This window comes from Blastocystis hominis (genome assembly GCF_000151665.1).
Source record: "Blastocystis hominis, Singapore isolate B (sub-type 7) whole genome shotgun sequence assembly, scaffold_13".
NCBI classification, from domain to species: domain Eukaryota; class Bigyra; order Opalinata; family Blastocystidae; genus Blastocystis; species Blastocystis hominis.
In genome coordinates, this window is record NW_013171820.1 from 169,688 (window position 1) to 433,151 (window position 263,464).

A 263,464-nucleotide genomic window follows, 5' to 3' on the forward strand; every position below is an offset into this window, starting at 1 on the left:
CTGTGTGGAAGGTTTGTATTGCACAAGAAATAAGTGTATTGACCGCAGTAAGCCTGGGTTGGTTGTGTCTGAAGGTTTCTAGATTGGAAGCAAGTGTTCATTGTGGCTGTGTGCATCGTTGGTCTCATTGTTGTGATTGTGGTTGTTGTGATTTTTGGTGGAATGATTTACCAAAAAGTATTTATAGAGAATTTATTGTTTTACTGTAGATAGCCAAAGCTTCTCGTCGTAAATGGTTTGTTTGTTTCAAAAAACAAGGGAAACAGAAACAACAGTGTTGTTGTTTAAAGGTTTATGCGACATGAGACGATTGGCATTGGCCACCTGGGTTTGTTGTCTTTGTTGTTCACAGATCTATACACATTACTGAAAGAAAAGTATAAAAAAACATGCATGATTTGTGTAGTAGCTTGATGGATGTGTTCTAATCTATAACATTTTGAGCCATTTCGGTATTTCTAGAAAGAATCTATCAGGCGAATCAAACCTGAAGATGCGATTTGATGTGTTCGGACTGTAAGTTACTGCGGAATTTGATGAGGTGAGGAAGGAGAACACGAGGCGAAGTTTCTGCACATGAGTCAACTTGCCTTGTCTCACTTTTCAGTGCCAAATCAAAAATGGTAGACCGAATACAACTTTTGATGAGGTCTTCCTTCTGTTTTGACAACGTTGCCATGTCAACAGGAGGGTTATGATATCCAATTCCCGAGAGAATTGTCCACACATTTTGTGATATCAGTTGGTTGTTCATTTCATACACATTTTGACGGATTTTTCAAAACAGTCAAGTCAAGTCAAGAATCTTCCAAGGAATATTCTCAGATTAGGGGCCAAAGGGCAGAAATAGGTACCTCTCTCTCCATAAAGGCCCGAACATCGAGAGCATTTAGGGTCGGCGCTGTTTCCATTATTCTTTTGAAGGTAGGTAGTGTGCTTGATTTGGTTCACCGGATTCGTATCTATGGTCCCTCTTTTCGTGGGGTGATCAGTCCTCAAGGTCCGAAGATTGATCCGTCTTTCTCTTTATCCGTTGGAGAGACCGTTGTTTCTTCACTTAAAGACCAAAGATATAACGTGCTCGTAGGTTTCTCTCAGTTATCGCGCCTCCTTCTGGTTCTCTGTGATCTGCAAGGTTTTTCGGGGTCTGTAAGGGTTTCTGATCGATGGAGTGTTTTTGGTGGTCAGGTTCGTTCAGTTCCTTCCCTGCAGACCTCTAAATGTGCAAAATCCTTGTAGTTGCTGGACCGAAGATATTGTAGTTTCACAAACACAGAATACATTGTACTGTTTGTTAGCATACGAAGCTTCTGACATAAACGTGGCTCTAACGATCCTTTTATTAAACCTTCTTCCAATCAGCGCCACTGCAGCGGACGCAGCTTGCTGAATATTTGGATACTCCACAATCACGTTCCCCACTCCCGGACTTTCGCCTCGCGGAATCGCCACCGACAGTACTTGTCCAAAGCGCGAGCATTCCGTCTCAATATCGGCCTTAATATCGAGATAGTCCTCCGGATTCTCCAAATCCTCCTTCGTCACCATGTTCTTCAACACAAGAATGCGCGATGGCGGCGACTTCTGAATCTGCCCTCCCGTGTTGATTCCAGCCTGCTTCAGCAGCTTCGCAGCGGTCTCCCTGGCCTTGTCGCTCTCTTCGAGGAACGGAACCTTCAAGTTGGGGAGATCCATGGTGGCCTGCTCAATGATCGCCGGATCGAGCTTCACCATCTCTTCTCCCTGCATAATCGGCATGGGCTTCTGCTGCTTGACCGCCACAGGCCGTACGACGATGGATTGGTCGCACACCTTAATTCCATTAATGTTCTTGCACACGAGCGGAACGACCTCCGGCGACGCGTACACCACATACCCGAACCCGCGCGACTCGTTCGTCTGCGGGTCCCGCGAGATCGTAATCGACTTCACCTCGCCGAACGACGCAAAGATCGGCTTGATCTGCTCCTCGTCCACTCCCGCGGGGATTTCTCCCACGAACACCTTGCAATTGGCCTCGTTGTCGCCCTGCGCCATCGCGTCCGCGATCGCTCGCGCGCCTAGCTTGGGCGTGAACCCGATCTTGTCCAGCTGGAGCCGCGGAGGCCGGCCGGAAGGCATGGGGACGTCGGCCGGGTTGAAGGTCGGCGGACGCACCACGCCGATGCTGATGCCCTCGTAGGGCAGGCCGTCGAGAGCAAGGCAGGCTGTGGCCAGCTCGGGCGTGGCGAACTCCACGATGGCGTAGCCTTGGTCTTTGTAGGCGATCAGCGAGGTGATGGGGGGCTGGGGGACCGGCTGGTCCACACACTTGAGGATCACGTCCACGAGGAAGTCTTTGAGCTTCTGGGGGGGAGAGGGAGAGGGAGAGAGATACCATGTCTTGATATTCGGTGGGGAGATTTGTGATGAAGAGACGCAGAATTGATTTGGATTCGGCCGTTTTGGCGTTCAGAGTGTTGGCTAAAACGCCGATTGTGCCGGTTGCGGTCAGCAGAGCTTCCGGAATGCCCTCGGGCTTTTGATCGAATAATCCTTTCTTCTTGTTTGTGCTGAAAGATTACGCAGAGATTCAAAAGACGCACCCACTACGGTCGCCGTGCGAACGACTCGGAGACCTCGAATGGCGTCGACTATGACGGTCGGAAGATCGTCTGCTGTCATAGCTATGCGATCGGTGACGATGGCTACGACTCGAGCGGTGGCTGTCTCTTGAACGCGATCTGCTGTTACGTCCCATTATCTAGATGTCACTCTCACTTGGATAAAAACTCACAATTGAGTTTCACGAATTCAAATCAGAAAACACCCAATATTGACGATTTCTGATTAGTTCGCAGAATTCTGCCGAATTTCTGGATTCCTAAAAATCAGAGGGATATATTGAACTTGAAATGGGTTCAAGGAATATTGATCTCAAGAAATATTCAATTTTACAATTGCTGGTCACTTTCGTCCTATTGGCTGTTGCTGCTGTACTACAATTTTGTCCAACAAGGAAAACGGAGTTTTTGGAGGGGGATCTGTCGATTTCGCACACGTGTGGCAATTCCGTGAGGTAATTTTTGTGGAAGGTTGTTGAGGTGAAGTATTGTGATGATTATCCTCTATTATGCTATCAGCGCTCTCCTTCTCATGGTCCTACTTTGCTTGTTTATTGATCGACCCCAGTTGTTGAGGGTACGAAGTGTTTGAAGTGTATTATTTGTTTTAGGTGTTGGTTCATTTCATCTTAACTTGTTCGCGCGTTTTAGGCGTTGATCTAGTGCTCGTGAACATTCTAAAAGTGTTCACTGGGAGACCGCGTCCATGCTTTTTCGATCTCTGTGGTTACCCATCGACCGATCATATCTATGGTCAGTTCGGTCAAATTGGGGATGTTTACAAGTGTTCTCACTCTGTATGCTTGTTCATTGATTCCCATTATAGTACTATGCGGTTAATGACGCGTTCCGCTCGTTTCCGTCCGGTCACTCGATGCTTTCCGCTTCTGTTTTTGCCTTGTATTATGTGTTCCTAAACGTCATTACGGCCGAAAACAAGCGGTGGAACCCACGAATTCTCTCTGTTGGCCGATGCAGGACTGATTGACCGTAGATGGTGACGATGATTTTGAAAGTTGTTTTCTTCCTTTTGTCCAGCTTGCTGAGTGCCACGCGCATTGTAAGGTTTGAAAACGATGGGTTGAAGTGTAGTTTGACTATCGACACTTTGCATCGGATGTGGTTTGTGGGTTTTTGCTTGGAATCGTCGCTACCTTCTTTGCAGAGAGGAGTTTGTACTGGAGCGATGATTTGTCGTATGAGGAAGCGGATTTATCCGAGAAGGAAGGCTTAATTGGCAATACAGAAGTGTAGTGTGGGCAGGAGTGGAGTTCTTTATGGATTGTACCATCATTTATTTTATCACTTTAATTCTTACCAATAAAATCGTTTGTTTGTTGGAACCAGGGCAAATTTGTTTTGTGGGTTGTTTCTTTGTGTTTGTAGTTACAATATATATATAATATATAATATATATATGATAAATCATTATGTCTTTGGATAATTCTATGGAGTTTGGTCCGCCAAGTATATGCGAAATGGATATATACCAAACATATACAATGAACACATATCATAATCAACTTTCCATTATTACCAAAAAAAGCATACATAAATATATAAGCTCGCACCTACCAAACAGAATTCATTTAAAGGCGGGAAGGGGACCAGCCAGAGTTCAACTTAACAAAGAGGTTAAGCACCAAACTGAGGCCGTTCCATACCCTTACAAAAATTGGATCGTAATCTACGATGCCTCCATTATCAGTGGAAGCGTTAGTTTCCTTACTCATTAGTTTGAGGCCGATTTTGCTTTGGGGTCTTCAGGCTCTTCCAGAATTAAGTGAATTTTTGATTATGGGTTTGGGGAGGACTCGTTTTTTTTTCAATTGTTTGTCAACAAACCATTCTACGCTCATTAAACGTAATGATTCACAAAAGAACAAAAGGGCAAAAGGGCAAAAGGGCAATCAATCGAGTCAAATAGTAAAAGTGATGATCCAATGAAAAACGAAAGCTTGCATTTTAAAATAACTTAATTCGTCTTTCGAGACTTGAGAATACGAGCAAGCTTTTCCATAGTAGACTGCTGCTTCTTTAGGTCGCGGGAGAACTCAACATAAAAGGTTAGGTATAAAGAGCTGAGGAACTGAAGGTTTTGCTTCATCTCCGAAATCTCTCTCCTTAGCTTATCCACATCGCACAAATTCTAGGAAACAAACCAAAAGGCTCACTTACTTCGCCATGAATAAGACTCAACTCGACAGAAGCCTTCGCGACATAGGAATCAAAGATACTTTTCATTTTCTGTTCCAGATCCAATAAATACTGTCTCTCTTCTTCGATTTGACGAACCTTGCAGTAGTACTCCTCTGTAGCGGCTTGATATCCGCAGTTGTAATAATAATCAGATAACACGGAAGGAGAGGCAGAAGAAATAGGCGAACCTTTCGGCGGCAAATATCGAACCTTGTCATTTTTCTTATTCTTATGCATGGCGATTCACACATACCACATGGAGCGACTGCACACCCATTCTTGAAGGTTCCTTGGAAGAACAACCATCTTGCGAAACTATAGGAACTGTATCCCCTGTGCTGTTTGTGCAGGCTGTTTCCGATGCTGATATAGATGTATTTGGTGGAACAGTGTCATTTACCTCATGCTCAGCAGATACACACTCCACCTACAAAGAGATATGAGTACAAGCCGGAAAACATCTCCAATCTGGAGGGATGTGAAGAATGGGTAACAGACAAAGAAAACAGTTACCATTGGATTCACTGGGAATCATTACGAGATGGATCGATAAAGTGAAGAAAGGTTGTTGTTTTATACCAAGTGGTTGTCAATTTGTCAGTTCCGTTGATTCATAAGATATGGCCGTTCCACAAGTGTGCGATCATTCTTCCGGTTGCAAGGCCAATAAAACGTGGTGGCTTTGCTAAAATCGGAAAAACTTACGATCCCCAAACGATCTATAGTAGGATTCACACGAGCCACTAGGCAAGGTTTCGAGCCCTCAGTCGCAATACCCAAGATCGAAGCTTCTAGAAGGTGAAGTGATAACGCAATGGCTGATTCAATGAGTGGAATAAAGCAGCTCGCCAATGGATTTTATTCTGCCGATTGCACAAATCGAACCCTCACTTATCATCATATTTTTATATTAATCTTAAGATCAATGAGTGGTGCTCTTTCTTTCCTTCATCCTGGTGTCCTTACTGGAGACGAAACCATGGAACTGTTCAGATATGCTCAGAAGAACGGATTTGCTATTCCTGCCGTGAACTGCACAAACACTGATACCATCAACGCTTGCCTGGAGGCTGCTGCTGCTATCAACAGCCCCATCATCATCCAGTTCTCGAATGGAGGTGCTGCCTTCATTTGCGGAAAGAGTGTGAAGAGCGACAAGCCTCAGGGTCAGGCCGTGCTCGGATCCATTGCCGGAGCCAAGTATGTCCACTCTGTGGCTGCTGCTTACGGAGTGCCCGTTGTGCTGCACACTGACCACTGCGCCAAGAAGCTGCTTCCTTGGCTGGATGGCTGCCTTGATGCCGATGAGGAGTACTTCAAGGAGACCGGCAAGGCTCTGTACTCTTCTCACATGATCGATCTGTCCATCGAGACCCTCGACGACAACCTTGCTCTGACCTCCAAGTATCTGGAGCGTTGCAACAAGGTGGGCGTGCTTCTGGAGATGGAGATCGGTGTGACCGGAGGAGAGGAGGACGGAGTCGACAACAGCGGTGTTGAGAACTCTCGCCTGTACTCTCAGCCCGAGGAGATCCTGAAGGTGTACACCACCCTCGGAAAGATCACTCCTCGCTTCACCGTGGCTGCTGCCTTCGGAAACGTCCACGGAGTGTACGCTCCTGGTAACGTGAAGCTGCACCCTGAGATCCTTCACAACGCTCAGAAGTACGTGAAGGAGCAGCTGAAGCTGGAGGACAACAAGCCCGTGATGTTCGTGTTCCACGGAGGCAGCGGTTCTCTCCCTGAGGAGATCGACTGCGCTGTGGCCGCCGGAGTCGTGAAGATGAACGTGGATACCGATACCCAGTGGGCCTTCTGGAACGGAATCCGCAACTACTACCTCAAGAACGAGGACTACCTCCAGAAGCAGGTCGGTACCTCGACTGATCCCACTCATCCCAACAAGAAGTTCTACGATCCTCGTGTGTGGATGAGAGAGGGAGAGAAGAGCATGGTGGAGCGTATTAAGGAATCGTACAAGTGCCTCCATGGTGAGAACCGTAACTAAACGGAGTCACAAATTGTAGTTATTTATTATTTTGTTCTTTATGTTTGTTCGTAAACATTTATTTGAGAATGTAGGAGATTGAGTTATTCTTGCCTATGGGGTACAGATCAAGCTGGTAGCCTTCGACATTGACGGTACTCTCACCGACACCATGGCGCATTTGTACGAGACCGATGATTTCCTTCAGCAGTATGCCATAGAGAAGTATCCTCAGGTAAAAGCCGAGGAGCTCGATCAGTATCTGTAGCCTCTCGAATCTTGACTGCTAGAGTCACTCAGAAGAATATGGAATTCATCCGGAATCACCCAGAAGTCAAGATAACGGTGGGCGAAATACGGAGAGTGTTTTACCAGGACATTGGAAAGAAATATAAGTAAGAACGATCGAGCACTCTGAAACCAAGCTGTCCGGAATCATTCGCTGATGATCTGTATGATACCTGGCAAAAGAAGCGGAATGAGGTAGCAACCATGGAATTCTGTGAATGTAGTACAAAGTTTATCCATGTGTCGAGCCTCTTTTCAGGCAAGTGAAGCAGCATGGCTGTCTGCTAGTGGTCATCACGGACGGCACTGCTGATTTTACCAATATTCCGTACCTGAACCAGTACGTAGATCTGTTTGTCAGTCCCCAGACATGCAACGTGACCAAAGTCAACGGAGAGGCGTATTCTGCGGTAATGAAGGCCTATCCGTCAATTCCTGCCTCCTCCTGTGTGATGATCGGAGATAATCCGATTAGTGATATTCTGAGAGCGCGAGAGAAGGGATGGAAAACCATCTACATTGCGCCTTCTTCCGATGAGTCCGCTGCGGACTGGACGGTTCCCTCTGTGAGCGAACTATTATCGAATTCATTTGTTTGAGAAAACACACAAAAACGCTAAATGTACTCCGCAATCAACGCATCCACATCTGCAAAGTCCGTATCAACTATACACTTCTCAATCACTTTCACTACGATAAAGGACTCAACGTCATGCTGCCTATAAGGAGGGATATGCAATGTAGGATTCTCTAGAGCAGCGGCTACACGCTCCTTGTCATTGATTTGCCGGTTGAGCGATTCTTCCGTGTTGTGTGTTCCGGGCGATATGTATACTCTGGATTTCAGGCGACGGGGAAGACAGCGGTCCAGTTTCACTCGAATACACAACCCAATCACAGCAGCCTGACTAGACCGTTATTTGCATGCTCCAGGTGTACGTGCAGTTTGGAATAGTGGGGGTGAAATATACAATTACTCTGTTTTCCTCGTTGTCGACAGAGATGTTAGCCAACTACAGAAAAAACGAAATGAACGGAGAACTTGAATCACGTTGAGTTGTTCCAAATTCATAGGATACTCGGGGTCCTTGATCGTACGAAGATAGTCTAGGCCATAAGTTTCGAAGTAGAAGCATTTACTAAACACTTCGAGTGCATCAATCTCCTCCTTTTCTGCGTGCGAGGGGTCATGTAGCTTCGACCTTCTAGTAATCTACCTTTTGACCTTCAACTCCCATCATAATACACTCGCTATTTTGTAAATGATCGGACTTGTGTTTTGAAATATAGAGAGGTCGTCCATTCTTTATTTGAGTGTTTTTGAAAGAACCGATTTTACTTTTTCCAGTTGATTTGGTCGGATGGGACAAGAAATATCTCTTTCTGAGAATTTCAATCGCACAAGAGAAGGTTATCACACTCCTCCTTGGTATGATTCTTTTGGATGCTATTTTTATATTTGTAGGTTCGTGTTCAGTCATGATATCGTTCCGCAAGACGTTCGAGTTGCTATTTCTTTTATTTCGAATCAGAAGCTGAATGTTCCGACTAGTTACGCAATAAAAAAGTGCATTCTGTCGTTCTGTCATCAATCCTAGCCCGGAAGAGAAGGATCCATTCTCTGCGCTTTATTTGTATATTTACCACCGAATAGGTATTGTTTGTCCAGAGCTGATTCGCGTTGGTATACTGGCTTTGTGGTTATGGGTAGGTTAATCTCGAAGTGGACGAGGATGCATCGATTTCATTTTTATCTTATAAAGCAAGTGGAGTCAAAATTGGAAACGTAACTAAGGTTGAGAATTTTAAGCATGCAGTCTCTTTTTACTCTTATTTTTGACACAATTCTGCAGTCTCTTTCCCAAATCAATTCCAGTGTGGTAATCCTTAACATCGAAATATTCATATAGGAGCTTCACTGTCAAGCTTGCCACATCGTTCGACACATGAGTGACAATTGCATATCAGCGTCTGTCTTTCTGGAGATCGTGAACACTGTCATCTCCGCTGTGGTCCTCTTCGCAGAGTACGAAATGGGTTGCGTTTGGAAATTAGTATCAACATGGAAGACCCAGGAATCATCGCGATTCGTCGGGTTTTTTCGTTTTTATACGAGATTTACTTCGAATTGAATTGCTCTGCGTGCAACTCGGATAACGTGACGCTGACACAAGTGATGCTGAAGAATGGTTTGGAGAGAAGCGGAGAATCGAACATAGATGAGAACTTGATTGAGTGGATTCCGGGGTTGTTGGGTTCGGGCGTTTGTTGTGTCGATCAATTGACGCTCTGGCTGATTGATATTGTGAATATATCCCTTGTTTGGTTGTTTGTTTCTTTGGTGAGTGGGTTGGTTGTTGATTGTTCACTTTGTTCACTTTGTTCACTCTATTGGTTGCCTTCATTCAACGTGCTGAGTCACATGAAATGCAAAAATCGGCTGCAGTTGAACATTAGCGACGTGGTCTCGTTCGCGATGAACTACGCTGTGATCGGATTGGAGCGAGAAGAGGGACTTTTCAAATCGAATCCATATCCTTTTTTTATACTCAACACCACGAACCCATTAAACTCATTAAAACATTTCATAAACACGGTATCCTTCACTTCCAGATCGTATCCTCATCGAGAAAAACACTTACAACAACACCAAGAATTGCGACTCAAAATCCGAGCGATTCAGCAGCAAATCCCAACCACCGATCCAACCATCGTCGCAATGCGAGTCCATTCCCAACGCCTCCCTTCAGAAATAGCTTCAAAACGTGCTCTCCGAATGGCTCACCGTCCACGTCTTCCACTCCGATAAGTTCATGGCGAAGTGCTGCTTCCCGTCGAGTGGTTTGAAACAAGGCAGAATCTGCAAAGCGTGCGCCTCCTCGATGATCGAAGAACCCATCGACGTGTTGTATTTGAAGAAGTATTCGAACTGGAATGAAGAGAAAACGGTTTGGCGTGTTTAAGGCAACAAACATTGCATCAACTAGAGTCATCGATGGTGTTGTCCTCGTCGACTTGAATGGCTTCCGCGATTTCTTTCAGCAACTCGCTGTTTTCGGCTCGGATCCGCGAGTTCTCGATCTGAAGCTGCGATATCACGTTCTAGACATGAGGGAATCCAAATTGCGAATCGAACATTGCGCTCTAGGATGATCTCGTTTAAGTGGTATATCTGCTCCTGTAACTGTTCCTTGTTTCGGATCTCGTTCTAGGGAATACGAGGAAATCACACAAAGCTTACCTCGAGTGAAGCATAGTCTTCCGAGAGGATTTGAAGTATATCGTTCAACTGATCGCGCTCAATCTAGGTCATAGCTTGATCAAGCAAATACCAGATAATTCTGACGCTCGTCCTTTAAAATAGCCACCTCGTTTTCTTTCAGCTACGATCAATTACGAAAACAAGAAGCGTACTTCGAGATCTCTTTGCATTTTCTGTAGTTGCATCTGTGTTGTAGTGTTTTCTGCGTTTATCACGGCGATATCGTCCAAGTTCGTTGAACTCTACACTCAGAACTCGCAAACCAGATTTACAAACACAGAAGAAGATTTACTAATCGCTAAGAGTTTTCTACGTAACAGATCCACAAGCAATCTCATACTGATGTTCTGCCTCCACCATCGGCCTCACTACACTCATCCCCTCTTGCAGAGTGGCCAAGAGTCCATAGATCCGATCGATCTGCTGCTCCATAAGAAAAAACTTTCCAATCCTTGGGATTCCACAACAAACACGTCAAATCTCATCCTCATAATCCTCTTCCTCCTCGACGACCGGCGCGTCCTCTCCATCCCACGGCTGCACCTCCACGAAGGCGGGCAGTTCGGGCAGCGGCTTGGTGCGCACGGATCCAATCTGCAATCCCTTCACAAACACGTTCAGATTATGCTCCGTGAACGCTCCGGTCTGCACAGCATACCGTCCCTTATTCCCACTAATCTACTCCTCACTGCTCTCTCTCTCTCCTACAGCCACAACAGCTGGATAGCCGAATCCGAGGTTCAGTTTCTGCTCCAGATCGTACTGCGAGCCGCCCACCACCCAGCCGTATTCGAACAATCCGGCCACCTGCGCGTCCGCCACCGCCTTCACCGTCGCGATCAGCGCCTCGCGCTGCGTCTTGGTCGAGTCGCGGATGTCGGGCACGAAGAGAAGCATGCAGGTCGCTTCCATGCACGCCTTATTGAACTGCTCCTGCGTCGTGATCTCCTTCACTTCCACCGGCTTCGGCGCTTTCGCCGCTTTGGGGGGCTCCGTTTGCTCCTGACGGGGCTCGTCCTTCGCCTGCTGGCGAGGCTTCGGCATCTCGGCCTTCCCGGAGAGACGGGCGGACACGAGACTCTTCGCAGCCTGCAATTACGAGGCAATCAAGAAAACGTACGGAAAAGGCAGCTTTGCAGAAGGACTTGGCGTCACGCTGGTTCTGGTAGTCAGTAGGAGCGTTGTTCAAGGGATTGAAAATCTTGATGGTAGGAAAACCCTGAATCTGGTAACGAGAAGCCAGACTCTGCTCCACAGTACAGTCCACAGCACCTGAGAGTAAAAATGAGAATACGAATACATACCAAAGTGAACAATGCCAGTCATTGCACCGGCAGCCTTAATCCACTCGTCCTTCATCGCCTTGCAGTGTCCGCACCAACTAGAAATCATCACAGCACGCAAGAACGCACGGAGCGAAAAACTCCACCATCCACACATCTCCACTATTCAAAACAAGTTCTTTAAAATTCTTCTCCGTGAGAATTGTTACAGGCCCATCTTCAGTATAAAAAGCAAAGGTAGTACTAAATGGAATCGCCTCTCGCTACCCAAACCTAAGAAGAATCAAGCAGGCAATAAAAACGGCTCTCATCATACAATTCTTTGATATTATTCAATTGAATACCGAAACTTCTAGAATTGATGGGAGTTTCACTCATCTTTTAACATGATTTTCCTGTGCAATGCAAATGGCATTTCGATCCAAATCGATAGAATCGGATCAGCAGAAACGTTGGAGTACAACAAACACACTTATGTCCATTCTCGCGTTGGTGGGCCAACAAAGTGCGTAGGAATTCGTGAACCTTTGCCTCGAGGCACCAAATAAGCGTCCCATGCTCGTCTACATATCAGATAAGCAGTTTGCATCGACCGAACTGAAATGAGCTTGTTTATATCTCTTTGTGCGCCAAAATAGTAAGAATCGTCGTCTTCTTCCTCTTCCTTCTCCTCAAATACCCTACATGTCATCACTCCCAAACCCCCTACATTTCCTTCTTCCTTTTGATTACAGCCTTCTCGTTGTACGTTGCTGTTTCTTTGCGTGCTCTTAACAAGAGAGGCGGATCCTCAGAAGGTTGAGACCCGGGCTTATAGCCTTGGCTTTTCAGCTTCGAAAGACGTAAGCAATAAAGAGAATCGATAGAACACACCAGTTGCTGAATCTCGTTCCTTTTTCGTAGTAACTCCTGGATTCTTGATTCTTTCTCATATATTTTGTTTCGTAACTCCTCTTCCTCCTTTTCTTGTTCAATCAGTTGCTCGCGCTCAGCTTTCCACTTGTCAATTTGTCTGAAATGATAGGATTCATTTCATAACACCTACTTATTTCGTTGATTTAGCATAGTTCGATAGAATGCGCCCTTTACTCGAAAAAGTCTTCTTCTCTTCAATTTCCATCGTCTCTTTCGCTCCACTTGCAGGAGTTTATTCACAATTGCAGTCTTCTTTGAAGGAGTGTTCACAAATTGGGTGAGTTGTTCGATGGACGATTTCAACTCTTCACACTGGACTATATCTACAATCTCTTCGCCGGATTCCAGCTTTTTCAGCGATGCTTCACAAATCTCTTTCAAACGCCTTGCTGCCACAATGGACTGTGAGAGTGTCTTCCTTATCACAGTAGACGACGGAACTCCCGCTGTACTCTCCATGATAAAAAAGAGTATTTCAATGGTTGCAAAGCAATACGATGTTTGGATTTTGCAAGGTATGATGAGTGTCACTACCATTTTCCATTCCTTTTGGCCTGTTAGAATAGGGAACCGTCCCCTTTTCAAATGTAAACAAAGTGGAAGAACGTTGTGAAATTCGTTCTATCTCTCTGATTCCATACTAGAATAGCGTAGCCATCTTGTTTTGGGCGGCTGCGACGTAAAAACAAAAGGATAAATAGTGCTCGATCGAATTCGCAGGTGGTCGTTTTTCCTACCGGCCTGACAGGGTAATTTATACTACAGGGTAGATATATATTATTTTTCATCATAATCTATATTACCCCTGGTCGTATACGCCTTGTATTGAAGGCGTTTGCTGTAGCAAGATATCTCACTGCAAATCAACGTTTAAGCGTAATGTTTGCTTCGAGTCTATTACGTTCAGAAAATCGGAGCCAATGTTTCCTCGATTATTAGAGGTCACAAATCAGTTAAAGAAGTAGCAAAAAGTGTGATCCCGTTTTCTAGGTACTCTCTAGGTTCTGCTAGTTTGTGTATGTTAATATTTAGTGGATCGAATGTCGTCTGTAAAGCCGAAGGAAATAAACTATTTTTACTACTTGTCCATGGCACTTCTTGGTTATGGTTCCTATGAGTATCATCGTCACTGCAACCTTGTTCCAATTACGAATCGAAAACACTTTGTTGTAAGTCTTGAAAAAACTTCGTGTAACACTCAGTATCTATCTCGTGAATTTGAATTATCCTATCAACAAGAAATGATTGCTTATATCCGTTCCTTTTATACTACCGAAGAAGATGACGAGACAGTTTGTACCATTTTAGATGAGAGTGATAGCCGCGTCTTGCATGTAAAAAACCTTGTTAAAAGTATTGCAGAAGCTTGTATCTATTTTTCTCCCGAGTGTGAATCCTACATGAATCATCTCGAAGTCCTCGTGGTGGACGACGACGACGATTTGAACGCCTACGTGACGATGGGCTCTGTCTTAGTGGTCAGCAGTGGTCTTCTTCACTACTACGAAGATCTCCAATCGCGAGGCAAGATCGCGAATAGCGACGAAGTACTTTGCTTTCTCTTTATTTTTCTCTAACGCACAGTGCATTTCCTGTATATTAGCCCATGAACTCGCGCACATGCTCTCACGGTAGGTTTCCCCGTTTCCCCTTTAGCACGCAGCCACCCCGTGGAATCGATGCTCCGCTGGACGTCGCTGGCGTACCACGTGTACATCACGATGGTGCCGGATTTGGTGGTGATGCCGTGCATCAAGAGCGTCTTCGACCGCTGGGTGAGTCGCGAGCAGGAGCACGAGGCGGACTTCCAGGCGCTCTACTTGCTGAAACGCGCAGGCGTGGAGCCGAGGAAGCTGCTGGAGACACTGGCGTTGCTGCCGGAAGGGACGCAGTACCGAGATGTTCTCTCTAAAACGAGGGAACTCGTGGATAATCATCCGAGCGTGCCGAAGCGGATCGAGTATTTGAAGAGCCAGATGGAAGGGTTTGAAGAGGATTTTAAGGAACGATATCAGGTGAAGGAGAGGCCTGTAGAACAGCGGTCGTCCTTCACGAAGGTTTTGCTGTCTTTTGCTGGACTGTGCTAGAGAGTAGTAAATGTATAGTAGCTTGAATCGCAATGAAGCGTGTTTGTTGGATTGAAAATGAGATTCTCTTTTATTTAAAAGGGGGGAGAAGGAGGAAAAAGACCATATCTTGTTTGTTTCTCTGTTTGGCTTCACCATGGAGACTTTTGAACCTCTTTGTTCCTCGTTCCAGTGGATAATAGATAGGATATCTGAGTTTCTAGGAAAACGATCCGGGAAGTCGATTACGGCGATTCGTTTATCAAAATCAAAGCAGGGTCTCTCTATGGTCTTCCCATTGTTATTGAAAGCCCTAAAACTGTAATTTATTGGTGTTTTCGTCCAGTCTACTATGATATTGATTTCCAAATCACCAGGGAGTCAAAAAACAATCAACTAGATGATATCCTCCCACTAGCTCACTATCCGGGAAATACTGCATCGGAAGGTAAACAAATTGCGGAAGAGCCGGGTGTATACTATCTTGTGTGGGATAACCGCATGTCTTGGCTCCGAGAGAAGACTGTTGTCTACTCGGTGAAATTAGTGCTTCCTGATAATGGAATGAAGGATAAAATTGAATGTGCTTCGTACTAGCTTTTAAATTTAATCATAATTCTAGAGCTATCACTCACAAGCAAAGTCAGCTTGTTTCTAGCTGTGATAACTGGACGCGTGTTGTAGAAGACGCAGAGAATGAACTCTTCGCAATCAAAGCATTCTACGCTCAGCGAAACGCAAAGAAGGAATCGCTTGCAGTGAGTAAAGGAAAGATGGCTCTGATCTTCAGCACGAAATCCTCGAAATCGAGAAGGACCAAGCGGCTTGTGAGGAGGAAATCGCGTTGCTGAAGCAAAAGATCAAAGCAGAGCGCGAGTACATTCAGGGTGGACTCAAGGAAGTGGATTGAAGGGTAGAGATTAAAGCGATGTCTGGCTTTTTGGTGGAGGATCAGCGCATATTTTCCATGTTGGATAGTGTGGATATAATGAAATTGTGGGGTTTGACGTGTTTAGTAAGGAGTAGAGCGAATGTGAATCGCTATCTGAATCGATTGATTCATCAGGATTCAGTTTGGCAGAGATTGTTCCGCGAAGATAACTCGCGAAATTTGACGATTGTGTTGCAGAATGAATGGCTACGTGAGGAGTGGAAGAAAGTCTATCCCGATATGCCCATTCCCAATTCAAGTGTTTGTTAGAATACTGAACGAACGAGTGAATGAATCGATGAATAAGTGAATGGATCATCCAGTTAATGAATCGATGAATAAGTGAATGGATCATCCAGTGAATGAATCGATGAATGGACTCCATCAATCATTCAGTCAAGGAATAGAGAATAAAGAGTAGAGAGTAGCAGAAAGAGAACTAAATACAATTGATTGTGAAGCAGTACGATCATTCAATTAATCAAAAAACCAAGAGCAAACCAACCATTTCTGAATCATTGAATGAATCAACGTTCCAAACAACAAACACCCAGCAATAAAACAGACTACAAAACCACCGTCTCTTCCTTTCCATTCATTCTACACCGCTCCTTCAACATATCATTAAACTTCGGATTCACGCAGCTCCGCACCAGCACATCATAGCTCCAATTCACCTTCGTCAGCGACTGCGCCATAAACTCGCTCCCATTAAACTCGAAATTCTCCCCCACTTCCTTCTCCGCCGATCGCTTCGGGTTATAGAAAAAGCAGAACTTCAGCTTCCAGCCGATCCGCACTACGCCTCACCCCCAATCGAAAGGCCTACCATGCGGAGTTCGAAGCGTCGGCGAGTAAACCGACGGAATACTGAACGAATACGGATACTTCAGCACGTTCTGGCAGTTCACCGTGATCGAGTTGATGAGCTCCGACTTCACCAATCGGTCCTTCAGCAGCGCAGAATACTCCTCGTAATACAGCGAGATCGACATCTGACTCTCACTTTCTTTCACGCATTCATTTACCTGCTCGCATCGAAGATCCGTCTCCTGAAAATCCGCTTGCAGCTGCAGCGAATCGCCCAGAACCGCGGGAGTCGTGTTGATCATCACATTACACACCACCCGTCCGTTTTGTGTAATTCCAAAAATCCCGTATTCGGGGGACGGCGTCCATTGGTCGATCGTGGATTCCACCGCGGGATCCGCGTTCAAATAGTCCTGGAACGACGTGTAATAGCGACGACGCGACCAGAGATCGTCGCGAATCGATTGGTTCACGTTGATGTGGTACAAGTTGGTGAACTCTGAGGGTCAGAAAGGGGGAAATGGGGAACCCAGAGGAAGAGAGCCGGCGGGTTCCGCGGGATTTTCGCTTTCAGTGATGGTGATGGAGTCGTGAGTGCGATATTCCTGGGAGTGAGGAGTGGGGAAGGATGGAGAACGTCGGTAATGTCGAGCGAATAGGATCCTGTTTCGATGGGCTGCGTGGAGAAGAAGAGAGGATAGATGTCCGTGCCATTGTAGTCGGGGAGGGCAGAAACCTGGACAGGAACAGAAATGAAGCGAGGAGAGGATTTTCCATCCGAAAACGAGAGAGAAAGAAGATGACTACACGATGAATCCCTTGAGAGATATAAAAAAATACAAATATCGAACGCAGCTGGTACGGAGAGACGGGAAAATATCCTTTGGAAGTGTGAGCTGAATAAAATCTGAACAACAGCAAAAAACGAGAGATTTACATGTTTTGGGGGATTTCAGCATAATGTCGCTCTCAATAATCAGCAGACTTGTTTGATAAAGACACTCTGTAGTGTCATTCACAAACTTCATAATATTTCCATAGGCTATAGTATTTCGGGAGTTGCTTCCGGATTTTAAATCGGAAGGGAGTGAAGCGAGATTTGGAGTCACGCCAACATGTCCATGAAGCTGCAAACTAAGATATTTGAATTGATCATTACTTGGGCGGTCATATATGATATATATTCTCCCTCTTCCGAGTCTTTCGTGGGCTCAATGCTAACCATCGCACTGATAGTCGCTCCAGGGAAATACGACTTTCGTGAAAGACGCACCGTTATAGAAAGCCAATTATCCTCCAAACTCATCAACAAAAAATAAACTTTGAAGGTCTATCGCTTCAACAAATCGACTCATTGTGATGTATATTGATATAGGAATAAAAAGAGCGTAAGCAAGGAAGCATGAGGGAGATGAAAGGTACAGAATATCGTTTTGGGTCTTATTCGATTCTAAATAGGCTTCCTATCATTATTAGATAGTATTATGAAATACCCATAACTTTTGCCAATTCACAAAACTCTTTAGCGAGAGGTAATACACCATGGCTGACGATTTTATTATGACGATTCCCGATGAAGGAGAGGTATGAGATGGACAGATTGTCTATTATCGCCTAGGAGGAGAACATGGTCTTTAAAGAAGAGTCTTCCTCGGAAAGCGAGAACGAAGTAGACAACACTGAAAATGGTTGAGTTTAAGGTGCAAGAAACAAAGGGAAAGGACTTCACCAAGGGTTTTGTGTTTGATGCGGATAATTCGGGGGATGAAAGTGAACAAGAGGACGTCCACGTCGGTATGGCATCGTTAATTTGGCGTAATCTCCAGAACGTAAACTTGGTAACGACAAGAACTCGAAAATTCGCAAACTCGACGAACGTATTCGCAAGAAGCGAGAAGAGTATTTAAATCGTCGTAAAGTTGTGACGTTTCCCTTTTCTAACAAACAGCAAGAAGGAAGCAAGGACAAGGATGAATCTGGCGATGAAGATGAAGATGCAGAGGAAGAAATCAATGGAAAGACCGGAGAGGAAGAGGACAAGGGGGATGATGTGATCCGCAGCGTTCAGAGCGTGAAAGGAAAACCTTCCAAGCTTCCATCCAATGAAGAGTTTTGGGCCGAGGAGTCTCAACCATCATCATCATCATCTTCATCTTCATCATCGGCAACCCTTGCTCGTTCGTTCAACCAGCTGCGTCTCTCGCGCCCTCTCCTCCGAGCCGTCAACGAAATGGGCTTCACGACACCGACTCCGATCCAAGTACAACATCATCCCCGCATGCACGCTAGGCTCGCTGCATCCCTCTCGCTCTCGCTGGCAAAGACATCTGCGCAGCAGCCAAGACCGGTAGTGGCAAGACCGCCGCATATCTGCTCCCGATCCTCGAGCGATTGCTGTAAACGCGCGACCTTGTTATAATCTAGTTATAAAAACAACGCGCAGAACTTGATTCGCGTGCTCATCGTCGCTCCCACGCGCGAACTGGCCCAGCAAGTGCACACCATCGCCACGAAGCTCACCAAGGTACCACCCGTCCGGGCGTTTCATGTAGTACACATCGATCACATGCTGCTTGGTGGTGGGCGGGTTGCCGCTGCAGGCGCAGGCCGTGGACCTGCAGAGGCGTCCGGACATCGTGGTGTGCACGCCGGGGCGCATGATCGACCACGTGCATAACTCGATGAGCGTGGACCTGGACGACGTGGAAGTGGTGATTTTAGACGAAGCCGACCGCCTGCTGGAGCTGGGATTCACCGAGGAGCTGCACGAGCTGCTTCGGCTGTGCCCGGTGAAGCGGCAGACGCTGCTGTTCTCCGCGACGATGACGGACGACGTGTCGGATTTGATCAGTCTGTCGCTGCAGAAGCCGGTGCGCGTGTTCGTGGATCCGGTGAATCAAGTCGTCGATCGCTTGGTGCAGGTGGGAGGACCGGCTGGAGAGTCATGGGTAGGAGTTCATCCGCGTGAAGGACGAGTCGCTCCGCACGGCGATGCTGCTCTCGATCATCACGCGTCACTTCAAGACCGAGACGATCATCTTCGCCGAGCGGAAGGCCGAGGCGCATCTTCTCCACATCATTCTCGGCCTCCTGGGCCTCAAATCCGCGGAGCTCCACGGAAACCTCAACCAGACGCAGCGTCTCCGCGCACTGGATCGCTTCTCGAAGAAGGAAGTGGACTTTTTGATCGCGACGGACGTCGCAGCGCGCGGGTTGGACATCAAAGTCGCGGCTTGGATGTGGACTCAGGGGTAGGGCGTGCAGACGGTCATCAATCTGCACATGCCGAAGGAGGAGGCGACGTATATTCACCGCGTGGGTCGTACGGCGCGTGCTGGACACGCGGGACGCGCGGTGACGTTCGTGGAGGAGGATCGGCGCTTGCTGATGAAGAAGCTGGTGAAGCAAGCCGTGGAGGCCAAGCAGCAGATTAAAACGCGGTCTGTGAATAAGGAGGTGGGAGAGAGAGGGCAGAGAGTGATGGGTAGTCGGTGGCGAAGTTTGCCGCGCAGTTGGAGGATTTGAAGAAGGAAATCGACGAGATTTTGGAGGAAGAGAAAGTGGAGAAGGAGATTGAGAGAGCGACGATGGAGGCGACGCGGGCGGATAATCTCATTAAGCACGGAAACGAAATTAAGGCGAGAAAGAAGCGAACCTGGTTCCAATCGGAGAAGGAAAAGAAAACGACGCGAATGAAGGATCTTGCTTCAAAGAAGGCTAAGAATAATATGTGATTTAGTTTCGATGGTTTGGTTGAAAACAGCCCAAAAACCCAGATTCGGAAGGAAATGACACAGAAAAACGCATAAGAGTACAAAGCAAATAGAAAAGAAAGCACAGTAGAGATGTACTGATAGGATACATGCGGCTAGACTATGAGGAATGACTACACACAGAAACCTACAGCATCTGTTGCCGCCAAGGAATAACCGTAGAAAAGCACTCCGGAACTAGAATAGCCACAAGTAAATAGACTACACGTCAAAGACAAGGTCAAATTTTGACACAAAATAAAACTTGATCCTCGATACACAAGGTAGCTTAAGGTGACCTTTCTATTCATCAATTTTGCGCCTAAAATGAGAGAACAAGGAATAGTGAAGCGGTGCTAGAATAGCGAAAAAACCGCGAGTTCTGCAAGGAATTGTCAAATACGACTAGCAAATAAGGTATCAGAGTCGGGCTTGCCGTTTTGTTATGGACAGTTCTGAGGAAATTGATTCTTCAGAAGAAAAAGTGTCTTCAGTCAAAATAAGGATTAGTTCGTCCTTAAGGAAACCAAAGCAGTTTTCAGTACATTCGTTCGAACAAAATGGTGATCAAATGGAGTCTAACCGTTCTTCTGCTGATGTCGTTCAGAAGAAGGGTAAAAAGGAAAAGAAAATGATGGTTGTCTATCTGCCTGTGGACATTCCTTCAGGGAGAAGTCGGAGCAGGAGAACTCAAGAGGGAGAGCATTTTCAAGAGGACAGCGATGCCAGCAGCCGATTACCACAAAAAGAGGATCAGGAATTGTGTTCAACGTTTGAAGATTCTGAAAGCGCTCCGCATGGAGAATTGAGTACCTCCAAGTATATGTCTAGTCATTCTCGTATGCGGTCGAACCCAAACCTGACTGTTTATATGTCGAAAAAGGAAAATCGTCCTGATCCTGAAGGAGTTTTTCCCAGACGCAAGCACTCCTTTTCGAGTAAATCACAAGCAACGCCGACTGGGGACTGCATTCACAAGACCTGGTCTTCGCTGACCGAGCCCGCTCCCCCTATCAAAATTCTGTCAATGGATTCCCCCACAAATCCCAAGCGAACGAGCATGAATTCTCTTGATATTTGTCTGGCCACTCCGCTCCAATACTCCCGCCATCGCTCCCAGCCAAAGCCTCCCGCCACCGCCCCCAAGCGGATCTCCTCTCCTATTTATCGCAAATCCAAGCACCACTTCTTTCCTTATACCTCGCAGTCTTCCGCAGAAGAAAACCGCGAGACCTCGGTGACGCCCACCGAGCCCGCGACGCCTCCCAACCCGTATCAAAGCGTCCTCAGCTTCTCTTTCAACGTGAGCGACACCGATCTGGACCTTTCTGGCAACACCAAAGTGATCCGGATGGACGTAACACCCACGCGGCGAGTCAAAAGCGTTCACTCGATTTCGCCCAAAGCGGACGAGGGAATGCTGATCGATGTGAGCGATACGGCGCATAAGGGATCGACGATCAACGTGAAGGACGATTTTGAAAGCTTGGATCTGTCGAATCTAACGCCCTGCACCACGACGACGCTTCCCACTCCAGCTATCGAGAATGACCGCGAGGCGCAGGACACGCTGATCAGGCTGATCGACAACAGCAATATTCAGCACGAATGGGACGGAGAAGAGCTGGTGGGCAGCAACGACGACGAAGAGAACATGATTTTCTACAACTCCGATCCTTGCAGGAGCGAAAAGGAGGAACTCACGGATGATGCGCTCGAAAATGGGGAAACCGTGGAAACCCCGAAAACAGTCCCGACGGGGAGGAGGAGTAGTAGTCGTAGCAGGAGTCGTAGTAGTAGTCCGGACGATCTTCTCATAGCCCAAAACGCAAGCGATGCAAACGATGCGAGCGATGCAAACGATGCGAGCGATGCGAGCGATGCAAACGGGGAAATGGGGGATTCGGAGTGGGGGATTTCTTCCTCGAAGTGCAGCCGAGCGGCCACGCGCGAGCCGTCGCCGGCGCCTCTCGAGAAGCCGGGCACGCCGGTGCCGTCTGTGTCGTTTCTCCACTCGGTGGACCCGCTGTCGTTCTCGCTGAGCGATTACTTCCTGCAGTCTCCCGAGGACCAGGCGAACGCTGCGAGGTACCGAAAGCAGCGCGAGCTGGAGGAGCAGCAGAGAATCGCGCGAAGGAAGGAGTGGGAGCGGATTCGGCTGGAGCCGGTCATGGAAGAGATGGAAAGTTCGGCCCTTGAAAAAGGAGAAACTGGAGAAACCGGAGATGCGGGGAGGGATGGAAGAGAGGAAGAAGAGGAAGAAGTGCTGCGGAAGTTCGAAGAGGATTTTTCAAAGCGAATGAAGAAGAAAGAGGAAGAAGAGGACCAGAAGCGAGCGGAGCTGAGGAAGACCGCTGCGATGGTTGGGATTGGAAGGGAGAATGACGTGTAGTGGTGCGAGCAGTGGAAGAGCGAGACACGACAGCAGCGAGAGCGCGAGCGTCGCTGTGAGGAAGGCGTGGAACAAACCAAGGCGTTCGATGACAGCTGCCGACTGTTAGAGTTTCGATTCAAGTTTGGAGATTGCGCAGATTTGCTGCTACCTTTTGTGTATACGTTTGATCATCTATTTGGTCCATGCTTGTTTTCGATTGGCTGGGTGTTGACTTGTAGAAAGGCATCTGACGATCTTTTTCACCCACAGACAGTGTTTCTTAACTACATGAAGAGCAGAAAGTCAAAGGGGTTACTCTATTCTCGAGCTATGGCCATTGGCACACCGCAAGCAGACATGGACAAGTGGATTTGTGACGAAGTGGTGTCATCTCCATTTTTGTTAGCTTTATTTAGGTCTTTTTCTTTCTATTATCAATGTTCTTTAAACTATACTATGGAAAAAGTAATGTGTAAACTTCCTCGTTCTAGGTAACAGTACTGTACTATTTTTGAAATTGTTTGTTTAATGTATTTGTTGCATGTTTGTTGTTTACGATTTGCTCACATCCAACGTATCATCTAGATCCAACAAAAAGAAATGATGACTATCTATATAATACGAACAATTTATAATACCATATTGTCATTATAAGTTTAATATTGATATCACACAGTTTCATTTTGGAGGAATTGAAAATAATCTCCTAACAGCAATACCAATCATACTAGTTTAATATCAAAGTGATTAGGTACTCGAACCTATTGAAAAGGGTAGGTGCGACGAAACTCTTCTGGTGAGTAGGAATGCCAAATTGTTGTTGTTCACGAATGCCATAAAATAAGTTGATTACATATGTCAGTGAAAAAACTAGTATCGGAATACTCACGATTCTTTCCTGATACCTCACAATTGAAACAGAAAAGAAAAGATCAGAAAAGAAAACTCCGAAGCGGGGAATCGAACCCCGGTCGTCCGCGTGACAGGCGGAAATACTAAACCACTATACTACTTCGGATCTGTTAGATACTATTATTGTTAACAATTATATTACATGATCCATGATTAAAATATCTTGCTGTCCTATTATTTTCCTTTGCTCTAATGGGATATCGAATGACCGATTTGTAATAAATACAAATATGGATATAGTGGACATGATTCTATATTGAAATGAATTCTGTGTGTGTCTGTAGACGAAATGGTTTTTGGGAAAGTTAATTGCGTAATATAGACTAGTTATATCTAGCTATACACCATATAAATTTGGAGTATTCTCATGAGGTGATGTTAGCGAAGATAGGATATATCATAAAATAAGTACCTTTTTATTACTATGGGTTGTTGCTGCTCCACACCAAATCAAGAGCATAGTCCTGAGGTTTGCTCGCACTCGCATTCATTTTGTAGTTTTTACAGGCTCCTGTTGTATATAACTTTTATTTTAATGCAGATAATGCAAAATGCCTGGAAGCTGCTGAATCGATCTTTGAAAGGACAAGAACGGACTGTAGTCATACTCCGGTTATTGTTAGTTCTCCATCTTCTGTTTGTTTAGAATTCTAATAATGATTCAAGGTAACCTAGTTCACAGGAATATATCCAACCAGTTACTGCGATTATGCAATAATGTATAAAATAGTATTCACCTTACAAATGAAGCACAGTACACAAACCCATACTACTTTACTACACAGCTAGAGTTACTCTTTTTTCTAAATAGTATTAGTCACATTTCAACAGTTAAAAATGAGATTAATAGTCCGCAAGAACCTGAAATGTTACAAAATGTGGGAAAATTACATAAGCCATTTTTTCTGAAGAGCGATAGTATTTCGCTTATATCCTCATATTCTCTAAGGTCGTATCGGAAAGTATTGAATTAAAAATAACCAAATGAACTTTTCGAGGAAGGATGGGATCTTTACTGAAAGTTATCATCAATTACATAGAGATGATAAATCGGATGATACTGCGAATAATGGAGCATATAAAGAGCAAAAAACTGAGGAAAATGATTACGTTTGCGATCCAACGGAATATACTCCTTCAAAAAGGAGCAATAGTATATACAACCATTATTTAGAAGAAAAGCAAGAAGAGGAAGGGGAAATAGTAAATGGTTCTGGTTCTGGTTCTGGTTCTGGTTCTGGTTCTGGTTCTGGTTCTGGTTCTGGTTCTGGTTCTGGTTCTGGTTCTGATTCTGATTCTGAGAAAATTAACATTGTTGAGGTAGATAATCAAGAAAATGGAGAAGGGGTGAATATTATAAGGCCAAACATAATAGAAGTCAGACATTATACCGAACCTAATATAACACCAGTTGAAAATAATACGGAACCCAATATTATAGAAGTCAGGCATTATATAGAACCTAATATAACACCAGTTGAAAATAATACGGAACCCAATATTATAGAAGTTTTGTATTATACAGAACCTAATATAACACCAGTTGAAAATAATACGGAACCCAATATTATTGAAGTGAGATTGTTTGAGAATCCTTTTATGGAAGTGGATAATACTTTATTAGTATTTAATTCTGGGACCTTTAATGCATTAATGTGCAGATACCCAAGTAATTGTAACAGTTATGAATTTGATCAGTTGCAAGAGTTGAAACTCGGAGATGATTGTTTTGAATCAGTACAAACATTCCAAATCGATGGATTGAATCAATTGAAAACTATCAAAATCGGAAAGAATTCATTTACTCAGGCAAAGAACAGTACTGGACGTAATAGATCGAAATCATTCCACATATTGAATTGCAAATCATTGGAATCCATTCAAATCGGTGAATATAGTTTCAGTGATTTTGGTGACTTTGAATTGGAGAATTGTCCACAATTACAATCCATTCAAATTGGTACAATTGGAAGTGATTCATTCAATTTCTATTATAGTTCATGTGAGATTCGAGGTATTGGTATGATATTGAATATTTGAATGATGCATAGATCTTCCAAATCTACAATCCATTACATTAGGTGATCATGCATTTGGAAATGGTGCTGAATACTGTCTGTATAATCTCAATTCATTAGAGGCAGTCGAAATCGGCGATGAATGTTTTGAATCAGTACAAACATTCCAAATCGATGGATTGAATCAATTGAAAACTATCAAAATCGGAAAGAATTCATTTACTCAGGCAAAGAACGGTACCGGAAGTAATAGATCGAAATCATTCCAAGTATTGAATTGTGAATCATTGGAATCCATTCAAATCGGTGAATATAGTTTCAGTGATTTTGGTGACTTTGAATTGGAGAATCTACCACAATTACAATCCATTCAAATTGGTACAATTGGAAGTAGGTCATGCAATTTCTATTATAGTTCATGTGAGATTCGAGGTATTGGTATGATATTGAATATTTGAATGATGCATAGATCTTCCAAATCTACAATCCATTACATTAGGTGATCATACATTCTATTATTCCTTCTCAACAATAATAGAAAGTATTGAATGAATTTGAATGAAATGATTGATATAGATCTTCCATCATTACAATCCATTCAACTTGGTGATTGGGCACTTGAAGGAAGAATGAATGATGATTCTTGTTCATTGACACTTCGAAGTAATAATGAATTGATTGGTTATGATTTGCTTTGTAGATCTTCCAAATCTAACATCAATAACTTCTGTAGATCGTAGTTTCCGTAATCCTCGTGTAGTGACATTGGAAAGTATTTCTGAATATTGAATATTGATAGTATTTAGATATTCCAAAACTACGATATGTCGATCTACCTGATTCATTCGAGGTAGTTCGATCGAAATCAATTTCGAGTATAGTTTGATTGATTTGATTTGATTCATAGATGTTTCTTCGATTCTCGCTGATCTTGTCTAAAACAGGAGAAGGTAAATTTTCAAGATTAGCATTTATTTCGCTTGTTTGTTGTACTACCACCTGCACAATAGACATGTACCGCTCATTTTGTTTAAGGAGGTGGATAACGAGTTTCCAGTTCTCCAGTTTATATGATCTTTCATTTCTCATTCCCCTATTTCTCAAGCTTCTTCTCTCCAAAAGAAAAGACAACATTGACAGAAATAACATCTACACAAATATCTCAAGATGTTTATTAATGTGTGAAAAGAGATATAATCGTGACAAAAAGTATATCCCTCACAAAAATAGATATCACAAACATTTTATCCATAAGTATCTCGTTTTTTACTTTCTTCTTGCGTATGGATAGATAATCTTACAGCCCTTCTCAACACCAATTATCTAATCATCCACCTAAAAATAGATCCCTTCACTTTACAAAAATATTCTCTGTATATCCGGATCCTCATTATTACTTTGGTGCTGATAACTGGATTCCATGCTTACTTCAGGCAACTTGAAACGGGGACTAAGTCCAGACACAAAGAGTTTAGTATTGTTGGTACAGTCGTTCAATTTCATAGCAGGCTGGACTTCGTCTTTATTCTCTGGGGGTATGCGCTCGGGTATTTCAGAGGGTTTAACCTCGGATATTTCAGAGGGTTTAACCTCGGGTATTTCTGGGGGCATGTGCTCGGGTATTTCAGAGGGTTTAACCTCGGATATTTCTGGACTAGTTAAGCAGTGTTTATTCTCCAGAAACTCGATCTTATTGGGGAATTTGGAACGAAATTCATCAAGTTCTACCTCCTCCGTTTTAGCATCTGGATGTGCCTTGGCAAAATGCGTCTCTCTCTCTTTGTATTTCCCTTCGATCCATTTGATTTCTGATATTGTTTTAATCCCCGTTTCAAATCTCCTTTCGTCATAACCGGAGTAAAAGATTACTTCACCTTCTTCAGTTTTAAAGTCTTCCTTTAAATACCGACACACAAGTAGCCACTCCCTGCCACCTTCATCCTTGACAATCGCCCATTTGTAGCAGTCCCTTTCAATCTTTTGCTCCGATCTACCTTTTTTATATTGTATGACCTCCTTCTTATTCTCGATTCGACATAAGGTCATTTTTCCGTTTTCGGTTTTGCAGCAAGTAACCATATCATTATTGTTCAGAAAACAACCTTCGTAAATAACACCCCCAATTTGTAGTTTGCCATATCCATAAAACTGAACATCTTCATAACACACGAGTTTACCTTCATACTGTATTTGATTCTTCTTTGCAATAATCTCGGTATTAAAACGAGGAGCATTATCCTTACCCTTAGGATTCTTTCTTATTATAGTCCAATCATTACTTTCCTGACAAATAGCACCAGCGATCATGCCCTTAGAAATATTGCAGCTTTGGGCAAGAATATTCCCACCCCTTTTAACTGTTATATAATTTTTAACCTCATAGCGAAGCTTATCGATTTCTAGATCAAATTGAAGCCCAGCAATACCATTTTGGAATAGAATACCATTCACAAAAAAACCCTTTTGGCCCTTATATTCTCCATATCCATGAGGGACAAAAGGAAGCAGAGAGTTGCCTACCGTAATTTCTTCCAATAATGCCTTTTTCTCAGGACTCTCTATTGAAATTACTCTCGTGTCGTAGTTAAACTCAAGCATTCGAGAATAATTCATTACCCGAGAAAAAACATCCTCTTCTACAGGTTCCTTCTTAAGGATTTCCAAAATCTGCTTTTTCCAGTACAGCTCTAGTGAGTTCCGAGTAAACATTCTACCTTTATAAACCTCCAGTCCATTAACTTTAAGGACCCCTCTCAAAGAACAGCCGTCTAAAGATTCTTTAATCCCCTCCACAGTAAACTCAGGATCCTTCTTCCATGTAAGTTTATAATGGTACTGGTTCTGTTCCATCTGCACTATTTCCTCGTAAAAATCTTTCTTCCGTATAGAGTAATCATGCAGATCTTTCAAAGCGTATTTAGAGCTCGAAGAAAAAAATTCCGCATCAACATCTTTGATTCGAAATATTATATCTCCACTTGCCATAGTGTTAAATTGCCGTGCTTTGCGTTAAAACTTTCGAACCTTAACGTGAAAAATGAAAAACAGTTTATTGTATTGGGAATCAAGGATTACTGTGAAACGCTTTGAGTGGAACATGGCGCACAGTTTGTGTTTTTTGTAGCCTCCTTATTTTTAACTTCAAAGATATCAAAGTACTAGTGACTTGTACTACTCAGCTGACTAATAACTCTGAATGTCATCGGTTGTACATAGTATGATTGTTTTTGTTTAGTGTGTTGTTTTGAAATATCATACAAAGAAGTGAATCAAAACTCGAAGTTGTCTCTCTCTCTCTCTCTCTCTCTCTATATATATATATATATATATATATATATATTTGTTATTACCATCTAGTATGGAGATTTCCATACGTATACTATACAACTCATAATTATCATACTCACCACCATTATATATATTTCATTATTATTATTATTATTACAAACATGAATACTCAGAATCGCTTATTTCTTCCATATCTTCGTCGGACTCGCTGAAATCATCCAGCCAATGAATATGGAACGCGTTTGTCTTCAAAAAGCTATCGACTTCACTTTGAGCCATCAAGTTTTCGCTTGATGAAAGCACCTCAACGAAGCGTCGAACCGACTCCTCGCGCTGGTTCTTCGTCTTGAAAAGCTTCATCCGATTGCTGGTCAGATGCAGGTTACGAATATCTTCCTTGTTGCATTTCGACTTGAGCTGCTTAAAAAGTTCACTACACATCAAAAACAACGACAAAGCCTACTCTAACGCTCCATAGCGAATATAGACATTCCACCGAGCGGGATTCTCTCCTTGCGACACGACTTCCAGCTTGTACTTCGTGATCTTCTTCTTCACTCCCGTCTCATTGACTTCTTCTCGCTTTTTGTCCACCAACCGCGCGCTCTTCACCTTCAGGACTCGCAGATCCGGGGCCTTCCGACCACCCTTCGTCTCCGTGTCGCGTTCTTCACTGCTGGATGCCTCGGAGTGGATTTCGGGAAGCATGCGACGCACACTCTCTGCGATTGCGTCCTTGGTCATGAAATCCACGTTGGTGCAGTAGTGCTCAATCTCGGACGCGAGCTTCTCGGACTCGAAGAGAAGCTCCACCTGCTTCAGCTTCAATTCTCCATCTACCTTGGAAGTCACCGTATTCACCATGGCACTCAGATTCTTCATCACCTCGTTCTTCTGCTTCGAGTTCTTCGGAATCAACTCCAGCTCCTGCCCATGGCGGTGGATCTCCAAGTTGCTGAAAGGAGAAACGCCCAGGATCTTCGCACTCGGAGACATCAGCACCAGTTCGTGCGTTGTGAGAAGAACAATGTTCGACCCATTGTCGACTGCACAATGGATCACATAGCGCTCGTTGGGTTGCAGCTCGATTCCCGTGCCGCGATTTGCCTTCACGAGCAGAGCGTTTCCGCTGCTTAAGTGCTGGTTATACGGCTCCAGCACGTCATCCAGCGGGATGTACCGCGGAGCACGCAGCGGCTCCACGACCTTCTCTTTGTGCGCGATGTCCTTCACCGTATTCACCACGTTCGTCACGCTGTCGATCGCTCCCGTTGCAGTCTTGGCCGCAGCGCCGATCAGACCCTTGCCTAAGCCAGCCGCAGCGCCCAGCACTCCCTTCTCCTTAAATCCGGCACCCGTTTCGGTGAAGATTCCGGTCGCGCCCGACCATATGCCGTGAACGAGGTTCGATTTTCCGGCGGCACGGTCGGCCTGGTACTCCTCGCTGAAGGCCAACGCCGCCAAACCGTCGCTCGCAGCTCCCGTAATCTTGGTGACCGAGTTCAGAATACCGTAGGACGTCATCGACAGCAATTTCGTCGTGCCCTTACCTAAACCTCCCACGAAATCGCGCGGTCCCTTCATCAGACCTTGAATGGGCTCCGTAAAGAAGGCAGTGATTCCGTCACTCACGTCACCAACCAATTCCACAGGATTTCCGATCATGTTCAAGGAACCAATGATCTTGTAGGACTGCTTCACCACTTCCGCACCATAGAAACCCACCACCTTCATGATAAAGGCGTAGATGTCCGCATAGTAGTTGCTCAGATAGAACGAACGCAGGTTAATCGGAGTGTTCTCCATGTTGCCCAGCAAGTTCACGATCGTGTTCAAGAACGCGATCAACGGCATCAAGCGGGGGTCCTGAGGCAGCAAGGCGGAGGACAGAGGAGCGGAGGGGTCATTGCGATACGAGAACTTCATATTAATTGGCTGAAGAATGAAGTATTCCGCAAGAATGTAGGACTTGCCGACCTTACCAGAGACCACGTTGGCCGGAATGAAGGCGTGGCACTCGTCCAAAATCTTACGACCATCCACCTCCTGCGAATCTTCCATCGATAACGCCAAGTCCGAAACGACACTCAGCAATGCAGTCAAAATCGCACTGTCTACTGCACAAACCATGGGCTGCAAATAGAGTCCCAAATATTCGATAATGGTAACAGATGGATAGTACGGCATCGATACAGAAAGCTGGAATAACGGGTTGATCTCTGGACCCTGGTCCGGATTCTCCGGATCATATTCAGGATTTGGCTCGCCAGCTTCCGTCGATCCCAAAAGAACGTTGTACTTTGTATTCGGAAGATTGCTGTCGATCTGGAACTTGAGTACCGTCATTCCCAGCGAAATTTTGTTGCTCTCGCACATAATGAGCTCCATTTTCAACGACTCCATACACATGTATAAGATCTCGCGAGGGAAACTATCGACCAACGAGATGCCAACTCCGCCAAAATTGATATCCACATGGACTGTCTCCGGATCAACCACATCACTCTCCTCATCCTCAGAAGCCAGATCATCCACTTCTTCGTCTTCGTCTTCGTCTTCACTAAAGTCGCTTTCGTTTGGCATCGGTGAGATTTTCGACTCGATTCGCTCGACTGCCTGACTCATATCCACACCTTCCTCCTGTGCCTTCGCGCATTCCTTCAGCAACGAAATGATCGAGACTTCTTCTTCCTCCTTCTTAAGCTTCAAGAACTTCGACTTCTTCTTCTGCTTCAGCTTGTACAGCACCACGTTAAACGGATCCGCAAAATCGAATACGACTTCGCGCTGAGCCGCATTCATACCTGCACGCATGCGTAGCAAGTGGTTATCATCGCCATTTTCTAACGTTAACAGCTCTTCCTGCTCTTCCTTCTTCGTATCAAACGGTTTCGTCCAGTCGGACCCGAGCGTATCACACTTCACACTCAACTTGATCTCTTTCGTTGGCTCAGGGCAGTGATAAGGCAGAATGCATCCGGCGGGCAGCATCGTGACCTGATTCGTCTCCTTCTCTCCCAGACGCAAGCTGAGATCATACTTGGTTCTGTTCGAGATGTACATACCCGGAGTAATGATGACAATGTTCGTCAATGCGTAGACAAGCGGAGCATTCTCCACAATTACTCCAAAAACACGCTCACAGCTATTGGAACTGCCCTTTTGCTTACTAGGCATGCAGAATCGGAGACTCGTTCCAATGAGAGCAAGCGAGACGCCATCATTACAATACTCAGAATCCGCCGTTTTGAACTCCATCACCTTCGAACGGCTCTCCGAACTCATAAACGAGAACATGTAGGGCTTGAGCAGCTCCTCCTTTCCGAACGAAACGTCGGTGGTGTCGAGCGTGGGGACCGCCACTCCGGGCAGCTGAAGAGGTTCGCTCGACTTGGCACCCTTTTCGTGAATGAAGATGTCTTCTCCCGTGCGGTTAATCACCCAGAAATCGCAGTACAGCTGCATCGTGAGAATGCCCGTGATGTTCTCGATCGCCTTGTAGGTCAAGCGCAACTTTTCTCCGTTGGGTCTCTCCAGCATTACGGACTGCTGCTTCTCCTGAGGGAACGCAACCATCGAATCCTCCAACGCAGAGAACTTCGTGAAACCCTCCGGACGCACAGCGATGCGAACTGCTGCTTCCTCTTCGCTCTCAGCGTTCAGCGGCACTCCATTGTACTTGATCGACTGGCCCTCGGACAGAAGGCCCGAATACTTCTCCTGCTCGTTGAAGTAAATCTTGTACTCCAACGGAACAGGGAGCAGGTTTGCGAGCGACATCACGGGAGATAGAATGATGTGATAGAGCGTCACAAACTGCTTGTTGTAGATATCGTAAATGTCCTTCGACTGGACACTCACATGGAAATACTTCGGGAGCGAGGGACTGCCGACGTTTATGCACGGCTGGATCGTATTCTCTATCAACTCGGGACTTAGGCGCATGCTGTAGTTACCAATCTGCACGGACGGGCTTTGCATCACGCTCAGAGGGCAGTATTCGATGTCACGGTGGGCCATTGTAATCTTGGTCGCAGCGCTAGGAGCCATCGTGTTGGTGAAGGTGATCTCCAAGTCCTGCTCCGTGAGGTTCTCCACGCAGTACTGCGAGGTGATGTCAATCACCTTCCGACCCTTGATCACCCGATTGTGAACCAAGATATCGAGAGTCTTGCCCTGCGGGTTCGTTAACTGCTCATACACGACGCGATCACGATCCACGAGGCAATCGATCTCGTTGTATCCCTCCAAACGGAGACTGATCAGACGGTCGGGAATCTTCCGATATTCCTTCTTGAGGAACAGCAGCGTCAAGGACGGATGGGCGGGCATCGTCGTCTTTACACCCTTGCTAGGCACTGTAAACCAGCTGGGAGCATACGAAGAGCGAATTCTCTCCAGCTCGGCGGAAGATACAGTTCGAACCGTCGCAAGGCTCGTTTCAATGGATTGGACCAGGGACTCTTGACGGGCTGAGTCGAACTGTTCGATAATGACAGAGGAATCCCGATATTGCAAGCAGCACGCGATAGGGAAGATATGACCACAAGTGGCATCGGTCTTCTCAATGCTGTCCGTTTGTACTACCAAATTTTGACGCATCGTGAATACATCGTTCTGGAGAAGAGGAACGTGCTTAAATAGGCGGATGTGCGGCTTCACCGAGTGAAGCTCTAACCAGCGGCAGTGTGTGCGATACGAATCCACAACGTCCACAACGCCTGCATACATCACATGGTCCGTCGCCTCCTCTTCAAGCTTCTTCTTCTCCATCTCCAGCATCATGTTGTTAATGTCTCCATCCTGCTTGATGCGATACTCCAGCGTATATCCCGTGCTATTCTTCACACCCACATAGAAGTTGTTCGTCATCTTTCGCTTGCCACTCTCGCACGTCAAGAAGTCGTTCAACATATCCAGCAAGGAGGAAATCAGGGTTGCCGTCAAGTTCATCTGCAGAATGCGAGGAGCATCGAGCTTCACATGCATTGCCGTATCCTCTTCCTCCTCCTTATCACCGCCCGTGACACTATCATATGTGTAGAAGTCGTGCTCTTCCTTATCCTTTACCTGGCGCACATGGATTCCCATGTCCCATTTCTCCATGAACGGTTCCCAAATCGCCTGGCTGGCCTTATAGTAATCTGAGTAGAAGGCGCTGTTCACATGAGCAAAGAGGTTGTTGCCCATGCAAGCTCCCACCTTGATCTGACTCACGTTAAACTGGAGCACAGGCAGGTCGAACTCCTTGGCATCGTTCACCAGAATGAAGGAAATCTTTTCAAACAGCACATCCGCTCGGATGTGCATCACGCTCGCGCTCGGAGGCACCGGCTCTGTCTTCGCAACCTCCTCCTTTTTGGCACGCGCCGGGGACTTGGCCTTGCTGTCCTCCACATCCGCCATGTCGCTGATTCTTCCCATAGACACAGGGGATTTCTCGAGCGAAGGAGGCGTGCTCACGATGGCGGTATTGCCGGACTCGTCTTCCTTCGCCTTCGGAAGAAGGTTCGTAATAAAGTTCAAAAACAGCTTGGCATCCAGAATTCCCAGACGGATTGTCAAATCAGAGCCCTTTACCGATGCGGTGATGTTCTTGAGGAAGTCTGTGAGAGCCACATCGATGTCCACTTCAAATGGATAAATGGCATCTTGCACGTCAGTCACCATCAGACGCAGCTCCGAGTTCGAACGCAGACCACGCAGCGAGTTCACGCTCAACGAGGTCTTCACGTCCATGAAAGGAGTGACATGCGCATCCAATTCGACGCCAAAGCAGAACAGGAACACCGGCACCGTCTCGTCCTTCCACTCCTCGCAGATATAGACAGCCATGCGCTGCATGTGAAGCGCCACAGTGATGTTGGGGATCAGAGATGCATCGCTCGCCTCTGGCTCCTCTGGCTCCTCCGCTGTGGGCTGTACGCTCTGTCCCTCAATGCACTCGCTATTGATTGCAGGCGCAGCGGACGCAGTGGACGCAGTCGATAGAGCCGGTCTCGATTGGGAGACCGACGAGGCCGCTTCGGTGAACGCCTCCGACACACGCGCGCCAACCGCAGTTGCCCAGTCGAGCATGTCAAAGATCCAAGGAGAGGGCAGCATAGCCACCTGACCCACAAACATCGATACGGCAATATCCATTACGACCTCGTCCTGCTTGTTATCGTTCCGAATCACAACGTCGCTCACTTCCCGCAATGGCTTGTTGGTCAAGTCCACGATCACAGAGAAGGCAGGCATGTTCTCTTCTCCGATCTGCAAGAGCGTTCGGAAGTTCGAGTAAAGGGGAGATTCAGGACGAGAATCGCGAATCGTGATCATCTTCAAAGACACGGCCGCAGAGATATTCATGTTGTGCATATAGGCCTGAACACTCAAATCGTTGATGGACACAGCAGCAATGCTTCCCTCCACAGTACCCACATTCGAGCGCATCTTCTTACTCGACTGAACGCCTTCATAGCCATGGTTGCCTCGGAACAATTCGATCGTAACTCCTTCAAAGAGAAGGTTCACATGGATTCGGTCTGCAATGTTTCCATTGTGCTCCACGGGAGGCTTCTCCTTCTCTTCGACTGGAGGTAACGCACTCAAATCAATCGTGGAATCCAGAGAAACGGTCGAATCCGAGCGAGGCAGGAACGAGTCATCATCGGGGGAATTGTTAATATGGTCCAATTCGGCTTGAAGCGCCTCTTCTTCCATATGACTCAGATGGGCCGATAAACGATTGCTCTTTCGACTCACAATTCCTCCACGATGTTCCGGAATGGGAATCACGTCAGCAGAGGAAGTATCCACAGATGTCGCTACGCCAGAAGATGAAGCGGGAACAGGAGAACGAGAAGAAGAAGGAGAAGAAGGAGGAGGAGGAAGCAACATGACGACCGGCTCTTCTTTGAGGTTTTCTGTGAGAAGATGAATCAATGCCAGAACCTGGTCTTCTGAGAAAGCCAGCACGATATGAGAAAGATCAACCGATGCCTCCGTCTTCACGGCTACGATCGCAGTCACAGCTAGATCGATTGAACCCATAATGGTTTGGACCTTTCCATCCAGCGAACTGTATAAGGAAACGCCAGTAATCTCAATCGACACCTTGTTCAGGGTATAAACTACCGAATCCTTACGGATTTCATTGCTGCGCTTCTTTCTTTCAGGGTCCGTATTCGAGATTTTGATGCATCCAAGACGCATGGCTAAGTAGTCGGGCGAATTCGAGGACTTCGGGATAATCAGCTTGGTATTGGCGATCATAACATCGACACGAGGCAGTTCAGTTGGTACCAAATCATCGTTGGGATTCGGAAGGATAAACTTCTTCAGATTTTGCGTCACGCCATGCAAATGCTCCAATATCTGCGTCTCTCCCGACTGCGCCGCATTCGTGTTGATGTACGACAAACCGATCGTCTTCGCGGTATCAAGGACGTTTCCGACAATCTGAGTGGTGATTTCTGGGTTAGGTTCCTTCGCTTCTGCTTCTGCTTCTGCTTCTGCTTCTGCTTCTGCTTCTACCTTAACTTCTGGCTCTGCCTTAACTTCTGGCCCAGACAAAAGCTTCAACCCATCCATGATCGGACCATTCATAACATAGTTCAACACCTCTGTGATAAAACGCATGCGTACTGTGAGGATCGGAGCACCAATTCGGCATCCCGCTTCCAAGCTAAATCCGGGATAACTCGGCCATCGATCATCATTATACAACTTTACTCCAGCATCAATAAAATCATTCTTGGCACTGTCTCCCATGGTCGCATCGTGACTGATCGAAACCACGGAAGAATACAATCCGCATCCACTTGTCAAATCCCTCACCGATGCATCATGAATATTAAAGAAGAGCGAAATCTTCGCAGCACAAATCTCCACTTTCGTCTGAATGTCATACACTCCAGCACGCATAATAGGACCCTTGCCTTCCGTATCCAGCATGATCTGAGCGGCGTCCATGGAGAGATTAACGACGATACTCTTGCGCTCCCAGTTTGAGGGAATTGGCTTTGGAGGCGCGGACACTAATGAGTCGGAGTATTCCTTCAACTGCTTCGTCTTCTCGTCTGCTTTAATCGCCGCCTTCTTCAGTAACTCCATTACTTTCGGAGAAGGAGTGATGAACCGCAGCAGACTGTAAATCAAGACTCGACTCAACACAATGTTCACCTGGCCTAGCGCCACTTTCACAAAAATATCCTGCTTACTATACTTGTACAAATGGGAACTGGCAGGAACCAGCACGACTTCTGTCACAAGCAAAGGCTTCCGAATAATGTCGTTTGGATGACCGTCATCCCCCACATCACAAACGCACATCATATATCTCGTATCCTTCTGCAGATCGCTTGACACAGTATCCTTAATATGCACATCCAGCACGCTCACACCCGCAGTTATCATGGCACTGCTGACTGTGGATTGCACCTTGACCTCATTCACGCAAAGGGCCATAATGTGCTCTGTGTCCTGATGCGGAACCATGTCATTATTGAGCCGAAGCTCAAAGGAATGAAGCATAACACTCGCATCAACCAGCATGTTACGGTAATGGCACTCAGAGTCGACTCGTTTGTTCAATTCATCAGTACTCTTCTTAAGACGGAAGAACACCAAAGCAATAGACGCTGCTAAGAACAGCAGGATTAAAAGCGATGGGAAGAACATCTGATAGAGTGCGATTGGAAAAGCACTTAAGAATAGGAGCAAAAACCCAACGCGCATATACGACGAAAGAAGATAGTTTGCCATAAAGCACGCGAATGGAATAATACCGAATACATAGTGATACTCGATATTCTCCACCTTGGGATTCTCATTCTTCAGCGCAGATGTTGGTTGAGGCGGACTGGAAGCAGAACCATTACCAGCGCTGCCATCCTCAATTTCCGGAGGACTTGCGCTCTTCGGCGCAGGATCCGAAGGCAGCGAATTCAGGAAATCATCCACAAAGCAAGCAATATTCTCATACTGCGACTTTTCAATTTCTAAATCAACCTTAAAAATATCCAACTGAACGCGGAGCATGGGCAAAGGCGTTCGATACATCTCCCACAGCATTTCGCACATTTCTCGCGCACGAATTCCAACAGGAACCGTGTATTCTGCCTCCTGACTGAGCAGGTTCCGCACCTTCTTCGGGAACTCCTTCCTTGACTGCGCCAACTCAGCAGGCAGATCCATCCCTTTCAACAGCGAGAGAACCTTCGAATCGATTGCGTCGCTCTCCGCTACATTCAGTCTTCCACACATTTCTTGTAAGCTATCTTCAACACTTCGGTGACGATCCTCCACGCGGCGAAGATCGCCGATTATTTTCACTTTACAATGCAAATCGTCCAGCAAGTGATCGTCCGGATCATATTGGATTACACTTTTCGATTTGCTCGCTTCTTCTGCACTCAGGAAAAAGGCTTTCATCGAATCGACTATACATTCCTTGTCTCTGTCAGCAAGTAGCTCTTGGTCGTTTAAGCACCAATACAGAGTGAGACCATCCATACTGAAATTCTTGCGAACACTCCACTTCGGAGCCTCTTTGGACACTTCCATAGTATCCAAAACAATAGACTCGAGACCTACTCCCAGAGAAAAAACAGGAATGGGAGACTTCGGATTACCTTCTAAGCGAATGTGTAATCGATTTAGGCGGAACTCGAAATTGTTTGCAAGAAGAGTTGCGAACTGAAAAGCGTCACTAAGATCAGTCAGACCACGTTTCTCCACTTCCTTCGGCGATTCCTCTTCACTATCATCGCCATCCTTAGAGAGATCTTCCTTGTCAGTAGTATCCTGAGGAAGATCTTCTTCGTCATCGACAGCCTCATTGAGACCTTCTTCATCCTTCGAAGTATCTTTCGAAGTATCTTTCGAAGTATCTTTCGAAGTATCTTTCGAAGTATCTTTCGAAGTACTCTTGGGTGCATCCTTAGGAGCATCCTGAGGAACATCCTTCAAAGTATCCTTCAAAGTGTCCTTCAAAGTGTCCTTCAAAGTGTCCTTCAAAGTGTCCTTCAAAGTGTCCTTCAAAGTATCCTCCAAAGTATCCTTCAAAGTGTCCTTCAAAGTATCCTTAGGTAATTCACCATCAGACACTTCCTGAGACACTCCTTCCTGATTCTCCGAAGTACTCGGATCCAATGGTTGCACCAATACATACATATCATCAACTTCTACAGAAATAGGATGGCGGTTCAGAGACAGCCACGGAAACTATAAATTAGAAATAGAAAGAAGCGGATACCTTAATAATAAGAGTCCCGAGATAGATATCCTTTACACAAAGGGGGAGATCCATGTCATTGAGAAACGACGTATTCACTCTCTGCACATGATAATGTATCTCCGCTACATACGATATTATGAAGTTCAATTGCTCCATTGAGTAACGAAAGTTTCAGATCTGACGGATTCAAGTCACATATATAAGTAGATAAGAACTTATTGGCCAGGGAAATAATCTGTCCTTCTAACATAGAGTATTACGAAATGAACAGATTTATGATTAATCACTTCTTTCTAACGCCCCCCCTAACCGCGGTTATTTTACTACCGAAACACTTTCTCATTGCGCAATACCAGTTTCGAACAAACAAACCGAAAACCTTATTTTCTCTTTTCTTCTTGAATCTGAGATAAAGCAACCTCTAAACAAGGAATGTGCTTCACTTTTAAGCTTAATGGAGAATTCCGCTCTTCGATCTAAAATAACATCCCAGGTCACAAAAATCACCTGACTTAGAACATCTTCAGGGTAGAGAGATAACGGAATCGCTTTCTGGGAATAGATGGGTAACAAGGTTCCAGAAGACTGCAGAGAAATCTCCTTATGGTACACAACATAAGTCGGACAGTATCCATAATCGTAAATATCGCGCTGCACCTCTTCCCAAGTATAAGGGACGATTTCCTCGTCATTGTAGAAAACCCACTGATTACCATTATTATTGAGGGAACTATTCAAAGCGTCGTCTGAGTGACGACAAAGTACCACATAATGGCCACTGTCCATAGAATAGCCCACATGGCACACGATCGCATAGATATAATAGTGCACCTACGACCTAAAGACAAAACAAAAGACATTTACGCCCGAGAGAGTTAGGATCGGGTTGATGTAGACATGAGAACAGTCCTTGAGCAGAGCGTGGGTCGTTTCATTGAAGAAGGTACGGCTGATTGCGATATTCAGATAGCTCGGGAACACGCTGAGCCTCGCCTCCTTCTTCAGGGTGACGTTGCACTGATTGCAGACCAGATCTGCGGCCGTTATGCCCAGCTGCAACGAGGAATGCAGCATGGACTGGAGACTCAGATCGCTCACAGACGGGGAGTACACCGCGTAGGACACTTGCAGACCGGAGAACACGATGCCCAGAGCCGGTTTCTTGCTGTAACTGCTCTTCAGCAGCTAGATTTCGGCCAATCCGCGCATTCCTACCTGGATGAAATCGCCTTCGAACACGTTCCCTTCCTTCAGATGCATCGAATAGCAGATCGTGTTGTTCGTGGACGCCTCCCCCGGAAGGATCAGCTGACACCCAGTCGAGTCGCAGAGCAAAAACCCGCTGCGCGGTTCACTCGAAGACCCGCACGTAATCTTGTAGAGACGAGCGGAGGCCGCCGAAGCGTCCTTCAAATCGAACATGAATGTGGCGTGGTCGTCGCAGAAGGTGAGCATGTTCACATCCCCCTTGGCCTGAATTCCTTGGAGCTGAAGGGACAATCCCTTCCAGCTCACGTGGGTGATCGTGCCGTTGTCCTCTTCATAAGGCAGCTGGTGCAGAATCCCCGTAATTTGGCTATAGAAATAGAGCTTTCCTCCCATCTGGAAGCCTTTCCCAGAGTGGGATTGCTCCCCCACCATCAGGCTGGCCCTCGTGATCACCTTGAAATCGTTGTAAGCGTCCTGGATCGAGCACGTGTCCACCAGTTTGCCATTCACATACAACGCCATCTGGAAGGTATTGGGCTCGATCGAAATCACAGAGAAGCCCTTTCTCGGCGGTTGCTGCGCGTCTTGCAGCGCAGGAATGTAAACGGTGGGGGAGAACACCAAATAATGGTCCGAGTGGGCTTTGGCCACCTTCGCGATGTCGCCCATGATGCAGGACAGCACTTGCGATGGGGATTTCAAGGTACGCGGCAAGAAGGGGGGCTGCGGGAGGGAGAGAGATTGAGGAATGCCCAGATCGACCGACGACAAATCGCAGAAGGAGGCGTCAACCACCTTTTGGAAGATTTCAAATTCCAAAAAATCGTCGTAGTATTGATAGAAGAAACTGCCCAGAAGCTGGTATTTTCCGGTGTTCGTCTCCGTGAGCTTCTTATTGTTCCTATCGACTCCGCGGATGAGCACGTCCACAACCAACTGGTAGGAATGGAACACTGCGTTCTCGTTCATCTCGAAGCAGTACATCGGCTGGTACTCGCATGCGAACAAATAGGAAGGCGTGAACTGATGGAACGAGGGTATCGGGACGAAGGAATAAGGAATATCTCCTGCAAGGAATAAAAAGAGAAACGCACCATACTCTTCTTGTTTGCCAGGTAAAGACAACTGAACGGCTTCTTCGATTTGTCGCGCTCCAAAGCGAGATATACGCTCTGTTCCCTGTAGTCGAATAGATAGGTGTAGGTAACATTCGGCCTTTCCTTGGGCGGTTTCTATTCTTAAGTGATGCATTGCACACATACATCGTAACTATACAGCTCGAACGAGATGCCAGTAATCGGGTAGATTGGAGAAGCCAAGGAAATGTAGCAGCCCTGCAACGAGCAATCCTTCTCTTCCATAGGCCAGGTGTTTTTGCACTGATCACAGTGGGCATCGATGGCTATCTTGCCTTGCCAAGCACTGAGAGGATTCGGAGGGCAAGCAGGCAACGTCTTCATGAGTCTCTGGTAACACGAATCAACTGCGTTCATTAAATAGTCATAGTACTCTCCCATATCCTATTCATTATCAAATTTAACAACAAAAGCTGGGTACATGTTGAGTGCCAATTTCAAAACGATCTTTGAGAGTCAGCATAACGTTGTTGAACTCAGTGTTGTACCAAGAGAACTGAAGACGCGTGAAGATTTCCATAATTGCCTTTAAAACGCGGAACTCGTCGGTATCACTGATCTTCTCCGATTCGGCACACAACTTGTACATCTGCGCGATGGATAATATCAGCGAGTCGGAGTGGAAGAGCAGCTGAAGCGTGCTGTTCTGGAAGCAGATATTGAAGAAGTTGTAGAGTCCGCGGCAAAGACTATGGCTCGAAGAAAGACGCGTGTTAAAAGAGAAGGAGCCGTTCGATTTGCGACTCTCCAAGATTAGTTTCATCGGACTTAACGTGCCGTTGTTATTCCTCCAGATATAATTATACGCAGAATCCTCATCACAGAAGTGGAAAACAAGTAGCTTATCCTCGTTGGGATCTTGCGAGATCACAAAGGATTCCCAGTTGGATTCCTTGTTTCGAATAGCAACACAGCCGGACGTCTTGTACGTCGGAGGATCTCGTTTCAAGGGGTCCTTATTCGCAAGCAGCGGGAAATCGCGGTAAGAGATATCGCAGGGGGCGACGATATACGCATCTCGTTTCACCATATAACACGCAGATTCCAAAGAAGGCAGTAAAACATTCTTGCTGTTTGTGAGAAGCGAGTAATCGGTATCCGCAAATGCAGAACTCGCCGTGAATGACGAAATCGTCACATCGGAACCGATTAATCCCGAAAGAAGAACGTCGCAAGCGAAGTAGCGCCGAATGTCAAAGGACTGAATACGGAAGCCGATCGATCCAAATTGGATTTTCATAACATCCTCGCCAATTTCGCACGTCAGCTTTCCGTTTGTGGCCATTTCGGGAGAAGCGCTCTTTAGCAAAAAGACGAAATACTTCTTGTAGTCAGTATCGTAATAGGACCGCGTGTAATAAAGCGTAACGCCCTGCTCCGATCTGTATAGAATCACGCACATAACGGGCTGATCCATCTGCAATTTGGTGTAATAGCAATTCGAAAACTTAGGATTTGCATCCGAAACAAAGCTCATGAAATCCCGCTGGATATGGCTCAAATACACGTACGATGGGATGGTCATGCTGCTAAACCAAAGCATCACGCAGCTCGCTGGTTCCGTAAGTGCCACGTCCATATTGATCTGGAACTTGGGGAGGGGCAAAGCGTACTTCCAATACAGGCATCCACACTTCGAGCTATTTCCAAGAGTGAGACTGTGCTTTTCGTAGTCGAACTGGACAAAGAAATTGAAATAGCAGCTTTCGTTCGAATAAATGAACTGATTGCGGGACGCCATGCAGTTTTTGTCGCACACTCGATCATCGGAATGCAGAAAGTATCTCCACGTATCCAGATAAGATCCTTTTCCTTCCCGTAAAACCAATTTGTATTGAGCGTTGGAGTAAGCGTATTTCCGAGCGCCCTCCTCTTTCCCAAAATGGCTGCCTATCGTGCTCAGAATCGCAGCGTCCGAGGGAACGTTCTTCCAGCTCTCAGGCGACGAGAAGCTGTAAAGGAAGATGCCCAGCACGCCGATGCAACATGCCACGCTCGGATCCGACGGCTGGTTGATAAGGCATACCGATTTCAAATGGTTCGGCACGTTCGAAATGGCTTTCTCCAGATAGATGTTGGCTTGCGATGAGTTGACCATCAGGCTGATCTTCTTGTCATCCATCAGACCGTAGCGGATCGTAACGACTTTCCTCACATCCACGGCAAAAGAGATCCGCACTTGTTCGCCTTGCGTCTCTATGGTTTCAGAGTTGGTTTTGATCCTCGTCACGTTTTTCCCGGACACCAGATACACGTTCGATGTGTCCGTTTTCCCAAATTCAAGCCAGAAAAGATCGCAGGCGAAGAACATTATGTTGCCAGTCGGTTGTTCTGGGAGCAGAATATGACAAATATAGCCGTAGAGATTTTCAGGGGTGTAATCGACCTGCAGCGAGCAGTGCGGATGGAGTTGTAAAGCAGCTTCGATCTGCGTGGCGGTGCAGGATTGAAGAAGGTCATGCGGGAACATGGAGACGACATCGTATTGTACAAAGACGTCGGGACAGGTCGCGACTTGGCGACTTGGCGTGGCCTGCTGTTCCTCCAATGCCACCGGAACAGGGCGGCAAAGGTAATAGGCAGCTGATTTCGCGGAGAAACAGGGCGTGACGGTTTTGTGCCTATTCAAATTCTCGATTTCCTACACATCACAAATACGCGTCGTGCGTGCTACTTCCTTCTTGGAGAGGCTGTACGAGCAAGAAATGCAGATGCTCCCGCGCGAATTGCGAGCGCCACAGTTTGGGCAGCGCCAGGAAACGATGGACTTCAGCCGGAACAGCGCGTACTGGCTGCCCGAGGGGAGACTGATGAGATCGCTGAACGTACAGTTGTCACATGCCGAAGACTGCGCGATACTCTCCGGATTGACGGGAATGCTGACGTTCTGCGGGTTGCTCGGATTGGTCGGGTCGAGTAGGCAGTCGAACAGCACCGAGCTGCTGACATTGACCGCAATACAGTCAATCTTGGGGGCTTCGACACCTTCTTCTGGAGGCGGAGGCGAAGGTGCAGGAGGCGGAGGCGTCATTTCCTCTTCGACGATTTGCGGAGATTCAACAGAGAGCGGAGTTGCAGTGAGGGGCGTTGTGAGGGGAGTTCGCTCCGATTCCATGGTCGTCTCATTCGTTTCGGAGTTCGATGAGCGATCCAATTCGTGCACGGATAGCCAGTAGCCGTTATTATACTCCGGAGCACTTGTACCGACTTCCGCGTAGTGACCATCGAGAAGGAGCGTATCCAGATCGGTCGTGTAGTAGTAGCCATTGGGATATTTCTTCAGCAGTCCGTTCCGGTTACCCAGCTTCAAATAATAATTGGCTAGGTGATCCAAGCACTTCTTTTCCACAAAAGGGACACCCGACACGCTGCTCAGCTGCTTGGTGAACACATCTAAAAACGGATAAAGCAGGTAAAGACTTTGAAAAAACACGTAGTATTGACCTTGATACTTGGACCTCTTCATATTCCTATTTGTGACGGCTGTACAGAATTGCTACAAAACTTGCTCTCCAATCAATTCCAAGGGCTCTTGAAAAGACTTCAGTACATTCACTTCCAATGGATACGACAATAATAAGAGGGAAACTATGTTTACGCAAGCCTGGCTCTTGAGACGCTTATCATTAAATGCCCTATATACTTAAGGTTGTCAATCACTCATACACAAAGTACAACAGTTTAACCGCATACTTCCGCAGTATTGCTTCAAAGAACGTCACATTACAGTGAAACAATATTTTTAACAAAACTTCATGAAGTTCAGGAAAAAACGATTCGAACGATAGAAGGTCTTCATAGCCAGACAACCACGAGATAAACTCTATTTGATGAAAATCCGGCTCACTTCAATACCTTCCGCATCTTTCTCCTTTGCGAGAGAGATCTTTTGACGTAAATCCTCCTTTCTCTGTTTATCATGCTTTTTATCATCATAATGATTCATCAATTCGGCAAACATTTCAGGAAGAGTCATAGTGTCGATATTATCGTATTCTTTTGATTCGCGTTTTCTACTAGATTTCATAATAGAGCCAATATTATATGAATGACGAATAATAATTTATAATTAGCCAGAAAAACGTTTCACTTGAGTATAGATCCGTTTTTTTACAATCTTTTTGATTCCAACAACTTGAATCATTATTTGCTTGCATAATACATACCTATATACATGTACAACTCTCTAATGCTTATATGGTTATTATTATTGATACAAGGTAATGATGATGTCCATCTCTTCTTAAAGGCGACTGTCGCAACATTTTGTTTTTCACATAATGGTCGTTACAAATCATTCAATAATACAGGGGATAAAAAGCATGAATAGGGAAAGAGTCGATGAAAGGGCAAGTCAGCATACAATGAAAAACATAGGGAAAGGAGTCGTTAGTCATAGAGAATATTAATAATAATTCAATAGGATTAATGAATGTAGGAATGAATAGAATATTAATTATTTTCATTTAATAATATACAAATTCAGAAAAAGAAAGCGTATTTGAATTCTACAATGCATATCACACAATAATGGTTATTTGTTATTGGAAACAGAGATACTATATTGAATCTTCAATTCTGCAAGTAAGAAACGAAGAATTGAAATTATGTCATTATTTCAAAGGAATTGATTTTGAATACATTTTGTTGACTATTATTTCAAATGATTTAATTCATTATTCAGTTTTATTAATTTCTGTTAAATAATTACTACTATCTTTCAATATTTCACCATTATTCCCTCTCCTTTTTCATTCAATCCCACTCACTCACTTCAATGAATCGCCCTGCTATTTTTGGTTAATGATGATCCTAATGATGGGTGCTGGCCATTGAAACAAACAATCCAGACAGTGGCATTCTTAAAAAACATTTGCTGGTATGTGAAGTGAGATAAATCATTTGGTGAAACGGTCATTACACTGCCACAAGAATAAGGAACATTGGGTGGCTGCATACGTTCTACACATGATTCCTCTATCCAAAAATAATATTACTGGGAAGACACAGTGCGCGACCCTTAAACTTCTCGGCATACCAAGAAAAAGGTTTGCAGTTGAGACGCTTCTTCAGCTCCAAGCGCTCCGAAATATCTCCAATATTGAGCTTTTCCACCCTTCTTTCGTTAAGGCTGCTGGCATTGTAGAAAAGCTGCAAGTACTCGTCGTCCATCCAGACATGCGCAATTCGAACATAGTTTCGGACAACATCATTTCCGTTCACCGGGTAGGGGAACTTGGTTCGGAACCCGTGGGCCACGAACGAATCTTTCGCCACTACGATTCTTCCTCCACACAGCCACGTTCGGAAGGAGATCTCCACGTTCTCGCCGCCCCATGTGCGAAGATCCGGGTCCATCGCGCCCTGGTTCCACCAGTACTTGCTGATCACGAACATGCCCATTGTGATCGGCGAGTAAGGATCCTTCCGTGAGCCTCCGCCCCAGATCTGCCTCAGATCCATGCGGATGGTAGCGGAACTGCCGATGCCCTTCCAGACGGGGAACGGAACGAAATGCTCCTTGTCCAAATTGAAGTTGATATAGTTCACCACCGTTTTGGGATCCTCCTCGATGAGACGCTTCGGGGTTTTCAGCCAGTTCGGCCCCACATACACGTGAGCATCGATGAAAGCAAGATATTCTCCGCGCGCGTTATTTCCCCCAATGTACCGAGCACCTATCAAACCCATCCGGCGATCTATATATCGAACTCGGTTGGAGAAGCCCCACCAGTGCGAATAATGCGAACAAGAGTCTCGTTTGGATTCCATTGAACTGGTACATCTGAAAGGTCGTCAATAATCAGAATCTAGTATGTACTGCCAGTAACTATTCTGTACTTCCTTAAGATATTTCGGATCCGTATTCTCCAGAACATTGTTCACTCTACAAATACAACATCTTTTCAAAAATACGTCTTTTCCAAAAGCTCCTCGTTAAATGAGACAATAATCACCGTGAATCTTCCGTCTCTTCTTCCCAGAGTCGAGTTTCCTTTTCCAGGGTAATGCCGCAAGCTAGGACCGTGCTTTTCAGAGTAGTAGGACATGTTACTTCCTGCCTGGATCAGACGATCGGGGTAATGCTCAATTTGTTGCACAGATAGAATGAGATGGCTTTTCAACGAGGCAAGAATCACCACGCATACTACAATCGAAATTACACTAATCAGGCTTTTCATTACACAAAATTGTAACAAACAATATCAAACATTTCAGTATTCAACCTCTATTCTTTGCTCGTTTTGAAGCCTTCACATCAACCTGTCAAACTACAACACCTACATCTTGTTGATTCTTTCCTTTTCGCCGATTGTTCGTTCAGCAAACTAATCGTTTACGCAACCATACCGCAAATAGTACACTAATAATCTGCAAATCCACCTTTGTGGTTTCCACATGACCCAACGATTGCTTTATTCTCCACTGTCTCTGTCTACAGCAGATTACTCGAATACGAAACCAATCTACTTCTCAATCTCATTCTGAAACATGATCATCTCTCCAGGTTTCTCAAAACGAAATTGGTAGCACTTCGTTAAGCTTGTGAGCTACGCAATTACCCTAATTTTAGCAAGAGAGATACTCTGACAATCAGCCCTTCGGTCTCAACACTAAAGTTGCGTACGTCAATTGGGAATCTTGGGGTTAAGTTTAGGACGCTAAATCAGTATACCCTTTCACGTACAGTCCCTAACTATTAGCAATATATATGTGGAGCAACATTCGAACTAGAGTACTTAAAGATATAGCCATCTGTTATCACGAGAAACCGAGATTTCCAAACTGGAAGACACTTCATGTTTAACCGGTAAGAGAGCTTTGAGACGCTCACCGTATAGCATTCCTTCATTCTAAGCATCTCTTGGCAAGAGATCGACTATTTCGCACTTAGAGATAAAGAGCCAACGTGTCGGTTTGTTTTACTCTCGACAATGAGCGCCTCGTTCACATCATACACTTTAGAATCCATCCCTATAGTTTTGTAAAACACCCTGTTTTTTGGAATCCTGATTTAAAAACACAAAACAATCCCTAACGAAGCATGGAAACCACACTCCTTATTTAGACAGACTGGGATCAGATGAACAGTGACAATTTTTCGCTATGGCAGACAGAGGAGAAGGGTAATGAGGAGCTCACCCTGAAAGAACTGCACACATTGTTGCATGGCCAGTACGAAAAGTTTGTCTATGATAAAATGTGCATTACAAAGAACGACAAAGTAACCTATCTGTATGGTACATGGGAACCTACGCGGGGATTTGTGGTTGATTATAAGGTCTATGAAAAGTCACACGAGAATATTGTTAAGATTTTCCTTCCTCCTCGTGGATATAATTTTAATAATAATAATAATAGTGGCGAGTGGGAAAAATACTATGAGGGCTATATTCTGCAAGGTGTATCAACACAGTCCTTAACACAACCAAGCGATCTGATTCAGCTCCGCAAACTCTATCACGCTTGCTGCCCTTCTACCTATCTGCAATTTCACACAAAGCGGAGTGGAAGTGCACACTACGGAAATATAACGAAGGTGTTCTACCTAACGGATGTATCTATATTCTTGTCGCTCCTTTCCCACGGATATACCCTTTTTTCTGCACTTGGTATCGATATTGTTAACAATTACGCAGATACCCCAATACCATAAGCTAAAAGAGCAATCATTCCGATGTAATTTTTTGAGCAACTACTTGTTTTCTGTCCGTAAACGACCACAAAAAAAGAGAAGTGCGATTTCACATACTCATTGCTAAAAGCAAATATTATTGCTTTGCTACATAGTTTATTAGTATCGTTGAGACGTAACACAGCCACATTTGATAAAACCCATTTCTACATCCAATTCGACTCTCCTCTTTTTCTGCTTTATTTTTATTTTCTATCCCATTGCGTCAAACTCGACTATTTTGCATCACAAAAGAAACTAGTAAATAACAGTTCGCCTATCTGTACTGTATTTTAGTAGATACGCATGTATCACACTCTAATCTTCTAAAGCAATATAAACTATATGTGTATATGTAAGTATATACATATATATTTCTTGATGAATACTCCACCCTGGGGTAAAATCACCATCTTATTAATTTAGCTAGCTTATTCAATTTACCCCCTTCTCTCCTCATTCCAAAATTCCCTGCTTTTTTGTCGTTCCTTTATTGAACAATTGCTCCATTCAAAAGAATAACCTTATTACTGTGGTTAATTGTTATAGAGTGAAATGAAGGTGGGTATTTGCACTTGTAAACGCTCTTTCTTCTTCCTTTAAGAAGCATTGACTAATCTCTTCGTAGCTGAACATTTGCTATCCCGCTCTCGGTTCTCAGAAGCCTATTGATATCGATGATGAGAACAAGCTGTACGAATTGTGTTTTGCTCGTTTATTGCTAGCCGTTGTCTGATGGACAAGAGAATTAGCCAGGAGGTTGAGGGAGACCTTCTCGGAGATGAGTTCAAGGGCTACGTCTTCCGGTAGGGGTTTTGCGTGTATTTGCTCATTTTTCAGCATCACTGGAGGAAACGATAAGCAGGGTTTCCCCATGAAGCAGGGAGTTCTCTGCAACTACCGTGTGCGTCTTCTGCTTGCCGACGGCATGTCCTGCTACCGTGCTCGTCGCGACGTTGGTTCGGAATCTTCATTTCACGTCTAGGGTGAGCGTAAGCGCAAGTCCGTGCGTGGCTGCATCGTGGGTTCGGATATCTGCGTCCTGAACCTGATGATCGTGAAGAAGGGCGAGCAGGAGATTCCGGGTCTGACCGACGAGGCCTCCGCGAAGCCCCGCCGCCTGGGTCCCAAGCGTGCGAGCCACATCCGCCAGCTGTTCGGTCTGAGCAAGAAGGACGACGTCCGCAAGTTCGTGGTGCGCCGCCAGTTCGAGCACAATGGCCACAAGCGCGACAAGGCGCCCAAGATCCAGCGTCTGGTGACCCACCTGCGTCTCTGCCACAAGCGTGCGAACGAGCGCGCCATGAAGCTGTCCCGCGAGAACTCGCGCCAGGAGGCCGCTGCCTACAAGCAGCGCATGGAGCAGCTGAAGAAGGAGAAGAAGGAGGCCCGCTCCACCCGCAAGTCGCACCACGAATAATAAGGCGATGGAAGGAAAACCACAGTAATGACTTGAGGTTGTCAATTGTTTGTTTGACTAAACGCTCCAGAAGTGCCAAGTTACCAAATGGCAGTAATCAAGAGTGACAAGGAGGTGTATGTTATTACATACGCCCACTTTGTTCTAATTGTGTGTTTTAGTTTACCTGGGATGCTAACGTCTAGTTGGTCATAGCAATCTATTTCCAGCTGTATTTTGTTCGTTCTATGTTATTTGATATTGTTTTCAGCGGTGTTGTACTGTACGTGGGATCACAATTATTTTACGCCTTCAAAGATGGAAAGAGCATCATTGTGGATTTTGGAGATATCTCCGGTTCGCGTTATTCCTGATGTTCATCCATAGGAACCAGTTTGTGTCGGGTGAAAGAACACACGTATTCTCTGAGTGAACTTCAGCGTTTTCGAAACAAAGTTCAGGGAAAGAAACCTTGGTATCACTTTTCTGTGTCAAGTCTTCCTTCCGAGAGACATTCGCCTCGAAGTTCTACTCCAGATGTTAGAGGAATCAACGAGGACTCTTTTTCCTCCTCTTCGAGTGTGTCTTTCGAGCAAGCAGGTCACATTGCCTATGAAAGAATGAAAAGGGAGTTGCCAGAGCACTACTTTGATAGGCTGTTAGACGTATTGCCGAAAGATCGTCAAATTGGGAAAGTCGTTCGAGTTTTTAATCACTACGGTCAGATTCGGACAGTCGAGCCCGTACTTCGCATTTATGATTTTTTCTTTCATTTTCGTGACTGTATCATGGACGAAGAGGAGGCGATTCACGAGAATGACCGCGTTATATTTTCTCTTGCCATTCGTGACAAGCGTTTGTATGCAGTGGATGTGAAACATATTGCAAAAAGAACAATCTCTTCGCCGGACTTTAGTCGTTTGATTATGCGACAGTCACAAGAGGCCGAAATTCCTCCTTTAGATCTTTAGAGTGCATTGTTTGGTTGCACAAACAAGTTTTATTCCTTCTATTGATCGACCATACTCTTAATATATACATATAGATATATATGTATATAGATTCTAACTAAAAAATATCTAAATGATGATACGAATGCCACAATATATTATTATATAATCTTATATTATATTATCGTTTGGATTTGGTAATTGGCAATTCTCGCTTGTTCCTTCGAGCACAGCGAATGATCAATATTAGCAAACAGACAACAAAAACGGCTGCCACAATATACAGGATAGTATACATTGGCGTTGGCTGACAATACGAATCGGGAAGAGACCATTGCGGTTTGCCATCTACCAGCTCGCATCGTCTCGTTATTACCCCATAATATCCCGATTTGGTGCAGTTGATTGACTGAGACTGGCCAACAGGCACAGACTCAAACTCGGCAGTCTTCTGACAATATGGAAGATGAATAGACAAACTAATCGATGTCACTGCTGAAGAATCTTCATTTCTTCCCGTAATAAAGAATTCTGTTGCAGTCAAAAGTTCTGAACTACTTCCCGTGATTTCGCCTGTCATTGAATTGAAAACAATTCCAGTAGGTAGAGACGGACTTATCTCAAAGGATGTGATACGATTACGATAATGAGGCTTTCCAGAGGAAATTGTTTCATTCTGATTTAGGGTATAGGTAGAGACAGGATACATAAAATCTTCTGGAGGAAGGGCACTGCATTCCTCATAGCTAACATTCCCCAGAATTCCATTAGTACATAAACGTTTTCCTTGCCCGGTGAAGTTAGGCAGACAAGGCTCGTACAAGTATTCCCCATCCTCAATAGTGACTAAACTCCCCGACGGACCGATTCGTCCAGAGCAAGGCGCTGCGGAGATTGTGATCTTAATGGTTGCTGTAGTCGAACCATAGCTATTTTCTGCTGTAACGGTGTAAAAGGTTTCCGCCTGAACCTCTTCGGCAACTCCAACAATCAAACCCTTGGCTGTTAAAGCCAACCCTGAAGGTAGCTGGGGAGAAATAGACCACGAACTGACGACATGATCCCATGTAGGAACTAGTGAAACTGATTCATGTCGCAAACAATTGATTTCGCTAGGGGCATACTGCAAAGACGAGGGAGCGATTAAATGACACTGATCAGTATTCAGAGGACCAAACACACCATTTGTGCACAGTCTTGTTGAAGTTCCCTCATAGTCCTCGGGACAAGCCGAAGTACTCGTAGATATCTCGCCTGAAGCCACTCCAGAAAACGAACCAAGTGCAGGACAAGGTAGAGCCACAACGGATATATTTAGAGTGGTCGTTAATTCATTGTCTCCATCATGAGCATGAATTGTGTACTCTTTCACCTCAGATTCAACCGTGGGCGTACCGCTGATCGTTCCATTTGCACTACTGAAGGACATCCCAGTAGGAAGCAACGGGTTTACAGAGAAATCGCTCAAAGCACCATTAGCCTTGGGGAAAATGCCGCTAACGGATGCATTTAGGACAAGTACCACAGCTGATATTCCATATGACAAAACAGAAACGTGATGAATAACACAATTTGTTGTGTTCTCGTTAACATATTGACCATCTCTACAGAGAGCAAAACGGTAGCCTGTGTAGCCCTCCTCACAGGCAGCATAAGCAACTGATCCTTCCATCGTTACTTGGTACACATCGTCAGTACAAACTGAAAACGCAATTGCGAACAATGCTAAATATATAAGAATACAAAATGAGATTTTCATGTAGATTATTTTGTTGTGTCTCTGCTTTTCTGCTCTTGTTAACAAGTTGTAATATATCTTATAAGTGAGTTTGTACTACAGACTCTGAATGCTTCTCTTCTCAGTTGCGTAATTACCCGCGGGAAATCCGAGCAAAGATCCCTCACTCTGAACCACATATTTTTCTTTTTATACGAATGCTCGGGACTTCTTCAGTCGCTAAATCCTGTGCCTCTGTGCTTGCTCGTGGTATGGCTTCTAGTGTTAAGCCCTTCAACCGACTTGTGTTGGTGCGCCACGGAGAGTCCCAGTGGAACAAGGAGAACCGCTTCACTGGATGGTATGATGTTCCTCTGTCGGATAAGGGTATTCTCTGAAGAGGGTCAATGATCACTAGGTATTGAGGAGGCTCGTGAGGGTGGAAGACTCATTAAGGCCGAGGGTCTGGAGTTCGATGCTGCTTACACTTCTTGCTTGAAGCGTGCCATCAAGACCCTTTTCCTGTCCCTGGAGGAGGCTGACCAGCTCTGGATTCCGGTGACGAAGTGCTGGAGACTGAACGAGCGTCACTATGGAGCCTTGACTGGACTTAATAAGCAGGAGACTGTTGATAAGCACGGTATTGACCAGGTATGTAGTAGTAGTGACTTGTATTGGATAATGTGAATGAAATATACACATTGTGAAAGAGAAGAAGAAGAATGCTGAGACGTTTTTCGTACCTCAGCAATCGAATTTCTTCTGTTGTGTCTTGTTTTGAAGTGGATTGCCAATGATTTTGTTTTGCATGTTAGTCTGAGGGCTTCAGCTCTTTGAAGACAATCACTCTATGAGGCATCTTGTGTTGCTTAAAATGGAAGAAGATTTCAATACTAATCTTTGTTTTATAGGTTATGATCTGGAGACGAAGCTATGATATTCCTCCCCCAGCCGTGACGACTGATTCTGAATACTACCCTGGAAATGATCGTCGCTATGCTGACATTCCGAAGAATGAGTTGCCCACTACCGAGTCCCTGAAGACGACCGCTGAGCGCTTCCTTCCCTATTGGAAGGAGGAGATCTTCCCTCGTGTGTTGAAGGGAGAGCGTCTGATCATTTCGGCTCATGGAAATTCTCTTCGTGCCCTGGTTATGTATCTGGACCAGATCAGCGAGAAGGACATTACCGGACTGAACATTCCTACTGCTTGCCCTCTCGTTTACGATTTTGATGAGAAGGGAAACATCATTCCTCACCCTGATGCCATTGCTCCTCTTCGTGGTCATTATCTTGGTGATCAGGCTGCCATTCGTGCCAAGATCAACAAGGTGGCCAACCAGACGAAGAAGAAGTAAGTAGGCAGCAAGCAAGCAAGCAAGCAAGCAAGCAGTCTATGATCTATGTATTGCCTGTTTCAGCTTCTTCTTTTTCTCGATTCTATTCTTATTTTTAAACTACAACAACACTAATTACTGTGTGTGTTATTCTTGCAAAGTGTGTTTGAGGAAAACATTCATAGGAATCGATCTTTTGCCTCTTTCTCAACTCTTCTTCCATCGCATCGCATGTTTTCTACGTGTCACCACACCTCTCTTCTTTTCTCTCTCCACCTACCGTCATTATGTAATTCTTCATCTGTAGCTCCAGCGCTTGCTCTTTCAGAGAGTTCAATTTCTCATAACTGCGCTGTTGGTCGTTCATCCGCTTGCGATTAATCGCTTGCGTTTTCGCTTGCACCTCCTTTAAATCATTGTCAAAACTAGACTTCACAACGGCTACGCAATCCTACCTCTCCGCAATTGCATCTAATCCGTCATTGTGCTTTCTCCATGCGTTGCTTCCAAACTTTTCTAACAGCTGAAGATTTTCCATTCTAGCGATCAAAGTTATACACAAATACAACTTCTCTTTCTGATATTCTAGCTGCATTTGAGCAATTTTAATACTCTTCTCCCAGGAAGCAGCATCAAGACCCGAAGCATCGGAGGGTTCTTCTAATGTATACTTGGTCACGTCAAATCCAGCGAGTGGCTTTTTCTCCCGAACACGTTCCCACTCCTTCTAGGACGTAATACAGTGAAAAGGGTTCCCTACCTGAAGACCTGGATGTGAATCAAATTTTATTTCAGGCATAGGCCAATCCGCAAGATAATTTCGGGGAACGAATGATTTCATCTCCTACACCAGATAAGGGCGATTCTCAACATCCAATACTTCTTGAATGAGAGCATCTACTCGATCTTGCATTCCTGGCTCCTCATACTGTGCAATTACGAAATTTTCATAGAAACTACTTCTTTATCGACATATGCAAGGGAATCGATAATAATTCCCTGAGAGAGTTGTTCTGCGAGTGATAAATGAGTCCCCTCCATAGAACAAAGCAAAGTGTGAGTATATCCTCACATTCTATATCCGTTTGATTTTACAAAAAGGTTCACATTTGTTTTTAGTATGTCTACAAAGAGTTTTCATCCTTTCTTAACTTCCCAAAGACTGGTGTCACAAGACGATTATTACCCAAAGCGTGTAATTTCCAAGGAGTATCAACGTATCAAGCGACCGACAAAGAGCAATGACGACGCGTATTCCGTGGACGTAAGCTTTTGTACCGGCTTTGATCTAGAATATTCTCATTTTCAACGATACCCATCTTCCTCTATCATTATCACGTCAGTATCCGTCACAGGACCACACCGAAATTCAATGTGGGGATAATTGCATCGTTTTAGGCATTTCTCCCGAACGTTATCATGACTATCAGAAGCAACTAGAGCAGAGCACTGATTTACCAACGCTATTTTGGACTTGCAACCATATTATGAATACTTTCTGGGATGTTCTTGTTGACAATACTTCATGGCATGAGCTGAGTCGGCAGCAAGTCTGCAAGGACTTGATTCGCGAAGAAATCATTGCAAACGGAGCCACTTTTCATCAGGGAGATAACTCGTTCGCACTCAAACAGTTTCTTCTTCACTATGTCAGTTCTTCCTATTATATACCAATCTAGATTGATATTTTCAGCAGGGGCAAACTGGCATCTCTTGCCATTTTACGCCATTTGCTGAGCTTTTTCTCAAGAACTGAGAGTAGTGTTACACTGTCTTCAATAAATAAGGATTAGGGAGATGTGTTTTCACTTGTTCGTGACCTTCTCCCTTCGACCATTCTTGTCACTTCCGTGATGGCTTCCCATAATCCCATTTGCGTTTCCATTTCACAGAATGCGCATGTTTCTATTAATACATACACTATACTGCGTATCACTCCTCAACAGTCTTCCTCCACTTTCCTTTCCTACTTAACGAAGCCATTGTTCTCCTTCTCCTCTTCGATTTCTGGATCCCTATCGTCCTATGACTGTGAGGAAGATTATGGCAATTCATTTATTATTTTGTAGTACCCAATTGAAACGAATGATCTAAAGGTGCTGTTTGCAATGCCAGATTTTTTACGCTACTGGAGATTTGCAAGGAATCGATATCCAGCGAAAACTATATCTGCGTGTAATGACGAACCGAAAATATCAGCACATCAAGAGAATCGAAAAATGCTTTGATATTCCGAATTGTTCCTATGATGAGCCTTATTCCTCCAACCATCCTGTTTACTATGATATTGATTGTATTCAGCAAGATCTGCATCTCACGGTTTGTAACGATTATGACGAGGATGGACGTGAAATTCTTGTAGTAAATGTTACCGATTCTTTCTTCATATATAACTTCTAGGAAGTCGATAATATGAGACAAATCCATCCAAATATCGCGCCTGGTCATATCTTTGTATCTATCGGGGGTATTGCCCTTCAAGGAAGTCCTCACGAGACTCTCATTCGATTGATCCGGTCTACGCCACGACCATGTACGATTCGCATGTGCTATTATTCTTAACTAACAACTATGTTTATTCTTATCATTATTTTTGAAGAACTCCTGGTTCGACTCAAAACCAAATTGTTTGTTGTTCACAAAAATATCAATACTCTGATACAAAACTAGCTAACTTGTCAAAATCTTCCAGATTGGCTACTCGTAGTCTTCTTTCTAATCCCTTAACGTGAAATGGTAATAATCTTCCATACCGAATAAAACGAAGCACATAGTTCCGATCCTTCTTGTTCTCCACATGAATTGGAAAGAAGGCAACGCAGGTACGAATAAAACTCCTTTTTGTCATTCAATGCATTTGCATTTCCAGACTTGCCTTCCTCTAATACTTAGACCAAAGACAATCTCCCACGTATCGTGCTGTTTATCGCATTCTGTGTGTTTTCTGACACTTCCGACTGTTGTCGATATGTATTTGACTAGGAATCACACCTCTCTCTCCAAACGAACCCAAGCTTCACTAATATAATCATTAGGTAATTTTACAGCATAATTTGATAGTAAATACTCGAAGTCTTTCGGATCCATTTCTTCCCAATAAAAAAGTATGGTGTGTTCCGAAGCGAGTATCAGTCTGTCTGTCTAGGGAATAAGGCTCTAACACCTCAGAACACGATATGTAACAAACACCAGTTTCAAGGGTACAAGATTACTTAAGCAGTCTTTGCTTTGTCCAACTCAGCACGCAACTGTGTACAAAAGTCGTCATTCACGTTTGCAGAATCCCAGTTATCTTCCCAATGAATAGACAAAGAAAGGTTGGAAGAGCTGGTCATCCAATCTAAAAATCAACTCCCAAAAAGAAAACAACCATCCTTCTCAAATTCTTCAAATTCGTCGTCTTCTTCGGCACGCTCCAGGTTAAACGTTTCCTTATTTTCCGGCTTTTGATTTGTACTCATTTTGGAATGGAATGAAATGAATGAATGAATGAAATTGAGAATGACTATGTTAATTCAGTGTTTTCGGATACTTTATTTGGTTGTGATGAGTTTATTATGGGTTTTTTTGTTTGACAGGTAATAGGTTCTTTTCACCGAAAACTAAGAAATGCCTATTTTGCATTAAAGTCGCACATATATGACCCAAATATGGAGTCTCAGGGATCAGTGTGTTTCATCAGAAAGTGTTTACACCTCCCTCCAATATATATTTTTTTACTTTGTATTAACCTAGCTATCATGGGTCTGTGTCCACCTCTCTCATACATAATAGAGGATTACAATGGAAATACAATACAAGTTCTGCGGTGAATCGTGGAAAGGGGAAACGAGAAATGGAGAAGTTTTAGATTCATTTCATAATTTACCTTGAAAACTATCAGATGCTGCGCATTGTAAACAGATTCAGTCTTCCTACTCTGAGATCTTTCTCCTCCCGCATTACTATTGACAACATCAACCAGCACATTCGCACTGCTGACTATGCTGTCCGTGGAGAGGTTGTGATTCGCGCTAACGAGATTGACGCCGAGATGAAGAAGGGCAAGAAGTTCCCCTTCGATTCTCTGCTTTACTGCAACGTCGGTAATCCTCAGGCTATTTGCCAGAAGCCCATCACCTTCCTGCGTGAGGTGCTGTGCATCACCTCCTGGCCCGAGGTTGCTGAGAAGCATCCTGAGATGTTCCACCCCGATGCCATCCAGAGAGCCAAGGAGCTGCTGGCTGCCAACCCTGGTGGTTCGGGTGCCTACTCGCAGACTGCTGGAGTGGGTAAGGTTCTGGAGGATGTGGCTGCTTACATTACGAAGCGTGACGGTTTCCCCGCTGATCCCAAGAACATTTTCCTGACGAACGGTGCTTCCCAGGGTATTCAGGACTGCCTGAAGCTGCTGATTGACAAGCCTACGGATTGCATTCTGATTCCCATTCCCCAGTACCCTCTGTACTCTGCTTCGATCCACGTGTTCGGAGGCCAGTACGAGCCCTACTATCTGAACGAGAAGAACGACTGGGCTCTGGACCCCGCTGACATTGAGAAGTCGATCAAGAGCGCCCGCGCGAAGGGTCTGACGGTGAAGGCGATCGCTGCGGTGAACCCGGGCAACCCGACCGGCAAGTGCTTCACTCGCGAGAACATCGAGGACATTTGCAAGATCTGCGCGCGCGAGAACATCGTGATCATGGCCGATGAGGTGTACCAGGAGAACATCTACCGCCCTGGCGACAAGTTCATCTCCTTCAAGAAGGTGATGTGCGAGCTGGGTCTGAACTGCCAGATGATGTCCTTCCACTCGACCTCGAAGGGATACTGGGGTGAGTGCGGACGCCGCGGTGGCTACGTGGAGCTGGTGAACTTCCCCGATGACGTGCGCGCCGAGCTGTACAAGCTGCTGTCGATCTGCTGCTGCTCGAACGTGGACGGCCAGTACACCATGGACGTGATGATCAACCCGCCCAAGCCCGGTGATGCCTCCTACGAGCTCTTCCAGAAGGAGAAGAACGGCATTCTGGAGTCGCTGAAGGTGCGCGCGAAGAAGCTGTCGACCGCTCTGAACAAGCTGGACGGCGTGTCCTGCCTGTCGGTGGACGGTGCTCTCTACACCTACTTCCGCCTCACCATGCCTCCCAAGGCCATCGAGGAGGCCAAGAAGCAGGGAAGAGCCGCCGATGCCATGTACTGCATGGATCTCCTCAACGAGGCCGGAGTCGTGTGCGTGCCTGGAAGTGGATTCGGACAGGAGGAGGGAACTTACCATGTCCGCTCCACCATTCTGCCCCCTGAAAACGAGATCGATCAGGTCGTGGAGAGAATGAACAACTTCCACAAGAAGTGGATGGCTAGATACCAATAAATAAGAAGAAAAGAAAGACGGCGATGATGAAAGTTGTTGTTGTAGATTAACGTGGATTGTTTGTTGATATACACATACACAAATATTAGTACACACAATCAATCAAACAATTCCAAAAGATCCAAACCCAAAGCAAAAAGTGTCTGGAAAAAACAGAGTATTCCTACAAAAATTACTTCTCAAGAAAATGCTGCATGGATCGTAGTCGCTCTTCTGTGCTCGACATTCCAAACCATTCCTCCTTCTCCCTCCCTGACGCAGTCAAAAAAGACCCCAACCAAAAACTAAACAAGGTCGGATGGTAAGGCATCGTTCCAAATCGATTTGTGATTTCCTTCAGAACCTGCTCTTTCCCCTGATACTTCGTCTGAAGTAATTCTCGTATCGAGGCCATCAACTTCCAGGAAGGACTGGATTCATCCTCGCCTTCACATCACCATCACTCACTGTCAAGTCCTACACGAATCTCCCTCTTTGTCGCTGAGCAGCTGGGCATCTCCCACAATCGACCCCATTTCTTCCACAACTCGATGTGTCTGCGTTACAACCACGCGCTGATCCCCTCGAACTCGGCACAGCACACTACTCCATAAGCCCAATTCCACACATCAACGAGCCATCTTCTCCCACACTAATCACCTCCTCGATGCGACACACCGTTCCCACTTCGCGTTCGCGTTCGCTGGATCCTTTCTGCAAGGGAGGCGTCACAATGAAAGGAGAGCGGAGATGCTTTCGCAGCATGTAAAGGTGGGAAGGCTGGTAGAGATAAAGCGTCGAAGTTGATAAGGGGAACACCAATGCAAGGCCTCGCAGCAATGGGAGCGAATTGTAATGCGAGATCGGAGGTACCTCGATCATTTGAGGCAAGAGAGGGGATCTAATTACCAAAAAAGATCAACACAAACGGAAAAATGGAATTCCAAAAAGCGAGGTTAAAAGAGCACAGATAAGGGGTCAGAAGCGAGAGCGTTGGTTTCAAAACAGAATCAAACGTTTGCTCATCGAAAATACTCTTTTTGAACTGAATACAAGCTCCAGAAGATCTATGTCAAAGCAAGCAACCCAAACAAACATCGATTCACCTTCACACAACAAAGTGTCCAGAGCGGTAGGATTATGGAACAAATCCGTATTTCGGCTTGTAAACAACCCCGTCGGCGACTTAAACTTGCCTACCTCGGGATACAGAGATGATTTGAAAGGCTTAAATAAAAGACTCGGGGAATCACTGGCGGATATATTCTTTAAAGATTTGGAAGTGAGGTTTTTGGTGACTGTAATATCCGTTGGATTACTTCCTTCAACAAGAATCCCAGACACGCACATTCGCACATCTGGATCATCCGATATCTTTGGAACCATGCACCCGATCTTTAACCACTCGTTATTCTTGTAAAGACGCTTGTACATTGATTCCTGTATTGTTTTGTGAGAAGAAAACATCATTGCAATTGTCGGAGCCTTTGAGAAGTTTGTACCTGCAAAGTTAGCAAGGAAGAACGCGGATTACAGAGATCATCCAAACACTCCTTTAAAGCAAAAGAGAAATCTTTTTCTCTGCTGGCTGCGATATATGTATAGATGTGGACGTATCTCGAAAGCGAGGTACTTGGGTGATGAAGAACAGATCTACAGGGTTACTACACAACCTTCGTTACGAACTTGACTCTACAGAGCATAATTAGCTATGACAGCCAAAGTGAAAACAATCTGTAAAAGTTTTAACAAAACAAACAAAAGCATTATTATTAGTAAAATAGGTATAATACTCATGCCGCTTACTGCTCTAAGTTCTTGAAGATTGCATATGCCTGGAAGTACCAAACAAACTTTAAGAGGGTGTAGACAATCACAACAATACCTATTTCTCAGTCTTTTAACCCATTCCTACCGTAAAGGAACCCAACGAAAACGTTTGCCAGCTGCAGAAGGCTGAAGAAGAAGAAGAGGAAGGAGGCAAGCGCTAACAAGAGACTGTTGTAGCTGAAAGTTTTGGGGATTTTCTATGTGTCGGAGAGCTTCACAATGTCTACGTCATTCTTGATGCACAGCATGTAGCACCAGAAATAGGGAATCACCATCAAGCAGTCATCAATATTGTACAGCCAACTGAAGGATTCAGAAGCAAAGGTGTACGCGATCTCCAGGTCGGGGTAAAAATTACCGATATTCCATGTGCCAATAAACTTTGCCATATTAAACAATCCAGTCTCAATAAGTGTAGTGATAACATTGATCAGAATAGCAATCGTACTGCAGCTCACCATCAGAGAACCAACATCCTTATCCTTGTGAATGGTTCGGAAACCATCGAATACCCAGATAATACAAAGCATACCAAAACAATTCAGAATGTTTAACACTGTATCCCATCCATGACTATCATCACGTCGGGTCCACATTGCTGTCAAAGCAGCGATATCGAAGTTCTAGGTGTCAGTGGTGCAGAATGAACTCACATGAATAGCTTCCCAATTGTCCGTTGCTTTGTTGTTCGAGGTAAAACGGACTATCATGATGCCAAGCTTTGTAACGAGGTTGATAATACCCCTATTTGTCAGAAACACACCATTCTAGTACGCAATTAAAGCTGCCATCTTTGGTCCTCTCAGAGACTTCGATCCTGATATGATGTACTCATCTAACTTACTAATTATACTTGCCATATTTGTTTTTTGAAGTGTTTTGATCGATCTACACTCTAGTTTAGTGACTGTTTCATAATAATCAAAATTTAACACAAATCACTGCACGGTCTCATTCCTTTGTGTTCACCTACGCTCAATTCTATTCGGAATATACCTAGGATTATATCGCCAACACAAAAATCGAAGTTAGATGTAACAAATAACTCGCATACAAGAAACTAGAACAGACCAGTTTGCTTTCTGAGTTGAATACGTTTCCAATTCGGGAGACTCTCATACTTGCTTCTTGTCATTTTGAATACAGATTGAAATTCTTCCTCAGACAAATGATACTCTTTTCTTCTGGCATCTACGTCAAAAGGAGGATTCGGCTGAATCAAAACACTGTATGGATAGATCTTGAGCGATTCCACAGGAAGCGCACCGACACGCTTCTGTTCCTTCGCATACTCATCCATCTTATGTTCTATATCCTCGTCTTGCTTCTCTTCCTGCTGTGCATCGATTTTCTTATAATCTCCATACTGAGCATATTCAAATATGCTGTTGCGTGCGTTTGCCGTGACTTTGGGCATAAACGATTGGCGTACAGGTCGGATAGCATAAGATTCGCTTAGTAATTCGGTAATGCTCCCACGACGATTAAACATCGGCTTCTGTGCAGCTTCTGCTACTTCTTCTTCTTCCTGGTTTGTCTCCTCATCCTCCATAATAATCTTCAGAGCCTGTTTAGCACGCTCAGCTTCGCGCGACTTTTCTTCTTCCATCTTCTTCTTTTTCTCCTTCTCTTCTTCTTCTTCTTCCATCTTCCTCTTTCTTTCTTCTTCTTCCATCTTCCTCTTTCTTTCTTCCTCTTCTTCCTCCTGTTGCTGCGCTTCACGAAGCTTGCGAATAGCCTCCTGACGCTTACGTTCCGTTTCAGCGGCCGGATCCTTCACTGGCTTCGAAGGAGAATAAGGCCGCAGCTTCTGCATGAACTGCTGGTGTTCTTCTTCTAGGTGACGTTTCTTTTCTTCTTCTGTTGGTCCCATGCTAAACACAGAAGTGGAGGCAGGCTGAATGGATTTGCGACGCGCTTCGCGCTCTAACTGGCGCTTTTTCCGACGTTCTTCGCTTTCTCTTTGTCGTTCCGCATCCTTCAAAGCTCGTTCGCGAGCGCGCTCCATATCGTGCTCATCCAACAATGAACTGCGACGGTTAAATACGCGGGACGGAGGCGTGTCTACACTATCTATCGGACTCGCAGAACTATCAATATTATCAAAGACTGACGGCTTGCTCAAATGAGCGTTCTTTCGGGGTTTCACTTCTTCGATGATAGGCTTAGGAATCTTCTTCTCTTCTTCTTTCTCAACGATGGGTTCAGGAATCTTTTCTTCTTCTTCTTTCTCAACGATGGGCTCAGGAATCTTTTCTTCTTCTTTCTCAACAATAGGTTCAGGAATCTTCTCTTCTTCAACGATGGGTTCAGGAATCTTTTCTTCTTCTTTCTCAACGATGGGCTCAGGAATCTTCTTCTCTTCTTCAACGATGGGCTCAGGAATCTTCTCTTCTTCAACGATGGGTTCAGGAATCTTTTCTTCTTCTTTCTCAACGATGGGCTCAGGAATCTTCTTCTCTTCTTCAACGATGGGTTCAGGAATCTTTTCTTCTTCTTTCTCATCGTCAATCGCCTCAGGCTTCACTTCTTCTTCTTCTTTCTCATCATCAATCGCCTCAGAAATCTCTTTGACCTCTTCTGCCGGCTCTTCAAAAGCTAGGGAACTCATATCGACATCTTCAGGTCTCAAATCTACGGGAATCGAATCGCCCTCATCAACAGATCCACTCGTGACTAATTCTGGTATCTCATTCGGTCGGTTCTCTTTCACCTCCATATCTTCATTCAGATCCTCAGGCAATGATTTTCTAGCAGACTCCATTTCACTTTCAGAGTCACTTTCTTCTTCTTCTTCTTCTTCTTCATCGTCCACACTTTCACAATCAAGTTTTCTCATTTCTTCTTCCTCTTCCTCTCTCATTCTATCAGCCTCTTCATTCTCCAATCGCCTTTTCTCTTCTTCCATTCTCCTTTGCTCCTCTGAAATTCTATTTTTCTCCTCAGATTCTGTGTAGTTCACATTATTCGACATCTTTTTCTTTGCATAGCATACTTCATGATACCAATTTTCTCCATCAAAAGCACGCTAGAGTTTACATTCCATCCAAAAAACATACACATCCACTAGTTATCTTACCACAAACAGGACACGAAACAGTATGCAGATAGGAAGTGCACTCAGAACAAAGTGGACGAGACTGTTTCTCTCCTTCATATATTATATCCTTCCGGTAATAATGCACATCGGAAAATGGCTTTTTACATATAAAGCATACAAAGTGGTTCTATACTAATAGTCAGCTGATAAAACCTACCTGGTGATAGAAATTTCCCATTGCTTCAATGAAAGTATCCTCCATTATCGGCTTATTGCAAACGAAACATATTTTCATATCTTTCGGATCACAACAATCACAGCAGAATGGCTTGTTCTAGAAATGGCCAAAAACAGTCAAAGCATACATCTTTCATCACACAACTATCCACAGCTAGCTGTTTCCCACACGAACTGCAAGCAAAGCACTCCGTATGAAAATAAGCATCCCTGATCAGAATCGCTTCCTGGTGAATATCTTTTCCACAAACACAACAACAATGCATTATAGATTCTTTCTTAATCGAAAACTGGTATGCAATAGATAGGAATAATAAAATATAACAATATTGATAAAAACTGACTCAATAGATGGTACCAAGGAATCGAACTGCATCCTCCACACTTTATCAAAAATCGAATAACCACTAGGCTAAAATGCAAGGATTTTCTGCCTAAATCTGATCACATTAATATATTATATTGAGAATTCGATATAACATGAAATGTTGCATAACAAACAAACAAACATACAAATCATGTAGATAATAATATTTCAAGATGATCAAATTTCCTACACAATTACCCAGTTATCACGAATAGGAATACTCCTTGATACTGTTGAGATTCACTCCAGCAAAAAAGGGATGCCTGCAAGCTTCTTCCGCCGTAATCCGTTTTTTTGGATCATACTGAAAGAGTTTCCGTAGCAAATCGGACAGCTCGGGAGAACAACTAAACAATAGTCTCCCCTTCACGAGAAAATAATACTTCGGAATCAACTGATCGATGTGTGGCGCGATAACTCTCCCAGAGTAAATCAGATTGGTTTTCACATCATCTCCAAAGACAGAAGAATACTCAGGATATTTGCGAAACAACACTAATTCCTCTGGCTTTGCTAGATAGAAAGGATACAGAAAGCAGTACGACTCCCAAACAGTTCCAAAATGCTTTCGAACACTGTCTTGCGGTCGTCTCCCTGAATAAAGATGTTTTGCTTTAACAAGTTCAGCAAAATACAGCCAGCACTCCAAATATCGATCTTTGAATCATAGTTGCAATACCCAAGGAGAATCTCAGGAGGTCGATAACACATTGTGATTTTGTTATCCGAGTATGGAATGGATCCGTCCTCTTTCATGAAAAAACGGGCCAATCCGAAGTCACAGATCTTCACAACTCCATCTTTTGTTACTAAAATGTTTCCATCTGAACAAGTGATCCCATCTCTTTGAAAAAACCTTTAATGTCACGATGAAACACATTCATATCATGTAGATAACGCAAACCGTCGAATATTTGGTACATGATACATTTAATTTCTTCCATGTTGAATCTCACATGCTTTCTCATTAACCTTAACAAGTCGTAATCACACTCAAAGTCAAGGAAAGTAACAACTGCATGATAGAGCAGCCTATTATGTATCTATAAATAATTGAATAAATAACATAAGAAATCGTTTCTAAAGATATGTACTCCATCACCATATACAAATCAGGATACTGAGACTGACTATCAACTACTGATGACCGGTTATTCATTTCTATACAGCCAGATATGAAGCAGTCCTTCAGTTGTACTATGTGATCGTTCTTTAACTTCTGCAAAATTTGTATTTCTCGAATGGCTGTAATTATCAACTATTGTGGAACAAAAGCAAGGCAACTACTCCATATTTCTCAGGACTCTCAATTTTGTGCTGCTTAATTGCGACTCTTTCGCCTGTGGCTTTGCTGGTCGCCAAAAATACATCTCTTTTACAAATACAAATGCATAGTAACTTACCCATATTTTCCTCTACCGACAATGTTTTCCCTGTCATCCCAGATATAGCGGTCTTTCCCATCACCTGTCTTCATGCATTCACTCGCATACTCCCTTATGATATCGGACATACCGTTAAAATAATATTTGAAAAATGTCTGTGAATCTGAATGATGTATCTCTGTATTCGTGGAGTGATGTATAGTATCTGTGTGAAGAGAGCGTTACGGTAATGGCTCTGGAGTACGAAGAAGCGTTGAGTGGCCTTTCTGAAAAGGAAAAGCTGTATATGTATTACCTTTATAAGGCGATCGCTGCAGGATGGCGGGTATTTCTGTTAGTTGACTGTGATCAGTAGATTACGGCTATTCAAGTATCTGAAGAGTCTCCCTATATTGTCTCCCTCTTTATTCGTATTTTCAGGGAGGAGAGTGCCGACCAACTGAAAAGCCGTCTTCTAGAAGATTCGCTAGTAGGATTTATAAGTGAACTTTGTTATTTCAGGCATCAGAAAAAGAAGTTGATGCTTTCCTGATTTACGTATGTAACATCTTGGGAAACATGGGTAACTATCGGTTGTTGTGAGTTATCGGCATTACGGATAGTGGCTTTGGAGATACAAAAATCATTCCACGCTGCTCCAAGGAAGAGTTCCAAAAGGTTCTGCATTGCACACTGGCCTATCAAAAGTCGCGCGAGGCCATCGACAATCTCTGGGAGCACTGCGGAGACAAGATTTTTTCTCACGAGCCCAACGAGCTCCGTCTTGGTCTTGGCGCTTCAGGCGTAAGCAGCTATTACAGCAGCAACATTTCTCTGAACGACATCAAGGCTGTTCAAGAGTATTTCCCAGTGGACTGTTCACATTGCAGATACTGCGACTCGCAGAACATGCAGTGCTACAACAACCGTTTGTTCAAGCATGCGGACGGTACGCTGGAGTTGCGCATGGCTTCCACGGAGAGCCTGCCGACGCAGTCGATCGATTCTCACGACGTGCTGATCAAGAAAACGACCGGAGACTACGCTCCGATTCTCTCGATGGTGGTGCATTATCTGAAGAAGGCGCAGGAATACGCGCTGAACGAGACGGAAGTGAAGTATCTGCAGGAGTACATCAACAGCTTCACCGACGGCGACCTGCAGCATCACATCGATGGATCGGCGCTCTGGACGCAGGACAAGAAGCCGGCCGTCGAGAACTACATCGGGTTCATTGAGAACTACCGCGATCCTTATGGCGTCCGAGGAGAGTGGGAAGGCTTCGTCGCGATCATGAACAAGAAATACACCAAAATCCTGTCCGATCTGGTGGATCAGGCGCCTCGCTTTTTGTCTCTTCTCCCGTGGGATTCCGCCTTTGAGAAGGTATCGACTGCGATGGAGATGAGAGCGTAGCCCGTCTTCCTCAAGCCTGACTTCACGAGCATCGATATTGTTGGGTTCTTCGGATCAGGGCTGCCCGCGGGAATCAACATCCCCAACTACGACGAGGTCCGCCAATCGGTGGGCTTCAAAAACGTTTCGTTAGGGAATGTGATTAACGGAAAACGTCCCGAGACCGAGAAGATCAACTTCATTGCCGAGGAAGACCAGGCGCTTCTCCGTCGCAGCTCGGAAGCGTTCGAGGTGCAAGTGGGTCTGCACGAATTGTTGGGCCACGGAAGCGGCGTGCTGTTCATGGAATCGAGGGACAGCGAGGGCAAGCTGAGCACGAACATCCCGCAGGGATTGGAGCATCCGCTGCTCGGCGGAGCGATCGAAAGCTGGTACAAGGAAGGCGAGACCTGGAGCAGCGTGTTCAATACGCTGGCGAACACGTACGAAGAGTGCCGTGCAGAATGTGTGGGGCTGTATCTCTGTATGGATGCATCTTGTGGATGATTCCCAGCTACATTCCCTGAGGTTCTGCACATCTTCGGCTACGATGGCGAGGCCTGCGACGAAATGATGTACTTGAACTGGCTGCATCAGCTCCACATGTCTCTCGTGTCGCTCCAGGCGTATAACACGGAGCATCACACATGGACGCAGTCTCACTGCTGCGCTCGCCACGTTTATCTGCAGGTGCTTCTGCGAAACACGCACGACTTTGTTCATATCACTCCTGCCTACGATGAATCGGGAGTTTTTTTTTCCTTTTCGGGGAGTGATTGGTAGAAAATGATCGACTTCACACTGACGATTGATCGCTCGAAAATCGTGTCAGAGGGTCGAAGAGCGATCGGCGAGTTCTTGAACGGATTGCAGGTGTACAAAGCGACGGCTGACTACAAGCGAGGCGAGGCTTTCTTCAATCAGTACACCGATGTGGACGACACGTTCCTGCTCTACCGCAGCATTGTCCTGCAGAAGAAGAAGCCGCGCGCCATCTTCATGCAGCCTGAACTTCGGCTTCAAGATGGAAAGGTGATTTGCCATCCTTCTGAGATCTCAATAAGCGGAGTGATTGAGTCAACGGTTCGTATTCTGGGAGATGAGATTTCTGAGAGCGACTTCCTTTCGTGTGTTTACAGAAATGAGTTGTGTGTTTGATCCAGGAAACAACGAAAAGGTGTTATAATAACAGTTGAATAATATTATTATCATTTTGAATAATAATAATAATGATTATATCATTATATCATTATTCGGGACCCAGCGTGCTATCCTCAATCGATCCCAGAATTTGCTAGATATAAAAACCAGGACACATACATACCAGAGAGCTTCCCTTATCTATTGCTCGAATAATGCGGCACTTAATCACAGTATCGGCTTGAATCTCTAGATTGCTGCTCCTGTGCTTCCATCGAGAATTACCCTCCGACACATATTCCCAATCAGAACTCGCTGCGTACAGTAAAGGAGTTCATTTCGGGAAAGAATATAGGATATGAGTGCAACGATAATATTTCCGACAGGACCAAACTTACAAGCGAGCGCTTTCTACTGCTAAGCAGAAAATGATATAGATACAGGAGTTACTTTTGTAACGATGCAATAAGTCACTTCGTTGTCAATCGGGGAATATACAAGTGCATTATACTTGATTTTAAATTCGGCAAAACCAGTATTAGGGTCAATCAGTCCAACTCCGGCATCTGAAGGAATGGAGAGCACAATCAAGACATAGCCAATACTGGGGAAATATTTCCCCTCGACTTCACGGTAAAGTTCGGTTTTAATCGTATCCTGAAGTCTTCTACTCAAATACTTTGGGTGAAGCGATAATATATATTCCATCTCTTTCTACACAGATAAGGAAACCAGTATCATTCGTTACTTTGAAGAACATTGTTGCTGAAGATTAGTTTGAAAAGAATAAACGTTGTGCAAGATCCCCAATTTCTGTTATCAAAGAAATAATACAAATATATATATATATATTTATAAAAAGGTGATTGTGCAAAAATCGATCACAAATGAGGCCTTTCGGACATTTGGGTGTATGAAGGTGATACTTGATCAACGAGAACGTACGAAATCACTCGGAATTGTTGGTTTGAATAGTGTTTTCGAAAATGGTGTTTCTTGCTTGTTCATTCAATCTGTGTAACAATACTGTTTGGCTGACCATAAAGTAGATAGAGAGCGTCGTGGCAATTTTGTAAACAAAGTGCGTTTCATCTTCGTTCCCCGCTATTTTCGCCGCGGTTATCCCTACTTTCTGCCCAAATTTGATCAGTTGCAAATCAAATGACCAGTAAAGTTTTGACATAAAACTTTTCAATTTCACAAATTAAATCGGATGGATTCTGAGACCAAGAACGAGCAAAAAGATAGTTGTCAATGCTGCGATGAGTGCAAGTGCGAGAACAAGGAAACTTGTCAATGTACTTCCCAAAAGAAGGAAGATACTGAGTGCAAGCCTGAAGAAAAGAACACCGATAAATGTTCTTCTGAAAAGAAGGAGGATAGTGAATTGAAGTGCGAGGACAAGGAGACTTCCCAAGACACTTCTGAAAAGAAAGAGGATGCTGAGGGCAAGTCTGAAGAAAAGGAGGCCGACAAAAGCTCTTCTGAAAAGAAGGAGGATAGTGAATGTAAGTGCGAGAACAAGGAAACTTGTCAATGCACTTCTGAAAAGAAGGAGACCTGTAAGTGCAATTGCGAAAAGGCAAAGGTTCATGGTTGCTGCTGCAAATGCAAATGCAAATGTAAGGAACACAATACATCAAAAACCGAGAAGAAGGAAACTGAACCTAAAAAGGATATGTGATCTGGGCGCTATTTAGAAAATAGAGAATACACAAATTATTCCTTTCTTTCTATGTTTGTTTGTTTGAAAGACATCTTTTCATGCCAAAGCGTATTTCAAGTTCAAATGATAATACACTTCCTCTGTTATGCAGAAAGATGCACAAAGTCTTATCGAAACGAGGAAAGGATTGCTGGTGGAAAGTAGGAACTGTTTGTATTTTCAAGAATAGTATTGGGTAGTCTTTAGAAAGAAACTAAAAAACAAGGTGTATTCCTCAGCTTTTAAGAATGAGCTCGTTTCAATAATCGGCGAGGAGAATTGTAGACTAAATGATTTGAAATTCATATTTAGTGGATTTGCACAACCAAATAGTCTTAGGAATCTTGAAGTCAGCAATTACAAATTCAAGAGGAGAACAACGGAATACCACAACAAAAATAGAAGATACAAAGCAAGTTTCTACTGTCACCGAGTACCAGTTTGATGATTCGGATTATACATCCAACCTCTACACATATATTATATCTTTTTGTACAAAGAATATTGAATTCCACCAAGAACGCGAGGATCTACATAATTTGTTCTACAGAATGACGAACTGGGCAAAGGCTCATCCCTTCGAATCGAAGCCATACCAAGTCCCAACGTACTGTCGTTCTTGTGGATCGTTTTTAAATACTCATTATGCGATGAATCCTAATTCATTGAGTTGTTCCGAATTGTTATCTCTTCCACCCCATTTAGTAATGCCATCTTTTAGAAACTCAATGCAATTGATTCCAAGCAACGAACTATCTAAAGTCTATGTGGAAGAATCGTTACAATGCTATTCTTCGATAGTTCCCAGAGAAGCACCACTGATCCCATCGAACCTAGTACATATCTTGCCTTTTCTACTGTATATCACATATCATTGTTATGCTTCCGATGATCTTTTGCAACATTCTTCGATTCCATGTATGCGTCTAGACAATTCGTAATGGTTGTAGGTTCCATCAATGCTCTCTCATTAGTCAATTTTGCGAATTTATCTTCTCATGTCGCGTTGATCTATAAAAGGAATCATACATGTTACAAGAAAGCAGTAACGGAGTGTATTGCCTTAGCAACGGATATTTTTGTAATGCGGATTATGTTGCTGATTTGGAAATTTCTTTATGTGAATGGGCAGGGAAACAGAGTGGTCGTTGATTCTGCGTTGTTGAAGAAGATCCTTTACCTGTTTCCGGTTTTTCTGGGTCCTATTCAACAGGAGTGTATGGAGCTATTCACTGCCTTCCCATCCCTCGACCCGAAGATGTCTTAAGCAAAGGAATTCAAGCGCTACCTTTTATGTTTGTTGTTTGTTGTATATCCCTCTCCTACTGATATATCCCTTCCCTCTTTCTCTCTCTAAAATGTCAACGCCATCTTCAAGCGTAGTCACTGAGTGTACTTACACCCTGTAGAGTGAAACACAGACATCGCAGACATCGCAGACATCTACCTCTGGGTTTTTCGATATTAACTGGAGAGATGTCTATTCCGTAATGCTACGACACGGAAAGAAGGAGCGGTGGGTAATGTTTGGATTTATGAGCTTCCTCATTGTATTTATTTGTGTAATGACAAGTATACTTCCACTAACTACTTATCCAGAGTTCTCATCTCCTGCAAATTGGACGGTTTTATCCTTCAGCCGTGGTACATTGTGCTTTCTCCTCTTTGGATCGTGTCCATCGTGTTTTTGGTCATTTTGACGATCTTCATCATAATATCATCGGAAGGAATGGTGAAGGAAGATGAGCAGCAACGCTATTACAGAAAACTAAGGACAGGCTACGCGATTTCCACGCTTCTTGTTGCTGTTCTAGTCGAAATACTGAGCATTCTATGGCTTGAAGGCATATTAAATACCTTCGTTATCATTGTGTTAACCCCCTATTACTGTTGGACACTGTTCTATATCTCCAAGCTTGTGATTCTGTACTCTAGTTGTCCCTTATGAGAGATAGAATTGTGGATGGCTTCTCAAATGCCCTCATTTTGCTCCAGCTCCTCGATTTTGTCCTATTCCTGGCATCTGTTACACTCAGTTCTCTTCGCTATGATATTCCTCAATACATTCCAAAATATCTTCCATCCATCTTTGCCATTTTATTTGTTCTTGTCAAAATTGCTAGAGAAGTAATCATAACCCCAAACCCTCGTGATTAGGTACACCAAATCGTTGTGTACTTTGTTAATCAGTTTCCTTCTCGAAGGACCAACAAAGAGGGAGAAAACGAAGTAGATTTTCACTGAAATACAGGACTACTGAGTAGGAACTGATAGCCGTGATCACGAGAGCTGTGTTTATGATATTCTTCCTCCTGTCCATTCTGATATGCATGATACTCAACTGGACAGTCGAAAAAACACAACACGCTCGAAACCTTCTTGTTTCGATTCCAATTATTCTTACAGTCATGAAAAGATACCCCCATTACATGTAGAGCATTGTAGGATTCATAATTCTTCTGTGCAGTACGATAGTTGCGGAAGGGAACTCTCAGAAGAGGATAAACATTGTGAAGGCCGCGACTCTCCTAATAAGTCAACCCTACGAGCAGAATTATTGGATAAGTAAAAAAGAAGGGAATAAAAACGACAACTGCAGGATTCGAACCTGCGCGGGCAAAGCCCAACAGATTTCTAGTCTGTCTCCTTAACCACTCGGACAAGTTGTCTTGTGGAAATCCTCCTGATATTGCTATTTGTTATCTCAAACAATTCATACCATCAACTGATCCAAGAGCTTTAAGGCTTCTTGAGGGATCACTCTCGAATGCTCCTTAATATCGGTCAAGATGGTAAGACAGGCTCTCTTACTTGCTTCATCACATTGGCTAAACGTGGTAAATCGTAAGATAGTAAGAAAAAGGTAAACTACATGAAGAGCTCTATTATCAACTGGCTGATAGTATCTCACCCAATTTCGTTGGTGTGGATGTACTCCAGAATGGCCTCTTTGTCCCTGTCAACACTATCCTGGCTTGTGCTTAGGAACAGGGATGATGCTTTGCGAATTATGCCTTTTTCTCGTTTGTCATCTTTCGTTAGGGACTGTAATATCGATAAAGAAACGGGTAGAAGGTCATCCTTGTCTGGAACTGTCTCATCTGCACTCACTACGACTCGCTGTGCTTCGTAGGGCACTTCAGATGAAGGAATTTCTTGGGAATGGTGCTGTGGTGAAGGATCCTTCTTTTCCTGATTGAGAATTGTTTGGGGTGGAAGGACTTCTTTATCATCGAACGAGTATTCAGTCAAATGAAGCTCTTCTTTGAGCTGGGGATAGGTAGAAATGGAGGGAATGGAAGAGAGACGTTGGGAGATCGCTTGGATATCAAACTGCGTATTGGCTAATGCGGAAGACACAAACACGAACAGTTTGCGGATGCTGGAAGCAGCGATAGATAGGTTATTGTACCTAATTCTCTAGAATTCAACACGGAGAAGTCTTGAATACACAAAAGTTGTCACAAATGACTCCGAATGTCGACTTGTTGGCGGAGTGCTGCGACTGGAATTGGTTATAGAGTTGGCTACATCGGCTGTAGCGCGTCAAAACAGTCTCCTTTTCCTCCTCTTCGTCATAGTAGGCAGAGACGCTGTCATTATACTCACCGATTTCGGCTGCATACTCATTTTTCATGGCAGATTCCATTCGAGTTTGCTGGTTGAGAATTTCACGCTAATGGTCATGCGTCTACAATTTGTGAAACATAGTGATTCATATATGTCTTCTGGATTTGCCGATTTTCTTTGAAATCCGGAAGAATATCTTCTTTCAAGTTGTGAATCATTTCTGCATGTTGAGATTCCAACGATGAGACAAAGTTGATGAGAGTAATTTGAATATTTGAAATCCCCTGGTTCTTCGTAAAGCAATCGTCCTTAAGGCGAAGCTTTTGAATGTCATGTAGAGCTTTCACATAAGCAGTTTCCGCCTTTATTAGTTTTTCAACCTGGGAATAAGCATAGAATGTCCAACAGTACGATATGTTGAATGTTCAGTAACATGGAAATATCGCATTCCCACTAGAGGAATAAAAGTGTCAACAGAGATTACTTCAGGCACGATGTGCGAGGAATAATAGCGCTGCATTGCAATTAATAGTAAAAAATAAATTGAAGAAAAGGGATATACATTGTACAGTTATCAAATAAGTAACATTTACAGAAACGCTTCTTATTCCACTTTATCATTGTTTCGGAAAACTTCTCAATTCATTTTAATCACTTGCTCAATAGATAGATGGTATGCTCAGTAGTTGTTGTGCCTCATTTACAGGATAGTGCGTATTCTTGCTTGCATAGATTACAGACGACAAGCTTACTTCAAGTAAATGCAAATGAAATGGAAGAGTTGGCAAAAACTCTTCTACAACTCTCATTAAGCGAGGAGAATCGGTATCGTGTCTCAATGAATTGAAATAGTAGAGAGCAATGTTTTTCGATGGGAATGACATCGGACCTGTGTGATTTTTTGTTACACTGCAATGAATACTTTGTAGCCATTTCCAAAAGTATCCCTTTTTCTTCATATTTAATTTAGCGTTAAAGGATAAGTCTCATACGGATACTCCTGTTGATGTGTCGGTATCAATGAATGTGCTATCCGTTGCCTCTAATTTGGCCCGAATATTAAGAAATATGTGTACAAATAACCACCGAAACCAAGACTCTGTGATTAGTCACGGTATTCATATAATCGTACAGAAAAGTGTATTATCTCATAAGTAGGTTTGTTCGCTCTGCCAAAACAAGCATCTTTGGGCAGCAGGAACCATGGAGTGGTCTGAAGCCTATGAACAGTTCCTTCAGATTTCTCTTCAGCTTCTGTTTAACGTGGTGTCCGGAAATCGAGAAGCAAAGGATCGTGTTTGGCAGAGTTTCTTTCCCGAATGTTTCAAGTAACTGATTCCATTCAAAACGTTCTATAGAATGGTTCACCAGTATTTTACGCACAACTTTAAACTCGTCTCTCTAGCTAAAGCAGTTCTTTATTACTGCGTGTGTTCCGCCAAGACAGAAGAAGCGAGTTTGGATCGCTTACAAAGCTTTCTCAACGACAAAGACGCAGTGAACTTTTTCTTTTCGAACAGTTTTTCTGAGCAGGATGGCAAGCCTTCCGATTGGATTCAATACTTCGTTTCGCTTCTTCTCTCTTTGGATTCGAAAACACCCACCCCTATCTCCCTCCTCTATTCCTCTCTCCAATCCAAATCCTTTTCGATAGTCTCTCCCACCCAGCTCGTTTTGATCCATTATATTCTGTACATTGCTGACGATTCTCCAGGTAGTTTCCCCTTATTATTTAAAAAATGATTCGGATAGACTTCCAAATTCGCGAGAAAATTTGTCTAGAAATGATCGATTGGGTTCTGCAGATGACGCACGCTTCGGGGACTTTAATGGAGGAGAATGGCCACTTGGTGTTTAACAAGGATCTTTTAGAGAACCGGGATGAGACTTCGAAGGAAGGGAGGAGCTACGAAATGTTTGTGGAAGCGTTCGGATTGCTTTTGACGATTTTGGCGGGGCAGATTGGCGGCCTTTCACCAGGTTTCTGTGACACCATTTTGAAGTCGGAGCTGTTTTGGGTGCTTCTCGCTGTGTTGGCGATTCCAGAAATCGGTTTCACTGCGGATTTTGGAATGACTTCTAGTGATTGATGACTCTGAAACACCGGTCGGAGACTTGGGAGAAAAGAAAGGAACTGCGATGATCAAGCAGAAGGAGGATATTTGGACTGCCGGGACGCGGGATGCCGTCCTGCAGATTCTGGGGAACATGGTAAACAACTCTGTGGCCGCTCAGAATAAAATGAGAGAAGTGGGCGGCATTGAGTTGGTATTGAATCACACGAAAATGCATCCCAAACATCCATTGCAGAGAGAATGGGCGTTGTTTACTGTATTTGTGTCTGTTTGTGGTGCTGTTATCGATAGATTCGAAATCTGTGCTATGGAAACGAAGAGAACCAGCGATACATCAACGAGTTTAAGGCGGAGGGAGTAGCCGCTGAACCAGCATTGGAGAAGCTGGGAGTAAAGGTGGAAATGGACCAAGGGAAAGTGAAAGTTTCAACAAGAACGACAAAGGAATAAAGTGTTTGTGAACAATCACAAAATTGAATGTGAGAGAAGATATCGTTGCTGTTCTCCTGACCAAATTGATCATCACAAGACTCATGGATCCTTGCTGTCTACTGATTATACAATGTTCCATCACAGAGTTACGTCTCGCATAACTAGATTTTCGTTTTTCATCGACTCCATATTCATATTTGACACTTCAAAGAGCTGGATCAAGAGAGGTTCGTTTGCTCGATCTTCTATCTGAAAGAGGTTGACCAAGATTGAACGATCGTAATACTTGATATCCTACAAAGCATCAAAGAGTTGGTTCAAAAATACCCCAAATTCAGTCTCGAGTAAGTGCAAAGTCCGGGTAAGCTGCAGTGACCTTAAAAAATCAACTACAAAACCCGTAACAATCTCGTTGTTTGGAATTTTCGAGTAAGAAGTAATCTGTTGTGAAACAGGATTTGATGTCGTTCCCATCACAGTCTTTTGCACTGCTCTTTTTGCGCTCTCCTAGTGCTATGAACGCACAAAAACAACGATACAAGCAGTTCATCATAGGTTTTGTTTTCTTTCATCAGCCCAATTAACACTTCCTTTGCTCTCTTACCACTGTCAGATCGTGGATTCATAGCTTTTTGAAAGACTACCCACGTACCAAGGTCATATGTTATAGGGAGTTTCATAGATCCATGTCCGCATGCCCTATTTGCAATGAACCTGCTATCGATCGAGATTTGCTTGCGTTAGGATGCGGGCATGTGGTTTGTAGGCCTTGCTTTGACAAGATGCATATACCTGGCTCCATACTCCACTGCCCGTTTTGCAAACAGCGTATATATGAATCTGAAGTAAGAAAACTCTATCTCTATTCACTTGACCATTTTGGTGAGCAAAATTGATTCTACTTATCAACAGAATTATCTGAAGGTGATAAAAAGACGATTCATGAGGCGGTACAATCGATACGATTCAATCGATCCTAGGAAGTTCAGAGTCGAGTTGAGTTTCAAGAAAAATACATAAAGCGTCTGGAGACGGATGAAATTGAGATGAGACAAAAAATGAAAGAGTTGGAATCACAGGTAAATGCGTTGCAAGAGGTATTCTAGTGATATTTACACAATTATGTAGAAGCAAAAGCGTTTCGAGTCTGAAAAAAGCCTTCTACTAACCAAAATGATCGTAATGACTGAAGTGAGCTTGTTACTCTCAGGCTTATAAGAACAAAGCGCGCACCTCTTCGCTAGACACGCAAATGGTACGTTTTCCTACGCTCATTGTACTCGTAGCTCAAAAAACAAGTCGAAGAGGTCCAGGACTATGAAGCGGCTCGTCGATGGATGGAGAACCACGCCAAAAGCGTCGCCGATCTTATTGGAGCCGCGAGCGAAGGCGATCAGCGCTGCAGTCGTCGATTAGCCGTGGTGTTAGTGACTGTGAGAGAGTAACAGACATGGTGATGCTTCATGATTGCTAGAAACTATCAGAAGGCCATCGCGGAGTTGGAGTCAACGCGGATTTTGAACAAAGTAGGATCCGTTCAAAGAGAGAAACGTAGAAACTCGGTCAAAAGAACGACGCACAGCAAGCCACGATCGTGCGTATTGTGTAGTTCTTTAATCTTTAGAAACGTCTTATGGAGGAATGCGACGCTCTGAAAAGCGAAATGAAGAGTATGGAGGCACAACGACATGTCGATCCCCTGCCACCGAAAACGACAGAGAAACGAAAAGAAGCATCGAGGGTGGAAATGGGGAGAGGAGCATTGTTTATCAATACGTTGGAATCACCGGTAACGTATTGTTTGAGTCTGTGATGGATAGAAGAAGGAAAAGGGGAAGAGAAATCGAATTTCAACCGTATTCAGAGAAAATAGTTTGTACTAGTTGCTGTAGTTTGTGTTGTTTGCTACAAACAATTTGATGTTGCGTTCAATAGCTGTTGCGACGAGACGAATCGGTTCGTTGCTCCCTAGAATACCGGTTCGGTATAGTAGTGACCTTGAGCAGTACACAATCTATGATGTTGCTTATTGTTCCCTACTTCATTGTAGAAAGCGGAAGGAACCTATTTTGAAGAGCTGGACGAAGAAGGATTTTTAATAAATGGTAATTATTACAAAGGCGGCGTTTTAGCTTTCAACAACTTGGCGCTTTTATGGGACGTCCAGTCTTTGGATGAAATCACTCCCGAATCCTTAAAGCCTGTCACAATGTACAATCCTCCAATAGGTGGGACTCTAAGTGTATGATTTGAATGTAGATATGCTGTTCATTGGAACAGGACAATATACAGCTCCAATTCAAAAGAATGTTATCGATTTCCTTCACCAGTTTGGAATTTCTGTTGAGTCGATGAGTACCGTATATATTATATGCATTGGTATTGTTAACCTTCAGAGTTCGGCCGCGGCCAATTTCAATTTCCTCCACGATGACAAAGAACGTGTTGCAGTTGCCCTCCTTCCCGAGCAGCCCTCCCCCAAAACCTTTGAGAAAGAATAAACTCTGTTTTTTAATCAAACACACGCACACACAAATCACATCTGTTCCTTTTTCAACTCATCGAGCGCATTATTCAAGAAATCCATTCGTTCCATCAATAACGCCAGCTCGGCCTCGATGTCCTCCACCGTCAGCTTCCCCGCCTTCGGGATGTACCCCGGCGCGGCCACCGCCACTCCGTTCGTCGCCCCTTCAGCGACCATCGGCGCAGGCGACATCGCGCGCGGCGACATCGCCATCGCCATCGGTTCCGGAGAGAGCGAGCGGAGCGGAGCCAGCGGAGCGAGCGTCGGGGCTGCAGCACGCGCGCCAGAGAACTGCGGAGCCGACGGAACGGGCTGCGCAGTCTGGACTTGCTGAACGGGCTGCGAAGCGGGCATGTCGCCGTCCTTCTTGGTGATGAACGTCACGCCCGGCTCCAGCGACTACGTGGAAACGTGGAAACAGAGGTACCATGAGAATGGGGTTGCTGTTCTGTCCCTGACGCCACTCCTCGGCGCTGAGTGCGGGGATGCCAGCGAAGGAAGGCGGGTAGATGTCGGCTTGGTAGCCTTCGAATTTGCGCGGCACGATGAAAGGCAGCGGTTCCACATCGCCGCTGCTCGTCAGCTTCATAATGCGCGCCACTTCGCAACGATTCACGTCGCAGGCCTTCTTAGGAAGCATGCAGAGGCCCTAGAGAAAAGGAGAAACGTGGAAGCTACGCGCGCGGAGACGGTGGAGGAGTACTGGGAGAGCGGGTAGAGCGAGGACTCCATCACCTCGTAGTAGCGAATATTGCCATCGCCCTTGCCTCCCAAATAAAGCATCGAAGTGTCCGGATCGAAGAACGGAAGCAAGGTGCCCGACGACTGATCCAAGGCGTCCTGGCTGACCGGCTTCGCCAGGTTGCGCAGATCCCACATCTTCCACTCTCGCTGCGAGGAGCGGTTGAATCCAGTGGTGAGCACGTGCGGACGATCGCCCAGCCACGTCATCTTGGAGCATTTCGTGCCGTTGTGCGGACTCCACTCCGCTACGGTGCCATTCTGGCGAGGATCGTAGACGGTGTCCATCTTATCCTTCGTTGAAAGACAGAACAAACTGCCGTTGTAGTTCCAGTGCAGGTCTTGCGGAAGGCCTTTGCACGCGAAGGTCACCAGCTCGCTGCCTTCCTGGCAATCCCACACCTTCGCGGTGCCGTCGCTACGGGAATCAACACATACGCGGAAAAACGTACGCTGATGCAGACACTGCGATCAACTCGGCAACTGGATTGAACTCCACAAAAGTGACTTTTCTTCGGTGTCCGGTGAGGGTTAAGATAGGTTCATAAATATTCTCTTCCGGACCACCCTCCGGGAACTCCCACAACTGTGAATGAGTGAAAACAGTGGAATCCTACCATAATGGTAAGATCTGCAGAACAACTAATGATTTGTTCGTCGTTAAAGGGATTAAAGTCGAAGTCACAGAGATCGCCTCTACCAAAAAACGCAACTAGCATATCTCACTTGTGTCCCGTTAACATGGGGAGCTGAGACGGCATTCGTCCCGGAGTGTTGTGTCTTCGGATACAGATTGGGCCACCGCCCCCTCCTGCAGGAAAAGCAAAGTACTTGGCATTTCCTTTAATATAGTTCTGGTCTCCCGTCGTTGTTGCTACTCTGAATCCCTGATAAATCTCTTCGGCTACAATGAATCAAAGATACAACGTGATACGCTGAAGACCCGGACAGTAAACATGTCGAAATCTCGATGCAGGCGTATAGTCCATTAATTTAATTGATTTGATAGGATAAAGATTGTTCCAGTCTATGTCAGATTGCCAATAATTTGGGATCGCACGCTCTTTAAAAATGGGTCGATTTACAGTACAAAAAGTATTTTTAATATAATGATTTGATTAGATTTGATTTAAAATGAATCGTATACAATCGAAAATACAATAATAGTAATAATAATAATCAGTAAAAGAAAAAAGAAGAAATGCAATAGCCGGGAATCGAACCCGGGCCTGATCCGTGGCAGGGACCTATCTTACCACTTGACTACTATTGCTCTGAAAATACTCTCCACCTATACTATTTAACAAACACTCCAAATCAATGAATCAATCTTTTCCAATACTTCCAGACATCCTCCCTCCAAACAAATAATGCTATCTTGACTAATTCTAGACTTGCCATTAGACCACTCATCATGATATCCCAAATAAGAAGGTTTCTTGATGTTGATCCGAATCAGAGTCACACGTTGCGACACATTGCTGATATCACACTCTCCGCTCTCTAAAAGCACGTTCGTCACATCTCCTAAAATCACTTCACTCTCCATCTTCACCACAGGCACCTACACATTACCCAGCAATCAAACCTCTACGCGATCGCCACAGCCGATTTCCACAATCACTAGCGAGTCTTCCTTGTGCGAACTCAAATACTTCTCCATCGTTTCCTCCCACGTATCGTACAGATCGAAGTCGCTGGTTCCTTCTCCCTCCAAACCAAGCCATTCCTCGTCATTGAACATGAGAACGCTGGGACGGCTTGTTTTCCCGCAGACTTGACACTTGGGAAGCGACTCCACTGACGACCTGTCGATCGGAAGTTGCGCTCTCCACACAGAGGAGGTGCATTCAACGCCTTTCGAGCATTGCAAGGTGCTAGCGTTTCCGTGGATCTCGAGAAGCTCTTCTCGAGGAATACCGGATTTGAAAAACAAGCCATCCACGTTTGATGTATAAACAAAGAAGCTAGTAGGAATTTGCCCCTTTCGATCCAGCTCCGACTGAAAGAAATCCACAAGGTCTTGCTTCTGTTTTCGCACCTTATCCTCTCTCCATTTCTTTATAATTTCGTATCTACAATAAAATTAGCAACGATAAACCATGAATTACCCTTTATGAGGTGTTGCATTTTCATACTCCTCTATACTTGTACCCCAGTAATTCCAAAATTCTAGAGGATCCTCACGCAACTAGATATCATCGTCATAACGCGAAACTACCAGGTCAGGGTCGCAATAGTCTGCATATTCGAGTTTCTTGCCCGAGATAATTTCTAAAAACTTATATAATTCGACTGATAGTTACGGTTCACTTCTTCATATGTTTTTAGTCCTGACTGTGCAGACATTCCAGCTCCAGCCATTATCAAAACAAAGGATGCATTTCGTATCGCGGTTGCAGCTCGTTGGTAATCTTCGAGTGCTGATTCAGCCATGTTTAACAATAACCAAAATCATCACATATCTGCTATCTCAACACAGATTGTTGAAAAGAGAAATCAGTGGTCCCATGGTGTAATGGTTAGCACTCAGGACTCTGAATCCTGCAATCCGAGTTCAAATCTCGGTGGGACCTTCTTTTTTCTTTATTTTCTCATCGATTTGCGTTTTTCATTATTCCTGCCAATTTCTGAATGAGTTAATTTTAAACGAAATCTATTTTATGTTTTCTACAAAATTGTCACAGAGAATACTCGTTTCTACGGTTTCAAAGAGATGGAAAACTGTTTTTGTTGGTTTATCGGGTGGAATCGATTCCTCCGTATCTGCCTATCTCCTTTTAAAGCAAGTAAGCAAGAGTTGCTTTTTTCTCTTTAGGGATATGATGTAAAAGGAGTTTTTATGAAGAATTGGAGTGCCGAAGAGGAAACAGGAAAACCACTATGCCCCTTGAAAGATGACTTCATTGACGCACGTAATGTTGCCGAATTCTTAGGAATTCCATTAATTACTGTTTGGCTTTTGCATACGAATGATGCCTAGTATGATTTTGAAAAAGAATATTGGACCAACGTGTTCGAAGTCTGCCTTGATGCATTCTCATCCGTTATTTTTTTTATGATTCAGTAATTGGATAGGGTTTAACACCAAATCCGGACGTTTTATGCAATCGTTACATCAAGTTTGATGCTTTTGCTCATCGTTGTTTTCACGAAGGTGCGGATTATATTGCAACAGGCCATTACTGTCGGACCAATCAAGGCAAGCCACTCTCTCCCTTCTCCGAAGGAATCGAGTTATTGCGAGGCATCGACAAAAGCAAAGATCAGAGCTATTTTCTATCCCAAATCAACCACTCGCTTCTCTCGCGTGTTCTTTTCCCTGTAGGTGGGATGACAAAGACCGCGGTTCGAAGGCTCGCAGAGGAAGTCGGGCTGCCAAATGCACGAAAAGAGGAAAGCATGGGAATTTGCTTCATCGGAGAACGAAACATGAAGAGTTGGATCGAATCGATGGCTTCATCGTAGGTTTTCTGAACGAGTATTTATCGGCGTCTCCGGGAAAAATCCGAACGATTGATGGGAGAGAGATCGGAAAGCACGACGGAATTCTGTTCTTTACGATCGGGCAGGGAGTGAAGATCCCGAACCAGCGAGAGAAGTATTACGTATGCCAGAAGAACGCGCAGACAAACGAGCTGATCGTGTGTCCAGGCAACCACCCAGCGCTGTTTCGCCACGATTTCTATGTAGCTCAGTCGTTGCAAATGCACGCTAGATCGACCGGAACGATGCGGTGTGGACGAGCGCTTCCACTCTTCCACTTCTCACTTCGTATTGCACAGCACACACCGATTCCTTCCCCATTCAATGCCAATTACGCTACCAAACAGTTCGCTAATTTGGTGATTTCGAGTCATTTATAGACGCCGTATCCATGTCGCATTGAAGATCTAAACGAGACTCGCATCCACATTCGGAGCTGCAAAGCCATGCGAGCCATCACGAGCGGGCAGGTCTGCGTTTTCTACGATCACGACGTTTGTTTAGGCGGGAGCGCCATCCTTTCTCGTTTTTGTGACCAACAAACACTTCATTGAACAATTGTCATCGGCTTAAACGCTTCATCCTTCACGCAATTCACCATAGTATTCGCCTCTTCGTTCTTATCCAGAGTCATCACCATCTCCTCCTTTCCTTCCACATCCACATCCACGCCCACATTCTCATCCGTAGCCAGCTGAATATGGCTCACATACTTCTCCGCGTTCTCCACGGGAGACCACAACACCTACACTTCACACGCCCACCTCGATCCATACAACGACCACCACGTTCAGAATGAAAAGCAAAATCTCCCACTGTCCGTAGGTCGCTCTACGCCTCGCTCCCGCCCGCCTCGCTTACATCCACTGCAACTTCCAGAACCGATCGAAGATTCGTTCCAGATCGGCGTTGAGCAGAAGCACGTTGAACGCGAGCGACAGCACGAAAAGAACGCCCATCGCGGAGAAGAGCGCATAGAACGAGGACAGCTTGGTCGTCTGCTGCTCTTTCTCCAATTTCCGCACAGTTTCCATCGCGAACGAAAAAATAGCGATCGAAATCACCGTCTCGATCCTGCATTCAACGCAATAGCAAGCGCCTACATCACCGGAATCGCCGTAGACGCCAGCGATAACGGGCTCTGCGTCTCCTGATTCAGTGTTACGGACGTTTTGAATAAAGTGTAAAGCAGAACGAGGAAGACAGCTGCAGAGGGCGAGACGCGGATCTCATTGTGCACCGATCCGCTTCTATCGATGTGATCCAAATCAAACGAGCGAGCTACCCGAGAGCGATGTAAAGGAGGAGAATGCGAACGGCTCCGCGCGACAGACTCATCGAAAGAGTGGATAAGAAAGAAACGACGGAGTTGGCCGTGCCGAGCCGATTGATTGTATGCAAGTGGAAGTTGAAAAAGAAGAGAGAGAGGAGGAACGAGATGAGTACAAGCGAGATGAGGTAATGAATGAAAAGAAGAGATTGCGAATATTTCCAGCATCGAAACATCCAATAGCAAAAAACAAACAGGTAGAGCCAAATCAAAATCTTGGTGAAGGGGTACACGCCGTACAGAGTCGCTGGAAGATGTCCATATGGGTTCATTGTCACGCTGTAGCCAGAAAGAGCCACGTTGGTCGTATCGAGCTTGCAAGAACCAATTAGGTAGTAATACAGACCTTCCTTCGGAATAACGAGACGAGTGGATAAATAGCGCTTTTGGCCACTAAAATTATAAAATTTCAAGAGCAAAGAAAACGAAAAAACGACACTTGAGTCAGAATACTCCCCCTTGTACTTCTTTGGAAGAATCAGAGTCTGCTCTTCCTCGCAAATTCCACGCTAGATTCCAAAAGAAACGCTGTCACGTACTTGAATCGCAATCTTGTCACAGCAGAAATACTTCGTGTTATTTCGGACGTAACCCATTGCTTCAAAAGCTTCTTTCGATAATACGGCGCCCTACTCGTAAAGGGGAATCACTTCACAGACCTGAATAACTCCCTGAGCGTCCCACGAAGGGTTTTCCTTCGAAATTCCGACAAGGAGTTCAATATAGGAAGAAGAACTACAAATCGCCTCTTACTACAAATCGCACCTTTTAGGGATAGACAATCGTTTATCAAACATGTAGAACCCCTGATAAATAACACCTGCACCATGAATTGGTATTCGGTCGAACTTCGTAATTGTAGCAGTCCCAAGCGAGAATAACGCTACAATAACCTACAGCTTACACGTAGCGACTTCTTCTACACATAAGACTAGCATCATAAATCTGTATTGCTGGTGCAAAGAATTGTGACGTCAAGTTTGAGTTTAAAAATGGGAGGGTTTGTTCGTGATCCAATTTATGGTAAGTGCTGAGAGCATGTACCACGTAGGAATGATAGAAATCCATCCTCTCTGCGAAAAGATCATTCGATTACCTGAGTTTCAGAGACTGCATGATTTGAAACAGCTAGGGTGTCTGCATTATACCTATCCAGGGGCTACACACGATCGGTAAGAAACCCTTTCTTTTCTCTGAATTGTAGTTTTCAGCATTGCATCGGCGTCTATCATCTAGCAGAAGTGTTTATCAATCATCTGCAGAAGGCGCAGCCAGAATTGGAGATTACGGAGCAAGAGAAGCTAGCAGTGTGTATTGGTGGTCTTGTCCACGATTTGGGACATGTAATGCTCTGCCATATGTATCCGCGCTATGTACAGTATTGCAAAAACGAGCTTCCGCTCTCGCACGAACTAATGAGTGTGTTGATTTTTCGAAGTGTAATTCAAAAATGGGGCCTATCCAAGGACTTTTTGGAGTATGGCATGGACGAGAACGTGAGTTGCTCAATACGCTTTTCATATTCAGTGCATCCAACTCATCTGTGATATTATTCTCGGATCCAAAGACAAGGGATGTCCCGCATTCCCCTGGATCGGCGCGCCTGGCCGCGAATTTCTGCTCCAAATCGTGGCCAATGCGAGGTTTCCATTGGGTTGGCGTGAAGTTTATTCGTAGAAGTGGGATTGATGTGGATCGTTTTGATTACATGGTGCGAGATTGCTATCATGTTTGCTTAATCGCTGAGTCTTAAGGGTAGTTAGGGCTTCACTGCTCCTACAATTACGACAACATTCTTCTGCGCTCGCGTTGCATCCGAAACGAGCAGGATCAGTGGGAGATTTGCTTCAATCACAAAGTCTTCTACGATGTCTGCGATATGTTCCAGTGCAGATTGAATCTTTGCAGGCGAGCCTATTTGGTAAGCGATGCTCTTCGGATGACTACCTTGCAGCATCCTTCTTGTCGAATCATCGAGCGAATGCTCATCGAGGCTTTTCAGATCGCCGAGGAGCAGGGCGTTGGGATTCAGACCGCCGTACTTTCTTTCCTTCTCGCCTTCTTAACTTCATAGAACGGAACTGTCAAACTGTCCGAATTGATACGATCGCCCGAAGAATACATACAAGCTTTCAAAGAGAACAGGCTGGATTCATTGCTCGAGCCCTATCTGAAAGCCACGGATTACTTCATTTTGGTACGGTTATTGCCTTTTTATGTTCACTTTGCAGCAGCTCAGAAACTCAGTGGAGCCCGGGTTGGAGGCTGCCCGTCACCTGATCCAGCGGATCGAAATGCACGACTATTATCCATTCGTTGGGAGAATTTTGGTTACGAACCAAGAGAACGGAGATGATTATGAGAACCTCACATATGATGACTTGATTAATGGGAAACTCAGCTTTCGGAATACCAGAAAGCTCATAGTGAAGATCAAGGAGCTTCTCAAACTGAAGGCAGAGGAGATGGGCATTCCATTTGATCCAGCTACTCTTTACATCGATGCTTGTAAGATGGATATGGGATCCAAGGTTCCTGCATATTTTCTTTGTAAAATCTAGGGAAAGAATCCACTCCCGCCAATTTCGTTTTTTTCTGATATCAATCCCGATAAACGAATCAAGATGGGTCTTGAAGAAGGGAGAGTGTTGGGAAGCTATGTGGACTATAAACTCTTCTTCTATTCTCGGGGTGACAAGTCAACAGTCGATGCGTTCCAAAAGCTGTTAGCTATTGGAGACACGCTGTGCAGTAGCTCTAACTATAATTAGTTTTTTCGTTTGTTGTGTTTTTGTTTCCAAGTTTGTATGATCAAATGACTACAAATAAAAGATTCTTGATAATCATAGTGTACAGTCATTTTGGGTCCGATTTCATTATTGGTAGATGCAACAGCGCGGAGACTATATTGATGAAAAGGTAGGGAGCATTCTAACCGATTTGGGATATACGAAAACTCGACATCACGACAAATATGTAATTACCTTGTTTTCGTTTTTAGTACTAGAAAAACATCCAGCCGTTCTGGAACGAAGAGATGCATCGCCGTTGCATGGCTGCTATCTTTGATTATGGTTTAAAAGGTGCGTAGTTATTCGTAACCTCTATTCTTTAGAAGCGTCTCCAAAAGTGATCTATCCTGCACTGAGGGAATTTGACTCCAGTTTACGTCCCGAAAACATCAAGTCACATTTACAAGTAGGGCGAAATTCGGAGATTACTATCAACACTAGAAATATCGAAGCAACTCGAAAGCAAATCAATTAGAGTATCGCCATTTCTTCGAGCGTTATTTACGAAAGGTGCTTGCTCTATGGATTGCTCATCCCTAGGAAAAGAAAGTTGCAATGCGTCAAAAGCTTTTACAGTCCTCCCAAGCCAAAGAGGGTGATATCGATTCTTCTAGTCATGTGCGTGATATTCGCGACCCATCCGCTCAAATTTCTACTGCTCCCTTAAATCCATTATCCGAGACAACACAAACTCTTTCTCCTGTAGCTCCCATTGCAACATCCACCTCGAGTGTTCTTCCAACCCCCTATTCAAACTCAGTCGATTCGAATTCGCATAGTGGCATATCTCCAATATCCTCGAGGCAAACTCTCAACGAGGACGAAGATGATCAAGGCATGTCGTTTCACTTCCAAGAAGATCCGTTTATGGCTCACCAAGTGGCTCTCCACGACGATATAATTAGCAAGCACAGTATTCGGCAGCAGCGCATGGGTTTGGATGGAATAAACAACGACAATCGGTATTTCCCGTTGCTGGATTATGTGGGAACCAAGGCGAATTCATTTATAAATAGGAGTCGTTTTTTGAGAACGCGTCGGTGATAGAAAGCGAGAAGCCGTTGGAGACGAATGAGGCGGAGATGGGCAATCCTCTGTTTTTTCTGCAAGAGCCTGAGAATTGAATTGTTTGTTTGTTTGTTTGTTTTATAAAAATAAACAGACAAGATAAGAGTGGCTATAAGAACGATGGTGAAGTAGCAAAGTGGGAAAAACACGAAAACAAGACTGATACTATCCAAGTTCGATAGAATAAAATCATTTGAATGGAAGGGTTGACTGGAATTGTTGTGGAAATACACCAGTTTCAAATGCAAAAGCGACGTTTCGAACTCGGTTGTGTTGAAACTCGAGATGGCAGAGGCAGGAGAGATTTCCTCTTGGAACTTCAAGTTCGAATGATCCCCCGTCGAACTTGAAGCGTTCCATCCTGAGATGCGATGATTTGAATTGACCGAAAGATCATTCGAGTTCGTATTCACATTTGATGATGAAGAAGATGAAGATGATTCATTCATTAGTGATGATGATGGTGATGATGAAGATGATGAAGATGATTCATTCATGAATGATGATGATATTGATGCCATTGATAATCCATTCTTTCCATTTCCTTCTCCATTCTTTCCATTTCCTTCTCTTCCCTTCACTCCAAACATCGCACTCGCAACCTCCACAGGACGGCTCAACACTTTTCCTCGTCCCCTCAACTCCCTTCCTGTCTTCTCATTTCGCATGCTCCAACTTTCGTTCGTTCGAAGGCTCACAAACAAACTCTGCGGAGGAATCGCAGGGTTTTCGTTCTCTGGAACCCGCGTCATGAACAAATCCACACGACTCACCGCGATTATCACGACTTTCTCACCAACTCCCACATTCTCCAACCGAATAGACGATTCAAAAATCAGCTGGTTTTCTGGAATTCCAGGATTATAGGATAGTTTGGGAGTTTGACGAAGAGGTGAAACGCCTTTCAGAGAAGGTGTTACAAGGAGCGGTTTCTCCGTTTCCACCAAATGAAGCAACGATTCATATTCAAAATCGGTTAAGTCTGAATAGACCGATTGATTCTGATTGGCTACAAAGCGATGAAACGCCTCACTATAACTGAAAATCATAACAAGCGTCTCGTCCACTTCATAACAACCCCCCACATTCCATCGAATTCTCTCCGATGAAACGCCCACAATCATGGAATACGGTCGAAGAACGTCCAGTACGACCGTTATTTGTCTCATTAACACGGGAATCCAAAAATCCCTCGTATTATTGGAAATCAAAAAAACATCCCGATTATCGCCTAATGACGATTTTGGGGGCTTTTTCTTATTCTCCGTCTCCACCAAAAACACCAAACATCGATTGCTTCCTTCGGTAATAACCACTGGAATACTGTTCCCGCACTTGTTTGGAACGGTTTTGACCTGATTGTACCGATTGAACCAGGAAGCGGCATAGCCCCATTCCTCCATTCCTCCTCTCACTGGATACACCACCTCGCTGGTCGATCCCACGTCATATCTCCCGCCTATTTCTGGAATTCCACAACGCAGAACGCACCTGAAAATCGATTCATTGTCTCCGCAATGTCTTTCATCGCGTAATAATCGGGCGCTCGTGCCTTGATTTTGTGGTTGTAATAGTCGCCCCATTCGTAAGAAATGCTCCGCCCTCCTCCATGAAACGTGATGGTTGCCACAAACAAATTATGGGAAAAGAGCTTCTGGATTGCGCGGCTTGTTTCGCTCCGCAGACACAAGTAGGGACCTTTCGCGTAATCGAAAGGAAAATCGCGGTTTACGTCGATGAGCTGCTCAAGTCGTCTGCGAGTCGATTGGAAAGGGAGAAACGTACCTTCCGGTGTAGTAACCATAGGCGTTGGACATGGGCATGATGATGATTTCGCGGGAATCGACAAGAAAAGCGAGGTGGGAGTGGAAGTTGGCTTTGGGGTAAGGGCGAAAGGGATTTGAAATGACGGTTTTTTCTAAATGAGATGGAGTTTGATTGGGTTACCGTAGGTTGGATCAAAAGAAGCTCTGCTTTGCAGCAGGTATATGGCCTAATGGTAAATAAAAACGTTTTAGGGAATACATATTCGATAACTGCATTGGGACCCAACTGTTCATCGCCATGTAACTCACCACTGATGTAGAGTTGGGGAAGCTTCAAAGGCGATGAATGGATCCGCTTATTATAAATTCGCAAATACCATTGTTCACAAGGGGAAGCTAGGTTCAACATTCGTTTACACTGCTACCACCACATTTGATATTCGAAGTGTAATTAAAATCCTTTTGTACACTTGAAACCTCCACTAACTCCGGATATACGGACTGAAGCGCTATCATCGCTCCGACTATCTAAATCTCATTTTAAAAATAGATTCATCACTCCTGAATAGGTTCGATAATCAAACGAATAACATGAAGAGAAGAGAGGCAAGAAAAGCCAAAGCGCATACCTCAACAACGAGCAGTTCATTCCAATAAAAGCTGCTCCGTTTTTGACCATGATCTGTAACAAACAGATTATATATATAGACGTATGTATTTCTTTAAGGTGTGATGATAGTCTCTAGTCACTGAGTAAGAACTCTTAAAGTAACAATCTTCACCCCACTAGGGTTTAAAAACAAACATGGAACCATTCAGGTTTCGATTGGCAATTTGTCAATTTATCGGAGACGACGAGCCTCACGTTCCCATTCCATCAGGGTCAGAATATCTCCCTCACGCACGGGTCCCTACCGAGTTAGAAAAGGCATAAACGACACACCTTCACGTTTCTAACAATAGAACGCTTGGAGGCATCCAGGAAGGTGACGCGCACCTACAAATTACAAGCAAAAATAAAAAGCGACCTGAGTGACGTTACCAGTGTTACCAGTTCTTCCCAGAACCTTATCAACAACAGCATGCATAACCTGATTCTCCTACACGAAGATTAGAATTGATTCGCTCTTTCAACTCCAAAATGGATTGCTGAGCAGCCCCAAGAAAAAACAATCGTTACATACCATTTTGAATAAGAATGAAACCTGAACTCTGAAAATGAGGTTGTGGAGGCTTTCAGAAATAGGGTCAATTCTAAATTGGGGACCCTGGTCCCCTAATTGACTAAAACAAACAATTCTTTGTATATTCATATATATATTTTATATATATATATATATATATTTCTTATTATTGATCAATTACTTTGAGTCCGCTCCACTTTGTCATACAGATTCTTGAGCATCGAATATCCCAGATCGTCCACATTTTCACTCATCACAACTAAACCTCACCTCTCCTATTCACGCCTACCCTTTTCTGACTCTTTCGCAACCTCTTCCGCGTGATGTCTCTGCTTCGATATCGTACGCCACGTTTTTCTCACCGACTTGAGCGCCATTTTCAATGACTCGATAGAAGAAGGATTCTCCTTAATCGCCGACATCGCAGCCTGCGTCTTACCTCCATTCCTTCGCCTACCTCTCCATACTGCGGGAACGCATATCGCATGACTGGCAGCGCTGCCGCAATGATATTAAGGTTCTTATCGAGCTGTCGGCCGACGCCTTCGAGGATGACGACCGACATGAACAGATTCACAAATCGGCAGTCGAGAGTAACGTGATGTGCGAGCGAAGAGCTCATCATCCGCGTTAGCGCCTATCTATCACCCCGTCGAGAGATCATACATTCGCAATCTCGAGATTGGCCAGGTTGAACACGCCGTCCTCCATGTTTTCATTCACCAAATCGCCGATGTCCCGCATAAACCCTTCCGGATCGATCACTGGCGGCGACGGCTGCGGCGCTCGCTCGACGAGGAGACGGCCCGCCTCGTAGCCGTTGCCCTGCGCGAGAGCGATGAAGATATCGACGAAGTTTCGCTTCTGGGATTCTTCGAGCTCGTTGACGAGGCCGGTATCGAGAAAAACGAGCTGGGAATGGGATTCGCGGAAGCGAAAGGAGCGGTGGCAGATGGATTTCTTGAGAGGGATGCGGCAAGGAACGCTCTCACGCACCAGAATGTTTCCGGGATGAAGATCGGCGTGGAGGAAATTGTCGACTAATAACATGTGGAGAAAGCCCATAAACCCGAGATAGGCAATCTCAGCATTCTTGGACGAGGAATGCTCCATTAGAACGGGCAGAGGAGTTCCTGCTTCGTACGACTCGACTAAAAGATGAGGGGTTGTGAGATTGAGGTAGGGATCGGGGAACACAAATTGGTCATCGTCTTTGAAGTTCTCTCGGAAATGAATCAGATTCACTGCTTCGATGCGGAAGTCCAGCTGCTGATACATCATTTTTGTGAAGATTGCGATGGATTCTTGCAGCTTCATGTACTGCATGCAGGGAATCGTGCCGAGACAACTGGACAGAAGCGATAGGAGTTGGAGATCGCTCTCGAAATACGCATCGATATGGGGTCGTTTGACTTTCAGAACGACCCAGTCGTTCGAATTCTTTAAGCGAGCTCGATAGACTTGGGCAATGCAGCCACTTCCCAACGGAGTCAAATCGATCTCATCAAAAACATCCTCCAGCTTTTGTCCCAGCTCTCTTTCGATGATTTTCTTCATTTTTGGGAATTCGATACACCTCGTTGTCGAATAGAGAGTACTTAGCTCACGACACATATCCAGCGGAAGAATATCGGGGCGCGTTGCTGCCCATTGCCCCAATTTCACAAAGGTAGCACCACACACTTGAAGAGAAATCATCAGAAAGTGATACCAAGGCAAGCGCAGCTTAGGGAAAAAGAGAAACCAAGACGTCATAGCAACTGGAGCAAAGATAGCAAGATGAAACACTGCTCGCAAGACGAGTTGGAAACAACTTCCAATCTTCTCAAAAGCAATTACGAAAAGTTCAATAATCGATTTAGGACGAGCTTTCTCTTTCATCTTTTCTATCTGGCTGTGAATCGACTCATGATAACTGTGCAGAGGACAGACTATCTTCTTTTCCTCGAAGATGGCACCCTCCTTGTTTAAAAATCGGGAATACACAGGAGAAGCAGGAGAAAGGACACTAAACGCCAAACTGGCGGTTGTTGGGAGGATAATTTTGTTCCCACTGCAGAACACAGAATGCATTCTACACTTCAGAAATCGAGAGACCCTAAGGGTTCTCGGTAATCTCATCGCAATGGAACTCATCCTTCTATTGTCTAATGAAGTTAACTGTTCACAGACAAGGAGAGTAATAAAATAAAATCGTTAAAAGGGTGGATGTACTCCTCCTAACGATTATTACTGTGACTATTACTCTGGAGGAAAAAAAACGTCGCTATTTTTGGAAAGGCAATAGTAGTATTTGTTTTGCTTCTGCATTGATAAGTTTTGCGAATCAGCTGAATTTTACTAGAATCAGATTGAAAGTTCGGTGAACATCGGAAGCTATGCATATACAATATCAATGTCAAGTATGTGACCGTTTGCGTCCTATTCATGATCTCTTCTATTGTTCTGGATGTAACCAGCTTGTTTGCAACTCACTCTCCTGTGTCAAAAGAGAAATTGAATACTACTATTGTCCTATATGTCTTGATACGTTTACATCGACTGAACTTTGGAGCACCTATTATCAGTAATAAATTGACTCCATTTTCATTGTAGTTGCTTACATTGTTATCTTTGTCCTTGCTGCGAGTCTCGTTTGTGTGGATTTCGCGACAACACAAATACGCCGGTAGCGTGGAGGTGCTTTCACTGTAATTGGGACTCGAAGTCTATCAATCTGTCCGGTGATTCTGTCTCGGATTTGCAAAGTATTCCTCGTTTTGGTGTCGTTTCATCCTAGCAAAAACTTTTCAACTGCTGCGATCGAATCATAAAAACGTCAAGGAGGAACTCAAATCCATCTCCAAGTGTATCTGCGATGAACTCAACATTCGTACCGCACCGCCTGCGCTCTACAGCCCCACGTCGATTCACAGATCGTTAGATAAGCATTTAAAAGAAGAAGAGCAGGAGAAAATCCGAAAGACACGTCAGCACCTCGCCGAAACCCCTGAATCCAACCCAGTCCTTCCTCACCCCTGTACACTACGATGCAAATATACAATCCGATGTCTCCATTGCTTAGAATCGAACATGTCCGGCATGTTGCTCAATCCACAAATTCAGCCCCTTCTAGGTGACTCTTCCCTGTTTTTGCTTTCACTTCTGTTCACTGATTTGCAGGTCGAAAGCGAACGAAATTTGGAATCGCGTTGCCAATCTTGCTGTTTTGGCGATTCCAGTGCTCTCCATTGTCTCGGTTGATGACGAATTTATCGTTCTTTCCGTTCGAAATGTTTTCTTCGTGGATGAAAAACTAAGAAATAGCCTGCAGCGGAGCAGTTTTCTACAAATATGGGGAACATGCATGTCGCGATCGTATTCCGATGCAACCCTTGTTACTGTAGACGTCTCCCTGGGAGTGCAGTTTTGAGATTCCGTGCTTTGATGAAATCACGGGTAGGACCGCGTGTTTGTTGTGATTCTAGTGGATCATAAACAGCTCGCGTCGATGAACGCCAACGAGCCGCTCGTGGAATCTACTACAATGAGCTCTGTGATTCTGAAACTTCCGAGAAGGGAAGGAGCAATGAAGCTGCACTGTATGTTTAGTACAAGCAACGGTATGCAGCGCGACCTGGACATAACTTGCAACCTTGATTTGATATGATTTGTTTGATGGAAACACAAGATAGGAAAAAACACTTTTCCCCAGTTTCTCCTAATTTTTATCAACTCTTATTTATAATGCAGATGATGCGAACTGCGGTGCTTCTACTCCTAGTTTCTTTAGTTATCGCCGATGGTCACAGTTATTCCCTTTCTTGATTGGTAGATTGCGGCTTTTTTGAGTGTACCTGCAACGGAGACAGAAGTATGATGCTCTTGGCCAAAATAACGTCTAGAGAATATGCAAACATTTGACTTCTACACAGACGACACACGTAAAGCCATCAAATACGAAAAGAATTCCAAATACTACGACAACACGAAGTGCGAAGGGGATCCTATATATGTTGTTGATAGCACTTACACTCTGGCGTATATCTCGGAGTGGAACAGTATGCTTTGTTATTCTCCTGAACACAAGACACGAGCACCTACAACCGCACCATCTCTACCAACATGCTTGTTTTGAATACACAAGCCGCCATTACGCAGTTGAAGTGCACGGGCGTGCAAGTTGGCGCTACGATCGACCTTCTTAATAAAGAAGAGTTTTCTCCTCTCTATCCTGCTCACCACTAGTCTGCAGAAGTGTGATGCTGATCAACTCTCCCACATCATCGAAAACTACAGCAATGATCTGTTCAATCTCACGATCATCAACGTCCAGCTGAACAATCCCGACAACGAAGCGCAAATCTGTGAGATGACCAATGTCAACAACTGCCATGCTATTTATCCTCGTATCGCCCGCTTTTCCCTTCCTCCTTCCTAGATCGTTTCATTCTCTACTTCATGTACACTTGCTGCGTGGTGATCGTGTGTGGGGTATCTGCGGTTTACATCATCCTCTACAACCGGAAGCCGACTCTTCCTATCACCAATCCCACGCCAAGCGCTCCTTCCAATGCCGCTCCCAGCGCTCCTTCCAACCCCGCTCCCAGCGCTCCTTCCAACCCCGCTGCCGACCAGCAGACCGAAGAGAAGCCGGAAGACAACAGCTCGGAGGAGAAGAAGGAGCCGATCGCCACGCCGCAGGGGGCTCCGAGTGCGAATTAGGGTTTAGTGGAGAGTGTTTGTTGGAAACAGAGATTAGGGGAGGAGTACACGGGGATGGATGGAGTCGAGGGGCAACCAGGAGGGAAGGTGCTCTGGGGGAGAGATGCGGAGGTCGTCGAAGATGCTTTTGAGATCATCGTCGAGTTTCTCTCCAAATCTGGATCGAGAGTCAGAAAATGGACATACCTCTTGAATTCACTAAAGATATAAGAAGAGTGGTATTTTTGAACGTAGCGAAGCAACATGACATACACTAGAGTGATTTTACTATTTTTGCTTCCAAAAAAGTACAGTGGATACTTATCACTATCGATTAAAAGCTATGCTCACAGAGAATCCGCTAGACCTACACCCACAACACGTTTCTTTTCCTCCTTGTTAGGAATACAATCTATATCATATTCGTCTGTGTCAATATGAATGTGCTCGATGCCCTTTTCTTCACAAAATGTTACGATCTCCTTAGGAGCATGCTCCGGAATCATAGATACGATACACTTTAATTTGAGACTATAGTGTGACGAAAGGACGAGTAAACGCACGATTCCAAAAAGGGCAAGTTAATCAACTCTGGATACGATCCCATGTATAGTCCGTCATTCACCATTACAAAATTGGAAGGTGGGATGAAAAGCGAACTCATGTTTACAAACAAATACAACACTCGATAACATAGCAGCCTGGCTCATTAAATATGTATTCAGTCGTTTCCATCTTCCGCAATATATATCTACAAGTCATGCGAATGATTCCACTCTCTTACGATCGAGAAGGATCTGAAGCACAATGCTCAAACTTCCACCCCTTGTTCTGGACTGCTATATTTCGAATAACCACTTTGGCTTGAGGGCATGCCCTCACTACCAAAGCTCCATCCACACTCACATTCTCCAACGTCACGTCAGTACCATCAATGTACACTAGAGACGTAGGACTCATGGTAATCTCCCCAGAGAACCGTTTCTTCATATCCGATACCGTTAGAACCGCTTGAGGCGAGAGTGCCAAGAGGGGTAATTGGGGCAGTCCATGGGCAGGTGTTACAGAATCGTCCCACTCCTTCGTGCCCACATCAATTCCGAACTTTCTCCCCACTTTTCGGAACCATTTGTAATAGTCTTCTTCCGCCGAAAACATACTTTCACCAAAACCTGTCTTGCTTTCTTGAATTGTAGCGTTTTCAAAACTGTTTTTGGCGGCAGAGAAGCAGATCCAGCGCGGTAAGCTGCAATAACCGACTGTTTCTTTCTGTGTCATGATTTTCGGAAGATCCTGCATCATGCATTCCAAACGAGCCGGGCTGGAAAAGAAGCGATGTGATGCGTCTGCAAATTTGGGATTGATAAACTCAGGAATGGATCCATGTGTTTGAAGCAGAATGCGATTGTAACTCTCGATTGATGCGCAAAGAATGTTGATGTTTCCGGGATATGAACTGTTTCCATTATCATTTGGCTCGTCTCCTTCACCCGTGAGTCGACGAAGGAGCGTTTCGAATTCATTGTATTCGATATTGCAAGTCAGTTTCCGAGAATCTGGATATTCCAGTCTGCAAATCGAGCCGATTTTCTCTCCTGGTTTGCGAACGATTCCGAGACTGGAGAAATCAAGAGAACTCTGTATGGAAACCCCGAGCAGAGGAGCGAATCCAAAGAGGGAAAGAATATTGGTGTCTTGCATGAATATGATATGCCGTTTCCCCATTTCCAGCCATCGTTGCGGAAGGTTGTTCTGCATCAAAACCAATACAAATCTATCTACCTGATACAAAAGTGTGTGAATGTCCCCATGGCCGTGTGGCTTCAATAGCAAATGACCATCGGGTTTTAGCGCGAGTGTGCCTTTCATATCTACAATGGAAGGCACTTCAACTTGACGCATGAGCGTGATGTTATCCTTGTCCAACCCAAAGAAATCGTGACTTTCAAGTTCACTCAATATTCTATTCCTATTATTCCCAGACGTTTCACCTACTGGTTATGTGTTCCTTGGCTTGTCATTATAGCAATGGGAACAGTACAGTCGTATTGCGTCTCAATCGAGTGGAAGAAGCAGCAATAAAGTTCCAAAAACGATTGTCCAGAGACGAGGCTGCTCGTCAAGCAGAGTTTTGCTTTTTTGCTGTGAAGGCGCTCACCAATGCCACCTCCAACAATGGCAAAGCAACAGGTTTGCAGGGCATCTCTCCCTATCTTTTCTAACTCTTCAAATTCTTCATTCTCGATGTTGAGATCTTTGCCCGTGGGAATCTATATTAAATGCGACAGATAAATTGTACGTCGATACTACTGATTTGCTTGTTACCAGATAGCGAATCATCCAATAGGTTTACTGCATTGTTGATGTAGGAGTATATTCCCCCCGGATAAATTTTGTTGAATTGGGTAAGATCATAATACAAGTTTCTTTGTTGCTTCTCATCCAAATACTGAAGCAGGGTTTCTTGGTGAATAGATGATAGAATAGAGAAAAGAGAATCGCTCATTGCAAAATAATGTCCTATCCTCCGATTGACAAGATCCAAAAATCTCGCCTATTTCGATACTATCAATTTGACTTGTCAAAACTATACATATATATTTTAGCTAAGATTACACTCGATACCATGCAAAGACAAGAATAGTTTTTTTTTCTGTAACAAATGGCAGAAGCAAGTGTGTTTGCTTTGGTTCAGTGGTTGATGAATATAAACGTTTTTGTGCTCGTTTCGTGGATATCGCTAATTGGTGTGTTATTCGAGTTTTTGCGAAAAGAATATGTAAGAATTGATTAGTGAGTCTGACGCATAGTTAATATGGAGTGGTTCTGGGTACTAGTGTGTTTTTGAGCAATGAGCTGTAGAGTGATGGATATGGAAAGTGACGATGATATTATTCCCTTTTTACGTGATAAGAATTTACGTATGATATCTATTACCCATTTGAGTGTAGAACCAGCTCCGTGTAGTAATTGTGGACAAATTGTGTATAAACACTCTCTTCCCAGGTATTTTACGAATTGCCAGACTTACGAATAGACCCAAAGTGCTGTGTACGAAAGCAGTCTTTTACATGTATATTTTACTCATTCTGGTCCTGCTGGTCGTAATTGTGGGTTTTCTTGCCGGTGCCATCATTTTCCCTGCCTATTCCTTGTACGTGTCTCCCTACCTTCCCACATCGACCAATCTCAACAACTTCGCAAGCAATCATTCGCGAAGCTTCACCGAACTGGGTCAGGATCTTTTTGTGTATAAAAACTTCTCCACCAGTGCTGTTCATCTCCCCAAGAACTATCTCTCCTTGCTCAACATCACGATCGAGCACGGTCTTTCTTCCTTTGCCGAATGCAGCGACATCCTCGAAGAAGGGAGAGATCTCCTCCACTTCATTGACGATATTCGAACCCTTTCCGACTCCAAAGAGTCCGTTCTGTCCTCCTTCCCGTCCATCGACACCATTCTTGCAGGCGTAAACGTGACTTTTTCGCCCTATTATGACTATCTCCCCACGCAAGTCCCGCTCGTGCAGAGCGTAATCACCTTCTTCAAAGCAGGGAACTATTCGTTCGCAGCCATCAAGCAGCTCACGGACGAACAGCACGTTTTTGCGCAGGATCCGATGGAGCTTCGGATCTCCGACTTCATGGAACTCGCGCTGAATCCGCTCTCTTTATTCAATGCGTCCTTCCTGCAGGACGTCAAGCTGCTCTCCAGCGGCATGATTCAAAACGTCACGGACGTCACGAGCGATTTCTATGAGAAGTCCTCGTCGATGTATCAGCGACTGCACACTCTCACAGCCGCATTTTTCAATGGAGGCGATCTGGGCGGGTTTGAAGAGATCCCAGCGGAGTATTTGGAGATGTTCAAGCTGTTGCAGAGCAAGTATTTGTTCTATGTGGAGCGAGGAACGCGATTCGTGCAGATCGTTCCGCAGTTTACCAACTGTATGGCGGAGCAGTCGATGGAGCGGCTCCAGGAATTGAAAGGGTTTGTGGTGAAGAATTATTTGGGATACTTCAAGCGACATTTCCTTTACACGTTGTTGGTTGTGCTGGTTGAATTACTGCTGATCGGATTGTTGGTGTGGATGATTGTGGTGGGAGTGAGGCTTGCGAAAGAGACGCTGGCCTATGCGAAGTCGCTGCTTGTTCAGACGTCAATGAACACAGTGAATGCCATCAATCAGCTGGGGAAGGCTATGAAGGAGAAGGAGAAGGAGAATTAGTGATGATTGTTTGTGGAACACATTCTTGCGTTATTATTAACCGTGAAAGGATTGAATAGGATAGGCATTGGAATTCGTTTTGCAGAATGTTCAATGCAAACAAACACAGTTAACTGAGTAACAAACTAATTACTTTGTGACAGTCTCAATGAGTTTTTTGTTATAAGCATGAAGTAAACTAGCACGTTTTTCAGCGCGATGCTTCTGAGCATAAATAAAAATCGCAATGAAAAGGATAATAACAATCACGGAACAAGTGACTACCATGATCACAACTACGCATCAACGAAAGCAAACAAAAATCATACAAGTGGACCAAATTCCATTGACTTCATAATTCCAAACGCATTCATATCTTTCAGGATAATAGCCCTCGTACACAGGGAAATGATCACCTATTACATCATCCTTATTCAAATCAATAAGTACTCGTAACAGTGATATTTCGATACTCGACTTTACCCACATTCGCTCGCTCTTCCGCAAAGATATCAACACCATCAATAACACAGCTCAATTTCCTATCGGTTAGCACTAATCAACGATTCTACGCAATGTTCACATATTTCTTTGCTATATTTCTGTGACAATTGTTGACCATATGCTGAACGACATAATCGCTCATATCGAATCCTTTGACCCAAACAGATGAGGTCGTGGAAACGCAGCTCCAATCTCCCTTCACTGCTGTTTTCTGGCATTTGAGATCATTGCTAAAGATAAATGGCCTGTAGCAACGTTACTGATGCAAAAACGAATATCGGATCGAGTCACACTGGTTGCCATTGAACATAGAATAGACAACATCTTCATAGTTCGGCTTTCCTAGCCAGTTGATATTGAACTGCATAGAATTTTGCTCTAATGGTAATAGTTATCATGCCATTCCTACTTGATCCGTAGCATACTCCACCCAAACTTACGCAAGTAGCACTTATACACTGAAAAACAGTTAATAGAAGCACAACAAAAACCAGTGGCATGGCAAAAAACCTCTCTTTGATAATACTCCAAGTCAACGTAGTGTGCAACGTGGCACGATTTGATTGGTGGATGGTTTTAGGGAAGATCATTCTGCAACACAATAATAATTTGGATAAAGATAGGCTAATCATAATAATACTGAACTAGAGAAGGTAGTAGAGAGGGGTAAAGTTGAATTTTGGAACGTTTCTTCATTCTACAAGTTATGTTGCACATTACCTGTGTATAAAAACAAGCCTATAGCAGCTAGTTGTTATTAATATTAATGCAATAGACTGAGGCGTGTTTGGATCAATGAGAACAATAATACTCATGATTGAATGAAATCAATGAATAGAATTAAATTGCACTATCGATATATGACTTGGAATTCGCATGATAGAATACAATGGCAGTTAATCAATCAAGATCAAAACACCATATTTGTTTTTGTACATTCTCGAAATAGGTATCACCAACTACTATTGTGTCGATCTGTTTTTTCGTATATCAACAAGAAATCGTAGTTTTTTGTTGCACGTGTGAATGGGTAACTTATTCATATTTTTCATTATGAGTTCTGATTTCGCCACGGCTGATTTATTTATTACCAGAAAGAAACATGATAGTTGCTATGAGGCAGCAGTTCTGTGTGACGAATACAACCAGATACTGTATGATATGTTGTGTTGCGTCAGTCGCAGATTCAAACTATTCAACGTTTATTCAAAGGAATACAATAATTCCAGATACCACAGTGTCGATGACCACCTCCAACTGTTGGTAGACTATGAAATCATGCCTGAGTTCATATCCAAAGATGCGGCAGTCCAAAACTTTATGAAAATCGTCACCCAGAGAAATGACGCCAGTAATCTGATAGCTGCCAATTATATGAAGTGATTGTGCAAACATGGATGTTGAGGTATAGTTATGAAATGTTTGTCGAGAGTATTGGACGGATCGCTATGATCGTATTCGAAAACCCTTCCTTAAAGAAACAAAATAGCACGATATCAGAAAAGATTAATGCGTTTATCACTATTTGGCACCTAGGAGACCAAAGTTTATTGGTGTTACACAAAGAAGAGAGGTCAATGGCTGAGTGTAATGCTGATGGATCATTGTGCTGTTGTTTGTTTACTACCATATTGGTTTATATAGATTCGGAGTGTTTTATTTTTATATGGTTCCACTCTTCCTCTCTTTCAAGCTTCCTTTTTGCTTATTCCTGTGCTAGACTGACTATTGTCGCATATTCACTCTGCTTTACAACAACAACAACGTAGTTCTATGGCGATATACACGATCCGCCAACATCCATCAACATCCTCCAAAATCGTATTCAACAAACAACTCAATAATGCAGAATCAGTTCAGGATGGCGATCCATCAAATCGATAAGCATATCTCCGAACAGACTATTCGCCCAAGCGAACCACGGTCTCGTGTATCCATTCACATTATCCTGCGAGAAGCTCTCATGCATGTACCCATTCGTGGCACTTGCCTTCAACACGCGCAAACACTCCATAATTTCATTAGCATCCTTCATTTCACGCCCATCCAACAACTTACATCCGAAGTGTATGCGCGCATGATAATCGACATCGGCCAGATGTACCCCGGTCCCACATGCGGTCCTCCAATTCCCTCTCCCGCAGCTCCCTTAAAGAAATACGGATTGAACGGACTCAGAATCAGCTCTCTCGTGCTGCGGTAGAGCGGATCGTTCTTGTCCAAATAGCCTGAAAATCACGCAAACAACGCGACAAAACCCAAATAAGGAAGCGACAGCAGCGAAGGAATGTTCGCATCGTCCATGAAATACGCGCTTCCGAACCCGTCCACCTCGTACGCCAGCACTTTTCCCTTGAATGGATGGTTCAGCACCGCTATGCGTTAAAAACTTGGTCCATTGCCACCGAAATTCTGCACTGCGTCGTCGATTTCCTGCGCCAATTTCATCGCTTCCGCCGCCAATACGGCGTCCCCCACGACGTCCCGCAAGATCTTCGCGCAGTGGCGAAGATTGACAAGGAACATGATGTTTCCGGGGATGAAGAACGGGAGCTTCGTGGCATCATCCGATGGACGGAATGCACTTCGAATCTATCCAACAAACAAAGAGAATAGACAAACAAGTCCCGTGTAACGGGACGGCCAGCCCTCTCCGTCCATGAGCGTTTCGGTCGGGCGATTGCACATGCGAGTGAACGAGTACTCGTAGGAAGTGTAGGGACCGCTCGCTATTTGGTTGTTTCTAGCTGTTTGGATCATCAGTTTCACGGCCTTCGCCCAACGAGCGTTGAACGGAGTCGCATCGCCAGTGGCATTGTAGTATTGGTGGGAGAGCGCCAGAACGGCTGCGAGGGAGTCGATCTCGAACTTTCGCTCGAAGATGTAGGAGTTCATGGCGTTCTGTCTCGTTCCCTGCACGTTAAGGCTAGATTACAAGAAGACGAGAGCAGCGGGGCGCTTTGTGCTGTCGTCTGTGTGGGAATCCGGATGGCCTGTCTTGTCAAAGTTGAAAGCGTTGGCGTAAGGGTCAATCAAGACGGATTTCACTTGACGATTCAAAACGCCACGAATCAGTGCGCGCAGCTTCGGATCCTGACGGGCAAATCTCAAATAAGGAACGATCTAGCAAGATGGAAAACACGACAAACCATTACCTGATTTGTGCTATCTCGGAGCCACATGGCAGTGATATCACCAGTAATAAGGAAGGTATCCTCATCTCCGCAGTCACTTTCCGTAAATGAATAGACAGTGGTATCCAAGGTATTGGGATAGCACGATTCAAAAAGGTCTGCGAGTTCCTTATCCTTGAAGTTTGGCTTTATTTCCGAGATGAACTTGTCCACCACACTCGAGACAAAGGTTCTCTCCTCCTTTGCAACTCTGCAGGATGCAATATGAATAAGGGCAATAAGTAATAGAAGAGCGTACATAGATACACAATTGTGGGTTTTTTGAGGAATTGTGTTGTACCGCGGGGATTCACACTATAAAATAGGAGGAGTCGAATGTCGCAGATCTCTCTCCGAGAGAGGACAATCGATCGTTTAAAGCAGTTACGGAGCGATCTACGGAGCTTGAGCAGTGATAAGGTAAGACTCGATTCTGCGTTGTTATTGTAGACGGACGCGTACTCTTATCTCTATGAGGCTAAAATGGAGATCATCAAAGAAGTGCTGACGGATATCGTTCCTAACGACCTATTTTGTCTTTCTAGTCATGGTATTGACAGCTACATTATGGATCTGCTATGTATGCCGTCGCTCTCAGCTTCGGTTCCATTTTCCTGTTTCCTTCTCGTTCTACCGAACAAAAAGACCTGTTCAATGCTGTTACCGCTGTTTCAAAAGTTTCTGGTTAAAAGAATAATCGCGTTACTTGAGGAAATCACTTCGGAGGTCGAATTGACAGGAACAGACGGTCTGATGCAGACGGAACACCACCAAGATGTTGTGAATTCACTTGTTCATCTTCCTGACCTAATCTCCAACGTGCTCCATTCCAATTCCCCTCCCTTTTTCTCTCCACAAACATTCAACACATGGCTTTCCGATTCCATTCTAAATGTTTACATCGGCTTCTCTGAAAGCCGCGATCCTCGCAACTACGCGAGACTAATCAACAAAAGCTGCATTCTGGGACTCACCGAATCGCTTGCCGACAGTTTCTTCCGTTTTCTCCAATTGCTGCGAAAGGAGCGAAACCCGATCACACCCATCGAAGAGTTAACACTTCTTAACACACCTCGAAAACGATTGGAAATCGCATCGCGGTGGGTTTCGATGGTGCCGCCTATGCGATTTCGCGAGTTTGTGAAAACCGTTTTGGAGGCAGAATTCGAAAGAACACGCGTAGTTTGCTTCTGTCTTTCAATGAACCATAGCCGGATTGTTTGTTCGTTCTGATCATACCCCACTCACAACTTTCCACTCTTTCAGAAAGCTTAGTCAATGAAGAGTTCGAAATTCGATCCGTTCTTGCACTTTTGATTTCTCTTTACAAACGAAATTCTTCTCTTTTTAATCAACTTTTCGACTCCTTTTCTTCCACCTTCGCTTCTTCCACGTTTGTTCATCGCTTTTCCACACAACGACAAAAACGAATTGCGTCTCTTCTGTACTGCATTCTACGCTTTGTGTCTCTCGATCCCGACGCTTCGGTTGTGTCCACGTTGATGCAAGCGATCGGAAATCGATTAGGAGAAGTGGATGATTCTGTGAAATCCGCGGTTATCGGGATTGCACAGCAGATCGCGTTGATTGTGGCTCCGGAAGGGCATTATGATTGGCCAGAAACGAATCTTGGAGAGTTGGATGCGATGCTCGACGAACTTCGAAAAGAACAGGAAGAAAATTCGAAAGAAGAATCGAGCGAAGTCGAAGAAACGGATGGAAAAGGGGAACAAAAGGTGGAACAGCAATCGGAACAGCAATTGGAACAAAAATCGGAACAGCAATCGGATAAAGAACCAATAGAATCAACCCAAAACAATGCATCGAATCACACAAAGAACACACTAGAGAACGATCGTTACATCGATCCTGAAGAGCAAATCGACATTTTCACTGAAGATATGTTTTATCCCACCCCTGAAGACGATGAAAATGCCTTCGAGAATGACGACGAAGATTCGTTTGTCCCTTACGATTTGACAGAAGTCCAGGATCACTCCACAAAATCCTACTTCTTCATCGACGAGGCGCTCTCCGATCTTTCGAGCGACAACCACGCGACCGAACTCCACGCTTGGAAAGAATTCCACCGCCTCTGCTGCGACCCGAAGCAAAAACTAAGCGAAGAAGAAACCGCCAAAATCATGCGAATGGTGATCGAAATGAATGGAATGGTGGGCGATTCGAGCTTTTGGGACGAGTGGAGAGAGTCTTTCCAATCCTTGATTTATCGAAACTGCAGAGTGTCCATGGAGGAGTTGTACCGCTTTATTCGAAAGAATGGACGGTCGAATTTGAGCATTCAGAAATGTGTTGTGATTCTGCAAGGCGTTTATCAGGCGTGCTTGCAGCTATCGCAGGGATCCATGCAATTCGAAGAGAAAATTCCTTCGTTCGAAGAGGAAATGAACGTGCAGATTTCAAAAGAAGATGGGTTCGATGATATTCGCGTCGCCAACACCAAGTATCGGCCATCTTTCTTTCGAAAGAAGCTGCAGGAACAAAAGAAAGAAGAGCAAAAATCACGTCAAATCGACTCCACAAAGCAGTCCAATCAATTCACAGAGAATAGCCAGTTCGTGATTCGAACGCTTGTTTCATGGGTAATTCGCTTTCCCCCGCGTGATGAAAGCACTGTGTCGTATCATTTCATAACGCTTTCCTTGGTGTTTTCTCTCCCCGTTCTTGCTGCTGTGTTTGACGAGGAATCGACGGATCTTCGCACGCTGGTGCTGCGATATCGCTATCATTCGTCGATTGTGGTTCGTCGAAGCGTTCTCCAGTTTTTCTTTTCCATCTCGAAGTATTTCATTGAGTCGAACTCTCTTCTGATCTTGGATCGGAATTCGGTGGTTGAATGGCTGTCGTCTGTTCTCTTAAACGATCCAGATGACATGTGTCGTTCCGTAGCGCGATTGATTCTAAGCGAATTACAATGAGAATGGATTGTTTGAAACAAACACTCTCAAACACACACTCAAAGATTCAAATCTCAGTATTCCTCCGCATTCTCTGTGAGAATTTCTTCGATTGGAATGTTCACTTCTCTGCACATCGCTTCCAGCTCTCTGTACAACGCTTCATACTCTTCAATCTCCTTATTCACATCCTCCGAGAGTCGGTTTTTCTCTTCAACGTAGTCACGCAATCGGGTTTCGATTTGCTCGCTATACGTCGCAATCTGCTGATTGAGCTTCATGATATCCTTCTCAATCACTTCGCCCGCTTCTCTCTTCATTGCTTCGATCTTCTGTGCCTTCAAAATCGCTCTATTTCATTCATTCCTTCATTCTATTCTTACTTTTGACACACTCGAATGTCCTTCTCGATATCACCCGAGTGTTTTTCTTTCACGACATCGTGAATTCGCTTCTCCAACGACTTCTTCTTCGCTCCTTTTCGCCATCCCAAATTCATCGACGCCAGCATCGTCAGCAGCGCCTCCGCCTTGCAACTGACCTGCTCCATCATCTCTTCTGGCTCGGGAATAATCGGATTGTTTCCCACCATCGGCAGCATGTTATCAAACAAAACGCGCAGTCGCTGACCGTCTTCGCCCACCACGAACTCGTCGTCGTTATCAAAAAACTCCGCTATATCAACTGCCTTCACTGGAGGTCTCGCTGCCTCTTTAGGAGATGATTCTTTAGGAGATGATTCTTTAGGAGAAGGTTCTTTAGAAGGTTCTTTAGAAGGTTCTTTAGAAGGTTCTTTAGAAGGTTCTTTAGAAGGTTCTGGTTTCTCTATTTCGGGAAGTTGGACTCCAATTCGCTCGGCGACTTGAAGCGTGTCCTCTGGATTTTTCATTTCGATAATCGAATTGCGGCGGAAGAACGAAAACAGCGAGCGACGCTTTGGATTCTTCGCGTCTTTGGCTTTTTCTGAAGGAGACGCCAAGGCGTTTGAATCGGACGATTGCGAAGGCTGCTGCTTTTCGCTGTCTCCGTCGAGTTGATCCACTGCTACGATCGTATCGTCGAGATCCGAAGGAACAATTTCACTCACCACATCGTCCTCCACAGACGACAAATTCGATCCGCGTTCGGAAGTTGGGCGTTTTCCAGTCCCTCCGAATGGATTATCGAGTTCATCGAAGGACGTCTTAAACGGATTGTCTTGACTCGATTCTGGAATCATTACGGGTTTGTTTGAGGATTGTTCTGATGGGTTTTGCTGCTTTGATTCATTCATAAAGTTCTTGTGAGTGAGTGTATTCAAGGAAGAGAAAAGATCATTCATGTTTGTGGGTGCTAAGCCTTTGAACAAGTCTTCGATTGGCTGCTCTGATTTGAGAACAGAACGCGATGAGTTGCAATTCGAAGAATAAAGAGAGGACTGGGAGGAAGAAGGAGATTGCGAAGACACGAAAGCAAATGGGTTGAGTTTATCTTTCTGGGCTCGCAAAGAAGCCAGTGATTCTTGCTGGGACATCGCTCGCCGTGGCTGTTTGTGAATTTGATTCATTCGTTTGGACGCATTGCTGTTCGAAAACAAGGAATCGACAGCTTCTTGGCGTGATAGCGATGCTCGAAGCTGGTCTTCTTGCGTGTTTATGGAGGACGATCGACTGAGAGAAGCGTCCTCGAATCGGGGCTGCGGAGTGAATTGCAAAAACGAACGGGAGGGTTGGACTGGCTCTGAATGGGAAACACTCTGCGGCTGACTGGAAGTTGAACTGCCCGGGAAGGAATTCATAAAAGGACGTGAATTACTGCCAATTGATTGCTGGCTTGAAGATAGGGATGCTGACTGAGTGAATGATCGACTGGACATTGCGTTTCGGTTTCTTCCCTCTTGTAATTGCGATACAGAAACAGAAATATCGTTTTCGCGACCCTTCTCTTCTTCTTTCTTAGTCTCAGCAAATGGATCATTCAGTTCATTTTCATTTTGTTTGTTCTCAGCAAACGGATCGTTCAATTCATTTTCTTCCTTTTTAGTCTCAGCAAATGGATCATTCAGTTCATTTTCTTCCTTTTTAGTCTCAGCAAATGGGTCATTCAACTCATCATCTTTCTTTTCTTCTTTCTCAGCAAATGGATCATTCAATTCATTTTCATTTTGTTTGTTCTCAGCAAATGGATCATTCAACGCATCATCTTTCTTTTCTTCCTTTTTAGTTTCAGCAAATGGATCATTCAATTCTGTTAGTTCATCATCTTTCTTTTCTTTCTCAGCAAATGGATCGTTTAGTTCATTCTCATTACTGTTATTGGTCTCAACATTATCCACCTTCCCTAAAAGATGGCTCGAAGATGTTTGCGGCTCTGGAGTCATTGAAGCAAATAAAATGTTCAATTCATCATCTTTCTTTTCTTCTTTCTCAGCAAATGGGTCATTCAGCTCACTAAGCTCATTCACTTTCTCTTTATTTTCAGCAAATGGATCATTCAATTCATTTTCTTCCTTTTTAGTTTCAGCAAATGGGTCATTCAGTTCATTTTCTTCTTTCTTAATCTCAACAAATGGATCATTCAATTCATCCTCTTTCTTTTCTTCCTTTTTAGTTTCAGCAAATGGATCATTCAACTCACCCTCTTTAGTTTCAGCAAATGGATCATTCAACTCACCCTCTTTATTTTCAGCAAACGGATCGTTCAATTCATTTTCATTTTGTTTGTTCTCAGCAAACGGATCATTCAATTCACCCTCTTTCTTTTCAGCAAATGGATCATTCAATTCATTTTCATTTTGTTCGGCAAATGGATCGTTCAATTCACCCTCTTTCTTTTCAGCAAATGGATCATTCAATTCATTTTCATTTTGTTCGGCAAATGGATCGTTCAATTCACCCTCTTTCTTTTCAGCAAATGGATCATTCAGCTCGTTTTCTTCCTTCTTAGTCTCAAAATTATCCACCTTCCCTAAAAGATGGCTCGAAGATGTTTGCGGTTTCGGAGTCATCGAAGCAAATAGATCCTCCGCAGGTGAGGATGTTTGCGGCTCCGGAGTCATTGAAGCAAATAAATCCTCTGCAGGTGAGGATGTTTGCGGCTCTGGAGTCATTGAAGCAAACATGTCTTGAACAACTGAGGGGGATTGCGGTTTTTCCTTTTCAGCAGTAGGCGATAGAGGTCTCGGAGACTGCGACAACGATGGACTTATATAGATACAAACGAGTAAATACTTACACTGTTGGACGTAGAGGATCTTGAATGAAGGGAGCAAATGGATTATCTGAACGATTTGCTCGATTCTTCTTGCCTTGCTTACGCTTTCCCTTACCACGATTTTCTTAATATTAGTATCACAATGCAGATGGAACTTACGACGATTCATAGTAATAATAAGCTATTGCTACCTGTCTATTTTTTTGAAATTGTAGATCACTTATTCGGATTGAAACGAAAACTAAATCAAGGAAATAATAGGCTGCTATCACTATTATTACCTTCTTTTCTTTTTAGATAGTCCACGTTACAAATCGATGGACTAGAATAAGTAAACTCTATTCTAGTGGTGGGGTGGGAGTTTCATCGGATCAGTAATCGAAAACCAGGCTTGTATGAAGCTATTTTTGTGCTACAGACCATATAAACTATAATGCATAAACAATAGCTTGAAAAAACAAACATATGGAAAATTTGCAAGACTTAGTCAGAGTTATCCGGAACTACAATATGCCGGCTCTCCAATTCTTCCCGAACATCGGCTGGTAGCTTTCCTGTCACCTTTATAGCATACATCCCGCGAACCACCGTCTCTATTAAGGAAGACATACACAATACTGCTCACTTTTTTGTAGCCAGTTTGCTACCCAGCTATGTTTCTTATCTAAAATACTGACCATTCTATTCATCACCACAGCACCGATAGCACTTATTACCCGTCAAAATAGGAAGACGTTAGACTATTTACAAGTTCCTCACTCCCTGCCATGTGGAGCACATCTTCACAATTGTCACATCCGTACTGCAGAAACTATTCAATTAGCAACGAGACTTCGAAAGTTTTACATCATTCCGATTCTTTATCAACTTGCAAAGCTTACAAGCTCTTAAAGAATTTAAATTTCTCGGAAATGGCAAATTTTCGATTGACATAGGATAATTATGTGAACAAACAACTCACGTCTATTTTAGTGTTTTAACTGGAAATACTGGTCTGGCATCTACAAATCACCCACAAATCCAATCGGCACGGTCACAAAATAGCTATCCATGCTAATGCGGAATCGTTTCTTATAATCCTCAGGAGGCACAATGGTAGGCGCCTTCTCTCCGATAATCATCCCCACCGACTTCACTCCGTTCTCTTTACATCACTCCCCGCCCTCAGTCTCACCGATCTTCTTCAGAACATCGTAACAACGGAAGTAATCAATGATTCCGACCACCAATTCATGCTACACATCGCTTCTTCTCTCTCGCTCACCCTACCGTCTCTTCATTGATCCCCACCAACAACGAATAGTCCACCACTTTTATCAGATATAAGAACAGCGTGTCGTTCAGAATTCCAATATTCAACAGTTTTTTCGACGATTCCTACATCCAATCCTCTCCGTTCCGTTCAATTACATGCAAGGGCAGCGGAATTCCCTTCCGTCTCTCCATGAAATTCACATCCAGCAGCGTGTTTTCCTCCGCTACAAATCACAAACCGCGCAAACACCCACAGCCCTCGTTCGCATAGCGATTCCGACTGCTTCCCTTCAGGTCGAATTTATCCACGATCTTCTGGTTGTAGAACAAATTCTCCATCACCTAGCAACAATCTCGCTCTCCACTTCTACCACATAATGCGACACCGTCTTGCGATTGCTCGAGTCGATCACCGTCGTCTGGTAAATCCCGAATACTTTGCACAGCAGCGAGGTGAGGCCGTGGAAGAGACACTTCGCCATGTATCTACGCGTTTTTCTCTCCATTGCAATCGCTACTGGAAATAGGAGTGAGCGTTCGTCACGAACATTTCGAACTCTCGAGAACTGATTTCCTTTACGAGATACCGAGAATCGCCCGTGATGTAAAACACGGCGCCTAGCCCTCAGTCCGCAGCGAAGCACCCACCGCTTTTGCCGCCATGCGTGTCTTGCGGTTGGCAAATGCTCAGCGAGAGGAGATAGCTGAACGCATCGCGAGCTTCGCGAATCGCGGCAAACTGCGTGGCGAAGAAAATCTTGCAGCAGACCTTGCAAGGAAGCCCGTTTTCTTCCACTTCGAGGACCACTTTGACCATGTTGTCGTTGGGATCGAGGAGTTCTTTCTCCTTGAGACAGCAGCCTTCGATCCCTCCCTCCTTCACGAGCTTCTTCATCGATTCGAATTCGGTGGTGTAGCAACGTGTCAGCATCGAATACGCGAAGATCGTCGTGGGTCTCTGCAAGGAAACGGGAATAAAGTGGTTATTTTCGTCCGCTGGAAGCTGCGGATTCCCTGAAAAAAGCTCGGAAGGAAGTGAAACCTTTGAGTCAGTCATCCTGTCAGCATTTCTCTCTACCACTTCAGGGACGGAAGCAGAACTCGCAGCACTCATAATCGATGTGAGTGTTTTCGGAGTGACTGGCGACGCGCTACTGCGCTCTTCGTTTTCGATTTCGGATTTGGGAGACGCGTTGAGTGCCGAATCGAAGTCTTCGGACGCCGAGTTTTCATTGAGTGCGATGATATTTTTGAGAGAAGCGATCCAACGCTATGAAGAATCATTCCATCCATGCGTGTCTGTCTACTTTGCTCCACATGTACAACAGCTGATGCAATCGATAAATGATGTAAAGGGATTGGTAATCGTTTCGTTGGATCGATTTCACACTACGATCGATTGTTTGTTCAACAAAAACTCATTGTTCAGAGCGCGCGCGCCTTCGCTGATGTGGTTCAGCAGCCCCTTCAGCGCTAGCAGACGCGCAGAGCCGTCTTCTTCCTCTTGCTACACTGAACACGGCCATCAAAACAAACAATGTACTGCGAGATTCGCTCGATGAACGACGAAAAGACCTTCCCTTGCATCTGCAAAAACGAAGAGAGCTGCTCCTGGATCAACGAAGGGAGTTTCTCGTCCTTTAAGAAAAGCACTGGCGATCCTGTTATGCTATAACAAGGCATTTTCTCTAATATCATGGTGGTAAGAATGTTTCCTTGCAAGAACAACATCGTCTATTCAATGAAACCGGCGCATTCAACGCGACTCGATCGTGGAATAGGCTGTGTCCACACGGACCTTTGCTATCCGTATCGTAGAAAATCAGCTGCAGAACGACTCCGACAGACAAGAAAAGCACTTCGTTGCTGACCACTTCAGGGAGCGTTTCTTGGCCACATTTGCACCGACTGGATGGGTGATTGCGAGGGAAAGAAAGCCAAACCTCCAAGTGCGAATCACATCGCTTTGGTGCCGCGCGTTTCCGACGATCGAAGAGGAAATGGTCAGTTGAAATCCGTTGTGTAGAATGATGATTTGGTGCTGGTAGAGCGGCTTTTGGCATTTGGGACTAGAGAGAGAGATAGGAGAGAAGGGAGCGAACTTCATGCAAATGCTGCGCGAGTTGTAGCAAGTATCGCGAAGGAAGTGGCCGAAGTAGCGATCATTCTCGCTGTAGAAGTTGATTTGCTTGATTTCGGGATGGAAACACTGCGAAGTCGTGAGCCAAATCAAAATCAAGATACTTGTCTTCCGTTGTATAATCGAACATAGCTGTAAATGAATCGATTCATTTGGGTGGCGTCCATTTTGGCGATTCGAGAATACTCATCGTGATTATTCGTCTTTATAAAGTGCGGACTACTGCTCATTCCGCATCGTTTGGCTCACCTCCCAAAGATAATATTCGGCGAAAACGCCAGCAAACGCGGCTTCTTATTGAACAACGAAGGCTCTTTTTGCAATGTAATGCTCGTCGACGTGAGACCCATGTTGCTATAGAATTTAATCTCTCGCTCTAGCGAAAGGCGTTGCTGTGTCAAGTAGCGCAGAATCGCATCCGCTCTCTCTAACGTGTTTTGGTTTTCGCCTCGCAGACACACAGAGCCTACGACTCACACATCCACAACACCTCCACATCCCTTTGTTTCATTGCAACACTCAAAACACAGATAAGTCACCACCGATCGCTGATGTTTTCGCGCGTGTGCCTACGCCATGCCGCCCACAATTCGCGATTACTTCGACCAGACTCGTTCGTCTGCGTCTGTGAATAAGTGTGCGGAAATCCCGTGCGATGAACAGCCCGCAGCTTCCAATCACATCGCTCGGATCGAGAACTAGGCGATCAGCCGAAACAAACAAGCTCGTACGAGCCACGTCATCCAAATGTTTAACAATCTTCGCTCCCGTCATTCGCGAAATCTGCTTCATCATCTCCGCGTCGCAGTTCACCGCGACCGAGACATCGAGCTTCACTTCACTCCCACTCCACAACCAAACGCGAAGGAACAAATCCAGCGCGTGCTTCGAAACATTATTCCCAACCAGAATCAAATTCGGTTCCAACGCCATGATTTTCTTCACAATGATTTGAATATGACTAGTTTTCATTCCCTTCTCCACTCCCTCTACTCTTGTTCCTGCGTTAACAAAGTCTCTAACGAGGCGTATTGGTTCTTCAGTTTATAATACTCGATCGGACACGCGATCAGCAGAATCCGAGGCATCACAATCCTCCGCTTCATCTGCTTATGCGCCAAATTCTTCTTCATCATATACCCGTCCACGAACATCGATTGCTCCGGCGCTCCGCCCTCGATGCACACCACATTCATCACGTCTTTCAGCGAGGAGATCGACCCGCCCCATCGCTCCATCCCCACTTCTGACGACGGCGAGAGCATCAAATCCGCATTCGAAAACGGGGAAACATCGCGCTCCGTCCGAAACGAATTGCTGTCCATGTGCAGCAACTCCAATTTCGAGCCAGAAACCGGCGAGTCGGTTTGGAACGTCGGCAGCATGGAGGGGGAGAAAAGGTGGAACCCTTCTTCGCTGTCTTCGGTCAAATTGTCGGCGACGACGCGCGACAATCGAAGCAAAATCTGCGTCCATTCCTGCTCGTGGGGCGAGAACACTTCTGATTCTTCGACGATTTGCTTGGCCATCATCGCAACGTAGCGATCTAGCTATGAGCTGCCGAAGAAATAAAGAAATACAGCCGCGGTTCAGCAGGCCTTGGCAGAGAAAAAGCTTTTGCTCTTCTTGGATGGGCGCGGAACGCATGTCGGGACGAATCACCGCGCAGACTTTGATGATTCCGTCCTGCAAAAAGCAGCCTCTACGCTGGTTAGAAGGAGGAGAAGAGAGGAGGGCTACGAAGGAAGAAGAGGGTTGAAGAGGAGATTGTCGTCTGCGATGGACTCGGGTAAAATGTGCATCGAATCGTCGTTTTGGTCGTTGAGATCCAAGTTGATGTCCATGGAGTAATGGGAGTCGTGCTCGGGAGCTGTGGTACGGTAGCGGGGATGGTGCATGTCTTCGGAGTTACCGTAACGCGGAGAGCTGGAAATCAGATAGAAAAATGGGAAGGAATACATGTCGGAATGATCACTCAACTGGCTCTACGAGTGAATGGTTGGAAATGAATCTACCTTCATCAAGGATGCACAATAATCGCAGATACGGATGCTACCGGCAAATCCATAGAGAAAACCCTAACGCTCACTCCCCAATTTCATCAGAACATCCTGTAAGTGGCAGCAATCGCTGCAAAATACTTGTCCACAAATACGGCAATGGTGACGACGTCGAATCACCGTAAATTTTTGTTGACAGCCATAACACGACAAACAGACTTCGTCTGGCATCCACAAAAAGCTGCTCAATTGTTTCTACACATAACTACGCAAAGAGGAGGAAACATCAGCATCGAGCAAAGAATTATTTCCTGCTATATCTAAGCTCATCCATCTCATCACTACTTTTCGTTTCAACATCTTCAAACGCTAATAATCCGGAAACGTCTGATTTACCAGTTGGCTCCGGAAAAGACGTATATTGCTTCTTTTCTTCCACGGTATCCGATTCTCGAATTATATAGTTCCACATCTTGAGAATAATTGTATTACACCTGTTCTTTCATTTGCCCATTCGATATTTTTGGATTTTCAAAGCAAATCTGTGTAAACGCATCGATCCTACATTCAAAAATCATTATGAAGTGTTTAAAAATGAATCATGCAAGTCAAAACGAAGGGTTTACCGAAATCCACATTCTTGCCGTTCTTGCCCTCCAACTCTCTTAATTCAAAATGGATCCAACAAACAATCGAACAAGAAACAAAGCACACGAGGTTATGTAGGAAGACTCATTTTCTTTCCGAACCACTTGCTAATCGCGTAGTAATAGAAGAAGTCGCAGTAGAGAATGGTCTGGACAATTCCCGAAATCCAAACGATCCAGTTGAACGCGCGACCCTCCGTTGTGTAGCTAATCACTCACACGCAAGCTCCACGCCATACCGGTTGATCCAATTCAGAATATAAAAGAAACGATACAGACCGAGAAGCACCACGTAGTTAGATGTCAGATTCTCAATCTCCTTGTAGCGCTGGAGCATGATGATCTGCGGCATGATACAAACCGCCTCCAAATAGATGGAGAACGTCCATGCATACTACGATACAGCGAATCTTACATTATCTACGTCAAGAATGAAATTTCCGGTGTGTCGACGGAAAATCAATGCCAGAACCGCAGCAGGGATGATAGCCCAGTTTACGACCTTGTATGAATCTCCGTTCCTGTCGTATGTCGTTCGATAGGGACTCACGCGCATCATTAAGTTACAAATGTACAGCGTCATGGACAAGTACAGAACCTTCATGATACTGTTGTAGAGAACCAGACCGCTTGACAGCCGGGAAGGATTGAGAAGGACTTTGTAGAGATCCAGGTATCTGCAGAAGAAAACAATGAAATAAAGTCCCTGCGTTTTGAACGATATTCCTACATATGATTGGCGAATCGTTTTCGCTCACCATAGCATGACTTCGTTTGTTTGATTTTAACAATGAGGACAATAAAGCTGAGTAGGTGACAAAGGTCCCCTAGTATTCTAAAGATATTAAAAATCATTCTAGTAAAAGAATCTGCTCGAAAAAGCGGACTCGAATAATCCCCTACAAAACGGAAATTCCCGCGATTCCCGTCTTTCATATCAACAAACAAAACAGATTTCTCTGAACGAAAAAACTCAATCCATTCTACTCCACACGATTCTGCTTCGCACTGCTTTCACCAGACGAATCTACTCGCAAAGTCGATGATCTCTTCAATAAAGAAGATTCTATATATCATTTTCTCATTTTCTCATTTACTTGTAAACGTCGTCGATCCCTGCGTCCCCTCTCCACGTTTCGTGCTCCCTCCTGCCGAACTCGACGATGTAAACAAGAAGGAGGTTTTCGCCTGCTTCCATAATTCCACGTTTCCACGATTACCACTTTCGTTGAGGTCGACCGCGAATTGCTCCGCGACAGCGACGAAATCGCCGCATTGGACAGCACGCTGGGCGTTTTCGCGATCTTCCATCGAATTCGAATCGAACGCCTACATTCCGCGAATAATTCGATCCGGAGTTGCTCCGCGCGAGTTTCGTGACGGGCAGCGAGGCCGACTGGGACAACGAAGAAGAAGAAGCCGACGAAGAAGTGGACAGCATGGATGATGATTGAAAGAACGAAGAAAGCGCGGGATTATCGAAGGAAACGACGTCTACGATGCAGCTCAGCAACCATTCGAACCTCGAAATGAATTCCGCGACGCCAGCCCGCGCTGCGACCGGCGCTCCCGCTCCACGCGCTGCACGAATTCCTCCATTTCCTTCTTTTCCTCCTTCGAAAACCCGTTCGCGTCCTCCTTCTCGGGCGTTTCGCTGTCCGATTCGATCGAAGATTCGTCGGACGGGGCGGTTTTATGGGGCGTTTCACCGAGAACTTCGCGGAGAAACCGCTCCTTGCGGATCTGCTTGAGGTATTCCTCCTCTTCGTTGGCTTCGTCGCTGTCTTCGCCCTCGCTGAGCGCGGCAACGAGCGTTTTTTTGTGGGCGTGGTAATCGTCGTCGTCTGCGAAGGCGTCGTAGGGGACTTGGTTTCGCTGCATTTGTCCTGCGGTTGAGTGAGTGTGCGCCAATCGAACGATGCATGTAGCGAGCGCCCTCGCGAACGCCTTTGCGGACGTATTCTACTTGCTGCTCGTCCGTCTGCTCTTTGATTTGGTTGTGCAGGTGGATCACGTCGAGCTGTTCTCGCTCGGTGACTACGCTCGAATCCGTCTATGAGGCTATACGAGGCTTTTCGGTGATGTCGATTCCTTCGGGAACCACGAATTCTGTGTCCGAATGCACCGAATCTCCGTCTTCCAGCTCGCTGCCGGACTCTTCGGCTTCGCTGTCGAATAGATCGTTCTTTTCGGCCTCTGCCATTCATTCCGCCACTGCGAACCCACTCGAATCTTTCATCATCGCGCGGTAGCGCGCGTAGTCCTCCGCAGTGGGCTGCTCGCCTTCGTTGTAGTCGTTCTCGTCGAGCGACGGAGACGAAGCGTCCGAAGAAGGCTCTGCATCCGCCTGGGGATCAGAGGGATGAGATGAGTTCAAAGGATTCAATGAGTTCAATGAGTTCAAAGGATTCAATGAGTTCAATGAGTTCAATGAGTTCAAAGGATTCAATGAGTTCGATGAGTTTGATGGATTGGATGGATTGGATGAATCATGAGAAGCGGAAGGCGTCGAATGAGGCCTCGCTTTGGCTCGAGAGAAGAGAGTGAGCAAACTGGCTCCGTCTTTGGAGGTATGGTTCGTTTCTTCCTTCAATTGGGAAGAATAGCCGCGGGGATTTGTCATTTTCAAAGCGGAACCAGGTGTCGATTCTTGCTTTTCGCCTCCTTCAGTTCCCTTTTTCTCTGTTTCCACTTTACTCGTTTTCTCTTCTTCTCCCTCTCCTTTCTCTTCTCCTTGTCCTTTCTCTTCTCCTTTCTCTTCTTCTTCTTCTGATTCAGAAAGCGCATGCAACCCGTGATTCTCCTCCGGTTTCTCCTTTTCCACGATCATTTCTTCCTCATCAAACTCGATTTCCTTCTCTTCCTCTTCCTCCTTCTGTTTGCACATCGCTTCAAATCGCTCATTCAGCTCTTTCTCCTTCTTCGCTATCTCTCATCGCTCCGCTTTTCTCCTACCCTCCTTCGTCGCTTCAATCTGCGCTTTCAATTCCATCCAATTCCTCGCTTGGCGATCTTCTCTCCGCATGCTGCTCGCTGAACGCTCGAGCTTCGTTCGCAGCGCGTGTTTCACTGCGTTATCGCGCGTGAACGACCGTTCCGCAGCTTCGATATCGATCACATAGGGCTGATATCGAATGTCCGGAATCGTTGATTTGAACGTATTGAGCGAGGATAACGCTTCGTCACCCCCTTCGATCACTTGGATTTCCTTCACGTTTTTAAAAGAAACAAAGAAAAACATCGTCGGAGGCATCGCCGTGCGTTGCTGTCAGCTGTGGAACTGTGAATATGCGCGCGCTGCCCTCGTTCTTTAAGAATTCGGCGGCGGTTTGCGAGGGAAGGGACTTGGAAGTGGGAGAGTGTGAGTCTAGTTTGGTGTGTTTGTTTGTATCCTTATTGTGATTATTTTCATTTTCATTTTTATTTCTATTTTCATTTTCATTCTCATCTAGTGTTTCATTCTGACGAATATCTTCCTTCTGCTCCAGTTGGTCGATTAAAGGCTTGACTCGTTCGTTTTGGTCGTATATCTCATCGACCGTCATCGTTTTGATAGTCGAACCCCGACTTTCTCGCTTCTTTTGGAGTTTTTGCATCAACTTGGATTTGAGAGATCTGGACTTATCTTGCTTCGGAGCCACAGAACTCAATACAGAAGTGTTTTGAAGTGCAGTCTATGGAAAACAACAAAACAAACGAATTACACCCACGGAACGCATGAGCTCCTGCGTTCTAGCACTGATAGCATCTATAGATAGTTGAGGATTCTCCAAACTCTCTCTACACTGAAAGCAGCAAATGAACACAAACTTTACAGTTTCACTGTTTATTTCTTCCTTTCCATTGGAATCATCTCCCATTTTAATATCAACACTCTCTGTGCTTGGTTTTGAATCTTCCTCCGCTTGCTTTTGTATAGAACATAGCGGGACTGGATTCGGATGATCCGTACTTTCGGTATTCGCTATAATTGGAATATCGGCCGATTCATCGGAATCGCTGTCAGATAGGGATACCAGTCTCTTCCCCCCATGATTCTCGCCACTCAATTCCATTTCAGAGAATTAAACGGTATCCAAAAAGATCGTAAAACTCGCTGAATCTGTTCTTCGAACTTGAATCATCATATGACGTAATAGATACTATGTTTAAAGTTTATTCTTTACTGCACTATGTTTTGTTGTGGGAATTGCTGGTGCTCCTACCGCGATCCCGTTGCCTATCTAGCAGTACCGATCGTATTGTTTGTACGAAGGGATGACATGTAGGCGTGGGCACAGATCTTGTTTGTAACCTATTGCATGACCTTTGAGATGGTCTTGCCTATTTTTGGTGTTTCATGGTTGTCTGCCGTAATTCTTGTCGTTTATTACATTTTACTATTCTTAATTATCTGGTCGTATCTCCGATCCGCCTTTGCCGATCCTGGCGTCGTAGACACCGAGCTTGTAGATTGCACTTTTTTTAGTCGAGTCTAGTTGAAAAGGATCGAGGAGAATGATAAAGACAGTCCGATGTATAGACACTGCTCGTACTTTTTTGATGCTTTCGTGAAGGTTAGGAAATGTAAAACCATTAAGCCCTATCGAGCGCATCACTGTCGCCGCTGTCAACGTTGCATTCTCAAGATGGACCATCACTGCCCGTAGACTCTCACTCTTCAAACTAGCCTTCTAGTTGGATCAGTAGTTGTGTCGGTGCGCGCAATCAAAAATCTTTTATGCTTTTCCTCCTTTATGTGATCCTGGGTGAAGCCCTCGCGTTAATAATGACCGTAAACTACTTCATCTTCTACATCAACAAGTACCGTCGCTACGTCCACTGGATCCCATTCCACTACTTATTCCCTCAGCTGGTCCGATGGAAGCGCCTCCACCGCTTCCTGCAGATCAGCCATCTGCAGTTCCCTATTTTCGAGGACGAATATTTCCCTCAAGTGATCGTTTTCATTCAGGGCCTGTTCTCCTCGTTGTTCGCAGTGTTCTGCGTCATACTCTTATGGGATCAAATCAAAAACATTTGGTATGATTATACGTTCATCGAGGAGTCGCAGGCGCGGATTGATGGGTTGGAAAACACTCACACGTTTTATGAGTCGTGGAAAGAGACAATGGGAGAGCCCTTCTGTTTTAATTGGTTTCTGCCTATAGAGGGCGAGAACATGAACAAGATCATTTCCGACCTGTGCCATCAAATGCTTCTGGATAACTTCCACGAGAAACGGGAATAGTTCTGTTTGTTACAAACACGAAATTTGGCGTCGCAGCCAAAACGAGCTAGAATCTTTTCCCACGTCCTTGCCGTCTTCTTCATATCCTAGGTATTATCGAATATTGTGAGTGAGTGATTACAGCTAATTGTCGTCCAAACTCGCCATCTAGACTTGTTCGCTTTACAAGCTTTTCTACATCCTCTTTCCTATCCATAACAACTCTCCCCCTAGATTGCGTTACAGATGATTGACCAGAACTCGAATCTCTCTCAGTTCCTGAATGACTTCTCGTTGCGCAGTGTCCTCTTTCTCCATCGCTCTCCCAATCTCGCAATCAATCAGCACACACGTCTATCCAACAAACAGACCAGAAATTCTGAAACGCTTAATCCTTCAAGAAGAAAGTTCCATAGGTCAGATATCGCTTCTGCAGCTCGAACGCGGTGCAGGCGATCGAGAACAGCGGAGCCTGCACACACATACGCGGCACAGCTCCCTTGTAGAGTCCCTTCAATCCCTCGGTCTTGAAGATCTTCACGAACATATCGAAGAACTTCACCTCCACCTTGTTGCCCTTCTCGGCCTGCACGCGCGTCTTGATCACGTCCATCGGCGTCATCAGGCCCGCGGCGAAGCATCCAGCAACCATACCCGCAGTCAGCAAACCGCCAAGCGTCATGTTGCCGTTTTTGTCACTCAGCGCGATTTGGATGGACGCGTTGAGAGGGAAGAAGATCATGGAGTAGGGGACATCACGAAGAAGCGTAATCGTGGAGCCCTTGTACATGCCACGCAGACCCAGGTCACGGCACACTACACGCTCGAAAAGCGCAGAAGGGAAGTACCTGCGAGGAGGCCGGTACGCTGCTCAGGAGGGAGCGTCGCTTGGACTTGCATGCGGATCTTGGTAATCTCCATGGGGTTGGTGGCGATTACCTGGCAGAAACCCGCACCTGGATGTGAGGCATAGCGAACACGACCCACTGGCTCCAGCAAGAATACCGTTGTACCACGCAACGTTGCCATTTTCGTCTTCAGTGGCTTCGCGCACAAAATCGTTCACTGCCAACTTGATAGCCTTCTCGGGAGTGACTCCGATCAAGTTAGCGAGGATTCCTCTGAGGGGAATACAGAAACACAAATCTCTACCTGTAGAGACCCTTCGGTCCCTCCTCTTTACAGATCGTCTTGAAGCAATCCCAAGGACCCTTGTACTTCAGGACTCCCGTGGTCTGTCTCTACGCGATCAAACACACTGCAAGGTTCTACCTGGAGACGAGTCTTGACCATATCCAGGGGATACACGATAGAAGTACCGACAATACCTGCAATTCCACCTACCACCAGCTTCTGCAGGAAGGGAACCTATGTCTTATAGGGAGTATACTGCATCACCTTTTTCACTTCAGGCTTAGACATTGTGCAACAAGCACGATCAACAACGAAAAATTATTATTATTTAAGTTTAGTTCCACTTTTCTCCGTTTTGGTCTGATCCCTTCACTCTGTAAATAACCGCGATTATCGATTCCTTTCTAGAATTTTTATTTGTGTAGGCACTTCAACTATTGCATAATTGGTAGTCTATTCGAACTTGATAGTATTTTTGGAATTTCTAAACTAATTTGTCAATAGTCGAATAATGGACAATCGTAGGTCTTTGTGTTCTCTATTTGAATGCCAGTTGATGAGCAAATCCGTGAAAGCCAATTGGAGCGAAAAAAGGAAAATGGCGAGTTGGCTTCGTTCGGTGAGAAGTACAGTGGTCAGTATGATCAGGATATCTATGGAAAAGATGACAGAGGTGAGTTTTGAATCGAACTTTTTCAGTTTGCAGATAACTATAACGATGTGATAGAGGATGATGATGAGGTTGAAGATGTGAACAGAAATGAATATGCCGGAATGTAAGGAGCAAGCCGAGGCGTTCTGACGCATAGGCACCCAGCTACAGTAAATCGACGTCGTATGGAAGAAGCGATGGCTCAGCAGAACGAGGTGGAGAAAATGCGTCAAGAAGGAGGCAGTCTGAAAGGCGTATACAAGTTGAGCGAGCGAGAAAACGACGCTCAGCGCCAGCTTCGTAAATACAAGATGAGTCCAGAGGTATGAATCCCTTTATCCCACTCACCTGCAGCGCAGCGATCCATTCCGCGGCGACGGGACGGGTCGTGGCTACAAAGAGATCATGAAGGAGAAGGAGCTGGACGACGAGGAAGCCAAGGTTTATCAGCAAATTCTCGAGAAGCAGCGCGCCTACGACGAAGCCCGCGCCGTTCGCGCTCTCCATCCCCATCACATCTAGAGCCAGAAGCGCGACCGCGACGCTTCTCCCACCGCCAAGCCAACCCGAGAAACCGTGGAAACCGAGGAACCCTCCATGTGGGACGCCCCGACGCCTTCTCGCGGCACGGGTACGGAGACTCCCGCGGGGACGTCGCAGTGGGCGGAAACGCCTGCGCGCGGGAAGTGGGACATGGGGGAGAAGACGATCGGCGACGTTCCGGGCGGAAAACGCTCGCGGTGGGACGAGACGCCTGCGAGCCGGATGTTCGGGAGCGGCACGGCGACGCCGCTGGCGGGGAGCGGGATGGCGACGCCGGTGATCGGGCAGTCGGTGTGGCAGCAGGAGATGGCGTGGCGCAACCGTCCGCTGAGCGACGAGGAGCTGGACTCGATTCTGCCCGGAGGGTACCGGATCGTGACTCCGCCGGAGAGCTATGTGGGGAAGAGGGAGGAGAGAGTGATGGGTAGAAGCCGAAGGTGCAGCGGAATCATAATCTGATGGCGACGCCGACGCCGATGAGCACGCCGGGGTTCAATCTGGAGAACACGCCGACGAGAGAGATGTACGGAATGATCACGCCGGGTAGGGACGAGAGAGAGAAAGAGAGAAATAATGGGTAGTGGTGCAGGACGTGCCCGTGTATGCGCACGACGAGCAGCAGTTCGCCGATCTGCTGCACGACGTGGACGAATCCACGCTGACCAAAGAGCAGGCGCGCGACCGCAAGATCATGATTCTCCTGCTGCGTATCAAGAACGGCACGCCCCTCCAGCGCAAGGGATCGCTGCGGCAAATCACCGAGGGCGCGGTGTCCTTCGGCGCGGGCCCGCTCTTCAACCGGTCCGCCGTCCTTCGCTCCCCTGACGTCTAGAATCATCCCCTTGCTGATGAGCACCGAGCTCGAAGCGCAGGAGCGCCACCTCCTCATCAAAGTGCTGAACCGCATCCTCTTCAAGCTGGACTCGCTCGTGCAGCCCTACGTCCACAAGATCCTCGTCGTGGTCGAGCCCATGCTCATCGACGACGACAAATTCGCGCGCGTCGAGGGCCGCGAAGTCATCAGCAACCTCGCCAAGGCCGCAGGCCTCTCCTTCATGATCTCCACGCTCCGCAAGGACCTCGACAACGCCGACAGCAACGTCCGCACCGTCACCGCGCGCGCCTTCTCCGTCGTGGCCTCCGCGCTGGGCATCCCGCCGCTCCTCCCCTTCCTCTGCGCCGTCTGCAAGAGCAAGAAGAGCTGGCTCGCGCGCCACACCGGCGTGCGGATCGTCGCGCAGATCGCGCAGCTGATGGGCTGCGCCGTGCTGCCGCAGCTCGGCCACCTCGTGGACTGCATCAAGAACGGGCTCAACGACGAGCAGCTGCGCGTGCGGATCGTCACGGCGCGCGCGCTCGCGGATCTGGCGGAGGCGTCGTACCCGTACGGCATCGAGTCGTTCGACTGCGTGCTGAACCCGCTGTGGACGACCGTGAAGACGGCGCGCGGCGCGGCGCTGGAGGCGTATCTGCGCGCGGTGGGGTACATCATTCCGCTGATGGACGTGACGCGCGCGAGCCGGTACATCGACGACGTGATGTACATCCTGGTGCACGAGCTGTCGTCGCCCGACGAGAACATCCGCCGCACGGTGATGCGCGTGGTGAAGCAGTGCGTGCAGTCGGACGGCATTTCGATCGACGTAGGCGCCGCGAGGACGGCTCAGCGTGTAGTACATCCGCGACACCATCGTGCCCGAGTTCTTCAAGCACATGTGGATCCGCCGCACCGTCGGGAAGCGCGAGACGCAGCGCATTCTCGAGGAGACCACCAACGAGATCGCGCAGCGCGTGGGCGCGGAGGAAGTGATCCGCCGCCTGGTGCCGCTGATGAAGGACAAGGAGGAGGTCTTCCGCAGCACGGTGCTCAACGCGATCAAGAACGTCATCTCGCTGATGGGCGTGTCGGACCTGGACCTCAAGCTGGAGGAGCAGATGATGAACGGACTGCTCTTCGCGTTCCAGGAGCAGGGCGGCGAGAGCACCACCGCGGTGGTGAACTGCTACGGCACCGTGCTGAAGATGCTCGGCGTGCGCGCCAAGCCGTACATGAGCGGCATCACCTCCACGATCAAGTGGCGAATCACCAACCGCAGCCCCACCATCCGAAAGCAGTCGGCGGACCTGATCGCGCGCATCGCGCCGTCGTTGAAGACCTGCGGCGAGGAGGGCGAGCTGAAGAAGCTGGGCCTCGCGCTGTACGAATATCTCGGCGAAGAGTACCCGGACGTGCTGGCGTCCATTCTCAACGCCCTCAAATCCATCGTGAACGTGATGGGCATGGAGGACATGAACCCGCCCATCCGCGATCTGCTGCCTCGCCTCACGCCCATTCTCCGCAACCGGAACGAGCTCGTTCAGGAGAACTGCGTGGACCTGGTGGGCCGCATCGCGGATCGCGGACCCGAGTTCGTGCCTCCGAAAGAATGGTCTCGCATCTGCTTCGACCTGCTGGACCTGCTCAACGCGAAGAAGAAGAGCATTCGCCGCACGGCGGTGAACACGTTCGGATACATCGCGAAGGCGCTGGGTCCGCAGGACGTGATGTACACGTTGCTCAACAACCTGAAGGTCCAAGAGCGGCAGAACCGACTCTGCACCTCCATCGCCATCGCCATCGTCGCCGAGTCCTGCTCGCCGTTCACCGTCCTCCCCGCCCTCATGAACGAATACCGTCTCCCCGAGATGAACGTGCAGAACGGCGTGCTGAAGGCCATGTCGTTCATGTTCGAGTACATCGGCGAGACCGCCAGCAACTACATCTACGCCTGCATCCCCGTTCTCGAGGACGCCCTCATGGACCGCGACCTCATCCACCGCCAGCAAGCCTCCGCCGCGATCTCCCATCTCGCGGTCGGCGTGTACGGCGAGGGCTGTGAAGACGGAATCCAGCACTTGCTGAACTATGTTTTCCCGAATATCTTCGAAATCTCGCCACATTTGAACAAGGCCGTGCTCGCCGCCATCGAGAGCTGCAGGCTCGCGCTGGGACCGCCCGTGCTGCTCATGTACGTCCTGCAGGGACTCTTCCATCCTGCACGGCGCGTGCGCGAGGTGTACTGGAAGATCTACAATAATCTGTATATCTATGGAGCAGATGCGCTGACCATGGCGTATCCGCAGCTTGAAGACGACGGAGTCAATACGTATCACAGAGACTATATCGAGATGTTCATTTGGAGTGTTTGTTAAAAATAGGATAAACAGAGTGAGAGCAGATTGGATTTTAGTATTGTTGTTTACCGATTTTTAAAAAAAAATTAATATAGACGATGGCGCTGGAAAAAATATTGAGTAGGATGCTTCAACGACATTGAAAGAGTAGTGTATGACCGTTTTTTTCAAGGATATGAAAAAGATGCCGAGCCCAGGCAAGCCGAGCGCGATGGAGTTATGTGTCGAATTCAATATTTCAAAGGGGAGCACAAGAATGAATACTTAGCACAAAGCGGAAAGGAAGTCCGTCATTACCGACATGGTTTGCTGGAAGGATCGTGGATGGTTAGCGACGATGATATTATCGGGGAGTTTGAACGTTTCCATGATGGGTGCGCCCAATACCGACAAGAGTGGAAACAACTGATGGAAAAGAACTGGGTACGAACAGTAAACGGAAGGGAGAGCTGTATAAGGGAAATTGTCGAAGCGAACACCGAGCGAGTGATTTATCGCGGAGGAATCGACGAAACTGGCGCACGCGATGGAAGGGGCATCGAGTTCGATTATGACCTGACAAAGCCGAAAATAGAAGGCTATTGGGAGGGCGACAAATTGAAGAGAATCCTCCGGCTGTTTAAAGGCAAAATAATGACCGAATTCTGCAATACGGAAGATAATTCGGAAGTGTCTTCCCGCATTCCCATCTATTACGGAGAATATCAGTACGACGAGGTGCATAACTCGTTCATACGTCACGGGAAGGGCTCTCTGATCAATATCAAGGGGATTGCCGATAGGGAAGGCGAATGGGAGAAGGGAATCCCATCAACTTTCTTCGAATTAACGGATGGGTGGTACAAAGTGGATGACAATCCGCTGAAAAACCAGTCCGACAGCAAAATCATCGTTGTGAAGTCGCACGCCTTCAAAGAGGCGAGCTCGTTCAATCTCAGCCATTACAAAAAAGCGGAAACGATCGAAATTGGAGGTCATAACTTTCAGAATGTGGATCATTTCGAGATCTCTGGGATGGATGCACTGCAAACTCTGAGTATAGGTGATTATAGCTTCTATAAAGACGATCGGGAGAATCGTTTCTTTCGCACATGTTCGATTATGGACTGCAAAAACCTGCGGTCGATCAAAATCGGAAATCACAGCTTTCATTATTTTAGCAATCGATTCGAATTAGTCCAGCTTCCATCCCTCGAACATCTTGAAATCGGAGTCCTCGACGAGGATTCGGCCTGCTTTTCGTATTGCAATCTTGAGATTCGAGGCTTGTTTTTTTGTGTTCTTTTCATTCAGACTTACCCGAATTGAAAACCATCATTTTTGGAGGCCACGTCTTTGAAACCGAAGATACCGCTGTTTTTTCGAGTAGTGGCAAACTCCTTTTTTCCCATAGATCTTCCAAAGCTTGAGGAAATCCAGCTTGGATGGGTTTCCATTTCAGGAAAGGTGCAAAGCTCTATTTTGATAATGAGGGGTGGGAATGCGCCCGTCGATTAATCCATAGACCTTCCCTCTCTTCGAGTGTTGAAATCAAAAGGATTTAGTTTTCGATATATAACGCATGTCGAATTAATCAGTTATTGTACAAATCAGTGTGTGACGTAGACATTCCAAACCTCGAAGAGGTGGATTTGTATTACCAAGAGCCTGACAACAACGCACTTCCTCCCTTCTGTAGTATCCAACAATCACGCGTCGAAAGTATGATTCCCTGTTCATTTATTCAGTTCTTCTTTTAGATGTTTCGCCTCTCCTAGCGAATCACATTCACATAGCTCAAAGAAACAAAGATAAAAACGGCATCAAATTCGACGATGTGATTTTAGATCCCAACGAAACAGTCCTCGACGTTCCCCCCTTTTCGTGCAACGAAGCCACCCAATTCTTCGATCTCAGCAAGTGTCCCAAACTCGAAAAGATCCTTATCGGCCGTCACAGTTTCGAGTGCGTGTCCCAGGTTCACATTCACGATTTGCACGATTTAAAAACAATCGAGTTCGGTAGCCGAGCCTTTATGACGTCCGCAAATTCCAAGCCCTCCGGTGCATTCAGCATCGTCAACTGTGAGAAACTGCAATCGATTATGCTGGGTCCTCTCAGCTGCACGCATTTCACGGATGAATTCTCGCTTATCAATCTTCCCGAGCTTACCGACCTTCAGATCGGTAGAATTGGCGATTATTCGTCCAACTTTTATAAGCTTTCTTTCTGTGTTAAAGGTCAATGTGATGTACAAATTCGACGAGTAGATCTACCCAAACTGAAGAGAATCACGCTCGGGAACGAAGCTTTCCAATACTCACAAGATACACTTTTTGAAAGTTGGTTTGATTCGGTAGACGAGTCTTCTGCGTAGATCTCCCGGAATTGGAGTCGATTTGTATCGGTGAAAACGCGCTGCTTGGAAAGGATAATGATAATTGTCGACTGGTGATGAAAAGTAGAGGGAAAGAGAAATATATGCTGTTGAATAGATCTCCCGAATCTGGTCGAATTAGAAGCGAAGAAGGGATGCTTTCTCAATGTGCGAGTTGTGGCTTTTTCGTATGTTCCCATTGTGAAAGCGTCGTTGGACAATTCTGTGTTCCGCAAGGTTTACTTTGTGTCGGAGTCGGAGATAAGCAGCTCGCTGCATGAATATATAAGAGATAAATGTTACTGATTGATAACATGCATGCTAGAATCGCTCTATTTGTATTATTATTACGGACTTTGAACATCTTTGTTTTATTATCGGCTGTATTTTGTAGATGTTTGATTGTATGGGATGTTTATTGGAAACATGTTGTTTAAAAATAATAACAAGGTTGTTAAGAGAGATGTGCACACTCTTTATCCCTAAAACACGTAAAAGGTTGTAAGAAAAACTAGTTTGCAACGGAACCAACCAGATGCAAAGGTTTGAGAAAATGACAAAAGAAATCGGTTTGCATTCTACCGAAGGGTACCCACTCAATCTATAATATCAAAACCACAAAAATACCAACAAAAAACGAAATGTTGTAATAAATATAACAACTATATCGTTATGAACAAAATGCCTTGCTATGTTTAATAGCGCACAAGTGAGGATTAGACAACTTTCTGAGGAGTTCTAACTATGGGGTTGTACCCTATGCAATTATTGCCCATTCTTTAACATATCGTTCTCCATAAAAACAAAGAAAGTCATGTGATTATAGAGAATATGCAGCTGAATAGGCTTCAAGAATTATGCTCCCCAAATATACATCGAAAACTAAATCTAGGCTATAATACATAAAGAAAACAAATACATAATCATGATGGAGCAATGGATGGCGCATGGTTTATATGCTGTGATATAATGCGAAATAGAATACTAGTACACAGGAGAACAAATAATTTGAATGAATTCATATCATCCAATGATGAAAATGGCATGTCTATGATGTTTCGAACTGCAACAACAATAACCCTAACGTACGGTATCATAACCAGAAAGTAGTGCACCAGATAGAGGAGGAATCCGATCCATCGTTATAATCGGAACAGTTCTCACAAAAACGAACAAAAGGGTCTATCTTAAGGATATTTACTCCCTCTTACAACATGTATAAATAGAAGAGTTGATCCTTCAATCTATATTGATTTCGAGTGTTTCATGCATACGACATTGCCAAGAGGGGCATTTTGTTGTGCGCTTACGTTTTTTAGACATAATAAATCTATAATGTTTGAAAGATTGAAACAATTCTCTCATGTAAAATGGAAGATAAGGAGGTTATATGGCGCAAACACAATGGCCTCAAGCACTTCCCTTGATGTTGGGAAAAATCAGGATGTGTTAGGGAACATAACAATCAGTAACTACTTAAAGTATTTTAACAATGTCGTCAAACTCTCTTTCAAAATTATCGAAGGGTTTGAACTCTCGAGTAAGTAATATACTAAATATGGAAGGAAATACCATTAGTCGAAAGCGAAGTTTACGATCTCGTTTGGAAAATGGTATCTGTTCTATAGATGGAAATGGTCTTTACGTCCCATATAGCATACAGGATTCGTCTGAAGGGAGACGAAAAGAGAGAATCGTGTTAAACGATGTATTCTTTGTATTTAATGGTGAATTATTGTCACTTGGAAAAGTAATATTGCCTAATACGGATAAATCTCTTGGGTTCTCATTTCCTGTGGTCGACCCTAATTCTGGTAATATGTGTTCCTCATGCAAAGAGTTTTTTGATAAATATTCAAGAAGAAGCACAGTTTCTTATTTACATAAGGCTGGTTTACAACTTGAAAGTGATGGACATGTGTCTTTGTCTTCAGCTACCTCAGAAAAGCATGCTCGATCATATATTTTACAATATTGTTTATTAATTATACGAGATCTACGTTCTTTGGAAAAACTCTGTTTTGACTTTTATGTTGGACCATTCTCTGGTGAACGATCAAAGTGCGGAGAAGGTCTGTTTCGAACAAAGAGTGGTTACTCATATCATGGCTCATTTGAATTTAATCACTTTAATGGAAATGGTTCTCTGTCATCTACTAGTTGCATACACAGAGGCTATTTTCAAACAAGCGTAATTACAGGCCTCGGAGAAGTTATCGACCCCCAAAATCACTACATCGGTGAAATGGAGCAGGGTTATGCAAATGGATTGGGATGGAAGGAGGATAACAAGCATTATTTTATTGGCTGCTTCCAGAAAGGTCGTGTGAATGGAACTCTTCTCCATCTCCCGGAGAGAACTCGATTTTCATTCGGGCAATTTAAAAACGGCTATGCTTATCATGTGGAGAGGCAGAACAGCATTGAAGGGTTTTTCGTCAATAACGTTCCTCAAGGAGTTTGCGTGCAGACGAACGAACACGGGTCTCTCTATATTGGAAACACACAGAACTGGAAGCCACATGGGGAAGGAGTGTCGATTCACCCTTTAACGCGTACGATTTATATTGGATCGTGGAAGAATGGAGAGTGGGAAGGAAACGGAAGAAGGATATCATACGAAGAAAGCGCGAGACGGATGGTGTGTAGAATATGTCAACAAAGTGGACTAAACAGCTCCACGTAAAAGTCTGTTCCTGTATTTTAGCCCAGCCAAATCATATACTAAGGATATATATATATTTATATATATACTCAATTGCAAGAGAGTTGTTTGTTGCACAACGAAGGGAAAACAAAGAAGAAGAGAAAAGCGTAGGAATTTAGTGTGGGTTTTGGTTTTGAGTATACGGTTCAGCCCTATTTCGCAATCTATTATAACAATAATGGCTTGTTATGGATTTAGAGATAATTTTTTGTTTACATTCACAACAAGCTGTAACTGAACAATATTGTTATGTGAATATACACAGTAGAAATGGATTTGCATTCAGGAACATAGTCAATCCCTTGATCACTTATTGTGTTGTGCTTTCTGCTTTGTTTTGCTTACAAGCACTGTAATCTCATTATCCTCAAACCGTCTGCTATAAATATATATCAAACACATTTCAAATGTCATTATAACCAGTGTTTTCCATCCAATCTGATTCGATGAGCCATCTGTCGATAACAAATTTGTTATAAACACTTCCTCTCCGCATTTCCTTTTTATTCATAAACACGCTCTTTCCTCCTTCCTCTTCACTATAATCCCACTTCTTTGTCCAACAAACATCCGATACAATGCTAACCCTCCTTCCTCACTCCACTTCTTTCAAATCATACAGCAACAGCAGCGGCTGGTACAGCGATTGCGAGCAATACGAGTTCAAATACTCGAAGGTATCCAGCCTCACGGACCACGTAAGCGAATACAGCGTATAGCACTTCAGCTGCGTATTCCAGCAAATCATCGCTTCCCCGAACTCTTTACTCCTCACCAGCACCGATTTCAAGTGATACTCTCCCCTCACCGTGGCGCACAGATCGCTCAATTGCAGCTACATCGCATCGCCGCACTCCGCCTCGCCTACCATCTCCGGCACTCCGCAGAACGTCAGGTCTTTCTCCTTCGCAGGGAAGCTAATCGACCACGAATAGCGGATCAGCAGCACCTTCGGAGGCGGCATTTCCAGCGTGAGCGACGCCACGCGCCGCTGCTGGCAGTCGGGACAGTCGCGATCGTAGGGGAGCAGCATGCGGCGCAGGCACTGCGTGAAGCACTGGCGCACGCAGAGCTCGCGAACGGAGCGCTGCGCGGCCGCGGAGGGCTGCATGGGGAGCGAAGCGAGGCGCTGGCGAACGCTGGCGAACGCTGGCGAGGTAAGTGGCACCCGGAATGTTGAGCCAGAAGGTGCTTTTGAGGGGCGACGTGGAGGAATTGCAGCGACAGTGGTAGGTCTGGATGGAAAAGGAGAAATGGAGAAACGATGGTGTAGCGGAGACTGAGTTGCTGGTGGACGAGGCAGGAGCAATTCATGTAGTCGACGATGCTGGTAGGGGAGGCGCAGAGGGAATTGCTCTGGTTGTGGAGATTGACGATGAGGTAATCGACTGCGTCCTCGGTGGAGTGGATAAAAGAAACCAATTCGGAATGGTGCAATGGATGAATGAATGATCATTTGATTCGATTGGCAACTCATGCATGAATAAAAACACACAACAAACATTCAATTCATTCAATTCATTCAATTCATTCAATTCATTCAATTCATTCAATTCATTCAATTCATTCAATTCATTCAATTCATTCAATTCATTCATTCAATTCATTCATTCAATTCATTCAATTCATTCAATTCATTCAATTCATTCAATTCATTCAATTCATTCAATTCAATTCATTCAATTCATTCAATTCATTCAATTCATTCAATTCATTCAATTCATTCAATTCATTCATTCAATTCATTCAATTCATTCATTCAATTCTAAAGGATATGCCAAACTGTTGATATTTCGTTAGCAAGCTTCGACTCATAAACTTCAAGATAATATCCACGCACACCAAGCTCGCTCTCTGAAAGACCTGCGATTCGATCAGCCCTGCGATTTGCATCGACAAGTCCTCCAGCACCTCCACTTCGCTCATCGATCCCCACATCGTTGGCGACATGTTCAGCACCGACACCATCGGCTGAATGCTCGGCGACAGCGACGTCGTCATTCCACCATTTCCACCATTTCCACCATTTCCACCATTTCCACCATTTCCACCATTTCCATTCATCGCGTTGGGCCCCACTTCTCCCGCCATTTTCGGCTTCGCCGCGTAGAGCGCGGCTTCGTGTGGCTGCTTCATCGCCTGGTAGACGGAATGAATCAATTCGCGGACGTGTTTCGACGCCATAAGCCACAGCACCACGTACGAAAACAAATAGTTCATGTGGAGCAGATCGGCCTGCTGCCCGCTCGCGTTCGGCTGGTCCATTTGTTTGTAGAGATTGAACACGTTCATATTCTCGTATGCGGGGCTCAGGACATGGAATGTCGGAGGGATGTCGATGACGGGCTGCTGCACGATCTGCACGTTCTGCTGCGGGAGCACGTACACGCTGTTCATATACGGAACGTATCCCGTAGTGTACATGTTCGTGGAGTACATGGTGGGGAACAGCGGGTTTGTTACGCGTGGAAGCATCGGCTGAAGAGGAGTCGTCGCCGTTTGGGGCGGAGAAGCCATGACTGTGCACGGAGGCGTGTATGTACGGAGATCTGTGTAAGGAGTGCTTTCGGCGATGTATTCGCCGGAGTGGTGTGTGGGCTCTTCCAAAATGTAATTCTCCTCGGTAATCGAAGAGGATTCGCTCGAGATGTTGTCTGATGAGGAAGGACGCGGCGGAGACGCGGGATAGCAATGATAATCGCCATAAAGCGGCTCCTCCGGATATTTGAGGGAGTATTTCGCGGAATGCTGAGACGATTTGGATTCGGATCGACAAGGGCTTCGCTGCGGCCGCTTCGGCGAAACAACTCCGGACTGCTGGCAGTAGACGCGAAGCTGCTTCACGATCACGAAGGACAACGCGTATTCCGCGAGATACCGATACTACAATCAACGTGGAAACGTGGAAACACTTTCAGATACTTCCGGACCTTGCTCTCCAAATTGGTCATCTTCTTCTGACACTCGAACAGCTGCCGATCGCAAAAGTTCGAGATCGTCTCTTCGTGCGGCGTCGCGTGCGGCCGATCGGCCATTTGATTCAGCATCGCTTCGTTCGGCGCGTATTTCTCCATCAGATCGGCGAAGAAGAACAGCAGAGGCTTCTTCCGCAGCACATCGAAAATCGTCTTCATGTGCTCCTGCGCGATCGACTCCCGCGACGTCTGCCTACCCTCGATCAAAACCCGATCACTCCCTACTGCATCGTGTCCAGGTACTGAATGTCCTCGTTGGTCGTGTTCTCGTACAGTAGCCGGTACCGCTCCATCACTCCCGCGGGAACGCCCGCCCAATTCTTCGCCACCTTCAGCACCGGCTCGCGACTGAGCAATGCCTTGTGCAGCCCGGAATCTTCCCGGATGTCCCGGTAGAAGGGAGCCAGCAGCTCGTAGCTCAGCCACACGAGCTCTCGGCAGAACCGCAAAAGATTCTGCTGCAGCATGGCCTTCTGCGTCCAGTCATTGGAGAGCTTGGCGTAGGAAACGGCGACGTGGAAGGCCTCGACGAGCTGCGGGTTGAGCGGCTCCCAGCGGATCTTGTAGAGCTCGTAGAGAAGGAGAGAGAGCGACGCGAGCGGCGCGAGGCAGGAGGATTTGAGCGTGGTGCAGAGGTGGGAGAAGAGCGAGTGGATCGATCCGATCAGCGAGAGCGTGAGGAGTTTGGCTTTGAGGAAGCGCAGATCGAGCCAGTCGGCGGCGCAGTTGGCGTCGTTGCTGCTGGACTCGAGATAGTGGTGGAGCTCGGCGAGATAGACCGACTTGGAGGCGAGGAAGTCGGTGAACGGCGACTTCGACGAGCTGCGAAGCAGCAAGGGGAGAAGCTGCGTTTAACAGCGCAAAAATCGGGACTTTATTGGGATCCTGGGTGAGATGGATGTACACGTCGCTGTCCGACGCGCCGTCCGAGCCGAGATCGATGCATGTCGTCGCGCTGGTGTCCGGGAGGTCGTCCCGCGCCACGATCTCGAAGAGCCCGTCGAACTCGTGGACCTCGGGGATCTGCGCGAAGTCGTTCTGGCAGAGCGACTGCAGCGACGTGTTGCTACGCGTCAGGCGAAGAGAGAAGGCGAAGAACAAGCGCTGGAGACAGAAGGGGCAGTAGATCTGGTTGAGATCGCCGGGAAGGCGGATGTGGGTGCGGGAGCAGTGCTGGCAGGTGCAGGCGGATTGGTTGGTGTGGATGAACGCGGGCTCCTAGAGAGAAGACGCCGTGCAGAGCCACGTTGAGATACGCCAGCGCGTACTGCGAAGCCAACTCGCGTTGGAGAGACCGATCCGAAGAAGAAGAAGATAAAGAAGAAGAAGAAGAAAGAGGAGAGGACGGTGGAGACGACTGAGAGACGCTCGACGACGAAGCAGGATTGCCGCCCAAACCGGGAGGCGCCGCTGCGCTCCGCGCAATGACGCAGAGCCGCCGCGCCAACGGCGACGGCGCTTCGAGCCGCTTCCCCGTGCGCGCCTTGAGAAACTCCCGCACGCGGAAAAGCCACATCAGATACTGCGATGAACGGGGAACCGTGGAACCTACCGCCTGGAGAACGGGGAGGCTCTCCGTCTGGAGCTTCGCCAGCGCGCGCAGCGTGGACTCGTCGGCGTCGCCGCGCAGCAGCAGCCTGGATTTAAGCCCCGGCCGCACTCCCACTTGGGACGCTGCAGCAGATCTTCGCGCAGCGCGCGGTGCAGCAGCCCGTCCAGCAGCGACCCGCCCGCTTTCTACAGTCAAGGCTCTCGCTCAGAGCGACGAAGACGCGCAGAGGCACGCGCAGATACTGCTGCGACGGCCGGAACGCGGGCGACGAAGACGACGGAGACGACGGAGGCGACGCGAGCGACGGGGCCGCGCCCCAGACCGCGAAGATTTGCGCGGCAATCCTGCGCGAGACGAAGAAAAAAGCCGTACTGCTTCAAACGGTCGGCGCTGATAGCGAGGTCGGCGGCGACGTCGCGGAGCTCGCGGTGCGGGAGGAAGCGCGTCTGCAGGGAGAGCTGCTGCGTGCGGTCGCAGAGCGAGGGTCCAGATTCCGCCGTGTTCAGCTGGGAGTTCTCGTAGAGGAAGTAAAAAACGGCGAGAACCGCGGTAATGCGAGGCGGGATCTCGGCGGCGGCGGGCTCTGCGGGGAGGAGGAGGAGGAGAAAGAGAGTACGGGTTAAAAGACGAGTGAGGACGGGGCGAACTTCGGGCCAAGCGAGCAAAGGAAAAGTAAAAAGTTGGAAAAAGAGAATCTCGATGAGAAGTTTGTGCGCTGGCGCAATCCCGCGGGTAGGGTCGCGTTGGAGGAGGAGGCTCGATGCGGGGAGGCAGGTGGTGGCGAGGAGATAAAGCTCGGTGAGAAGGCCGGTGAGTTCGGGGATGCTGGATGAAAAAAAGGGAGGAATTCTGACATTTTGTCGATTTCGAAGTTTTGGAGGAGGAAATAAAGGACGTCCAGCCCGTTGTGGATGAACTGGAGGGGGATGGGGTTGCTCTCGCTGAGGCAGAAGAAGATGTTCTCCAGACTGTTGATAAGCGCGACGAAAGACTAGGAGGAAGAGGGAACGAGGAAAACGGACTTTGCTCTTGCTCACCACGCTTTTGATTGTGCTGCCTTGGAATTTGGAAATATTCACAAAATCTAACAATGTCTTTGATTTAACACTGCACGCAGCACATTACCAATACAAAATTCCGAAGGTCGTCAAATTTGGTTAACTGCATCATCTCGCGCACGTAGCTTTGCCAATCGTCCGTCCACTGCATCACATAGGACTACATGAAAAGTTCGGAATTTTCGCTACGATAAGAACAACTATGCGCGACCGGCATATTGAAGTTGCGTTATCTCTTCGACTTCTCCCCATCGATTTCTTGCGATCTTTTTTCGTAAGGCCGCTCCTCGAGAAGTCCTTATTCTACATCCTCATCATTGCTACATTAAAAGTTACGCAAAATCGACTGAACATATCAAACCACTCTGGAATCCTCTTGTCATTCAAATCAAAGTCCCAGATTAATTTCACAATGGGAATTTCTTCGCATTCGAGAATAGATCGAGCCATTACGAATAGTATATACAAAATAGGGTGGTGAAAATAGTCCGTATTTTTGGAAAACGGACATTTTAGAACAAAATAGGACTTGGTGAAGTGGATTGGTGGGGAAGGTGTTTTACCGCCTACCCAAAAGTTGGTTCGCGTCGTTACAATTTTGTTTTGTTTACCAGTGACATATTATCGTTTATTTGCTAATCCTTCTTCGAGTGAGAGAACAGTTCCTGGCACAAACACTCCACACAAATGAACAAATCTTTAACTAATTAGCTAACTAACTAAAAGGAGTATGCAAGAACTTGTAAAGCGTATCTGCATCCACGGGCGTCATCACCTCTTCCATCTGTTCCTTTGTCCACGAACAAATATCCCGCACTCTCTTTATCCTCCTCAATATTCCATATACATTATTCACCGTCACTCCAGGGAAGGTTAGTAAAATGTCCACTCGCTCCACATCGTATCTTCTTCCCACCAAATAATCCCCTTCCGGGAGAATCATCGCTTGCTCCAAGCTCGGCTCCTTTTTCCCTCGCTTCAGCATCTCGAACATCTACCATCACGTTTTCACCATACACCTACCGAACTCGAATCATTATCGCTTTGTGACCACAAAATGCGCATTCGCGGAAAGCTTCGGACCAAAACCGACAATCGCGCTTTAATGTCCCGAACGCCGCGCGTTTTCGCCGATTCGATGAGCAACACGGGACACTGGTACACACGACTCATCTGCTCCATCTGCTTCTTCAACCGGCCGCTCGCCAGCGAATTCGCGAGATCGGGGAAACTTTTTCGTTCCACGCCGATAGACTGCGACAGAACATAGTCACAGATGGTTAGCGTGGCTGGGATGAGTTGGAAGCCGTGGGCGTAGAGCGCAGCCGGGAGAGAGGCTTTGAATTCGCGGGAATCGACGATAATGGAGGGCGTGGACGAAGCGAATTGGCGCGTAGACGAAGCAGAAGCGAAGTGCGAGGAAAAGGAAGGCCTGGGAGAGAGCGAGAGAGGGAAGAAAGCGACTTTGTTTTCCAAGTCTGCAAATGAATCATGCGATCGCGCTCTTTGAGAAGCTTTTTGAATCCGTCGGACTCGACTTGGAGCTCTGCGAAATAGTTTTGCTGCTCTGTGCCTTCGTGGCAGAAGAAATAGAGATGCTGCAGCGCGGATCCCTTCGTTTTGTAGTTGAAGAACTGAAGAAAAGCGAGAAGGGATCGCTTACTTCGGCCTGGCGAATTGGAACTAAATTGGCGTCGACGACGATGACGATGTTGGGTTTGTAGCGAACGAACGGGTTCGGGAAGGCGCCTGCATTGGCGGCGGAGCAGAGAACAACGCGGAGGTTTGGAAAGAGCGCTGCGGGAATGAGAAAAGCGAGGGAGCTACGTGGAAGTTCGATGGAATTGGTTCGGTCGCTTTCGAGTTCGGTGATGCGCTGGAATGTGAGCCAGTTCGCGCGCCAGTTGGGATCCAGCTGCCCGTCCAGGCGGCGTCGAACCTCTGCGAGGAGCTTTTTTTCGCGAGAGGAAAGCGTTTTCTCCTCGAACGCGCGATTTAGAATGCGACGCATGGAGAGAAGGCAATAGAAGGAAGGCGAAAGGAGGAAGTTGTGGAGTTCTGTGAGCACTTTCATGTTCAAAACGCTCAACAGAACGCATTTGCGGTCTGAAGGAGAGCCCGCTTCGTTCAATTCGGAAAGAATTCGACGCACCTCCACCCATTTCTCTGGAGGCTGCAGCCAATCTTCCTTCTTGGTGGGATTTTTTGAATCACTGGAATCATTGGAAGCTTTTGGAGCTTTGGAGTCTTTTGAATCTTTAAAGTCTTTGGAGTCTTTGGAGTCTTTGGAGTCTTTGGAGTCTTTGGAGTCTTTGGAAGCATTTGAATCATTTTCAGTGTTCGTTTTTTTCGATTTGTTCAACGTGCTCAAAGAACTCTCTTCGTTCAATTCGTTCGATTCATTCGATTCTCGTTCATCGTTTGTTTCGCTCGTTTTCTCGTCCAACACACAAAAAATCTCTCGATTTACGCACTCCAGCAACTCTTCCGATTCCTCCAGCTTCATCCAGTACGCCTCCGTGCTTCGACCCACTCTCACCTTCGAGAACACATCGCGCAGCTTCCCATACACCGACACAATGCTCGACAGCCGGATTTCCTGCTCCAGTCTCGACAGAAACACCAATTCGCGAAGCAAATCCCGCGTCTTCTGCGAGTAATGTCCGCCGTGCTGCTGCAAGTCGCGCGACACGAAGAACGGAAACAGCGACTGCTGGCAGAAGGACAGTGAGAGCGAGTCGTTCAGATCGCATTGCAGAACTTTCAGTTCCTTGACCTCGCTGGTGATCATGCGATCGAGAAGCAAGTTGGCTCTCTACCGTCAAGCGAACGAGCGGAAAAATACTTCCATCCACACGGGAGAATAAAACAAACACTCCTCGAGCTGCAGAGGATACTGCATTAACGTTTCGTTTACGATGTCGCGGTAGCGAGGATACAAAAACAAAAATGAAACCGTTAGCTCGTTTAGGAAAGAGGAGAGTTGCGGAAAAGCGCGAGAACAAGCATTCGCATTGTCGCTGAAACACTTGACGAAGCCATTGCAACGATGGCGAAAGAGGAGCGTGCAGAACAGCGTGGTGCTTCCAGGATGCAGCATATGCACATCACAAATGAGAAGTCCCGCGATATTATCACAAGGAATGTGGTTCTGAAGAAAGTCGAGCTGCAACAACACAGAAGTGATGAAATACACGCCTCCACGCTTATAAAGCATTTGGCGCTCTTTTACATTCCCAGACTAAAAGGTACAAAAAGGGTAAGAGACTACGTTTGCTGTGATCTCTTGAGGAAATAAAGACTTGTCAATAGACATTTCACCGAGCTCATCCATCAGAAATGGAATCTACAATAGAAAACATTCACTCCATCGCACAATATGCTCAGCATTGAGGATAAACACAACGTTATGCTGCTCGTTGCACTTCATCGCGTAATACTTGATAAATCGGGCAATTAACTGCAAAGTAATTGTTCGCATAATCGACTACTTCACGGTAACCACACTCACGAGACAAAACAAGAAGTCCGTCATCTTCCAAAAGATCAATGACCCCTTGTTTTAAAAAGTTCATAGAAAGTTATAGGAGTATAGAGCAAAATTGAAATTAATTTGTGCGAACTTTTTGTCTGACTTGATGGTACATGCATGGGAACTAACTGCATGTAGACCAAACAGTTGGGATCCTCATACCCACTCGAATACAAATAGAAAGGCTGGATTAGAACCCATGAATGAACAAAATACAATGAAAAACCGCGGTCATTACAGTATCTCACCAATTGTATTACCAGAGCTTAGATAAGCATGGATGACCCTAGCTCATCTCGCAAAGATCCAGAAGAAGATGTACCTTTGTCTGTTTCTCGAAGATTGAGGAATCAACGAAATTCAATAATCTACTATCTATCCCAAGTTCCTCCCGTGCTCGAGGATAAGTTGGCCCCGGGCGAATTTATTGATACTATCAACGACCAGCAGCTAGTTCAATTCCCCATTCTAACAGAGGAGTTGGTCGAAACTGATATTATTCCCAGGGCCTCTGTCAAGAGAAGTAACCAATGCTCCGATAATGACGACTTACTAAAGGCATGGAATTCACGCCGCAATTGTCTGATCGATGCCTTATTACAAACAAAAATCCCTCCTGTTCCGGACGACATAAGCGTAAATGACGAGGAACAAGACACTTACTACGAGGTATTGAACCATCCTCCTGAGATGCCGTCCATTAATTATTTCTCTAACGATGTTCTATATTACAATAACGGGATTTTGGAACGTCCTGTCGTGGAGCTCCCTCATCCCGTCGTTCACCACTTATCCTTATCAGATCTCTCCTGGAGTGACAGCGAGAGCAGCGATGAGGATGACTCGATGAACTCTTATGATGATTCCTCTGCTCATAGTGTCTGCTGTACTACTTTGTAATTGCAGGACTAGGTGCGTAATCCTTAGAAAAGATTATTTATGTCCCATTTGTTTAGAAGCCCCGCATAATCCTGTATCTACTCTTTGTGGTCACATTTTTTGTGAAAAATGTATTCGAAGAATGTTTAAAGTACGTAGAGCGTAGGCTTGAGCTTATTGCGTAGAATTGCCTTGAATGGAAGTGTCCGCAATGTCGGGCTCCCCTCACTCTGGACGACTTTCATCCGATTTATCTTCCCTGATGTTGTTTTCATTTATAATGTATTTTGCTTTTGACATGTTTGTCAATCAAATAACCGCGGTGTGGATTGAAAGCTTGACAATCCCACTTTTGTTTTAATCGCTTACTGATTTGCTTTGTTTGTCCCTTTATCACTCCCTCAATATGAATACAAATCCGTCGGAAGAATCCCTCAAGAAGCAATCTTGTCTTCGCTTCCCTTGTCCATGGAATGTATATCATAGTCGTGTTTGTCACCTCCCAGAGAGTTAATATCATTGACAGATCGAAAGAACTATACTACATCAAACTCCAACAAATGTCTGTTGTAGGAATTTGGTCCGAATTCTGACTGTACAGAGAAAGGAGGACACGGAAAGCTACGAGGAATCGTCCGAAGATGACATGATTTCTACTAATGACTCTGACTCTTCAGAATCATCAAGATGTTTGTACATAGACTCATTTGAAAAGTATGTTGCGTCCGTTTTCTTTCATCCCTAGAAACCCAAAAGTGCAAAAACACGAATTCTTTAGAAGTACATTCTCCTTCACGCTTGTTGAGATGTAGTGCTGCGCGATCCTGATTCTATCGACTCGATCCAGTTTTTTGGCAGGTATGAGGAATCACCATCATGTGAAAGTCCTGTACGAGTGTTGTTTTTCGTTATGCTAACTCATAGTTCGTGCCTCCTCACCTGGCACGTTACAATTTTTCAAATGAATGTTACTCTTACTTTTAAGCTTACGGAATTTGCCTATTTCTTCTTTTCCGCGCAAATTATTCTTTATTTCTTTTATTATTTGTTGAATACCCAAAATCGCAAAAACCCGAACAATACTTTGATTGAATTTGTATATATAAAATATACATATATATACAAATGTCTGATTCTCCTATTATTCTTATTGCAGGACAAGAGAAGTGTGGGAAAAGCAGTATCATAGATGTCGTGTTTAAGCGCAAATCTGTTTACAAGACCTTCTTCTTGATTTCGACTTCCTCCCTGAACAAATATACTTCGAGAAGGAATCTGTTTATGGAATACAATATTTGGGAGTTGCCAAGTGATTTTAAAGAGATTGCGAAAGAATTCGCGAATATCAAATCGGATATTAAACGAGTCAAGGTCCTTATATACGTTATTAGTCTAGAAGTAACTAGATACGGAGTGGGTTTTCTTGTAGAATATGTACACAAAATACAATGGATTCCAAGCTCCCAATCTTTCTGGACTCAGTGATCTTCTTCAATTACTCAGAGAAGCCAAAGATTTGCATCTCTCGGTCTTTTTCCACAGAAGCGATATCTCTCCCACGAGCGAGCAGCAGGGTGCTCCCCAATTCGATCCATGCGAGTTGTAGACTTTCAGAGGTCGGTGCAGACGATGATCGCCGAGCAGCTCTCCGATCTCGATATGGGCATCACCACGAGCTTCTACCGCACCTCCATCTACGACAATTCGATTTTCGACGGTGTCAGCAAGTGCGTGCAGCGCATCCTCCCTCGCCGCACGAACGTCCAGAACCTGCTGAACTCGCTGTCGCAGAGCTGCGGGATGAGCAAAGTGTACCTCTTCGACACGTTCAGCAAGCTGTGCATCGCGATGGACAGCACGCCGAACGAAAGCAGTCTCTACGAGCTCTGCAGCGACAGCATCGACGTCGTTTTGGAGCTCGTCGGAATCTACAGCCGGTCCGACGGGGCGGCGACGACCTCGCTGACGTCGTCCGACCCGCTGAAGCTGGAAGACGAAGTGGGGAGAGAGCTGAAAGAGCCGACGGTGGCGTCGATCATGTAGGAAGAAGGGAAGGGAGCGAGGAATAGACTGGAGAAGGCGAAGCGGAAGTATATGGTGCATTTCTATCACTCCATCCCGAACATCGCGCTGGTGTGCATCATTCGCGAGGAGTATTTCGATCGGATGGGGCTGATCGAGTACAATCTGCAGTGCGTGTCGCAGTACTTGATGGAGTTGTATAAGCGGAAGGAGTGTGTTGTTTGTTCAACAAAGAGGAAAGGAGGAATCGGAGAGCACGCGATTGTGCGACAGCAGCTCTTTCACGACGACCGGGCTGGTGATCTGCAAATCAGAATCCCACGCAAGAGCCAACGTTGAACTCCGTTCGGAGGAGCCGAGCGATGGACTCCGCTTCGTCCACGCGCGACGCGTCCAGCAGCGCGAGGACGAACTGCTTGGCTTCCAGCTGGCTGAGGACGCTCTCTTTCTTCACGCAGTCGCGCAGAACCGATTCGATTTCGTCGAGAGAGCGCAGGCCCGCGATCAGAGAGCGAAGCTCGGCTCGATCCGCTGGCGCAATGGAGCGAAGCACGCGCTGGTAGCACGCGCTGATGGCTTCGGAGAGCGGACGAGTCGGATTCGGGGAGAGGAGAGCGGGCGAATTGGCGTCGCGTGCGTCGCGTGCGTCGCGTGCGTCGCGTGCGTCGCTGCTCGGCGCTGAGGGCTTCATCTGCTCGAGTTTTCGTCGCTGCGCGGGCGCGAGCTCCGAGCCGAAGCAGACGAGGAACCCGCGCGCAACGTGCGAATTCTTGGCCTGGAGGAGCGACTGCGTCGTGGCAAGCAACTCGACCTGGCTGACTCGGATTTGCAGCGATCGGATCCGCTTCCAGACCGATTCGTCGATCGGAATCGCGGGCAGCGTCGCAAACTACGCTCCATTCGCTTTGCTTTCGCTACGTGCTTGAAAAACTCGCAGAGCTGAACATCGCGATACTCCTTCGCGCTCTCCATCACGCTCACGTACGCCTCGATCTGCTCGGGTTTATTGAATTTCACGCTTAACTGCGCTCGGATGAACGACCGATTCATCACTTCGTCGTTTTTCTGCAGCTCCACCGTCAGATTTCTACCGTCGACCCCTCGCTTCGCAGCTACCTTTCGAGGAAATAGCGAATGCTCTGCGTTAAATACTCCGCGAGATGGCTTCGGTCCTCGGTCGGAGCGAGAATGCACAGGTATTTGTACAGCTCCCAGACCGAGATCTCGCGTCGCGACAGCGAGAACTCCTTCATTTTGGCCTCGAGCGCTTTTGTAATGTGTGGGATCGAAAGCTCTTCGGCGTTGGTGATGCTGAGAAGCGACACGACCATGTCGGCGTCGCTGACTCCGTCCATCGAAAGCGATTTGAAAAAGGTTCGTTTGGAGAGTAAAAAGCTTTGCAGCAGCATTTCCTTTGTGATGTTCATGCAGACGCGTTTGTATTTGGGGACGGGAAGCAAGGACAAGAGGAATTTTTGGTAGGAATTGGAAGTGAGTTTGATGTGGCGATGCGATAAAAACGCGTAGGTTCGGGCGATGCCTTCGAGGTATCCGTAGCGACTGAATTGATCGATGAGCTCGGAGGTGACGATGTCCGTGTATCCGTAGCTTGAATAGTGGCGAAAGAAGAGAGACGAAACGAGATCAGTGGAGTGAAGGTCTCCTGCTTTTTTCATTAGGAGAGACACCAAGGAGCTGGGAACCCCCTGGGGAAGGAGAAACACTTGGGAGGTCACTTCTTTGAGTGAGTCTTTGGAATCGACCTTATCGATCAATGTTGACAATTCGGATATTTTCTAAAGTTAAAAAGATGTTGAATGAAAAAAACGGAATGCTGAGAAAGACGAGCGTTCGCAAACGCGCGATAGGGGATCCATTGAGCCGTGGCACGAATCTAACAATTTAAGAAATTGAGAGACAATCACATTCGAAGGATAAAAAATGGAGTGGAGAGATTGCGTCCATTTTCTGGTTCCATGTCGAATCATCAAGGAAAACATATTGCCAACAAACAACGAATCGCTTCTTTCCCTTTTTTGATTTTTCGACTTTCCTTTTCTCTTTCTTCTCTTGCTGCATTTTATAGTACTCTAGCAAGATCTTTTGATTCCGAATCTCTTCTGCCGAGAGTCTAGACTCAACCGCTTCCTCCATTCCTACCCAGTCCATTCATCTGTCTCCATCATCATGCTGGACGCGATCTCCCCATCCAGCCTGGTTTGATCGGTTTGTTTCTGCGATTCCCTCGTTCCTATTCCTCCGCTCTTTTCTTCTTCCTCCTCCTCCGATTCGTAGGGATCGTAAAACATCGAAATTCCGGCGGCAATCTTCGCGTTTTTGGCGAAGGTCGCGGCATTGGATCCTTTTCGAACCACTTTAAAGCCGTCGTCCGCCGTCGATTTGGTTTTCTTCTTTGTGGGCTTGGAAGCGGAAGCTTCCGCTTCCTGTGGGGTGGGCTTTTGCTGTGTTCCGAGTGTTTGGTTTGGATTGTTTGCTTTCCACTGTGGTTTCGAATTCGTGTTTGTGTTCGTGTTCGTATTTGATTTCGATTTCGTATTTGATTTCGATTTCGATTGGATTTCGGATTGCAACGGACGCAGCGAACCATCCACTCCCGCGGTTTTCTTCGCCTTCTTCTTCTTCTTGCTCTGCGTGGCTTCCTTCGGCGTCCTCGCAACCTCCATCTCCGCAATCCGCTCAATCGCTTCCCCGCACAGCGCCAACCGCGCATCCGACCGGTTCGTCCGCAATCGCCGCATCATCTCCACATACTCTTCCAGCTCCGCCTACACCTCATTTCTCCGCTTCTCTCCCCCCACAATCCAAATCTGCCGCGACTGCAGCGCTCGGAAGTCCTCGATCACGTGCGGCTTCGCCGCGAATTGATTCAGCGACTGGTTCGAGCGCTCGATTCGCTTCTTCACGCTCTGCACGCGCTTCGAAACGCCCTCCAGCAATGATTGGACGGACGCTGGAGTCAGTTCCGCGGTTATTGCAGAGGAAGGAGATTCGGTGCGGGAATAATCGCGGGGATTGGAGAGAACGGAGGTGGCGAAGTCGAAGCAGTCGGAGAGAACCGCGGGGAAAAAGAGGGAAATCGTGGAAACGTTGGCAGTGATGAAGGCAAGCAAGCGACGACGAAGATTTTCGCACGCCGAACCCTACGGATAACCGCGGGACACCGATCCAACGTCCAAAATCGCGAAGATTTTTGGCAGAAGTTCGATTCGAAGCGTTTTCATGATCCGTTCGGAACACAAATCGGTCAACGAGTGAATCGTGTTCCTCCGATTGTCGGCCTCCGTCGAGTGGAAGCATCGGCCAATCAGATTTCCCTGCTCGTCCCCCGCCAAAACCTCGAAATTCCCGCCCAACGCGGCGATCCGCGATTCCCCGTCGATTTGCAGGTGATGAAACGCCTTTTTCACCCCCAGGAAAAACCTACATGCCACCCCTTCCCCGTTTCCACATTTCTCCGGTCGAGCTCTGCGCGATGCATCCGTTCCCCGCGGGGAACACGCGCTGCACGGTCTACCAATCATTCGATTCCGCCGACTGCACGATGGAGGGAAGCAGCGGGTAGATGCAGCCAGGGTCCACAGAATCGGGGAATAAACCGCGGGCAGCGGCCGTGCGGACGCACTGCTCGGTAGGGTAATAGTAGAACCCCCAGAGACTGCCGTCTGCCGCGAGAATGGTGTCGAAGCCGTCGTGGCAGGCGACTTGCCGCGGTTTAATCTGGATGTGGTAGAGCAGATTCACGGGGATCGGCTTCGCGCTCCGCTTGGGCGTTTCTCTCCGCGACGGCTGGAAGCCGGGCCAGAAGAGCACGCCGTCCGCCAGCCCCACGCAGGTGTGATCGCCGCGGCAGGCCACGCAGCGGACGCCGTCGATTCCCGCGGGGATCGGGAGGTCGACGGAGGACCGCGGGTCGGCGGGGATTTGGCCGGCGGTGTTGCGCCCCCAGAGGTAGAGAGAGCCGGTTTTGGATACGGCGGCGAAGTGGGAGTGACCGGCGGCGATGTGGGTGAAGAGAAGGGAGGAAGGGAGAGAAAGCTTGCTGCGAGTGAAGGAGGAGGAAAGAGAGAACGAGAAAGAGGAGGAAGGAGAGCGAGAGGACGCGGAGGCGGCGATGTAGAGCGCGCCTGAAGCGGTGAGAGCGAGGAGATGGGTCTGCGTGGAGGCGATGGAGAGAATGGTTGTGGTGCTAGTGGAGCCGGGAGAGGAGCAGGGATGGATGGAGGACGGAGAGAAGTGGCGGTCGGCGGCGTAGAGCGCGCCGTCGTTGATGAAGTGGATGGAGTGGGGAGAGAGGAGGAGTTGAGAGACCTGGAAGCGTGAGGGAGCGGGAGGGAGGGAACGTTGCGGAAGGTGGAGTTGAAAGAGAGTAAATCTGAAGCGAACTGCTTCGAAGGAGCCGTTTTCGAGAGCACGACGAGACTGTCGTATTCAAGGTGAGTAGGGGGAGAGGGAGGAAAGCGGCTCAGCAGAGTGTTGACGATTCTTCCTTTTGTGCTGGATACGAGAAGAAGATAGAGCAAAACTACATGTGAGTCATACGAAGGGCGACCACCTCGCGTGCTTTTATTTTCAAATGCAGCAATATGAGGCATATAGTTCATCTATACATGAAATATGCGAATGACAGCCACGGCGTCCGCATTACAAAACAACGGCTCTTGCTGAAGCAAATACTTTACAATCTTTATAGAATCATACTCAGCTACAGAATAATAACGTAGAGAGTACAAAATACCAGCTAGCTGAAGAACTCCTTGTACGAAATCAAAATAGGACTCGTTTTTATCTTCCATTCGTGTAGACATTATGTGAATAAAGGCTTCCAAATCATCTTGACGAACAACGTAGTTGACATCCTCCTTCTTCATTTGGTGCAGCGAAAGACTCTTTTGCAACTGGCGCAACACCTCTTCGACCTGCATATCGCACTTCTCTGAAACAAACACTTCGAACAATTAAATAACTTTGAACTCGTCTTCAAATCCCGCCTCCTCCTTCAAGAAGAAGCACTCCTCCCACGACACCATTCTACGCGTCACTCCCACGCTCCCCATCCCTACGCTCCTCTTCCTTCACACGCCAGCAGTCCATGCAGATTCGTCCCCCCAATGAACAGCTGTCCCGTCACAATCTCCACATTATGCGTCACGGGATGCACGGCCACCACCGCAGCATACGTTCCGAACGGCACCGTGTTTCCTCCCACCACCACCAATCGGTCTCCGATCTCGGGCACCACTTTTTTGATCTCCGTCGGCGACACCGTCGCTGAATCCGGCTCCCAGAACCCCAGCAGCGCCGGCGAGCAGCGGATCCGGATCGACTTCGTGCGCTGCTGCGCCTCGGCGGCGGTCTCCCACTGCGCGAGGATGTTGGCTTCGTCGCGCGTGGCGCATTGGCTCTGATAATGCATCAAAACCGGCGCGTCGTCGCGCGTGGCGTGGATGAAATCGAAGAGTTCCGCCTGCGAGTCGAAGAGCTCCTTCACGCTGCTGCCGCCGTCCGTGTCGCGAATTCGATCGAACACGCGGGGGAACTGCGACTTGAGCGCGCGGAGCTTGGCGACGGCCTGCGAGGAGAAGGACAGATCGCGCTTCCAGGACCCGTCGAAGGTGTCCAGCTCGCTCAGACTCATCGCGAGCGGCGAGTCGAAGAGCTGCTCCTGGTAGCTCGCCGAGTAGGGCTCCGGCGTGTCCAGACACTGCACGAACGCTACGCTTCAAGAGGGAAACGGAGAACTACTCGGGTTGACCAGCTGCTGCCGGATCCACTTCAGGCCGATGTTGAAGTGGTCCGAGCCGCGCGTCAGCGTGTACGTCGCGACCAGCTTCTCGGCGGCGCCGCGCGGGATTTTGAGGATCTCCGCGAGGGCCTGGATGGAGCACCAGGTGGTCTTCTGGACGGCGGAGAGGTCGAAGAAGCGGTAGGCGGAGGGCGGGAAGGAGGTGAGCTTGACGACGACGGAGCCGGCCTCGATGGCCTCGATCCTGCCGACGGCGCCTTGGACGGTGTGCTTGGCGAGATTGCCGATGCCGAGGAAGACGACGGGGAGGTCCACGGCGATGCGCTCCCAGATGGAGACTTTGTCGGGGAAGTTGAAGACGGGGCTGGTGATCACGGAGACGGGCTTCACGAGCTGCAGAGGGAAGAGCTGGTTCTGCGAGGCGAAGCGGTAGTGCAGCTCCCCGGTGAGGCGGTGTCGCTTGACGCCCAGGATGGGGTGGAGCTCGAGCAGCACGTTGACGGTCTCCAGATCGACGCCGCCGAGCCCCAGAACGGAGAGCCGGCCCTGGAGCGCCTCCTTGACGACGCGCTGCATCATGGCCTTGATCTTTTCGATCTTGTTCGGGTACAGCGGGACGATGAACGACGTGTTTTCCTGCTTCAGCGACACGTAGTAGTTGCTCACGTAGATGCCCTCGATCAGCGCGTAGTGCTTCCGCCACAGCGGGTAGCACACCACGCGGTTCTTGCAGTTCTTCACCAGCTGCGTCAGCGTCTCCGTGTTGATCTGCCGGTCCTGCAACCGCGCCGGGATCTGCACCACCACCGTCGGCTGCCGGCTGTCGCGGCCCGCGCAGAGGATCCCCACGCCCCGCTCCGCGGTCCGGTAGGTCGCGAGGTCCAGCAGCGACGTGTCTTCCAGCGGCTGCAGGCGCAGCACGTTCTCCTGCTTGTCCGACGGCGAGCCGATCGCCGTGGTCCGCACCGCGCAGTGCACCTGGGCGATGCTCCGGAACACCGCCGATTCGAACGGGAAGCTGTACGAGCCCCACGACTTCGCGGAGTACTGGAAGAGCTGCGGGCCCTGGAAGGCGTTCCGCTTCTGCTCGTCGAGCGTGAGCCCCGCGTCGACCTGCAGCGCCTCCATGGCGGCCGTGAGCCGATCGATGTCGATGAACGGGATCAGATTCACGCCCTCCCAGGGGTTCTTCTTGTTGTTCATGTCGATGGAGAACCGCGCAGGGTAGAAGTCCGCCACGGGCGACTTCGCGCTCACCAGCACGCGGTACGACGCGGGGAGAATCGACTGGCTCTGCGGGGGCAGGCACGACAGCTGCTGCAGGAACGGCTTGACGGGCGCGCCCAGCGAGAACGACGAGTACTTCCTGCAGGGAACGCCCAGAGCCAAAGCCGCACATGTCGCAGCGCGCGAGGTCCGACGGCAGCGGCGCGTAGTGGTAGCGGTAGAACCAGGTCCAGCTGCGAACCCCGCGGTAGTAGTAGAGCAGCACCCAGTACAGTCCCTCGTAGTAGTTTCGGCACACGTCGTCCAGGATGACCTCGTTCTCTAGAGAATAGTCCCGCTTTCTGGAATCGACGAGGCAGCTGGAGATTGAGCTTGTCGAAATAGTAGTATTGGCGGTAGTCGGCGGCGCGGTCGCCGAGCTTCTTGTGGATATACGCCTTCGATTTGATGAGGGGCAGGCCGCCAGGCACGGCTCGCTCCGGATTGGGGTCCTATTTCTCATCGCCAGCGCGAAGCCGAACGGGCGGGGAGCTGGTTCGCTCGCCTCGGCGCGGCCGCGCGTCGTGGGGCTGCTGGAGGAGCGCGATCATGACCTCCTCGGTCTCGCTGAGCCTCTGAAAGAACTGGCGGAGCAGGGAGAGCGAGGGCTTGGCGTCGTCGACGAGGAACTTGTGGCGGTCCAGGCAGACTTCTCTGCGAATGAGAGAAAAAGAAATATAGAGTACTTGTAAATAGCGATGAGGTCCTGGATGGAGCCGTTGACGATGTCCAGCGAGGGAAGCTCGGGGAGGAAATCGTTGCCTAGCAAAATCATGATGAACACGAAGTCGTCGATGAGACGCTCGCGGTCTTTCACGCTCATCCACGAAGCGTTCGACGGCTGCAGGTCGCGGAAGAGGTACTCGCGGAGGACGGAGATGTGGAAGATCTCCCATTTGTGCTGCGGGTTAGAGGAGAGAACGAACCACGGACAATGGGCTCTGCGCGATTGACGGTGGTCTGGACCTTCCGGAAATAGGCTCGGAAGTCGATGATGTTTCGCAGGAGAATCACGTTTACATCGTGGAGGGAGAGAGACAGGAGAATGAGGTCGGCATCAAGTCCGTAGATGCAGTGGCGCTCCGCGGCGTTGTAGTCCGGGCTCGTGCACAAATAGCGAATAAAATTCATGATTTTATGCTCTCCTTCTCCAGGATCACTGTGCGAGGAGTACAGCACCATTGTATTTCTCCAGAGAGGATCCTCTGATATCTTCTTTCGAATGAAATACTCTATGAGCTGGTCGACTTTGTGCATGAACTCGGTTCCGGGAGTGATGCAATTTGAATCAAATACCTCTCCCTTGTGGCCCGTAGACTCGACTTCGAGACACCGATCCAAGGCAGTTCGATAACGACGAGAACGTTGCTGATTCAGCTTGGCTCGCGGCGCAACTCCATCCACGGCTATAAACATCAGCTTTCTGGGTTGAATATTCGCGAAAATGTCCGAGATATAGCCAAACACATAAGATGCCACCATATCAGTTGTGGGAATCTCTCCGATAGCCGACTCTCCATGAGTCGCATTGTGAATGATTCCGTTCACATCCAAGTAGAGATAATCACATCTGGGTAGGAATTCACTTGATGTTACAATTTCACTAACGAGAGGATATCGTTCTAATAAGTAACGATAGAATTTGGGTATTCCCATGGGATAAAAAATAATGATAAAAATATTGAAAAATTAGAGCAGAAGAGAGAAGACAATGGTATGTATCACAGTGTAGAGAGGGAAAATGTGCATGGAAGGTGTTAAGTGAAAAGGGAGGAAACGAGCTGAATATCTGGGACTGGTTTAAAATAGGACCCGATTTGTAATAAAAATATTTGAATAAAAGAAAGACTTTGGCCAAATCAACGAAACGAGATGTCGTGCGAAACCAAATCGATTTGCTCACGCACGAGTCCCCGACCACGGGGAATGCATCCTATCCATTTTCAAGGCTTTCCTTTCAAGCGACACAATCCATTTCGCGTAGAATCCTACTCGTATCTTTCACTCCAAGCATCTCTGCGAATCGTACTATCGATTTTGAAAACTGTTTCGATTGTTCTAGAAAGTAACGTAGAAGGAATGATCATTTTTGAAAGGAATCGCGGTTAATCAACAGTGGAAACAATAGAAATAATAAGATACTTCATATTTTTTTTGTAAGCTTCTCATTATTCTAATAATGCCCGTTGAACTTCCTGCGTATGTGCGCACTTGAACTCTCTAACGAATAGTTATTGCGAAGAAATGCTCAAGGTTCTTCCCGACCCTAAGTTCGTCTGGAAGTACATGCTCGCTGTCACTCAGATTCCCCGTGGATCCAACCAGGGTGACGAGCTCTGGCGCCACAAGAAGATCCTCAACTTCCTGAAGACTCAGGCTGAGGAGTTGGGTTGCGAGGCCACCGTGGTCAAGGGTGACAACCTTGTTGTGAGAAAGCCCGCTTCTCCTGGATGCGAGGACAAGCCCATCGTGTGCCTGCAGTGCCATATGGATATGGTGGTTCAGAAGAACGATGACGTCGATATCGACTTTGCTACGGATCCTCTGACTCCCCGCATTGTGGACAACAAGTGGCTGATGGCTACCGGCACTTCTCTGGGTGCTGATAACGGTATTGGTATTGCCACCTGCTTCGCCATTCTGGAGGATAAGACCCTGAAGCACGGTCCTCTGGAGGTGCTGGTCACTCGTGATGAGGAGACTGGACTCTACGGAGCTGCCGAGCTGGAGGCCGGAGTTCTGAAGGCCAAGTACATGATCAACGTGGACTCGGAAGAAGAAGGCGCAGTGTGCGTCGGTTGCGCTGGTGGTTTCAACGTGCACATGAGACTGCCCACTCCTCGTCAGGCTGGAGAGGGAGAGGTGAAGAAGACCGTGATCCTCAACAACTTCTGCGGAGGTCACTCTGGTTGCGACATTGGTCTGGGCCGCGCCAACCCTCTGCACGTCATGGGACGTCTGCTGAAGGCCAACTGCTGCCCGTACCGCGTGATTTCGGTGGACTGCGGAACTGCCCACAACGCCATTCCTCGCAAGTGCGTGGTGGATGTGGCCGTGCCCGCGGAGAAGGCGGAGTGCTTCGACAAGTGCATGAAGAAGCACTTCGATGAGTTCGTGAAGGAGTACCACCTCATCGAGAAGACTGCCACTCTCGATATCGTGGAGAGCAAGTCCGAGCTGGAGCCCCTCACCGCCGAGGCCACGCAGAAGTTCGTGAACTTCATCAACGTGTATCCTTTCGCCGTGATGCGCTACTCTCCTTCGGTGAAGGGAGACATCGAGACCTCCACCACGCTGGCTATTGGCCGCATGGACAAGCCCGAGGAGTTCTTCTTCGTCGCCTCGGTGCGTTCCTTCGCGCAGTCCCAGATGGACATGATGTACAACAAGATCCGCTGCATCTGCGAGATGGGAGGACTGCAGCTGTCTGAGAGAATCGGAGCGTAGGTTGTGTGGTGATTGATTGTGGTTGTGGTTGTGATTTTGTGGTTTTTCTGATTTTTCTGATTTTTCTGATTGTGATTGCTCTTCTCTGATCGTGAACTTGCTTCTCACATCCATATAGTTATCCTGGATGGGAACCCAACATGGACTCGCCTCTCACCAAGGACCTCGTCGCTGCCTACACCGAGGCCACCGGCAAGGCGCCTCGTGTGTACGCCATCCACGCTGGTCTGGAGTGCGGACTCTTCATGGAGAAGTATCCTGAGCTGGACTGCTCTTCCATTGGTCCCGAACTGCAGTTCCCTCACTCTCCTCAGGAGAGACTGCTCATTGAGTCCGTGCCTCGCTTCTGGAAGGTCCTGACTCTGGCTCTGGAGAAGCTTGCTATGTAGATGATGGGATAGTAGTAGTACTAACTAAAGTCATTGAGCGCGAAGATTGTTTGTTTGATACAAGAAACACACGCAAACAGAAACAGAATTCGAATTTTAGAAACATGGACAAAGATAGTTCGATAGTTATTTTTTATTATTTTTTACAGAAGAGATAGATTCCGTGCCGCATCAGCTCTTCCTGCTTCAGGGCTCCGACCGTCGGTATCAGCTGCTCCATAAAACGCAGAGTCAATGTAAGATGGTCATAGTTCCTACGTCCCCAGCGCGCCCCGCCCCCTACATTTTCTGACTGAAGAGCGACGGAGACACGACGATCGCCAGCCCTTTCAGGCTCATGTGGTTGCGCTCCTTGTACAACGTCACCTCGCTCCAGAACCGGCAAAGATAGAGCAGAATGTACCGATTGGGCACGGGCATTTTGTGCAGCAGCGCGTAGGCCTCGTTCCGATCCCCCATCGCCGCGATCTCCTCGAAGAACGCGGAGGGGATCAGCCCATCGTCCCAGAACGAGATCGCCGACAGCAGCAGCATCGCGAGCTCCGCGGGGTCCTTCAGCGACCGGATGAACTCGTAGTCGCCCTACGCCTCACCGCCCCGCCGCGCCCGCACGTCCTTCATCCGCTTCTTCTGCGTCTCGTGCTTCACCGCGCTGCCGGGCTTCCGGAAGATGCCGTCGCAGAGATAGGCCTTGACCTCCACCATGGTCTCCACGATCGTCGTCACCACCTTCGGGATGTACTTGTTCCACCGCACCGACGGACTCGCGCTCGCGCTCGCGCTCAGCAGCCCCGCCTCGCTCGGCTCCGACGGCTCCGCGGGCTCCTGCGGCGGCTCGGCGCTCCACTCCACGTCGAAGCTGATGAGCGCGAGGCGGTCGACGCGGTTGGTCACGTAGGTGACGAAGGAGTCGTGGAGCTCGCTGGCCAGCGCGCTGTGCTGCGGCGACGTGCGACGCACCTCCTCGAAGGACTTGAACGAGAGCAGCTGGCTCTAGGCAATGGAGAGAAAGCGAGAAGGCGACGCGCTCGGAGGCGGAGAGATCGGGGTGGCGCGCGCGGACGGAGCTGGCCTCGGAGCGGCCCCACTCGAGATAGAGGTCGAGGATGTTGAGCAGCGCGTCGCGGCGCTCGGGCGACTGCAGAACCACGTCGATGGAGCGGCTGATGAGCGGCGTGACGAGGGAGAGGCAGCGCGACTGGAGGCTGCGGCGCTCGTACTCGAGGAGGTTGCAGGGCAGCTGGACGGTGATTTGCTAGGGCTCAGCGCGGGGCGGCGAGGGCACCTGGATTTCGCTCATGGGGATCGTGCGCTCCCAGCCGCCGTCGAGCAGCACGTGGATGCCGTCGAGGAAGGGCGAGAACCACATGTGCCCGATGCTGTACACCTTCGTCTCGGGCGTCTTGATGAAGTAGTTCGTCGAGGGGTCGAACAGACGGATCGGCGCGGACGGCGAGCGCGGCAGGCGGTGCGGACTGCAGCCGAAGCAGTTGGTCTGCGGGAGCAGGCCGTACTGGAACATGTTCTCGGCGGTCTGCTCCAGCGTGCGCAGCGCGGAGAGCGTGTACTCGTAGGGGAGGTTCTTGCTCGGCGAGGGCGCGATGTGCGAGAAGAGCAGCACTTTGAACTGGTCGATCTCGCTCTCCATCGGGTCCGGAGGGAGGAACGGCTCGCGCTCGTGGACCGCCACGGCGCGAAGCAGCACGATGATCATCGCGCCGATCTGCGAGGAGTTGCCCAGCGCGTCGGCGACGATCGAGGTGGGGTACAGCGAGGAGTAGAAGCAGACGGAGGAGTCGGGGTTGCGGTTCACGCTCTTGGGGAAGAGCATCAGCTGCCAGATGAACCGCACCACGTAGAGGATCGTGCTGCTCACGGCCAGCGGGAGCTCGAGCACTTTCTGGTAGAGCTTCTCCTCCTCCTCGCGCTCCACGAGGAGGAGGAACTCATTGCGATGCTCCGGGGGAATAAAACCGCCCTTGACAGAACGGACCCAGTCGCGAAGCAATGTGAAGAGAACGGACATGTTCGTCTCCGCGTCGATCACGTCGTAATCGCCCTGCGAGTGAGCGATGAGGAAAAAAAGAGAGAGAGAAACGTACATTGTTGACGCGCGTCTTGAAGTCGTTGTCGATGGAGGAGAGCGCTTTGATCGGGTATTGGAGGAAGGCGTGGCGGTGCGCGAGCACGTTCACAATGCGGAGAATCAGCGTGGGGATGGTGTGCGGACGGAACTGATCTACCGCGATTAGGTGGAGGAGAGACGAAGAGAGTACAGCTCACGTCGATGTGCATCGGGAGAAGCGATCCGATATCGCTGTGCTCGTTGATGAACGAGATGAACGACTTCTGCGCCATCTCGCTGATGAGATGGATGGCCTCGCTGCTCTGATAATACTGCGAGAACGACGTCATTTTCGAGTAGAAGATGCGGTCCGCGTCGTCCAGATTCGCCTGCATGTTCGCCAGCAAATGGCTCCCGGTCTTGTGGAACCAGACGAGCAGCACCTTCAGATAGAAACACCAGCGAATGCACTCCGTTTCGATTTCGCACGTCAGATTGATCGTGTGGTTGTCCGAATCCACCAGCACCAGCGTCATCTGCCCCGCTTTCGACCGCTTCAGCAGCACTTCCTACGCCTCACTCGGCATTTCCCAGCACGACCTTGACGTCCTTGATCGGCACCGAGTCGGACTCCGCGTCGTCGCCGACCTTCGAGAACCAGAGACGTTCGAAGGACGGCGAGAGATGCAGGACGCGGATCCGATGCGACCACGAGTTGAGAATGTGCCGCGTGAACACGCCGCCGCGAAGCAGGACACGCGCCACGCTGAGCCCGTCGGAGTAGACGTTGTAGGGGTCGAGATTGACGCTCTTCTCGGAGCTGCCGAAGCGAGCCAGGCCGGGGAGCAGGAGATTGTAGTGGACGAGGATGTCCATGACCTCCTCGGTGCGGTTGAGCTCCTCGAGCGAGCAGTCGAACACGCACGGCGTGACGGTCTCCGCTTTGAGCTTGGCGAGGTGGGCGGAGGAGAGCGTGAAGCCGGTTTCCTGGCCGGTGATGAGCCGCAGCGCGCTGACGATGATCCCGGTGAACTAGCCGTGAGCAGACGGGAGCAGGAGCACGGAGACATCGCAAGAGAACAGCGTCTTGCAGATGAAGTAGAGGACGAACGCGAACAGGGGCGGCGGGGGCAGCTTGATGGAGAGCAGATAGTTGATGAGCTCCCAGCCGCGCTGCTCGGAGTTCTCCTGCATGTTCGCGGAGGTCTGCTTCATCAGGAAGCAGTACGCGTTGTCCAGGATCTGGTCGCTGAGCAGCACGGCGCTCTTCAGCTCGTCCAGCAGCGACATCGGGTTCTCCTTCATCGGCAGGTCGCTCATGTACAGCATGATGATCACCTCCGTCCGCACCGTCGTCTGGAAGAACTGCCGCCGCACCGGCAGCAGCGGGCTCTGCGGCTCCTTCGGCGAGTAGTTGCTCAGGTCGTTCACCGACTGCCGCGTCCGCTTGTCGCGCAGGAAGTACATCGACGCGAACCGCGCGAACTCGAACTCGAACGAGTACGTGAAGTTCTCCTCCAAAAACTTGTAGATCCCGTCCTCCGGCAGCAGGCTGATGAACGGCCGCCGCACCGAGTCCTTCTTGCTCGCGTTGTACTCCTGGAAGTCCACCTAGCGCGTCACTCCGCGCGGTCTGCGTACCTCCGAGGCCAGCTGCGAGGCCTCCGACGTCGGGAGTCCGCGGCCTAGAAGTGAGGAACAATCTGCGAGGCCACGCTCGGCGAGGTCCTGCGTGCTGTACAGCGCGGCGATCTCTTCGTCCTAGGAAGGAGAAGGACGGCGAGGAAGGGTACCGTGTACACGCCGAAGCGCTGGAGATGCTTCATGTACTGCGTCACGCCCTCGTCGAACTTCGAGAGCATGCCCCAGTGCACGTCCATCGGGATGTTGTAGCGGATTCGGATCGATTCCGCCGCCTGGATCATCTCTTTCGTCGGGTTTTTCTCGCAGGACAGGATGCGCTCCAGAAAAAGTCCGTAGAAGAAGTGGAGAGCGTCCTTCGATGAGCGTTCTGAATGATTATAGAGAAAAAAGATAGGAAAACGTCGCCCGAAAAATTGATAGGGATTTCGAGTGGGGTATGTGCCGACTGTGCTACGACTACAAGTTAGATACAGAAAAAACACCAAAACAATGATTTTTCGAGAGAGTAGCTAGACATGAGACACACTCGATAGACCTACTTCGATGAGCGATAGATAGATGGCAGAGAGAGCGAGCCCGAGTGGCTGAACTGAAGAGACTTGACCTTTGCAGAATCATTTCTCCGATTATGGGCCGAGGTCACGGACTGCGTCCGATTGAGAGGGAAAAAGCCAGACTCGCCCAGCATCGTCAAACCCGCCCCCCATCCATTATCATAGTGTCTTAATACATGGATATAATCCTTTTCAACTAGATTCACCTCGTTCTGATTTTTCTTCTCATAACTTTTGATAATGATCGCCATCTACACAACAAATCAAGCTATATCAACAAACGTAATTGCACATTGTTTCATCGTCACTCTGCACCAGGTTATCACTATTCGCAGTCTCCAATCCAGAGGGACACGAATATAGAACTTCATGACTTCTTTTGTTAAAGTAATATATTTTTTTGGTCTCTGGATCGAGGCACTTCACATAGCACAAAGTGCGACTCATTATTAAAGGTGAAAGTGAGAAAAACCACAATTCGTTCGAAACAGACACACTATTATGTCTAAAAAGCTGGTATGGAAGACCAAAACGATTCGAAAGAGAGTAAAGGTGCCTCCTAAGCGGTTCGGAAGGCCCAGGAATAAGGTGGGGAAGGTGAGTTGCGATCGGAGTGGTATTTTGTCGTGTTGCATTGTGACGGTGTAGTCCATCAAGATGGAACACCCTGCAGCTATTATTGCCAGTGTAGTGACTGATGCATTGATTTCGATGTAGTTCTATGCAATAGTGGATTTGGCCTATCCCCTATAACGATTCAAAAAGAAGATTTTGTGGAAGGGGACTGGGATGAACTTCTTTCCATTTTCCAAGTGTTAGTCAACTCGAAAGCATTCATCGAGTTTTTGTGCAGCTGTCGCTTTTACACAAATCCAAGCAAGAAGGGGAAGAAGTACTACTTTGTGGGCGTCCTCAGTTCCTTTTTGCGCAGCGTGGCAATGAACCAGTCGGTCCTTCCCGAAGCAAAAGCTGCAAACCAGTTTATCAAATATTGCTTGAAGTGGATTCCGACGCTCAGACAGACGCCTCTCTCCGCCACCGCGTTCCTACACGAATACTTTCATCACATGGAATCAGAGCTGCGCGAAATCAACGCGCTCCATTTCAAATCTTGGTGCAGTCGAGCATTGCTCTCATGCGATCGCTGTAGTGATCCGCCCTGCTTGAAACCTAGTTAGGCCTCTTCGAAATCCATTCCAGTCTCTCGCATCGAAGCGAGAGCCAAACCTCATTCGAATCCACACACTCTCCATGATCGATCTCCCCATCACCACATCCAACACAACACTTCTCTATTCGAGTCTCTTTACGCCACACACTCTCTTATCCAAGTTTCTGCTGCAATCACTAGAGCCATCCAAATCGCCACACTTCCAGCCATCATCCCAATCTTTGCAACCAGCGAAGCCACCTATTTTAACGATTGCTCATTCCCTTCAAACCCTCTCCGATCCGATCTTTCGTTTCGGATCGTCATTACTCTTTCGGTGTGAGACCGATCAAAGCATGACCATCCCCGACTCGCTCTCTCTTCCCAATGTGGATAAGGAGGACGGAATTGTGATGTACATTCTGTGTACTGTCGTTGTGAAGCGGGAAGGCTGCTTCTACACTTACAAGCGGTTCTTCTCTCCGATCCAATCCGAATCTGGGAGTTCTAGGCTTATTTATGACTTGAAGACTTGGAGTCGGTGGGTTTGCGTGTCAGAAGAAGGATGGAACGCTGTTTCCCCCAAATTTTTGAAATCGGTGTGTCCCTATGTCCTCCACTATGAAAGAGTATTTTTCTAGCAACAATGCATCCTATTTGTTAAAAACGGAAGAGATGGCAATTCGGCCCGATTTTTGTCAGTGTCGATTATAATTAGAAATACGGAACATCTCTCTAATATAATATCGAATTTTGAGATATGCCTGTAGGTGGAAGGAGTCCACGGAGTTAGGATGTAGTATACCGACGATATCAAAGTAGTGCGTGGGATCGTGATTCTTGATGAAGAAGGCAATTCGATCACCAAGAAATACTACACGAACGATTTTCCTACTGTCGAGGCGCAAGAAGCGTTTGAACAGCAAATCTTTAAGAAGTTCAAGCCAGCGAATGTGAAGGATGAGAGTAGAATTGTGTGCCCATATTGAGTGCATAGCCACGATCGGTCTTCTTGATAAGTATGTTGTGATCGGAAAAGCAGGAAACGATTGTTCTATATTCTTCTATGGATCGGATAGCGAAAACGAAATGATTCTGATTACTGCGATGGATGGTTTCTACGAGGCTCTCAAGTTGATTCTCAAGTGGGTTCTGTTTTGCCTCCAGCAACGTCTAGAGACAAGCTAGATCGCAACGAGATGCTGAAGCGGATGCCATCCCTATTCCTTCTGATGGATGAGCTTTGTGATGCTGGGTACTTTTCGTAGCTCCTCCACGTAACTTGTAGCGTTTTAAAGGAGATCGACGGGAATGTTCTTGTGCGAAATGTAGAAATGCGACTAAAATACCCTTGTTTGTTGAACAACAAACACGCCTCTCAATCTCCACACATGCTCCTTTCCCGCTTATTCCTCCTGAGCCATGGCAGCCTTCTTCTCCGCCACGCGCTGCTTTCTCTGCTCGTAGGTGAGCTTCTTGGGATGAGCGAACTGCTTGAAGGCGGCAGCATAGTCGAAGTCGCTCTTCTTGGCGGGGGTCGGATCCGCGCGGATCGCCTTGTGCGCGTTCGCGTAGATCTCCTCCAGCATGTCTCCCTCGATTCCGTTCTTGATGTAGCGCGAGAACTGCTTCTCGTAGAGCTCCGCGTTCTCCTCCTTCAGCTGGTTCATGTACTCCGCGATGGGGGCGCCGAAGATCTTGTCGCGGTGCTCCTCCGCGTTGTACTCCTTGTCCTCGCGGCTGTAGCCATAGAAGCGAGTGTTCTTGTGCGGGATGTCCAGACCACCGTCGTTCGCGCCCTTCAGCACAGCGAACACGCGGGCTCCCGTCGTCGTGCGGCGCAGACCCACATCCAGGTAGCAGCGGAAAGGACGCTTCTCGCCCAGCTCCGCGACGAAGTGCGTCTTCTTCTCGCCCTCGCAGGTCTTCACCTCACCGTCCACCTTCTCGTTGCCCTTGTACATCTCGGCCATGCCCAGCTTCGTCAGCAGACGGCGAGCCACCAGCAGACCCGTGCAGTAAGAAGCAGCGTAGTTCGTCAGACCCAGCTTCACTCCGTAGCGGGGAAGCTCGGCAGAGGTAGCAGCGCACAGAACGCGGTCACCAATGATCTCAGCAGACACGATCTGAGCAATCACCTTGTGGTTGGTGATGCGCACCACCAGGCGGTACTTGGGGGTGTTGTACTTGTTCTTGGCCTGGATGATCAGTCGCTTACGAGCGTAGTAGTCGGTCTTACCCTCTAGGCATCAGCAGACAAACAGAACGCCTCCTACCACGACGACGACGCATCTTGGTCTGGAAACGCTTGAAGTAGGCTTTGTTCTTCAGAACTTTCACGAAAGGCTAGGGGTGAGTAAGGGGAGATCGATTCAAACCATTCTTGTAGAGAATTGAATTAATGTGAGTGAAATGAGTGGTAAAGTGTTCGTACAGTGGTTCATGATAGTCAAGGGGGATGGAAGAAATGGGAAAAGAAAGGGATAGAGGGAGTGTGGAAGGGGGATGAAGGGGAGTATGGAAAGGGAATGAGGAGAAATGGTGGGGAGAAGAGATATGAGTGAGGTGGTGAGGAGATGTGAATATGACGTGTGAGTTATTTTGGTTTGAAGAAGGCAATGGAAGTGTATGTATGTCATGGATAAAGGGAGGGTAATTTGAATGGGGTGTAAGAATGGAATAATGGTTGAAAAGAGGGTGCTGGTATGTTAATTTGGAACATTTTGAGTGTGAAACAGGAGGATTTTAGGGAGTGAAGGTGAGTATGATGGTAGTGGAGAATGAATAGGAACTTGTTGGTCGTTTGCTGTGTGTCAGTAGGAAGAAAGAGCGAATATGAATGCGTGACTCTAACATGGAATTACAGCAAATCGTTTATCCATTACACAAGCTGACAAGTGAAGAGAAAATGTGGATGAAACGATTTTGTGGGTTATACGATATGATAGCAATCGGCTGCAATACATGAACCTTCTAAATGTTGTCAGATAGAATGCATAATCTTTAAAATACCGACCATTTCACATATTATTATTTGGGAATTACGAGACTTTGAGATAAACAAATGGTTAAAAACGTCATTATTGGTGTGATCACTGTGAGACATACTATATCAAAAATGATAACAATCGTGCTGTAGGATTAGATAATATCGCTGAATTTACAATCACACTGGTGCTATCATAATGAAGGTACTATTAGAACAGGCAAAACAACACGGAAAGAATAGATTGTGTACTATTTCAATAGAGTGATCTGCAACACAATGAAGTCTAGTAATATACGATGAACAATGATAAAATAGAAAAGAATATAGAACAATACATAAATGAGGCAAGAGTAGATTAATATTTCCAAACAGAAATAACTCAAGTATATGATTAACTCAGATCCATTTAAGGCAAGAAAGATAAATGAGCGTCGCTCATTCTTGTCACTTCTACCACTATTTCTTTCAATTACCTTCTTCTGGCTCAGATATTGTCACAAGATCAGCAAAATTGGAAGAGACATCTGTAAGTTAAAAATAAATGAATAGAAAGAACTGTTGATTGTCTTTGATCGCACTACCTGGAATGAAGAACCAAGTGTGGCTTCTTGAACATTTGGAATATCTAAAAAACAAACCTACACTAAAACTACTCTCTAAAATAACCGAGCGAGGCATAAAGAAGCTACTTCCCCAATAATTGCAGTTGATAATGGATGTTAGACTTGGAAGATCTACGCTCCATCGTTTCAAATCATTTCATTCATACTTCGCATTGTCAGTGAACAAGAATCACTATCCTTTCCCTCAATTGCATCATAACCAAGAGTAATGGATTGTAATGATGGCAGATCTAGATCCATCATTTTATTCTATTGCATTCATTACTTTCAATCACTGTATGCAGGGATGCATTAAATGCAGCATCTCCTAATGTAATGGATTGTAGATTTGGAAGATCTATTCAGGATTCATAATTCAATATCATATCAATACCTTCAATAACTAGTGAACTACAATAGAAATTGCCTGAGATTTCATCGATTTCTCCAATTTTCATGGATTTCAGATTTGGTAGATTCTTCAATTCAAAGTCACCTCCAAAATCACAAAAACTGTATTCACCAATTTCAATCGATTCCAATGATTCACAATTCAATATGTAAAAGGATTTTGTTAAGTCAACAGTTTGTTGTGTCGCATTGTCAAGAATATCTTCCCAAATATATCTGTCGAGTTGGAAAAAAGAATCATTCTCAATGCTCAAGCTTATTAATCGATTCAATCCATCGATTTTGAAAGTTTGTACGGATCTAAAACAATGGTCCCCTATTTGTATTGATTCAACTCGAGTGAATCGAGAAAAATCAAATACTGTATAATCAGTATCGTTACAGGTCCAAGAGGGAATAACAATGGAAACAACAGATGATTCGATAGATTGAATATAGTCGAAATTGCGTACTTTTGGAAATAGCAATTCAGAAACATCTACACTGTTTAATAAAAATAGTAGTCTACCCTTCACAATTGGATGTGCAACATGTTCAAACTTTTTGGGTAAATAGACATTTTGGAGATTTAGAATATCTAAATACTATTAGTATCGACAGCTAGAATAACTTTCCAATGTTACTGAACGACAAAAATAGAAACTCCATCCATCATCATTCGTAATCGATGTTAGATTTGGAAGATCTATAAAGTAAATCATTATGAATCATTTCATTATTACTTCGCATTATCAAGGAACAGGTTTCATCTTCATCTCTTCCACAAATTGCTTCTCTACCGAGTTGAATGGATTGTAAGGATGGAAGATCTACATTCATCATTTCATTCTCATTCATTCAATACTTTCCACTATTGTCAAAGAGGAATACTCGAATGAATAATTGCCTAATGTGATGGATTGTAGATTTGGAAGATCTATGCATTACCCAAATATTCAATATCATGTTAATACCTCGAACCACAAACGAACTCCAATAGAAACTGAATGAATCACTTCTAATTGTACCAATCTGAATGGATTGTAATTGTGGTAGATTCTTCAATTCAAAGTCTCCAGCAAAATCACTGAAACTATAATCACCAATTTGAATGGATTCCAATGATTCACAATTCAATATGTGGAATGATTTTGATATATCTTTTCCCCTGTTATTCTTTTTTTGAGTAAATGAATTCTTGCCGATTTTGATTGTTTTCAACCGATTCAATCCATCGATTTTGAATGTTTTCACTGATCCAAAACAGTCATTGCCGATTTCGATTGATTCCAAATTGTACAACAATGAAACATCCCAATCAACCAATACACAATTGTCATTCAGTTTCAAATGTTTGATTCCAATATTCATTGGTTTGCTACCATCGCCTTCATATTCAGTATCACTTTCAATTCCATTATACCATTCACATTCATTCACTAATTTACCATATCGATCATACACTTTTCCAATTCCAAATCGCTTATCATCACACCAATATCCTTCATATTCAATCGCTCCACTATTATGATAACTTGTTCCGTAGCCAAATCGTTTCCAATTGATCATTATACCCTTGTACAACAAGAATCCATCATCATCATACATTTCACCATATCCAAATGGAATTTCCAACTTGTTTTCTGTCAATATCAATCCTTCAAATCGACTTCCATGATCCAAATCCACTATTCCCTCTTCTACAATGGTTTCTTCTTCATTATAGGAAATATCACCAATTTGATGATTTCCAAACACTTTCAACACTTTTTCATCATTGACGACAAATCCTCGATTCATGAATATTCCATTATTGAACAGCAATACTACACATTCTCTGTTGTTTAATAGGAGTAAAATCCAGTCATGAACTTTCCACTTCTCATTCAAGCATACTTGCAGACTTTCAATACTATAACTATCAGTGTAATAGTTATTAACAGCAGAATTGACAAAATCAACAATCTTTTGCATCGAAATAGAAAGAAATATGAAAAAGCATAATAATCAAGAACAGTGTTGATTACTTTTGTCCTGTCCTCAATTAATAAAACTTCTCTGATAACACAATAATAAACCAATTCATTTACTCAATAGTGAAAACAATTTGAGATATAATAAATCGCAATCATTCCACATACTGAATGGTGTGTTACTGGAGTCCATCCAAATAGACAAATATATAGTTACAGCGATTATGCTGGAGTCTTTGAATTGAAGAACCTACCACAATTCGAATCCATTCAAATTGGTACAAGTGGAAATGATTTTTTTGCTACGGTTATTCTTCGTGATTCGTGCTATTGCTAGGATCCTATAGATTTGAGTGAAAAGATCTTTTAAACTTACAATCCATTTTACTTAACACAGGTGTTCAGAATTGAAGATGCGAAAAAGAATTATGTCAAGTCATAATGCGAAGTAAAAATAAATAACATGAAATTAGTGAATATAGTTTTTGCAAATCTATCAAATATCAATTCTGAATGTGGAAGTGTGAGATATTTTCGTTTGGGAACAGTGGAAAGTGTTTCTAACTATTGATAATTAAAGATGTACTGATATTCCATATCTTTATGTACCAATCTATTCTATTTATTATATTATGTACGACCAAATCAATAACAAGTATTGATTGATTGATGATTGATTGATTGATTAGATCTCGATCATGAATGCTACTACTATTTCGCTGATGTTGTCAACGTCCAAGAGTACGAAATATGTTTTCTGGTTTATTGTAATATAGTAGTATTAATAATGAACCAAATAAACCAATTATCCTTTTACTCCACCTGGAATGATGATTCCACTAATCTTTTTTCAAACATTTTTCCTAATATAACTATTATCGGTAACACAAGAAATTGAAACACTCTAGCTTTGCCAATCTGAGTTGTGATGATGGAAAAGAATAATTCGATGATAGGATACTAAATCGATAACCAAAGAATGATAGTAAAGGGTTTGGAGCAAATAAAGAAACAACGTAGTTGAGCATTTAACATGCAATAATCACTGAACATTCACGAACGGAACGGTGTTCAATGGCATTTGTAGATTCAATGGCATTTGCAGATTCAATGGAACGGTATTCACTGGTATGACATTCAACGGATTAATTACTGCTCCATATAAAGCTTGGAGAACAGGCGAAACATCTAGGAATGAAATCAAATCCACTTAATCATACTCTCAAGTTTCTTTAAATTAACTGCTTGAAAGGAATTAACAAGCATATTCTTCATTTTCGAAGTTGAAATATATCCTGGAGGTAAACTAATATTACTGAGATTTGGAATATCTAAACAGGCTTATATGATATTTAAGCTAATTACTTATTAATATCACCACACGAGGATTAACAAAGCTTGCTCCCAAAGAAGTCAAGGATACTAAACTTGGTAGATCTACAGTTCATCATACTATAATCTCAATCATACTCTTCATTTTCAGTATACTATATTCACAATCTCTTTGACAGAGTGCTCTCCATCCGAGCTCAATAGACTGCAATTTAGGACAATCTATAACAATCATTTCGTTCAACTACATCCTATACCTTCTATTACTGTAATTACAGATAAGAAAAAGGCACCATCACCTAAAATAAGGGTTTCTAGATTTGGTAAATCTAACCATTATTCAATTACATATAACCCAACCATGTATCATAAATGAACCGTCAATAAAATTACCAGACTTAGAGTTAATATCACCGATTTTTAGCACTCGTAATGAAGGAAGAGTTTTCAATTCAATTTTACCATCATATTCTACAAAGCTAGTACTGCCAATATCTATGGATTCTAAGTCCACGCAATTCGAAATAATAAAATCAAAAGAACCACTATTCTTCGGACGTTCATGTTCAAAATCATAGAAACAAGTGTGGCCCACTTTCAGGCTCTTTAACCGATGTAAACCAACAAGTTCGAAAGTGCTACATTTTTTGAAACACACATCACGAATGTCAATGTATTTGGTGAATCGCGGAGCTATAAATGAATAACTGTCATTGAATCCAAAATCTTTGATTTTTAGCGTTTTCTTATGCAATAAACCTGCGAAAAAAAGATCAATTTCATTTTTAACCGGACAACAATAGACCTTCAACAAGTATAAAAAGAAGAAAATAGTGGCATAAAAATCGATCATAAATGCAACTTCGAGTCTTAATCCAAAAAATATAAACGGCAGTGCTACCAATACTACAATTGTTACAATTGCTATGATACTATATCGAATGTAGTATCCCGTCTTTGTATTGCCCAAAATCCATAGACCATCATACACAAGTTCTCCATCCTGATACAACTCACCGTATCCATGTTTTTTCCCCTTTAAATAATACCCCTGATAGATTAGTGTTTCACCATCAGCATCGAATTCTTGTCCAAAACCGTCTGGTATGTATTCGAAATCAGATTTTTTATAATAATTTCCTTCATACACCCTTAGCTTATTTTCAAATTGAGTCATTTTATCTTTCTCAAAAGTAGCTAACACTCTTGTCATTCTTCCTTCAGTAAACTCAATAATATCACTGATCTTACCATCATCAAAGTGGTAGCAGATTCCCTCCAATTTATTATTCTCGTCTCTCTTACATATGTTTACTAGTTTCTCCTCGGAATCAAATTCTTTATGATATCCTCCTTTTCCAAACATTTTTTTGACAGTCAGTCTCCTTCCATAGTCATATAATCCTTTGAAAACATAATTGCCCTCAGTATCATACTCCTCACCATACCCATTAGGACGCCCATCTATTATGGACCCTTCAAACCATATTCGTTTTTGTTCTTCAAAGTATTTAAGGAATCCTTCATAATGAGTTTCCTGACCATCCTTTATTTGTGCGACACAGTACAGCGACCCTTCTTTGTAACAAAGGCACAATCCTTCTTTCTCTCCAGTATCTTTGTTTCTCTCACTTACACTCAGCAGTGTACCATCCTCAGAATATTCTTTCCAGTATCCTCTCATCTCATTTGATGGAACCAGCGACATTCGCTTCCCCATTTTGAAATACCCATCAAACAGAACACGCCCCTCTCTGTCGTATTCCTTACCCTTTCCTGAACGATATCCACTCTTGAGCTTTCCTTCAAAGAATAGTTTCCCCGTAGGATCAAACAACTTGCATGGTCCATTAGCAACTCCAGCTTCAAAGCACACCTCTGCTACTAAAATATCAGCATTGGAATACACAGAAGCTTTCCCTTGCATAGTACCATTAACAATTTGTGCTTCAATTCTGTACCCTTCATGTGGACTATTCACAGAGAGCTTTGCCATCCCGTCAGGTTGGCCTTGCGTATTCACAGGGAACTGACTCGCAAAATCGGCTTCCCAACAGTCGCTTCGTTCTTTGTCAACAGGAGGCATAACGATGACCAGTTTCTTGTCAGTGGCAGTAGAGTTACCAATGGGCTGCTGCATGTTGTGTTAAGATAATAACTGATGGTTATCTCTTAACACAATAAATAACATACCATAAACAGAGAAACGCCCGATAATCACAAGTTTTTTTCTAAAAGTAATTAAAAATACTCTAGTTGAAAATATACTCACGCAAGTGATAATCTAAACTGTTCTCAACAAAAAGCAATAAGTACATATAGCAAATGATTGCGTGGTTAAACGTTATCACCGCACATTGCCTTTTCCATAAGAATTAAAAGTTTCTGTCTATAATGAGTTCATCATACAACACTATCAAAATTATTATCATTCCTAATATCCCATATTATGCCTAAACCATATAGTTTATTTTTAATGAAAAGCCCCAGTAAGCTTATTGATCAAAATCTCGATTCAACCTGCAATGTTCAAATATACTCTGCAACTCCTTCCTTATCATTCGTTTAAAATTCCACAAATTAGCTATGATCAATATAAATAATATAAGTAAATAATAATAGAAAAAAGAGAATGCAAAAATGCAAGCGGTGGGACTCGAACCCACGCGTGCGAACACACTACGACCTGAACGTAGCACCTTGGACCACTCGGTCACGCTTGCTTCTGTTTAGGTTCTCAACCTGCACTACTTATATTATACATCACCCTCCTATCCTTTTTCATCTCATTTCCATTCATTCATTCCCTCCTCCTTTCTTGGTAACAAACATCCCAAACAACACGTATGTGACATAAAGAGGTTGCTGTAGGCAAGGATGGTAGCTTCTTGCAAAAGCCGCTTTCTTCGTGTAATATCGCACAAATCTTCTCCGGTACTTCTTCAATGCGACTAACCCGCTCGCCATTGAGCAAAATATAGGGACTCACAGAGTACCATCGTTTCATCTCCAAATCTTCCATCTTCTCTTGCCAGAGCGTTGTGATAAAGTCTTCGTCCTGCAGACAGTTCCCAATATCTTCCACCGCATACCCCGCTTGATCAGCACATTGCGTCATCTTCCCATACCCATCACTTCCCTTACTACACGTCACTCCTCCTCGCCTCCCTCACCTCATCACGCACTGCGCGAACGGCCAGAACAGGTCGGGTCTTCCGTTGATGTGGAACGCGCAGGCTAACGCCATGCTGACGGCGATGTGTTTGTAAGTGTTGGGGGTTCGAAACTCGAACTCCGCGCGATCATTTCGATCGATCAAAACGTCAATCAGAGGATTGAAGCCAACGGTGACTTTATCGATGATCCTACGAGTGAGACGCGCACGAGAGAAGCGTACTCAGGGTCCGAGGCAATCCAGTTCATCAGGGGAGACAGCGCATCGACGTTATTGTTACAGTTTGTATTCACGTACACAGTGAGATTGACTGCTGTGGGGTGCCATCGCAGGGGCTCGATCGCCCTTCTCTTCTGACAGACCAGCGGCTGGCTCGGCAAGACGGCGTTGCACAATGCAGCGGCGAGCAGTTCCGATTCGTGGAACGGCTTCCCATTCACCAAAAACGTCAAAGGCATCATTTCCTTCAGCATCTGGCTCGCTTCCTTTTCGACCAACTGCCCTTCCATTTCCACCTCCACCTCCACTTCCACTTCCATTTCTTCTCCGTCTCCATCTTGATCGGCTTCTGCTTCCAACAGAGGATCTTCTTCTTCTTCTTCTTCTTCCTCCGCAGCAGCGGCAGCCAAATCAAATAAGACACGCGACTGCGATCGCTCATACACGGCTTGTTTCGCACGCAGCGTCATATTCCGCGCGTAGTTCCGCACCCATTCCGACTCCGCGCACTTCTCCAGCGAGACTCGGAACACGTCCCACTGCGCGCTGCACGTCCGGATCACGCTCTCCGCCGATCCTTCCGAATGCAGCAAGCACAGCTGCAGCTGGATCGCGCGCTCCGCGGGGAGCTCCAGAATCGCGCACAGCGCGGTGCGGCGAAGCCACTGCTGGTCTTTGGAGCCTGAATCGAGATCGGCAATGCCGGCGGGGTCGGCAATGTCGGCGAGGTCGGCAAGGCCGAGCGGGAAGAGCTCGATGGAAGTGAATGCGTGGAAATCGGGAGTGTCGATCGCTTGGAGACCGCGGAACCGGTCAAATGAGGCGCGGTCGGAAGGATCGTAGAAGATTTGGAGGCGGACGATGGGGTGCTGGATGAGCTCGCTGTAGGCTTTGAGGGTTCGCATGGAAAACACTTCGCGAGTGTACTTGGGGAAGCGACTTTGGAAGTTGGACACTCGCTGCATTTGTTCTTCTTGGTGGATCTTCTAGAAGTGAAGAGCGAAGCGAGAACGAACGAATATTTCGACGCGAACGCGGTAGTCCTCGCTGCAAAACGGAGGAGGGTTTGAAACAAGATCGGAGAGAGAGCAGAGGCGCTGTTGAAGTTTCTCAAAAAGAGGCACAGGATTGGATTCGATATTGTCCACTGAAAGCGGCTTATTGTTGATAAACAGTTGAGGAAAGGATGAAGAGTGCTGGTTACGGTACTTTTGCCCTAAATGGATCAGCTCTTTTCCTATCTAGAATGTAAAATACAAAAGAGAAAGCGCCAACTTTTTCAGGATTTTGCATACACTCATCGATCACACTGTATTGCAAGGGAGCAAATCGTTTGCATGTTGAATAGGCGTTTGCTGAAGTTCCGGGTGTTCTAGGTTGACCATGCAAAACGGTAAGCCTACAGTTGCACACAACGGACAAACTTGTGTGAGAGCTCAAATGAGTATTCACGGATGGCACAGTACTGTAACAACTGGCGCGAGCACTGATCTTCTCCATTTTGACAAATAAAAGATTGCGATTGGCTGTTCCACCTCATGCTACCAGATGGTATAACATCAATAATAAATTGACGAGAAATTCTGGAGAGCAGACAAAGTTAAAAAATACTTGTTTTGCAAAAACACAGGAAAGATGCCATCCAAAAGGATATCCGACCTGGTGGAGTTCTGCTCAGTAATTGCTAGAATCACAAACGGCAACTAAATGCGAGCCAAAAAACTGAAATACATTCTCCTCAGCCAGTGCTGATAGAGCTAACACTAAAAAGAAAAGCTCAGTGATCATTAAATACAAATGAATAATTTCGAAAAAAAGTTGTATTTATGGAATAGGTCTGAACTCTGTTTTTTAAACGCAATGAATATTCAAATACCGTCTTTCAGCATATCACCAAGTAGTGATGGCATAAAGGTGCGGGACTGTCAAGTTTGCATCATTTCTAGACGCCCATTTCCCTTTTTGATTCTGCTTCTCCACCTGAAAAGAAAAGTGTTTGTTTATTTTGTTTTTACATATTTTAGCAAAAACCTTTGAGGAATTACGAGATGAGGGAGTTCAAGAGGCGGAAAACGGAAATATAGGAAAGGCACTGAGTTTGCTGTCCCACGCAGCATCAATAAATGATAAAGATTACAAAACCTTTGAAATGATTGCTCAAGTCCTTTCTAGAAATGAGCCTTATTTGTAGCTTCATTTAATGCAATCAAGACCTTTTGGAGCTGTCAAGGTAGACTTCATTTTGTTGTTTCCAGATAGTTTGCATTGAAAAGTATCGGAATCAAACCTGACTGGTGCGAAGGTTATATCACACTGGCTAGAGCCCAAAGGGAGATGGGAGAGGTACTACTCTCTCTTGAAAGCTACCAGAAGGCGATTGATCTCCTTGACCGCGCAGAGTCGCTTTCGGAAGAGGAAAAAGAAGAAATTAGGCGCGAAAGAACTGAACTCGTTGTCCTTTTGGATGTATGCCTTGTAGCTTTTTGCTATTTAGAACTACAAGACCGAACATGGAGAGTTACAGGGACGAGCTCACGTTGTGGAAAACCTGAATGCAGTGGATACCCAATTTGTTGACTATTCAAGTGTACGGGAAATATGGAAGAAGGAAATCGAAGCTAGCGAATTTGAATTACAGGAACGTAAAGAAGAAGAATCCGAAGCAGCCAAGGCGGCAGCAGCGAATATTACAAGAATTGATGAAGAGAAATTTACTCAGATGGAGCAGGAATCAAGTGTTTGTAACAAACAAACCATCCAAATAGAGGAAGTGTATACTTGCTCTCTCTATTCTTTTTAATTTCACTAATGACCCTCGTAAAATAATGGATAATTACCACAAATACAAAAAGCAATGTGAAAAACAATAGTACAACTAAAAAGTAGCCAATTTTCGATGGATTTAAAAACCAGTAGGGATACCAGTGCGAACTGCTAAATATACCATACAATGTGGCTTCAATGTAGTAGAGAAGAGGATAAAGTATGCAACTTGTATATATCACCTTATTACTCGTATTTAAAGGAGTGAAGTAGATAAAATCAATCAATTTGGTAACCGGAACAACCAAGTGGTCAAACACACTGAAAACAGCTTTCCACGTCCATCCCCACGCCTAAAAATAAGAGATCATAGAAAATATCTACGAAGCCAATAGCCAGCATAAGCCAAAAAACAAGGCAAACCATAAACATATTGATTGTTGTGAAAATACTATAGCCATCTAAAAAAATACCCATCTTGTCAGTGGGACATAGCAAAATAGCACTCTGATCATCCCCAAGATTGTTCTTCTTCTTATCTTGTTTACAATACTTGTAAAGTACATATATTCCCTTCATAATGAAATACAACCATGTTAGAAAGTTGGTAATGACAGTAAAGAACTGAAAGTTGCGATAGTTCTCATCCATAATGGATTTGATAATCTCGTAAGTGAACATGGGAACAGAGCAAATCCAGACAACATAAAACCAAATGATTTGATTCATAATAGTTTATTGGTGGTTGAAGTTGGTGTAAGTGAAACTTCCATTTATCCAGTACTTATAGTATTGGTCCCAAATGAATTTTAGATCTAGAAGTTTTTTATACACTGCGTAAATAGAGAGACTGAGACTGTTAATAGTCAAATTGAAGATTCAATGGAGATAATCTCAGGTGCTTGACAATGTGTACAGAAAGGATTTTAATATTAAAAGGAAGCGGTAATAGACAGTTTTAGAGCATCAAGGTATATGGTATTTCGGGAGGAGTATTAGGGATATTGAACCATTATATTACGCTTAATTATCCATAATCTGATCATTTTTGGTGTGAAGAGTGGAAGAATAGAAGTTCCACGTTTCCACGATAACAGTAAAAAAGAAAGGAAGGAACCATTGAATAGTATTGATTTGTAAGAAATCAATGAAACTTGGAAACAAGAGATTGATTTCAAAGATTATCTAGGGAAAATAAAAAGCAAGGAAAGCCTACTCTTCGAATCTGGTATTTCTTGTAGAATGACTCTTAAAAACAAGGAGGTATCTCAAAAAAGGGAGAACTATTCCTGAAACAAACAATCAACACTGAAATGGGAAGTACAGTACTACTAGCTCTCTTCTTCTTTATAACACTAATAATCTTCGTAAAAGCAAAAATAACAAGAAGAAAAACTACCAACAACCCCAAGAAATAAAGGACAATTTCAAGATAGCTAATCCTAGACGGGTTCATAAACCAGTAAGGATACCAGTGCGAACTGCTAAATATACCATACAATGTGGCTTCAATGTAGTAGAGAAGAGGATAAAGTATGCAACTTGTGTATATCACCTTATTACTCGTATTCAGGGGAGAAAAGAAGATAAAATCGATCAATTTGGTAACTGGAACAACCAAGTGGTCAAACACACTGAAAACCGATTTCCACGTCCATCCCCACGTCTAAAAGATAATATGGAATACTTATCACATACGGTTGTTGCAGCTAGCATTGCCCAGAATACAGCGCAGACAAGGAGCATGTTGATTGTTGTGAAAATACTATAGCCATCTAAAAAAATACCCATCTTGTCAGTGGGACATAGCAAAATAGCACTCTGATCATCCCCAAGATTGTTCTTCTTCTTATCTTGTTTACAATACTTGTAAAGTACATATATTCCCTTCATAATGAAATACAACCATGTTAGAAAGTTGGTAATGACAGTAAAGAACTGAAAGTTGCGATAGTTCTCATCCACAAAGGTGTTGATAATCTCGTAAGTGAACATGGGAATGGAGAGAATGCAGACAACATAAAACCAGAATAAACGACCCATTTGTATTTGTTTGGCAATAGTCTGACAATTGATTGAAACTCCCATCTTACGTAATATGTGTTTTGTGTGATATGCACAATTCTAAGTTGTGGAGAATAAATTGTTAATATATGGAGAAATCGATTATACAAATCGATTCATTAATAACGAGAAGAAACACTTTAATGTTATCCCCACTTCAAATAAGAGGGAATGATTCCGAGTTATTACTTCTAGTCAATGCGATATTATTATTATTATGTACGGAAAATAGCTATATTTTTGACAAATGGAATAAGAGGGTAATTTCAAGAGTCGCCGATTCTTATGTAAATATATAATGTATATTGTGAATTTTCGATGTGTTGGCACAAAATGTAGGGTATTTCAAATGTGGATTGTCAACAGTGTGTAGATTACTGCAGTTACACCATTACGCAAATTGTAAGTTGCATGGACTGATAGAATAAGCAAAATTGTACAAAAGGGGCCAATTCGATTAGATACACTCCTCAATACTATATTGATAGATTTGAGGAAAGAAAATGGTATCAAGAATGATAAATCTTCGAAAACTACAAGATACCAATTACAAACAATTGTAAGGAATATATCATATCATAGAAGCATTCTAGTCTATATTTTCACCCTGCATTATGTCATTTCAAGTCCGTTGAAAATTACTTCTGAAATCATCGTACAATCTCAATATAATACATGCATTTTATGATTATACTACCAAAAATACACAAATCTATCATCTAATAGGAAATATAAGGAGTAAGTGTTATTACTGGAAAATAATGTATACAGGAGTATTAACAACCGTGGATTGTGTTATAGGACAACACTAGTCATCGAACAATGACAAATGCCTTTAGTACTATATCACAAGGGAAATAATATTAGTGAATACAGATATAGTACTAAACTGCAAAAATACAATAGCGATGAATATAAAAGGAGTAATAATAATGGAGATTTTTGGAATGACAGATATTTGGCATATAACCTAGAATACATCAACCTTTTTACAAAAATCAAACAAGAATGCAATAATAGAATATATTGAATACCCAATTATAAATAATTTGGCTCGATATGCACAAAAGATATGTTCTAATACAAAGTGTATTCCTACACGTCTTGATAACATGGTTTTTCACATCATACGCTCAAAACTTACCTATTTTAAGTAAAATAATATTTCTTACGTTAATACCTAATATCTAAAATGATAAGATCCTTTATTTTACATAATCCTTGCTTTTATCGTTACATCTTTTTATTTGGAAATAAAAACGTGATGAAGGGATGTATCTACACTATACCATTATTACATATAGCTGAATTGACAGAAATACAAGGAGCTCAGTATCTACTGAACAGATACATAACACTCGGTCCTTCCGAACCTATCGTGAAAAATGTTGTCCGATACACGATTCAGCGCTATCAGGGTAAACACAAACACGAATTTCTCGTACGATCTCAAACTGGCGATGTATTTTTGTATGAAAATAACGTTTTGAAGCAGCGCTGGAGAGAGAATGAGAGAGGAAAGAAGTCAGAGGAGTTTATCGCATACAAGAATGGTCGGGTTGATTTTCGTCAACGATTCGATGATATTACGGAGCAAACAGACTTTTATCGCATTGTTAATCATAACAAAGGACTTCGCATGGAGATTACTTCACTCAGGACAGGGCTTATGATGTATCACGGAGAAGTCAATGAGAGTCATCAGAGAGAGGGTTGGGGCATCGAATACGATGAAGAAAGTGGAAAGATGGTTGTAGAAGGGATGTGGAGCAAAGGAGTATTGAAAGAAGTGATTCGATGTTTCAATGAAGACACAATGACTGAATTAAAACGAAACGGAGCAGATAGTTTGGATCCAACGAAACGAATTCCGATCTATGTGGGTGGTTTTCGCTATGATGAAGACAATGAAACATTTATTCGTGAAGGGAAAGGATGTCTGATTGATGAAAAGACTGGAATTGCCACTCGAGAATGTGAATGGAGAGATGGAAAGGAAGTGAGTGGAAGAGATTTGTATGACGGATGGTATAATCCTAAATCGAAATATGCTTTTCCAACAATCACAATACCTAGACCTGCTCGAAATCATAAATTTGTACCAGATCTCTTGGCTGAAATTAATGAATCACATGATTATCTCAATTTAAGTTTGCAAGTGACGGATCTAACAATATCTTCCAATTGCTGCAATGATCTTACTGACCTTAATTTAAATGATTTCGAGTTTTTACGATCTGTCAAAATTGGCGATGATTGCTTTGGACTTGTGAAATCATTAAAAATCGAAGGACTATATCGATTGAAATCTCTGAGAATCGGAAGCAATTCGTTTACCCAAGTGAAACAACCTGAATGGGATCAATTAGGTCATGCTGAAGCTGTCAAAAGATGCAGTCAATCGAAATCATTTCACATTTTGAATTGTAATTCACTGGAATCGATTGAAATTGGTGAATACAGTTTTGTTGACTATGCTGGAGACTTTGAATTAAACAATCTTATGTCTCTGAAGTCTATAACACTTGGTACAATTGGGCAAAGGTCATTCAATTTCTATTATGGTTCATTTGTGATTCGAGGTATTGATATGACCTTTGTATTGTATGATTAGATCTTCCAAATTTACAATCCATTACATTAGGTGAGCGTACATTCCGCAGATCGCGATCAACTATAATTGAAAGTACTGAATGAGGTCAAACGAACTGACTTATATAGATCTTCCAACACTAAAAACACTAGAACTCGGTTATGCCGCTCTTTGTGCAATAAGAGAAAACTCTTCATGTTCATTGACAATGCGAAGTATTGATGAAATGATTCGAAACGAATGAATGTAGATCTTCCAAATCTCACATCCATCAATTCTATAAAGTACAGCTTTCTTTGGCCTCGTTCAGTGACATTGGAAAGTATTTCTGATGATTTAACATTCATTGAATGCAGATATTCCAAATCTTCAGAATGTTGTCCTTCCTGATTCATTTAAGAAAATTCAATCGAAATCTATTTCGAGTATTCCTTGCTTGATTTGGTTTCATTCACAGATAATGTTTCTTCCATTCTCGCTGATCTTGTCATAATTGAAGAGCCATACAAGCATATGAACGTGAAAATTGATTCCATGCATTGATCATTTTTATTTTTATTAATAATATTTCTCTTTCTTTGTTTCTAACCCCTCACAATTATGCTTCGGTAATTGATTTGGGATCCAATCTCTAATTTGCTCTATTCCAATTACCATTTGGATGTTCGGCAGCAAACGAGAAAACACACGGATCGTCTCACGACTATCGCGCTGTTTCATATCTTTCGGAGCAACATCCAACTCATCTCGTGTCTTGGAAACGCAGGCTCCTGGACGTTCTTCATGCTTTTCTGCAAAGTTCGTTCCAGCCAATGCCTCCTTCGCTTTCGTCGTCGTTTCATCCACTTTGATCGGATTCATCAGCAATCCAGGAGGAAGTAGCGTTCGATTCGCTCGCTTTCGTCCCTGGATGTAGTCGTACTCTTCTGGAAGTTCACGATCATTCACGATAAGAGAAGAAACGGGATCTAGCTTAATTCGCGCATAGGAAGGATTGTTCAGATCTCGGATGTGATTGCCAAGCATCAAACTTTCGTAGAACGACTTGAGCAACACATGAACGTGTGCAGATGGTGTGGCTCCATAAAGCTGGATCGTAAGATGCTGATCGTTCGGCGTGCAAATCATTGAAATGGGAGCATTGCTCAGTTGTCGAGCCCAGGAGCCAAAGAACGCATAATGTTCAGTAATGTTCATCTTGGAAACATGATAAACGCTGATTCGAATCGTGTACAAGGTTCCATTCCTATCTCGAACATACAACACATATTATGTTTTCCAGGCTTCAGATTGTGAATCAAAACATAGCCATCGACCCTTGCCAAACAAGATTGCAAGGATTCAATTTCGTCCTCGCTCGACTCGCAAATCAACATATAGTCATTCAAATCATCGCTGATGAGAGGAATCAGAGCTTGAATCTCTTCGTTCTCAGCCACTTCCCAGTTCTTTTTCACGTTGAAGGTTTCGAAATGAAGCGGGAACACAGTGCCATTCACATCGATTCGGGTGATATTGCGGAGAAGACCCAGCGAAACCTCTCCCTTCTCGTCTGTTTCGAGCGAAAATCGGAAGGTCGATGTGCTGTAGAGGTGGTTCAGCTTCACACTCACAGGCAGACTGGGATATGGCTCGCCTGCAGGACCGGATGCATACACAAAGAACTCCACTCCCTGCGAGGTTCTCTTTCTGAACAGAGAGTACGAAGGCTTGACTTCCTCGATGTTCAGATTGCGCTTCGGATTGTAGTCGGTAGAATACAAATCCAACGAAGCCGACAACTGCTTCTTCACTCCATTATTCGTCACAACGGATGCAGTAATACTCGCCTTTACACTTTGAATCGGCTTTGAAATGCGCAGGGGAACCACTACCTCTGCATCATCTTTCAATACTGGCTTCACAGTCACTTCCGATGCAATGTCATCCATATCCTTCATGGAGAGAGTGATCGAAACGTCCTGTAGGAGCGAGTTCGGGAAGGGAGTTTCGTTCAGCATTGCGGATACGCGCAGAAGCACCTGGCAATTCTCATTTCCTCGCACGAGCGCCTCGTTATCGACATCGCCCTTCAGTTCGAGCGCAAAACTCTCCGCAGGGATGGAGAGATCGCACTTCTCCGTGTACACCCAGTCCGCTTCGATCTCTTCGCATACCAACGCCTTGAACGTCTGTCTGCTGCTCCCAGGAGGAAGATAGGGGATCGCAATCTCGTGATGGTCGTTCAATTCGTACTTCCGACCATCCAGAAGAACATAGACGTTCGATTCTTTGCGCTCTCCCTGCTCGTCCAGAACCGTCAGCATCAATCCCGACAGCGATTCGCGCACCAAAACGTTCAGTTGACCCATATTCACCAAGAAACGACTGCTCTGTCCCTTCGCAAAGAAGTCCACAGCGCAGCAGCCGCGATGATTGATCGTCGGGAATATAAACGTCTCGATATGTCGCTGAATCGCAGGCAAATGATAGTGCATGATGCCCGATGTGATCGGTCTGAGACCATCCAAATCGATCGTTGTGGAAATCGGAGAACTGTTCTTTTCGTAGTAAACGCGCGTGTTGAGCTCGAACAGCTTCCATTCCAGCACATCCACGTTCTTCAGCTCCAGGGAAACGGACACTTCGTCTCCCACTCTGTAACACTCCTTGTTGCCTTCCAGAATTCTCAACCGAACTTGATCCCTCAAATCTGCGATCTGTTGATCTGTGTATTCCTGACATTGGATCGATTGGCCACTCAGCAAGCATGCCTTCTCGTAAGACCTCGTTACCGAACGACTGTCGAAGTACCGATAGAACGGTTTGGGCGATTCCTGAGGAAACAAATGCTCCAAATAATCGCGATCCAGCGGATACATCGATAAATCGCAGCTTTTCGTTTCCTTATCCCATGTTTCCGTTGCCGATCTTGCCTCCAAATAATCCAAATACAATTCTTTGTCGTATTCTCTATGACTGCGCAACAACTCCAGCAATTGTTCGAACTCGTTCGCTATCCCACTGATCTTGTTCTTCTTATAGAATTCGATTCGTCGCATACACACTCGTTTGGCTCGCTCAAAATCGGCCTCATCACTCTTCTCGCTGCGTTCTGGGTTTCCAAAACGACCAATGTATGCATTTAGGAAGTCAGAACGTGTGTAAAGATCGAAAGAATACTTCGATTTCACCTGGCTGCGCAGCTCTTCCATTGCATCAAAGGTCAAGAGATTCAGGAAAAGCGAGGCAGTTGGAATCTGCTTCCGCTCCAACGTTCCCAGGTACTGCATTATCAGTGGAACAACGTTCAATCCCTTTCGATCCAAATGTTCAAGAATCGTCTTTGGAGAGAATTTAGCATTTGCTGAGGATAAATCCTGCTCAAAGAAATAGGAAGTGTAATGAGGCAGAGAATCGTCGAGAACCACTTTGAGAATATCGGATTCCTCTAATCTTGTCGGATACGTCTTTTGTGATTTAGTTTTGCGCCTATACGAGTACTCATCAGGAACAAAGTCCAGATTCAGAATTCTTTCCAGATAGCTACTTAACTCAGGAGTAACGTCTTCATGAACGCCTTGTAACAATAGTTCGTAACGCGCTTTCAACAAGTCTCGTAATTCTCTCAAATCATAAGATAGACGTCGCTCCTCAAGAACGTCTAAGAGTTCTTTTTGCTTTTCCAAGGATTCAGGCTCGTACACTTGATAGTAAAGAATCTACGTTTGAGCAGAAAGGAAATACAATACATTACTGTGTAACATATCTCCTCATTACCAGAATAGCGCCGCTTGGTTACACTCAGCTTATATTGGCATTTCAGTGACAGTAATCTATAAATCGCAATGATAGTTTGCCTAATTGTGAATACCTGAATTGAACGATTGCATACCATAACTCTCTCTACAAAGGATTTACCAATTTATTGGATCGAATTTGGCTAAAAACAGTTTTGGGGTATGTCACCAACTATTCATTTCGACCACCATTCCAATAACTTCAATACACAATCTTTACTTTATTTAGTTCACACCTATAATAATAATTATAATTATAAGCAATACAAAACAGCTCCATTTCATTTTCACTCCTATTTCGACACCATCGTTACTCTTGAATAAGTAGCATTAGCATCTATCCAATTCATTCGTATTGTATTGTTGGATAATAAGTCAACCAAAGGAAGAAAAGGAAAATAAGGAAGTTATTGTGACACTGATAAACTCTCCAACCCAGCTACATCTCTGCTTAGCATTCCCTAAAAAATAATGCCCCAGCATATTACTTCAGGATATGACTGTTCATTTCTTTCAGAAAAGTCTAGTATAGAACTCTCTAGCATATATCTCATGAGAACTCCACTTTCTATAGAATATCCTATATCATTAGAGTCATATCATCAAACTCGAAACCAGCTGCTTTTTGTTACTCGCTAATTAATAAAAACACATCTTCTAGGTTCTACAAATAATATATATTACCATTTTCTAAAATGCTTCTTGTTACCCCAAATCAAGGTTTAGCATTCCCTGGTCTTATTTTTCAATTAAATTTTGATTCTAAACACATAATCGCACATAAAAATGATTTGCAAACCATATTATTACTTATGGAACGAATACAAAACACAATAATAGTTTCTTTCATACTTTTTTTGAATGGATCGTGTATTTCTATTATTTGGCCAATATGTAGCAACCATCATTTCAACCTATTCCTCAGTTATCGTTTTCCTCTTTAGGCCGTTTAGAAACGGTTTTGGTATTGTTTTCTACTTATTTGTAGACTCCCTTACCGTCTGATTTTGAGAATACTCAGAATGTTCAGAAGAATTTCTGTGTTGAGGATTAGGTGTATGTTCAATCTGTTTATTCGTCAATGTCTTCTGCAAATCAAGTAATCTTGATTTTTTAATTTATTATTGTTTCTAGATTCCATCAGCACACTCTCCAAATAACGAACCAGTACAGCATGATATTCAAGAGATGGATCAAATGGATGAAACAGACAAGAATCCCACCAATCCGGAAGAGGGTGTCTCTATCTCAGTAGATGCTTCTCATAACACAAACGAAAGACGTATTCTATGTGAGTATCTGATAAGTAGAATCTGCTGATGAAGAGCAATCCTGTTCTATGGGCTCAGTTACTACAGAAGACGTACGAGCAGCACTTGCTCAACTATTTAGCAGTAAAAGCTGTTGCTGGCCGAAGAGAGCAATAAAAGAAATGGATATAACGATTGTAAGGCACTCATCATAAATCACAATCAGAATAAAATGTGGAGTTGCTATGTCTGCTCTTGGGATATCTTCTCTGAGGAGCGCTCAGCCGATGCCTATTACCGAGCAGACATAAATAGAATGGTATCTCAGCTGAATTCTTTGTAATGACTGATAGATGGATACTGAGGAATATGGTCCGATTCCAAAGCTTTGGGAATATCCGATCTCTCCCCCAACTCGATTTAAGGGTGGAAGGAAAACGATACGCTGGCCACATACAGATTGTAAAGAGACATGTCCTAAGTGTGGTGGCGATTGTAGAGTGAAGTGTACAAGATGCCATGGTAGAGGAAGAGTTACCCGTTCACAATATGACTCAGAAACTGGAAAACGCACGTATGAAGGTTATTGTATTGTTTTAAAAGTGTAGAACCACTACTGAAACGTGTAGTCGGTGTTCTGGTACAGGCAGAATGGAATGTCCTGAGTGTCAGGGAAAAGGATATGTGATAGGATTCGTTATGGTATAATCTAAGCAAGCATGCTTCTACTCTAGGCCACTGTGAACTATTATAACAGCAATATATCTCTTGTCTTATATGGAGGCGATATTCCGCCTGATCCTATTTGTGATGCAGAGTCATCGCTATGTTTCGAGTATTCGTCTGGTGCATGATTCATCATAGAAAAGAAGGACCGGATTTACAGGCACCGAGAGATTTTGAAAACAGCGATATCCAGGAAACGTGTTTTGACTTGGAGAATCGCGCAGCAAAGGTTCCGATTGGGAGACAACATGATCAATAGAGAAGAGCAGAAATCGAAGAAAAGCGGAGAATAAACAATCAACGTCTCATGGTGAGCGAGCTACCGATTATTGAGGCTTATGGGACATGGAAAGGAAAGAGCTGTGTGTTCTGGGTCTATGGAAACGATTTGAGAGTTTATGCTCCATATTATGAGGAGATGTTTTCTTCTTGTTGTACTATTATGTTTTCTGTTTGTTTCTAAGAATCATAAGGTAGATGGTTAGTTGATGGGAGGACGATCCATTCCGAATTCATTTGTGATTGAATGATGATAAGTAGAATAATAGGATTATTGTTGTTGAATTGTTCCAAAATAATGATTGGAAGGAAATCGGAGACTGAAATCACGGTGGATGGCTTGTTATCTCCTTACTGACTCTGGTAGAAAGTAGAATCAAAGTAGGGATGAGTGCAGGATTATTATCATCTATTCTGGGTAAAGTGTATGAAACGGGTCGATCAAATAATAAACCACTTATCAATATAGATGTGAAAGCACAGGTTGGGAATAGATGGTGTTTTCAATTACCATCAACTCCAGAATCATCACATCTATATGTGTATCTAGTATCTATTTGTGTAAAATAGTAATAATATTATCATTCCAGTTCAAACTTCTACACTACTCTACGATCCATTCGAAAACTGAATGATCATCATTCGTTTGCATCCATTAAATCATTGAAACTTGAACATTACACAAATTAGAGTGATTTAATATGATAACAACATGAGTGCTTACAACCAGTACGAATTAATTTTTCTTACCAAAAACGAAGCAAAATTATCCAAATTTACTGAACCTATTCACCTACTTCCAAATTCGTGTAGTTACCAAGTAATCTTCATCTAGGCAACATAGACATACTTGCTACACTACGGAACTCATTTTAACACTGATAAACAATAGATATGCTTGCTACTTTCAATTATCTTTGATATTCCCTTTCAATCTTCCTATTCCATCCGTCTCGCAGTTAGAAATGAAGTAGATCAAATATACGTGTTTGCAAAAACAATTCTATGAAAAGACTATGAAGATTCATCTCTCAGAATTCCATAAATAGTCAAATATTTACGTTGTCAGTATATTTTGTAGAATGAAAATGGACAAAGGTGTATTACGACTACATCAGCCATCTGAATATAAATATCGTGTTTCTGGTCATAACAAGATGATCAAGCTGCCCAATGGAAAAGTAGGTTCTCTCTTTTTTGCTGAATATATAGATTGCGAAGCAAGCAACCGAAAAGGAGCGGTCATGTTATGAACAAATTATGAGATCGAATTCGGATCTTGCTCGTTTTAGTGCTTCCTATTTTGGTCTCCAACCTATAGAAGTTTCGTTTGTTCTATACTATAATATTGCAGATTATATCTCCCTCAAATGAGCCCTTGTGTAGACCTGAGGGTTTACGGTATTCCCTGCACTTGGACGATGATATTTCAGAAAGTTCTGAGTTTCTTCAGCAGTAATTGTCTGGCATGCACTTCATTCCATAGTGAGCCCATTTTGAACGGCTATTTAGTTTTGGAAGATTTGAATAAATCTTATGTGCATCCCTGTATTTTAGACGTGAAAATCGGCACGCGTACCTATTGTACTTTTCTTTCTTTCTTTCTTTCTTCACTCATCTGAAGGGGACGGAGCGCCTCCACAGAAAATCGAGCGGCACAACCGCATGTGTCAGTCCACCACTTCCGGCTCTCTCGGGATGCGTGTGTGTGGCATGCGCGTAATCACTCTGAATCTTCTTCACGATAGGTTTACCGTCCGCAAAGCCACGACTGGCTAATCGAGGATAAAGAATGGGGCAAATCGCTGGTAGCCAAATCGATGTTATTGGCGATCGCCTTGTTCTTCTTTGATGGCAATTCCTTTCGTCTGGATGTTCTGGAGATCGTTCTGGAGAAGCTTCTGAATCTCCGCGATATCGTGCGACGCGTAAATTAGCGCAGAAGGAATGAGAAATAGTCGAATTGGAGGTTCTGGTCGTCGTCGTTTTTGTTTACGTACGAGAGCGAATGGGGAAATAGAAGCGAACCATAATCGGATTGATTTTGGGAATTGCAACTTCTCGGATTGCTATGATACGCCGGATGAAGTGGGGATGGAGATGCACTTTGGCACTTGGCAGTCTGATTGCATATAGCAGACTTACAACGAATAGAGCTGTGAATTACCAAGAAAAAGCGGTTTGAGGCCAGTTTGAGTTTTTTTGTATTCTAGTTTTTGGCTGTTTGTTCAAATAATAAGCTCTATGGACATTGAATACGCCGATAACGACATCGGTAGGTTTGCTTGACTGATTGTGGGTGTGAATGAGTCTAACTCTGCAGATCTTTCCGAAGATGAGACTGTCGGGGTTTTACCGTCGTGTCCAGATAGCAATGTAGTTAGAGTGTATTTCATGCCAATATTTTAGGTTATTGACGACACCAGTTTAAACATGGAGCTGGAAACACTAGATATCGTCGATATGGTCGCAAGCAGCGATGTATGATCCTGTTCGATGTTATTCAATATAGGATTTTGCCGACAAGCAAGAAAACCCTAAAAGTAAGCTGTGATCATTCTAATCGATTCTAGTGGCAATCCAAGGAAAGCTATGTCTATCAGAAATAAAAGTATGTTGTGTCTAGGCATTTTCCCTAGAACCCAATCTGGGATCAAGGAAGGGATATTCAGCATAGCTTAAAAGATCATACATTTATGATCGATGACAGTGGTACTATTAACGAAACGCTTCCATCTGTAGCTTTTGAAAACTCCATCCACAACCCCTTTCTAAATCACATCAATTCGTTTCGCTCAATCCAAGTTCCAAACACAGTGTATTTAGGTATTTCCCTGCACCCGTTCCTCATTCAGATGCAAACGACACAAATCTGGTATTCTCTTGTGAGATTCCGGACAGCACTTCCAGCCGTCCCACGCATGTCTCCAACCGCAAATCCCAGCCCAAGCACGTCATCCGCGCGCGCGCGGTCCTCTACCCTCCCATCAACAGCAAAATCGCGCGGGAATTCGCTCTCATCCAGGGCTTTCTCACCACCGAAGAGATCCGACGCTTCCATCGCCCTTGTTTCCCTCCTCGCGAGATCGATCTCGACGTACACCGCGGTTTTGTTGCCTAATCTCGCAGTGCAAGTGGGTCAATGCGTACTCCGATCGCCACAACGACGATTTAATCCAGGTTTTCACGCTCTGTTCATCCTCAAATGCAGGCGATTCGGTCTGTGTCGGAGCTCTCAACGAACTCGGGACATCTAGTTCTCATCGAATACTCCGAGCCGCAGCCGCCTATGTTTTTAAACCAGGGAATGGGCGCGTATATCATCAATTGGATCGATTCCGAGTGTCCCGAGGCGGATTGTATCGCTCTTCGAAATGCTCAATCGCAGATTCGCAGCCTGTCGAAGGCGTCAATCGCGTGCTGAAGTCCAACGAGCTGATGCCTCTGATGGGCATGCTGGAAAAGGGACAGCAGCAGCTTTCCTTCTGCTCTTCTCTCTACAATACTCCCTTGTTTCAACACGAAGTATTTCCCACAATTCGATCCATTTCATCCACAGCTGCCTTCCACCGATTATCTCCTAACCATTCAGATCGAATCGTAGTTCCACGTTTCCACTTTTGATTAGACTGCGCGAGCCATTCTCTCCGGCCAGTCAAGTGTACGAAGCGTCGATTCGAAAAGCGGATACTCTGTATTTGGCTGGCAAAATGGAGCCGAATATGCGTGTGTTTCTGCCAGGCGATAAGGATTATTTGTCCACCATGCAGCAGTTAGAGGAGTATTTGCTTCAGAAATACATCCAGAAACGTGAATTCCAAAAATTGGGGTTATTTGTAGGATCTGGAATCGCACGCGAGCAGGTGCGTCGTATCTTCCCCGAGCTGCAGAACGAAGAGGAGTTGAAGAAGTTCGAAGAACGCTACAGTCAAGACATCGAGATTTCCAACAATCTGTTCATGCCAAAAATCGGGGTTATTTGTAGGTATAAAATGCGAAACAACTACCCTGTGTCGGTTCCTCGCAATCTGACCCCCGAGCAGGTGTGCTTGATGCAGAGTTCCCAAGTTTCGTACTACTGGCTGAAGGATGCGGGCGTGTCGGACATTCTGGACTTCACAACAACATCTGCAACGAGTATAGAGAGGAAAGAGAATCTGAGATGTAGCATTGATGCGAAACAAGGAGAATTTGGAGCTGATCTATGATTACACGAATAAGCAGATGATTGAGCTGGATAAGATCGTGCTGGGCGGATTGGAGGGATCGATGGACAGCAAGACGCTGGCGAAGCGCTATTTCTACCACGACATGCTTTACTTTATCAATATCGAATTAAACGCTGCGAACTATTTGGTGGATCGCGTGTGTCGAACGTCGTGGAACCTCACCGATCAGTATATCAGTGCGATTATCGAGGTGGCGATGCGGAGAGCGATGAATGGATAGAAGAAAACGCGAATGAGCATGACGCACGATATCTACTTCGGCAATCTGCATGAAGATACCGTCGGCGAAGCGTATCTCTATCTTCCTAACAAGGTACTCGCTCGTCCACGCGCCTTTCTGTTCTAGTCTCTTCGTTCTCGAAAAGGAAAAGCCAATGGCGGGCAGCGGCGTCGACGCGATCCCGATCAAGACACGGACTCGCAAGAAGAGCTCAATGAAGAGGATTTCCAGGAAAAGACGGAAAAGCCGAGGAAACAGCCGGATCTGCGAACCCTCAAAATGGGAGAACTGCGTCACATTGCGCGCGATCTGGGCTGTCCGAAGGCGGAGATCGATGTGTTGGACCGCTGGTCGCTGGTTGGATACATTGAGCGGCATGGAAAGAACGAGTACGAAGATCTCTTCCGTCTGAAGAAGCGCAACCAGCAGGAGCTGAACCAGGACTTCCAGAACCAAGTGAACCAATTGTTCCGCGAGCAGTGCGAACGACTGAGTCAAACCACGCCGGAGCAGTTCATTTCGTCCATTAAAGTCGATCTGAACACATCGTTCCCGCTCGGCGATTTGGAGAAACAGGCACTGAACAGTCCGACGCTGCTTCCGCTTGATAGCCAGCCCTCTGCGATGGATTTGGGAGGGGCGAAGAACGGATATAAAGGGCGGCTGAGTGGGGAATGGGGCGATGGCTGAATGATAGAACACGACTTCGAGAACTACAAGCCGTTCCGACGCCATCGTCTTGAGAATGGAAAGTAGGATCCGTGGAGAAAAGCGTTCATTGCAGAGCTTCGCTGGTTCACCAAGTGAAGCTGACGGTGCTGTCCGACGGAAACATCCACGCCGAGTGTTCCGATTTGCGGAGCGCCAAGGATATTCACGCCGCGGAGAGGATTTGCCGCAGCTACTCCAAGCCCAACTTCCCTCTTGCCGACCGTTTGGATTTCACTGGTTTGCTTTGATTCTGTGTAGTTCTCCGCGATTTACACAAATTCGACGTGAACGCGTCCAATCTGAAGCGGCCTGCCAAGGTGGCGGCTCGCAAAGGGAAAGTCAATCTGACCGCAGCTCCGAAGCGACGCAGAGTATTGATGTTTCAATTCGAGGTGAAGCGTAGAAAACACAATCCAAAACGCCCAAAGAACCCATCAATGAGATAGTGAGGCAGAATCCACGCCAGCTGGTAACACTGCTGAACCAGGCGTTGAAGCGAGTGGAAGAGAAGGACATCGAGAAGAGCTTCCAGATACTGCCGATTCCGGAGGCTCCGTGGGCAGAGAATTATAGGATGGTCATTGAGCATCCGATCGATTTGTCGACAATTCGAGTGCGAGAATGGAACGAACGTGAGGTGTAGAGGAAGATCGGAACGTGGGGATACACGCATGTGGATCTGCTGAATGATATGAAGCTGCTCTGCGAGAATACAGAGAAATTTAATGGTGCGGAACATGAGTTGACCAGAATTGCGCGAGAATTTGTGATGATCGTAGAGAATTTCATTCACAACCAAGAGAATGTGGGCAGTGTGGATCACAGAATAACAAATAGCAACTTAAGATGGTCGAAAGACATCTGGAAACGAGGCCGCCAGAGTAGAGGAAAAGGCACAACTTCCTTCTCATTATTGGGAGTAACATGTATTGTTTTTGCTTTGTTTTACAAACAAATTGCTCTTTTTCAAGAACCGAAAAAGAGATTGTATCAAAGGTGCGTAATCATGGAGTATAGAAAGAATGGTACATATCACTAATAGATTTAAAAAGACATAATGTGAATGAAAATAATGAGGTGAATTGAAGGGATGCAAATATTGAAAGAGATGGACTTGTGAAAATTCCATTTATTTTTGTTTTTATGGGGATATTTCTTATATACCAAGCTTTATTCCTTAAGGAGGTATAATCTGTTATTTCTGACTTCTCGCTTATTTGGGGAATTTTGGCAGAAAGCATCAAGTTGTTACAATCCTTTTATCACTTATGAACACTACAGTCATATAGACAAAACAAAGGACAATAGATGCTTCTATTGTACCCATCGAAATAGGTCAGAGAGCTATTGCCAAGGATACAATCGAGGCAATAGTGTGTACAAGTGATTATAATATATTATACGTGACTTGTAACACTCTCTACTGATCCTTAAAGCTCACATCACATTTCTGGATTAATTTCAAGATTATGTTCATTGGGAACAACATTACTGTATCCTATAAATCGTGTTTTATGTCTTGCCCTTGTTGACACAATATCATTCCTTATGTCCCTTACCATCTACTAGTGTGCAAGCTAAATTAGTTGTAATACCCTGACATAGATATTTGAACTAATTTGGATTCTTTGAGTGGACTCATAATTGAATGATTTGTTAACTAATTTTAGTAAGAATACAAAAACAATACTGTGGATCACCAATGTGAATAGTGATGAATTCTTTTTATCTATTTGGATAACTAATAGTAATATAGAATACTTTTTTCTTTTATCCTGTTAATCAAATCAACACCATCCTCAATATCTAAAGATATTACGAATGATTATGGACCTATCGAAACGAAATAGATAGATAAGTTAACAACAATAACAATGACTAGCTTACAATATTCTAGTTGATTGCATTTCTTATTTTCATCATTTGTATTATCCTGAGTAGTACCAACTATATGTGATTCATTCACATTATTGTTTATGTGTAAAACAATATTTAGAGTTAAAAACACTCATATTTTCCTAAACTCATTCCTATCCAAAGATTATTCTTTCTTTTACTACAATACTTTACCCATGTGTTATAGTAGAACAGGTATATGTAAAATAGGGTCCTATTTAACAATGGTTCCAGTAGAGAGGCATGAATATTACAAGGTATTTTAATGGTTTCTAATAGATATATTAGAAAATGGTCCATAATATCGGTATTATCAATTGGAAAGAGTAGTCTGTACCAGGCTAAACTAATAAATATTTAAACATTTTAATTCTTAATTTTGATTATTTGAAACTAATGGACAAATAATTACGAGCATCTTTCTAATATCAGGATATATTGAATTTAAGGCCATAGTCAGCATACAAAGTAGGAATAAACTTTCTTACCATTACCACTGAGAGTACTCTCTTGATAATCATTATCCTGGCCTGAAGAAACTATACTAAAAATACTATGTTAGCAAACTGTTCCTATTTTTGAAAACAAACTATTATTATATGCAACATAACAATAAACTCAGAACCAAGAAAATCACAGTCGATTTAATTAGATAATCTTTGAATATCTCAGGAATTTCATCCATATATATAAAAAGCAACAACAGAAGAAAATTAACAACCATAATTCCAACTATACAAAACAATATTATAATTCTAATTTTCTGGTACCACATAGAAGCGTTACTCATCCCTTTCCGATGCTTTTTTTTAAACTTTTGAAAATTACTCTCAGTCAGAGGTTCCGTTAGATAAAATGGAACATATTCAAAATCAGACTTTTTCCTATACTCTCCATAATATATTGAACTCCCGTTTTCATATATTTTCATTATGTGACCATCGAATATGTTAAGCAATTTAGTTTCATAACCATGTTCCCATCTGCTTATCTTACTAATTTCGCCATCACAATAGAAATAACATGTTCCATGGTTCAAGCCATTATCATCTATTTGAAATAGTGAAACCATTTTGCCATCTTCATCTTTTTCTTCCCAGTAGTTTGAACCATCCGATCTCTGTTTGATATTGAGTGCTCGGCGACCATTCTTATAAAATCCTTCATAAATCGGACTTCCATCTTTACTATATTCCACTCCTGGACCATTTCGATAACCCTTATGCAATAATCCAGAGAAATAGATCTCTCCGGACCCATAATACAATTTACATTTACCGTTCTCTTCTCCTTCCTGATAAGTGAAGCTTGCTACAACTCGATGATCATAATCATAAAGAAACGCTTCTCCATCCAATTTACCATTCTTTTGACTTGCTTCTATAGTGTAGCCTTGATGATGGCCACCGATAAGACAAATGGCCTCATTCTCACCTATATCTATATAAGTGATCGGAAATTCGTTTGAAATGCAATTGTTCCATATATCAGTGCTTTCTTCATTGATATCAACAGTAACACTAATTACAGGTGCATTCTCCTCACTAATAGGATTTGGTTTTTTATATATTTCCATTTTATATAATATTATCAAGTAGATAGTGCAGAATAGCCAAATAGAGAACGAATCTATCAGAACTCTAAATTCTTGAGGATTATTGGAATTCACAAAATTGTTCCTATTTCGTAGAATCCAATCCATTTTACTACCACACTACGATATCTATTATCAGTAATGTTCCATATTACATATTATCCTCCATTTCCATTTTTAAAAAGCGTTTGAAACAAACCGAAGCAAATCAAAACAAAATGAACTTAAATCATTCTCATAGTTACGTTTCCATCATCACAATATGCCCAGTGTCCTCCCTTTCGGTATCGCAGAACCGCACTCTATCCCTTCTGCTCCAAGCTGTGAGGAACAATCTACACTAAATCTTCCCCATCGTTCCTACTCCCAAGTCCTTGAACGTAATGCATTCCGTATGCGGGTCCAGAATAGTATCCGTCACACACAGCTCCACTTCGCTTCTCGACAGATACGGCTTCGGACCCAACTCCAACAGGAACGCGAACCAACGAGCCAGCGTTGTGGGCGTGCGAGGCAGCTTCGTCGAACTCACTATTGTTTTCTGGAACCACGCCACCCGATCTGCCCACAAGATCACTTCCGGTCCCGCCAACTCCATCGTCTTTCCCGCGAAAGCGTCCGGAGTCATGCAGGACTTCCGAATCGCTGTGGCCACGTCGCCCATCCACACAGGCTGCTTCAGAGCGCTTCCGTCATTGATATTGATCAGCCACGGATCGATGTGCAGCTGGCTACCGATCCTATCAATAAGCTCTTCCCCGCGGTTCTACCAGGTCAGCAGGCGGTCATCTTCGCTGAACATGTCCGCAGGACGAACGATGCAGGCGCTGGGCATGACTTCGCGGAGCACTTTGTCGCTTTTAGCCTACATCATGGAAGGAAAAAGCCGAACCCACCTTCGTGCGAGCCCACTCCGAACGATGCTTGAGGTTCTGCTGCAGAGCCGACACGTGGAGAAGATTCGATTTGTCCATTTCGTTGCAGATCTTCGCGAGACGCTCGGGGAAGTAGATGTTGACGTCTTGGAATCTGGAGAGGAAGAGGGAGAGAAATGCGAGTAGTTCTTTCAAAGATACAGATTCTTGGTCTTGTAGTACTTTCCAATCAGATTGATCACGATATCCGAGTTACCAATGCAGTCACGGATCGATTTCTCGTTGAGAGGATGGAAAGAAATCGGATTCACTTTACCAACATTTCCAGACTGTTCAGAAGACAAACTTCATCGCCTTCGTCATGGGACGGAATCATGCAGGTCACTCCATGAGAAGCTGTGGCTCAAATCCTACTAACAAGCAAAACCCAATTCATAAAAACAACCCTTCTACCCAAATTATCCGTAGGGCATCAGAGAAAGACTTTCAAAAAACACTTAGACATGCGGCTGCCCAGTCCCACAATTCCAAATTTGATTGTCGTCACAAAGCAAACCGAGAAATCAAAGCATTGTAAATTGAACCAACGAGTCAGGAACATTGCCCATCATGCATCCCGCCTAAACAACGCCACCGATTCTTGTAGGAAAACGTTTCATAAGATTGGGAACCATGTTATGGAAAATAGGAATGTAACTGGGTACAGCTGTAATGTGGGAATCGTAAATTCAATTGCTAAAATAATAGAATGAAATACAATTTGAAACCATAAAGGAACCCTCCATGGTTATTGTTGAGCAATAAGGTTGGAAACGATTCTTTCATATCATCGATCAAATCGAGAAACAGCAGATAGTATTCAGTCATCGAGAGAAAAACTCTTATGCGAACGTGTGAACTTACAAGCGGTAGAAAAGGGGCAATTTCTGGAAAAACATCACGGACAAGATGTTCACAGCAATAATAATGACAAGAAGTCAGAGCGAAACCACAATATACCTAAAATCGAACAAACATAATAGAAGTACGGATTTGAATGCGGAATGTCGCTCTTTATCGAATTCAGGGTCATAGTCAGCAGATCGGTTGACTCATTGTTAAAATACAGAGAGAGCTGAGTACCCTAAGCACTATTCTTGATATCCAGTCATCTTGATTCATTGAATACTCTCCATTTACCCAGAATAGCAAGAACAACCAAGAAAATAGAAAAATAACAATTTTATAAGGTTTTCGTATGGGGAATCAGATGTGGGCTGAGCCAAAATAAATACGAATAGAAGAAACCTCGATAGCTATTAATTTTCTTTCATCATCACCAAAGCCAGCGATCTTCCTCTGATTGAAAAAACTGTACATACTCTCTCTGAAAATTGATTCACTATTTAGCCGTAAACTATTCAAAACTGATCATATCAATAAAAGAGTAATTAGTAAATACGACAAAGAAATAAGTGAAAAAAGGGAAAGAGAGAGTTATATTGAGTATTATAGATTGGCTGCAATCCTTGCTATTCTCTATCAAATGGATTTCGCATATTTGCGTCTTGGAATAATCAATTATCTAATATTCATCTTTCTACGATTCAATATCTATTTTCCATGTGAACTCGTTATGAATTTGTTGCTTGCCGAATTGATTGGAATACATAATAATAGAGTATATGTGACCATATTCGCTGTTCTTGTATGAATAATCTTGGATGAAACATAAGAGCAACTATTCGCTTTCTTTTGTAAGAATGCTCAGGAGATATGATGTTGAATTTTGACTGATGTGTGAATGAGGGAATGCATGGAAGAAAAATGCGATTGTTGCACATATTCCAGAACTGTTGGAACATGGTATCCATAGGCAGCAAATAACAATGAGAAATCAGCATATCTTGGTTCAATAAGCGTTATCAATAGTATATTCACTTAAAAACAAACTTATTTTGAAGGTCAATAATGAAAGATAGAGCCATGAAAAGTGTTATACGGTTGTAACTTTGGCTAATGATTTTTACGTTGGAACTTGGACTCGTATAGATAAGATGAGACTTTATCTTCTTCATAGTAGAATTTGCCATATTTCGTCCTTCGATATGCTATGATATGTGATTGATAGTCAGGATGTTTTTATATATTACAGCAAACATGATATTCAGACACACTATGTGCAGAGTTATCGAATACAATAACCCTAAATAGTAGAGTGCATATCTGTTGGATATGCTTCAATGGATGTCACTGTGACGTTGAAAAATAAAATAAGCAATTGTTTGAATGGAGTAGGCAATCATCTCATAATTGTCTGAGCGAAATAATTCAAGTACAGAAATAAATGTAAGCAACAAAATCGATGATGCTTCTAGGATGATTAATTGGAATATCTTCAAAGTGGCTACGTAATAGTGGATAATTGAAATCTGGTTTATATAATGAATGACAATGATATGAAAGAGAATGTTGAAAAATATGATACATCTTCGATTCTAATCATGAACTATACATAATGAAGGTGTGTTAAGTGAACCAAATATTGGTGAAACAGAGAAAAATCGCATCAGCATTTTGTATACGACTAATAGAATAACAATTTGATCAGTGAGCAGAGTATAAGCGAAAGGCAAATAGAAAATACAGACTTGAAACAACTATTTCAATAGTTTTTCCTATAATATGGTATGCGATGTGTAAACAAACAACAGGTTCAGTTCACAATATACCAATACTATCTTAAATCGTTTCTAATCGCAGTTATAACCTAAAACAGTATACTCCTTCAAATCAAATCAATTAATTTCAATATTATTATTCTGCTTACAAATATAATCATCCATATTATGTCGGACTATAGCTGAAAAATTGTCTTTCCTTTTTCATCACGTCAAAATCTACTCGACAATGACAATTATAAATATTTGTGTGTATAGATTACTTTTCTCTCTTTTAGAACAATCTACGCATTTTTCATCCTACAAAACATAAAACTATTTCCAATATTATATTCTACATCTCAATTTGATGTCAAAACTACTAATAATCCGGACACTTTACAGTTGCATTGAAGGGGCATTTTTGGTGAACCATTTAACGAGTTGTTGGTTTCTTTCAGAAAACTAGCATAAATACTAAGAGATTTAGTGAAGTAACTCGTTTCACAGAAAAACAAGTATATATTTTAAGAGTGGTGCAAACATCAATATAACGAAGTAATTTATTCATACTAATGGAATTAATACTAGAAATAATGAACATTGTAATAATTTTGGAAAAATGCTGAGATAGCTTTAATGAATAAAATTGAAACAACAGATCGCTATTTCTATATCATTTAACTTCTCCATGTGGATTTGATTGCTCAAATGATATGGCAAATATGAATGGATATAAATGAAACGCACAAAACGGACAGTCATCATTTGATTATCAAGGATCTAGTAGATTCGGTTTTGCCTTGGCTTTTACACACTATTATCTATTGATTGTAAATGAGTAATCTGTCAAAGGGTGCTATTCACGTTACTAACATCGAATTACCAACAATCAACAATACTAGTGCTAAAACTGACGAAAAAAACAAGTGGTGGGAATACAACGTTTCTGAGCAGTTTCCCATAAAGTCAAGAAGAGAAACAAATGGTCCAACTCATATTGAAGTTGGCAAACCTCATGAAGGTTGTCATATCAAAACAACAATGAAAAACGGGAAAATGGACGGAGAAGCCAGTATTTATTCTCAGGATAATACTCTGATGGCAACTCTGACATTTGTGAATGGAATCGCTTCAGGACCTTGCACACTCTGTAAAAATGGTATTTTGTTCTATAAAGGTTACTTTGTAAACGGATATCGAGAAGGAAGAGGACAAGAATATGATGAAAATGGCAACGTGGTGTTTGATGGATATTATAAGAAAGGTAAGAAACTGAATATAGTACCATCGAATGAAATGGGAAAGGGATATTGGAAAGAGTTGGATGAAAAAGGAAGAATCATTCGAATTATTCAGAAAGATGAGTTGGGAAATAGTGAAGGGTTTTGTTATTCTTATGAGGATGGAAAGATTGGTCGTGTGAGTGTATGGAAAGAAGGTAAAGAAGTGAAATTATTGAAACAATTTCGTGATGATAGAATGATAGAATATAAGAATGGTGAGAAAGTGTATGAAGGAGGATTTGTTGATAGTTTGGAAATGGGTTATCCACGAAAAGAAGAAAGAGAAGAATTTGGAAAGGATGATAATACAAAGGTAAGGAAAGGCGTTTTTTCTAAATTGAATACAGCAAGATTGTATGGAACACTACTGGAGAATAGATATATATCAATGATTGTAGCTGTAATTTCTATCATACTTTTCTTTATCTATTTCACAGCAATCTATCCGAATAATGGACCACATGGAATCAGATATAAACAAGAATCATATATAGTAGAATCAGGATATGGGAAGTATTTAAAGAAATTTGAATTGTCTAATCATCCTTATCTAAAGAGAATCGTAATCGGCGGTAATTGCTTTGTAAATGTGAAAACATTCAGAATCGATGGATTGAATCGATTGAAAACTATCAAAATCGGAAGCAGTTCATTTACGCAGAAAAAGAATCAAGGAGATGAATCGAAATCATTCCACATATTGAATTGTGAATTATTGGAATCTATAGAAATTGGTTACTATAGTTTCAGTGATTTTGCTGGAGACTTTGAATTGAAGAATCTACCACAATTACAATCCATTCAAATTGGGACAATTGGAAGAGTTTCAAACAATTTCTATTGGAGTTCATTTGTGATTCGAGGTATTGATATGATATTGAATATTTGAATGATGCATAGATCTTCCAAATCTACAATCCATTACATTAGGTGATTGGGCATTTCATTATGGTTCCTTTGAGATTGGAGGTATTGAACTGATATTGAATATTTGGATAATGCATAGATCTTCCAAATCTACAATCCATTACATTAGGTGATTATGCATTTTCTGATAGTTCCTTTGAGATTCGAGGTATTGATATGATATTGATTATTTGAATAATGCATAGACCTACCAAATCTACAATCCATTACATTGGGTTATTCCACATTTAGATATTCACTTGAATTTAAATTATCAAACTTAACATCTTTACAATCGATAGAAATTGGTGATAAGTGCTTTGAATCAGTACAAACTTTCAAAATCGATGGACTGAATCGATTGAAAACTATCAAAATCAGTGATGAATCATTTATAGGTAGAGGAAATTATATATCAGATTCATTCCACATATTGAATTGTGAATCATTACAATCCATTCAAATTGGTGAATATTGCTTCAGTGATTTTGGAGGCGACTTTGAATTGAAAAATCTACCACAATTACAATCCATTCAAATTGGTACAATTGGAAGAAGTTCACGCAATTTCTATTCTAGTTCATTTGTGATTCGAGGTATTGATATGATATAGAATATTTGAATAATGCATAGATCTTCCAAATCTACAATCCATAACATTAGGTGATGACACATTCAAAAAATCGCGAGCATTCGATTATTCAAACTTAACAACGTTACGATCAATCGAAATCGGCGATGAGTGTTTTGAATCAGTGAAAACATTCAGAATCGATGGATTGAATCGATTGAAAACTATCAAAATCGGAAGCAATTCATTTACTCAGGAAAAGAATGATTGGGGAAAAGATGTATCGAAATCATTCCACATATTGAATTGTGAATCATTGCAATCCATTCAAATTGGTAAATATAGTTTCAGTGATTTTGCTGGAGACTTTGAATTGAAGAATCTACCACAATTACAATCCATTCAAATTGGCACAATTGGAAGCGATTCATACAATTTCTATAATAGTTCGTTTGTGATTCGAGGTATTGATATGATATTGAATATTTGAATGATGCATAGATCTTCCAAATCTACAATCCATTGTACTAGGCGAAAAATCATTTAAAAATTCACTACAATATGTATTATCGAACATATCCTTAGTGGAATCAATAGAAATTGGAAATAATTGCTTTGATTCAGTGAAAACATTCGAAATCAATGGATTGAATCAATTACAGAGTTTGATAATCGGAAACAATTCATTTAATAAATTGGCCACTTCTTTCTTGAGTAATCCTCATTCTACATCAGAATGGATGGAGAAGAGTGATAGATCGAAATCATTCCATATATTGAATTGTGAATCATTGCAATCCATTTATATTGGTAGATATAGTTTTGGTGATTTTGGAGGCAACTTTGAATTGAAGAATCTATCACAATTACAATCCATTCAAATTGGTAGGATGGAAGATCATTCTACAAATTTCTATGGTAGTTCGTTTGTGATTCGAGGTATTGATATGATATAGAATACTTGGATAATGCATAGATCTTCCAAATCTACATTCCATTACATTAGGTTATTGGACATTTGCTTATTCGACAACTACAATAATGGAAAGTAATGAATGAATTCGAATGAAATAATTGATGTAGATCTTCCATCATTACAGAAAATTGAACTGAGTTATTGTGCATTTCAAGGGGATGATGATTCATCATGTTCGTTGACAATGCGAAGTATTGATGAAATGATTCGAACTGATTGAAAATAGATCTTCCAAATCTAACATCCATCTATTCTAAAGGATATAGTTTCAGATATCATTATTCAGTGACATTGAATAGTATTTTTGAATAAATAATGTTAACAGCATTAAGATATTCCAAACCTTCAATCTGTAAGTCTACCTCATTCTTTTGAGGAGGTAAAGTATAGGTTTATTTATGGTAATTATTGTTTTTGCATTTCACTTTAGACGATACGAGTATACTATATTCATGTTTTTATTGCCGCCTATATATTCAATCAATCAGTTCATTTACTACTTCCATCATTATTCCCAATGGAGCTTGCAGTGATAATCAATACACAGTATTTGATTTTTCTCGGTTTACACTTGTGGAATCAATAGAAATTGGAAATAATTGCTTTGATTCAGTGAAAACATTCGAAATCAATGGATTGAATCAATTACAGAGTTTGATAATCGGAAACAATTCATTTAATAAATTGGCCACTTCTTTCTTGAGTAATCCTCATTCTACATCAGAATGGATGGAGAATAGTAATAGATCGAAATCATTCCATATATTGAATTGTGAATCATTGCAATCCATTCAAATTGGTAGATATAGTTTTGGTGATTTTGGAGGCAACTTTGAATTGAAGAATCTATCACAATTACAATCCATTCAAATTGGTAGGATGGAAGATCATTCTACAAATTTCTATGGTAGTTCGTTTGTGATTCGAGGTATTGATATGATATAGAATACTTGGATAATGCATAGATCTTCCAAATCTACATTCCATTACATTAGGTTATTGGACATTTGCTTATTCGACAACTACAATAATGGAAAGTATTGAATGAAGTCGAATGAGTTGATTGAATGTAGATCTTCCATCATTACAGAAAATTGAACTGAGTTATTGTGCACTTCGTGGAAGAGATGGTGGTTCATCATGTTCGTTGACAATGCGAAGTATTGATGAAATGATTCGAACTGATTGAAAATAGATCTTCCAAATCTAACATCACTAACTTCTTTAAAATATAGTTTTGAATATCCTCGTTCAGTGACATTAGAAAGTATTTTTGAATAAAGAATAATGACTGTAATTAGATATTCCAAACCTTCAAACTGTAAGTCTACCTAATGATGATGACTCACCTACTTTTGGGCATGTTCAATATAAATCAATTTCGAGTATAGTCTACCTATTATTCTGTTAGTTATAGATGTTTCTTCCATTCTTGCTGATCTTGTCCAAATTGGAGAGTAACGATCAATGTCATTGAGAGATTATTAACTACTGTTTTGAGCATGATAATTAGTAATCAAATTAAAGGTTGTTTATTAAAACCAAATACTCTTCGTGTTATGCAATAATTTTAAATATAGTTATTTATCACATGTACAATAGATTAATGTCATATCCCTAAAACAAGGACTGTATAATGCCTAGCCAATAGCAGTTGAATAAGTAATTGCTATTAATCTATTATTTCGTTTCATACTGTCCCTAGATTTCATTGATCATGCTTTTCGGACAAAGTATTAATGATAGTTTTTTCTATTTATATGAATTGGCTTGATACTTTGTGTTTCATTTATTACTATATAGATTGATGTTATAAATGAATTCTAATCTTTCTCTTTATCCTGATTTGTTTGTTCTTAGTTAATTCGCTCAGTGTCATTTGTTAATAATAAAGACTGTTATTTCTATATATAATTGTAGTCGAAGTACATGGCTACACTGAAAAAGGATTTGTGCTTAATAGTATATTTTGGTATGATGGTAATAACCTCCTTTGTTGTTCACAATCCCTATTTCTTCTCTACAGTAACTAACTGTTGGTTATTCTCAAAATGGTTTCGAGTTTATTCGTTACAATCAAGAAGTGCATATTATCGAGCTTCTCAAACAATCATGATTTTGATTACCTAAATACGACTGCTTTGAATTGAATCATTTAAGTATTTCCATATTCATATTCTATTATACTATTTCAAATAGATATGAACTCCATATGTTAATTTCTCAATTATCTTCCAGCGACAACCCATTTTCATAAAGAATGAAGAGAATGTGTGATAAGTTAAGTAATCTATTTTTGGCTGTGCTCCTTTTATTCCCAATTCAATCCTCTGCTCCATTCTTTTTGTTTGTAAAATCCACACAATGACTAATAGTCATCGTTTCCTGTTGAAAGTCGTATTCTATTATTATTTGTATTTGTTGAGAATGTATTCATAGGATGATAAGGTGATTAACTATGGTGATAATATACAAATACAATAGGTATGCAGGAGTAGTGTGCTGTTTCCAATTAATAAACCCTGAAATGACTCCTTTACGGATTATAAGAACAAACGGGTCGTTTGATTTGTCAAAGAACATTATTTGATACAATTATGCCAGTACACGATATTTTTAGCTATTTCCTTCTATTCTTTTCTTGATAATTAGGCCTGGCCTTATAATCAGCAAAATGACCTTTTAACATTTAACCATCACTGCATCTGCTTTGTAATACGAATATATAATTAACCGCCAACATGCCATTTCTATTTAATTCAGAATATGAAAATATGAGGCAGTTTCTATTTGGCGGGTATTTAGTATTTTTGAATTTCACTCTCGTTTTATTTTAGTGTGACTCTACGAGTTTTAGAATGCCAAATGATTCAAAAGAGGAGCCTATTACTCACTCTATTTTGAAATGGCTTCACAATGTATATTTGGCTGTGAAGTGTTATTTTTTAGATTCGATCTCATTTGACAGATTGCCTGAAGTATAGGCTGGACGCAGAAAATAAAAAGAGATACAAAACTTGTAGAATACAGTGCATTTTATAATAGTATTTAGTACACCGCCTATAGTTCCTTATAAAAAGTGTTGTGACTGGACTTGTAGCGAACACAAACAACTGCTTTTCGCTTCGAAACCTTGTAAAAGGCAACAACCTGTTTCTGTACCTACACAGTCAGTAAATCCTGTTCCATATAAAGATTCAACTCCAAATACCGTAGAAGATTTAACCTTGGATGAGGACCTCTTGCGAGAAGTGAATTCAATCGAGCAGTCGCTGGTTTTGGAAGAGGAGCGTTCTTCTTCTGATATTCATAAGTCGTGTAATCCTAGTAGTTCTACTAGAGTTGGACTCGCTTCGTCTTTCACTATTCAGCCACAACCACAACCACAACCAGAATCAGAACTGCAACCACAACCAGAACCGCAACCACAGCCACAACCAGAACCAGAACTCTCTAGAGCGAATTCAATCCCTCCCCCGTTTTCTGTTCCACCAAACAGCTTTCCCCCTCCCTGCAAAACTACTCATTCCCAATCTTCTCTCCCTCTCCCTTTTTCTTCTTCCCCTTCTAGCATTCCTCAAAACCAACCCTTTTGCCCCCCTCCCCCTTTCGCTCCTTTCGCTCCTTCCTCCAGTCTTCTGGATCATTCACTGCCCTTCCAAGACAGATACTTCGGGAGTTGAAGAGGCGACTGTGAACAGCACTTCCATTCAGTTCGCCACTGCGAACTCCACGTTCCCGATCGACTCAACCGCCAAAGTGGAGCACAAATCCTTTTCGGTGACGTTTGACGACGGAACCGAAATCCGGGATATTTCTGGACTTCTAAAGAACTGCCCCGTTTCCGACAAAGAACTGCTCGACAAAAACAAGGAGGTTTTTGGCCACAACGCCTTCCGGTCGGGGCAGATGGAGGTCATGAAGACCGTGCTGACGGGACGGAGCGTGTTTTGCATTATGCCCACAGGCGGAGGCAAGAGTTTGTGCTACCAGCTGCCCGCTCTCCTCCTCCCGGGAATCACCGTCGTCGTCTCGCCTTTGATTTCGCTCGTCCAGGACCAGATTCGCGGGCTGCAAGAAGTCGGCGTGGAGGTGGGCGCGATGACGGGCAGCAGTGGCGGCGAGGTCCCGTCCGCTCTGTGGAATTCGGTGCGAACACGGCAGTTTCCTCGGCTGAAGCTGGTGTACACGACCCCAGAGAAGCTGAACAAGAGCGAGAGCATGAAGAACTTGCTGCGTGCGCTGAGCTCGCTGGGCTTTCTGTCTCTGTTCGTGATTGACGAGGTCCACTGCATGAGTCAGTGGGGCCACGACTTCCGTGTGGACTACAAAGAGCTCGGGAAGGTGCGGTTTGAGTTCTTCCAGAACGTGCCGCTGATGGCGTTCACGGCAACGGCGACGGTGACGGTAAAGAACGACATTTTGAAGCTGCTCCTGGTGAACGGGAAGGAGATCTTGGTGTTCCAGAAGTCGTTTAATCGGCCGGAGCTCCGCTACGAGGTCCGATCGAAGAAGAACCATCGGCAGTTTATCAGCGATGTGAGCGCGTACATTCTCTCGAAGCAGCTGAACAACACGGGGATCATTTACTGCGGAACGCAGATGGCGTGCGAGAAGGTTTGCAAAGACCTGCAAGAAGCGATGAAGAACGAGGGATATGAGAGAAAGATCGGGTTTTACCACGCGGGATTGGAGCCGATGGAGCGGGAGCGGATTCAGCGAGAGTGGAGCGAGGACCAGCTAAAGATCATCGTGGCGACGGTGGCTTTTGGGATGGGGATCAACAAGACTGATTGTCGCTGCTGCCAGATTCTTAAGTACTTCTCCGAGGTCTTCAATCGCGATTTCTGCGGCGTTCCGATGCACCAGCTCTGCGACAACTACTCGCAGCCCTGCGATTACGAAGTAGTCGACATTATGCACATTACCATCGTGCTGGTCCGCCTCCGTTTCCCCTTTTCTCTCGCTATGAAAGGTAGTGTCCGAATGCAAAGCGCCGCTGACGACCAACATGCTGATTTCAGCCGCTCGCGGACTGCACAGCGGTCTGAAGCCGCACGTGCTCGCGTTTGTGCGGTCTTCAATCGTATTACAAATCATCTTCGAGGAGAGCGGATGGAAATCGATTCATATGAGAGTAGGGAGTTGATTAATTTGGAGAATTCAACGAGAAGCGAGAACGAGAAAGATAAAGAAGTGTGCATTGAGAAATAACGAATAGATGATTGCTAGAAAAAACCTGAATGAGAAAGAATGGGTCCAGATCATGTGTGGCATCGAAGGAACTATCATGACCGAAATCAAGGAAAATGGAGTCAACGCAATCGCTTTTAATCGAATCCTTGTGTATGTTGACGAATCCGTGTATGATGAATCGAAAGAATCGTTTATTTGAAATGGTCGAGGATACTAGATCGTGAAGAAACTCGGATTGCTACTCGCGAAGTGGAATAGAAAGATGGAGTGGAAGCGAGTGGAAGAGATCTGTATGATGGATGGTACACTTATTGATTCAATTACTGTTGTTTTTCACTATATTTATATATGGATCACATCGCATTTCACAATGTTTTGTTGATCAAATAGCAAACCAACTTTTTTCATTAATAAAAGATTCCTTCGATCACTATACTTATTTAATAGTTTGGATATAATAGGATAACTCATCTCTAAGTAATAATCTATCAACAACCTTTTTCTTCTTTGTAATATATATTCTATGCACTAAATGATGAATTTCACTTTTTACAAATTGTATTAAAAATAATATCTACCACTCATTAAACTGTTCCAACTATAATCTACAGGATATCGATTGTTGTGAAACACAACTGCTGATACATGGCCATATCTTGAAAAGCGGGCATCCTAAATGAATTCAACACGACCGTCGGGGTATTATAAATGAGTTGAAATGGTAAATAGTCTATATGCTGAATTATTAAAGTTATTATTCTTTTATATGCCATATAATTATATTTCTTTATATATTAGTATGCGAATATGTGACAGATAGTTTTGGATAATGAGATTATTTATTCATAAGTATTTATCACAACAAAATACCTTAGATACACAAAATCATATTTAATGTGGGTATTATCGAGAAATAATGAAACAGATCTTGTTTCCAAAAAAACCGTTTTACCATATTTCTTTTCATTTCCATGCAAAACATTGTTGATTTTGTCAATTCTGCTATTAGCAACTATCAAATTGATAGTTCCATGATTCAGGATATGCAAATATGCTTGGGTAAAGAAATGAAACCAAATGGCTGGATTTCACTCATATTGAGTAATAGAGAATGTATAGTATTGCAATTCAATAATGGAGTATTCATGAATCAAGGATTTGTGATCAATGAGCAGAAAGTGTTGAAAGTGTTTGGAAATCATCAAATTGGTGATATTTCATATAATGACGAACAATCCATAGAAGTAGTAGTAGAAGGAATCGTGGATTTGGATCATGGAAGTCGATTTGAAGGATTGGTATTGACAGAAAAGGAAAAAGTAAAAGAAGGTAAAATTGGAATTCCATTTGGATATGGTGAAATGTATGATGATGATGGAATATTGGTGTACAAGGGCATAATGATCAATTGGAAACGATTTGGATATGGAACGAGTTATCATAATAATGGTTTGATTGAATATGAAGGATATTGGTGTGATGATAAGCGATTTGGAATTGGCAAAGTGTATGGTCGTAAAGGTGAGTTTGTAAAAGAATGTGAATGGTGTAATGGAATTGAAAGTGATATTGATGAAAAATATAAAGGAGATGGAAAAAAACCAATGAATATGGGACTGAAACATTTGAAACTGACTAACTATTGTGTATTGGTTGATTGGGATGTTTCATTGTTGTATAATTTGGAATCAATCGAAATCGGTGATCATAGTTTTAAATCAGTGAAAACATTCAGAATCGATGGATTGAATCGATTGAAAACGATCAAAATCGGAAGCAATTCGTTTACTCAAGTGATATCACCTTTCTGGGATTATAAAAAGGCAAAAAGCAGGTCGAAATCTTTCCACATATTGAATTGTGAATCATTGGAATCTATAGAAATTGGTGAATATAGTTTCAGTGATTTTGGAGGCGACTTTGAACTGAAGAATCTACCACAATTACAATCCATTCAAATTGGCGCAACTGGTTACTATGCATTTGATTCATACAATTTCTACCATAGTTCGTTTGTAATTCGAGGTATTGATATGATATTGAATATTTGAATGATGCATAGATCTTCCAAATCTACAATCCATTACATTAGGTGATTGTGCATTCCGTTATTCCTTATCGACTGTAATTGAAAGTATTGAATGAATTCGAATGAAATGATTGATGTAGATCTTCCATCATTACAATTTATTCACCTCGGTAAATATGCACTTGAAGGAAAAAAAAGTAGAATATGTTCATTGACAATGCGAAGTAATAATGAAACGATTTTTTATGAATAAATATAGATCTTCCAATTTTAACATCCATCTATTCTCGAGAATCATGTTTTCATTGGCCACGCTTAGTAAAATTGGAAAGTATATTTGAATGATGAGCATTGATACAATTTAGATATTCCAAATCTGCATGATGTCTGGTTCTTAGGGTCATTCCAGAATGTTAATAACCCAATTGTCAACAGTAACTATTTTCTTATGAGTTTAATAAAGATGTTTCTGAATTACATTTTTTAAAAGGATATAATTATACTTACATTCAATCACTGAGTTCATCCATAACTTCTATTAATCTTCCCAGTTGGACCTGTAATGATGTTGATTACAAAGTATTTGATTTTTCGCGATTCACACATGTTGAATCAATCGAAATCGGCGACGATTGTTTTGAATCAGTGATTTTCTTCCAAATCGATGGATTGAATCGATTGAAAACTATCAAAATCGGAAAGAATTCATTTATTGAGAAAAGAAATGGACTTTTCAATGACCTAGGGAAATCATTCCACATATTGAATTGTGAATCATTGGAATCTATAGAAATTGGTGAATATAGTTTCAGTAATTTTGGAGGCGACTTTGAACTGAAGAATCTACCACAATTACAATCCATTCAAATTGGTACAATTGGAAGTGAATCAGGCAATTTCTTTTGTAATTCATTTGTAATTCGAGGTATTGAACTAAAATTGAATATTTGGATAATGCATAGATCTTCCAAATCTACAATCCATTACATTAGGTGATTGTGCATTCTGTAAATCCTTCTCAACAATAATTGAAAGTATTGAATGAATTTGAATGAAATGATTGATGTAGATCTTCCATCATTACATTCCATTCAACTTGGTTGGCGTGCACTTGCTGGAAGTACAGCATTTAAATGTCTATTGATAATGCGAAGTAATAATGAATTGATTGGTTATGATTTGCTTTGTAGATCTTCTAAATTTAACATCCATCAATTCTGGAGGATCTGGTTTCTTTTATCCCTGGGTAGTGATATTAGCAAGTAATTTTGAATATTGAATATTGATAGTATTTAGATATTCCAAATCTTCAAAATGTCAAGCTACCTTATTCATTCCAGAATGTTCGATGGAAATCAATTTCGAGTATAGTTTGATTCACTTGATTTGATTCATAGATGTTTCTTCCATTCTCGCTGATCTTGTCCAAATCAAGCATTAACTCTATAATTTTGATTTGATTTGATTTGTTTTGTTCAGTGATTCGTCATTGTTTAGGAACATTTCCATTGATTGTTTGTTTGTTTGTTTGTTTGTTTGTTTGAAACCGATTCTTGATCACAATTCATGATTCTATAATTATCAAAATATCAATCCTGCCTGATTATTATGTTGTTCTTCTTTACCATTTTAACAATGATACTGAATTATGTTTGTTGTTTCAATCAATCAATCAATCAATCATTGTTTTCGATTATTATTATCATCATTATTATTATTATTATTACCAATGACCCAATGATTACATATTGAACATTCACAAATGATGAATCCATTCTACCAATAATAATAATAAAAATAATAATATAGAAATGATGGTTTGAATAGGTTTGAACTAGGATTTGTTCAATATTGATAGGAAACTGCTTGCTTCGAATAATCATCATCATCATCATCATAATCATGAAAAATAAGATTGGAATTGATAGTGACACAATGGAATGGTTGGAATCGATTGATATTGGATGATTATTCCCATTTGTGAATCCATTGTTAAATCGGTAGATAATACAAGACAATACAATGATTGATACTGAATAAAAATAGATCACTGTTTCAAAAATACCAAAGAGAATAGAGGAGAACTGGATTTTAAAAGCAATGAAACTAAGTAGCCTCATATAAGATTACGAAATTAATATTATTGATTTGATATATGATATAATGAATGCAACAGCAATTGTAAAAATATATATGCATAATGCTCAAGGACCAGAAAAATAGCACTGGGTAATATGTAAAGAGTTGATAATTGTAAAGAAAGAAGAGATACTAGATTGAAGATTCATGGAATTGTAATTCCTCAAATTTATGAACAATTCCTTTTATCTAAACAATTATAGTTACACTGAGTACAAAGTCTATGCAAAATAACGTTGAAACGACTTATTGAATATATACATTATTAAACGTAATCCTGCTCGTAAATTGTGATATTAGGATTTTGACACTTATTATGAAAACAACAAATCGTATATCCCTTTGATAACTACCAAGAACTCTTTATCACCATTCACATTTGTTGATTTACATTTAATCTATGCAATATTAAGCCATATTGTATAGTAATCACATGTGAAAAAGCAACCACTTCTTGGCAACATCATACTCAAAATGTCATTGAAAATTACATCTATTACCAGTAACATCGATCTTACAAGTATATATATAATACTAATAAAATGGTTAGTGTAGTTCGAATGCAAGTTTTACAAATCAAATTCAAACATTGAGAGTTCTAAGTTAGTCTCATTCTATTAAAGAACTCTGTAATTCATATAAGGAGCATGTCAAACTCAGATCATGATCTGATTATTGTAAATCCATTGTTTTTCCTGTAAAACCTGATACAGAAAACATATTACACTAGAATAGCAAGTATAAATAACGGGAGATTCATCATCAGAACCACGTGATACATTAAATGGACAATTAGGTATCAAAATCCATAAGAGTATATTGAAGCAATCATTCTACATAAACAGTTTTTTACTGCTAATACTATCCAGGTTTCTGTTAGACTAAGCACCATGGAAATGTGATATTCTTTACTATTGACGTAATTAATAAAAGGTATCGAAGTTCTATTGAATGGTTCATCACAGAGGGGAATAATACTCTAGTTGATCTTCATTCAAATGTCTATGGGTTATTTGCAACCAATACTCTCTAAATCACATCTATCACTCTCTTTTTCTACACTATAGACAGTAATTACGATTCTGAGATCTCCATCTTTTCTTTGCTTCATTGGTGATAGACTCCGTCTCAGTAAATTGAGCATGTATCGATTCTGCAGTTCTGTAACGTTCCTTTCCCGAGTATAGTAATTGTTTGTTAGGTCAGCTCTAAACATTCCAGAAAGGCTTTAAGAAATAAAGACTGTTCATTACAGCCATTAAAATACTGAAAATGCAACTGTACGCCAAAGAAGAATGTACAGTTTGCCATTCAAAATCGGTCAAGAATCTTACTATTCAAAATACAATTCTTCCCTATATATTATTCGTTCATTTCTCAAAAGAGAGTAAGTGAATGGAAAAGCAGTGAACGGGTTTTCATTTTGAAGTAAAGTATTCATTAGTGATTAATTAATCCTAGTTTTGTCATTATATTCTTGGCTTTTGTTCCTCGTTATTAATGAATTACATTGATAAATACAGAACAAGTGATATTCACGACGTTGTAGAAATCCGTCGTCGTCCTGAAACAGGCTTTGACCCAGAGCCGGACACTTTGGCTAGAGTGCTTCTGATGATCGTTGAGTGATGCATAGTCCATGCTCCGTGCCATTGAAAAATGGCCCAATGAACCCGCTCTGGTAAGCAAAGAGAAGAAGGTGTACACCTTCATGGAGTACTATAAGCAATCTGTAAGGTAGGGATGGCGGTTTCTATTTCCCAAAGATTTTCGAAGGCTGCAACAAAACTTGGTTTGAGTACAGCCTCGACTTGTGGTGTTATTGGTTTTAACTCTCCTGAGTACTTTTTCACCCTTTACGGCTGCTGGCTCATCGGAGCCGTTCCCGTGGGTATCTACACTACCAACGCTCCCGAGGCGTGTCATTATAATCTCTTCCACTCGGAGGCGCAGATGTGTGTGTGCCAGGGCGGAAAGCAGGCTGAGAAGATCTTCTCCATTCGCGACCAACTTCCGAATCTGAAGGCGATCGTCGTGTACTGGCCAGAAGAAGGCATGCCAGCGAAGGTGGAGAACGACCGCGTGGCGCTGTATACCTGGGACGAGTGGCTGGAGACGGGGAACGAGATCAGCGACGAAACGATCGTGGAAAAGGCGAAAAACGTGGAACCCGGCAGCTGCGCGACGCTGATCTACACGAGTGGCACGACCGTAGGAGGAAGCGGAGGGAGGTGAAGGGCAGGGCGACCCGAAGGGCGCGATGATCAGCCACGATTCGTGCACGTTCCAGTGCGAAGGGATTCGGATTCGGATCGGTCTGGACCACCACGATCGCTACGTAGAGAGAGAGAGGAGGAGAGTGAGCGCTAGACGTCCTTCCTGCCGCTGAATCACATCGCGGCGCAGTACGTGGACGCGATGGTGCCGGTGTTCAACAACGTCTGCGTGTACATCTGCGACACCAACGCGCTGAAGGGCACGCTGGTCAACACGCTGCAGGACGCGCAGCCCACCGTCAGCGTCGCCGTGCCGCGCCTCTACGAGAAAATGCAGGCCAAGATCCAGAGCACGATCGACCAGGCCACCGTGCGGGTTGCGCGCGCGCGTCACCTCTAGGGCTTCAAACGCAAGCTGATCGACTGGGCCATGCGCGTAGGCTACGCGAGCTGCATGTCGCGGCAGTTCGGCCAGACGCACTACCGGCCGTGGGGCTACTGGCTCGCGGACCGCCTGGTCTTCCAGAGCATTCGGGACAAGCTGGGGTTCGGGCAGTGCCGAGGACTGGTGGTCAGCGCCGCGCCGGTGAACATCGAGACGCTCCGGTTCTTCGCGAAGTTCGACATCCCCATCTACGATCTGCTGGGGCAGAGCGAGGGCTGCGCGCCGTTCGCGACGAACTCGTACGTGGAGCAGCTGTGGAAGCTGGGCTCCGGCGGGAAGCCGATGCCCGGCGTGACGGTCCGCATCGGAGACATGGACGAGCTGCAGTACTGCGGACGCAACGTGATGATGGGGTACCTCAAGATGCCGGAGCAGACGAAGGAGACGCTGGACGAGGACGGGTGGATCCACACGGGCGACCAAGGACGCATCGACGAGGACGGGTTCGTGTATCTCACCGGGCGAATCAAGGAGCTCATCGTGACCAGCGGCGGCGAGAACGTGCCGCCCGTGGCCATCGAGAACAAGCTCACCGAGCTGCTGCCCGAGGTGAGCAACGCCATCGTGGTGGGCGACCGCAAGAATTACCTCGCGTGCATGTTCTGCTTGAAGACCGAGACCGATCCCGCCACCGGCGAACCCACCTCCGTGCTCGCGCCCGACGTGCTGGCGAAGTCCAAGGAGCTCGGGAGCGAGGCCACGACGTGCGAGCAGGCCGCGAAGGACGAGGCGTGGCACACCTACTTGGGAACGGGAGTGGAGAAGTACAATAAGGAGTTCGCGGTGAGCAATGCCCAGACCATCCGGAAGTGGATCGTGCTGGATCGGGACATCTCACTGGAGAGAGGAGAGCTCACGGCCACGATGAAGATGAAGAGAAACGTGGTTCTGCGACATTGCGAAAAGGAAATCTCGGAAATGTATATGTGAGCCGAGGGTTCAGTGAGAGTGCTGTTTGTTGGATTCAGAAATGGAGGGAAGGGAAGGGGAGCGGAACGGAACGAACTGGGAGAGGAGCTGAATGAGAAAGCGGAAGGATAAGATGGAAAAAGTACACACATCCAGAGAGGAAAACGCAATCGGTTGAGCGTTTCTGTAGAGCAAAAGAAAAGGATAGGATCCATCTCCAATCCTCCCAACGAATCGAGTCTCCAAAACTTTCTCTCTAGATTCTACTCACAGCAATATGAAGATTCAATAGATGCAAACATGGGGAAAACGAGTTCCCACTAATTGCCTTGAAATCCTATACAAAAGGAATTTTGCAAGAAGAGAGATCACATAACATAGATCCATACAGTTTATAACAGCATCGAATCAACCATCGAACAAGAATCAAAAGTTTGAACAAAGAAATAGTATTCTTTCCTGTGTGTTCTTCTAACTGTTTTTCATACTTCACGTCTGAAACACATTTGTGGGTAAAATGAATACACAGTTCGCAAATCTACAAGGCGAAGAATGGATATCCCAATCAAATAGTGAGGGAAAGACAGGTTGATTCTAATGAGTAGGGTTTGGTGGATTTGACGATAATGCAATGTTCTCCCAAGGGATATGTACTCCCGTAGAGAATCCTGTTGTGGGTTATAAAAAGCAATCAGAAACTAGATCCAAAAGCAGAGAAGCATTTTCAAATGTTAGTGCCAGAGGGCTTCAAACAGCCCAAAATGACTCGAGACTAAGAGATTTCAAGTTTGGAGTGGAGGATGGGATTTCTGACTATTATCGTGGAGCTGCAGAGGAGGAGAAAGAAAATATGTCCTTTCTTCGAAATTTGTCTTATGTGAACCAACAAGACTCTGTGTTTTCAGCTCAAAAGTCGAGTTCTCAGAAGTTGCTTGACACTCCCAAAGAGGAAGGAGATATTGTTAGTTGTGATAGTGATGGTTTTGTGAGCGATACTGGATATTCGATTTACGGAGATGTCCAGTACTCTGCCTCCCATATGCAGCGCTCTGCTTCCTCCCGGAGTGTGTGTGATGTGGTGAAAGGGATCAACGTGAGAGAGATGGCCAGCTTTCTAGAGCGGACGGATTCATTCATTCGTCGCTTAGAGCCGGCTGTCGACCCGCTTTGCAAGCCTTCACTGGAGGTAACAGCAAAGCCCGTGAAAACACGCCAATTGAACGAGCGGCAAACCCCGTTCAGTCCCATGTCGGGAGAAAAAATAAATGAGCCAAGAAACAGGTTTGGAGGGAAATCGGACAATGTGCGTGATTCTTCTCTGCGTTCATTCTAGGACGAGCTCCTGCGCATGGAAAGGTCGATCGAGCTGGAGAAGGAGAACTCCCATCTGCGCGATCGGATGTTGAAGCTGCAGGCCAGATTGCAATCGCTAGAGAAAGAAAACGTAGACTTAAAGGAAAAGGTGAAGCGTTTGGAGAGCCAGCTCGGTACGACCCCCGAAGACAAATCCTCCGAGTGTACCGACTTGTTTCGCATTCCCACGTAGCCAACGCGCTCTCTCCCTCCACGTTCGAATACTCCCAGCAAAATCTCGCCACTGTTCTGAATGCCATCGGCATTCCCCCCGAGCTCGTCGAGACCGTCGTCATCAACGTGGAACTGGAGTACCAAAAGTCGGTTTCCCCGTTTCTCCTCACCCAGAGGCCCCTCCGCGGTTTCTCCTTTTTCGCTCGGCCTCTCCTCCGCCTTCGACCTTTTTATGACTTCCTTCATCGACCAACCGCGGGAATTCCCCTCTCCCTTCTGTCCCGAAGCGCCCTTCTCCCTCTCCGCGGTTCCCCGTTTCTCCTCCGGTTTCCACGCTTTGGCTTCTCTGCTCTGCTCGCCCGCTTTGTCTTCGCTCTACGCTCGCTTCAAGTCCTTCTGCCTCGCGCTCTGGACCGACCTCCTACACAACCGCGATTTCCCCGCGGGAACCGCTCTGCTCGACCGCATCGACGCCTTCTGCCAGACCACCACGACCGACCTCCGGACCGGTTTCCACGTTTCCACGATTGAGGGAACGGGGGACGCGGAATTGGTGGGATCCCTCCAGCAAATGATCTTCAATCTGATTGGCGGGGGACTGCTTCGCCTCATCGCGCGCGAGAACCGCGGGAAAGAGCGACTCCTCAACACCGCCATCCACGTGCACCAGTTTCTACGCCCCCAGCATCTCGAGATCCCCGCGGAATATGTCGAAAACCCGCGGTTCGCGCGTGCGGTGGAGGAGTTTCGCTCGCTGTTTCAGTGCCGATCCCCGCGGTTTATGCTGCGCTGCCTGGCGGAAACGTCGAAGTCGCTGGCGTCGCTGCTGCGGGAGGGTTGTGTGGATTCCCGCGGGGATGGTTTAGGCGCGGATGATTTTGTTCCGGTGTTTATTTTTTGTGTTCTGCGGAGCGACGCGGAATTTCTGAACGCGGCGTCGGTTTTTATGGACAGGTTTCGAAGGGCGAGCGAGATGGAGATGGGGTAGGAGAGGAGGAGGAGGAGAGTGAAAAGCAGAGAGAGCTACGCGCTGGTGAGTTTGTTCAGCGCGCTGCAGTTCATTGCGAGTATGGATGCGCATCGACTCAGTATGAATCCGATCGATTACCAGATGTGAGGGGTGGGGGAGAAGGAGTGAGGAGTAGGATGGTTTCGGAAGCGAAGGACCGGATTGCGCAGAAATCAAAGAAACGACTTTCGATCTTTTAGTTGGATGTTTGTTCGATAAAGATGGATTTACGGGGAAGAAAAGAAGATTCGTGGAGAAATGGCGACTTTCAAGCATTTCCGTGTCAAACTACCTTCTACCTCGTGTCATTCGTCCCTCTCCCTCTCTTTGTCTTATGCAAGAAGAATACACTCGATTTCTTTTCGTGTTGTCATGCTAATAACAATAGTGTAAAATCTTCATTGTTCATTTTCCCGGCAAAATATATTATTATATGTCATGGCCGAGATTTCAAAGATGACTATTCAGGGAATAAGGTCTTTTTCCCCTCGCGAGGAGAAGACTATCAAGTTCCTTAAACCACTTACAATCATTGTCGGTGATAATGGCTGCGGAAAAACAACAATCATTGAATGTTTAAAAGCAGGCTGCACGGGAGATTTGCCTCCAGAGTGCAATAGGGGTCAGGTACCGTCCTTTTCGAATTGTTGAGAATAGTTATTCGTTACTGACCCTACTTTTTACCCAGGCAAAGAAGTAAAGGGACAAATTAAACTGGAGTTGTCCTGTTTGGATGAAAGCAAAGTTCATTGCGTACGTTCGTATACGGTAAGAGCTACTGTATGCTTTGCATTGCAACACTCTTAAATAGGGAACTAAGCTTGTTTTTCACTCGCTAGATCAAACGGTAAAGATTGTGGACAAGAATGGAAACACAGTTGAGTTAATGACAGTTGTTAAGCTTAGGCTGCGGATAGCAAACGTGTATCGGATATTAGTCAGCAGATTCCAAGACTTTTGGGAATGTCGCGAGCCATTATCAACAACGTGATTTTCTGTCATCAGGAAGAATCGAACTGGCCCTTGTCAGACGTTTGGGTGATTGAAAGGATTGAATCTTAGCGACTTGAGCTAAAGAAACGATTCGATTCGATTTTCGAAAGTACGTATTACACAAAATCGCTCGAAGCCCTGAAAAAGGAGCGAAAAGAAAAGGTTTCAACCCGCGGGGGAAAGTAATCGATAGAAAGAAGAGTTGACCCAGAGAAAACTGGAAGAAAACTCTCTGGGGAACTATCTTCAGCAGGCAAAGAATTATCGCGAGAGTATTCAACAGCATGGTGGTCCAATGAAGTTCAATTCACTGTAGAGGTCGAGATTTTTGAAAAGCAAAATGAGGACGGCAAGCTAAGCGAGAGTTTAGAGATGAAAATCAACAGACACAGCGAATTATTAAATGTAATTCAACAAGTGCGAAAGATCCAGAACGAAATTCGAGCGCAAAGCGGGCAGATCATAGAACAGAAAGGTCGAGTCGCGACCTATCGGTCCAGTTTAACGGAGGTTCTATCGAACAGCGACGAGGAAATCCAAAGCGAGCTCCGAGCGATCGAAACGAGCAGCAATAGGTTCGAATAGGCGCTTCATTGTGAGATGTAGCAGCAGAATGGACGTTCAATCCAAAGAAAACGAATTGAATGATTTGAAAATGAAACGGAGTGCGGCAGACGGAAAACGCACGCAAATCCAACTCGAAATCCACTCGAAGCAAACGCTTTACGCTTCCAAACTCGAATCGATTGGGAAGGACATAAACTCTCTTTTGTCATTTGCTTCGCCAGAGACGCGCTCGATTCTTGAATCCTTGAGAAATTCCATTCAACTCGCAGCCAGTTCGGGAGGAAAACGCGTTTCGATCGATGACATGAAACAGCTTGAGCAGATCATTCTTTCAATCCGAATGAACCTCGAAAAGGAAAAGGAAGCAGCACTGGAACGGAGGAGAATCCAAGAAATCGAAACCACAAAAGTGAAAAATGAATTGAGGGACTTGGAAATCAGTGAGATGGCGTCACGGAAGAGTTTGCAGAATGATATCAACTCGATAAAGAGCCAAATAACTTCGAGGAAAATGCAATTGCAGGTGCGAATTTCGGAGGATTGTTTATGTAGCGATTCGAAAGCAATCAACAAAGGAAACTCCCGCATGGATTGGAAGAAGCGAAGCGAAGAAGCCAGCAGATCGATGCCGAGCTGATAGAATTGCAGAACCAGCTGCGAATGAAGGAATCGCAGTTGGAGCAGGTGAATGCAGGGAGGGAATTGATCCGATTGCAGGAGGCCATCGATCAGAACGAAGGAGAAATCAGTGAACTGCGGATGCTTTGCAGAGCGTCGCAAGCGGGCGGAGCGATGAACGGAAGTCTCATGATGGATGAGATTTTGACGCGAACGCAACGAGAAATGAAGAAGTGTCTGGCGGAAGCGAATTTGGATTCGGAATTGAGTGCTGATAGTTTGAATGAATCGATTCTTGGATTGGAAAACGACGTGGTTCGATTGAAGAATGACCGAATGGAAGTGTTTGGAAGGTTGAAAGTGGAGGAAGGAAGACTGAATGAAGTGGAGAGGCAGCTGAATGAATTGGAACAATTGTTGGATCAGGGAATGAAGGAGATTCGTCAGGAATATGCAGAGTATCATTTTCAAAGCGAAGACTACTACGACATTCTTTCAGAGTTCCAAGATCGCAAACAAATCGTAGAAACCGTATCGAATTCGATCGAATGTAGTGGCCGATGAGCTTGTTAACCACGTTATCGAAACATTACCACTTCCTTTGTCTTCAGGATACCAAAAACCACTTAGAACCCTCACGATCCACCATCCAAGCCCAAATCAAAGTACAAAACCCGATCATAATCCGAAATAGACTTTAACAAACTCGCTCCGAGCGAAGGAAATGGTGATGAAAACCACAAAAAAGAAGCTGGAGGAGCTTCGGAATGTGAGAGAAGTGGTGACTCGCTATCGAAACTTTGAATCGGAGTTCCAGCGAGTTTCGCAGTTGACCACCCAGGATGAATCGAGTTTCGAATCGCAGCAGAGAGACGATACGAAACGACTGCAGAATCTGGAAGAGCAGACGGCAGAGATGAAAAATCGACTTCGATTAGAAAGAGAATCGAATCTACAAAAACGGAAAACCCTTGAAAACGAGCAACGCAATTTGCAAAGGAGAGTTCGATCGACTCGGAGCTTTTTGATTCTTAGATCAACGAGCTCACGTTCGAGAATCAAATGATTAAGCAAGCCATTGAAGACATTCAATGTAGCCGATTCTTGTTCTGTTTTGATTCATCAGCACAACTTCCAGAGATGACTTCAATCCAAAAAGAAGTCTCCGAGCTGGAAGCGCGATTAGACGAGCTGTACAATCGCAGATCCCAGAGCTATTCGCAGCAGACTTCCACCCAAGTCGAGACGCTTCGAGAGAAAGAAAGAAGTGCTTCGCAATCGCTGAACGAAATGATGAACAATCTGAGCGTATTGGCCTCCAAGATCGATTCCGTATCGCGAATGCTCGCTTCTCTTCAGGAGAAAAACGTGAACCAAATGGCGGAGTCGATCGATAATCTGCAATCGCAGTTGAGTACGCAGGAAAGTTTTTCCAAGGAGTACGAAGCGAGATACACGGAATTGAATACGATCATCCAGACACTCAGACAGAAAACAAGTGCGACGCAATATCGAATCGCGGTGCTGAATGGCAATCTGCAATACCGTCAGGAGAAATCGCGGTTAGAAGAGATGGAGGTGGGCGAATTGCGATGCGTCGAAGCGTAGAAACAGATGAAAAACCTCGAAGAACAGCTTCGTCAGTTCGATGTCAACCAATTAGAAGCGGAAGAAACGATGCTCACGCAAGAAATCGACAGACTCAAGGGCAGGTGCGAATCAGTAAATAGAGTTTCATCGTAGACGGAACCAAATCAAAGGAGAAATCGTGCAGCTGAATCAGCATTTGCAGGATTGCAAGGTTCGGAGCGAAGATTGTTGTTGTTTTGTAGAATCAGCTGGGCAAAAGCGAGTTCAGAGACATCGATCGCCGATGGCTCATCGCGCAGACGCAGTTGAAATTGCTCACGATAGTGAACGAGGATTTGGACAAATACATGCAGGGCATCGAAGCAGGGCTGCTGAAATACCACCAAGCGAAGATCGAAGAGATCAACGAGCGGATCCGAGATCTGTGGACGGAGACCTATCAAGGAAAAGACATTGAATCGATTGAGATCGAGAGCAAGCAGATTACGCGAGGCTCGAAAACGGTCTTCGATTATGCTGTGTATATGGTGAAAGTCGTGCTTGTTTGTTTCTTTTGACGGTAGAATCACACGAAATTGCAGATGCGAGGCCGTTGTTCGGCTGGGCAGAAAGCACTCGCATCGCTGGTGATTCGAATCGCATTAGCGGATGCGTTTTGTTCGCATTGCGGGATTTTGGCGTTGGATGAACCCACGACGAATCTTGATAATGACAATAAAGAAGCTCTGGTGGAGTCGTTGGTGAAGATTATAAAGTATCGAAGCCAGCAGCGGAACTTCCAGCTGATTGTAATTACGCACGATGAGGAGTTTGGGCAGATGGTAGGGATTGAGAGAGAGCGAACGAGCGTAGTTGACGCAGAAGGGACTGGGAACGAGAAAGAGCTATTATCGAGTGAGTCGAGAGCCATCGCAGGCGGATCAGGGATTGTTTGTGAGCACGATTTCAAGACAGACGTGGGGATAATAGATTCTATTTGTGTGTGTTGTTGTGTGGTTTGGTTGATAGACGATTGTTTGTTGGAATAGTAAAATGAATCCATGAAACATTCATTCGAGGAATCATAAACGAAGCGATCCCAATCCCAATTCACATAATTTCTATTCAATCCAATTCAATTCAATTCAATTCAATTCAATTCAATTCAATTCAATTCAATTCAATTCAATTCAATCCATATCATTCAACACCACTCATCCTCCACTCAACTCATTTTCTACCTCAAACAATCCATAAAAGACACTCCAAAAACAACCCATTTCTTCTTCTTCACTTCTTCTCCTTGGGCGGTACAAACTTCTTCTGCCGCTCCTGCTCCTTGATCCCGGCCTTTCTCTTCTTCTCCATCCGCCTCTTCTCCATTTCTCGCTCCTTCTTCTGCTGCTCGCTCAAGAAATACTCTCCGCTCTCGATCTGCAGATCCACCTTCGACGGCGTGATGTGATTCTCCGGCGGGAACGGCGTGTATCTACTCTTCACTGCCCTCATCATCTTCATTACTTCTTCTCCTTCACCACCACCTTCTTCGTCTTCGAGCTTTTATTCTCCTTCTTAAACTTCGGTAAGAACCGATCCCAATTCTCGTTTTTCAGCGCAGGGTCCTACGCATCATCGCATCATGCCATCTCCACCTTCGCTAACTCCCGCTTAATCATCAGCGTTTTGATCGCATAGATCGGATGGATGTTCTTCATGCAGTCAATGATGATTCGACGCACCGTTTTCAGGCCTTGGTAGCTTCCCATCACCGCCACCGTGTTCCCTTGAACCAGCATGTAGCAGTCCGTTAGCAGCTCGATCGCCTTCAGCGTCGCTCCTTCGGGGCCTACCAGGCGCTGGCGACGCTTGATGAAACGGTCCTTCGTGGTTACGTAGCCGCCGATTTTGATGATGTCGCATTGCATGTTGTCGTCCAGGATTTTTATGGCTTGGTTGAAAGGAACGCTGCGAGCAAGTAGCTTGATCAGGTCGCGTGCTTTCAGAATGATGTAACTACCGCTCAGTCCAAACAGGAGGAAATACGGGTCCTTCGTTTTACGCGTCGTCTTGACCGTCATCGTACCTTCGATACAGTCCAACTCGCAGTAAATTCCGTGTTTCTACAGCTTCACCGATTTATGCGAATCAAACATCTAGTTCTTTTGTAACCGCTGGCCACACTTCACGGAGATATTGCTCTCTGTAGCGGGGAAACATGGTAGCGAACGAGCTTTCCTCCAGCAGAGAAGAGGGCATATACTCCTCTTTCCATTCCTAGGAGCTAGTCCACTCCAACACACATCCCTACTTCGATTTCCCACTTGTTCACAGTGCCATCATCCCAGGGCTTGTCTTTGCGATAATTTCTCTTTTTTCCCTGCTTCTTCTCGTCTGTGGGAACTGCTTCGGTGGGTTTGTTGCCAGAATCCATTGTGTGAAGAGAAAATGTGAACATATTGTTTGCAGAAGTGTGCAGTAGAGAGTGAAAAATGCACCTGCATCTTTTTCAATTTTGAATCGCATCAAGTCACGATTGAACGATTTCAATAAGGAAATTACCACTGCTCCTTCATTTATAATTTGTGTGCAAAAGAGTACGTGATTTGGAACAATCCCATTGTTCCTTGGTTTACAATTTGTTTTGGCTGTTGTGCATCCTATCCATCTTCTCGAGCCCTACGCATAGGCATAGTTTATAAGATAGATATGCGATTGAAACTCCCAAATGGAACATTCCATTTTGGCGAGAGTTCCAAACTGACAGGAATTCATATTTTATTTTTCAATTTAGTGTAGGTTAAAGAAATGGCTGAACAGACTGAGACCTTTGCTTTCAGTGCTGATATTACGCAGTTGATGTCTCTGATCATCAACACGTTCTACAAGAACAAGGATATTTTCCTTCGTGAGCTGATCTCAAATGCTTCCGATGCGCTGGATAAGATTCGTTATGAGAGTTTGACTGACCCCTCAAAGCTCGAGTCGAACCCCGAGTTGGTGATCGAGATTACTGCTGATAAGACAAACAAAACGCTGACGATTCGTGATACCGGTATTGGTATGACAAAGGCTGACTTGATCAACAACCTGGGTACCATTGCTCGCTCTGGAACGAAGGCGTTCATGGAGGCTCTTCAGGCGGGAACGAGCGATGTTTCGATGATTGGTCAGTTCGGTGTGGGTTTCTACTCCGCTTACCTGGTGGCTGACCGCGTGGAGGTGATCTCCAAGAGCAACGACGACGAGCAGTACGTGTGGGAGTCGTCTGCGGGTGGTTCGTTCACGATTCGTCCCTCGACGGACGAGCCTCTGGGCCGTGGAACGAAGATCATTCTGCACATCAAGAGCGACCAGGAGGACGTGCTGGAGGAGCGCACGATCCGCGATCTGGTGAAGAAGCATTCTGAGTTCATCGGCTTCCCGATCCGTCTGTGGGTGGAGAAGACGACGGAGGAGGAAGTGCCTGATGATGATGAGGAGGAGGAGAAGAAGGAAGAAAAGAAGGAGGGCGAGGAAGGAGAAGAGGAGGAGGAGGATGCCCCGAAGGTGGAGGAAGTGACGGAAGAGGAAGCGACCAAAGAGAAGAAGACGAAGAAGGTGAAGAAGGTGACGCACGAATGGGACGTGCTGAACAAGCAGAAGCCGATTTGGATGCGTCCGAAGGACGAGGTGACGGAGGAGGAGTACAACGCCTTCTACAAGAACATCTCGAACGACTGGGACGATCCGCTGGCGCACGAGCACTTCGCGGTGGAGGGTCAGCTGGAGTTCCGCTCGATCCTGTTCGTGCCGAAGCGCGCGCCGTTCGACATGTTCGAGACGAAGAAGAAGCCGAACAACATCAAGCTGTACGTGCGCCGTGTGTTCATCATGGACGACTGCGAGGATCTGATGCCCGACTACCTGAACTTCATTCGCGGCGTGGTGGACTCGGACGATCTGCCGCTGAACATCTCGCGTGAGGTGCTGCAGCAGAACAAGATCCTGCACGTGATCAAGAAGAACCTGGTGAAGCGTTGCCTGCAGATGTTCGAGACGATCGCGGAGGACAAGGAGAAGTTCAAGACGTTCTACGAGCAGTTCAGCAAGAGCATCAAGTACGGCATCCACGAGGACAGCGCGAACCGCGAGCGTCTGGCGAAGCTGCTGCGCTTCCACAGCTCGAAGTCGGGCGACGACGTGGTGAGTCTGGAGGAGTACGTGGAGCACATGAAGGAGAACCAGCCGGGCATCTACTACATCACGGGCGAGAGCCTGGAGGCGGTGCGGAACGCGCCGTTCCTGGAGAAGCTGAAGAAGAAGGGCTACGAAGTGCTGTACATGGTGGACGCGATCGATGAGTACGCGATGCAGCAGCTGCGCGAGTTCAAGGAGAAGAAGATGATCTGCGTGACGAAGGAGAACTTGAACTTGGAGGACGACGAAGAGGAGAAGAAGAAGCTGGAGGAGGAGAAGAAGACCTTCGACGAGCTGTGCGTGCTGATCAAGGAGGTGCTGGGCGACCACGTGGAGAAGGTGCTGGTGTCCAACCGTCTGGCCGACTCGCCGTGCTGCCTGGTGACCAGCGAGTACGGCTGGTCCGCCTCGATGGAGCGAATCATGCGCGCGCAGGCGCTGCGGAACGACGCGTTCGGCATGATGTCGGCGAAGAAGATCATGGAGATCAACCCCGATAACTCCATCATCAAGGTGCTCTCCGAGAAGGTCAAGGCCAACCGCAACGACGCCACCGTCAAGGATCTGGTGTGGCTGCTCTACGACACCGCGCTGCTCACCTCCGGATTCTCGCTCGAGCAGCCCATGGCCTTCGCCAACCGCATCCACAAGCTCATCCAGCTCGGACTCAGCGGAGAGGACGAGGACGTGCCCGCTCTGGAGGAAACCAACACGGAGGCCGCGCAGGAAGCCGCCGAGGAGGAAGAGGGAGAGATGGAGGAGGTCGATTAAGCGAAAGAGAAAGAAAAAGAAAGGAATAATAGTCGTCGCGATTGTGTGGATTTTGTAATAGTAGTTGCATTGGTTGGATTGTTTGTTGAATGAATAAATGAATCAAGGTATGAATGATTGAATGAATTGTAAATGCAAGAAAACAAACTACCAATCGTTATAAATCGCTCGCACCCACCATTCACTCGTTTCTAAAACAAACAATCAACACACAACGCTTCAGTTCTCCATCTGGCTGGCCGAAAACAAAAACTGGCTGTTTCGATCGAACAGGCAGGGTCGTTCCGCGCTCTCCAAGTAATGGAGCCCCAGCGCCATGCTGAACCGCGCTCGCAGCGCCCTCTTCTCCCATTCCTTCTCCTTCTCCTCGCCTCTCCTCGCCTCTTTCCTCTCCTTCTTCCGCTTCTCTCTCTCTGCACACCCCCGCAGCGCGTCGACATACATTTCCGCCTCACACGCGACCTCTCTGGCGACCATGGCCACGCATCGATACAGCACTTCCATCGCCGACGCCTCCGCGAACTCCTTGCACCGGAACCAGTTTCCTCCATAGTTCGGTCCCTCCATCGCCGCGCGCTCCACGAACACTTTCACCGCGGGACTCGCCGCCAGCAGCACCTCCAGCGCGCGCCGCGACGCGCAATCGTGGAACCAGAGCAGCGCGTCCGAGGTCACCAGCAGCAGCCGCACCGCCTACACCTCATCCCCGCGGGACTGGCCCACCTCGACGTAGCTATCGCTATACTGCGGCGTGAAGAACATCGCCAGCCGCAGGCACTGCGCCGCGTTCCGCGGGGAGAACAGCCGTCCGCACGGGTTCAGGAAAAGTCGTGCGCCCTCGCACCAAACTTCGCCCGATTTCCCCACGGTTCGCAGCGCGCGCCGGAACACGCGCAGTCCCGCGAACGGACCGAACGCCCTGCACGTGAGAGCCTCCCCGCGGGAATACTGGTGGGTCTGCTGGATGTACGTCGCCCAGACGCGTCCCGCGGTTGGGTGGCGGGAAATGGCGGCCTCGTTGAGGAAGCGCGCGGGACGGATTAAACCGCGGTAAAGCTACCGTTCAATCGGGGAAACGTGGAAACGCATTGGTGGACGAGTTCCAATCGAAGTTTCCACTCTTCAGGGAAACGGTCGATCGCGCAGAGCAAAATCCCCGCGGCAAGCGGAGCGTTTCCCGCGAAAAAAACCGTCTTCGCGAATTCTAAAAGAACCTGGTAGGCGTTTCGTTCGGCCGCGTAGCGAAACGCCCGCTTCATCATCTAGAGTGGAGATTCCCGCGGGGAGGTACGCTGAGACACGTGGCCAAATCGCCGAGCAGCGCGGCAAATCGCGCGGCAACGAGGAAAAGCCGCCATTTGAGATTGTCGGGACAGAAATGGGCGGCCTGGATGAGATCGCGGTGGCTCTGGCGAACCAGGTGGACTTCCCCGCGGGGCAATCGGTGGTAGAGGAAGGGCTACGGGTGAGATCCGAGCAATCCGCCGAATCAACAGAAAAAGAAAGAAAGAAAGAAAGAAAGAAAGAGAAAGGGGTGAATGAATGAATGAATGAATGAATGAATGAATGAATGAATGAATCGATGAGAGAGAAAAGGAACATTCAATTCAATGACTCAGGGAGGCATTCTGATGATTGATTGATTGATCCATTTCATCCAATCGATGATTCATACACTTCAATTCATTCAATTCATTCAATTCATTCAATTCATTCAATTCATTCAATTCATTCAATTCATTCAATTCATTCAATTCATTCAATTCATTCAATTCATTCAATTCATTCAATTCATTCAATTCATTCAATCAAAACCCGATCAAAAAACAATCATTTCATTCACTTCCATCCCATCCCATTCCTCCCTTCCTTCCTTCCTTCTTTCTCTCCTTCCTTCCATTCGGTCGGCTCCCTACCTGTCTCATCACGTTTCTCTGCAGACACATCAAGCATCTCCCAAAGAACTGCATGCGAAAGAAGAACGCCCTCCACAGCACGTCCAGCGTCAGCGCCTCCACCACCCTCTTCGCCACGCTCAGATACAGCGGGCTCTCCACGCGTCCTCGGAAGCCCTCCGCCTCCCACTGCAGCAAGCACGCGTGTTCCAGCCGATCCAGCACCTCGAACCACAGCGGGCCGTACTTCGGGAACTGCTCCAGCGCGCGCAGCGCGCACTGCACCTGCTCTCCGAACGCCGCCCGCGGGGTCTCGAACTGCAGCCACTCCAGCACGAAGTTCCCGGCCGCGAACCTCGGATGCTGCAGCGCCGCTTCGAAGCCTTCTCGGGCCTTGCCCAGCTCTCCCAGCCTTGCCAGCGCGCGGTACGCGTCCAGACTCGCCTTCAGCGCGCGCTGCGTGTCCTGGCCGCGCAGCTCCGCGGCCGCCGCCTCGATCTCCCGCGCGCTGCGCAGCCGCTCCGCCACGCGGATTTTCCGCTGCAGCAGCGGCAGACTCCCCGGGTGCAGCGCCAGTCCCGCGGCCACCACCCTCGCCGCGTTCCGAAACTCCCCGCACTCCATCTCGAAACGCACGAACTCCAGCCACACCTGCACTTCCGCGGGGCGCTCCAGCGCCAGCTCCACGAAACGCCCGCGCGCGGCGCGCAGCCGGCAGCGGTGCTTCAGCTCCACCGCCTCCTCCACGCACTCCTTCAGCGGACGCAGCGGACCCCGTTTCACCGGTTTCTCCAGTTTCCACGATTGCGAAGAGAGGGGGTCCAGGGGATCCAGGGGGTCCAGGGGATCCAGGGGATCAAACCACCCCGGTTCCACGGTTTCCACGGTTTCTCCGATGGCAGGAACCACCTCGGAGGACTCCTCGGTTTCTCCGGTTTCTCCGGTTTCTCCGATTTGGCGCCGGTCGTAGTCGGCGACCAGCGCGGCGTAGGGCGTTTCCCGCCAAATCGAGAGACTGCGCACGTGATTTGGCGGCAAATCGCTCCCCCCCGAAGACACCGATCCCCGCGGGGATCGCGACCGCGGAGACACGCGGTACTCCCAGAAAATCGCGGGACGCGGCGGGGGATAATCGCGGGGATCCCGTTCCGCGGGGAGTTGCAGTTCCTGGAGAGCCAGTTCCGTGGGACGCGTTTCGCTGCTCATTCCCGCGGGACACATCGTCATGGTCAAAATCGGGGCGTTTTCTGGCTCGCCGGGCGTTTCATCGTCGAGGAAGAGCGGCGTTAACCGCGGTTCCATCACCGAATTCGGCGCTCGCTCCAGCGGGGCTCGTCCCGCGGGGAAGAGAGGAACCGCGGGGCGGTTGGCGGCGCGGTCGGTTAGGCTGCCGGTGGCGTAACCGTATCCTGGCCGCGGGGAAAAATCGTCCCGCGGGGGAGAGAAGGGAGCGTGCTGGAGGGAATACGCGGGGAAATGGGGGGTGGCGGGGCGGTAGGCGGGGTACTCGTCGTTCCGCGGGAATAGAGCTGTGGTTGAGGGGAATAAAAGAAGAAGAATACGTTGGTAAGGAACGGATGAAATGGTCCCAGGTCGGGAGTATTGGTAATTGACCGGATCATCGAAATAGGGCTGATGACTTAAAAAAGTAATTCATGGTAAAAGGGAAAAATACTAAGAATAGGTCGGAGTTTGGGAACCACGCTGCGAAAGAATGGTGTGACATATTCTCTCGCGAGTGTGGGACGGGGAATAAAAGGGGGCATCGCCAATAGTCAAGTCTGCTGGTGATGGGAATGAAGTCTGAAGACCGTTGGTATAATTAGGATTCTAGCAGTGAATTAGAACAACAGTACACTACCATGGTGGATTATAAACAACAAAGTACTCTCACAACGTAATATCGGTAAATGGCAAAATGAGCTTGAAGACGATATAATTTATTGGCTCCTAAACTCGATAGGCAACAAAATACCGATTTTAACGGTCTGGTAAAAAGTAATCTAACCGTCAAATAAGAAAACGCATCTTTCTTGTGTTTGGTACGATCATGCTCCGTAGTTTGTGTGGTCCATTTTAAGTAAAAATAAACACAATCTCTTTTTCCACTTTGGTTGTTTTTGGCTTTTGCTTTTATTCGCAATACCATGCAAGAAAGCAAGGAAATTATCAGTATCCAAGTCGTCATTGCCGATTGCCTTCACTTTAGAAATGCACAGATATCGAAAAGCTACGTAAAATCGCTCTCGATTTGGAAAAGGAGAATTCAAAGCTAAAGGAGTCGTATTTACTGCTTTCGTCTCGGTAGGCGAATTGTTGCTATTTTTTGTTAATTGATTTTAGAATGTCCAAATTGATCCCATTAATCAAGGATCAACTTGCGAATTGGGACTGGGATGTGTCAGATAAAGATGTGATTAGTTCATTTGATAAATCGGAGAGTGAAAATGCGGAAAGTGCGATTTGGCTGATTGTTTTTTGATGGGGTAGATGGATCGAGTGCTGAGGGCTGTCTAAAGCTCCTAACCACAATGAACGTTCCATTTTTTTAATTTTTGAGTTGCTCACACACAGATTTTCCGAACCAATGTATATTGCTGCAAATTCTGTTCGCGCGATAAGTTCCTGGCATGCGGCTGCTTTAGTGGAGCCATCATCATGTATCGCTTCTCCACCTCTTCTCGCGAACTCAAACATGTTGGCCATTGGAATTCCCTTTCTTTCCTCAGATCCGTACGATTAACGGTCACAAAGGCCTCGTAACGAGCATCAAGTACTCTATTTTATTACCCAAACCTATCATTCTAGCTGGATCAAAGGCGATGATCGCATCGTCTCCACCTCCATCGACAAAACAATCCGCGTATTTTTTTACCCTCCGCTCAAAATCTCATTGCTAGGTGTGGAAGCCCGTCACCGGCGAGTGCGTCTCCGTCATCCACACCGAGATGCTCCTTCTCTCCGCCTGTCTTTTCACCGAAAAAGACCGCGAATTTTGCGCGGCAAGCGGATCCAACCGCCGCTTCGTCCTGGCCGACCTCGCTCAGCCCGAGCACATTCGGTCCGATTTTTGGAATTCCAATAATAGTCCAGAAAACTGGAGTTCGGCTGCCAAATCAACGCGATCGTGGAATCTTTCCCCTATTTAATCGTGGGAACCGACACCGTATTTTATTTAAAAAAAACCGCGGTTATCCAAAGGGAGAGATCCGAATTCTGAACAGTTCCACGCTGGATACGGTTTTTTCCACGATTCGCGACGGCTACCAGGTTCATTCCATGGCCGTTTTGCGATTGGCCGAGCGTAGAACCGCGGGAATCCCTCAATGTGTAGAGGAGTTTTATCTCGCGGTGCAGTTTCGGAACAATATTATCGAAGTGTTCTCGATGTAGTCCCGCGGGAATGGGTCAAATCTAGCGAAAACGTGGAGCTGCGTCGATTGTCGTGCTACCAAAGTAGGCGATTCCCGCGGGATTGGAGGTAGTTCCGGAGCTGAAAATGTCGCTGTCAAATTGCACGCTTTTCCGCGATTCTTCGCTTCCGCTGAATCGCGTGCTGAATGAAACGCCCGGGTTGGAGGACTTGGAAGAGAAGGTGGTGCCGAACTTGTATTTAATCGCGGGGGGAAACAGTGGAAACACGTATTTATGGCCCGTTTTTCGGCAAGAAGTGTTCGTGAGTCCCGCGGTGAAGAAGATTCAGGACAGTCCGTGCATGTTTATCGATACGTCGCCGTATTGTAATCTAATCGCGATTTGCTCGCAGGATCGCACGGTGAATATTTGGAAGACGGATGTTTGAAGTGTTTGTTCAGATTAATGCAGTTCGATATTGCCTTCGATGATGCCGATACCAAGCCGAAGAGGAAAATGCCCTCCCGGTTTGCGGCGAGAATGAGAAAGCCTGAATCGGAGGGGAGTAGCAATGCGGAACAGGCCGCTGCCTCTTCGCAGCCAAACGATTCAAAACCTGCAAATACAGCGTACCCGCACAAGATCGATTTAAATTGTAGCGAATCGAAGCACATTCGAAAAGTCGCGCAACCTCTGTGCACAGACAGTTCTACGGCATATACGAAAGACAGCTGTGTGTCGGCCGTTGTGATTTGACAACTATTCAACTCCTAGTTGGAATCCGCGATCCCTGATTTTACCAAATATAAAGAAACGATCGATACAAATCCAAAATGGCAGGAAAAGGTGGAAGCTCTGCAGCAAATTGAGAACGCGATCAAATCGCGTCCCGATTCGTTTTCCACCATCCAAGAAGCCGTTATTCAATTCACACTTCTTGTTTCTAAAGATTACAAAGTTGCCAACATTAATCTTCTCAAAGCATCCTACTCCATCGCTCGCACTGTAATTCAACTCTGCGGCGCAGGTCCTCGCGCTTGCAAGCCCGTGATCGAGTTTTGCGTGAGCAAGCTGCATGACAAGAAAATCGGTTCCGATTTGAGCGAATTGCTGAGTTGCATCGCCGAACGAATCGGACCGAACTCTGTTTTTGATACCGTTGTTTGCAGTCAAACACTCGTTACACTTAGATTCGGTCCGTCATGGAATCCAGCAAGATTTCCCTCCAACAAAACGCCGTTTTGCTCTTTCTCGATTCCCTTCTAAACGAATTCGGCGCGCAAAACCTCGACGTCAAACCCATTCTCCACTACGCCCTCGGCCCTCTCGTTTCTCCTTTTCCCCGTTTCCACGCTTAGGGTCTGGGCAGCAGCAAGCCCGAGGTCAAAAACAGCGCCATCCAGCTGGTCTGCAGCTTTTCCCGCCACCTCGGCGCGGTCGTCCAATCAATCGTCGAGCAGAGCGAAATCAACGAGCTCCTCAAGAAAAAAGTCATCGAGGCGCTCCAAAGCGCGCCCTTCGACCCCTCCCTCGCCGCCAATTACCCCTCTCCCGCGGGGAAGCCCGTTTCCTCGGGAGAGCGAGGGAAAGAGGAGAGTCCCGCGGTGAATCTGAGCGATTTGGTGGAGGCGTTCGACGCTTCGAGCGAGGTGGACGAGAGAAAATGGGCTGAGTTGTAGCTGCAGCCGCTGCTGGCGTCGATGTCGGTGATGGAGGGAAAAGAGAGCTGGAAGGTGCGTCAGAGCGCGATCGAAGCGGTGACGACGCTGATGACGAAGCATCCGGTGGTGGTGGCGAATCGCGCGGTGGGATCGGCGATGACCATCTTGAAGGATCGGCTCTCCGAGTCGAACTTGAATCTTCGCGCGCGGGTTTTGGTCTGCATTGGCGCCATCGCGAAGTCGGTCGGCCGCGACGTGACGCAGTGGAACGCGTTATTGTTCCCGGAACTCATGAAATTGTGTTCCGAAACGAAGCAAAACGTGCTGGACGCTTTGTATCCTCGCTTCTCTCCTCGCTTCTCACCCTCAGATTCTCCACTTTATCGTTATGGGTCGACCATCCGCCCGCCACCGCGCAGATCTTCAACTCCATTCTCCCCTTTCTCCCGCAAGGCTTCAAAGCCGTCAAGGGCCGCCTCGCCCTGCTCCGCTGGCTCAACCAATACAAAGATTGCATCGAGGCCAAGCAGGCGTCCTGCCTCGTCCGCTCCGTCATGGACTGCCTCACTGATCGGGTTTCTACCGTTCGAATCGAGGCCACCAAGACCGTCGAAGTCCTCGCCAGGCTCTGTCCTCCCGACGATTTCGAGCGCGCCATGAAGGACCGGCCCTCTCCCGACGTCCAGACGCTCCGCGCCACGCTCGACGCCTTCCTCGGAACGCGTGCGCACCAATCCGCCGCCCCCGCCGCCGAAACGCCCCCCGCGGGGAAGCTGTCGGAGCTGGAGCAGCGGAAGAAGTCGCTGGCGCTGCGGCCCGGCGTGCGGCTGCTTTCGAAGCCGAAGGCGGGCGAAGGACTGAAAGCGCGGTACAGCAACGCGAAGTCGTCGATTCCGAAGCCGATGCCGCGGTTTTCGGCGCATCGGCGCAGCGTGGAATCGTCGTTTTTGAACCCGCCGTCGGAGCGATCGTCGATTTTGAGCCTGTCGAACGCGTCGATTTTCTTGTCGTATCCGGTAGTCCCGCGGGGATGGGTCGATCGTAGCACCAATCGAAGCTGGAGAGGGAGGAAACGCACGGGAAGTGGGACGTGAATCGGCTGGATTTGCGGCAATTGCGGGAAGAATGCAGCGATGTGATCGCGGTTTCGTGGGTAGGGAAAATGTACTCGGAGCTGGACGCGCCGACACAAGCGATTTTGCATGTGTTGGACGACTTGGTAATCACGGATATCCGCACAGTGATCGCGAATTTGGATATTGTGCTGAAAGAAGGATGCGTGACGCTGCTGCTGCACTCGAATCCGGACACGATCGAGCTGTTGCTGAAGTTTTTCGATGATTTGCTGACCGAGTTGATTAGTGATAAGTTGTGTTGCCTGTTTGTTTTGAGGGTAGTTACGTTCTCACCGATTTGGAGCTCTCGATTCTCCTCTCCACCTTCATCTCGAAGAGCGGAGACGCCAATTCGAAGATCCGAATCGCGGTGAAGGGCTTCTACCAATCGATCGTCGCCTGCGCCGATCGTTCCAAAGCACGCTATTCCTTACACTTTCATTACTTACTAGATGATGCAGGTCCTCCTGCTCTCTCTCAACGAGCCCAACGCGCTCATTCGACAAACCACCCTCATCTTCTTCCGCGAAATGATTCCTTACCAGGAAGTCAAGCAGGTTCTCCGCGAAAACATCACCGTGATCGTGCGAGAAGTCCACGATTTCCCGCGGAAATCACGCCTAGATGGACGATAGCGATAAGGAATGTGCGCAGCACGCGCGCCAGCTCTGCAAAGAAGCCTTGCAGGAAGGCGCTTTTTCGGCCAAAGATTTGCAGACACTTTCCAGCAGCATGTCTCCCGCTTCCCGCGATTATGTGAAGGAGATTACCCGCGGGGAGGATCGGTTTCTGTCGTCCCCTCTGATTTCTTCCGCTTCTCCTCCAGTTTCCACGGTTTCTCCGATTTCAGGAGGGATGGGCGTTTCGCGCGGGCTGCGAGGTTCGAGAACCGCGGGAATGGACGAAATGGGATCGAAATCGATGGCGGAAGCCGCGTCCTCGCTGCGGAACCCTCCGAATTCGAATGGAATTCCATCGGTGTTTCCCGTCGAAGTGGATGAGAGCGATTTGTTCCTTCCTTCGGATTCGGTTGCTTCGCTGTCGCCGCTGCAGTCGATTCATTTCGACGGCGATCCGTCGCTTTTCAGCGTGGTGGAGCCGATTCTGACGCTTCTTCGCCTGCTGGAGCAGTTCGAAAACGATTCCATTCTCTCCGATTGGTTCGACGAGGAGTTACGCGACGTCCTCAAGGCGTTTCATCAATTGGTGCTGCTCTTCGACGCCGTTGATTCCCCTCTCTTTCTTGAATTCCAGAAAAACCCCGAATTTTCGTCCCTGTTATCGAGCTTCGATGGAATTCTCTCGCTGCTTCTGCGCATTTTGGAGCAGGAGCTGCGTCGCATCGAGCAATCCGAGCCTTCCAATGACGCTCTCTTCTCCTCCCTCATCCAGCTGCTGCTCTTCTTCTTCTACTCCACGGAGGACCATCCCGGGATTCTGCAGTGCACCGCCGTGTCGCAGCTCGCGCTCTCGCAGTTCCTCGATCTTCTGATTCTCGCGGTGAAAGTCGATTCGCAGCCGGAGCGCAGCCAGCGCTATCAGCAGCTTCTGAGCTGGTTTTTGGCTTTTTGGAGGAGGTGTAAGGAATAGTGTTTGCGAGGCGCCGAGTATGACGCAGCTGCTGGAGATTTGTGTTCTGAAGATTCGCGAGCTCGGAACTGAGAGTCGGGATGACATCGCGGCGTCGTTAATCGCGGGGATGCTGCGGAAAATGTCGAAGAATGTGACGCAGGGGATCGCGACCGGCGATTTGGCGCGGTGTAGGAGAGAAGGGAGGATGGGATGTAGTGAATGAACTGTTGCAGAGTTTGTCGTCGCCGTATCCTGTTCTGGCGATCGAAATTGTGGAATTACGGAAATGTGTGGCCGAAATGATTGAGAGCATCACAAATCGACGTGTGAGTGTGGCACAGCCGACATCCCTACAGAAATTAGATGAAGAAGTGATGGTAAAGGGAATGAATAAGGAATAGACGAGCCAAAACGAGCTGCAACTGCAATTAAAGAGAAAGGGAGTTTTTGATAATCTGCGAAGACTGGAAGCCGAAGGAAAGTTAAAGCGAACTCAGGAAAGGAAAGAACGGACCGAGAAAAGCATGGAGGAAATAGAGCGAAGAATGAAGAAGATTCAGGAGCTGCGTTCTAAACCGGGCTCGACATAAAATTCCTTTTTGTTTTAAACGGGATGATGAGAAATCAATTTGAAAAAACTGAGACAAAGGAAATTATGCCAAATTATTGCAATTCCAGATTTGTGTCAAATTTTCGTTGAATTGGTTTGAACTAATTCTTGACTGTACAATGCAAAGGACATTGCAACAATTGGCTGGAGCCGCGCTAGACTCTCTTGGTTTAAGTAAAATAGAGGATGCGCAGCTTTTGGCTCATCTCCACACTCTCGATTCTATGGAAGTATCTCTCAGGTGATTCGTGCTGTTTCGGAGATCAGGTCTAGAGATATTGAAAAGGTATCTAGCGAAGTGTTCTCTGCTTTTGAAAGCATGCAGACTTCCATGTCAAACGTCATTTCCTCGTCCACAGAGCTGGTGAACGCCTATGACAAGGATCCAACGATGAAGTCGACGCTATCTTGCTACAAGAATATGTACATGTTCAGCACATCGAAATTAGAGAAGGAACTCGTAGCATCTGCCGTAATGGATCTAATCTCAAGAGATCCCGAATCGAGGAGAACATCTTCGCGAAAGTGGAAATCCGGCGCGAAGTCCTGTCCTCCATCCGCAAGCGGATCGAGGACTGCAATCAGCTCAACGCGCACTACACCAACGTCTCTCACAACCTCGACTCGATCCGTTCCGACCCTGCGAACCTCGAACAACTCACCCCCACCGAGCTCTCCGACGTAGTTTCCACGTTTCCCCATTCATCGCAGCTCGAATCGGAGTGCGCCCAGCTGCAGTCGCAAGTGCTCGAGCAGAAGGAGCAGCTGGCGAACGACATCTCGAGCTACGTGACCAACACGCGGCAGTTTCTCTGCGAATGTTATCACTACGTTTTTTGGAATTCCATTTTTCTGACCTGCAGCTCGGATCGCTCGATTCGCTTCTCCTCACCAGTTTCCACACCTCGCTCACCGAGAACCGCGGGGATGACGCCTTCCCGCCGATCCCCGAAACGGCCGCCACGCAGGTGGTTCCATTGCAGATAACCGCGGGATTGTCGACGATTCATTACTTCAATATGAAGGTATTCCCGCGGGGATGGGTTGAGGGTAGAGCGGAGCGCGCGTGTGGTGGGAAATAACCGTGGAAGGCGGGGAAATTGGATTCGGTGTGCTGTTCAAACGGCTCGAAAAACGCCCCAAAACCTCCATAGATGAAACGCTCCGACCCGAAGTGGAGGCCGAGGTGGAAGCCGAAGAGGAAGCCGAGGTGGAAGTGAAGACAGAGAAAGCAACGGAGTCGAAGGAAGAAGCAGCGGAGACACATGATGCACATGATGCACATGATGTGAAGGAGTCCACGGAATCGAAGGAATCGAAGGAATCGAGCGAAGCTACGGAAATAAGGGTGAAGGAGGGCGAGCCATCGCGGGTGGTGGAGAAGCCGGTGATCGAGACGGTGGTTGCGATTCGGCGCGTGGACCCTTCGAAGGAAGATATTCGGGGGTATTTTGAGTGCAAGGAGGAGGGATGCTTGGAGTTCGGATTTGATAACAGTTTTTCGTATTTTCGGACCAAAATCGTCGAGTTGAATCTTTCTGTGATGGATGTGTAAAAGCCATGTTTTTTGGAATTCCGATGTTTGTCGCAACAATGCAAATCGAACAAAATGAGTTCTGCTGGAGAAGGGAGCGAGCGGGGAGGAGAGAAAACGCCGAACCCGATCGATTATGAACAGGAAGTGAGAAACTTCCGACAGGAACAGGGGTTGGCCAGGGAGGTGCAGGAGAAGTACAAACGAGAGGCTTTGCGGAAATGTAACGATCTGCATCGAGTTCTGTTGGATTGCTACGAGAAGAAGTATTTTTGCGGAAAAGAGGAGAAAGAGTTTTGGGATTGTTACCGTCGGGAACGGGTTTGCAATCTACTCGGTTTGTAATGCATAGGGATTTAAAAAGTCAAAGGTTTCGCAAATGGCGTACAAGTTCTATCACAAGGTTTCTTCTCAGAGCGATTTCACTGACGAGGTGAAAGTGGAGCCTCAGGAGAAGGAAAGAGAGGAGTAACGTTTTTCTTTTAGCTTCTGTGTTTGGCTCAAACAACGATATGATACAACTATTTCTTGCTATTTTCAATGATCTACCCATCAGCAATGTCCCCAGCCAATCACTCACCTCTCGCGTCAATTTCAGATAGAACTCTGGATCGGATCCATAATCACTGTATCCCTCCTTCTGCACCGCCTTCTCAATCTGCGTTCCTTCGTGCCATTCATTGAAAGACGTGATCGACACAATCTCCGGCTGCAGTTGCAGCGCATCTGCCCACATCTGCCGATAATAGTTCCCTCCCAACCGATCCTTCGTGTTTCGGAAGTTCCACGGCCGCACCACCGTGTCGTCGTACCCCGGGCCCACCGACGGAATGAAGAATCGCAGGCGGGGATTTTGTTTTGCCGCGTTTTTCATTTCCCTCCAATTCCGCGACGTGCTGCCATAAACGAAGTTCTGGGCGGCGAAGTAGGTGTAAAAACCATCGAAGTAGCCGCTGGACAGCTTGGAATTGTCCCCTCTCTCTACATAGAGGCCGATGGCGATCACATCGAGAGGCGTGTTGCGAATTGTGATTTTCCCGTCGGGAGCCAATAATTCCCGCCATTCGCTGCTCGGAACATTGTACGAATCGTAAATGTACACCAATGGTTTCCCTTCGTAGCGATAAAATGCGGGATGAGATCCATATCTGGGAATAAGCGAAAAAGAAGGCGAGAATTACTTTGTAATTAGATACTCGATATCATTTCGAACCGATGCCGCGCTTCGATTGGGATAGGGCTCTAGATGGAAGCAGATCTTCTCCTGGAATTCGTTTGCGATGTCCAAAATGAGGGGGATAAAGTCATCGACGAACAAGATCGCATTGTCGTCCTTTGTGTTTGGCGGATACCAAGAAACCGAGAGCGTCCCAATCCCAGCAGATATGCACTGTTTCATGTGATCACGAATGACGGAAGGATCGTTCGACGCATAGGGGCCTAAACTGGGATAGTACTTGGCAGCGATATCCTCTGGGGGCTTGTGCTGCTTCTGAGGATACTGCTTGTTGATTGAGGGAGTCCAATGAGGAATTGTCTTGTGGTTCCAGTGACTCCACTCCCCGTTGAAGCTTTCTGAGGCGTACCACGGGTAATAGAACGCATGAACCTCGTAGGATACAAAACTCTTCACCGCTTGTTCCTAGTGCTTGAAACTGAACAGAGAAGCATACGATTGGCTGTGCTACAGTTTTTTCTTCTCGCAGATGCGGTTTGCTTCTCTTGCTCATAGTATTGTTTAAAAGTGTTCTAGCCACGATTACAGAGTGTTCCTCTTCACTATAGACAGGCGGGCTTCGGCTGATATGAGCATTACTCCCATTTCGTATGGCACTCCGGATCACTGACATTGAGTACGATATGAAGACTATGCCTATCACCGCCACTGCTAGGAATAGATACCTTTGAAGAGGTAAGACCATTTGTGTGAAAACAAACAACAAGACTATCAAGAAGAATATTACGTAATAATAATATACAATATTTATAGTACATATACACTCTCAATCCTGAGAGAACGCTCAACGCAAAAGGAAATGTCTCAAAGCGAGCTAAGCGGAATTGGCAACCGCTAAAAGCTGCAAATCAGAAAATGAAAGACATATGATAGAATGCCTGTCTCTTCTTCTTCTTCTTCTAGGCTTAATCACTACAAAACGTAAGAATCATTCACAAGTATAGGAAACTCAATAGGGCTCAGAGTGAGCTAGGCAATCCTCATAAACATCAGATATAGGGAAGCCAAATTCTTCATCGCCACTATGAATTTTGTGCAATCAGAGTTGCTCTAAAGTAGTTTTCCTCAAAGAGGGTCAGAACAGGTCTGTGTTATTTCATCAGATTGCCAAAACCATAAAACCAGATTTCCTTCATACCTTCATTGTCTCCCTAGCACAATGATTCCAAGCACAATTCAATAAAGCACTGGATCGATAGAAACAAAAAATGAGGTTTTGTAGAAACCCTCGCATGAGGATGCTCACAAGAGGGTGCATGGCTCCTTAGTTCCTTATTACGATTTTCTGCAACAGAAAATTTTTGAGAGCATGAACCCACTGATTCAGAAATCGATTCCAACCTCAAATTTGTAATTTTACAAAAGAGCTCCTTTTTTTGGATCATCATGAAACAAAAAAAATCGTCTAATTTTGTCAATAGACATTATCAAAAAGCCGAGAAATTGAATGGAAGAAGCGAAAGAGAAGTGCGGCATTATGAGCGAAGAGTTCAAGCAACTCTTGAAAGAGTCGAAAACGGTACCGCTTGGGAATCGCTTTCTGAGTTTTAGTTATGTGGTTCGATACCTACACTTGGAGACTACAGCTATTTTACTGCCTTCCCAGAGTTTACTACGATGTGCAACATGATAAAAACTACGTGTATTCAGTCTTATCAAGAGCTTTTTGATCTCGTATTCGGTCTCCTATCTCTCTCAATGTAGTACGAACCGAATAATGGTTTAAGTCTTTTGGAAATTCCCGCTCTTGAAAGTGGTGACGAATTTGAAGTGATTCGCCAGTTAGAAGACTATATGTTTGCATTAACAGATGCATGCCTAAATAAAGCCGATTCTACTCCAGCGAGTAGTTCAGACGTAGATGTATTTCTGCTGCATTTGGTTGACGATAGAACCTTATAAAGGACGTGCAGGAGGCAATCCAGACACCGCTCATCAACTACACCATTACGGAGAAACCCCAAGACCGTTTCGGCGACCGTGTCGATGCTCTGGATCTGAACTTTGCCCCCAAACTTCGTGAGAAACACAATGCCCGCAAGGAATGGGTCTACGAAGGTACTGTTTTTTTGTTGTCTGCTTTTCGCTAGACATCTCTCGAATTCCGGGGATCTTCTTCCAAGACGACTATCAACGCGAGCTAGGCATCGACCCGCGCACTCAGCTGATCTCCATCTACCGGAACCCCTACTCCTACGAGATCCACAGTCCTCCTTTTTTTCTCTTCTTGCTGACGCCCAGATTTGGAGTTCCCCGACTGGGAAGTGCGCGGCGATCTGGGCGTGCCGCCTTCGTGCAGCCTGGACGACACGGTCGTGGAGTTCATCGACACGGAAGAGAAGATCATGGATCTGATCGCGAGGCTGAAATCCTTCCGCTGCATCAGCGTGAGCGTGATCCAGCACAGCTATCGCTCCTATCTTGGCTATTGCAGCATGATCATGGTGGGCCGTCGATCCAATCCGATCCATCCTTCTAGATCAGCTCGGGCGAAATCGACTACGCGATCGACGCCATCGCGACGCACAACAGCTGCTGGAAGCTCAACGACCTCTTCACGAACCCCTCCATCGTGAAGGTCATGTTCAACGCCGGCGACCAACTGCTCTGGCTCCAGCGCGACTTCGGCGTCTTCATGGTCAACCTCTTCGACGTCCAAATGGCGCTCAAGCTCCTCGACGAGAAGCAGACCAGCTTCAGCGACGTCCTCATGAACCGTATGAACGAGTACATCAACATGCGATTCCGGAGAGCTGATTGGCGGACACGGCCGCTCACCGCGGGAATGCTGCGCTTCGCGCGGCAGACGGCGCACTCGACGCTGTATCTGAGCTCGATGGTGATCGAGCAGCTGCAGAACGAGTCGGAGAAGCACATCAACCGAGTGGGAGATGGGCGTGTGGGTGACGGGCAGATCGTGGAGACGCTGGCGGCGTGCAATGAGCTGTGCTTGGAGACGTACCACAAGCCGGTGCAGACGTACGAGACGGGGGAGTCGACGATCGCGGAGCTGGGCCAGATCTTCCAGCCGGTGCAGAAGATGCTGTTTTTGTCGCTGTACTATTGGAGAGACGTGGTGGCGCGCGAGTAGGCCAGCGAGGCTGGGGTCATGGGAAGGCTGGACGAGAGCGTGCAGTATGTGCTGCCGCTGCTGCCGCTGCTGAAGGTGGCGCACGCGGTGCCGAAGACGAAGGAGGAGCTGCGGAGACTGCTGAGCCCGCTGTCGGCGACGGCGGAGCAGCGGCTGGACCGACTGTTCAGCATCGTGGAGAGCTGCCGGTCCGAGAAACTGGTCGAAAAGAACGCGTAGGGATCTGAGCGATGGGTGAATGAGTGATTGAGTGATCGGGGTTTGAATGAATGAATTGAATGAGTGATCGGGGTTTGAATAAATGAATCATTGATTGAATGAATGAATGAATGAATGAATGAATGAATCATTGAATGAATGAATTTGGATTGAATCTTGTTCTGGTTTTTTGATTCTTTGATTCCTTCCTCGTTGGTTTCCCCGTTTCCCCGTTTGATTGGATAGGATGAGACTTTGTTCCGAGAGCGATGCGATGAATCCTAATCTTCTCTCTGATCCAATCCTTTTTTTTTGAATTCTATTCGAACTCCATTGAAATTCCATTCGAATTCCATCGGAATTCCATCGAATTCTGTTCCTCACCCTTCTCTAGATTCTCCGCCATCGTCCAGCAGGCCTGCGCCTCGGGCTCGGTTTCCCCGTTTCCCCCTTCTCACGGGTAGCCCAAACTGCAGCTGATCCTAGCGAACGACCGCTGTCTGTTCAACGGCATCACGGTGGAGGAGGTGTCCATCCCGCACCCGAAGGCGCCGCTCTCCGAGCTGCTGCACATCGAGACGCTGGAGCACCCCACCAACGCGCAGCAGCTCAGCGTGCTGCTGGACCGCGGGACCTTCCGCCGCCTGTCCTCCTCGGACAACCCCGCCGACCGGTTCCTCGTCTACACCCCCAAGACGCTGCCGTACAACCCCTCCGCCCCGCTGCGGAACACGGTGCCCTACATCCCGCTGCGCTTCTCCGCGGCGGGCGTGGAGATCGACCCGGTGCTGCCCCCGGAGTTCGTGAACCCCAGCGTGAGCAAGTTCGTGCGGACCTTCAACCAGAAGCTCTCGCCGGCGCAGAAGGCGGAGCTGCGCGCGGAGCAGCAGCTGATCCGCGAGCAGCTGGGGCTGGAGCGCATCCAGGCGGAGCTGAGCCACATCGGGAGCGTGGTGGAGGACGACTGTCTGTCGCTGTCGTCGGACGCGGAGGACATGATGCAGGCCTTCGCGCGCGACTTCGACATCGCGGTGCCGCCGGGCATGCCGCCGCGGTCGCTGAAGGAGATCCACCAGCTGCCGCACAAGGGGAAGAACTACCGCGAGGGAGAGGAGGAGGCGAGGGAGGAGCGCGCGGAGGGCGCCGGCGGAGAGGAGAAGGCGTTCAGTATCTGCGAGCTGCTGCAGACGAAGCCGACGATGGAGCTGAGCGACGAGGAGTTCATGCAGCAGATCGGGTGGAGCGAGGAGGCGGCGAGCCAGGCGGAGAACGCGAGCAAGGAGATCTTGTTTCCTTATATAAAGTAAAGCAGCAATGTGATAAAAGAAAAAGAGAAAAAGAGAAAAAGAGAAAAACAGTTTGGGAAGGGAGTGTTTGAGAACAAACAGACGAATTCTTACACAACTCGATTGCTTGGTCGAGCAGAAGGAAGACCAGGAAGGAGGAGAGCGAGAGCAGGGATAGCCGGGTGGGATCTACAGACCACTTCACGGCATGCAGGTTGCGGAGCTTCACGGCGATGAGGTGCGTGGTGATAAAGGACATTGAAAACAGGGACGAGAGGAGAATGCTTCGGGAGGAAATGATCAGCCAAAACCAAAGACATTGAACCAGACAGGCGGTAAACACGTCCCATAACCGATTTTTGTAAGAAATCTGGATTGTGCGGAACTAGGGAGTGACGAGAAAATGGAAAGCATGCAATGTAAAAAAGAATGGTAAACAGAAACGAGTAGTAAGCCACATTTCGAAGCAAACGAGTCACAAAATAGCCTCTCACACGGCCTTTCTACGAATAAGACACACCAGGAAACAATTACCTTCACACCTCGCTTAGTGTAGTCCACATCTCTATGTATTAAGAAAACGCAAGAAATGCTAGTTTACGAGTAAAGGGACTTTTCTTGCAAGGACAAGGACTGGATACTTTTCCAAAACTCGGGTTGATCTACACTACATGTTATGCACATCTCCAAATCGAACTAGTCGCTCCCGATGCGCTGTTTTCGTTGGAAGGTGGTAGAAGTTGTTTGATTTGCATCCTCTGAGGACGACGACATGATTTCTGTATTTAAAATACAGAGTGGTAGCAAAAGGATTATTTTTGTTAGGAAGTCTTCGATTGTGTTCGATTCAGTGCATTTCATTCGTTCTTCCGAGGAACATGCACTTCAGTATTACCTCCGTTTTCGTTATTTCAGCAGACACTTTAGATAAAAACCTTCACTTCGAGGATGATATTGGATTCTACATTTTTTCTGAAAGGTTTTATTTATTTCTTGTATGAGATATCGATTTTTAAACCGACTTTTAGGGATGCCTTTTGTCTTGCCACCCTTTTAGCAGCAGTCCTCGTTTTTACCTTGCGGAGGTTCTACTTTGACTCGAAAAAGCGCGTAGTGTACATTGATGGAAAAGTAGGGACGGTGCTGCGTCCTGTTGGAATAGAGGGCGAAAACGGTCGGTTTCTTCCACCCCTACGCGAACAGCTGTGGAGGAGGAGAGAAAGTACTGTGGTGCGCTGTTCAAGCTCTCCAAGAGATTGCTGAGTAGTTTTTGCGTGGGTACCCCTACCGACAAGATTCCAGCCCATTCATTGCGTGATTTACACCGGAGATACATGTTCCTCCGAAGAGATTTTGGAAACGACCAAGGTACTTGGCTGGATGTTCCCAATTCATAATCGCAGAGAATCCTGCACATCGACATCAAGCCTTCCTTCCATCTCGAATTCGTGCGTCTCTCCAAGCGAACCTGGCTGGAGGCCTTCCACTATCCCCATTTCACGATGCTTTTCCAGTCCCTGGCATCCATGCTGGTCATGCTGGAAAGTCTCAGCCAGTTCATTCCCGACCTTCTCGTCGACACAACCGGCCTGGCATTCACGTATCCCGTCGTCAAGCTCTTCACCTCCTCTCGCATTCTCTCCTACACGCACTATCCCACCATCAGCACCGACATGCTGCATCGCGTCATCCATCGCGAGACCCAATTCAACAACGACGCGTTTATTACTTCCCACCCCATTCTTTCTCTTCTCAAGCAATTGTACACACATCTTAATCATCCATCTAATCATCAGCTACTACCGCGTCTTCGCCGTCTTCTACGGCCTCGCGGGCCGCTGCGCCGATCTCGTCCTCGCAAACGGCTCCTGGACGTACAACCACCTCGTCTCGCTCTGGCGGCAGCCACACAGTGAAAATTGTGGGATCCCATCATTTCGAGCTCTGCGTCGTTTATCCGCCCTGCGACACCACCGAGCATCGAATGCTCGCATCCCAAAACTCGTCAAACACGACGCTAAACGGCAATAATAATAATAATAACACAAATAATAATGCAAACAACACCAATGCAGCTGCATCATCATTAATGATCCCGTTGCGGCAGCGGGTGATTTTAAGCATCGGGCAGTTCCGTCCGGAGAAAAACCACGTGCAGCAGCTGTACATTATCCGCAGACTCATCGATCTCGGTATTCCCGCGGGAATTGCTTCCATCTAGACGAGCGATTCGCGGATGTGCGGTTAGTGATGGTGGGAGGCTGCCGCAACGCGGAGGACGCTGCGCGCGTGCAGGAATTGAAGAAGATCGCGGAGGATATTGATCTGACGCGATCGGTGATGTTTTTGGTGAATGTTGGAATGGCGTCGTTTTTCGCATTGTAGGCTCCGTACGAGACGGTGCAGCAATATCTCGCGTCCTCGTCGGTCGGATTGCACACGATGCGGGATGAACATTTCGGCATCAGCGTCGTGGAGTTTCTGGTGCGAATCGCTTTGGATTGTGACGTAGGCTGCGGGATTGATCGCGGTAGCGAATGACAGCGCGGGACCGAAGCAGGACATCGTGGTGCCTGCATTCCCGCGGGGAGGGAAGAAGTATCGAATGGAGGCGGAAGGAGCGGAGAAAGCGACGGGATTTTTGGCAGGAACGATCGACGAGTACGTGGAAGCACTGCAGTTCATTTTTTCGCATGAGGAGCAGTTGGAAGGAATTCGGGCGAATGGACGGGAGAGGAGTAAAATGTTTAGTACCGAGAAGTTTGTGAAGACTTTTAAGGAGAAATTGATTGCAATGTTGAATTGGGGTGTTTGTTGAAAATGAAAATCATGGGGGGAGACACAGAGAGAGAGGGTGGGTAGTGCATAAGAAGCATAGCTGTATGAGTTTTAAAAAAAGGTGTAGGAATTGGAGTGATTACCGCATTGCAGGACTCAGATTGAATCGCTTATGCCACCTGTATTTACAGTTTACAACAAACAAGACTAATATCCAAGAAGACGCGCTGCAGCAGCCACACCCGAAGATGTCTCTTTTTTCTCTGCATCCACGCTTTCCACAACTATATCCGCGCTTTTAACGCTTTCTTTCTCCTTCTTTTCCTCCTTTTCTTTCTTTTCTTTCTTCTCCTTCTTCTCCTTCTTCTTTTCACTCTTCGTCGCATTCTTCTCTCGCTTCAGCTTCAGTCGCAGTCTTCCCATGCATCGCTTCATCTCCTTCAGCCTCGATTCGCCGAGATCATTCATCACCGTCGGCGCATTCTCCGCCTTCAGCCCCTTCTACCCATCACAAATCGATTTGGACGCTACCAAACCTTCCCTCCAAACCTGACGATCTTTTCCCTCCATCTGATCCACCAGAAATCCGATCATTTTTCTGCCGATCGAGCAGCTCAAATGCACGCGGACCAGCGTCTCCACAGACCACTTCAAGAAAGGAAGGCAGAACGAAGCTCCCAGCGGCGGAGAGAGCTGCATCAACTCGAAGATGAAGCTTGCCCGCGACTCGTCCAACTTCACCTATGAATCAACTGTGCAATCAAAGCACAGTACGTGGCCGCCCTCCTTTTGGATGTTCAACGCCTTGTTCACGATTTCAGAATTGAAGTCATCCCCGCGGTTCTCGATCTGCAATGTATGCTGGAAAATGTCGAGCAGCTTTGCAGCGCACATTTCTTCGCGTGTCTTGCAGCGACGACATGCATTTAGGAGTTGCAGCAGAATGCCCGTCTTGTGGTTATTGAAGAGAATCTCGAGGCGATCTGCGAGAATATCGAACGCTTGGTCCACCTGCATGGAAACCAGGCCGCGAGCCTACTAATGATGGATCGGTGACTCGCGAGAAGAACATTTGCACGACGAAATTGGAGCGTAGTCCCTCGCAGTACTCCACCAAGCTGCCTAAAAGAATTGTTCTGTGCGCATGAAGGAATCTCGTTGGCGGGGCTCATTCCCAGGATATAAAAAACGAGTTCACGACGTCGTCGGCCGCCGAACGCACCAGTCCCTCCAGCGAGCGACTTCCGTTGACATCGACGATGAGCTCCTTGACGAGCTTCTGCGCGGCGTCTGGGTCCTCGACATCCAAGAGAATGTGCGCGAGCTTGGTCCTCTGCTCGGCGGGGAGGTTGTTCATGAGCATCTGCACGATGAAGCAGCCGTGCTGGTTCTTCATCAGCCATTCCCGCTCGCTCGCGCCCAGCTCCGCCAGCGCGAACAGCACCGCGCTGCGCGCCTCGTCGAACGCCTCCACCATCGCCGCGTTGCTCTGCGTCTCAGCGCCTTTCTCTCCTAGCATCAGCCCTACCTTCTTCATTAACGCGCCCTTCACGATGTGCTTCTTCACCGCCGCGCTCGCGTTGGGGCAGCCCAGCAGCACGCACAGCAGGCTGCGCAGCACGTGCGAGCCGTTCACGTCGCAGCAGACCTCCACGATGCGCGGCAGCACGTTCTCCACGAACAGATTCACCAGGTCCAGCAGCGGCTCCAGCGGCTCGCCGTCCAGACGCTGCGCCAGCGCGGAGGACGGCTCGTCGAGGCGATCGCTGAGGAACGTGTTGGCCAGCTCCAGCGCGGTCTGCATGCAGTGCGAGGCGTAGGTCTGGGTGAACATGTGGACAGCGAAGTCTAGGAGAGAGGGCGATGGAGGATGTACCTTTGGAGTAGGAGAGAAAGAGACGCAGTTTGTCGCGGTTGCCGTTCTGAAGAATGGATTGAATCACATAGCTTGTTTTCTTGTTTGAGGCCAAACTCACTTCCGAACCTCGCAGTTCCTCGTTGATGTTGTTGATTAGAATGTGCTTCTCGTTTTCGTCCGTCGTGTTGCTCAGCACGCCCTGAATTTGAAGCAAGTAGCGAACTTCCTCTTCCGTCGCATGACGCGGACGCCGGGTCGCACTACGAGTCAAGGAGAGCGTTTTTGCGACGTACAGCTTGCCTTGGTCCATTTTTGAGAAAAAGTCTGATTTCCAAACAAACAAACAAACAAAACACACTCTGATTCGTATGAACCATTCATTACTTTAACGAAGCCAGCGACGTGTGCAGCATCTGCGCAGACGCTTGGATGCCCGAGTTCTCGCCCTACACCATCATCCCACGTTTGCGCGGCTACAAGGATCAAATTCTCAAGATACGGCAGCAGCGCGTCTCCGTAGCCCGACTTCTGCGGATACACAGCCTTCATCCGCTGCAAGAAATTCAGCGCATTGCGCACATGCAGCACCTCCTTGGCCTGCAGATCGGAAACGATAATCACCGAAATGAGCTTCATCCAGTGATCATAGACCTACCCTCGACGCCCTCGCTCTGCCCTACCTTCCTGAACAAATCGTAGCTGAACGTTCCGTTTTCGGGCTGCTGAATCGACTTCAAAAAGCACGGATTGCCCTCGCTCCACTCCTTATACACCGAATCGCTGTCGTTCATGCGCGATAAATCGCCGAACAGCTCCAAAAAGAACACGGCCAGATTTAATGATTCGCATTCGGAGGTTGCGCGCAGCAGCGGCATCAGCACATACAGCGAGCGTCGTACGAACGTAATAAAGTCGAAATTGGGCGTATGCCACTGCACGAGTTTCCGCACGAACCGCGCCGCGAAGAGCGCGTCCATCGGCGAAGCCAAAAGACGCGGCAAAACGCAGAACTGAATGAACACCGGGATCGCATCAGAGCTTCGAAACAACGACTTCATGACGCTCTGCACGGCCTTCTAAGCGTCATCCGCTCTCTCCGCGCTCACCTCGACGGCTTCGATGTGCGTTTCGATCCGCTTCTCGTCGCCCTGCAGCAACTCGCGCTGCTGCCTCAGCCGCGCGATCTGCTTCCCGATCGACCGATCGCTGCGCGCCGCGCTCCGCTCCTTCTCCTTCTTCTCGATCGACGCGTCCAGCTGGCTCCGATACGCCGCGTAGCACGGCGCGGGCAGCTCCAAATCCGCGTAGCGCAGCATCCAGAACCCCACGAACCCGCCAAAATCCAGCGTCTCCCACAGAGAGGGCGGGTAGAACCGCTTCAACGCCGCGGCGAAGGACTCCGTGGAGACGTCGCAGAACGCGGGGAGCGGCGCGGAGCGAAGGAAGAAGGCCTCGCTGTCGCAGACGGCGCGGAGCAGAGCGAAGCCGTGCGCGATGCTGAGGTGGAAATCGGCGAAGAGAGCCTCGGGAGTGCCGACGAGGCGAGAGAATTGCTCGATGAAGGCGGGCTGCTGGTCGAGAAGCAGCAGCAAGTGGTAGAAAATGTCGGTGTGGCGGTCGAACTGCGCGCTGAGCGCGTTGAGGTCGCTGCAGTCCAGCTCGAACGGCAGCTCGTCGATCTTCCGCGCGTAGAGCAGGAGGAAGCACTGCAGAATCTCGGGGCGCAGCAGCTCGTTGAGGAGGAAGGTTCCGTCGGGGTCGGGGCTGCGCTCCTCGGAAAAGCCGATCATTTGAGCGAGGATTCGCGAGGTGGCGAAGGAGTAAACGATGTCCATCGACACGGCGGGGCTGATCGCGTCGCGTGGCGAGGGAATCTACACGGAAAGGAAGAAAGCAACGCGGACGCTGCAGAGAGACGCGATGAAGTTGCTGACGATGAGCATGGGGTTGGCTTCGCCGTCGAGCAGCTTCTTCTGGATGCAATCCATGAGCACGGTGAGATCGACCTGCGCGCGGAAGAGCTTCACGAACGTCACGATGAACTGCGTGAGGAATAAGAAGCCCTGGTTCGGCAGCGCGTCCGGACCGAGCGAAATCTGGCGGCTCTGCAGGTCCTCGACGATGCAGAAGAGCCCGCAATCGACGCCGAGCGGAGAGATGAAGGGGAGATTGGGGAGCAAAAAGCCGGTGAAGTTGTCGAAGGTGGTGCATTTGGAGAGAACCATGCGGAAGAAGTAGAGAGGACAGGCGTAGGAGTAGAACGTGAGCTCTTCGGACATCGCTTTGACGGTCTCCGAGGCGATGCGACGCAGATAGAAGTCGATGGCGAGGTAGTGTCGCTTCATCCAGAAGAACAAATCGACGTCCTCGGTGAGCTCCTTGCCCTGCCAGAACGAGTACAGCGCGAATCGGTCGGGCTGAGGCAGGCGCTGCAGGCCGTTCCAGACCTCCACGTTCATCAGACTGCAGGGCTGGCCGAAGGAGAGCGCGGGCAGCAGGCAGAACTGATAGATGGAGAGGACGGATGTGCGGCAGGACGAGGCGAGCGAGGGCTGCAATGGAAGCGAGAGAGGGAAGAGAAACCTCGGAGAGAACGAAGGAGAGCAGTCTGCAGAGAACGCTGAAGAAAACGGGCTCCTCGGCGAGGTGGCCCCCGATCCAACGCAGCGGTTCTTCGAGGACAGAGAGCAGAACGACGGGGTCGGAAATGCGATCCGCGTCGTCCAGATCGCGACACTTCCATCTAGATAAGAATAAAAAGACGAGCTCTTACCCGAATGGAGAGAAAGAAGTGGATGAATTGGCGGGATTGGATTCATTGAATTCATTGGATTCATTGGATTCATTCAATCTGAAGAGCAGGGAGAAAGCGGATGGGATCTTCCTGTACACACAACTCGACATATCCACCAGCAGCTTGCAAATCGCTTTCACGAATGCCATCCACCAGCAAGGATTCACTCCACTCTCTCGCACATGCTTCCAGATTCGCATTACCGCGGGGAACGACAACACCGAACAACCCTCAATGAGAAAGTTCACCAGATTGAGTGTGGCAGGACTGGGAACCACGGCGTGGGGAGACGAAGGCAGATCACCGCTCAGTTTCTTCATGGTCGAAATGGCCTCGTAAAGCTGATTTGTCTACAGAGAAACAAACTATCCAGAAACTACGCGCGACTGAGCGAATTCACGCAGCTTTACTTCCTCGCTGGCGAAGCTGGACAAGATAGAATCGAGGGAAACGAATCCATCGCGACAAAGCTGGGCGGAGAGAAGCAGAAGCGAAGAAGGCACCACACCGTCCTACATCTCATTCCATCGCTTTTCAATCACGTTGTGTGTCTGATAAAACACAAACTTGAAGCGCAAAATCCGGGAAATCTCCTCTGTTTTGAACTCGCTGAACAGATTTCGAATCAGCACATATTTCGATGGCTCGAACTCACAAGCGTCTAGAAGCATGTCAAACACACGATTTGGATCGAGCGAGAAGAGTCCGATCGTACTCGAGATTACGGAGAGAAGAGTCGATTCGGTGAGTTTGGACTGATGAAGAAACGTTAACAACTTCGAGTAACCCTCGTTCTCTTCACGAATCAGATTGAACTTGTGTTGAGTGTAGTAACGCTGCGTGTTGATTCGCTTAATTCGTTTTGTAAAATCGTCTTGCTGCGTTAGTCGGAAAAGGTTCAATTTGTCCAGCTCCAGACAAAGCTTCAGATCTTCGATCGATACAAGGCGTTCTCTCAACAGAATATTGATAATAGAACCCAATCGAGTAATCAAATCTGGATTCGAACAACCCAGTTTGGGATCGACTTCCTCACCTACTCATAACTCAGCCAATTCAAAAGTACAGACTAACCACAGCACATTGCACAAACTCGAAGCGAATGATTCTTTGACAAACTAGAAAATGAACAAACCTTGCATCTATTACCTTTTGAATCGTTGAAAGCTGAACCATAAGAATTGTTTCTTCCAAATTTGAATCCAAATATCTCCAAAACAGCTCATAGATCAACTCCGTGACAGCATCCGAATCTAGTAAAATTATGATAGAAATGAATAGTTCCATACTATTTCTGTCTTGATTTTCATTCAAGAACGATAATATATGTGAGTTTCTAATTACAACCTAACAAGAGCTCCATACATATTTGAATCAAGCGTTCCTTCTTGGTTATCAAATAAGCTATCTGTAAGCAAAAAATAAACCATGGAGGAAAATGCTTTGAGGTAGAAAAACGATTTAAAAGAGAAGCATTATTAGGAAATGTGAATATTTATAATATATCATGGTTGGAATGACAATGCAATAGTTTATGACACAATTGAACAAGGAATATGAGGAGTTAGAAATGAAGCGAAAAATCAATCAGATTATAGCCGTGGAATGCTAGAAAGCATAGAATTATGGAATAAATATTATAAAAAATTGCATAATGGGGTAAGTAACAACGAACAGTCAGTAGTACTAGAAATATATATATATAAATCTTACTTGAATCATGTGTAACATCCTAATGGTAGGAATATGTTGATTGATCAATTGATTGTGATGGGATGTTGAAATAACACTGAATAGTCAGAATTTTAGACTAAACATATGGAATATAAAATACCCATTACACAAGTAAAGAACTAAGGAGAAACAATAATGGCACGAATGTTAAATTGTTTTAATCGAGACAAGCCTTGAAGAAAATGGAATTCGTTTTATCTAGAAGCATAAATAATAGCTGATTTATCGACAAAATAAACAGAAAAATAACAAAGAATAATAAACGGAACAACCTTATTCACCAGATTATTTATGTAATTATGTCAGAGCTCGTGATAGAACTATTCTTTCTAGCTCGAGAACAGAAGAAAAAGTATATAATACAGAAAACTACAACGCTGGAAGATTTGAGACAGACTATCACAGTTAGGCAAATATAAATGATTAATGATATAGAGGGACTTCCGCTCAGAGTTTGATGACTTGTACTTTATAAAAGACCACATGATTATTAACAAGTCGAAATCTTTGGACTCTCAATGTGATGAAGGAGATCTTATCTTAATCAGTCAAATCTGTGAATATAAAACGACGTGGAAAGGCATTCGAAAGAATTTGTCTTACTTCAGTAACACTTATTGGAGAAATTTGTATGTTTTTATTTTGAACGAGTATGCTATTTCGCTAACCGATATCAATAAATATAAATTGAAAGCAAAAGGTCAGTTCATCTCTCTGGAAGCTTTAATCCCATTTGACGGTTTTTCTGATGTAATTGAGGTTATTGAGATACAAGGTAGATGTTTAAGGGTGAGAAGTAAAGTTGTAGGGAATGAATGCCAATCATCGAATCTGGATGTACATATCGGTATAGAAATGTAGTTCGATTGAGTAATATAGTAAACACATGTGATGACGAAGAAGAAAATGACTTACCTGCCGAATTAAAAGACAAGGAGAATGAAATAACTGGAAACTTCGATACAAGGCAATCGAGTGGGAAGGAAGCAATTGATTCGTAATCGATGATTGATTTGGAACTATTCAATAGTGAAAATGAAGATCAGAAACATCATATTCGAGTGTTTTGTGAAGGCAGTGAAGAGGAAGAGGATGTCGTATCTTTTGCAGACTCGATGACAGTGAGTCAACTCATAATTGAAATGATAGGATCCGAAAATGACAATATATTTGTAACAAAGAAAGGAAGCTCTTTTGTTCTTGAGGGTGAAATTACAACATCCATAGATGTAACAAGTAGGCTATATAGGTTATTATCCAGCAATAGTGTATATGCACTCAGATAATCCAACGATTAAGCTGAGTATTACTGACAACTCTGCCAAACCTTCCTCTAACTCCCCTTGCTCTATGGAGTTTCTTCTAGATGTGAGAGGATCAGAAATAATCGAGCTGTTTGGATACAACAGAGACGACGTGTTGCTCTGCAAAGAGAATGGAGATACATTGAATTTGGACGAATCTGTGTGGTCTCAGGGAGTTGGGAATGAAGATAATCTGAAAAGTAATCAATTTGATTGATTTGAGTAATATTGCAGTTAAGAATATTTCAAACACTAAACAAAAATGGGTAGTGTTGAATGATACAAGAAAGAGTATCATAGAGAAGTATGAACTGGATGAGTCGAAAACGGTCAGAGACTATCTGTCAGAATATTGGATTGTATTTTTCGTGGATTATTAATAATGTAGAAACACGAGAAGAAAAAATGGAATCACGTTATTGAGAGAACTCTGATTATTACAAATACTAAGGACAAGAAACAAGTAACCATGGATACAACGATATCATCTTTAAATGTGGATGATACATTAGAATTGGAGAGTGTGAATAATTAAGTTAGATAAAACTAAGTAACATGGAAAACCGTAGGTAGTCTTGCAAGACCTCCAATTAACAAACCCAAACAAACAGAACCACCAAAACAACCCAAAGCCGATTCTTTAGAAACACCCAAACCTACCGAGCAACCAAAAAGAATAGTCACAGCTTCTGACCCTATTTCTAAAACTATTGAATTACAGGTTATTCAATGCTTCTGTAATACGAATAACCGATCATCCGTAACAATTTACTCCAATTCAGTAAAAGTCCTAACAGATTTAATCAGCAATTTCATAGATGTTTCTGTTATTTTTGTATATGAACGAATAGAGAGCAATGAAGTTGCCACCAAAAGAAAAAGGGAAATGGATAATGTTGAATCAAAATGGCAAAATGACAACTCCGCTAAATATAGCAAAAACCACTGAATCAAGTGTTTCAGTGTTTATCATCCCTGTTCATCAGACTTATTTGTAGAAGAGTTTAATGGATGTTAAATTTCTTGAGTTCAAATCTATTGAAGCCACAAATCCTTTTTCTAAAGAAATTATATATACAAGTAATACGATTCCTAGTACGACATATCGAGGAACTTGTATTGGAGTTTTCATTACTTTTCTGTAGGGTACATGTCACGCTATAATATAACACAATTCAAAACAATTCTATCGGATCCACGTTGCCAATCCATAAAGAATGTGATTGTATCGGGTAGTTTCTTTTATTATGTGTAACTCATAGACCAGGTGAATAATGTGGAAATCGAAATCAAGTATGGAAAAGATCGGTCATCCATAGCATTTACCAGCATTCGTTTTCCATGTATTAATTGTTAGTGATATTAATGAATAGTCAAAACTGTTTCCTTAAAAGGAATAAATGAAATGGTGGACTATTTAAGCAAAAATAACCTCATTCCAATCATAGAGTTCAGGATTGTATTAAGTATGATATATTGTTTGTATCATTATTATTAGACAAAAAAGAAAACGAAAAGCATGTAGATACTGTTTCTCACAACTGTCGAGTGGTAATAAATCAAGGAATTGCTAAATTTGACATAATTGTAAACAATAGAAATGTGATGGACACTGAGGAACAATCAATAGAACCAGAATATAAAAGAAACAGATTCGTATCAATTGGTATTTTTCGATTACCATTATAAGAAATAGAGCCGATTGATTTTGAAGGACACGACTTTGAAATAGTAGAAAACAATGAGCGAAGTTATGGAAATGATGAATCGATTTTGATATATGAACATGGAACAAATCAATGTGTTTCTGAGATTTTCGATTTCTTGAAAGTGAATTATGACCAACCTAATGCTAGGAGTTTTTATTCTCTTCAATCTGCTTTGACTGATGGATGTGATTATGCTCATATGGGAAATATGATTAATTTCAGTGGAATACCTCACTTGCAGAAAGAAGAAACATCATTCATTCTTCCACTAATCAATCATGATGAAGATCAAACTCATAACATCATTCCTGAAACAATCTATTTCCACTGCATTTCTGGAGTGAAGAATGCTACGATTGGCATTTTGTCTCCTCTTGATAAGAATAAGGTTATCACTGTATTATGCAGATTTAATGTGCTCATTTTCCATTCCACAAAAGAGCGTGTTCGACTGATAAAGGCAATACGCTCTGATAGAGAGGATTGGGAGTATATCGAATCGAAAGCCTATCGATATGTGGAAACAATGAAAGAAGATCCTCCGTTTATCAGAGAAACAAATCAAACCCGAATTCGAAATCAAATCGTGGAAGATGTGATTCAATACAACATTCCAGTGGTGATTGAGGGAGTGACTTCGTCAGGCAAAACATTCACGGTGGAGCAATACTGTCGACGTTCTCTCGTTCCCTTTGTGAGATACAACTTCAGTCCTTCGTCCACAACTGAGGAATTGCTTGGAGATATGGTGATTACGAACGATGATACAGAGAAGATCAAATTCCAGGACGGAGCTTTCACGGATGCATTCATTCATGGCAAACTGCTATTGATGGATGAAATGTCTCTGGCTCCTCCTTCTGTGGTTCAGAGTGTGTTATCGTATTTGTTTGGCAAGAAGATTCTCCATGAAGGCAAGGCTGGAAGTGAAGAACGTGTAATGCATCGAGATTTCCGCATTATTGCTACTCAGAATCCCGCTGGAAGTTCATACAAGCGAAACAATCTGTCTTCTGCAATTCGCGATTGTTTCCGATTTGTCACTCACGATTCAACGAAACAGAAATACTTCCCAATGATTGAAAGAGAGGAAAGATTGGATATCATAACGGCAATGTTTGGAGGAGATACAAAAATCGGAAGAAGAGTGTGTGAGATTCATGATCGAGCTGATAATCGAAAGAATGTGTCTGGAAGAGAGATTGATAAAGGGAAGGATTACACACTTCGAGATTGTAGTCGAACAAAATGGATGATGGAGACACTGATGGAAAAAGAGAAAATCGGTGAAAGCAAAGCATTGGATCGAGCTTTACAAATCGCATACAATGAAGATTTGAGAACAAATCCAGTATTCAAAGCGGATATTACTTTCAGCAAAGCTGCTCTAGACAAGGAATGCTGGAAGGATGTGTATGATCGAGTTCGACTAGGATTGGAATCTGGATGTCATGTTCTATTGATTGGAGAAACGGAATATGTATCTCGAAAGTATTGTCGAGCAATAATGGAGATAATGCAGAATGAAGGAACATCCTGTGAAGTGATTCATTGCAGTTCGACTTCTTCAACAGAAAGTGTGATTGGAAGCTATTCGCTCGAGAAAGATGATGATGAAGGCAAACCAGTTCCTCGTTTCTGTCCTTCTCCATTGCTTACAGCGATTGAAAATGGAGGTATTTGTGTTCTTCAATCGATGCATTTGATGAAATCGAATGTGATCGAGCGATTGAATTCTGTGTTGGAATTATCACCTGCAGATGGCCATCATCATGTAGTTCGATTTGATGAACGTCGAGAAAGACCGGAATTCGAAATGAGTCCCGAATTCCGTGTAATCGCAACAACGTCTGAGAAAGGTTTACTGGCATTTTCTCCTGCCTTGAGAAATCGATTTTTGGAAGTATTTGTGAGTCATGAAGATGCAAAGCGATTTGAAAACTCTCCCAAACTGGGCAAATGTACAAGAGATGAAATTGGTGAAGTGATTCATGATTATTCTCAAACAATCGACTGGTTCAATCAGCAAGAACTGCATCAAATGGCTTTTTTCGCTACTTATTTGGCTGGATACGAATTGGATGAATATCTGATTGAAATGCTCGCTAGACAACCACCAATTCCTGAACTGCAATCCCTTCGAAGCCATTGGCATGAAGCTTCGAGATTGTTCTATTGTATTTGTAGGAACAAGGCTGTGGCATTGTGTGGACCTAGAGGTAGTGGAAAGTCCTATGCAATTCGGGAAATCATCAATAAGCTCTATATCAGAAGCTATCAAGTGTTCAGTGTATCTGGAGAAACCGAATTTTCCACTTTGATGGGAAGTATGGATATGAATGGCGATTTCCGAGCTGGAAGATTACTTCAAGCTGTAAAAAATGGAGAATTGGTGATATTCGAAAATGCTGAAAACATGTCAGCAGAATTACTGGAAATGCTTGATACTGTTTGTGATCCTTTCACTGATGAGTTCACTTATCCAGCTACTATCAATCATTCAATTCATCCTTCATTCCGAGCTTTGTTCGTGTTCACAACACGTCGAGTGAATTCGTTGCCTTCTCTTCCTGCTTATTTCGATATTTGTAAAATGAGTCCAATCCAGAGTGCTGAAGCGAAAGAGCTGATGAATAGTGAAATCTGCAAACGATTATGTGATCATATTGATAGTGGTGAGATTCCATTGAATGAAGTATTTACTCTGGATAAGATTTGTTTCAATTCTTCTCATCCAATTTGGAGAGTGGCAGCATTGTTTGCAGATCGAATGGATCGCAAAGAATTACTTGAGAGAGTGATAGAAGAATGGAAAAAGACAGCTGATACGAAAGTGAAAGAAGAATTGGAAATGGCGAATGCGGTATTGTCAACTCCAACAGTAACAGCAATAAAATCCCCAAAGAATGAATCTAGTTCATTGCTTCAACGTGGTCCTCTTCAAACAACAGTTCCAATTGAATACTCATTATTGAAAGGTGTTGATATGGCTGTGTGGGCAGCATTATTTACTATTTCCATTTCCAACTACAAGCAAACTCATCTTCCTGTGTTATTGGTTGGTGATTCAGATATTGCTTCTGAAGTCACTCATTTGCTGTTTCCCAATGCTGCTCATATGGAAATGTCTCGTTCAATGGAAATGTCTCACACATTTGGTGAGATTTCTGTTTGTCGCAAAGAAGACATTCAATACATTCTGAGACAAACATCGATCCAAAATGTTGATGGAACTCTAATGGAAGTATATCGAGAGTATCTGAAGAGGTTATTGTATGGCATGGCAGATTATGAATCATTGCTCATGATGCGTCCTGGTCCGATTCTCCGTTCGATAATGAGTAACAATTCGATCGTGTTGAACAATATCAATCTATTGAATGACCGATTGCTTCCTCGATTATATTCATTGTTGTTTAGTTTGGATTCGCAAGAGTTTAGTCTATTTGAGGATTATTCCCAAATTCAACCAGAGATTCTTGGTAAATCTGTGAATGCGATTGTAACATGCGAAGATCCAGATTATGGAAGAGTTGCAAAGAAAGACCAATTCATTCAAGTGTTTTGTCAACCCTATTCTGAATTAGAAAGGGCGAAATATGAGTTTGAAAATCGAGATGACTATCCTTTGCACATTCTACGAAAGTCAGATATGCTGAGGAATGAATTTGTGAATGCTGAGAAAGTGATCCCATTCTATCTTCGATTCCTTCAATCTGATTTGGTATCTCGAGAGAATCTGATTCAAATGGGAATGATGAATAAGGATTTGGAGGAAGTAAGTGAATTCCTTCAATCAAGCAACAAGGATGATGCAATGATAGAAGATTTGAAGCAAACTCTATCATTCCTATTTACAAATGATGTAATTGATTATATAGAATCCAGTCTTCAATCCAAGCATCCATTACTTCCTACAAAGACTACAATTCAGTTATTGGCATCCATTGTATTGGCAGATCGAAGTCATCTTCCTCTGATTCTTGAAGGAGATCCTGGAGTAGGCAAAACCGTTTCTGCTGAGAATTATTTCGTAAAGGAGAATCTTGTATATAAGCGAATCAATTTTTCGAATACCATAACGATTGATAGTTTGTTTGGATGCTATACGATTGTGAATGGATCATTACAATTCAGAGATGGAAGTATTACAGAACTATTGAAAAGAGGAGATCATCCAGATCAACGAATCGCATTGTTATTAGATGAAGTGAATTTGGCTCCATCAGATGTGCTTGAAGTATTACTCACTCTGATTCGTTGTTATGTGAATCACGATCCATTCCAAGTTCCAGGAGGCGATTTGATCAATATTCCATCGAACATGCTGATCATTTGCTGTATGAATCCAGCATCCATGTCAGCAAATCGCAGTACATTGCCTCGTCAATTCTACAAGTATTGTATTTATCATCGTGATTTGAAATACACATTGAATGAATTGTTCTTCACAGCTCGTCAAATCTTGAGTAATGTAATGAAGTCGGAAGATGAATCAACAGAGAATCAGATTCTTGATTTGTTTGAATATTCCTACAACTCCTATCAAAAGACATCGATTCCATTCTCACTTCGAGATGTATTGAAAGTGGATCAGATTGTGAATAATGGAAAAAACCTATCATTGGAAACTGCTTTATGGTTGGTGTTTGCTTGCCGTTATGAAGAATCGGAGAGAAAAGAAATCGAGAAGATATTGAAGCTGGAAGATACATTGAAAGTCGATATTATCAAACAAGACGAACAATGTGTTGTTCGTGGTTATTGGGACATTGAAACACAACAAATGTATTCGGGATCTTTCAAAGAGTATTGTTTCACTTCAACAGAGAAAGTGACGATATTCAAGTTGAGTCTTGCTTTACAATCCAAACGAGCCATTTTGGTTTATGGTTCTTCTCCCTCTGGCAAATCGTATTGTATTTCGAATCTGTCATTGATGTGGGATAAACGATGCACTTCGGTGTTTTTGAATCACAAAAGCTCTCCAGATGTGTTCATTGGTCGTAATACTCTTGGAATTGATGAAAATGGGAATGAATGTATCAGATTCAGAGAAGGTCCGCTGTTGAAAGCAATGGAGAGTGGAGATTGGATTGTGATCGAAGATATCCATTTGGCAAACAATGATGTGATGGAATCGCTGAATTCTCTGTGTGAAGAAAATCCAACACTGAAGGTATTAGCAGGAAATGAAGAAATAACGTATTCAATGCAACCGAAAGAAGGCGAAAGGAAAATTGACGAAGCATTCCGAATCTTCTTTACAATATCGGATAATACATTGAAACACTTCACTGGACCATTCTTGAGTCGTTGTGTGATTGTGTATTGTGATCCAATATCGACTCAAGCAGATGTTCAAGAAATCTGTCAAATCAGTGAATCGAGATGCGATCCTTGTAACTTTGGAAGCAAAGAATCCAGAACATTCCATCGGTGTATTCGAGTGATAAACAGCAAAGAAAGAGATGCATTTTTGTATGAATTTGGATATACATCGAAGAGAAATGCTTTGGTTTCAAAGATTGAAATCCCAAAATCAATCAATTATGAATTGTTTGAATATTTGTGCAGTGTAAATAGTTTGTCAGAACCTGATAGAATGAATCGAATGATTGCTATAATGGAAAAGATTTGTTCAAGTACAAAGAGTGCATTTGTGATCGACGACACTGTTAAAAGATTACAAAGCTGTATAAAGTATTTTGAAAACCATTACATTTATTATGTAATGGATTGTGCAATCAAAGTACTTGAAATGAAAGATCTACAGAATTGTATGATGAAAAAGCAAAGAGGAGATAATGCAGGTGTTCTTCGTCGTTGGTATTTGATTTCATCGATCGATCCGAAAATAAAAAGCAAATACAGAATGTCTGAATGGATGTTTAACCAAGAAATCACAATCAAGCAGTTATTTGACATTCCTACAACCGAACAATATATATATTTGGAATTGCTGTTTATCTGTGATAGAAGAGATGAATTATATAGGTTTATGGGAGAAACTGTATTGATTGATTTCGCACTTAATGTATTTAAGTCTTTAGATACAAGTAACCGGAGTGATTTGACACAAGAAATGATGAGGGCAATTATCAATATTCGAGAAATCTATTTGGATGTCCTAAAAAGAGAAAGCTATTTAAGAGACAAAGCAACGTATATTGATTGCATGAATCTTCAGAATTCAATTCAGTTAGTGAATCGATCCATTGAGTGCTTCCCTTCTGAGATAAGGAAATCATGGAATGTGAAGGAAATAATCAGCACTCTTAATACAATCGAATCTGCTGCTAAAATGTGTGTTAAGGAATGTAATATGGATGATGACGATGAGCAAAGAATGAAGTTCAGATTTACAGAAGCAAAATACAGTTGTAGAAAGAATCAAGGACAGGCATTTGAAGATAAGATGATTGATAGCAAGACTAACATGTCTTTGATGTTATATGTAAATGAGTCAAGGTATACAAAGTATGAATATAAATCGAGAGCAAATCAATTCATTGTAAAAACATCTTATTTCATTTATAAACTGAAATCATTCAAAAATTATTTATTCATATTGAGTGAATATGCAGATGTATTGAATCGATTGGAATTGAATGTGACAGATATATTAAATGAATTCAGGAGTTTTTCAATTCTTCTTCCTCATTTATTGAAAATGTTGAATGTATTGCTGAAAAAGGAAATGGAAAACTTGGATTGGGAAAGATTATTAGAGGATTACAGCGAATATCCATTCATTACTCCAGTTGCAGTAACTCAAGAAGATTTTGAAGCAGCCATCGAAATAATGTTTAAAAGAGATTGGTATAAAACATACTGGAATTCAATTGAAAATAAAGCTAAATACCGTTCTGAAGCATGTGTTGAGCTAAAAAGGAAATTGGTACGTAATTATTACTCAACCATTCAGCCCAAAGAGATTGTATTGAGAGTTCCATTGATTTTGGAGGCAGTTGATAATCTAAATGGATTAAACAAATACAGCTATTTAGAAGTGTCTCAAGTTGATGTTTGGTGGAAATGTGATCTTCCTTCTCGTGTTGAACCAGGAACTACCATTTCGAGTGAAATATTGAAAATGGAACAATTGCTTCTGCATCCAAATGATATTCTACATAGTTCTCTGTTGAAAGAAATGTGGACACCCGAATGTCCAATGAAAATCTATGATAAGCTGGCTATAGTTTGTCCACGCAAACGAACACTCTTAGGAAATGTTGTATTAGACATATTGAAAGTAGATATTTTGCGACGATCTCTGGAGAAAGTGATAAGAAAAGTACAAGATATTGATGATCTTGTATCAAGAGTAATAGCCACTGCTCAAGCAGATTCTAAAAGGAATTCAAATATGCCCGATAATACAACACAAAAGGAAATAATACCAGTAGAATCAATACCCTTTTATTTCTTCCCTCAAGTTTATGAAACAAAGATCACCATTCTAAATGAAATTCCATTTGATATTGCTCTCTGTGTCATATATGAGAAAAACAAAGCATCAATTTGTCTTCCTGAAAACAAAACATTTAATCTTCCAGTTAGTTACATCGAAGAAGATGGAAATGAAATATCTATCCCATATTTTACAACAAGCAAAGAAGTTAAATTGGTTTTAAAAAGTAATGATTGTGATATTACTGAGAGTTCCAATAGATTTAGATTTGTCATGAAAGATAAAGGAATAGGCCACAAGAGAGTTAGAATAATTGCTACAATATATAGAATGTCAGATAATGATATACTAGCAACTGAAAAGTTTTATTTCTGTTATGAGAGGAAGTCATTGCCAAATCATATTGTAACATCTGCTCCATGTTATTTATATACTGCCGCTAACTCTAATAGTAGTAATATTCTTTATCCAACAATATTACCAGTTGATATTAATGTTTATAGAAGAGGCGTGAAGAATACTATTCAAATCAATAATACAAGGGAAACTATATTATATTCACCTAAGGTTGAAGTGTCAAATACTGTAATGATCAAAGCATGCTATGAATGTGGTACAACGTTTATTTGGAATGAAGAAAGAGTATCTATTTTTAAACGAGAAGAAACAATTATCAACAAAATAATAATTCCTGAGTATTTACATTTGGAAAATACAACTGCTATCGATTATTTTCAATCTAAACAGTTTTGTAAATTCATTAATACGTTATTATTTTTACCCATTGTTTTACTCTCAGCGAATAAGGAAGAAAAGCAAGTGATAGTATCAATATTATATGGATGTATGAATAATACTATTCTCCCAACCATAAAAAAAATTGCCGAAAGTAATATGAATTTGATTTATAATCATGGATCCTTATGTAGATGGAATTATTGCTTCGACAACGATCATATTATAAAATCAAACAAAAGGAAGAGAGTCAGCAACGCAATAATCTCCTTATCAGATTGTAACAAAAAGGAAAATCAAATGTATGTAAATACAGCGAACTTTGAGGCTTATCTTGAAGTTATTAACAAAATGAATATGAATGAATTATTCGAATTCATATATAAGCGTCGAACGGTCATTGATTATGTCCTGCCATTAAGTAATAAAAACTCTTTATCTTTTGAAAAAACTGAATTACGAAATGAATTAATTCCGGAAAGAATTGTAGTGGCTGTTAATAGTGCATCCATTAGAATAATTGAATGGTTTAAGGGGATAGGTTGTATGAACAGAAAACCTCATTCAACAATTAATATTATCATCGATACTAATTGTAGTTTGAGAAAGAATAAGCTCCGAATGCGAACAATTATTTCCATTATTATTGTTACAGTTATGAAAGAACTTGGCATTTTATTCAATCTGTATGTGTTATGTGGTAGATACAAAGGCGTATGTGTTTCTATGGAAAACCGATCAGTTCATGAAATCATATCGTTTTTGTTTGATATTGAAGGAGTGGTGAAAATGCCTTCAACTCCATTAGATTTACTGACAGTATCAGATCAATTCAATGTTCATGATCCAATAGTGATAATAAGTGATGGCTTTAGT

At 45.0% G+C, this 263,464-nt stretch overlaps 93 protein-coding genes; 46 read left to right on the top strand and 47 right to left on the bottom strand.

The window, feature by feature from the left end:
* GSBLH_T00007029001 (uncharacterized protein) overlaps positions 1–305 on the top strand; it is a gene marked incomplete at both ends in the record, with an annotated part of 514 nt that extends 209 nt beyond the window's left edge. Inside the window, 3 exon segments of the mRNA XM_013040127.1 lie at positions 1–74; positions 83–177; positions 210–305. The exon segment at positions 1–74 is cut by the window's left edge and continues 209 nt beyond it. Coding sequence (XP_012895581.1) covers positions 1–74; positions 83–177; positions 210–305 — 265 coding nt within the window.
* A 339-nt stretch (positions 306–644) lies between these two features.
* On the top strand, positions 645–1,284 carry GSBLH_T00001692001 (uncharacterized protein; the record flags this gene model as incomplete). XM_013040128.1 has 2 exons in its annotated part: positions 645–679; positions 714–1,284. 2 exons carry the CDS (start codon positions 645–647, stop codon positions 1,237–1,239), a joined length of 561 nt encoding a protein of 186 aa, XP_012895582.1. The 3' UTR covers positions 1,240–1,284.
* A 644-nt stretch (positions 1,285–1,928) lies between these two features.
* On the bottom strand, positions 1,929–2,814 carry GSBLH_T00001693001 (RNA binding protein; the record flags this gene model as incomplete). XM_013040129.1 has 5 exons in its annotated part: positions 2,777–2,814; positions 2,586–2,743; positions 2,378–2,552; positions 2,005–2,346; positions 1,929–1,976 (listed from the first exon to the last, which is right to left on the bottom strand). Exons 2-5 carry the CDS (start codon positions 2,738–2,740, stop codon positions 1,929–1,931), a joined length of 720 nt encoding a protein of 239 aa, XP_012895583.1. The 5' UTR covers positions 2,741–2,743; positions 2,777–2,814.
* Positions 2,815–5,727: 2,913 nt separating this feature from the next.
* On the top strand, positions 5,728–6,847 carry GSBLH_T00001694001 (uncharacterized protein; the record flags this gene model as incomplete). XM_013040130.1 has 2 exons in its annotated part: positions 5,728–6,402; positions 6,436–6,847. The coding sequence occupies 2 exons, from the start codon at positions 5,728–5,730 to the stop codon at positions 6,808–6,810; spliced, it is 1,050 nt and encodes a 349-aa protein (XP_012895584.1). The 3' UTR covers positions 6,811–6,847.
* Positions 6,848–6,850: 3 nt separating this feature from the next.
* Positions 6,851–7,676, top strand: GSBLH_T00006310001 (uncharacterized protein; the record flags this gene model as incomplete). The annotated part of the gene is made up of 6 exons (XM_013040131.1): positions 6,851–6,880; positions 6,917–6,944; positions 7,011–7,053; positions 7,080–7,184; positions 7,215–7,272; positions 7,302–7,676. 6 exons carry the CDS (start codon positions 6,851–6,853, stop codon positions 7,674–7,676), a joined length of 639 nt encoding a protein of 212 aa, XP_012895585.1.
* Positions 7,677–7,693: 17 nt separating this feature from the next.
* GSBLH_T00001695001 (uncharacterized protein) lies at positions 7,694–8,149 on the bottom strand (the record flags this gene model as incomplete). The annotated part of the gene is made up of 3 exons (XM_013040132.1): positions 7,694–7,985; positions 8,017–8,090; positions 8,120–8,149. The coding sequence occupies 3 exons, from the start codon at positions 8,147–8,149 to the stop codon at positions 7,694–7,696; spliced, it is 396 nt and encodes a 131-aa protein (XP_012895586.1).
* Positions 8,150–10,056: 1,907 nt separating this feature from the next.
* On the bottom strand, positions 10,057–10,771 carry GSBLH_T00006311001 (uncharacterized protein; the record flags this gene model as incomplete). The annotated part of the gene is made up of 7 exons (XM_013040133.1): positions 10,057–10,179; positions 10,214–10,285; positions 10,319–10,381; positions 10,410–10,460; positions 10,492–10,581; positions 10,603–10,648; positions 10,680–10,771. The coding sequence occupies 7 exons, from the start codon at positions 10,769–10,771 to the stop codon at positions 10,057–10,059; spliced, it is 537 nt and encodes a 178-aa protein (XP_012895587.1).
* Positions 10,772–10,813: 42 nt separating this feature from the next.
* GSBLH_T00001696001 (uncharacterized protein) lies at positions 10,814–11,936 on the bottom strand (the record flags this gene model as incomplete). The annotated part of the gene is made up of 6 exons (XM_013040134.1): positions 10,814–11,017; positions 11,048–11,428; positions 11,460–11,611; positions 11,644–11,720; positions 11,752–11,865; positions 11,896–11,936. The coding sequence occupies 6 exons, from the start codon at positions 11,934–11,936 to the stop codon at positions 10,814–10,816; spliced, it is 969 nt and encodes a 322-aa protein (XP_012895588.1).
* Positions 11,937–13,937: 2,001 nt separating this feature from the next.
* GSBLH_T00001697001 (uncharacterized protein) lies at positions 13,938–14,661 on the top strand (the record flags this gene model as incomplete). XM_013040135.1 has 3 exons in its annotated part: positions 13,938–14,015; positions 14,047–14,168; positions 14,201–14,661. 3 exons carry the CDS (start codon positions 13,938–13,940, stop codon positions 14,622–14,624), a joined length of 624 nt encoding a protein of 207 aa, XP_012895589.1. The 3' UTR covers positions 14,625–14,661.
* A 99-nt stretch (positions 14,662–14,760) lies between these two features.
* Positions 14,761–15,804, top strand: GSBLH_T00006312001 (uncharacterized protein; the record flags this gene model as incomplete). The annotated part of the gene is made up of 6 exons (XM_013040136.1): positions 14,761–14,795; positions 14,828–15,193; positions 15,262–15,361; positions 15,394–15,490; positions 15,521–15,572; positions 15,630–15,804. The coding sequence occupies 6 exons, from the start codon at positions 14,761–14,763 to the stop codon at positions 15,802–15,804; spliced, it is 825 nt and encodes a 274-aa protein (XP_012895590.1).
* Positions 15,805–17,886: 2,082 nt separating this feature from the next.
* On the top strand, positions 17,887–20,085 carry GSBLH_T00001698001 (uncharacterized protein; the record flags this gene model as incomplete). XM_013040137.1 has 11 exons in its annotated part: positions 17,887–17,928; positions 17,963–18,013; positions 18,045–18,138; positions 18,171–18,262; positions 18,293–18,604; positions 18,634–18,740; positions 18,769–18,868; positions 18,897–19,265; positions 19,300–19,569; positions 19,600–19,800; positions 19,833–20,085. 11 exons carry the CDS (start codon positions 17,887–17,889, stop codon positions 20,076–20,078), a joined length of 1,884 nt encoding a protein of 627 aa, XP_012895591.1. The 3' UTR covers positions 20,079–20,085.
* Positions 20,086–29,147: 9,062 nt separating this feature from the next.
* On the bottom strand, positions 29,148–35,396 carry GSBLH_T00001699001 (uncharacterized protein; the record flags this gene model as incomplete). Its single annotated transcript, XM_013040138.1, has 1 exon — positions 29,148–35,396. The coding sequence occupies one exon, from the start codon at positions 35,394–35,396 to the stop codon at positions 29,148–29,150; it is 6,249 nt and encodes a 2,082-aa protein (XP_012895592.1).
* A 3,856-nt stretch (positions 35,397–39,252) lies between these two features.
* Positions 39,253–45,285, bottom strand: GSBLH_T00006313001 (uncharacterized protein; the record flags this gene model as incomplete). The annotated part of the gene is given in 11 exon segments (XM_013040139.1): positions 39,253–39,744; positions 39,778–40,098; positions 40,129–41,189; positions 41,222–41,354; positions 41,385–41,642; positions 41,680–43,266; positions 43,285–43,899; positions 43,933–44,728; positions 44,759–44,893; positions 44,952–45,081; positions 45,114–45,285. 11 exon segments carry the CDS (start codon positions 45,283–45,285, stop codon positions 39,253–39,255), a joined length of 5,700 nt encoding a protein of 1,899 aa, XP_012895593.1.
* A 950-nt stretch (positions 45,286–46,235) lies between these two features.
* On the bottom strand, positions 46,236–47,440 carry GSBLH_T00001700001 (uncharacterized protein; the record flags this gene model as incomplete). Its single annotated transcript, XM_013040140.1, has 4 exons — positions 46,236–46,957; positions 46,990–47,068; positions 47,100–47,145; positions 47,175–47,440. The coding sequence occupies 4 exons, from the start codon at positions 47,438–47,440 to the stop codon at positions 46,236–46,238; spliced, it is 1,113 nt and encodes a 370-aa protein (XP_012895594.1).
* A 2,014-nt stretch (positions 47,441–49,454) lies between these two features.
* Positions 49,455–50,398, top strand: GSBLH_T00001701001 (uncharacterized protein). XM_013040141.1 has 5 exons: positions 49,455–49,494; positions 49,562–49,626; positions 49,659–49,739; positions 49,774–49,888; positions 49,919–50,398. Exons 1-5 carry the CDS (start codon positions 49,489–49,491, stop codon positions 50,351–50,353), a joined length of 702 nt encoding a protein of 233 aa, XP_012895595.1. The 5' UTR covers positions 49,455–49,488; the 3' UTR covers positions 50,354–50,398.
* A 1,130-nt stretch (positions 50,399–51,528) lies between these two features.
* Positions 51,529–52,954, bottom strand: GSBLH_T00006314001 (uncharacterized protein; the record flags this gene model as incomplete). The annotated part of the gene is made up of 3 exons (XM_013040142.1): positions 51,529–51,630; positions 51,659–52,028; positions 52,104–52,954. 3 exons carry the CDS (start codon positions 52,952–52,954, stop codon positions 51,529–51,531), a joined length of 1,323 nt encoding a protein of 440 aa, XP_012895596.1.
* Positions 52,955–53,200: 246 nt separating this feature from the next.
* GSBLH_T00001702001 (uncharacterized protein) lies at positions 53,201–54,496 on the top strand. XM_013040143.1 has 3 exons: positions 53,201–53,386; positions 53,418–53,650; positions 53,911–54,496. Exons 1-3 carry the CDS (start codon positions 53,272–53,274, stop codon positions 54,355–54,357), a joined length of 795 nt encoding a protein of 264 aa, XP_012895597.1. The 5' UTR covers positions 53,201–53,271; the 3' UTR covers positions 54,358–54,496.
* A 78-nt stretch (positions 54,497–54,574) lies between these two features.
* Positions 54,575–55,135, bottom strand: GSBLH_T00007030001 (uncharacterized protein; the record flags this gene model as incomplete). The annotated part of the gene is made up of 4 exons (XM_013040144.1): positions 54,575–54,761; positions 54,792–54,875; positions 54,903–55,063; positions 55,097–55,135. 4 exons carry the CDS (start codon positions 55,133–55,135, stop codon positions 54,575–54,577), a joined length of 471 nt encoding a protein of 156 aa, XP_012895598.1.
* A 2,393-nt stretch (positions 55,136–57,528) lies between these two features.
* On the bottom strand, positions 57,529–57,797 carry GSBLH_T00001703001 (uncharacterized protein; the record flags this gene model as incomplete). XM_013040145.1 has 2 exons in its annotated part: positions 57,529–57,676; positions 57,707–57,797. 2 exons carry the CDS (start codon positions 57,795–57,797, stop codon positions 57,549–57,551), a joined length of 219 nt encoding a protein of 72 aa, XP_012895599.1. The 3' UTR covers positions 57,529–57,548.
* A 422-nt stretch (positions 57,798–58,219) lies between these two features.
* On the top strand, positions 58,220–59,742 carry GSBLH_T00001704001 (Alanine aminotransferase 2; the record flags this gene model as incomplete). XM_013040146.1 has 1 exon in its annotated part: positions 58,220–59,742. One exon carries the CDS (start codon positions 58,220–58,222, stop codon positions 59,687–59,689), a length of 1,470 nt encoding a protein of 489 aa, XP_012895600.1. The 3' UTR covers positions 59,690–59,742.
* Positions 59,743–59,847: 105 nt separating this feature from the next.
* On the bottom strand, positions 59,848–60,550 carry GSBLH_T00001705001 (uncharacterized protein; the record flags this gene model as incomplete). XM_013040147.1 has 1 exon in its annotated part: positions 59,848–60,550. One exon carries the CDS (start codon positions 60,548–60,550, stop codon positions 60,272–60,274), a length of 279 nt encoding a protein of 92 aa, XP_012895601.1. The 3' UTR covers positions 59,848–60,271.
* Positions 60,551–62,558: 2,008 nt separating this feature from the next.
* On the bottom strand, positions 62,559–64,262 carry GSBLH_T00001706001 (uncharacterized protein; the record flags this gene model as incomplete). The annotated part of the gene is made up of 1 exon (XM_013040148.1): positions 62,559–64,262. The coding sequence occupies one exon, from the start codon at positions 64,260–64,262 to the stop codon at positions 62,559–62,561; it is 1,704 nt and encodes a 567-aa protein (XP_012895602.1).
* Positions 64,263–64,515: 253 nt separating this feature from the next.
* On the bottom strand, positions 64,516–64,912 carry GSBLH_T00006315001 (uncharacterized protein; the record flags this gene model as incomplete). The annotated part of the gene is made up of 4 exons (XM_013040149.1): positions 64,516–64,526; positions 64,578–64,725; positions 64,756–64,872; positions 64,904–64,912. 4 exons carry the CDS (start codon positions 64,910–64,912, stop codon positions 64,516–64,518), a joined length of 285 nt encoding a protein of 94 aa, XP_012895603.1.
* Positions 64,913–65,655: 743 nt separating this feature from the next.
* Positions 65,656–66,110, bottom strand: GSBLH_T00001707001 (uncharacterized protein; the record flags this gene model as incomplete). The annotated part of the gene is made up of 2 exons (XM_013040150.1): positions 65,656–65,966; positions 65,999–66,110. 2 exons carry the CDS (start codon positions 66,108–66,110, stop codon positions 65,656–65,658), a joined length of 423 nt encoding a protein of 140 aa, XP_012895604.1.
* A 311-nt stretch (positions 66,111–66,421) lies between these two features.
* On the bottom strand, positions 66,422–66,655 carry GSBLH_T00001708001 (uncharacterized protein; the record flags this gene model as incomplete). XM_013040151.1 has 1 exon in its annotated part: positions 66,422–66,655. The coding sequence occupies one exon, from the start codon at positions 66,653–66,655 to the stop codon at positions 66,542–66,544; it is 114 nt and encodes a 37-aa protein (XP_012895605.1). The 3' UTR covers positions 66,422–66,541.
* A 158-nt stretch (positions 66,656–66,813) lies between these two features.
* Positions 66,814–69,059, top strand: GSBLH_T00001709001 (uncharacterized protein; the record flags this gene model as incomplete). Its single annotated transcript, XM_013040152.1, has 7 exons — positions 66,814–66,852; positions 66,883–66,996; positions 67,029–67,099; positions 67,130–67,892; positions 67,923–68,385; positions 68,416–68,651; positions 68,685–69,059. 7 exons carry the CDS (start codon positions 66,814–66,816, stop codon positions 69,057–69,059), a joined length of 2,061 nt encoding a protein of 686 aa, XP_012895606.1.
* Positions 69,060–69,075: 16 nt separating this feature from the next.
* Positions 69,076–69,749, bottom strand: GSBLH_T00001710001 (uncharacterized protein; the record flags this gene model as incomplete). XM_013040153.1 has 2 exons in its annotated part: positions 69,076–69,452; positions 69,483–69,749. 2 exons carry the CDS (start codon positions 69,747–69,749, stop codon positions 69,291–69,293), a joined length of 429 nt encoding a protein of 142 aa, XP_012895607.1. The 3' UTR covers positions 69,076–69,290.
* Positions 69,750–70,254: 505 nt separating this feature from the next.
* On the top strand, positions 70,255–70,776 carry GSBLH_T00001711001 (uncharacterized protein; the record flags this gene model as incomplete). XM_013040154.1 has 1 exon in its annotated part: positions 70,255–70,776. One exon carries the CDS (start codon positions 70,255–70,257, stop codon positions 70,723–70,725), a length of 471 nt encoding a protein of 156 aa, XP_012895608.1. The 3' UTR covers positions 70,726–70,776.
* Positions 70,777–75,384: 4,608 nt separating this feature from the next.
* On the top strand, positions 75,385–76,841 carry GSBLH_T00006316001 (uncharacterized protein; the record flags this gene model as incomplete). Its single annotated transcript, XM_013040155.1, has 6 exons — positions 75,385–75,444; positions 75,475–75,644; positions 75,675–76,030; positions 76,099–76,368; positions 76,400–76,647; positions 76,683–76,841. 6 exons carry the CDS (start codon positions 75,385–75,387, stop codon positions 76,839–76,841), a joined length of 1,263 nt encoding a protein of 420 aa, XP_012895609.1.
* A 2,001-nt stretch (positions 76,842–78,842) lies between these two features.
* On the top strand, positions 78,843–79,324 carry GSBLH_T00007031001 (uncharacterized protein; the record flags this gene model as incomplete). Its single annotated transcript, XM_013040156.1, is given in 4 exon segments — positions 78,843–78,869; positions 78,874–79,051; positions 79,083–79,183; positions 79,220–79,324. Coding segments are annotated over 4 exon segments (411 nt in total).
* A 25-nt stretch (positions 79,325–79,349) lies between these two features.
* On the bottom strand, positions 79,350–80,810 carry GSBLH_T00001712001 (uncharacterized protein; the record flags this gene model as incomplete). XM_013040157.1 has 5 exons in its annotated part: positions 79,350–79,749; positions 79,778–79,999; positions 80,029–80,509; positions 80,544–80,677; positions 80,709–80,810. 5 exons carry the CDS (start codon positions 80,808–80,810, stop codon positions 79,360–79,362), a joined length of 1,329 nt encoding a protein of 442 aa, XP_012895611.1. The 3' UTR covers positions 79,350–79,359.
* Positions 80,811–80,813: 3 nt separating this feature from the next.
* Positions 80,814–81,080, bottom strand: GSBLH_T00001713001 (uncharacterized protein; the record flags this gene model as incomplete). Its single annotated transcript, XM_013040158.1, has 2 exons — positions 80,814–80,995; positions 81,026–81,080. The coding sequence occupies 2 exons, from the start codon at positions 81,078–81,080 to the stop codon at positions 80,814–80,816; spliced, it is 237 nt and encodes a 78-aa protein (XP_012895612.1).
* A 453-nt stretch (positions 81,081–81,533) lies between these two features.
* GSBLH_T00001714001 (uncharacterized protein) lies at positions 81,534–83,957 on the top strand (the record flags this gene model as incomplete). Its single annotated transcript, XM_013040159.1, has 6 exons — positions 81,534–81,854; positions 82,731–82,880; positions 82,910–83,044; positions 83,075–83,137; positions 83,170–83,530; positions 83,560–83,957. The coding sequence occupies 6 exons, from the start codon at positions 81,534–81,536 to the stop codon at positions 83,955–83,957; spliced, it is 1,428 nt and encodes a 475-aa protein (XP_012895613.1).
* A 167-nt stretch (positions 83,958–84,124) lies between these two features.
* On the bottom strand, positions 84,125–85,845 carry GSBLH_T00006317001 (uncharacterized protein; the record flags this gene model as incomplete). The annotated part of the gene is given in 10 exon segments (XM_013040160.1): positions 84,125–84,322; positions 84,342–84,408; positions 84,439–84,651; positions 84,681–84,827; positions 84,863–85,300; positions 85,361–85,416; positions 85,447–85,536; positions 85,567–85,642; positions 85,673–85,800; positions 85,831–85,845. The coding sequence occupies 10 exon segments, from the start codon at positions 85,843–85,845 to the stop codon at positions 84,125–84,127; spliced, it is 1,428 nt and encodes a 475-aa protein (XP_012895614.1).
* Positions 85,846–85,899: 54 nt separating this feature from the next.
* Positions 85,900–87,678, top strand: GSBLH_T00006318001 (uncharacterized protein; the record flags this gene model as incomplete). The annotated part of the gene is made up of 8 exons (XM_013040161.1): positions 85,900–85,930; positions 85,959–86,079; positions 86,112–86,384; positions 86,435–86,636; positions 86,667–86,945; positions 86,982–87,104; positions 87,139–87,438; positions 87,469–87,678. 8 exons carry the CDS (start codon positions 85,900–85,902, stop codon positions 87,676–87,678), a joined length of 1,539 nt encoding a protein of 512 aa, XP_012895615.1.
* Positions 87,679–87,793: 115 nt separating this feature from the next.
* Positions 87,794–88,823, top strand: GSBLH_T00001715001 (uncharacterized protein; the record flags this gene model as incomplete). Its single annotated transcript, XM_013040162.1, has 6 exons — positions 87,794–87,883; positions 87,915–87,990; positions 88,023–88,105; positions 88,141–88,215; positions 88,246–88,683; positions 88,716–88,823. The coding sequence occupies 6 exons, from the start codon at positions 87,794–87,796 to the stop codon at positions 88,821–88,823; spliced, it is 870 nt and encodes a 289-aa protein (XP_012895616.1).
* Positions 88,824–89,424: 601 nt separating this feature from the next.
* Positions 89,425–90,942, bottom strand: GSBLH_T00001716001 (uncharacterized protein; the record flags this gene model as incomplete). The annotated part of the gene is made up of 5 exons (XM_013040163.1): positions 89,425–89,535; positions 89,568–90,232; positions 90,259–90,521; positions 90,553–90,643; positions 90,678–90,942. 5 exons carry the CDS (start codon positions 90,940–90,942, stop codon positions 89,425–89,427), a joined length of 1,395 nt encoding a protein of 464 aa, XP_012895617.1.
* Positions 90,943–91,229: 287 nt separating this feature from the next.
* GSBLH_T00001717001 (Ribosomal protein S28e) lies at positions 91,230–91,756 on the bottom strand. XM_013040164.1 has 3 exons: positions 91,562–91,756; positions 91,477–91,530; positions 91,230–91,444 (listed from the first exon to the last, which is right to left on the bottom strand). The coding sequence occupies exons 1-3, from the start codon at positions 91,619–91,621 to the stop codon at positions 91,376–91,378; spliced, it is 183 nt and encodes a 60-aa protein (XP_012895618.1). The 5' UTR covers positions 91,622–91,756; the 3' UTR covers positions 91,230–91,375.
* Positions 91,757–91,833: 77 nt separating this feature from the next.
* GSBLH_T00001718001 (Ubiquinone biosynthesis protein) lies at positions 91,834–93,853 on the bottom strand (the record flags this gene model as incomplete). XM_013040165.1 has 2 exons in its annotated part: positions 91,834–92,354; positions 92,384–93,853. The coding sequence occupies 2 exons, from the start codon at positions 93,851–93,853 to the stop codon at positions 92,097–92,099; spliced, it is 1,728 nt and encodes a 575-aa protein (XP_012895619.1). The 3' UTR covers positions 91,834–92,096.
* Positions 93,854–94,095: 242 nt separating this feature from the next.
* GSBLH_T00006319001 (uncharacterized protein) lies at positions 94,096–95,366 on the top strand (the record flags this gene model as incomplete). Its single annotated transcript, XM_013040166.1, has 6 exons — positions 94,096–94,283; positions 94,313–94,464; positions 94,497–94,589; positions 94,641–94,800; positions 94,880–95,099; positions 95,160–95,366. 6 exons carry the CDS (start codon positions 94,096–94,098, stop codon positions 95,364–95,366), a joined length of 1,020 nt encoding a protein of 339 aa, XP_012895620.1.
* An 86-nt stretch (positions 95,367–95,452) lies between these two features.
* Positions 95,453–96,431, top strand: GSBLH_T00001719001 (uncharacterized protein; the record flags this gene model as incomplete). XM_013040167.1 has 4 exons in its annotated part: positions 95,453–95,501; positions 95,532–95,570; positions 95,602–95,913; positions 95,945–96,431. 3 exons carry the CDS (start codon positions 95,453–95,455, stop codon positions 95,832–95,834), a joined length of 321 nt encoding a protein of 106 aa, XP_012895621.1. The 3' UTR covers positions 95,835–95,913; positions 95,945–96,431.
* Positions 96,432–97,180: 749 nt separating this feature from the next.
* Positions 97,181–98,906, bottom strand: GSBLH_T00001720001 (uncharacterized protein; the record flags this gene model as incomplete). Its single annotated transcript, XM_013040168.1, has 3 exons — positions 97,181–98,363; positions 98,396–98,670; positions 98,700–98,906. The coding sequence occupies 3 exons, from the start codon at positions 98,904–98,906 to the stop codon at positions 97,181–97,183; spliced, it is 1,665 nt and encodes a 554-aa protein (XP_012895622.1).
* A 565-nt stretch (positions 98,907–99,471) lies between these two features.
* GSBLH_T00001721001 (uncharacterized protein) lies at positions 99,472–100,629 on the top strand (the record flags this gene model as incomplete). The annotated part of the gene is made up of 1 exon (XM_013040169.1): positions 99,472–100,629. The coding sequence occupies one exon, from the start codon at positions 99,472–99,474 to the stop codon at positions 100,627–100,629; it is 1,158 nt and encodes a 385-aa protein (XP_012895623.1).
* A 109-nt stretch (positions 100,630–100,738) lies between these two features.
* GSBLH_T00001722001 (uncharacterized protein) lies at positions 100,739–101,744 on the bottom strand (the record flags this gene model as incomplete). XM_013040170.1 has 6 exons in its annotated part: positions 100,739–100,904; positions 100,938–101,024; positions 101,059–101,150; positions 101,181–101,342; positions 101,373–101,490; positions 101,522–101,744. The coding sequence occupies 6 exons, from the start codon at positions 101,742–101,744 to the stop codon at positions 100,759–100,761; spliced, it is 828 nt and encodes a 275-aa protein (XP_012895624.1). The 3' UTR covers positions 100,739–100,758.
* A 421-nt stretch (positions 101,745–102,165) lies between these two features.
* On the top strand, positions 102,166–102,881 carry GSBLH_T00001723001 (uncharacterized protein; the record flags this gene model as incomplete). Its single annotated transcript, XM_013040171.1, has 3 exons — positions 102,166–102,266; positions 102,297–102,491; positions 102,524–102,881. 3 exons carry the CDS (start codon positions 102,166–102,168, stop codon positions 102,879–102,881), a joined length of 654 nt encoding a protein of 217 aa, XP_012895625.1.
* Positions 102,882–102,949: 68 nt separating this feature from the next.
* Positions 102,950–104,546, bottom strand: GSBLH_T00001724001 (uncharacterized protein; the record flags this gene model as incomplete). The annotated part of the gene is made up of 7 exons (XM_013040172.1): positions 102,950–103,141; positions 103,171–103,340; positions 103,371–103,487; positions 103,518–103,704; positions 103,735–104,025; positions 104,056–104,235; positions 104,268–104,546. 7 exons carry the CDS (start codon positions 104,544–104,546, stop codon positions 102,950–102,952), a joined length of 1,416 nt encoding a protein of 471 aa, XP_012895626.1.
* A 2,731-nt stretch (positions 104,547–107,277) lies between these two features.
* On the bottom strand, positions 107,278–109,058 carry GSBLH_T00001725001 (uncharacterized protein; the record flags this gene model as incomplete). The annotated part of the gene is made up of 2 exons (XM_013040173.1): positions 107,278–107,554; positions 107,587–109,058. 2 exons carry the CDS (start codon positions 109,056–109,058, stop codon positions 107,278–107,280), a joined length of 1,749 nt encoding a protein of 582 aa, XP_012895627.1.
* Positions 109,059–111,354: 2,296 nt separating this feature from the next.
* Positions 111,355–112,763, bottom strand: GSBLH_T00001726001 (uncharacterized protein; the record flags this gene model as incomplete). XM_013040174.1 has 9 exons in its annotated part: positions 111,355–111,396; positions 111,427–111,539; positions 111,570–111,630; positions 111,665–111,772; positions 111,806–111,873; positions 111,898–111,991; positions 112,024–112,135; positions 112,168–112,267; positions 112,298–112,763. 9 exons carry the CDS (start codon positions 112,761–112,763, stop codon positions 111,364–111,366), a joined length of 1,155 nt encoding a protein of 384 aa, XP_012895628.1. The 3' UTR covers positions 111,355–111,363.
* A 1,453-nt stretch (positions 112,764–114,216) lies between these two features.
* GSBLH_T00007032001 (uncharacterized protein) lies at positions 114,217–114,722 on the bottom strand (the record flags this gene model as incomplete). The annotated part of the gene is given in 5 exon segments (XM_013040175.1): positions 114,217–114,255; positions 114,269–114,358; positions 114,363–114,487; positions 114,521–114,620; positions 114,651–114,722. Coding segments are annotated over 5 exon segments (426 nt in total).
* A 56-nt stretch (positions 114,723–114,778) lies between these two features.
* Positions 114,779–115,321, bottom strand: GSBLH_T00001727001 (uncharacterized protein; the record flags this gene model as incomplete). Its single annotated transcript, XM_013040176.1, has 1 exon — positions 114,779–115,321. One exon carries the CDS (start codon positions 115,319–115,321, stop codon positions 114,779–114,781), a length of 543 nt encoding a protein of 180 aa, XP_012895630.1.
* Positions 115,322–115,867: 546 nt separating this feature from the next.
* GSBLH_T00001728001 (uncharacterized protein) lies at positions 115,868–116,020 on the bottom strand (the record flags this gene model as incomplete). The annotated part of the gene is made up of 1 exon (XM_013040177.1): positions 115,868–116,020. The coding sequence occupies one exon, from the start codon at positions 116,018–116,020 to the stop codon at positions 115,868–115,870; it is 153 nt and encodes a 50-aa protein (XP_012895631.1).
* Positions 116,021–116,507: 487 nt separating this feature from the next.
* Positions 116,508–117,372, bottom strand: GSBLH_T00001729001 (uncharacterized protein; the record flags this gene model as incomplete). The annotated part of the gene is made up of 4 exons (XM_013040178.1): positions 116,508–116,643; positions 116,676–116,830; positions 116,861–117,162; positions 117,195–117,372. 4 exons carry the CDS (start codon positions 117,370–117,372, stop codon positions 116,508–116,510), a joined length of 771 nt encoding a protein of 256 aa, XP_012895632.1.
* Positions 117,373–120,737: 3,365 nt separating this feature from the next.
* On the top strand, positions 120,738–121,666 carry GSBLH_T00001730001 (uncharacterized protein; the record flags this gene model as incomplete). The annotated part of the gene is made up of 3 exons (XM_013040179.1): positions 120,738–120,884; positions 120,915–121,081; positions 121,114–121,666. The coding sequence occupies 3 exons, from the start codon at positions 120,738–120,740 to the stop codon at positions 121,664–121,666; spliced, it is 867 nt and encodes a 288-aa protein (XP_012895633.1).
* Positions 121,667–122,017: 351 nt separating this feature from the next.
* GSBLH_T00001731001 (uncharacterized protein) lies at positions 122,018–123,082 on the bottom strand. XM_013040180.1 has 6 exons: positions 123,044–123,082; positions 122,918–123,013; positions 122,798–122,886; positions 122,633–122,766; positions 122,494–122,601; positions 122,018–122,461 (listed from the first exon to the last, which is right to left on the bottom strand). The coding sequence occupies exons 1-6, from the start codon at positions 123,065–123,067 to the stop codon at positions 122,034–122,036; spliced, it is 879 nt and encodes a 292-aa protein (XP_012895634.1). The 5' UTR covers positions 123,068–123,082; the 3' UTR covers positions 122,018–122,033.
* A 208-nt stretch (positions 123,083–123,290) lies between these two features.
* GSBLH_T00006320001 (uncharacterized protein) lies at positions 123,291–123,953 on the top strand (the record flags this gene model as incomplete). The annotated part of the gene is made up of 5 exons (XM_013040181.1): positions 123,291–123,300; positions 123,333–123,452; positions 123,486–123,555; positions 123,589–123,754; positions 123,786–123,953. 5 exons carry the CDS (start codon positions 123,291–123,293, stop codon positions 123,951–123,953), a joined length of 534 nt encoding a protein of 177 aa, XP_012895635.1.
* Positions 123,954–124,028: 75 nt separating this feature from the next.
* On the top strand, positions 124,029–127,166 carry GSBLH_T00001732001 (uncharacterized protein; the record flags this gene model as incomplete). The annotated part of the gene is made up of 5 exons (XM_013040182.1): positions 124,029–124,370; positions 124,403–124,517; positions 124,556–124,775; positions 124,807–125,617; positions 125,649–127,166. 5 exons carry the CDS (start codon positions 124,029–124,031, stop codon positions 127,164–127,166), a joined length of 3,006 nt encoding a protein of 1,001 aa, XP_012895636.1.
* A 201-nt stretch (positions 127,167–127,367) lies between these two features.
* On the top strand, positions 127,368–128,456 carry GSBLH_T00001733001 (uncharacterized protein; the record flags this gene model as incomplete). Its single annotated transcript, XM_013040183.1, has 1 exon — positions 127,368–128,456. One exon carries the CDS (start codon positions 127,368–127,370, stop codon positions 128,454–128,456), a length of 1,089 nt encoding a protein of 362 aa, XP_012895637.1.
* A 2,540-nt stretch (positions 128,457–130,996) lies between these two features.
* On the top strand, positions 130,997–132,268 carry GSBLH_T00001734001 (uncharacterized protein; the record flags this gene model as incomplete). XM_013040184.1 has 1 exon in its annotated part: positions 130,997–132,268. The coding sequence occupies one exon, from the start codon at positions 130,997–130,999 to the stop codon at positions 132,188–132,190; it is 1,194 nt and encodes a 397-aa protein (XP_012895638.1). The 3' UTR covers positions 132,191–132,268.
* A 538-nt stretch (positions 132,269–132,806) lies between these two features.
* On the bottom strand, positions 132,807–134,249 carry GSBLH_T00001735001 (uncharacterized protein; the record flags this gene model as incomplete). XM_013040185.1 has 2 exons in its annotated part: positions 133,080–134,249; positions 132,807–133,046 (listed from the first exon to the last, which is right to left on the bottom strand). Exons 1-2 carry the CDS (start codon positions 133,320–133,322, stop codon positions 132,807–132,809), a joined length of 483 nt encoding a protein of 160 aa, XP_012895639.1. The 5' UTR covers positions 133,323–134,249.
* Positions 134,250–138,511: 4,262 nt separating this feature from the next.
* On the bottom strand, positions 138,512–139,870 carry GSBLH_T00001736001 (uncharacterized protein; the record flags this gene model as incomplete). The annotated part of the gene is made up of 3 exons (XM_013040186.1): positions 138,512–138,790; positions 138,820–139,298; positions 139,330–139,870. 3 exons carry the CDS (start codon positions 139,868–139,870, stop codon positions 138,512–138,514), a joined length of 1,299 nt encoding a protein of 432 aa, XP_012895640.1.
* A 340-nt stretch (positions 139,871–140,210) lies between these two features.
* On the bottom strand, positions 140,211–141,371 carry GSBLH_T00007033001 (uncharacterized protein; the record flags this gene model as incomplete). Its single annotated transcript, XM_013040187.1, has 6 exons — positions 140,211–140,225; positions 140,267–140,611; positions 140,642–141,037; positions 141,068–141,142; positions 141,173–141,256; positions 141,288–141,371. The coding sequence occupies 6 exons, from the start codon at positions 141,369–141,371 to the stop codon at positions 140,211–140,213; spliced, it is 999 nt and encodes a 332-aa protein (XP_012895641.1).
* Positions 141,372–141,619: 248 nt separating this feature from the next.
* On the top strand, positions 141,620–143,245 carry GSBLH_T00001737001 (uncharacterized protein). XM_013040188.1 has 7 exons: positions 141,620–142,224; positions 142,256–142,682; positions 142,714–142,776; positions 142,809–142,921; positions 142,953–142,987; positions 143,020–143,096; positions 143,132–143,245. Exons 2-7 carry the CDS (start codon positions 142,614–142,616, stop codon positions 143,189–143,191), a joined length of 417 nt encoding a protein of 138 aa, XP_012895642.1. The 5' UTR covers positions 141,620–142,224; positions 142,256–142,613; the 3' UTR covers positions 143,192–143,245.
* A 93-nt stretch (positions 143,246–143,338) lies between these two features.
* Positions 143,339–144,250, top strand: GSBLH_T00001738001 (uncharacterized protein; the record flags this gene model as incomplete). XM_013040189.1 has 3 exons in its annotated part: positions 143,339–143,605; positions 143,637–143,781; positions 143,814–144,250. Exons 1-3 carry the CDS (start codon positions 143,489–143,491, stop codon positions 144,248–144,250), a joined length of 699 nt encoding a protein of 232 aa, XP_012895643.1. The 5' UTR covers positions 143,339–143,488.
* Positions 144,251–149,969: 5,719 nt separating this feature from the next.
* GSBLH_T00001739001 (uncharacterized protein) lies at positions 149,970–152,915 on the bottom strand (the record flags this gene model as incomplete). The annotated part of the gene is made up of 5 exons (XM_013040190.1): positions 149,970–151,359; positions 151,391–151,759; positions 151,794–151,913; positions 151,946–152,160; positions 152,193–152,915. 5 exons carry the CDS (start codon positions 152,913–152,915, stop codon positions 149,970–149,972), a joined length of 2,817 nt encoding a protein of 938 aa, XP_012895644.1.
* Positions 152,916–153,407: 492 nt separating this feature from the next.
* Positions 153,408–155,139, top strand: GSBLH_T00001740001 (uncharacterized protein). XM_013040191.1 has 3 exons: positions 153,408–153,458; positions 153,491–154,702; positions 154,825–155,139. The coding sequence occupies exons 1-3, from the start codon at positions 153,439–153,441 to the stop codon at positions 155,093–155,095; spliced, it is 1,503 nt and encodes a 500-aa protein (XP_012895645.1). The 5' UTR covers positions 153,408–153,438; the 3' UTR covers positions 155,096–155,139.
* Positions 155,140–155,231: 92 nt separating this feature from the next.
* GSBLH_T00007034001 (uncharacterized protein) lies at positions 155,232–157,696 on the bottom strand (the record flags this gene model as incomplete). Its single annotated transcript, XM_013040192.1, is given in 8 exon segments — positions 155,232–155,349; positions 155,354–155,374; positions 155,379–155,677; positions 155,708–156,088; positions 156,120–156,350; positions 156,381–157,154; positions 157,198–157,334; positions 157,339–157,696. Coding segments are annotated over 8 exon segments (2,319 nt in total).
* A 3,540-nt stretch (positions 157,697–161,236) lies between these two features.
* Positions 161,237–161,856, top strand: GSBLH_T00001742001 (uncharacterized protein). XM_013040193.1 has 4 exons: positions 161,237–161,274; positions 161,309–161,474; positions 161,506–161,653; positions 161,686–161,856. The coding sequence occupies exons 1-4, from the start codon at positions 161,269–161,271 to the stop codon at positions 161,774–161,776; spliced, it is 411 nt and encodes a 136-aa protein (XP_012895647.1). The 5' UTR covers positions 161,237–161,268; the 3' UTR covers positions 161,777–161,856.
* A 28-nt stretch (positions 161,857–161,884) lies between these two features.
* On the bottom strand, positions 161,885–162,894 carry GSBLH_T00001743001 (uncharacterized protein). XM_013040194.1 has 2 exons: positions 162,785–162,894; positions 161,885–162,750 (listed from the first exon to the last, which is right to left on the bottom strand). The coding sequence occupies exons 1-2, from the start codon at positions 162,798–162,800 to the stop codon at positions 161,915–161,917; spliced, it is 852 nt and encodes a 283-aa protein (XP_012895648.1). The 5' UTR covers positions 162,801–162,894; the 3' UTR covers positions 161,885–161,914.
* Positions 162,895–170,594: 7,700 nt separating this feature from the next.
* Positions 170,595–171,658, bottom strand: GSBLH_T00001744001 (uncharacterized protein; the record flags this gene model as incomplete). The annotated part of the gene is made up of 3 exons (XM_013040195.1): positions 170,595–170,937; positions 170,968–171,159; positions 171,192–171,658. 3 exons carry the CDS (start codon positions 171,656–171,658, stop codon positions 170,595–170,597), a joined length of 1,002 nt encoding a protein of 333 aa, XP_012895649.1.
* Positions 171,659–173,337: 1,679 nt separating this feature from the next.
* On the top strand, positions 173,338–173,988 carry GSBLH_T00006321001 (uncharacterized protein; the record flags this gene model as incomplete). Its single annotated transcript, XM_013040196.1, has 4 exons — positions 173,338–173,349; positions 173,380–173,418; positions 173,448–173,654; positions 173,683–173,988. The coding sequence occupies 4 exons, from the start codon at positions 173,338–173,340 to the stop codon at positions 173,986–173,988; spliced, it is 564 nt and encodes a 187-aa protein (XP_012895650.1).
* A 1,144-nt stretch (positions 173,989–175,132) lies between these two features.
* GSBLH_T00006322001 (uncharacterized protein) lies at positions 175,133–175,994 on the bottom strand (the record flags this gene model as incomplete). Its single annotated transcript, XM_013040197.1, has 4 exons — positions 175,133–175,136; positions 175,168–175,234; positions 175,284–175,617; positions 175,650–175,994. 4 exons carry the CDS (start codon positions 175,992–175,994, stop codon positions 175,133–175,135), a joined length of 750 nt encoding a protein of 249 aa, XP_012895651.1.
* Positions 175,995–179,801: 3,807 nt separating this feature from the next.
* GSBLH_T00006323001 (uncharacterized protein) lies at positions 179,802–182,354 on the bottom strand (the record flags this gene model as incomplete). The annotated part of the gene is made up of 2 exons (XM_013040198.1): positions 179,802–182,309; positions 182,340–182,354. The coding sequence occupies 2 exons, from the start codon at positions 182,352–182,354 to the stop codon at positions 179,802–179,804; spliced, it is 2,523 nt and encodes an 840-aa protein (XP_012895652.1).
* Positions 182,355–183,248: 894 nt separating this feature from the next.
* On the top strand, positions 183,249–184,826 carry GSBLH_T00001745001 (uncharacterized protein; the record flags this gene model as incomplete). Its single annotated transcript, XM_013040199.1, has 12 exons — positions 183,249–183,257; positions 183,286–183,345; positions 183,376–183,411; positions 183,442–183,486; positions 183,522–183,669; positions 183,698–183,834; positions 183,864–183,956; positions 183,991–184,211; positions 184,246–184,339; positions 184,372–184,472; positions 184,502–184,592; positions 184,623–184,826. 12 exons carry the CDS (start codon positions 183,249–183,251, stop codon positions 184,824–184,826), a joined length of 1,239 nt encoding a protein of 412 aa, XP_012895653.1.
* An 898-nt stretch (positions 184,827–185,724) lies between these two features.
* GSBLH_T00001746001 (uncharacterized protein) lies at positions 185,725–186,016 on the top strand (the record flags this gene model as incomplete). Its single annotated transcript, XM_013040200.1, has 2 exons — positions 185,725–185,823; positions 185,855–186,016. 2 exons carry the CDS (start codon positions 185,725–185,727, stop codon positions 186,014–186,016), a joined length of 261 nt encoding a protein of 86 aa, XP_012895654.1.
* A 1,831-nt stretch (positions 186,017–187,847) lies between these two features.
* GSBLH_T00006324001 (uncharacterized protein) lies at positions 187,848–190,841 on the top strand (the record flags this gene model as incomplete). The annotated part of the gene is given in 16 exon segments (XM_013040201.1): positions 187,848–188,001; positions 188,031–188,167; positions 188,202–188,242; positions 188,271–188,478; positions 188,533–188,552; positions 188,628–188,779; positions 188,811–189,061; positions 189,092–189,184; positions 189,218–189,758; positions 189,789–189,843; positions 189,876–190,039; positions 190,061–190,173; positions 190,206–190,357; positions 190,376–190,415; positions 190,446–190,798; positions 190,820–190,841. 16 exon segments carry the CDS (start codon positions 187,848–187,850, stop codon positions 190,839–190,841), a joined length of 2,496 nt encoding a protein of 831 aa, XP_012895655.1.
* Positions 190,842–193,632: 2,791 nt separating this feature from the next.
* Positions 193,633–194,564, bottom strand: GSBLH_T00001747001 (uncharacterized protein; the record flags this gene model as incomplete). XM_013040202.1 has 3 exons in its annotated part: positions 194,189–194,564; positions 194,063–194,157; positions 193,633–194,032 (listed from the first exon to the last, which is right to left on the bottom strand). The coding sequence occupies exons 1-3, from the start codon at positions 194,264–194,266 to the stop codon at positions 193,633–193,635; spliced, it is 573 nt and encodes a 190-aa protein (XP_012895656.1). The 5' UTR covers positions 194,267–194,564.
* A 9,899-nt stretch (positions 194,565–204,463) lies between these two features.
* Positions 204,464–205,759, top strand: GSBLH_T00001748001 (uncharacterized protein; the record flags this gene model as incomplete). The annotated part of the gene is made up of 1 exon (XM_013040203.1): positions 204,464–205,759. The coding sequence occupies one exon, from the start codon at positions 204,464–204,466 to the stop codon at positions 205,757–205,759; it is 1,296 nt and encodes a 431-aa protein (XP_012895657.1).
* Positions 205,760–206,808: 1,049 nt separating this feature from the next.
* GSBLH_T00001749001 (uncharacterized protein) lies at positions 206,809–207,792 on the top strand (the record flags this gene model as incomplete). Its single annotated transcript, XM_013040204.1, has 1 exon — positions 206,809–207,792. One exon carries the CDS (start codon positions 206,809–206,811, stop codon positions 207,790–207,792), a length of 984 nt encoding a protein of 327 aa, XP_012895658.1.
* A 3,588-nt stretch (positions 207,793–211,380) lies between these two features.
* GSBLH_T00001750001 (uncharacterized protein) lies at positions 211,381–213,518 on the top strand. XM_013040205.1 has 6 exons: positions 211,381–211,514; positions 211,546–211,646; positions 211,676–212,120; positions 212,152–212,247; positions 212,280–212,495; positions 212,526–213,518. The coding sequence occupies exons 1-6, from the start codon at positions 211,410–211,412 to the stop codon at positions 213,498–213,500; spliced, it is 1,938 nt and encodes a 645-aa protein (XP_012895659.1). The 5' UTR covers positions 211,381–211,409; the 3' UTR covers positions 213,501–213,518.
* Positions 213,519–216,453: 2,935 nt separating this feature from the next.
* On the top strand, positions 216,454–217,194 carry GSBLH_T00001751001 (uncharacterized protein; the record flags this gene model as incomplete). Its single annotated transcript, XM_013040206.1, has 5 exons — positions 216,454–216,642; positions 216,673–216,795; positions 216,827–216,892; positions 216,922–217,047; positions 217,078–217,194. The coding sequence occupies 5 exons, from the start codon at positions 216,454–216,456 to the stop codon at positions 217,192–217,194; spliced, it is 621 nt and encodes a 206-aa protein (XP_012895660.1).
* Positions 217,195–220,130: 2,936 nt separating this feature from the next.
* Positions 220,131–220,811, top strand: GSBLH_T00001752001 (uncharacterized protein; the record flags this gene model as incomplete). The annotated part of the gene is made up of 2 exons (XM_013040207.1): positions 220,131–220,316; positions 220,347–220,811. 2 exons carry the CDS (start codon positions 220,131–220,133, stop codon positions 220,809–220,811), a joined length of 651 nt encoding a protein of 216 aa, XP_012895661.1.
* Positions 220,812–221,052: 241 nt separating this feature from the next.
* GSBLH_T00001753001 (uncharacterized protein) lies at positions 221,053–222,444 on the bottom strand (the record flags this gene model as incomplete). XM_013040208.1 has 7 exons in its annotated part: positions 222,361–222,444; positions 222,071–222,329; positions 221,914–222,036; positions 221,806–221,882; positions 221,415–221,775; positions 221,284–221,384; positions 221,053–221,254 (listed from the first exon to the last, which is right to left on the bottom strand). The coding sequence occupies exons 2-7, from the start codon at positions 222,191–222,193 to the stop codon at positions 221,053–221,055; spliced, it is 987 nt and encodes a 328-aa protein (XP_012895662.1). The 5' UTR covers positions 222,194–222,329; positions 222,361–222,444.
* Positions 222,445–222,567: 123 nt separating this feature from the next.
* GSBLH_T00001754001 (uncharacterized protein) lies at positions 222,568–224,784 on the top strand (the record flags this gene model as incomplete). XM_013040209.1 has 2 exons in its annotated part: positions 222,568–223,308; positions 223,345–224,784. The coding sequence occupies 2 exons, from the start codon at positions 222,568–222,570 to the stop codon at positions 224,707–224,709; spliced, it is 2,106 nt and encodes a 701-aa protein (XP_012895663.1). The 3' UTR covers positions 224,710–224,784.
* Positions 224,785–224,928: 144 nt separating this feature from the next.
* Positions 224,929–228,586, bottom strand: GSBLH_T00001755001 (uncharacterized protein; the record flags this gene model as incomplete). XM_013040210.1 has 7 exons in its annotated part: positions 228,466–228,586; positions 226,626–228,434; positions 226,001–226,096; positions 225,795–225,971; positions 225,659–225,765; positions 225,433–225,628; positions 224,929–225,402 (listed from the first exon to the last, which is right to left on the bottom strand). The coding sequence occupies exons 2-7, from the start codon at positions 227,904–227,906 to the stop codon at positions 224,929–224,931; spliced, it is 2,331 nt and encodes a 776-aa protein (XP_012895664.1). The 5' UTR covers positions 227,907–228,434; positions 228,466–228,586.
* Positions 228,587–234,505: 5,919 nt separating this feature from the next.
* On the top strand, positions 234,506–234,896 carry GSBLH_T00001756001 (uncharacterized protein; the record flags this gene model as incomplete). XM_013040211.1 has 2 exons in its annotated part: positions 234,506–234,677; positions 234,708–234,896. The coding sequence occupies exons 1-2, from the start codon at positions 234,606–234,608 to the stop codon at positions 234,894–234,896; spliced, it is 261 nt and encodes an 86-aa protein (XP_012895665.1). The 5' UTR covers positions 234,506–234,605.
* Positions 234,897–235,035: 139 nt separating this feature from the next.
* GSBLH_T00001757001 (uncharacterized protein) lies at positions 235,036–235,998 on the top strand (the record flags this gene model as incomplete). The annotated part of the gene is made up of 5 exons (XM_013040212.1): positions 235,036–235,157; positions 235,190–235,376; positions 235,409–235,597; positions 235,628–235,747; positions 235,780–235,998. The coding sequence occupies 5 exons, from the start codon at positions 235,036–235,038 to the stop codon at positions 235,996–235,998; spliced, it is 837 nt and encodes a 278-aa protein (XP_012895666.1).
* A 527-nt stretch (positions 235,999–236,525) lies between these two features.
* On the top strand, positions 236,526–236,938 carry GSBLH_T00001758001 (uncharacterized protein; the record flags this gene model as incomplete). XM_013040213.1 has 2 exons in its annotated part: positions 236,526–236,771; positions 236,803–236,938. The coding sequence occupies 2 exons, from the start codon at positions 236,526–236,528 to the stop codon at positions 236,920–236,922; spliced, it is 366 nt and encodes a 121-aa protein (XP_012895667.1). The 3' UTR covers positions 236,923–236,938.
* Positions 236,939–236,971: 33 nt separating this feature from the next.
* Positions 236,972–238,121, bottom strand: GSBLH_T00007035001 (uncharacterized protein; the record flags this gene model as incomplete). Its single annotated transcript, XM_013040214.1, is given in 4 exon segments — positions 236,972–236,995; positions 237,031–237,598; positions 237,632–238,092; positions 238,107–238,121. 4 exon segments carry the CDS (start codon positions 238,119–238,121, stop codon positions 236,972–236,974), a joined length of 1,068 nt encoding a protein of 355 aa, XP_012895668.1.
* Positions 238,122–239,267: 1,146 nt separating this feature from the next.
* On the top strand, positions 239,268–242,343 carry GSBLH_T00001760001 (uncharacterized protein). XM_013040215.1 has 8 exons: positions 239,268–239,361; positions 239,392–239,550; positions 239,580–239,745; positions 239,778–239,894; positions 239,929–240,131; positions 240,167–240,774; positions 240,805–241,410; positions 241,441–242,343. Exons 1-7 carry the CDS (start codon positions 239,305–239,307, stop codon positions 240,995–240,997), a joined length of 1,503 nt encoding a protein of 500 aa, XP_012895669.1. The 5' UTR covers positions 239,268–239,304; the 3' UTR covers positions 240,998–241,410; positions 241,441–242,343.
* Positions 242,344–242,367: 24 nt separating this feature from the next.
* On the bottom strand, positions 242,368–243,123 carry GSBLH_T00001761001 (uncharacterized protein; the record flags this gene model as incomplete). XM_013040216.1 has 6 exons in its annotated part: positions 242,368–242,546; positions 242,581–242,647; positions 242,679–242,765; positions 242,797–242,827; positions 242,864–242,929; positions 242,960–243,123. The coding sequence occupies 6 exons, from the start codon at positions 243,121–243,123 to the stop codon at positions 242,488–242,490; spliced, it is 474 nt and encodes a 157-aa protein (XP_012895670.1). The 3' UTR covers positions 242,368–242,487.
* A 47-nt stretch (positions 243,124–243,170) lies between these two features.
* On the top strand, positions 243,171–244,398 carry GSBLH_T00001762001 (uncharacterized protein). XM_013040217.1 has 7 exons: positions 243,171–243,257; positions 243,291–243,393; positions 243,425–243,525; positions 243,558–243,630; positions 243,666–244,024; positions 244,059–244,174; positions 244,205–244,398. Exons 1-7 carry the CDS (start codon positions 243,211–243,213, stop codon positions 244,291–244,293), a joined length of 888 nt encoding a protein of 295 aa, XP_012895671.1. The 5' UTR covers positions 243,171–243,210; the 3' UTR covers positions 244,294–244,398.
* Positions 244,399–244,512: 114 nt separating this feature from the next.
* GSBLH_T00001763001 (uncharacterized protein) lies at positions 244,513–245,080 on the top strand (the record flags this gene model as incomplete). Its single annotated transcript, XM_013040218.1, has 3 exons — positions 244,513–244,617; positions 244,648–244,746; positions 244,775–245,080. The coding sequence occupies 3 exons, from the start codon at positions 244,513–244,515 to the stop codon at positions 245,078–245,080; spliced, it is 510 nt and encodes a 169-aa protein (XP_012895672.1).
* A 1,128-nt stretch (positions 245,081–246,208) lies between these two features.
* GSBLH_T00006325001 (uncharacterized protein) lies at positions 246,209–247,208 on the bottom strand (the record flags this gene model as incomplete). The annotated part of the gene is made up of 4 exons (XM_013040219.1): positions 246,209–246,529; positions 246,569–246,888; positions 246,917–247,158; positions 247,192–247,208. The coding sequence occupies 4 exons, from the start codon at positions 247,206–247,208 to the stop codon at positions 246,209–246,211; spliced, it is 900 nt and encodes a 299-aa protein (XP_012895673.1).
* Between the last annotated feature and the right edge of the window lie 16,256 nt (positions 247,209–263,464).

What these genes read in the sequence shown, in the direction of transcription:
- GSBLH_T00001701001 (XM_013040141.1), top strand. An exon ending in ATCGATGATGAGAACAAGCT is followed by an intron (nt 49,627 to 49,658) that starts GTACGAATTGTG and finishes GTTTATTGCTAG; the next exon opens with CCGTTGTCTGATGGACAAGA. An exon ending in TTCAAGGGCTACGTCTTCCG is followed by an intron (nt 49,740 to 49,773) that starts GTAGGGGTTTTG and finishes CTCATTTTTCAG; the next exon opens with CATCACTGGAGGAAACGATA.
- GSBLH_T00001702001 (XM_013040143.1), top strand. Translation starts at nt 53,272, where the DNA reads ATGGCTTCTAGTGTTAAGCCCTTCAACCGACTTGTGTTGGTGCGCCAC. An exon ending in TGTTCCTCTGTCGGATAAGG is followed by an intron (nt 53,387 to 53,417) that starts GTATTCTCTGAA and finishes AATGATCACTAG; the next exon opens with GTATTGAGGAGGCTCGTGAG. An exon ending in ATAAGCACGGTATTGACCAG is followed by an intron (nt 53,651 to 53,910) that starts GTATGTAGTAGT and finishes TTTGTTTTATAG; the next exon opens with GTTATGATCTGGAGACGAAG.
- GSBLH_T00001717001 (XM_013040164.1), bottom strand. Translation starts at nt 91,621, where the DNA reads ATGCATGCTGTTGTTGATAAGGTTCTGGGAAGAACTGGTAACACTGGT. An exon ending in ACACTGGTAACGTCACTCAG is followed by an intron (nt 91,531 to 91,561) that starts GTCGCTTTTTAT and finishes TGTAATTTGTAG; the next exon opens with GTGCGCGTCACCTTCCTGGA. An exon ending in CTATTGTTAGAAACGTGAAG is followed by an intron (nt 91,445 to 91,476) that starts GTGTGTCGTTTA and finishes CTAACTCGGTAG; the next exon opens with GGACCCGTGCGTGAGGGAGA.
- GSBLH_T00001731001 (XM_013040180.1), bottom strand. Translation starts at nt 123,067, where the DNA reads ATGTCTAAGCCTGAAGTGAAAAAG. An exon ending in CGGTATTCTTGCTGGAGCCA is followed by an intron (nt 122,602 to 122,632) that starts GTGGGTCGTGTT and finishes CCTCACATCCAG; the next exon opens with GTGCGGGTTTCTGCCAGGTA. An exon ending in GCGTACCGGCCTCCTCGCAG is followed by an intron (nt 122,462 to 122,493) that starts GTACTTCCCTTC and finishes TCGAGCGTGTAG; the next exon opens with TGTGCCGTGACCTGGGTCTG.
- GSBLH_T00001737001 (XM_013040188.1), top strand. Translation starts at nt 142,614, where the DNA reads ATGAATACAAATCCGTCGGAAGAATCCCTCAAGAAGCAATCTTGTCTT. An exon ending in GCTTCCCTTGTCCATGGAAT is followed by an intron (nt 142,683 to 142,713) that starts GTATATCATAGT and finishes GTCACCTCCCAG; the next exon opens with AGAGTTAATATCATTGACAG. An exon ending in CACCATCATGTGAAAGTCCT is followed by an intron (nt 143,097 to 143,131) that starts GTACGAGTGTTG and finishes GCTAACTCATAG; the next exon opens with TTCGTGCCTCCTCACCTGGC.
- GSBLH_T00001740001 (XM_013040191.1), top strand. Translation starts at nt 153,439, where the DNA reads ATGCCCGTTGAACTTCCTGC. An exon ending in ATGCCCGTTGAACTTCCTGC is followed by an intron (nt 153,459 to 153,490) that starts GTATGTGCGCAC and finishes TCTAACGAATAG; the next exon opens with TTATTGCGAAGAAATGCTCA. An exon ending in CTGTCTGAGAGAATCGGAGC is followed by an intron (nt 154,703 to 154,824) that starts GTAGGTTGTGTG and finishes ACATCCATATAG; the next exon opens with TTATCCTGGATGGGAACCCA.
- GSBLH_T00001742001 (XM_013040193.1), top strand. An exon ending in AGCGAATGTGAAGGATGAGA is followed by an intron (nt 161,475 to 161,505) that starts GTAGAATTGTGT and finishes TTGAGTGCATAG; the next exon opens with CCACGATCGGTCTTCTTGAT. An exon ending in GCTCTCAAGTTGATTCTCAA is followed by an intron (nt 161,654 to 161,685) that starts GTGGGTTCTGTT and finishes AGCAACGTCTAG; the next exon opens with AGACAAGCTAGATCGCAACG.
- GSBLH_T00001750001 (XM_013040205.1), top strand. Translation starts at nt 211,410, where the DNA reads ATGAATTACATTGATAAATACAGAACAAGTGATATTCACGACGTTGTA. An exon ending in AGCCGGACACTTTGGCTAGA is followed by an intron (nt 211,515 to 211,545) that starts GTGCTTCTGATG and finishes AGTGATGCATAG; the next exon opens with TCCATGCTCCGTGCCATTGA. An exon ending in TGGACCACCACGATCGCTAC is followed by an intron (nt 212,248 to 212,279) that starts GTAGAGAGAGAG and finishes AGTGAGCGCTAG; the next exon opens with ACGTCCTTCCTGCCGCTGAA.
- GSBLH_T00001760001 (XM_013040215.1), top strand. Translation starts at nt 239,305, where the DNA reads ATGTGCAACATGATAAAAACTACGTGTATTCAGTCTTATCAAGAGCTT. An exon ending in ATCAAGAGCTTTTTGATCTC is followed by an intron (nt 239,362 to 239,391) that starts GTATTCGGTCTC and finishes CTCTCAATGTAG; the next exon opens with TACGAACCGAATAATGGTTT. An exon ending in AGAGACGTGGTGGCGCGCGA is followed by an intron (nt 240,775 to 240,804) that starts GTAGGCCAGCGA and finishes GGTCATGGGAAG; the next exon opens with GCTGGACGAGAGCGTGCAGT.
- GSBLH_T00001762001 (XM_013040217.1), top strand. Translation starts at nt 243,211, where the DNA reads ATGATATTGGATTCTACATTTTTTCTGAAAGGTTTTATTTATTTCTT. An exon ending in AAAGGTTTTATTTATTTCTT is followed by an intron (nt 243,258 to 243,290) that starts GTATGAGATATC and finishes ACCGACTTTTAG; the next exon opens with GGATGCCTTTTGTCTTGCCA. An exon ending in TAGTGTACATTGATGGAAAA is followed by an intron (nt 243,394 to 243,424) that starts GTAGGGACGGTG and finishes CTGTTGGAATAG; the next exon opens with AGGGCGAAAACGGTCGGTTT.